Source organism: Balaenoptera ricei, chromosome 8 (genome assembly GCF_028023285.1).
Source record: "Balaenoptera ricei isolate mBalRic1 chromosome 8, mBalRic1.hap2, whole genome shotgun sequence".
Taxonomy (NCBI): Eukaryota; Metazoa; Chordata; class Mammalia; order Artiodactyla; family Balaenopteridae; genus Balaenoptera; species Balaenoptera ricei.
The window spans coordinates 58,397,132-58,685,489 of NC_082646.1; the positions used below are offsets into that span (position 1 = coordinate 58,397,132).

At 40.3% G+C, this 288,358-nt stretch overlaps 2 protein-coding genes and 1 long non-coding RNA gene across 5 annotated transcripts; all 3 read right to left on the minus strand.

Moving 5' to 3' along the window:
* Nucleotides 1–12,038: 12,038 nt before the first annotated feature.
* Nucleotides 12,039–209,940, minus strand: ACER3 (alkaline ceramidase 3). Of its 2 annotated transcripts, XM_059930750.1 has the most exons (11): nt 209,739–209,940; nt 131,381–131,491; nt 104,614–104,666; nt 88,083–88,135; nt 85,567–85,648; nt 70,380–70,415; nt 55,121–55,179; nt 22,262–22,363; nt 19,918–20,022; nt 14,682–14,727; nt 12,039–14,175 (listed from the first exon to the last, which is right to left on the minus strand). In XM_059930750.1, the coding sequence occupies exons 1-11, from the start codon at nt 209,839–209,841 to the stop codon at nt 14,122–14,124; spliced, it is 804 nt and encodes a 267-aa protein (XP_059786733.1). In that variant the 5' UTR covers nt 209,842–209,940; the 3' UTR covers nt 12,039–14,121. The 2 variants fall into 2 exon arrangements, with proteins under 2 accessions (XP_059786733.1, XP_059786735.1); XM_059930752.1 differs by lacking the exons at nt 104,614–104,666; nt 209,739–209,940 and having other exon boundaries at nt 131,381–131,467.
* A 10,583-nt stretch (nt 209,941–220,523) lies between these two features.
* LOC132369772 (uncharacterized) lies at nt 220,524–224,022 on the minus strand. The gene is made up of 3 exons (XR_009504474.1): nt 223,901–224,022; nt 223,347–223,415; nt 220,524–220,924 (listed from the first exon to the last, which is right to left on the minus strand). It is a non-coding gene; the product is annotated as an uncharacterized LOC132369772 (long non-coding RNA).
* Nucleotides 224,023–258,252: 34,230 nt separating this feature from the next.
* On the minus strand, nt 258,253–271,907 carry TSKU (tsukushi, small leucine rich proteoglycan). 2 transcript variants are annotated; one of them, XM_059929453.1, is made up of 2 exons: nt 271,822–271,907; nt 258,253–260,719 (listed from the first exon to the last, which is right to left on the minus strand). In XM_059929453.1, exon 2 carries the CDS (start codon nt 260,709–260,711, stop codon nt 259,650–259,652), a length of 1,062 nt encoding a protein of 353 aa, XP_059785436.1. In that variant the 5' UTR covers nt 260,712–260,719; nt 271,822–271,907; the 3' UTR covers nt 258,253–259,649. The 2 variants fall into 2 exon arrangements, with proteins under 2 accessions (XP_059785436.1, XP_059785435.1); XM_059929452.1 differs by lacking the exon at nt 271,822–271,907 and adding an exon at nt 266,993–267,132.
* Nucleotides 271,908–288,358: the final 16,451 nt, after the last annotated feature.

Consider the following 288,358-nt stretch of genomic DNA (forward strand, 5'->3'; position numbering starts at 1 on the left):
TCAGACTCAGCCCTGGTCCTCAGAGCTCACTGTACTTGGGAGAGCCTGCTAGTAAATGACTATAAAGTGATGTGATGTGTACAAAACACAGAGGGAACTCAGGGAAGGAACCTGACTGAGCCAGGGAAGACTTCACATTAGAACTGCATTGTATCAGTTATCTACTGCTGTGTAATAAACCATCCCAAAACTTAATGGATTAAAACAACCAGCATTTTTATTTCTCAAGATTCTGTGAGTTACCTGGGAGGTTCTTGTGTTGGACCCACCTGGACTCTCTCATGTGGCTCTATTCAGCTAATGTGTAAGCTGGGAGCTGGGCTCAACTGGGGTGGCTGGGCCTCACTCTCCTGTGCTCTTTCATCCAGGGCTGCTACAACACATGGCGTGTTGGTCTCAGGGTTCCAAGATGGTGACCGTGGAGGCTACAGGCCCTCTTGAGGCCTGGGCTTCAGAGCTTGTATCATGTCACTTCTACCACATTCTGTTGGTCAAAGCAAGTCACAAGACCAGCCCAGATAAAAGGGGTGAGGAGGAGTTCCAAAAATTTGTGGCCATATTTAACCTACCACATGGCTTTTGAGGTGGTAAGGAGTTTTCCCAGCAGGTAAGGAGTGGTGTAAAGAGGGAGAGGGCACTCTGGGCAGAGGTACAGAGGTGGGACTAAACAGGACATGTCTGGGAAACATTCCACGTTTAGTGTCGTTGGAAGGGTAAATATTGGGAGTTGAAGGTGCAAAGATAAACTAGAGGTTCCTGAGAAGGGCCTTGAATGCCGTACCTGGAGTTTTAACTTGATCCTTTGAAAGTTTTGACCAGTCCATATCTGTTTTCAAGAGTCCATTGTAGCAGCCCATATGTGGTACAGATGCCAAAGAGGGAAATAGTGGAGGAAGGGAACCCAGAGACGGGTACAGTGATCCATGAGAGGGAGGTGAGGCCAGGCCTGAACTGGGCAGGGGTCATCAGAAGGGCAGGTATGGTGTCCTCCGAGCTTGATAACTTACTGGATTCTGTAAGAATGTTCCACCTCTCAGGCTCCTTGTTCTCCTTGCTAATTTAGAGGGGCTGGGCAGGGGCAAGGGGGATGTCTGGATGAGAGAAGAGTGAGGATACGTATGAGGGGAGAGTGGCGGGACAGGCCTGACCATATTCCTCCCCAGACGGAGCAACTCCTGTCCCACCCATGGCTGAGTCCAAGGCCTGGCACAGAGCAGACATCCATCCAGGTTGGCCCAATGACTTAATGTTGTTAACTCACTTTCTCCAAGCTCCCTAAAAACTCATCTTTTCTCTTTAGCAGAAATGTCTTTCGGGAAGTTTGGGGGTGAATTGAAGTGGGGAGAAAGTTAAATGGCGGTAAGCTTATTGGAATAAAGTGTGACCAGACTTTAGGACAGGCAGTGATGACCTCTCTAGGAAGGTTCTGGAATGGCCAGGGAGGAACTTAGTGAGATGTATGTACTGGGTGTGGGTGGTAGGGTGGTTTCTGAGAGGTGTATTGTTCAGAGGTGGAACAAAAGAGGTGGATTAAAGCAATCCTAACTCCTTTTCAGCCCTCACCTTTACAACGGGTGATTGTTTTCACCTAGTGTAAAAGGTCCATTGCTTGTCCTGCCACACCTTCGTCAGAAAAACGGGGTGTGGGATAAGGCAGAGGAACCCGTCTCCACCTCCAAGACAAACAGGTTCTGTGGGCACAGGTCAGCCAGGTGACCAGGAAGGGGAGGAAAGTTGGTTGTTCCAGGTTGAACTGGCCAGTGGAAGAGGGGTTGACTCCTCAGGTCTGTCCAGCAGTTTTGAAGTACCCCTGGCAAGCCTGGGCAGGCACTCTTACAGGAATGCTCCTATTCAGAAAACCCAATATAGTTAGATTCATACTACACCATGGCGCTAACCCTTAAGACAATTCTACATTTTACATATATAGAATCCAACATTTAAGTGACTTGGACACAATCACACAGCTTTTCAGTGGAGGACCAGGATCCTAAGCTAGGGCTGTTAGACACCAACAAGAACATGAAGTGTGTAACAGCACTCCGCCGGGATTAATGCCAACGGGCTCCAACTCGGAGCCTGCTACCTCGATGCAGTGCTGGGTCAGGTTACTCCCCTCCACCCCTCAGGCCTCGTGAAGGACCACATAGCCAGCCCTGCCAACAGCCACAGCTGAACCCAGCCCAGCAGCTGGCATCCACAGACCCCGAGGAACTAGAACTCAGGCCTATACCCTAGGCTTCCTTTTCAAGTGACTGATGACTCTCTTTGGTTGCAGGTGCCCATGTCCTTCAACATTCCTCTAACTAATCCTTAAATAGTTTGCTTTCTAGGATTCAGTCTGAGACCCTCTTCCACAAATCATCCACTCACATAGCTTCAAATACCATGTATGCTTTTGATTCTCAAATTTATATTTTCAGTCCAGATCTCTCACCTGACCTCCAGATCTGCATTTTTCACTCTCCTTAAGCTCTCCACCAGGATATGTATCTCGCCCAGACTTCAAACTCAACAAATCCCAAACTTACTTGATAACTCACCCCATATCTGCTTCTTTCTGTATAACTCAGATATATTTGATTTTCTATCTCCAGTGCCTCTATCACCATTATCTCTTACTTGAACTACCACATTCTCCTTCTCCCTGGTATCCCTCCTCCTTTGACTCCATTCTCCACCCTTTCAAGAGCTTTCCAAATTCAAATTCTTAACATGGCTTTGAAAGCCCTGTGTGACTTAATTCCTGTTCATCTCTCCAGAAACCCATCACTTGTTCTTCTGTGATAACCAGCCTCTTTTTTCTTTCCTGATTCCTCTCATCCTTCAGTTCTTAATGTACTGTTCATCTTCAAGGAAGTCTTCCCTTCTCTGGTTCCCTTGTGCACACTCCCAGAGCTCCCTATACCCTTCCTCTGTGACACCCATCCCAAACGTGACTGGCACAATTATTTGTCAGACACTAGATTGTAAGTGCCATAGGGCAAGGTGTCTTATTCACTGTACTCCTAGCACCTATCACGACACAACTTTCCAAAGTTTGTTGACGGGAGGGCACAGTGCCATATGGTCCCCACATAGTAGGGCTCATGAAATGAATCCTCTGTCTCTTTTTGTGCTTTCTCCACATTTTCCTTTGAGAATCAAGCCTTATTTGGGGGCTAGGCCACCTTACCAAGTGAAGCAGGTCCTGACTTCTCTCTCATTCAGGTAGATCCACTCTGCATCCTAGTCAGGGGTTGAAGGAAAAAAAAAAAAAAAGAAGAGGGGAAAAAATATCTCAGACATGCCACAGCTGATCCCAGAGTAAGCTCAATAAAAATCCAGTAGACTAAATTGATTGTGCCTTTGTGTGGGGGGGGGGGCGGGGGTGTATGGCAGGGTGGCTTTAGAAAAGTACTTGGGACTTCCCTGGCGGTCCAGTGGTTAAGATTCTGCGCTCCAAATGCAGGGGGCCTGGGTTTGATCCCTGGTCAGGGAACTAGATCCCATGTGCGTGCCACAACTGAGAGTTCACATGCCGCAATGAAGGAGCACATGTGCCGCAACTAAGGAGCCCACGAGCCACAACTAAGGAGCCTGGCTGCCGCAACTAAGACCTGGCACAACCAAATAAATAAATAAATAATATATTAAAAAAGTCCATCTATCAAGATTCTTTAAAAAAAAAAAAAGGTGTGTACTCTTCAGAGGTGGAATTGAAGCAATCTTAACTCTTTTTCAGTCATCCCTTTTACAAAGCACGGTCCAAATTGTGTCCTCAGGCAAGGATCCTGGTTCACCTCTTGCCAGCGTCTATCTGTTGATCCAGGCAAGGCTGTCCCTCCCTGACACACAAAAGAGGGACTAGTTGAAGAATATCATATGGTCGGCAGTGAGAGAAACGATCAATTCATGCAGGCTTGGCTAGGGAAGCTAGTATTTGAAAAGTTGTTGTTTGGAAAACTAGGTGACTTGTAGGAAATTCTAATTTGCTTTACATCTTATAAGGCACTTTGGTCATTGCCAAAGATAAGACCCTAGACATATGTGGTTCATGCAGTAAGTTTTTTCTGTTTCCAATATGTCCCCCTTCATTGTGTGAAGCTGGAAGGTTCATGCATTTACTCCAGAGCTCATAAAGTTAAGAATGCTGTGTACTCATGGATCATTAATGTTTAATTGAAAAGTTATTAGCTTTTAACCTTGTAAATCACCCAGGCTTGGAGTAGAAATTTACTGCAGTATCACTTAAGACTAATGACAAAAAAAGTCATAATTACTAAACATCCTTCCCATGAACAGGATTGCTGCTGGCCTATACAGCCCGCTTCACTCAGAAATTGAAAAAAAATGTGTCGTGAGACGCAATCCTTCCAAGGCACATACCGTGAGGCTTCAGCCTGTACTAACCCCCTCCCCCAACTGGGTACCATTGTGCAGTGCACAAACTGTATAACTAAACATGTGGCCCTGCCTTTACATAAATGTATAGATACATTAAATATAAACCAGGGATAAAACATTACCAGAAGTCTTATTCAAAACAGTATCATTTAATACTTTCACCAATAGCGAGGTGATTAATGCTGAAATATAGCCTAGATTATAGCAGAATTGTGTATAAAATTACACAATTCTATCTTCTAGAAAAATAACGGTGGCATTGGCCAATCAAATAGAAAAAGTGAATAAGCAAGTCTGAGATCACCTGAAAATGGTTAGTTCCTTGTATAGATTCACGACCACCTATGTTTATTAAATAATTGCTAGTAGGACAAATATCTGCACCGAAACGAAACCAGGAAACCCTGTATTAGCTTGGAAAGTTTACCTAATGGTCACACTGATAAGTGACTCAGAAATATCCAAAGTATGGAAATGCTTGATAGTAAACAATGCCTTATAATACATTAAACAAAAATTATACCTATTTCTTAAAATGATTCATTTATTAATTGCTATTAAGTAATTCAGTTCTAAAAGAGCCAAAAGAAACAAGTACTCATTGTGGAAAGGATTTTGAACTTCTCCTTTTGGAAAGTAAAAAAAGTGTACATGACGATGATAGTTTATTAGTTCCTTGACATTACCACATGACACATTTTATATGGCATGAGAAAAAAATGGTCAAATGATCTCATCTTTCTGGAAGTCAACTCAAAAGCTGAATGCAAGTAGCATTTTTGGACTTTATAGTAGGGAATGGAATTTCCTTTAAAATGAAAACAAAATCATGTAATTTTCCCCAAAGATTTAGGCACTTTGCAGCAGGCTGTTGCCAATCTAGTAAAACTGATATGAAGAAATACTCTATAGTGTAAATATTTAAACACAAACCATATGATTACATTCAACAAAGAAGTTAGCGATGTCTCAAATGTATAAAATATTTCATTCTGACAAATACACACTGGAATCACCCTGTGGAGAAGTGCAGTGGGAAGGACTTTTGTCCTTCCATATTTGCGGAAGGTCTAGAGAATGGGGGGCAAACTCCCAGAACCAGATAGTGAACATTTGATGCCTTGCAGGCCACACACGTCTGTAACATATTCCTCTTCTTATTATTGTATGTTTCAACAATGCTTTTAAAGTGTAAAGATCATCCTTACTTTGCAGGCCACACAACTGCAGACTGGATTTCGTCTGTGGGCTGTAGTTCACCAACCCCTGGTCCAGAGCCATTTGATATCATAGAACTTTCATTGTTTTCTTTTAGGTGCAGATGATGTCAGGATGAATATTTGTAGGGAACCATATTTCCGTGCTTAAAGATTTCTCTAATAAATGTGCTCTGCTGCAACCTAAGAGTTACTTCTGCACACTCGATTTAAAAGTGATGATCTGCAGATCTGACATTTGCCAGAGAAGTTTCAGAAGCTTTATGACATTTTCATAAATATTTAAATTACCAATGACTAAATCTGGTCCACATCGCAACACTGTGCTCCTTAAAAGCCATGAAGCAGGTCTTGTAATAAGGGTTAAAAAGGAACTGTGAGCAAAGTGTGACCTGTGATTGGTGCTGTAATATTGACAGCTGCTGAGCTAAACAGAGTGGGACAATTTTAGGTCACTTGCAGGCCTGTAATCGAGTGGGTTTTAGGGTTTTCTAGTCGGAAATATTCTTGTGATCATTTTCTATGCTAGCTACCAATCAAAACAGGAAGCAATTTGCTGACTTAATGATAATGAAGGTCTTGTGAAACAATACCAGATATTTAAAGTGTGTAAAGATGGTGGTCACTACTGCTTATTCCAAATGTGCATCAACAACAGCAGAAATTCTGTAGGTAACAATATTGCTTAAATTCCTTAGTGATCTGTCTTCTCCTTAGCTGTTCTGATTGCCAACTTTGTTTTCCACCTTTCCCTCAAATATGTCAAGGTTTCATTACCCAAGGTGAAAGGTTATGGTCTAAAGCTAGAGTTTTATCTTCAGTGTGAATTTCAAGTGAAGAAGTGTCTTTATCTCGGTCTAGGTAATGTCCAAATAAGACAAAATACTGAAACATTAAATACTAAGCATAAATTTATCTACTTTTGACTTATTTTTACAGAGGGACTAAAGATGTTTCGGTTTCTTGATAAACATGTTCTTTTACCACATTAAAAAACTGTACTATGAAGAAACATATGCTGGGCTTCCCTGGTGGCGCAGGGGTTAAGAATCCGCCTGCCAATGCAGGGGACACAGGTTCGAGCCCTGGCCTGGGAAGATCCCACATGCCACGGAGGAACTAACTACTGAGCCTGCACTCTAGAGCCCGCAAGCCACAATTACTGAGCACGTGTGCCACAACTACTGAAGCCTGCATGCCTAGATCCTGTGCTCCGCAACAAGAGAAGCCACCACAATGAGAAGCCCGTGCATGGCAACAAAGAGCAGCCCCTGCTCACTGCAACTAGAGAGAGCCCACGTGCAGAAACAAAGACCCAACTCAGACAAAACTAAATAAATAAATTAAGAAAAAAAAGAAACATATGCTTCTATAAATTGAGGTGGTGTATTCATAAGTTTGTTAATCTACTACAGAATTCTGATGTGAGTTCACAATTGTCTACTTCCTCATTTTCACTGGAAATTAAGGTTACTAAGGGTTAAGAATTCTAATCAATATACATAAATAAAAATACCAGAAACAATAAAGAAGGGAAGCAATCTTGAAAGGTCTGAAAGAAATGAAGGATGTGTTTTTGTTAAGGAAAAAAGGAGAGTAATTTTGTCCTAATGTAGTTGCTTAGAGGTTGTCAAATGGTTTTCCAGAATGAGAAAGAGAAAGTAAAGACAAAAACCTGAATGGGTATAGAAAGTTGTAAAGCGTCTGCAGATGGTGGGGGGAAGAGGAGAGGTAAGAGAAGGGAATGGGGGCGGGGAGAATATCTTATTCATGTGGTCAAGCTGGCTAAGACTGAATGCATTTATTTATAATTTTTAAAAAATAAGCTCAATGAACTGCCTGATCTCCTTGCTTGGTGCCTGCAATAAATGCTGTACTTGCCTTCACCACACACACACAAAGAGCTCAATAGTGTACAAATGCAAAACTAGAGGTTGAAATTCCCTGTTAAAAGGACGGAGTTTCTTGGATTATTGGTCTGTATTTAATGAGACAAAGCAATTACTGTCACTTTGGTCACATAGGTAAGTATTTTTTCACAGTGACCCATAATATTATTTAATTAAGTGGTCAAACCTTTTAACAACTTCTCCAAATCAAATTCTAAATGAAGTCTTCTTGACCTCTGACTTTGAGATTTCCCAGAGGGCCCCTGGAAAACCTCAAAGGATTTGTTCTCTCACTTTGTAAAAAGAGAGGTGTTAAACTAATTAGGCTTATTTGATATGTTAAATTGCATGGCAAGCATTGTCAAATAAGTGATGCTTAACCTTCCCTAGATTATAGTTCCATGGGTATGTGTTATTAATATAAGTATTTCAGAAACTGTATGAAATTTCTAGAAGTTTGTTAATGTCATAGCTGTCCATGATATGTCCTGGTATAACGTCATAACTCCATTTATCTTGAAATGCTGAATGTCACAGAGTCAACCAAATTTCCTTGTCAACTGCATTTTAATGAACTCATCAGACCTTTAACCATAGCCATTTTAAGTTTTTTGTCATTCACAGATATTGTTTTATTCTGATGCCTTCCTGAACTCTTGTAATCAGCTACAGGCTTCATTTTCAAGATCTTCTCAGAGATCCACGGAAAAGACTGTAACAGGTACCCTGAGGTACAGGCTTATGTAACGATCACACTACTGGACTTAATAAGGATTTCCAGAACTAACGGAGAAGCTCATGGGTTCATGAAATTGCTAACCGAAATCAAGAAAGACCTGAATTTATCACATGGGACTGAGTAGAGTGATGAAGAATGATTATGATTCCTTCTATGACTTTTGCTTGGAATATTGCTGGTTCTTCATTTTTTTTTTTTAATATTTATTTATTTGGTTGCGCCGGGTCCTAGTTGCGGCAGGCGGGTTCCTTAGTTGCAGCAGGCAGGCTCCTTAGTTGAGGCTCCTTAGTCCTGGCTAGTTCCCTGGCCAGGGATGGAACCCGGGCCCCCCTGCATTGGGAGCGCGGAGTCTTAACCACTGCGCCACCAGGAAAGTCCCTTATTGCTGGTTCTTTAATGTTCTATTTTCTGGATTTAAGGAACGCCTTTTCTCTTAAGCTATCTAGCACTTACAGCAATTTAGTAGATCATATCTTTGTAAACAAAAATGAAGCATTTATCTTTTCTCCCTGTCTGAACCCTCCAAAATTTGGAAAAAACTCTTATTGAATACTTATTTCCATGGCAATATAGTTATTTGAATAAGTTCAATAAGAATTTGTTCTCCCTGTAACAGGACACAACTGGAAACACTGATTATATTACCAAGGCTTTGACTGGAATGTCATATTTGAGGATGATGTGCACAGATATGACCAGTTTTAAGGAATTAATAAGGCTGACTTTAAGGAGCCAGTGCTTATGAAGCCCTCCTGGAAAACTGCCTAGTACCTGGTTTACAGGGGTCCCAGCCTTACGGGTGAGTTAGGAAGGCCGCTTCCTGGCAGGACCAGAAAGCTTAAGATATTTTGGGGACCTGGAGGAGGGATTCATCCAAATCTGAAGGCATGCAAGAGAAGTCTGATGGCAAGTTCTCAGCTTGGATTCCTAGACTCGAGGAATTTAAAAGTCCAATCTGGGATTCCTAATAAAAGGTCAAAAGGCCTGTGTCATCAATTACTATTCTCATTGCACTTATATAAACAATCAGGCCAAGTTTGATGAGACTAGACTCGTTTTGCAAACAAAAACCGTCTTACCTTGATTATCTTTGACAAAACTAGGGTGATAATAAAGATAAATTTTATGTTTCAATGGAGAACTATAATATACCCATGAGGATTATCAGATTCTAGTCCTGTTCATTCTCCTTGAGCCATTTTCACCTCTTTGTAAGCTGGATCCTGCCATCTTGTGCATTTTGTCACTAATTAACATTTCCAATTTTCTACCACCCTTCTGACTTGGCATTACTAAGAACTAAAACTGCCCTTTTCCTGAAGCCCTGCAAGCTGAAGCTGGATGTAACTTTAAGGGATTTACCACCACAACAGTTTGGGCCACTCAGGAAGTTCACCAGAACATGGTCCTTTGAGCTCTGGGAAATAACCATGTGTGTGAGACTGCCACTACTATCCTGACTCCACTGTTTAAAGATGCCGTAAGACCAACATCTAGAAATCCTTTTGATTGACTGCCCTCTGTACTCAAAAACTGAGTTTATATAATCTGCTCCAACTATTAATTTTTGCTTTTCCTTTTGTTTCTCCATAAATCTATGCCTTCCTTCCCTTTGCAGATCTCTTATCTCCTAACTTCTAACCTGAATCTTCTCTCTACAGCCACCAACTTGGCTTCTGGTCTGTGAAACTTCTTGGAAAGTTTTAGACAGGGGAAATAAAAGGGTCCAGAATACACCACTATGGCATAAAAAACATTTTGAGCTGAATGCACTTGAGAATCAACAGACAGGAAGAGGCTTTTTTCCTGAATTCCCTTTATCTGACTAAAAGCAGAACCTCCCTAAAGGACTCAACTGTCAAATCCTCTCCTGGGAGTTTCTGTGCCACATCTAAAAAGACACTATCTTAACTCCTACCTATTCTCCTAAGGGCCCATTTATCTTTCCTAAAAGTCATTTGTTTTCCCCTAAGTGCCCTTTCTCGCTGTCCCCTTCTCTTATTAAGATGGTATATAAACTGCAAATTCTGCCTCAAGTCACATTTTTCTCTGAACTCCCATTTACATATGTAAATAAAAACCTGCCCTTTCTCTTGCTAATCTGTCCTTTGTCAGTTTATTTCACAGGCCTCAACAACTGAATCTAAGAGGGTAGAGGAGAGGCGTTCCCCCGAAACTGGAGAAGCCGTCAAGTACAGTGGCATGCTCCCATAAACCTCAGCAACACTGGCAGCTTTTCGCCAGCCAGCAACTCCAATTAGACATAAAATAAAAGTTTCCTTATTCTTAAAGGAAGTGCGGGAGTTTAAAAAACAGCACTGAAATTTTCCATTCAGATGGGTCTTGACGGTTCCTTTTTTTCACTTACTGCCCCCTGCACAACGGACACTTAGCCAAATTTCAGTCATTACTTCCAAATGTTTACAGCATGGTGAGTAAGCATAATTTTAGACATTGAAAAATAAGACAAAGTGATCAAACTAATTATATTATGGTATTGATATGATGCACAATGTAAGACAGAGGTAGATCTGCAAACTGCCACTTAGTTGCAAATTCCAATTAGAACTGGTTCTCTTTGAAACACCAGTTTTACATAAACACTTATCCAGTAGCACATCATAAACCACAGGGCTTGAATAATTTTTTCTGTCATGTAAATGCGGAACTGAGAGCTAAAACTGTTAAACTTAGCAACAGATGATTTTTTTCAAGAGCAAAGTAATATGCAACCCATAGGACTCATAAGAAATCCTTGAACTAAATTATTAGTCACCTCTAGGGACACTGGCTAAATTCTGAGGGTGTTGGCATTAAAACAGAACTTAATTTTTTTCAGGCATTTAAAGATTTTCATGCATCATGTACCTGAAGTTTTTGGTCTCTTGATTTTCTTTGACTCACACCTCTTCCTCTCCTTGGTATATGAAAAACCCTCTTGGTGTAAGGAAAGCCCAGTCCTGGAAATTTTGCACTGAGGTTAAACCATAATATTTGATCTAATTCTAAACCAAATACCACTATTTGGGGGTCTCATTTGTGTATTATTCAAAAACAAATGTTTCTCATGTTCATCATTAATTTATATAATATCACAAGGATGAAAGAGATCACTTCAGGAGTGTCAATGTTTCATGAAAGCACCAAGGTGCGAAGGGGTAGGCAGGTAGAGTGACCAATCAGATGAACACACCCACCCTTCACCTAGTTTTTCCATAAAAGAGTCAAACTGCTTTCAATTTTCTGGAGTGAAAATGGCAGCATAGGTAGTATAATAAAATGTGCAAGCTAACTGCTTCTTTCACATCCTCATAAAGAACTAATGTTTTCTAGAATACAATTTGCTATAGGGCTCAGAGACGAGGACCTTTCACATCAGTTGATATGCACACAAACCACTATCTGCTCAAAAGGAAACAGGTTTTTTTGTACACTCTAGTTAACAGTGACTCTCTCAAGAAAATAAAGTGGTGGGGGGGAGACGGTAATAACCCAACCCTGTAATAATACAACTCAGAGTCCTAGAAGGGAAAAAAATTAAGCCATGTTGAAATAAAGGCAATTTAGCAATATCCTAAGGTCACCAGTATTTCCACAATACTTGATATGGCACAGATACAAAGTCTTGAGTGTGCTAATACTTAGGTTGCTAAAAAGGCAGCCATGTGTGAGACAAAAACTAACTTGGAAAATTAAAGAGTCTGAATTTAGGCTCTGCTTTCTGCTCAACCCTTCTAAAACTTCTTTGCTGAGCGGTTTCATGCTGTTTGTTTTTACAACAGAAACAAAGGTCTTTGAAGACTTGGCCACAGTGTTACAAGTCTCTAAGGAGCTGGACAGCTTTATTCAATAAGAAACTACAGGTGGCAGTGGCTGAATTGCTCATTCAACAAACTGCTCTAAAGGGCCTCAGTGTCAGGGCGTGTTCTCTGTACCCTTAATCTGACCTTAATACTGCAGAACCTTAGTCTCAGCATTTAGCATTGTTAGGAAGGATGTACCTTTGTTTTTATACAGATTCTTTATACAGAAGTATTTCTTAGTGAAAAGTACAAAAACGACAATGGTGTGAAACAAATGAACTCATTAAAAATTGTTAGATGACTGACAGCCTAAGTAGTTGCACATGAATGTAGCCAGACGCCAGAATCTTGTGGCAAAATAAAGAACAGTCTTACAGGCTTGTGTTGGAACTGTTTAGTTTATATTTTCCTAAGGCACAACCAAAGTTCTTTTAGATTTATATTTTGGCAAGTGTTTTTCTTGCTGGAGGATCATAAAAGCACGTGGGAAGTATCTGCCTAATGGCATGTTGGCACGCTAAAGTAAGGAAAATAGTACTTGGACTAAAACTAAGGCCAGCAAGTGAAGAAAAACAACAAAATCTGTATTCGTTTTAAATTTGTACCAAGGCTTCTTACTGAATACTAGAAAAACAACAGAAGTGTCTTACACCTTTGCTTAAGAAAAAAGTGACTTTCCTTTGGAAGCTGTAGCTCAGAATTTAATCTGGGGTAATGACACCATGTAGTAAAAACAACCTGGATTTTATAATAATGTATAAGCAGGGAAAAGTTGTAAAAATGCTAAATGGTACAGAGCTACAAAGGGGGTCTACAAAGGGGTCAAATCAGGTTTTTATTCCAGGCAGGTGTTATGTTTGTGAAGAGTGATTCAATTTGTTATACATTCAAATCCAAATTAGAACTAGCTGCCTTACAATGAGATTTCACTGCCATGTCTTAGCACTTTAATTTTTGGTAGTTCTGTTACAAGTTCAAGTAAGTTAGAGCTCTTTTCAACCCTTATATCTCTTTCCTTCAGCAAAATGAAGGAGCAGGTATTCTAATAAGCTTTATGTACATAAGATCCTGATGATTTTAGCTCTAGTTAACCCAACACATTTCCCTGGGCATAACCATGGCCTCTCTGAAAACTGGAAAATATTGCATAATTTTAAAAGTCAGAGTACAACGACATTTACTGGTAACTTCAAATGAGTTATTCTAGGAGGATGAAATATGTTTGCCCACCAATCATGTTTGCCTAGCCATAAAAACAGTGACAACTTAAAGATCTGCAAAGATCAAAGGAAACGGAGCAACCACCTTTAACTGGGTGGAGGAGGAACATTCTACAGGTGTCCTGGTGGCCTTCATAAAGGTTACAAGATGACCCACCCACCCTGCCGGGCTGTGACCACAAACGACATCCCAGAGCCCACCGCAAATCTGGAATGTGACAAGTATAGAACCCAGTGGCAGGTCTGAGCTTGCTTATAACACTCGGACCAGCACAGAGGCAGACAATGAAGAACTACCAGAATCCCACAGATAGCTCTTTTCTTTTCTTTTCTTTTTTTTTTACCTTGGGAAACCATCCATGAGGTTACTATGACAAAAATATAAATCAAGGCTGAAATAGCTAAGTGCTGCCTCACAGCTGGTCATCTGGATATGGGGTTTTGCCAGTCCTTAGCTGGCTGTTTTCATTATTTAATCAAATATTAAGAAAAGTTTAATTCACATGCAAGCCTTGTCAAAAAAAGAGAAAAAGGTTAATTTCCTATGATCAGCACAAACTGTTAACCTGTTAAGAAAAGCCCAATATTTCCAGCATTCGAGTATATACATACAAATCGTGTCTGTTTCTTTTGAAACATCTTAGAGTGACGGTGAGGAGGAGGAAGACAAATGAGATAAAGACACAAGCTAAACATCCAACAAGCCCCATTCCTCATTCTCTGTATGGCTGGCAGCATTAGTCAGAAAGTCACTCCTTTGCTGCGATGGTCATGATATATTTGAACGTGTAGATCTCTAAAGATTTCCTTAATCATTTGACCAGGCCTATGGTACGTGCTATTTTGTTTTATTGGTGAAATAATTCATCAGTGCTTCCTGAGAGGCTCAAACAGGATCACCGGCCAGATTCCGAAGAGAAACTGTTTGGAAACAAGTTAGGACAAAATGAAAGAAGATAAAATTTTTCCATGTTATCCCTGAAAAAGAATGAAAAAGAACCCATGGGCTATGACTACAGTGGTTTGCTAGTGGTTGTCCTGGTATTAATAACCTGAGCAGAGCATATTCTTTCTAGGTCTACACCAGATCTCAGAAACTATTTTTATTTAATTTATTTAAATATATTAAGCATCTACTTTGTCAAGCATAGAGCTGGGCATTTAAATCATCTCAGATCTTTAAAATAACTCTGCAATGTAGCTATTAACAGCTCCATTTTACTATTGAAGAAATTAAGGCTTAAAGAAAAGAGACTTGCCCAAGGTAATAGAAAAGTAAGTGGAAGACAAGATTCAAGAGCATCTGGTCCCAAGGCCTGTACTCTCTCTGCTACCTCTCCACCCCACCCCCTTCTTCCACCTCCATCCCATCCTCCCATTACCTCCGTCCTCCACACACACACACACACCCTAGGAAGTGGACTTACCTTCACCTTTGGCCTGTATCTCAGGTAAAGTGTTCTTGTATATAAACTGAAAGAAAAGGGGAGGGGGAAAGCTTTTCAGACAAATTTTTTAAAAATTGAAGTATAGTTGATTTACAATACTGTGTTAGTTTCACGTGTACAGCAAAGTGATTCAGATATATATAGTTTTATATATATATATATATATATATATTCTTTTTCAGATTCTTTTCCATTATAGGTTATTATAAGATATTGAATATAGTTCCCTGTGCTATATAGTAGATCCTTGTTGTTTACCTATTTTATATATAGTAGTGTGTATCTGTTAATCCCAAACTCCTAATTTATCCCTCCCTCCCCACCCCCTTTCCCCTTTGGAAACCAAAGTTTGTTTTCTATATCTGTGAGTCTATTTCTGTTTTGTAAATAAGTTCAGACAAGTTTTTAAATTCATGCAAACTGGCTTACTGACAAATTTAACCACAGTGCCTCTGTATATACAAAGAAAAAGCAACACTGACAAATAAACTTTGTTCATTTAGCAACCGTTTTTTGAGGACCTACTCTATGCAGAACAGTTGGCAAGATCCTAAGGAAGACAGAAATGATCAACTCTCAGACTGTAACCTCAGGATGTTTGTAGTTTAGTAGGGAGCATTCTGCTCATGTTTGATGTGATTCATGTCATGATTGCCAGTTTCATCTCTGAAGATATATGGTAGTAAGAATTAAGATAGAGTATTCCTAGAATATTTTAGAAACGGTTATACCAGCTCTATCAGGATTACAATACAGGTATGAAATAACCAGGAAGGTATCACTTCTTCAGAGAATCCTTTAAAATGAGTCACCTCTAAACATGAGATCAGATTCTGGGCTTCCCTAGTGGCACAGTGGTTAAGAATCTGCCTGCCAATGCAGGGGACACGGGTTCAAGCCCTGGTCCGGGAAGAACCCACATGCCACGGAGCAACTAAGCCCGTGCGCTACAACTACTGAGCCTGCACTCTAGAGCCTGCAAGCCACAACTACTGAAGCCCGCGCACCTAGAGCCCGTGCTCTGCACCATGAGAAGCCACCGCAATGAGAAGCCTGTGCACTGTAACGAAGAGTAGCCCCTGCTCGCTGCAACTAGAGAAAGCCCGCGTGCAGCAACAAAGACCCAATGCAGCCAAAAATAAATAAATAAATTTATTAAAAAAAAAAAAAAGATGAGATCAGATTCTAATATATCAGTCCGTACAGCAAAAATAAAGTTAAATTTATCTCTGAAAAATTTATTAAACTGTCCATAACTTAACAGCATACACAGTTTATATATAGTACACGATTTAAGTGTATTTGAATAGTAATATACAGTATAAGAACATATGCAAAACATAATTTTATAGCATGAAAAATTTTCTCCTTTAAATAAGAGAATGAAAAAGAGCACATATTTTTTTTTAAATTAATTAATTATTTTATTTATTTTTGGCTGTGTTGGGTCTTCGTTTCTATGCGTGGGCTTTCTCTAGTTGCGGCAAGCAGGAGCCACTCTTCATCGCAGTGCACGGGCCCCTCACTATTGCAGCCTCTCTTGTTGCGGAGCACAGGCTCCAGACGCACAGGCTCAGTAGTTGTGGCTCACGGGCCCAGTTGCTCCGCGGCATGTGGGATCTTCCCAGACCAGGGCTCGAACCCGTGTCCCCTGCATTGGCAGGCAGATTCTCAACCACTGCGCCACCAGGGAAGCCCCGAGCACGTATTTTTGAATTTGAGTAATTTAGTGTGGCTATGATGCCATTCTAATGTACCCAAAACCGGAACTATAAAGAGAAGCATCATATATTATGAATACTTTACTGTCTTAGAATATAATCTTACTCTGACAATTTTTCAGATGTTAATCTCTAAAAGAAAGTTGCCATGTTTTCTCTTCTCTTTAGTGAAGAGTCCTGGACTGGGGCACAGAAGCCCTGGATTCCAACCCTTGTTGTCACCTCCACCGCTCCCAACTATTTGTTAAGTACCTACAACATGGGGGCAAGCACTGGACCCAGAGCTTTAAACACACTTCATTCTTAAACTACCCTACTAGGTAGGTATTATTATTCCTGTTTTGCATATGAGAAAGTCTCAAAAAAGGTCAAATATTTCATTCAAGGTGCTACAGCTAGTAAATGCTAGAAGCAGGATTGAATTCAGGTGCTGTCTAATCATTATCCAATATATTCTACTCCAACTAGCCAGTGACCTTGAGTGTCACTTCTCTCTGGGCCCCAGTTTCCTTCATCATCAAATTACGAAGTTATATTAGTTGATTTCTAAGGTCTTGATTGGTTTGGGGAGACAGAAAACCCTGGGCTCAAATCCAGGCAATTAACACTAAGATCATGCGTGAGGCACCTGACTTCTCTGAGCCCGTCTTTCCTCAAGTGTAAAACACGACCATCATGAGTATTAAAGGAATAATATATATCAAGCCCAGATGAGGCTATGAGCTGAAAATTCAAACTTTTTATTGTGGAAAATTTCAAACATAAACAAAAGTACCTGTCACATAAATTTGTTAAAAATACCTCCTTATCTTCCTTATATTTGCAGCATCTGTGGTGATGTTTCTTGTTGCATTTCTGATAGTGGTTATTTATGCTTTTCCCCCTTTCTCTTTTAGTCTCACCAGATGGGTCAGCTGTTAAGTTAATGTATCTCAGCTCCAAATCCACTCTTCTATATTCCATCCTGTTTGTGATGCAGGAGATGAGACTACAAACTACATTCCTGCCTTGCCAGATGCTCCCTAATAGGCTCTGCTAATTAGGGCATTTGAAAGAGACTGAAAAGCTGGAGGAGAAAGAAAGGACTTCTCATTTTTGTTTCATTTTTATCAGGGGCCACTGGCTTGTGGTTGTTGTGAACAGCATCCCAACAACACTCCATCACTATGGCAGCAACAGTTTCTTCCTGTAGCAGCAGTACCCTTTTTTTTTAATACATTTATTTATTTTATTTTTGGCTGCATTGGGTCTTTGCTGCTGCACGTGGGCTTTCTCTAGTTGCGGCAAGTGGGGGCTACTCTTCGTTGCGGCGCATGGGCTTCTCATTGCAGTGGCTTCTCATTGTGGAGCATGGGCTCTAGGCACATGGGCTTCAGCAGTTGTGGCATGCAGGCTCAGCAGTTGTGGCTCACGGGCTCTAGAGTGCAGGCTCAGTAGCTGTGGCGCACGGGCTTAGCTGCTCCATGGCATGTGGGATCGTCCCAGACCAGGGCTTGAACCCGTGTCCCCTGCATTGGCAGGTGGATTCTTAACCACTGTTTCACCAGGGAAGCCCAGCAGTACCCTTCTTAAGAGTCCTGGGTCTCAGCCCCATGGGGTCTTTCCTCTGAGCTCAGATACCAGCTCCAGCTGAACAGAGCCTCCTGTTCAGACATGAGTTTGGAGTCCCCAAATTCTTCAATACTCCTCCTGTCAAGAGATAGACTCTATGACTTTGACCAATGGAGTATGGTTAGAGTGATACAATTTGAGTTGAGACTAGGTTATAAAAGGCCCCATTGCTTCCATCTGGTTCTCTAGAGATGCTCCCTCTGAGGGAAGCCATCTGTCAGGTAAGAAGTATTCATTGCTGTATTATATTACACTGCAGTTATGTCCTTGGGACTTCGTGGGCAGTGTTAAAGTGCCAAGTTTTTAATTCTTGGGTTTGCTTTATAGTTATTTTTGTTTCTCCTTTTCTATCATTTGTCAGTTTCCCCAAGCATTTCCTCCCATAACCCTCCCTCTTAAATAGTTATTTCTAATATGCTATGGGCTGAGAATCCAAATAATCAATGCAGTAAGAAGTGGCAAAAAATAAAATAATTATACTTAGAGCCAGAGTTTAAAGAACTCTTCCATGATTAATAACCTTGAGCTCTTCACAGTATGAATTCAGTAATTCTTATTTAGTTGCCCAGAAGTTCTTTTTATATCATTCTCAAGTAGTTAAATTCAGGTTGCCTAAATAAGTTGATCTCTAGACAGGTGAGATGCAAATGTTTTAAAAGGTATTCTAAAAATTTCACTTGAGTAAATTTTCACATTGGTTCAAAGGAAAATTTTCTTTCCCTTTCTATAAATATTTCAGCTCTCTCAATTCTTGAGTGAATTTGAGATTAAACATAGACTGATCCCCTGGCAAAGAGATCAATATGTACACATTCATTCATTAAATCATTTAACAATATATACTGAGTGCTTACTATGTGACAGGCATTGATTTAAGCACTTGGGAGAGTAGAAGTGAATAAGATAAAGTCCTTGCTCTCAAGAAACTTACAGTCTAGTTGGGGGAGGTAAATAAGTAAACACATGACTGGTTATAAATGTCGTGAAGAAAAATAAGGCTTGGTAAGGGGAGAGAGTGATACAGATGTATTATTTGAGCAGGGTGATCAGAGAGAATTCTGATTCCATTTTTGCTATAAATGGCTGACCTCCAACGAATTCTTGAATTTATTTATTTTATTTATTTTTTGGCTGTGTTGGGTCTTCATTGCTGCGTGCGGGCTTTCTCTAGTTGAGGTGAGTGGGGGCCACTCCTCGCTGCGGTGCATGGGCTTCTCATTGTGGTGGCTTCTCCTGTTGCGGAGCATGGGCTCTAGGCACGTGGTCTTCAGTAGTTGTGGCACATGGGCTCAGTAGCTGTGGCGCACAGGCTTAGTTGCTCTGCGGCATGTGGGATCTTCCCGGACCAGGGCTTGAACCCATGACCCCTGCATTGGTAGGCAGATTCTTAACCACTGTGCCACCAGAGAAGCCCCAACAAGTTCTTTATTAGGGGAACAAGGAAAGAAAAGTGGCAACCAATTTATTTCAGGGAAGGAGACAAATTAAGTTGGGGACTTCAGATACTCATGCTTTCCCAGTCCCCACTCAGGGGATCTGGCTGCTTTTTTCCCCTTAAATTTGTTCTCTATACACAAAGATATGATGATCAACAAGAAATGGAAATGTTTATATCCTACTTGCACTAAAAAAGGAGATGAATGATCTACTTAAAATGTAGATCATGTGCCAGAGGTCGGTTACTAGAGCTGTCACCCTTTAAAGATGAGAAAACAGAGCTTCAGAGAGAGTAAGGGACTTGCTTAAGATCACCCGGTGGCAGAGGCAAAGCTGGAACATAAGTTTCTGATTCTGTCTGTGACATTTTATATTTACACCGTTCTATTTGAAGAGTAGAGAAAGAAACACTCCAATACTAGGCTAAAAAAGTCTCTATTTCCTACCTGAAAAGGATGTGAAGATAAGAACCAAGGCCAGTTAAAATATGCCACCATGCATGAAACTGTGTGGTAACAGCTATGATAGGTGGCACCTTCTTTCGAAAGTTCCTGTGTAGAGAGGGGGGGAAAATACGCATGTCAATTATTTTTTATATTTAACAACTATTGCTGACAGTCTTAGAGCATTTTGAAATTTTGAAATGTCATTCTCAAACATGGCAATTATTTAATTTCCTTATGTCTGCTGTAGTCTGCTGTACTGTTTTCCAAAGTGTATTTTGAGGAACAGTATTCCTAACAGAAGTTCCATGAAGAAATGACTCTTTGGTCAAAATAAATGTAGGAAATAGTACATAGTTTATTGCCCTCTTGGAGATTTGTAATGCATATTAACAAATTATAGGCTTTAAAAAGTCCTACCGTAACTAAACAGGTTATCTTCATTTTTTTGAGGTTAACCTACTAATACATGGAACCCTTCTTTCAGGTAATATCTTATTAGCACCTTATGGAACAAGTGTTTCCTGGAAAAACACTTTGGGAAACACTGGTCAACTTAGCTATTCACTCAAGAAACTAGACACGAGCTTTTTCTATGCCCTATGTACAACCATCATTTCAGAAGAGCACCAAACAGTCTATAAAGTCCTTTTGCATTTATAATATTATTTCACTTCATAGTGAGTCTTTGAGGTGGCTTTATAAGCTTTGCTTTGAAGATGAGGAAACTAAAATGCAGAGAGATTACTGAGTTGCCCAAGTCACTCAGCTAGTGGTACAGCTGAGTCTCAAATTATAGATCTTTTGATTAAGTGTGTATCATATTAATATTCTCATTTATTAGAGGGGGGAAATTCAGTGTGAAACACCAAATTATTTTCTAGATATCCCCACAAATTTTGCGGACATCTCTAAGAACCTACTTTATTTCTTAGTAGAAACAGAGGATCTCACCCAGAGGATGATGACTTACCTCTGCGTTGTAAAAGCCCCAGTGGGGGTTCTGATGGATATTATGGTACTGATTCAGAACCACTCACTTAGATCTTAGTTTTTTAAGCAAGATGTATTATTTGTTTGTGTGCATTTAAAGTCTACATTTCAAACATATGCAAAAGTAGGCAAAATAATAATGTACCCATTACCCAGCTTCAACAATTATAATTTATGGCCAATCTTGTATCATCTAAACTTCTCCCCTCCCATATTATTTTGAAGCAAATCTCAGATATTGTTATCATTTTACACATGCAAACATATGCAAAAGTAGGCAAAATAATAATGTACCCATTACCCAGCTTCAACAATTATAATTTATGGTCAATCTTGTATCATCTAAACTTCTCCCCTCCCATATTATTTTGAAGCAAATCCCCGATATTGTTATCATTTTACCTCTAAATATTTCAGTATATATCTCTAAAAGGTTAAAACTTCTTTAAAACGTAACTATAATACCATTTTCACACCTAAAAGATTAACAATAATCCCTTAACATCATTAGATATTTGACTACTGATCATAAGCTTTTTTTTTTTTTAAACACTTTGTTTGAATCAAGATCCAAAAAAAAGTAATTACATTGAGTTTGGTTGATAATATCTCTTAAGTCTCTTTTAATCTTACGTTCCTCCTCCCTTTTTTACCCCCTCTGCAATTTATTTGCTGAAGAGACTAGGTCATTCATTCTATAGATTTCCCACAGTTTGAATTTTGCTGATTGCCTTTCTGTGGTGCTATTCAATACATTCCTCTGTTGTCTATGATTATGCAAAACTGTTAAGTCAGAATTTTGAGTTGGAAGGATCCACTAGTTTAACCTACTTAACATGTTCATTTTATGGAAACTGAGGCCCAGACAGACAGTGTCTTAGGTGACAGACTAGAGTCCAGAGACCCAAGATTCAAATTCCAGTGAATATATAATTGCTGAAAAGGTAGTAAAAAGGAATACTTTCCTTTCTTAGAAAATAACATTAAGCATATTAAAGTACAAAATTATATACACGTATTTCACATGCTTATTACAAATCATTCCTATTTCTTATTTCTTCAGTAAAGCAGATTAGGCAGATTTCAAAGCCCTAGTCAATATTTGATTAACTGTATAGTACTGCAATGCACACACAAAAAATCCCTACAGATGTTATGGAATATTCTTAGGTCCAAATTTTTAGGTAATTTAAACAAGCATTCCCAGAATTTAGCTTTATTGTGCTATATGTATATTTTTAATTTCAATGATGGCAAAAGTTCACTTCAGTGCACTAATAATTCTATATGCCTATGAAATGGTCTGTTTAATAGATTCCAAAAATATTTTTCAGAGATTGAAAATATATCTTACCTCAGTGAATCACAAAAGATGTTATCTATGTTCCATAATAAAAATCCCAATAAAAATACACCCAAGGATGTATAACCCAGTCCTCTAAGCCATGGATAAACCCTGTGGGTAAAAAAAAAAGCAAAATGAAATTTTGTCAAGTCATGTCATGATGAGAGCTTGAAGTCATCACTGTCATGAGAGGAAAAGGTTTTCATAAGTATTAAAAGCAAACTTATCTATTAAATTCTCTAATACATTTGCCTATTACACTTAGCCATTAAAAGGTACTAAGAAAAAAATGTGCCACTAAGTGTATCAAGAGAGTAATCTGAAAGTACCCAGTAACTTTATCAGTCACTTGGAAGAGGCAGAGTGGTGGTGGAACAGAAAGAACATTAATTGAGTCATTTGCTGTGTCAGGCACTACAGTATATTAGATACACACAATATATATACATAAACACACACATATGAATACAACCTTCAAATAAACTCTGTGAGGCAGGTATTATTCTTTTTGCTTCACTGATGAGGGAACTGAAGCTTGGTGAGTTATCCAAAATAACAGGTATAGCTAACATATTTTTTACAGCTTTATCCATCACCTCCAAAAGCTTAGTTTATATATTTTTTAGAATGTTATATAAATGGAATAATACAGTATGTTCTCTTTGTTACATGGCTTCTTTCATTTGGCATAATTATTCTGAAATTCATCCATGTTGTTATGTGTATCAATACTCATTTCCTTTTACTGCTGAGTAGTATGCCACTATATGGATATACCACAATTTGTTTATCTGTCCAAATGTTGGTGGACATTTGTGTTGTTTTGTTTTTTGCTATGACAAATAAAGCAGCTATGAACATTCATAAATAAGTCTTTGTATGGACATATACTTTCATTTCTCTTGGGTAAAAAGCTAGGAGGAGAGCTGAATTGTCTGGCAGGTGAATGTTAAACTTAAGACAGCTAAACTGTTTTACTAAGTGATTGTATCATTTTACATTCCCACCAGCAGGGTAGGAGTGTTTTTTGTTCTACATCCTCACTAACACTTGCTATGACATCAGTCTTTTTCATTTTAGTTGCCTCAGTAGGTGTATAGAGGTATCACGTTGTGGTTTTAATTTTTATTTCCTTAATGATTGCTACTGAGCATCTTTTCATGTTTATTTGCCATCCCTGTATCTTCTTTGATATGGTGTTTGTTGAATCTTTACCCATTAAAAAAAGTGTTATTTGCCTTCTTATTATTGAGTTGTAAGAGTTCTTTATATATTCTAATTGTAAGTCCTTTGTTGGACATATATTTTGCAAACATTTTCTCCAAGTCTGTGACTTGCCTTTCATTTTCATTTTTTTTGGATTCTTAAAAAAAAATTTTTTTAAATTGAATTATAGCTGATTTACAATGTTCTGTTAGTTTCTGGTGTACAGCAAAGTGATTCAGTTATATATATATATTATATATATATATACTTTTTCATATTCTTTTCCATTATGGTTTTTTTGTGATGTGTTAATGTAGGTTTATTTTATTTTTATTTTTTGAATTTTTTTTTAATACAGCAGGTTCTTATTAGTTATCTGTTTTATACATATTAGTGTATATATGTCAATCCCAATCTCCCAATTCATCACACCACCACCATCACCACCCCCACTTTCCCCCCCTGGTGTCCATACATTTGTTCTCTACATCTGTGTCTCTATTTCTGTCTTGCAAACCAGTTCATCTGTACCATTTTTCTAGATTCCACATATATGCATTAATATACGATATTTGTTTTTCTCATTCTGACTTCACTCTGTATGACAGCCTCTAGGTTCATCCACGTCTCTACAAATGACCCAATTTCGTTTCTTTTTATGGCTGAGTAATATTCCATTGTATATATGTACCACATCTTCTTTATCCATTCATCTGTCGACAGGCATTTAGGTTGCTTCCATGACCTGGCTATTGTAAATAGTGCTGCAGTGAACATTGGGGTGCATGTGTCTTTTTGAATTATAGTTTTCTCTGGGTATATGCCCAGTAGTGGGATTGCTGGGTCATATGGTAATTCTATTTTTAGTTTTTTAAGGAACCTCCACACTGATCTTCATAGTGGTTGTATCAATTTACATTCCCACCAACAGTGCAAGAGGGTTCCCTTTTCTCCACACCCTCTCCAGCATTTGTTGTGTGTAGATTTTCTGATGATGCCCATTCTAACTGGTGTGAGGTGATACCTCATTGTAGTTTTGATTTGCATTTCTCTATTAGTGATGTTGAGCAGCTTTTCATGTGCCTCTTGGCCATCTGTATGTCTTCTTTGGAGAAATGTCTATTTAGGTCTTCTGCCCATTGTTTGATTGGGTTTTATTAATATTGAGCTGTGGGCTTCCCTGGTGGTGCAGTGGTCAAGAGTCCACCTGCAAATGCAGGGGACATGGGTTCGAGCCCTGGTCCGGGAAGATCCCACATGCCGCGGAGCAACTAAGCCCGTGTGCCACAACTACTGAGCCTGCGCTCTAGAACCTGAGCCACAACTACTGAGCCCACATGCCACAACTACTGAAGCCTGTGCACCTAGAGCCCGTGCTCTGCAACAAGAGAAGCCCGTGCACAGCAACGAAGACCCAATGCAGCCAAAAATAAAAATAAATAAATATGTAAATAAATTTATTAAAAAAATATATTGAGCTGCATGAGCTGTTTATATATTTTGGAGATTAATCCTTTGTCCATTGATTTGTTTGCAAATATTTTCTCCCGTTCTGAAGGTTGTATTTTCGTCTTGTTTATAGTTTCCTTTGCTGTGCAAAAGCTTTTAAATTTCATTAGGTCCCATTTGTTTTTGTTTTTATTTCCATTGTTCTAGGAGGTGGGTCAAAAAAGATCTTGCTGTGATTTATGTCAAAGAGTGTTCTTTCTATGTTTTCCTCTTAGAGTTTTACAGTGTCTGGTCTTACAGTTAGGTCTTTAATCCATTTTGAGTTTATTTTTGTGTATGGTGTTAGGGAGTGTTCTAATTTCATTCTTTTACATGTAGCTGTCCAGTTTTCCAAGCACCACTTATTGAAGAGACTGTCTTTTCTCCATTGTGTATTCTTGCCTCCTTTGTCATAGATTAGTTGACCATAGGTGCATGAGTTTATCTCTGGGCTTTCTATCCTGTTCCATTGATCTATATTTCTGTTTTTGTGCCAGTAAGATATTGTCTTAATTACTGTAGTTTTGTAGTATAGTCTGAAGTCAGGGAGTCTGATTCCTCCAGCTCCATTTTTTCCCCTCAAGACTGCTTTGGTTACTTGGGGTCTTTTGTGTCTCCATACAGATTTTAAGATTTTTTGTTCTAGTTCTGTAAAAATGCCATTGGTAATTTGATAGAGATTGCATTGATCCATTATGGTTTATTACAGGATATTGAATATAGTTCCCTGTGCTATACAGTAGGATCTTGTTGTTTATCCATTCTATATATAATTGTTTGCATCCACTAACCCCAAACTCCCAATCCTTTCCCCACCCCCACTCCCCGCCCTTGGTAACCACAGGTCTGTTCTCTACATCTGTGAGTCTGTTTCTGTTCTGTAGATAAGCCTCTTTGTTGCTCTTTTTCAAAATTGTTTTGGCTCTTCTAGGTCCTTTGCATTCCATGTAAATTTCATAAATTGTTTCTCAAGTTTTACCAAAAAGCCTGCAGAGATTTTGATTGTGATTGCATTGAACCTATAGATCAATTTGGAGAGAACTGACATCTTAATAACACTGAAGTTTTCTAACCCATGAAAATGATATATCTATTTATTTAGGGCTTCTTTAATTTTGCTCAGCAAAAAACTGTTCACCACAATTTCTAACATACAGAGCTTGCATATATTTGCTAAATTTAATCCTTAAACGTTTGATTTTTTTTTTTTAAGGAACCGGTTGGTAAGTTCTGTTTTTTTTTCAATAGTTGATCACTGTAGTTTTTAAATTTTTATCTATCTATCTATCTATCTATCTATCTATCTATCTATCTATCTATTTATGGCTGTGCTGGGTCCTCATTTCTGTGCGAAGGCCCTCTCCAGTTGCGGCAAGTGGGGGCCACTCTTCATCGTGGTGCGCGGGCCTCTCACTATTGCGGCCTCTCTTGTTGCAGAGCACAGGCTCCAGACGCGCAGGCTCAGCAATTGTGGCTCATGGGTCTAGTTGCTCCGTGGCATGTGGGATCTTCCCAGACCAGGGCTCAAACCCGTGTCTCCTGCATTGGTAGGCAGATTCTCAACCACTGTGCCACCAGGGAAGCCCTGATGTTTTTTGATCGTACTGTAAATTGTACTTTCAAAAATTTCACTTTCCAATTGTTTGGTGCTAGTACATAGAAATATGATTTTTGAATACTGACTTGAATCTCATGACCTTGCTGAATTCCACTTATTGCTTCTAGTAGTTTTTTGGTACCTGTTCTGTGGTATTTTCTGTACACGATCATGTCATTTGCAAACACTATGTTGGACAGGACTTCCACCAGTGTAGTGTTGAACAGAAGTGGTGACAATGGATATCCTTGTTTTTTCTTGATTTTAAAGGTAACTTTTAAAAACATTTCATGACTAAATGTGTTAGATGCTGTAGTTTACAGGTTGAGAAAGTTTCCTTCTATTGAGTTTGTAAAGGGTTTTATTTTGTTTATGTGGTTTATTTAGATCATAAATAGCAGCTGAATTTTTCAGAATGCTTTCTCTGAATCTATTGCTATCATCATGTAGTTTTTATATTTTGTTATTTTAACTATAAGTATTTGCATCTAAACAAATGAAAGGGGTGATTAACTTAAAAATCATCAGGAAAGCACAAACCTGGCTGTGCATGAAAAGGACATTATTGCCACTGTTTGATGAAGGTTCTCAGAGATGAGCTTAAGAGAGTCATAGTATGCCTTCAGCTTTTCTGAGTTTATCATTGCCCCATTTGAGGGAGGCAAGAATGAGTCCCAGGAAGCACAGAGTTCAGCATAGTGAAGGCATTTGGCAGATCTGCAGTGTGGGCCAGGTGCTGAGATGTGACAAGGATATGATCAGTGGGGGTGGGATACTCTCTATTTTCTCCTTCTAAGCTTACTTACCAGGGCCAATCTTCAGCTCTCAGAAGTAGTTCAAAGCAAAATTCTTCTGTGGGGTGAAATGAATGTCTTTGGTTATCCAGGTAGCAGGGCACGTGAGAGAGAGCAAGAACTTCATCAGCACATGGTCCATGCAAGCTAAGTACAGATAAGATTCTGGGGACAGACTACCTATATACTATCAGGTCAAGAGTAGTATAATACAGAATGCCCTCAACATATATGTCTCTGGAGTCACACTGCTTCATTCTGGACTGGCTGCCTGTCTAGTGTACTGCTATCATCTGAAAAATCCCTTCCCTTCGCCTTCACCTTGGGAATTGCCTTCACCTCTCTCTGTGTTGGATTTCCTATGTCTTGCATCCTATGTCTTCCTCCTTTTTGGTTTTCTCTCTCATTTTGGTCAAACACATCCTTCAACAGGTTCCTGAGCAATAGTTTATGGAATATAAGTTTTTTTGAGAACTTGAATGTATGAAAATGTATTTTGTCACCATATTTTATCGACAGTTTGGCTAGGTTATTATCCTATAATTCTGGCTTCCAGTTTTGCTTTGGTAAGTCCAAAACCATTCTGATCCCTGATCCTTTGTGTGTGTATCTGCCTTCTAACTCTATAAACTTGTAGAACTGTCCTTGTCTATAATTCTGAAACTGGCATGGGTCTATTTCCACCCACTATGCTTAGTACCCAGTGGGTTCTTTCAATCTAATAACTCATATATTTCAATTGTAGGATATTTTCTTGAATTATTTTGGTGATGATTTCCTCCCTTCCATTTTCTCTGCACAGTACCCCCTCCCCCTTTTTTATGTTGGTCCTTCTATTCCGGCTCAGTAATAATTCCATTGAGTCCCTTCTATTCTCCATTTCTTTCTCATAATTCTGATGGCCCCCAGGGTGTGGTCCATGAACTTAAGGAAACACTTGCTATTTGGCCACAGCAGTGGTGGTGAGTGGGCCCAAGGTCCTGAGGCCCCAAGCTGTCCTGTTTACTCTGGACCATACCATGGGTTTAGTGTCTCTCCTGTGGTAGATGCTTGCTGGTGAATACTGGGTGATGGACCAGAAGACAATAACAATGTATGTTCAGGAGAAAGAATTCCAGTGCCTTCTTTAACTATATCTTTCAAACCCTTCATTTCAGTTTTCATTTTATCATATTTTTAATATCCTCTTTGGGGGGATTCTCTGAATGTTCCTTTTTTATAGCATCTTACTCTTGATTCATAGATACAGTATATATCTAGGAATATTAATGAATTATAATATTTGCTGTCATTTTGTTGTTTTTGAAGTTTCTTCATGCAAAATTTGTTTACTCTAAGCTGATTTATTCCCTTATTATTTGTTTTGGCCTCTTTCATATTGAATGCATTCATCATATGTCTGGCACTGTCTCCTCAGTCTTAAAGAGTAGAAAACTAAAAAGGTGATCACAAGCTCTAAGCATATGATTGAGGGCTTCAGACTAGTAACCTTCACTGTAGGGTTATTTTTCTGGGCCAATTGTTAGGGAACCCCCAATATCATCAGGTCTTTTAGGTTGCTCATATTCCCTATAAGAAGATTCTTTCAATATTCTGCCTAGATGTCTTTGCATTCAGCATTCATAAAGCATGCATAAGGTCACCCAATTTACCTGATTTCAGTACAGTATTTGCATGCTCAATTGTGCCTAGCAAAATTCAATCTAGAGATACTGTTCACCCTTTCCAGAGGATAAACCTGCAGACTTCTGCAGTTGCTCCATGGCATGCAGCTGGGTGACAGAGCCTAAGCAATTAACAGTTTCTTAAAGCTTTTAACCAAACCTCTTTATTTTAGACGCCTCCTCCATCTCCTTTGCCAAACTGCCTGTTGCTGCTAATGCCTGATACTCGAGAATCAATTCTCTGATGTAAACTGGAGGTTCTTGACTTAGAATTTGGCTTTCTTGGGTTAGTTAAGGCAGTTATCAGTAACCCATTTACTTTCTAGCTTCTAAAATTTTATTGAGTCTTCTCCTTGTGGGTTTATGCTTTATAAATAAATTCCTTTGTTGTAGTCTTAGGGCTTCAGAAAGGAACAAAATTAGATACCTGTTGATCTTCAACATTGTACCTATTTTTTTTCATTAATTTCTGCCTTTTATCAGTATCATTCTTCATTTCTCATTGGGTTTATTCTATTCATCTGTTTTCTAATTACTCAAGGTGAATACTTAGTTCATTATTCTTCAGCCTATTTCTAATGTAAACATTTAATGTAAACATTTCCCTCTAAGAACCACTTTAGCTACATCTTACTTTGGTTTATAGTATTTTCATTATGATTCCATTCTAAGTATTTCAATATTTCTATTATGATTTCTTTTTTAACTCGTATTTACAAGTGTAGTTTTAAGTTTCCCAATATATGGGCTATTTTGACTAATCCTGTTTTGTTTTAACTAATAGTCAGAGAACATGCTATGCATGTTCTTTAAAATTTGTTGAACTTTGCTTCAAAGCTAGTATTGGCAGATTTAATAATTACTCCACGCATGGTTGAGAAGATCATGTATCCTTTAATTGTTGAGTATATTAAATCATTTTGTTATGTTACTCAAATTTTATCAATCTTATTCATATTTTTTGTGCTGAGTTACTGTGTTAAAATACCTCATCATGATAGAGTAGTTACCTATCTCTCCTTTGTAATTCTGTCAATTTTTGTTTAAAATTTTCCATACAAGTTTAGAGTTGTCTTTTTTGGGGGTGTGGTAAATTGAATCTTATAATAACAATGTAATGAACACACTTGTTATGAATAATGCCTTAAATTTCTTTGTTATTAAAATAGCTAGGCCAGCCTTCTTTTAGTCAATACTTGTATGGCATGTATCTTTTTGTATCTTTTTCTTTCAAAATTACTATGTATTTATGTTTTAACCATGTTTCTTATGAACAGTAGATACCTGGATTTTTCCCCATTTGAGTCTTTGTCTTTTAATTGCTTAGCTCTGTTCATTTATATTTACTGTGACTACTGATATATTTTGAATTATTTCTATCCCTTTATTTTTTTGCTTTGTATTTGTCCTCACTTTTCTCTGCTTCCCTTTTCCCCCTTCTCCTGATTTCTTTTGGATTCGGTTTTTATAATCCCATTTACTCCTTCATGTTTTTGTAATTGAAATTGTGAAATCAATGACTGTTTTTAGTGGTTACCAAAAAAGCACATGTAAAATCCAAAATTAATCACTGAATGTACCCTAACCCCAAATAAGAAAGACCTTAGGAACTATGGACTAAGATTATTCTCTTGTGTCTCACATGTTATTTTGTCATCATTTTAATTCCTTAAAAAAAAAATCTCTCAAATTAGATATTATTAAAGTCATAATATTTTGTTCAGATAGTCCCATAGGTTTTTCACTTTTTCTCCTTCACTGTTCTTTCTTGTATCTCAACTCTTCCTCCTAAAGAATATCTTTTAGAAGGTCTTTTAGTGAGGTGTACTAGTAAAATTTCATCATTTCTATTTGTCTCAAAATGTTTCTACCTTATCCTTGTTCTTGAAAGATATTTGGGTATACAATTCTAACTTGATGGTTAATTTCTCTCAGCACTTTGAAGATAATAGTCTACCGTGTTTTGGCTTCCACTGTTGCTGTTGATAAGCCTTCTGTAGACTATTTGTTATGCCTTTGTTGGTAATATGTTTTTTATCTCTGGATGTTTTTAAGATCTTAGTCTTTGGATTTCAGCAATTTTAGTGTGCTTTTTGAAAACAGGTATCAATCAGGATTCAACTGCAGATAATACCTTTATCTAAAGCAGAAAATAATTTAATAATTTCAATTCGGAAAGAAATGCTCAACAGATTTAGGCTCTCTGGGAATGACTTACGAACACTGCTACAGAATTATCTTGCCAAAGGAATATTTTTCTTTTTCACATTTATGAAGCTGGAGAACTGGAAAGCCTCTGGACCAACTGCTGCATCCAGCATCATACCATCATACTATCTTAGCTATAATTCACAGTCAGGAAGCTGCCATCACACCTGTTTGTTCCAGAGCTATGATGCACACCCTAGATCCATATAAGTAAATGGATGTCTACATATTCTACATACTACCACTTCTCCCTCCCACTTGCTTCTGAATTCAAGACTCATGTAAATACATGTGATTGGCAAAACACCTGAATGTATCTGAAAACTTACCTGTAAAGGTAAGATGGGAAATATAGGTTTTAGCTTTTCAGTATCTACATTACAGGAAGGCCCACTTGAAAGAGGCTGAAACAAAGTTGAATGAGCTAATCTATCAAATCTGCCATACCTGAGAAAGATTTTCTTTCATTTATCCTGTTTGGGAATTATTATTTTTGAAGCTGAGGAGTTATGTCTTTTACCAATTCTAGAAAATTCTCACCTATTATCTCTTTAAATATCTCTTCTTTCCCCATTTTTGCTATTCTCTCTCTTTGGAACTGCAATTAGACATGTTATTTCTCTGTGATGCTTTCTGGCTTATTTCTTTATACTTGTCTTTCCATTTAATTAATTCTCTCTTCAACTGTCTAATCTACTTTTAACTTATCCATTGAGTTTTCTATTTCAATGTTTTTTTTATTGAAGTTGATTTACAATGTTGTGGCAATCTCTGCTGTACAGCAAAGTGACTCAGTTATACACACACAGACATTCTTTTTTAATATTCTTTTCCATTATGGTTTATCACAGGATATTGAATATAGTTCCCTGTGCTATATATTAGCACCTTGTTGTTTATCCATTCTAAATGTGATAGTTTGCATCTACCAACCCCAAACTCCCAGTCCATCGTTCTCCCTCTCCCTCTCCCCCTCCCCCTTGGCAACCATAAGTCTGTTCTCTATGTCTATGAGCCTGTTTCTATTTTGTGGATAGATTCATTTCAATGATTATTTTTAATGTCTTTGATTCTTTTTCAAATCTGTAATTTCATTTTTAATAATCTCCTGTTCCTTGGTCATATTTTCATTTTCTCTATTTTTTCATTAAATATTTTAAAAATAGTTACTTTATATTTCAGCATCTGATTTGGGGGGGTTATTTCTGCTGTTCTATTTCTCCTGACTTTTGCTTATGGTAGCTTATTTCCTCCTCTGGTTTTAGAATTATTGATTGTGTGCATATGTTTGAGCTCCAATCTGTGGATATCCTGAGGGGCCTACATTAAGGTATATTTCTTTGAAGTTAATTTGCTTTTGCTTCTCTTAGATACATTGGGACTCTATAAAAGGTGGATCAGTTTGAGTTAATTTTACATCTTGAGGTTTCCCAGACAATGAAGGTTATGTACATTTGAATCTCAAACATGTGTGAAGGCATATTAGTGATTATAGATTCTCGGGGAAGTAATATTTCCTACCTAAAACTGAGGCTGAAAGACAAGTTGCCTTGTCATCTTCTGTTATTGAAGAGCAAATTTTTTTCTAGCCCAGGCTTCAACTGACAGTATCTCTTTGATGGTCCTGACTTTATGTGTACATGTGCGTGTGGTGGTGGAGAGGGAGTTCCAACTGCTCACCTTAAACATGCCCTAAGCTTTGTCTTCTATCTACCTTCAATCTCAAACCTAAAGTTCTGATTTCCTGGTATCTGTAAATGCCTTCAAGTTGATCATGATTTGTCATGATCATTTGTCAGTCTAGTCTGCAGCTCCACCTTTGGAGTTGATGCTTTGGAATTTTCTTTACATTCTTTTGAGCTCAGCTATGCATTTAAAAGAACATCTGTTGTATTTTATCCAGAATTTCTAGATGTTTTGTTACAGGAGAGATTTTCACATATTTTGTCAGACATAATAAAAGAAACAGAAGTTTCAGAGTTTCAATTTGATTTAAAAAATCTTTACTGATAAGCACTATTCTGAGTTCCAGGAGTTATCAAGACAACTAAGACTTCAAGAAACTTACAATCCAGTTGGGCAAAGAGATAAGTAAATAATGAACAGTACAAAATGATCACAAAATGGAGATATAAGAAAGAAGCTGTGGTAAAGCAGATGGAAGAAAGATGTTTTTATTTCATAGGATTTCCATTTTATATAGGTCCACCATTTATTTCTAAAAGTATTGGTACCCTATCTATCAGACTTGAATTTAAGGCAAGGACTGTGTTTTATATGCTTCTTTACATTTCCCTAAGGTGCCTAGACTAAAAACTGGAGACTTCTGCTTCAGGGAAGATGAAACGAACATAATTTCCCCTATTTTTCCCACTAAGTACAATTAAAAACCTTGAACATTATATATAAAAAACATAAGAAGACTCTGAAAGGTAGAGAGAAGGAGGCAGACTGGTTCAGGACTTTGGGACCCGAGTAATGCTACTGTGATAAATTCCATGTGTTTTCTTGTTGCCTCAGACACCCGAGAGTTGGAACTGAAGAAGCTAGTAAACCAGAAACACCACTAGGCGCAGACAAAAAACAGCCCAACAGAAGTCTGCTCTCTCTCCAAAGAACCAGGAAAAAGGCAGTCTAGTAAGATAGAAAACTTACACAATAACCACTCTACAGCCAAACACTACAGAAAAAACTGTGGCCTCACCCCCATCCATTCTCAAAGCCTGAGTGGGAAGCCTAGACTTCATTCCTCATCAGGCCCTAAGAAAGTGCCCCAACCTCCTGCACAGTAATGTCAAGCAGGGAGGGGCTGGATCTTTCCCCACCCAGCAGTAACAAACTCTCTACTTCCTGCAGTGTCAGTGGAGACCACATGGGGAGCCTGAACTTCCCTCTTCATGTGGTAATAACGAGGTGTTCTCCCTCCTCACTGCGGTGGTATGAGAGTAGAGCTACTGGGGAGTCAGAATTTCTACCACTGACCAGAGGTAACAAGGTCATACCGCTGAGCTGTCAGTGGAGGCCACATGGTGAGAAATAATTAGACACTCTTGCCCTTCCCAGGCAGGGTGGTATCAGAAAGGCCTAGTAGAGAGTGGAAATTCCTACCCCAGTTCAGCAGTAATGAGGAGCTCTTTCCCCCATTTGTGTGTCAAGAGATGGCAAGGAAGAACTTGGACTCCTACCAGTACCTGGCAATAATGAGGTGGCACTCAGGGACCTGTGGGACTATAAGGAAGATCTAGTATTCATGTTATTGGTGTCCCAGAAGGAGAGGAAAAAGAGGGCAGGAATGAAAAAGTACTTCATGAAATAATGGCTGAAAACTTTCAAATCTGGCATACACACACACATAACGAACACAAACAAACAACAACACTATAACCCACAGATTCAAGAAGCTAAACCTATGTCAAACAGGTTAAAACCAAAGAAATCCACATCAAGACACAACATAGGCAAATTTCTGAAAAATAAAGACAAGGGAAAAATGTTGAAAGCAGTGAGAGAAACAATACCTTACCCTATACCATAGGCAAAAAACAATCTGAATGACAGGATTTCTCATCAGAAAACTTGAAGCCCAGATGGATGTGGCACATTTTTCAAGTTTTAAAAGAAAAGAACTGTCAACATAGAGTTCTATATCCAGTGAAAATATTCTTCAGGAATGAAACAGAAATCAGGACATTCTCAGATGAAGGAAAACTAAGAGGATATGTTGCTAGATCTACCCTAAGAGAATGGCTAAGGAAGTTTTCAAAACAGAAAGGAAATGATGAAAGAAGGAATCTTGGAATGTTAGGCAGGAAGAAAGAGAAATGGAAAGAGTAAAAATTTGGTTAGATTATAATATATTTTACTTCTCCTCTTGAGTTTCCAAATTATGATTTATGATTGGGGCAAAAATCAAAATACTATCTGATGTGGTTATAAATGCATGCAGAGAAAATACTTAAGATAATTATATTTTAAATGGGGCAGGAAAAAGGCAGTGTTAGAGGTTGAAGTGTTTTCCCTCAAAAAAGATATGCTGAAGTCCCAATCCCCAGTATCTTAGAATGTGCCCTTATTTGGAAATAGGGTCATTGAAGATATAACTAGTTAAGATAAGGTCATGCTGTAGTGGAATGGGCTCCTAATCCAATATGGCTCATACCCTTGTAAGAAGACAGCCATGTGAAGACACAGAGACACAGGGAGAACACCACGTCATGACAAAGGCAGAGAATGGAATTATGCAGATAAGAGTCAAGGAATGCCAAAGATTGCCAGCAAACCACCAGAACCTAGAAAGAGGTGAGGATGAATCCCCCTACAGGTTTCAGAGGAAGCATGGCCCTACTGACACCTTGATTTTGGACTTCTAGCCTCCAGAACAATGAATTTCAGTTATTTTAAGCTATCCAGCTTGTGGTGTTTTGTTACAGTTGCCCTAGGAAACTAATATAGGTATGTAAAGGGAAGGTAAGATTTCTGCACTTCACTGGAACTGGTAAAATGTTAACACCATTAGACTGTGATGTTATGTATGAAACCGAGCAGGGCCCTGTGGGGTTCCCGGGCATGGAGGCCTGCTTTGTCTCCCGTTTCTTGTAGGCAAGACTCCAGCCTCCATGACCTTCCCTGAGTTCCAAAGGGCAGATTCGAACAGTTGCTAATCAAGGGAGGAACAGCCAAGAAACCACCTGAGGCAAGATTAAAGGGAGCAGAGAAGTTCATCAAGATTAGGAGACCACCTGAGACAAGACGAAGGGAGTGCAAGCGCTGCACACACCCTAATCTTGTCAGCAACCCCACCCTTGAACTATTGCTATAAAACCCCTCACCAAATTCTCCCAGGTTGGGACACATAGTTTTCGAGGGCAGGAGCCTGCTGTGTCCCCCTTTGCCTGGGAAAGCAATATAGCTGTTCTTTTCTACTTCACCCAAAACTCTGTCTCTGATATTTGACTCGGCACCAGTGTACACAGGGTGAGATTTTGGCATCATGTATATATAATGTAATACTAAGAACAATCACTAAAAAAACTATACAAGGAGAAAGACTCACAAACACTAGAGATATACTAAAATGGAAATCTAAAAAATGTTCAAGTAACTCACAGGGAGGCAGGAAAAAGAAAACATAGAACAAACAGAAAACAAAACATAAAATAGTAGAATGAATCCTTAATATAAAAATTATGTTAATATAAATGATCTAAATAAACCAATTAAAAGAGACTGGAAAAGTGGATTCAAAATCATGACCCAAGTATATGATATCCAAAAGGAAACTCAATTCAAATATACCAATACAGACAGGTTGAAAGCAAGAGTATAAAAAAGTGTATCATGCAAACATTAATCAAAAGAAATCTATGTTGATATGGCTATATTAATGAGAGATGAAGTGGAGTTCAGACCAAAGAAAATGACCAGAGACAGAGAACGACATTACATGATGACAAAAGGGACAATCCACCAAGAAGACATAGGAATTCTAAATGTCTATGCATCAAACAAGAGAACTGCAAAATAGGGTAGATGACAGAATGAAGCAAAAATTGATAGAATGAATGAGAAACAGATAAATCCACAAGTATATTTGGAGACTTCAACACCTCCCTCTCAACAACTGATGGAACAACTACCCACAAAATCAACAAGGATTAAAAAAAACACCACTGTGCAGCAAATGGCTAATTCACTGGGGTTGGGCTGTGCAAATACTGTACATCCCAAAGAAAGGATTGGCCTTTGACTGCTTCCTGGGAGATAACATCTAATTCCTTCGAATATCCTGTTCTATAAGAGTGTCTTTGTATACCTGACAACTAGGGCCAGACCATAAAGTTTACACTAATAATGTGACTAATAGTAAATGCCTTTTTTGTTTGTTTGTTTCTTTGCTTAGGGTGCTGGGCCATGCTGTATCAGTTTAACCTCTGGTTAAATGTAACCATGAGTATAACATTTTTTCTGAGCTTTGTGAGTCTTTCTAGCAAATCTTTGAACCTGAGTGCGGTCTTGGGGATCCCTGACACAACCATCAAACAACATGATCTAATAGATACTTATAGAAAATTTCCTCTAGCATCAGCTGAATACGTATTCTCTTCAAGCACACATATGGAACATATGCCAAGAAAGGCCATATCCTGGTCTCCCAAGAAAACTACAGGTCCAGATGGTTTCTGTGGAGAATTTTTACCTAACATTTAAAGAAGAATTAACACCAACTCTATGCAATTTCTTCCAGAAAACAGAAGGGGAAGGGAACATTTCCCAATTGATTTTATGAAGCTACTATTACCCTGAAATCAAAATCAGACAAAGACAGTACAAAAATAAAACTATAAAACAATATCTATCTTGAATATAGATATAAAAATCCTTAACAAAATATTAACAAGTATCATTCAGCAATATATAAAGATTTTTAAACCATGACTGAGTAGGGTTCATTCAGAATACACAGTTGGTTCAGTATTTGAAAATTAATCAGTGTAATACACTATACTAAAAGGAAAAAAATCATATGATCAAATCTAGTGATATGAAAAAAGCATCTGACAAAATTCAGCACAATTCATGATAAAGATTCTCAGAAAATTAGGCATAGAGAGTAACTTCTTCAACTTGATAAAAAGCATCTATAAAATCTATACAGATAACATCGTACTTAATGGTAAAAGACTGAATACTTTTCCCCTAAGACTGGGAACAATGCAAGGATAGCTGCTCTCACCACTGTTAGTCAACACAGTCCTAGAAGTTCTAGTCAGGGCAATAAGGCAAAAGAAGAAATTAAAAGCACATACATTATAAAGGATGATATAAACCACTGTCTCTACTTGCAGCAAATCTCAAGGAATCTACGAAAGTCTCCTGGAACTATTAAGTTCAGCAAGGTGGCAGAATACAAGGTAAACAAAAAGAAAATCAATCATATTTTTTTCTTTTTAAAATTTGAGCTAATATTTACTGAGTGCCTCCTATGCTCTGGGTATTCTTCATAGAGCTTAAAATGCTCTGCATGAATTACTACATTTAAGCCTCATAAGAACCCTACAAAGTAGGCACTATTTTTTTTTAACATTTTCAATATTTTTTATATTGATTATGCAATGAATTGATGATATCTTGACACACTGGTTATATATAATGGGATTAAAATAAATTTCACTGATTTCTTTTTATTTTTTTCTCTTCCATTATAGTTTATTATAAGATACTGAATATAGTTTCCTGTGCTATACAGTAGGACCTTCTTGTTATCTATTTATATATACTAGTTTGTATCTCCTAATCCCAAACTCCTAATTTATCCCTCTGGTATCCCTTTGGTAACAATAAGTTTGTATTCTATGTGAGTCTGTTTCTATTTTCAAAATAAGTTCAGAGACTTCCCTGGTGGCACAGTGGTTAAGAATCCCCCTGCCAATGCAGGGAACACAGGTTCAATCCTTGGTCTGGGAAGATCCCATATACCGCGGAGCAACTAAGCCCGTGTGCCACAACTACTGAGTCTGCGCTCTAGAGCCCGCAAGCCACAACTACTAAAGCCCAAGCGCCTAGAGCCCGTGCTCTGCAACAACAGAAGCCACCACAATGAGAAGCCCATGTAATGCAGTGAAGAGTAGCCCCTGCTCACTGCAACTAGAGAAGACCCAACGCAGCCAAAGATAAAATTAAATTAAAAAAAAAGAAGTTCATTTGTGTCATATTTTAGATTCCACATATAAGTGGTATCATATGATATTTGTCTTTCTCTGCTTGACTTACTTCACTCAGTATGATAATCTCTAGGTCTATCCATGTTGCTGCAAATGGCATTATTTCATTCTTTTTTATGGTTGTACAATATTCCCTTATATACACACATATACACACACAGACACACACATATCACATCTTCTTTATCCATTCATCAGTCGATTCTCTAGATATATGCCCAGGAGTGGGATTGCTGGATCCTATGGTAACTCAATTTTTAGTTTTTTAAGGAACTTCCATGCTGTTTTCCACAGTGGCTGCTCCAATTTACATTCCCACCAACAGTGTAAGAGGGTTTCCTTTTCTCCAAATCCTCTCCAGAATTTATTTGTAGACTTTTTAATGATGGCCATTCTGACTGGTGTGGGGTGATACCTCATTGTAGTTTTGTCTGCATTTCTCTAACAATTAGCTATGTTGAGCATCTTTTCATGTCTTACTGGCCATCCGGATGTCTTCTTTAGAGAAATACCTATTTAGGTTTTCTGGCCATTTTTTGATTGGGTTGTTTGTTTTTTTGTTATTAAGTTGTTTGCTTTTTTGTTATTGAGTTGTATAAGCTGTTTGTATATTTTGGAAATTTAGCCTTTGTTGGTCGCATCATTTGAAAATATTTTCTCCCAGTCTGTAGGTTGTCTTTTTGCTTTGTTTATGGTTTCCTTTGCTGTGCAAATGCTTATAAGTTTGATTAGGTCCCATTTATTTATCTTTGCTTTTATTTCTGTTGCCTTGGGAGACTGACCTAAGAAAACATTGGTATGATTTATGTCAGAGAATGTTTTGCCTATCTTGTTTTCTAGGAGTTTATGGTGTCATGTCTTATAATTAAGTCCTTAATCCATTTTGAATTTATTTTTGTATATGGTATGAGGGAGGGTTCTAATTTCATTGATTTATATGTGGCTGTCCAGCTTTCCCAGCGTCACTTGCTGAAGGGACTTTCTTTTCCCCATTGTGTATTCTTGCCTCATTTCTCAAAGATTAATTGATCATAGTTATGCGGTTTTATTTCTGGGCTCTCTATTCTGTTCTACTGATCCATGTCTGTTGTTGTGCCAACACCATGCTGTTTTGATTACTGTACATTTGCATCAATAGTATTGTCTGAAGTCTGGAAGGGTTACGTCTCCAGCTTTGTTCTTTTCCCTCAGGATTGCTTTAGCAATTCTGGGTCTTTTATGGTTCCACATAAATTTTAGGATTATGTGTTCTAGTTCTGGGAAAAATGTCATGGGTAGTTTGATAGGGATCACATTAAATCTGTAGATTGCTTTGGGTAGTGTGGCCATTTTAACAATATTAATTATTCCAATCCAAGAGCATGGGATATTGTTCCATTTCTTTCAATCATCTTCAGTTTCCTTTATCAACGTTTTATAGTTCTCAGCATATAAAGTCTTTGACCTCCTTGGTCAGGTTTATTTGTAAATATATATATATTTTTGATGTGATTTTAAAAGAGATTGTTATTTTACTTTCCCTTTCTGATAATACATTGTTAGTGTAAAGAAATGTATGTTAATCTTGTAGCCTGTTACCTTGCTTAATTTATCAATTCGAGTGGCTTTTGTGTGGAATCTTTAGGGTTTTCTACATATAGTATCATGTCATCTGCATATAATGACAATTTTACCTCTTCCCTTCCAATTTGGATACCTTTTATTTCTTTTTCTTGTCTGATTGCTGTGGCTAGGACTTCCAATACTATGTTGAATAGAAGTGGTGAGAGTGGGCAACCCTGTCTTGTTCCAAATTTTAGTGGGAAGGCTTTCAGCCTTTCACCATTGAGTATTATATTGGCTGTATATTTGTCATAAATAGCTTTTATTATGTTGAAATATGTTCCCTTTATACCCACTTTGGGGAGAGTTTTTATCATGAATGGATGTTGAATTTTTTTTTTTTAATATTTATTATTTATTTATTATGTTTATTTTTGGCTGTGTTGGGTCTTCGTTTCTGTGTGAGGGCTTTCTCCAGTTGCGGCGAGTGGGGGCCACTCTTCATCGCGGTGCGCGGGCCTGTCACTATCGCGGCCTCTCTTGTTGCGGAGCAGAGGCTCCAGACGCTCAGGCTCAGCAGTTGTGGCTCACAGGCCCAGTTGCTCCGCGGCATGTGGGATCTTCCCAGACCAGGGCTCGAACCCGTGTCCCCTGCATTGGCAGGCAGATTCTCAACCACTGCGCCACCAGGGAAGCCCCTGGATGTTGAATTTTATCAAATGCCTTTTCTGCATCTATTGAGGTCATTTTTGTCTTTTCTTTTGTTGATGTGGTGTATCACATTGATAGATTTGCCTATTTTGACCCATCCTTGTGACCCTGGGATGAATCCACCTTGATAATGGTGTCTGATCCTTTTATGTGTTGTTGGATTTGGTTTGTTAATATTTTGTTGAGGATTTTTGCATCTATGTTCATCAGTGCTACTGGCCTGTAATTTTCTTTTTTTGGTAGTGTCTTTGTCTGGTTTTGGTATTGGGGTGATGGTGGCTTCATAGAATGACTTTGGGAGTCTTCTTTCCTCTTCAATCTTTCAGAAGACTTTAAGAAGGATTAGTATAAGTTCATCTTTGTATGTTTGGTAGAGTTCCCTAGTGAAGCCATCTGATCCTGGACTTCTGTTTGCAGGGAGGTGTTTTTTTGTTTTTGTTTTTGTTTTTACAGATTCTATTTCACTTCTAGTAATAAGTCTGTTCAAATTATCTATTTCTTCTTGATTCAGTTTTAGTGGGCTGTATGTTTCTAGAAACTTATCCATTTCTTCTAGGTTGCCCAATTTGTTGGGATATAATTGTTCACAGTATTCTCTTATGATTTTTTTGTACTTCTGTGGAGGTATCAGATGTTATTTCTCCTCTTTCATTTCTTATTTTGTTTATTTGGGACCTCTTCTTGGTGAGCCTGGCCAGAGGTTTGTCAATTGTGTTTATCCTTTCAAAAAACCAGCTCTGGGTTTTACTGATTTTTCTCTATTGTTTTTTTTAATCTCTATTTTTTTTTTACTTCCTGTCTGATCTTTATTATTTCCTTCCTTCTGCTAACTTTAGGTTTTGTTTGTTCTTCTTTTTCTAAATCTTTTAGGTGGTAGGTTAGGTTGTTTGAGACTTTCCTTATTTTTTGAGGAAAGCCTACATTGCTATGAACCTCCCTCTTAGGATTGCTTTTGCTGCATCCCATAGATTTTCTATGGTTGTGTTTTCATTGTCATTTGTCTCAAGGTATTTTTTAATTTCTTCTTTGATTTCAAGTTGACCCACTGGTTTTTTAATAGCGTGTTGTTTAGTAATGATTTTTTTCTTGTTTCTCTTTCTATTGATTGCTAGTTGATTGCTAGTTTCATGCCATTGTAGTCAGAAAATATGCTTGAAATAATTTCTGTCCTCTTAAACTTGTTGAGGCTTGTTCTGTGTCCCAGTATGTGGTCTATCCTAGAGAATGTTCCATGTGCACTTGAAAAGAATTTGCCTTTTGGGTTTTTTGGATGTAATGTCATAGTATCAAAATTAAACTATCAATTAAGTCTAACTTTTCTAACATGTCATTTAGGATCTCTGTTGCCTTATTGATTTTCTGTCTGGAAGATCTGTCCACTGATGTCAGTGGGGTGTTAAAGTCTCCTACTATTATTGTATTCCCATCAATTTCTCCCTTTATGTCTGTTAGTATTTGTTTTATATATTTGGGTGCTTCTATATTAGATGCATATATGATGATGAGTGTAAAATCCTCTTCCTGTATTGATCCTTTTATCATTATATAGTGTCCTTCTTTATCTTTCTTTATAACCTTTGCTTTAAAGTCTGTTTTGTCTGATATGAGTATTGCAAGTCTCACTTTCTTGTCATTTCCATTTGCATGAAATATCTTTTTCCATTCCCTCACTTTTCAATCTATGTGTAGGCAGCATATTGTAGGCTCTTGTTTTGTTATCCAGTCTGCCACTCTATGTCTTTTGATTGGAGCATTTAGTCCATTAATATTTAAGGTAATTATTGATATATATGTATTTATTGCCATTTTAAACCTTGTTTCCCAGTGGATTTTGTATTTCTTCTTTGTTCCTTTCTTTTTCTGTTTTTCATTTTGTAGTTTGAAGTTTTTCTTTTGCACTATGCTTGAGTTCTCTACTTTTTGGTTTTTGTGAATCAATTATATGTTTTTGGTTTGTGGTTACCCTTTTTTTCAAGTATGTTAGCCCATTACTATAACTACTTGCTTTAGACTGGTAGTCATACAGGCTCAAACACACTCTAAAAAAAAACCCCACATTTTCTTACTCCCCTCCCTGACATTTTATGATTTTGATGTCCTCTCTAACATCTTCATGTTTATACTTTTGCTGTTCATCATAGTTACCATTGCTTGCACACAAAAAAGTTTTTTTAAATCTACGTACTGCCTAATTTAAGGGATTTATTTTCCAATTGTGATTTTTCTCTTTCCTATAGATTCTTGCTTCTTTTCTATTGATTTATGTATATATGTATTTAATTATGCTGCACTGCGCAGTTTGCAGGATCTTAGTTCTCTGACCAGGCATTGAACCTGGGCCCCGGCAGTAAAAGTGCCAAGTCCTAACCACTGGACTGCCAAGGAATTCCCTACTTCTTTTCTATTTAGAAAAGATCTTTCAATATTTCTTTTAGCTTAGGTTTAGTATTGCTATATTCTTTTAGTTTTTGCTTGTCTGAGAAATTCTTTTTCCTTCTATTCTAGATAATAATCTTGCTATGTAGAGGATCCCAGACTGCAGGCTTTTTATTTTCAGGACTTTGAATATATATTGCAACTCCCTTCTGGCCTGCAATGTTTCTGTAGGGAAATCAGCTGATAGCCTTATGGGGGTTCCCTTGTAACTAACTTTGTTTTTCTCTTGCTGCTTTTAGAATCTTCTCTTTATCTTTAGCTTTTGCCATTTTAGTTATAACATGTCTTGGTGTAGGTCTGTTCAGGTTCATCTTGTCTGGGCTTCCTGTATCTGGATATCTGTTTCCTTCTTTATGTTTAGGAAGTTTTCAGTCATAATTTCTTCAAATATACTTTCAATCCTCTTTTCTCTTTCTTCTCCTTCTGGGATTCCTACTATGCATAGATTGGCTCACTTTATGTTATCCAATAGGTCTCATATATTGCTTTGATTTTTTTCATTTGTCTTTCCATCTGCTGTTCTGATTGGGTGATTTCCATTATTCTATCTTTCAGATCACTTATTCTTTCTGCATTATTTAGTTTTCTATTTATTGCTTTCAGCTTGGTTTTCATCTCAGCAAATGAGTTTTCTAGTTTTAATTGGCTCTTCTTTATAGTTTCTAGTTCCATGTTATAATGATCTGTATTTCTGTCAATAGCCTTTCTTAATTCCTTCAGTATTTTTATTACCTCCTTTTTGAACTTGGGATCTAGTAGACTGGAGAGGTCTGTTTCATTGTTCTTTCAGGGAATTTCTCCCATTCTTTTAATGGGGACTATTTCCTCTGGTTCTTTTTACTTATATTTCTCTGACTCTATGAATTTAGGAGAAACATTATCTACTGTGGTCTTTAAGGGCTGTTTTTATGTGGGAGCATTCCTGTGGAGCCTGCATGAGTCTAATATTTTTGGTGTGAGGGCTGTTTTTAGTATGGATGCCTGCTGTCTCTTTCCTTAGTGTGTGCTGGCCACTATCCCGTTGATAGGTGGTGTGACTGGTGTTGTGGTGACCAGAGCCCGTACTGGATATTGAGTGGGGCCTCCTCTTTGCTCTGTGGCTGTCACAACCCTGTCAGGGGCAGGATCTGCTCCCCAGCTGTTGGAAAAGAAGCCCCCAGATCCAGTTCTTAAGTGCAGTGTGGGGTAGGTGGAACTGGAGCGCTTCCACTAAGTATTCCTCCGCAGGAGCTGTCCACCAGAAAGTGAGCTCTGTGGTGTCGTCTGTCACCAGTTGTGCGGGCTCACAAAGTACACTGCTGTTGGTACTGCCCTGGGCCCCGTCTCAGTCAAGGGAATGCAGGCAATCGGCCTGAATGTCCCTCAGCTGCTGTGATCACAAAGCTGCTGGCACAGATCTGCCGAAGTCAGACACAGGGACCTGCCATAGTCATGCACCTGGACCTGCCATGGGAGCTATGGAATCAGCACAGACCCTGGCCCGGCTCTGTGTGCACATTCCTGCAAAGCCAACAGGTGCTAAATCTGGACCCACCCGAGGCAAAGGAGCACCAGTAATCCACTGAGATGTCCAGAAGGCACTGAGCTAATAAAGGCACCAGTGTTGTAAATCCATCAGTCCCAAAGCTGCAAGCCCAGATTTCAGCCCTGCCTCTGAGTGTGGGCAACTGCCAGGACTTGCAAGCTCCCAGAGCTTGTAGAGGTGGAGTTGTGCCTGCTGTGAGCAATGAGGAAAATGAGGCTGCTGTGGCAGAGCCCCTTCTCTCCCTTTGCGTGTGCGTTAACAATGGGGCTTCTATGGCATACCTGGGCTCAGTCCTGCGCATACCCCAAGTTGTGGCCTGGGCCACACTCCAGTCTCTTTGGGCTGTCTCCGCAGAGCCAACCCCAGTCCTCTCCCCAGGTTTGTCCTCTGAAGCCCGAATTTCAGCACCCAGCCCCTGCACACACCAGCAGATGCATGTCTCAGGCTGGGGAGTGCAGCAGGGTGGCCATGACTGTGCTGGTCTCTCTCCACCCTACCTGCCGCAAGCCAGTTGCTGCACTCTCCTCTGAACCTCTGACGCTCCCTTTCTGTCCTGGCTGATCTTCCAGCCAGAGATGGGGGTTCCCAGGGTGAGAGAAACTCTCCTGTTTCACAGCACTCTCCCAGGGTATAGGTCGAATCCCAATTCCTTTTTTTTCTCTTTCATCCTGCCCAGTTACATGGTGATGTTTCTTGCAGCTCTGGTTGTATGAAATGTTTTGCCAGTGTTCAGTAGTTATTCTGTGAGAACTCTTCCACATGTAGGTGTATTTTTTATGTATCTGTGGGAGGAGGTGAGCTCCATGTCCTTCTATTCTGCCATCCTGATCTCTCTGGTACTGTTATTAATATGCTGTGTTCCTATATAATAGCAATAAATGTGTGGACACCAAAATTTAAAAATACAATACCATTTACAACTGCTTAAAAAAAAATCAAAGCTTTAGTTCACTTCCTTCTCAGTACCAAGTCAGTGATTTTCCTAGCAGAAGTCTCCAGAGATTGGTTCAAGATGGCGGAGTAGAAGGACATGCTCTCACTCCCTCTTGAGAGAACACCAAAATCACAACTAACTGCTGAACAATCATCAACAGGAAGACACTGGAACTCACCAAAAAAGATACCCCACATCCAAAGACAAAGGAGAAGCCACAATGAGACAGTAGGAGGGGCGCAATCACAATAAAATCAAATCCCATAACTACTGGGTGGGTGACTCACAAACTGGAGAACGCTTATACCACAGAAGTCCACCCACTGGAGTGAAGGTTCTGGGCCCCACGTCAGGCTTCCGAACCTGGGGGTCCAGCAATGGGAGGAGGAATTCCTAGAGAATCAGACTTTGAAGGCTAGCGAGATTTGATTGCAGGACTTTGACAGGACTGGGGGAAACAGAGACTCCACTCTTGGAGGGCACACACAAAGTAGTGTGTGCATCGGGACCCAGGGGAAGGAGCAGTGACCCAATAGAGACTGAACCAGACTTACCTGCTAGTGTTGGAGGGTCTCCTGGAGAGGCGGGGGGTGGCTCTGTCTCACCATGAGGACAAGGACACTGGCAGCAGAAGTTCTGGGAAGTACTCCTTGGCATGAGCCCTCCCAGAGTCCGGATTTAGCCCCACCAAAGAGCCTGGGTAGGTTCCAGTGTTGGGTCGCCTCAGGCCAAACGACCAACAGGGAGGGAACCCAGCCCCACCCATCAGCAGACGAGCGGATTAAAGTTTTACTGAGCTCTGCCCACCAGAGCAACAGCCAGCTCTACCCACCACCAGTCCCTCCCATCACAAAACTTGCACAAGCCTCTTAGATAGGCTCATCCACCAGAGGGCAGACAGCAGAGGCAAGAAGAATTACAATCCTGCAGACTGTGGAACAAAAACCACATTCACAGAAAGTTACACAAGATGGAAAGGCAGAAGGCTATGTACCAGATGAAGGAACAAGATAAAACCCCAGAAAACAACTAAATGAGGTGGAGATAGGCAACCTTCCAGAAAAAGAATTCAGAATGATGATAGTGAAGATGATCCAGGACCTCGGAAAAAGGATGGAGGTAAAGATCGAGAAGATGCAAGAAATGTTTAACAAAGACCTAGAAGAATTAAAGAGCAAACAAACAGAGATGAACAATACAATAACTGAAATGAAAACTACACTAGAAGGAATTGATAGCAGAATAACTGAGGCAGAAGAACAGATAAGTGACATGGAAGACAGAATGGTGGAATTCACTGCTGCAGAACAGAATAAAGAAAAAAGAATGGAAAGAAATGAAGACAGAGGCCTAAGAGACATCTGGGACAACAGTAAACGCAACAACATTTGCATTATAGGGGTTGGAGAAGGCGAAGAGAGAGAGAAAGGACCCGAGAAAATATATGAAGAGATTATAGTTGAAAACTTCCCTAACATGGGAAAGGAAATAGCCACCCAAGTCCGGGAAGCGCAGAGAGTCCCATACAGGATAAACCCAAGGAGAAACACACCGAGACACACAGTAATCAAATTGGCAAAAATGAAACACAAAGAAAAATTATTGAAAGCAGCAAGGGAAAAATGACAAATAACATACAAGGGAACTCCCATAAGGTTAACAGCTGGTTTCTCAGCAGAAACTTTACAAGCCAGAAGGGAGTGGCATGATATACTTAACGTGATGAAAGGGAAGAACCTACAACCAAGATTACTCTACCCGGCAAGGATCTCATTCAGATTCGATGGAGAAATCAAAAGCTTTACAGACAAGCAAAAGCTAAGAGAATTCAGCACCATAAAACCAGCTCTACGACAAATGCTAAAGGAACTTCTCTAAGTGGGAAACACAAGACAAGAAAAGGACCTATAAAAACAAACCCAAAACAATTAAGAAAATGGTCATAGGAACATACATATCAATAATTACCTTAAACGTGAATGGATTAAATGCTCCAACCAAAAGACAAAGGCTTGCTGAATGGATACAAAAATGACCCATATATATGCTGTCTACAAGAGACCCACTTCAGACCTAGGGACACACAGAGACTGAAAGTGAGGGGATGGAAAAAGATATTCCATGCAAATGGAAATCAAAAGAAAGCTGGAGTAGCAATACTCATATCAGATAAAATAGACTTTAAAATAAAGAATGTTACAAGAGACAAGGAAGGACACTACATAATGATCAAGGGATCAATCCAAGAAGAAGATATAACAATTATAAATATATATGCACCCAACATAGAAGCACCTCAATACATAAGGCAACTGCTAACAGCTATAAAAGAGGAAATCGACAGTAACACAATAATAGTGGGGGACTTTAACACCTCACTTAGACCAATGGACAGATCATCCAAACAGAAAATTAATAAGGAAACACAAGCTTTAAATGACACAACACACGAATGGACAGATCATCCAAACAGAAAGTTAATAAGGAAACACAAGCATTAAATGACACAACAGACCAGATAGATTTAATTGATATTTATGAGACATTCCAACCGAAATCAGCAAATTACATTTTCTTCTCAAGTGCGCACAGAACATTCTCCAGGATACATAACATCTTGGGTCACAAATCAAACCTCAGTAAATTTAAGAAAATTGAAATCATATCCAACGTATTTTCTGATCACAACGCTATGAGATTAGAAATCAATTACAGGGAAAAAAACGTAAAAAACCCAAACACATGGAGGCTAAACAATACGTTACTAAATAACCAAGAGATCACTGAAGAAATCAAAGAGGAAATCAAAAAAAACCTAGAGACAAATGACAATGAAAACACGACGATCCAAAACCTATGGGATGTGGCAAAAGCAGTTCTAAGAGGGAAGTTTATAACTATACAAGCCTACCTCAAGAAACAAGAAAAATCTCAAATAAACAATCTAACCTTACACCTAAAGAAACTAGAGAAAGAAGAACAAACAAACCCCAAAGTTAGCAGAAGGAAAGAAATCATAAACATCAGAGTAGAAATAAATGAAATAGTAAAAAAGAAAACAATAACAAAGGTCAATAAAACGAAAAGCTGGTCCTTTGAGAAGATAAACAAAATTGATAAACCATTAGCCAGACTCATCAAGAAAAAGAGGGAGAGGACTCAAATCAATAAAATTAAAAATGAAAAAGGAGAAGTTACAACAGACACCACAGAAGTACAAAGCATCCTAAGAGACTACTACAAGGAACTCTATGCCAATAAAATGGACAATCTGGAAGAAATGGACAAACTCTTAGAAAGGTATAAGCTTCCAAGACTGAAACAGGAAGAAATAGAAAATATGAACAGACCAATCACAAGTAATGAAATTGAAACTGTGATTAAAAATCTTCCAACAAACAAAAGTCCAGGACCAGATGGCTTCACAGGTGAATTCTATCAAACATTTAGAGAAGAGGTAACAACCATCCTTCTCAAACTCTTCCAAACAATTGCAGAGGAAGGAACACTCCCAAACTCATTCTATGAGGCCACCATCACCCTGATACCAAAACCAGACAAAGATACTACAAAAAAAGAAAATTACAGACCAATTTCACTGATGAATATAGATGCAAAAATACTCAACAAAATACTAGGAAACAGAATCCAACAACACATTAAAAAGATCATACACCACGATCAAGTGGGATTTATCCCAGGGATGCAAGGATTCTTCAATATACGCAAATCAATCAATGTGATACACCATATTAACAAACTGAAGAAGAAAAACCATATCATCATCTCAATAGATGCAGAAAAAGCTTTTGACAAAATTCAACACCCATTTATGATAAAAACTCTCCAGAAACTGGGCATAGTGGGAACCTACCTCAACATAATAAAGGCCATATACGACAAACCCACAGCAAACTTCATTCTCAATGGTGAAAAACTAAATGCATTTCCTCTAAGATCAGGAACAAGACAAGGTTGCCCATTCTCGCCACTATTATTCAACATTGTTTTGGAAGTCCTAACCACGGCAATCAGAGAAGAAAAAGAAATAAAAGGAATACAAACTGGAAAAGAAGAAGTAAAACTGTCACTGTTTGCAGATGACATGATACTATATATAGAGAATCCTAAAGATGCCACCAGAAAACTACTAGAGCTAATCAATGAATCTGGTAAAGTTGCAGGATACAACATTAATGCACAGAAATCTCTTGCATTCCTATACACTAATGAAGAATCTGAAGGAGAAAGTAAGGAAACACTCCCATTTACCATTGCAACAAAAAGAATAAAATACCTAGGAATAAACCTACCTAGGGAGACAAAAACCTGTATGCAGAAAACTATAAGACACTGATGAAAGAAATTAAAGATGATACCAACAGATGGAGAGATATACCATGTTCTTGGATTGGAAGAATCAATATTGTGAAAATGACTACACTACCCAAAGCAATCTACAGATTCAATGCAATCCCTATCAAATTACCAATGGCATTTTTTACAGAACTAGAACAAAAAATCTTAAAATTTGTATGGAGACACAAAAGACCCCAAATAGCCAAAGCACTCTTGAGGGAAAAAAGCGGAGCTGGAGGAATCAGACTCCCTGACTTCAGACTATACTACAAAGCTACAGTAATCAAGACAATATGGTACTGACAGAAAAACAGAAATACAGATCAATGGAACAAGACAGAAAGCCCAGAGATAAACCCACGCACCTATGTTCAACTAATCTATGACAAAGGAGGCAAGGATATACAATGGAGAAAAGATAGTCTCTTCAATAAGTGGTGCTGGGAAAACTGGACAGCTACATGTAAAAGAATGAAATTAGAACACTCCCTAACACCATACACAAAAATAAACTCAAAATGGATTCAAGACCTAAATGTAAGACCAGACACTATAAAACTCTTAGAGGAAAACATAGGAAGAACACTCTTTGACATAAATCACAGCAAGACCTTTTTTGATCCACCTCCTAGAGTAATGGAAATAAAAGCAAAAATAAACAAATGGGACCTAATGCAACTTAAAAGCTTTTGCACAGCAAAGGAAACCATAAACAAGACGAAAAGACAATCCTCAAAACGTGAGAAAATATTTGCAAACGTATCAACGGACAAAGGATTAATCTCCAAAATATATAAACAGCTCATGCAGCTCAAAATTAAAAAAACAAATAACCCAATCCAAAAATGGGCAGAAGACCTAAATAGACATTTCTCCAAAGAGGACATACAGATGGCCAAGAAGCACCTGAAAAGCTGCTCAACATCACTAATTATTAGAGAAATGCAAATCAAAACTACAATGAGGTATCACCTCACACCAGATAGAATGGGCATCATCAGTAAATCTACACACAACAAATGCTGGAGAGGGTGTGGAGAAAAGGGAACCCTCTTGCACTGTTGGTGGGGATGTAAATTGATACAGCCACTATGGAGAACAGTATGGAGGTTCTTTAAAAAACTGAAAATAGAATTACCATATGACCCAGCAATCCCACTACTGGGCATATACCCAGAGAAAACCATAATTTAAAAAGAGACATGCACCCCAATGTTCACTGCAGCACTATTTACAATAGCCAGGTCATGGAAGCAACCTAAATGCCCATCGACAGATGAATGGATAAAGAAGATGTGGTACATATATACAATGGAATATTACTCAGTCATAAAAAGGAACAAAATTGGGTCATTTGTAGAGACATGGATGGATCTAGAGACTGTTATACAGAGTGAAGTAAGTCAGAAAGAGAAAAACAAATATCATATATTAATGCATATATGTGGAATCTAGAAAAATGGTACAGATGAACCGGTTTGCAGGGCAGAAATTGAAACACAGATGTAGAGAACAAACGTATGGACACCAAGGGGGGAAAGCGGCGGGGGGTGGGGGTGGTGGTGGGATGAATTGGGAGATTGGGATTGACATGTATACACTGATGTGTATAAAATGGATGACTAATAAGAACCTGCTGTATAAAAAAATGAAATAAAATTCAAAAATTAAAAAAAACCCCAAAACTCCAAAATGCTAATGGAAGAAATCAAAGATGATCTAAATAAATGGAGAGACACACAAGACACACAGTGTTCATAGACTGGAAGACTGAACATAGTAAAGATGTCAATTTTTCACAAATTGATATGCAGGTTTAATGCAATTCCTATCAAAATGCCAATAAGATTTTAAATATAGACATTATTTTTCTAAAATTTATACGTAAAGGCAAAGGAACCCAAATAGAAAAAACAGTTTTGAAAAAGAAGTGAGAAGAATCAATCTATATGATTTGAAGAGTTATTTTATAGGTAGCGTAATGAATTATCAGAGAGTAGGACCGGTAGAAGAATAGACACCTAAATCAATGCAACAGAATAAAAAAACTCAAAAATACATCCACACAAATATACCCAAGTAATTTCTGAGAAAGGTGCAAAAGCAATTCAGTGAAGAAACAGCCTTTTCAACCAGTGGTCCTGGAGTAGTTGGACCTCTGTAGGTTAAAAAATGGACCTCAACCTACTCCGTACCCCTTACATAAAAATTAACTCAAAATAAATCATAAACTTAAATGTAAAACTATACAAAACTTTTGGTAAAAAACGGGAAAACCTAGGGTTAGGCATTGAGTCCTTAGCCTGCATGCCCAAGCATGATACGTAAAAGGAAAATTGATAAACTGATTTCATCAAAATTAAAAACTTTTGCTCTGTGAAAGGCCCTGTGAACAGCATGAAAGACAAGGTACAGACTGTGAGAAAATATTTGTGAGCCACATATTTGATGAAGGATCAGTATCCAGAATATGTAAAGAATGCTCAAAACTCAAATTAAAAAAAGAGAAACAATCCCATTAGAAAATGGGCAAAGACATGAACAGACGTTTCACCAAAGAGGATATATAGATGGTAAATAAGCACATGAAAATATGTTCAACATCATTAGCCACTAGGGAAAGAAGAATTAAAACCACAATGAGATATCAGTACATATCTGTAAGAATGACTAAAATAAAAAATAGTGACAACACCAAATGTTGGCAAGGATGCAGAGAAACTGGGTCACACATACACTGCTGGTGGGAATGTAAAATGGTAGAGCCACTCTGGAAAACAGTTTGGAAGTTGGGTTTCCCTGGTGGTGCAGTGGTTGAGAATCCTCCTGCCAATGCAGGGGACACGGGTTCGAGCCCTGGTCTGGGAAGATCCCACATGCCGCGGAGCAACTAAGCCCGTGCGCCACAACTACTGAGCCTGTGCTCTAGAGCTCGCAAGCCACAACTACTGAAGCCTGTGCGCCCTAGAGCCCATGCTCCACAAGAGATGCCACCGCAATGAGAAGCCCACATACCGCAATGAAGAGTAGCCCCCGCTCACCACAACTAGAGAAAGCCCACATGCAGCAACGAAGACCCAACGCAGCCAAAAATAAATTAATTAAAAAAAAAACAGTCTGAAAGTTTTAAAAAGAATGAAACATATGATTATCATACAACCTAGCAATTCCACTCTGGGCATTTATTCCAGAGAAATGAAAATTTATATTCACATAAAAACCTGTAAACAAATATTCATAGCAGCTTTATTTGTAATAGTAAAAAACTAGAAATAAAAAACTGGAAATCCAGATGTTATTCAACAGGTGAATGATTAAACTGTGGTACATCCATATCATGGAATACTATTCACAATAGAAAGGGTGAACTATTGATACACTCAACAACTTGTATTAATCTCCAGTGAATTATGCTGAGTGCAAAAGGCCAATCCCAATGGTTATATATACTGTGTGATTCCATTTATATAACACTCTGAAAATGAAAAATTGGAGAAATGAAGGGCAGATTAGTAGTTGCTAGGGGTTAAGCATAGGGGGTAAGGGAACGGGGTAGGAGGGAATTGGGTGTGGCTACAGAAAGACCACACAGGGATCCTTGTGGTGATAGAATTGTTCTGTATCTTGACTCTGTCAGTGTCAAATCACGGTTATGATATTGTACTACAGTTTTGGAAGACATTATCACTAGAGGAAACTAGTAAAGGGTACAGACAATCTCTATTATTTCTTACAAATGCATGTGCTTCTACAATTATCTCAAAACAAAAAGTTTAATTAAAAAAGAAAAAAACAGGGCTTCCCTGGTGGGGCAGTGGTTGAGAGTCTGCCTGCCAATGCAGGGGATACGGGTTCGAGCCCTGGTCTGGGAAGATCCCACATGCCGCGGAGCAACTGGGCCCGTGGGCCACAATTACTGAGCCTGCGCGTCTGGAGCCTGTGCTCCGCAACAAGAGAGGCCGCGATAATGAGAGGCCCGCGCACCGCGATGAAGAGTGGCCCCCACTTCCCGCAACTAGAGAAAGCCCTCACACAGAAACAAGGACCCAACACAGCCATAAATAAATTAAATTAAAAAAAAAAAAACTAAAATAAAAGGACATAAACTTTAAAAAAAAAAAAAAAGAAAGAAAAAAACAGGAACAAACCCATAAATCATACTATTTACTTACTGAGCATCTGTTATATGGCCAGGCCCTATGTCAGGTACTCACATGAAATACTTATTTTATTTTTCATGAACTCTATAAATATTATGCCTATTTCCTAAATGATCTTTCTGGAATACTGTTTCTCTGTGACACTAATAGTCTTCCTTGAGAGGTGTTCTGCAAAAAGGGTTCCTTAGTTAAGTAGTTTGAGAAACACAAAAACAATTATTTTCTTTTCTACTGTAGGATTTTTCAAGGCCTTTAATAAACTCATGTACATTATAAATATTCAAAAGGAGGCCGTCACACATAGCTTTCCTCAAATTTCTTCAATTTCACAACTACTGGTTTCACGTGATGCCTATTAACAACTTACTTAAAGAATTAGTATTTCTTGCAATATACCATAATAAATGTTGGGTTATAAGTTTTCTATCAATAGCCTTTCTGGAGTTGGGTTTTATGTGTTATTTCAGTTTAGGCTACAGATTTACCACCTAAGTATACTCTTTTGATGATCCAAACTACTTACCATGTAACAATATAAATAGATCGAACTACTAATGTGAAGACCAACATTCCATACATGACCTGAAGAAGAAAGGGAAAATGAAGTTAGTAAAATCATGATTCTTTAGCAAAGGAAGTATATTTTGCCTACAAAAATAGCCCTCCCAGTTAAATGTAAACATTTATTATCTTTCATTACATTTTAAAGAACAGATGTATAATTATATAATGAAGAGTTATACTAACCTTTGAGGAAACAGCCTGCTTGTGAATAATCAATATCAGAAGTCTCATGTCAATTTTAATTCTGAATGGTTACGTGAAATTTTAAATATCTGCTGAAACCTGAACAAATGCTGTATTTTTGCCTCATATTCCCTAGAGATCCTTTCCTTCTTGTTAGCTTCACTTTCAGCAAATGATTCTACTTCCCATCTTATAAATCTGAACTCTTTTAAACTCTCCTCCTAAGTGTTTCTGCATTCATATGCACCCTCTCCCTGCATTCTTTCTCCCATTCCTAGTTTCTAAAGAAAGAGGTGCCCATTTCTTCTTGACTGAGGTTAATCGACTCCCCTGTGTTCTTTATTCTATATGCTCCCACATCTTCCCAGACTTGGCTACAACAACTAACCTCTTTCTCTTCTATATTGACCACTGGATAGGTACTACTACCTGGAAACCTGAACCTAGTGGGAAAATTTAACTTTTAAAAGTGTGAAATATTAAATACAAGAAAACTGCATAGAATATAAATGTATAACTTAAATATTTATAAAGCCAATAGCTGGGAAAGTACCATTTAGGTCAAGACACATGTTATCTCTTCCCAGTCCAACCCTCTCCCCTACTCCTTAGAGGAAACCACTCTCCTGACTTTTATAATAAACACATTTTCTTGCTTTTATTTACGTGTTTACTAACTTAAACTGGCATCCTAAATATGAACTCCTAAATAAGTTTTTAAAATTTTAATTTTAATTTACAATAGAATAATGTTACATACATTTGTTTTTGTTTTATCTTTTAGGATTCAATTATGTTGTATACGTAGCCATAGTTCATTCATTTTTGATATCACATAAATAACTACCACAATTTATTTACCAATTCTTGGGTTGATGGACATTTTGAGGTTATTTCCAGTTTTCACTGCTATGAACATTTTTACGCATATATTCTAGTACACACATACAAAAGTGTCTCCAGGGTATGTACCTAGGAATGTAACTGCTGGGTCAGAGGGTATATTATTATCAAAATTACTAAAAATGTCAAACTGTTTTCCAAAGTGGTTATACCAACCTTTACTCCAACCAACGTGTATTCTGTTTCTTTTATGTCACATACTCAAAACATGATATAGTCAGACTTCTAAAGTTTTGTCAGTCTATGTGGTTTTTAATATGTATTTCTCCGATTACAGGTTGAACACTGTATGTTATGTTCACTGGCCATTTGATATCTGCTATTGTTCAAACCTATTTTTTTATTTGGTTGTCTGTCATTTTCTTACTTACTTGTTCCTGTTTTAACTTTAAAAAACTTTTAAAATTAAAATATAACACACAAAGTGCTCAAAACATAAACACTGTTTGAGGATTATCACAAAACAAATATCTTTGCAATTTTTGACTTCATAGGTCAAAAAACTGAACTTTGGCAGAATACCAAAAATCAACCTCATACCCCTCTCTCAAGTTCTATACACTTCTCTTCCCTGAGGTTTACCACTATGCTGACTTCTCACATTAGAGTTCAGTTTTGCCTGTTTTGAACCTCAATATACATGGAACTCCGTTTTATATACTTGTGTCAAGCTTCTTTTACTCAGTATTGTGTTTGTGAGCCTCATTCAACTTGTTATATGAGCTGTGGTATATCAGTGTTCATTGCTATCTAATATTCCATTATTTGAATATGTATATTTTATATATCCATTCTACTGCTGATGGACATTGGGGTCTAAGTTTTAGCTATTTATAATAATCCTGCTATACACATATATAACATAGGAAGAACACTCTTTGATATAAATCACAGCAAGATCCTTTTTGACCCACCTCCTAGAGTAATGGAAATAAAAACAAAAATAAACAAATGGGACCTAATGAAACTTAAAAACTTTTGCATGGCAAAGGAAACCATAAACAAGATGAAAAGACAACCCTCAGAATGGGAGAAAATATTTGCAAACGAAGCAACTGACAAAGGATTAATCCCCCAAATATACAAGCAGCTCATGAAGCTTAATATCAAAAAAACAAACAACCTAATCCCTAATCCAAAAATGAGCAGAAGATCTAAACAGACGTTTCTCCAAAGAAGATACACAGATTGAAAGAATGCTTAACATCACTAATCATTAGAGAAATGCAAATAAAAACCACAATGAGGTGTCACCTCACACGGGTCAGAATGGCCATCATCAAGAAATCTACAAACAATAAATGCTGGAGAGGGTGTGGAGAAAAGGGAACCCTCTTGCACCATTGATGGGAATGTAAATTGATACAGCCACTATGGAGAACAGTATGGAGGGTCCTTAAAAAACGAAAAACAGAACTACCATATGACCCAGCAATCCCACTACTGGGCAATATACCCTGAGAAAACCATAATTCAAAAAGAGTCATGTACCACAATATTCATTGCAGCACTATTTACAATAGCCAGGACATGGAAGCAACCTAAGTGTCCATCGACAGATGAATGGATAGAGAAGACGTGACACATATATACAATGAAATATTACTCAGCCATAAAAAGAAACGAAATTGAGTTATTTGTAGTGAGGTGGATGGACCTAGAGTCTGTCATACAGTGAAGTAAGTCAGAAAGAGGAAAACAAATACCGTATGCTAACACATATATATGGAATCTAAAAATACCAATGGTTCTGATGAACCTAGGGGCAGGACAGGAATAAAGATGCAGATGTAGAGAACGGACTTGAGGACATGGGGAGGGGGAAGGGTAAGCTGGGACAAAGTGAGAGAGTAGCACTGACATATATACACTACCAAATGTAAAATAGATAGCTAGTGGGAAGCAGCTGCATCACACGGGGAGATCAGCTCGGTGCTTTGTGACCACCTAGAGAGGTGGGATAGGGAGGGCGGGAGGGAGACGCAAGAGGGAGGGGCTATGGGGATATATGTATACATATAGCTAATTCATTTTGTTATACAGCAGAAACTAACACAACATTGTAAAGCAATTATACTCCAATAAAGATGTTAAAAAATATGTGTGTGTGTGTGTGTGTGTGTGTGTGTGTGTGTATATATATATATATAATTTTTGGTGTACATGTTCAGGGATTTCTACTGGGCGTATGCCCAGGAGCCAAGCTGCTGGATCATAGCATATGCACAAATTCAAGTTTAGTAGTTTTTACAAACGCTTTTCCAAGGTGGTTATACCGATTAACACTCCCACGTGCAGTGTATGAGTGTTGCTTAATATCCTTGCTAGTCAGCCCTTGGTACTATAAAGTCTTTTTTATTTTAGCCATTCTGTTGAGTATGTAGTGGTATTTCATTGTGTTCTCAATTTTCATTTCCATGATGACTAATATAGATTGAATACCACTTCATATGTTTATTGGCCATTTGGATATAATCTTTTGTGAAATGTCTCATCCATTTTTCTACTGGGTCTCCTACTTTTTTTTATTGGTTTGTAGGAGGTCTTTACATATACTAGTCTTTGCTTGATTATACGTGTTGTGAATATCTTATTCCACTCTATAGTGTTATGTGTTCACTCTCGTTATTTTGTCTTTTTATGACCCTAAATTCTTAATTTTAAGATTAAATTAGTGTTGTCTGTGTCTTGTAATAATGGTATAGCTATTTAATTTAGGTATTCTTTAATGTCTGTAAATGTGTTTTATAATTTCTTCCATATATAGGTCTTAGACATTTATGCTAGATTTACTCCTAGGTACTTTATAAATATTTTTAGATGGTTATCATAAGTAGTAATTTTTAAATGTCATTTTCTACCTGTTTGATGCTATTATATATAAATACAACCATTTTTTTGCAAACTGCTTTTATATAATGTGACTTTACCTTTTAAAATCTCTTCTAATAATTTATTTGTAGAGTCTTTAGGTTTTCCCTATATACATTTGTATATCACTTGTGAATATTTACAGTTTTGTCTCACCTTTTTAATTCAATAATTTTCACTTCTTTTTCTTGCTTAACTGAGTGGGCCTGGTCCTCCAGTAAAATATGAATAGAATTGGTGATAACAAGTACTGCTATCTCATGCTCAGTCTCAAAGAGAAAGCTTTCAATGGTTCATCACTAAGTGTTACACTGAGTGTAGGATTAAAAAAATATTTTTTTTAATAATCTTTATCAGATTAAGAAGCCCTTTTTTATTTCTAGTTTGCTAAGAGTTTTTAAAAATCATGAATTAATATATTTTATCAAATACTTTTCTGTATCTCTTGAGATAATCATATAATTTTTGTCCTTTAATCTTTTAATATAATTTTCTAATACTGATTAATAGTCTAACCAACTTGATACTCCTGGGATATATCTAATTTAGTCATGATACTTTATCCTATTTTTGTTTATATTGGCTGATTTGGTTTGGAAATATTTTGCCTAGGACTTCTGCCTGTTATTTTAACTCTTTCAAACTCTCCTTACTGGTATTAAAGTTTTGCTTGCCTCATACATGAGTTGGAGAGTATCTCTTCTTTTTGTTCTATTCACTATGAGAATCTGCGTAAGACTAGAATTATTTCTTCTTTTAATGTGTGGTAAACATTCTAGCAAAGTCATATTTGCACACAAATTTCTGACTACTGATTGAACTACTTTTCATTGTTTATAGGACAATTCAGGTTTTGTATTCTCTAAGTTTCTACAGGTTATACTTTTTTAGGAATTTGTCCATTTAAAAAAATAAAAATGAAAAATGTAAATTTATTGACATAAAGTTGTTCATATATTCAATTAACTTTTTAATGTCACCAGGACTTGATGTGATATCACTTTTTCATTTCTTCTTTTTTTTAATATTTATTTATTTTTTGGCTGCGTCAGGTCTTAGTTGCGGCACATGGGATCTTTCGTTGCGACGTACGAGCTCGTTAGCTGTGGTGTGCGAGATCTCACAGTGCACGGGCTCATTAGTTGAGGTGCACAGGCTCTGTAGTTGTGGTGTGTGGGCTGCAGAGCACATGGGCTGATTAGTCGTGGCACGTGGGCTCTCTAGTTGTGATGCACGGCCTCAGTAGTTGTGGTGCGCAGGCTTAGTTGCCCCGTGGCATGTGGGATCTTAGTTCCCCGACCAGGGATCGAACTGGCATCCCCCGCACTGCAAGACGGATTCTTAACCACTGACCACCAGGGAAGTCCCTTCATATCTGATATTGTTTGTGCTTGCCTTTTCCCCTCTTGATCAAATTCACCAAGGGTATGTTAATTTTACTTGTCTCTTTAAAGAAGCAACTTTTGGCTTTGCTGATTCTCCCCATAGCATATTTGTTTTCTGTTGTATTCCTTTTTGCTTTTATCTTTCACTTCTTGAAATATACATTATATCTTTCCTTTTTTAGCCTTTTTATTCTGGTACACACATTTTAAGGCTAGATATTTCCCTCCAAATACGAATTTTGCTGAATCCAAGTTTTTTTTTTTAATGTAGCCATTCTTTTATATACATATATATATATATTTATTTTGGCTGCTCTGGGTCTTGGCTGCTGCACATGGGATCTTCGTTGAGGCGTGTGGCATCTTTAGTTGTGGCATGCGGACTTCTTGGTTGCGGCACGTGGACTCTTAGTTGCGGCATGCATGCGGGTTCTAGTTCCCCGACCAGGGATTGAACCTGGACCCCCTGCATTGGAAGCACGGAGTCTTACCCACTGGACCACCAGAAGGTCCCCCAAGTTTTAACATGTATTTATTTTCATTGATTCAATTCAAAATATTTTCCAATTTCTATGATTGGAAATTTCTATATTTCTTTGATCTATATTATTTAAAATTATATTACTTAAATTCTAACATAATTGCATTACAGTCAGAAATTATATTCTGATTACAATCCTTTGAAATTTGTTAAGACTTACTGTATGAGCAAGTATATGGTCAATTTTTGTAAATGTGGAAAAACAAAGTGCTTCTGCAGTTGTTGGGTGCAGTATTTTACATTTGCTCTGTAGGTTAAGTTTTTTAATCAAGTAGTTTAAATCTTCTATATCTTCTTGAGTTACTGAGAGTTGTGTATTAAAATCCCCAAAGATTATAGATTTTTCTATTTTTTCTTCTAGTTCAGTCATTTTTTTTCATTATATATGTTGAGGTATTATATATATTAAAGGTACATACAAGTTTTAAATTAATACAATTTTCTGAATTGAATACTTTTAATACTACAAAGTAATCCTTCTCTACCAATAGAAATACTTTCCCCTTAAAGTCTATTTTGTCTGATATTAAAATAACTATACCATATTTCTTTTGCTTAGTGTTTGCATGGTATATATTTTTCCATACTTTCACTTTCAACCTTTCTATACACTGATGTTTTAGGTGGACTCTCTTATAAGGCCCTGCTATGACTCCAGCCTTCTACTTGTGGTCTCTCTATTAAATGGAATCCAACAAATATGTATTGAGCATTGTACTAGACCCTGGGGACATCATGGTCTGAGTAAAGGGTTAACTAATATCCAGCCTGGGATGATGTAGGCCTGGCTGCGTATGACCACAAGTCTTCCAGCCTTGAATACAACAGTTAAGATAAATGGGGAATGTTGTGTCTGCTTTTGTTGTTGTGAAGGACTGTACCTAGGTTGCAGGCTTGGGGCCTGCATTAGAACAGTATAAAAGATGCCTATTATAAAGAATGGTAGGGGAAAAAAAAAAGAAAAAAGGGGCTGTAGCTTCTGCATGTTACAGTGACTTCCACTACACTTAGCTCTCATCCCTGGCAGATGTACACAACTTACGTGGATGAAAGGGCAAAAGAAGCTGTGTATAAGGATAGCGCTGAATCTCCTGATGAGATGAAAACGTTACACTTGCTGTATCCTCGACCTAGTATTCTACAATAAAGCTAAGTAAACACAGTATTAGATGAAAGCCTATTAGAGACTGATTGCCCACCTCAATCAATAATTGCAGCCATGCTGCTATAATCGTGAACAAGAAAGGCACGACCCCTGCCCTCACTGCAATTACAATCTAGTAAAGAGAGGTATAAGTAACCAGGCAGTTAAAATGTAGTATTTTAACTCTATGACAGGGATTGAACAGAGTATTTTCTAAGCACATAGGAAGGCCACCTAATCCAAACTTATGCAGATCAGAAAGACTTCCATGGACTAGGGATGTAATGTACAACATGAGAAATATAATTAACACTGCTATACGTTATATATGAAAGTTGTTAAGAGAGTAAATCCTAAGAGTTCTTGTCACAAGGAAAAAAAAATTTTTTTTATTTCTTTAATGTTGTATCTATATGAGATGATGGATGCTTACTAAATTTACTGTGATAATCATTTCATGTTGTATGTAAGTCAAATCATTATGTACACCTTAAACTTATACAGTGCTGTATGTCAATTATGTCTCAACAAAACTGGAAGAAAAAAAGGACTTTTTGAAGGATTTAATGTTTAATTTTATAACTGAAGTATTAGTAGGACAAGCATTATTAATAATAACAAACATTATTAAGAGAAGGTGGAAGACAGTAATGGTCATAGCTTACATTCTGGGGACTAGAAAAAAGTAATGCTGTCTAGAATATATTGTTGGAGAGAAGAGTGGGAAAAATGAAGTCAGAAATGTAAGCAGAGGTCAAGCCTGGCTTTTCAAGTCATGTTAAGGAGTTGGACTTTATCTTAAGAACAATGCAAAGTCAATGAAAGTTTCAGCAGTAGCTCAAAATGATCACTCATGTATTAGAAAGATGTCCCTGTCATGTTAGGAGGAGAATGAATTAGGAGGAGGTAAGACTGATGGAAAACAGACCACTGACAAAGTATTGCAGTGACCTAGGTGAGACATGGGGCCTGAACTAGGGTAGTGTTACTGGGAAAGGAGAAAAATGGATAGATTAGGGAAATATTTAGGGCTTAGACTGATAATTAATTTGATATGGGAGTTAGTATAAGTTGGGAAAAATCAATGATGGCCTGGTTTATGACTTAGGCAGTTGGGTGCATAGTGAAATTGTTTATTGTGTTAAAGAATAATCTGAAAAGAAAGACAGGGGATAAAAATGTTGACTTCATTTCTGGATATGTTTCGAGTTTGAGGTGCCAGTTAGATATCCAAGTGGAGATCTCTAGCAGGAGTTGGGTATCTGGGTCTAAACCTTAGAAGAAAAAACTGAGCTGAATTAACAGATTTATGACTCATCAGCATAGAGAAGTCAAAAGAAATGGATTGTTCAGGGAGTATGTTAAACATAACAAATGCTGGATAAGAACGTATGCACTGGAAGTGCAACGGGGGTTTTTCAAATGAATTTTCTTCTCTTCACAAGCACCTCTACCCTATACATTCTGATTCTCCCCTAGGAATCTGAAGCAGACCCTGCTAGTGGCCTACTCAGTATCTATTCTTGCCTCTGTCTTTATAGAAGACTGATTTTATTAGGCTGGCAATATGTCCAGCTATAAAATCTTGATTTCCCAGGCTTTCCTGGTCTGAGTAAAGGGTTAACTAATATCCAGCCTGGGATGATGTTAGAGGTGTCCACATAATCTTTTTTCTATGCATATTTTAAGATAAGTCATTTTTAAAATAAAAAGATAACAGAATACATACTTTTCCACTCCCTGCAATTTTTGTCTAAAAATATTTTTACAAGGAATTTTCATATCTTTCCATATTTAATAATTTTTTCGATCTTCGAACTCCAAAGACTATAAAAATATTATTAGTGTTTTCTCCCTGCTGAAGCATCATAGAAATATGCTGTGTGTAAACTGAGACCTGGTATTTATCCTTAAGGAGCCTACAGCCTAGGAAAAAAGCATGTTGTGTTTTTGTTTATCAGTAAAATGAAAAGTATCTTGAGCAAAGTAGAAAAACAATTTTTTGTTCTGTGACTTGGCATTAAGATGCCTGTGTGGAAAGATTTGAAGATAGATGAAACAGAGAGGTAAAAGAGGGCAAATTAAGTGGGATGGGGCTGTAGTGTGGGACCTTGGAAACTGTAGATATACAATAATTATTTTGATAATGAGGGAGACTGACTTAAAATATTTCTTCAGAGCTAACATTCTCCACTAAGGAATAGACTCATTCCTTATGGTCTATTCCGTGGATTAAGTCAAAACATAGAGAGGAGTTCCAAATAACTGACCAGTTTATTTTCTACCAAGTATTGGTCTGGCCAAAATGTTCGTTCGGGTTTGTTCGTACGATTTTACGGACAAACCTAAACAAACTTTTTGGTCAACCCAATACTTATTGAACACCGACTGAATGACAGCCATTGGATGAGGCATTCATTCATCATTCAAAGATGAAAAGACACCCTATTCCTGACCTCAAAGAGCTCAGTCTAATAAAGGAGAGACACATGTAATCACATATCTAGTACTTGGATCTGGTTTCTAAATTCCATTCTCCACTCAAAGAAACCAAGCCTCCATGGAGATCAGGCCTGGAGCAGGGAGAGAACAAGATGAGCCAAGAACATCTTCTTGTGCCAAAAAGTAAGAGATATTCAAAGAATGATGGGAACAGGTCAAAAGGACACAGACACCGGCCTGAAAGTGCTCCACTTGCCAAATCTGAGACAATTTTTACACCAAAATAAACCATGATAGTAACAAATCATAACTCATTGAATAAAATAGGAATACAAGAGAGAGTCCATAGAAATAAAAATAAATAAATTCAAAGCTTAATAATTAAGAGTATTTTTGTAAGTCTCAGAGTACTTTACTACAAAGTTCTTATTAATTATGAAGGGACAGAGAATAACTTTACAATGGAGAAGTCTAATAGACACTATCATAAGTCATCATGCTCCAACAGGTTGACAGTATACTTTCAAGTGGTTCAGGTGGAAAAGTTCTTTTTATCGTTCTTGCAGTCTTTCTGTAAGTTTCATATTGTTTAAAAATAAAAGATATTTAAAAGATAAAGAAAGAATTCCATACTAACCCGCTAGAATAATTATTAGCTTCACATTGAATGCCCAGAGGGAGCTCAAGTCTTTCACTCTAGGAGAAAGGCACTCAGCTCACCTGTGGTCACGAACAGTTTATTAGGGTGGGAGATCAGGTAGGGATTTGTGGATAAAGCCCCAGTGAGTGGGAACCTATGGTGGTAATAGGTAATGGGATTTAGGCATTTGGAGTTTGTAATGGACTCATTCAATTGCCCAAACATAGTAAAGAGAACCTCTACCAGAAAAAGCCAAGGGCTGCAGTTGGATTCTAGATTTTTCTACCACCCGATTACTGCCTCAGTATATGACCTTGTATAAGTCACTTCATTTATCTTAGCCTTGGACTCCCATTTGTAAAATGAAGGGACTGAACTAGGTGACTGTGGTTTCATATTTCTATAATCATAGTCAAAATAGGGATGTAAGAGGCATTTTATTTTGGGAGTTAATATATACATTATTCTCATATGATAAGGATAAAAGGTTGGTGCTTCCTACATACTTAGATGATAGTTTAAATAGTAATAAGCTAAATGTAGATATTACTTTTTAATTATAAAACAATTTCATAAGTCTCATAAGGCAATGTGGTCTATTGGTAAAAACATAGTTTTTGTAGGTATATTCAGAACCGGTTTAAAATTTTAATTCTGCCCAAACTATACAGCCTTCTAATCCATCCTACATACAACTGCCAGAATTATCTGAAACAGATATTATAATCTTATGCCTCTGTCAATGGCAAAATCATAAGTTTCAAACTCTAGCATGACAGCCAGTGATTCACAATTTGGTTCCAGCCTTCTTTCTCTTCTCATGTTCTGCAGGGTCTCGTATTTAGCACAGGATTTCCCAAACAGTCCCCCAGAATACCACCGTGCTGAGAGATATTAAGAGATATTCAATAAAAAAGGGTTCCATGGTCAAATAAATCCTGCTCAAATGTCATTTCCTATGTGAAGCCTGCCTGAAATCCTTCTATAAAAATTACTTAATCTCTTTTGATTCCCAAAGTACTTCACTTATATTTGACTTTGGGCAGTTTTTGAATTGATAACTGAATTGAGGTTTACTTAAAGTAAACCACAGCTATACCTAAGTTTTACATATTCAGTCTTCACATTTTTCCAAGTTCATTATTGCACAAAAATATAAATAGTATTTTTCATTCTTTTGAAAAACATCTGACAATAAATTAGATTCCAAAGTAATCTGCTATAAGGACATATAATATCATAAAAGCAATATGGGCTCTGAGGGAAAAAAAAAAAGATCTGGTTTCAATTTCCAGTTCTGCCACTAACTAGTTGAGAAACACTGGGCAGATTACTTAACCCTTCTGACTCTCAGTTATCTTACCTATAAAATGAAGATAATTCCTAAACAGGTTTGTTGATATTTTAGTAAGATAATGAGTGAGTCAATCTATATAAACTATATGAAAGAATATACAATATTTAGCACATAGTAGACACTAAAAAAATCATCTTCTTTTCCAAGTGTGCTTATACAGTAGTTTCCTTCTACCCTAATTTGTAATAAAATGGCACAAATGAAACATAATAGAATTTTAAAAAATCTACTTAAGTTCCTGTTTTTCAAATTGTTTACATAGTGTTCTTTCTTGCAAACCTTGAAGGTCAAATTAGAAGGGGTAGTAATAAAATACTGGTATGTCACATCTAGAAACAATCTCTCGGAGACATCTACTTTGGCAAGAAGATTTTAAGCAACAGTACACTTTGAGACATTAGATGAGATCTCATCTGAGATATTCAACTACTGATTTGTCAATTAGCTACTTTAAGAGGGTTCAGTAACTTCTTAAATGTTCTTTTAGTCTATTCTCATGTATGCTTTTCTTTTGTTTTCTTGCTTAAGATATGTTGGTGTTTCTATTGAACATGACAGCTATGTGATCTGAGTATTATCCTTTGCAAGGCCATCAAAATGAATAAATGGCATTTGGCTCTCTTTTGGAGATGTTTGGATCACCTTGGATTTAATACAGTAAAGTAGAACTGTTATCAGTATATTCTCCCTCAGGGAAGCTAATCTGGTTAGCAAGACAATCATCCTTGTTGTGACAGATATTTTTAATTGTACTATCACTACTTATCTCTCTAGCTCAACTCAAATATCTCCTTTTAGAAGCTTTCCATGATCATCATAGGCAGAAATTTATGCACATCTTACTAAGTACTTTTAGTATCACACAGTATTAGTATGTTTATTGCCTTGTGCTTTGCATTACCTTATATTAATTATTTTTATATAATCCTTGTGAAATAGTACCTTTCCTTGTTTTGAACATTTTACAGATGAAGATACTGAAGAATAGGTACAGCAAGAAATTTTTCGGTGGATAACAAAATGGCAAGAAATCGAGATTCTGAACTTCAAGAAATCAAAGTGGTAAGAAATCAAGATTCCAGTCTTAATCAGAGCTCCTTTAGATTAGACCACATTGCTTTTCCTTCCTTTTCCATTATTTTTAAGATCTTGAAAAATATTATAAATCCTGTCACAAATTCCAAAACAATTTTCTACTTACAAATTCTAAAACAATTTTTCTAAGTTTCTACACATAAAAATATCAAGTTACCTGAAAGAACTGAGAGTAATACTCCAAACTTTGACAATTAGAAGATTCTCAGAAAAAGAAGTTCTCTTTTCTTAAGAATGATACCCAGAAAATAATTAGGGATAGATTTTTTTTTTAAGCCTTAAGTATAAATATCAATAGAAAGTATCAATTCTAATTACTTAACAGACCAGCATAGGATACTCTAGATTAGACATTTGAGGCAAAGTTCTCTTTAAATAAAACTTTACAAAGCAGCGAGGAATACTATTGTATCAAACTAGTAGGCTATTTTCCTTAACTTGTTCTTCAGTACTAGAGTAAGTAATAATTTAGCTACATGCACTAGGTGTATTTTGTAATCCTATTTTGAGTCATCTAAACGGACAGACTGTGCCCTTGCCTACATTAGTACTTCTTTTACATGTTTATTACAAAACGTATATACTACAAATACGTTTTTACAAGTCAATCTTCCTGACCAGATAGTGAGTTCTTTGAGACCAGCAGCAATGTCTTATGTGCTTTAGTATATTAATATTAGTTAACATTTACTGAGTGTTTTACTATGTGCTAAGGTTTAAATGCATTATTTCATTTAATACTCAGACAACTTTAGGAGATTATTATACCAACTTTAGAGATGTGGTCTATGAGCTCTATAAGAGCAAGAGACCTCATTATTTCACTGACTAGTATATCACCTGTGCCTAGTACAGCACCGGGCATACTGAAGGCACTTAAAAAGTGTTTGCTGAATAACGAGGAAACCAAAGCTCAAAGAAGTTAAGTAACTTATAGAGAGTATTACTGTGAATAAGCGGAGAGACTAGTTTGAATCCAGGTCTGCCTCACTTTAGATCTTAAAAGTCTGTGATCTACTGCCTCTTTACTTCCAAATTCCAGCTCAAAATTTGGTAATGAGAAAGTACACAGTAAACACATGATGAATGAATGAATGAATGTCTTACCTTCAGATTGCTTATCCACTTCACCCTAGTATTCCTTTACTTCTTCACTTCCCTATCCTGATTTTTAATCTCTAAGCCTAGGATATAAGCCATAGCTATAAGTTTTCATCCTGCCTACCTTCCTATCAGCATACACAGATATCTTCCCTATATCTTCCCTATACACAGAGCAGAAAATATTTATTACTGGAAAAACACATGGAAATTGCAGCATGAAAAGTTATATGAATAGTTTGTTCCTTTTATTACATAAACACAGTGTCAAATAAGTCAAAAACACAAAACAGAAAACTGAATGGTAATAAACTTAGAAAACTTAACTCCAAATTTCCAAATTTTGTTCTTTTGTGGTTATGATTTTTCTTTCTTATAAAGGCAAATAAGAAGCTTATAAAAACTGAAGTATTCTTCACATAAACTTCATTTTCTACACTGTGTCAACAAGTATTTCTAATAAAGGGGTAAATATATAATGACATCACTTCAAGCTATAATAAACAGGAAAGTGAGAATGCCCCACCCCCCATAATATCTACGTTAGTACATCTACTTTCAGCTGGCCTGTGGAAAAAAGCAAGGCACAATAACGTGGATTTGGAATTTATTTCTTCAAGAAACAGATTTCAGGTGGTTTGTCTAGTTTAAGTTTAAAAGATTATAGGAACATTTACTTTTTTATATAAGCACAAAATATTCTAAAAGTACAAGGCCTCTAATCCTCCTGAAATGTGTGCTTGTTTGCGTGCTTAGTTATTTATCCTTTATCTATCTACCTATCTATCATATCTATCTATCTATCTATCTACCCTGCTTTATTAAAAGAATGATGACAGGGGTCAAACAAATCTAGTTACAGCCCTGGCTCTGTCCCTTAATAACTGTGTAACTCTGGCACAAATTACCTAATATCTCTGAGCTCATTTCCCTTAAAATGTAGACAGTAATTCATAATTTGTAGGACTGCTGGGGAGATTAGAGTCTATGTAGTAATAAGCATAGTGACCAGGCACATCATAGCACTCAATAAATAAGAGCTCTCTTTATTTAGGGTCTGATACTTCATTTTACTCTGGTTTCATTCTAGGATGCACTTAAGTTATTATTTCTTATACCAAAGTTTCCTATGTTTGTTTCCCTCAGTATAAATAACCTCCCACCTCAAAAAACTACTTAAGATATGTTAGACTGAACATTCCTTGAGTATTTTCCCCTTATCTTTTCTAGAAAATAATGTCATAAAAAAGACTGTTTACATGTGCATGTGTATAATGCTTCCTGTTTTTGTTTTCTGCTTATAAGAGCAATGCTGCACCTGCGTGACTATCTACCAATAGCCCGTGGGGCCTGGGCATTGACTGTTCTTGGTATATTCCTATTTTGCTTACATCTGCTTCTGTAGGAACTTGTCTGCAATCTCTGTTTTAAACACTGTTCTTTCCTAAAACATCTACCATTTCACTTACAGAAGTTGTATATGCATATAATTTACTAGAAAAGGAAAACACAAGGCAGGTTAAATAATAAAATGTGTAATAATTTTTAAAAATTACCTGATGGAATATAGGCTCCTTTACCTTAAGGTAAACCTGAAAAATATTAAAAGAAATACATGTAAATGAAGTGCATTACAAAGGGGAAAGAAAACCTATTCCTGCTACTCTGCAAATCTCAAACGTCTCCTGCTTCCTTAGTCTTGCTTCTTAGATCTGACTCCAGCCAGGTAAAACCAACCAGATTAGGTGGCATGCCACAAAAGGGCTGTTACCTACAGGTGGGGGTGCCCCAGTGCTGGTTTCATCATGGTAAACTAAATGTTTCAAAGCTGTTGTGGATTACTCTGGCCTCTTGGCCTCTGCATCAGCATCAAGGAGAGGCAGAGATGCGTGGATAACTCATGAGGGCTGAAGAAGTTATGCTGACAATTCCTGCAGCAGATTTATTCTACAGCAGCAAGAACGCTGGACTTAGAGACAGGAGCTAAATTTCAAACTGCCACTTAATTGCTACATGCCTGAGCAAGTCACTTAACCAAAAGACTCACTTTTCCTTATCTGGATAATGGGAATAATAGTGGTGAGCAATAATAAGCCAAAATATGTGCAAGTGTCTAGCGCATAATATGTGCTAATAGGTGAAAACATTTAAAACAAATTTCTTGTCCTTTTTTCTGCTTCTGAAAACCTCTAACTCATTCACCTAGATACACAAAAGTTACACAAACCTTAGTTTTAGGCTCCAGTGTCATGTGGGTGATTAAGTTCAATGCCTACTTATTGCATGCATTTATTGCCCTATAAGAGTACACCTTTACAGACTTCCCTGGTGGCGCAGTGGTTGGGAGTCCGCCTGCCAATGCAGGGGACATGGGTTCGAGCTGGGGTCCGGGAGGATCTCACATGCCGCGGAGCAGCTGGGCCAGAGTGCCACAGCTGCTGAGCCTGCTCTAGAGCCCATGAGCCACAGCTGCTGGGACCCCTGTGCCTGGAGCCTGTGCTCCGCAGCGGGAGGGGCGCCGCAGTGAGGGGTCCGCGCACAGCAGCGAAGACCCAATGCTGCCAAAAATATATTAATTAATTAAAAAAAAGAAAAACAGTACACCTTTAAAATGACATGGTAGAGAGGAGTCAAAATTTAAATCATAACCCTGAAAATGACTCCCATCACTTGCAAGACAAAGTCCAAATTTCAAAGTCTTCCATAATCTTGCTCCAGCCTTTCTGCTTGGTCTTATTCCTCTCCTCTTGTCTCTTTCTCATCCTAGGCTCCAACAAATATGCTAGTTTCATGCTTCTGTATCTTTAAACATGCTGTGCTTTACTTTGTTCAGAAATCGCCCCCTGCTGGTAAACACTCATCTTTCCAGATTTAGCTCAAACTATACCTCTTTCTTGAAATCTTTTCTGACTCCTTCTCTGCTTAGCAAAATGCATCACTCATTCTCCTTTTCACCTGACTGTCCATATATAAACTTTACGGCATTTATTAGTTTGTTTCTCTCCCCTACAAGGCAATCATCTTTTTGACAGAAAGGATGGTTCTTATATATCTCTACAGCCTCATTTAATGTAGTGCTGATCTCATAAATTTTATGTAATTTTATAATTTGTCTATAGAACTTCTTATTCCTGGAGGAAGTTCCCTCACCACAGAAAGAGCAGATTATTTCCTTGAAGCACCCATAGAGTTTTAATAGTAAGATGTGTAGGGGCTTCCCTAGTGGTGCAGTGGTTAAGAACCCACCTGCCAATGCAGGGGACACGGGTTCGAGCCCTGGTCTGAGAAGATCCCACATGCCATGGAGCAACTAAGCCCGTGTGCCACAACTACTGAGCCTGTGCTCTAGAGCCTGCGAGCCACAACTACTGAAGCCCTCGTGCCTAGAGCCCGTGCTCTGCAACAAGAGAAGCCACGACAACGAGAAGCCTGCGCACCGCAACGAAGAGTAGCCCCAACTAACCACAAATAGAGAAAGCCCGTGCATAGCAACGAAGACCCAATACAGCCAAAAATTTTTTTAAAAAATGAAAAAAAAAAAGTAAGATGTGTAGGAAACATTTCAGTAAGGCAGAATGCTTTTAATCTCTGAAATTTATTTTAAAATACAAATTTTCCTTTACATAATTTCAGAATCTCATTGTTACTGATAAAAGAAATGCAGAAGGGCATGCCTCTTAAAAGCATTTTTTTTTTATAAATTCTTTTTTTTTTGCATGGTTTTATTATTCGTTATTGGTTTTTTAAAAAAAAATTAATTTATTTATTTATTTATTTATTTATGGCTGTGTTGGGTCTTCGTTTCTGTGCGAGGGCTTTCTCTAGTTGCGGCAAGCGGGGGCCACTCTTCATTGCGGTGCGTGGGCCTCCCACTATCGTGGCCTCTCTTGTTGCGGAGCACAGGCTCCAGACGCGGAGGCTCAGTAGTTGTGGCTCACGGGCCTAGTTGCTCTCCGGCACGTGGGATCTTCCCAGACCAGGGCTTGAACCCGTGTCCCCTGCATTGGCAGGCAGATTCTTAACCACTGCACCACCAGGGAGGCCCTTAAAAGCATTTTTTAAGGCAAAAGAATTATGGAGTCCTTACTATGTGCCGGGTATTAATTCTTACAACTAATGTGAAATGTATGCTATTATTATTTTAATTTTACAGATGAGGAAAACTAAAGCAGAGAGTTACCTCTCTCTTTAGTAACTTACCCAAAGTCCCACAGTTATTAAGTAACAGTGTTGGTCAAAACTCAGATATGACTGACTCCCAAGCCTAAGTTTTCAACCACATCAGCTCTTAAGTTACAAAGGTAAGTTGTCTTGACTCTACCACCAATTCTCCATATAAATTTGGTTGGCCAGGCAAGTCACTATAACTCTCTGGACATTAGTCTCTTCTTCTATATAGTAACAAGACTTCCTTTCACCTCTGAAATTCTAGGACACTTTCCTGATTCACAAGTATGTAGTTTATGCAAAGGACTACGCAGGGCAATGTAGAAACATAAGGAAATACAATATCTTTGCTCTTTCAATCTCTTTTTCACCTTCTCAGCTCACTGAAATCTAGCTTCTGCCTTCATCAATCTGCTGCGGACAGTACCCTCATTAAGGTTACTTGGTCTTTTTTATGGGTCAAACCTCAATTTCATTTTATTCAGCCTCTCAGAGGCAAGTGGTACCCTTTCTAGGAACCTCTTTGTACTCTGTGACATCAAGCTCTCCTGGTTTTCCTACACCTCTGATTACCTCCTTTGTTGGCTCTACCTCTTTCACTTGACCCTCAAGTGGTCAATGTTACAATGTACAGCACGGTGACTATAGTTAATAATACTGGACTGAATACTGGAAATTTACTGAAAAAGTAGATTTCAGGTGCTTTCATCACACACACAGAAAACAGTAACTATGTGATATGTTAATTAGCTTGACTGTAGTAATATTTTCACTATGTATATGTATATCAAATCATCATGTGGTACACCTTAAATGTATATATTTAAATTTTTATTTAAAATGTTGATTCTTATTGAATTCCTTAGACATTACAAAATGAGATATTCTCATCTTATCTCTTTTTAAATTTTATTTTTTTATAAGTAGGTCCTTGTTGGTTACCCACCTTAAATACAGCAGTGTGTACATGTCAATCCCAAACTCCCAATCTATCCCTCCCCCTTAAAAAGAATTTGCATATTGATAGGTTTTAAATGTCACACAGACAAATCAATTGTAACTTTTAGGGTATAATATCATAAATGTATATTCTCTTGTTTTTACTGAGAAAAAAAAAAGCCCAGTGTTCCAAAGGGTTGTTTTGTTATGTTTTTTAACATCTTTATTGGAGTATAATTGCTTTACTACGTTGTGTTATTTTCTGCTGTATAACAAAGTGAATCAGCTGTATGTATACATATATCCCCATAGCCCCTCCCTCTTGCATCTCCCTCCCACCCTACCTATCCCACCCCTCTAGATGGTCACAAATCACTGAGCTGATCTCCCAGTGTTATGCAGCTGCTTCCCATTAGTTATCTATTTTACATCTGGTAGTGTATATATGTCAATGCTACTCTCTCACTTCGTCCCAGCTTACCCTTCCCCCTCCCCATGTCCTCAAGTCCATTCTCTACGACTGCGTCTTTATTTCTGTCCTGCCCCTAGCTTCATCAGAACAATTTTTTTTTTTTTAGATTCCATACATATGTATTAGCATACGGTATTTGTTTTTGTCTTTCTGACTCACTTTGCTCTGTATGACAGACTCTAGGTCCATCCACCTCACTACAAAATAACTCAATTTCGTTTCTTTTTATAGCTGAGTAATATTTCATTGTATATATGTGCCACATCTTCTCTATCCATTCATCTGTCGATGGACACTTAGGTTGCTTTCATGTCCTGGCTACTGTAAATAGTGCTGCAGCGAACACTGTGGTACATGACTCTTTTTGAATTATGGTTTTCTCAGGGTATATGCCCAGTAGTGAGTGGGATTGCTGGGGCATATGATAGTTCTATTTTTAGTTTTTTAAGGAACCTCCATACTGTTCTCCATAGTGGCTGTATCAATTTACATTCCCATCAACAGTGCAAGAGGGTTCCCTTTTCTCCACACCCTCTCCAGCATTTATTGTTTGTAGATTTCTTGATGATGGCCATTCTGACCCATCTGAGGTGATACCTAATTGTGGTTTTGATTTGCATTTCTCTAATGATTAGTGACGTTGAGCATCCTTTCAATCTGTTTATCTTCTTCGGAGAAATGTCTATTTAGATCTTCTGCCCATTTTTGGATTGGGTGGTTTGTTTTTTTGATATTGAGCTGCATGAGCTGCCTGTATACTTTGGAGATTAATCCTTTGACAGTTGCTTCGTTTGCAAATATTTTCTTCCATTCTGAGGGTTGTCTTTTTGCCTTGTTTATGGTTTCCTTTGCCGTGCAAAAGCTTATAAGTTTCATTAGGTCCCATTTGTTTATTTTTGTTTTTATTTCCATTTCTCTAGGAGGTGGGTCAAAAAGGATCTTGCTGTGATTTATGTCAAAGAGTGTTCTGCCTAGGTTTTCCTCTAAGAGTTTTATAGTGTCTGGCCTTACATTTAGATCTTTAATCCATTTTGAGTTTATTTTTGTGTATGGTGTTAGGGAGTGTTCTAATTTCATTCTTCTACATGTAGCTGTCCAGTTTTCCCAGCACCACTTATTGAAGAGGCTTTTTTTCCCTCCATTGTATATTCTTGCCTCCTTTATCAAAGATAAGGTGACCATATGTGCGTGGGCTTATCTCTGGGCTTTCTATCCTGTTCCACTGATCTATATTTCTGGTTTTGTGCCAGTACCATACTGTCTTGATTACTGTAACTTTGTAGTATAGTCTGAAGCCAGGGAGCCTGATTCCTCCAGCTCCCTTTTTCTTTCTTATGACTGCTTTGGCTATTTGGGGTCTTTTGTGTTTCCATACAAATTGTGAAAATTTTTGTTCTAGTTCTGTGAAAAATGCCATTGGTAGTTTGATAGGAATTGCATTGAATCTGTAGATTGTTTTGGGTAGTACAGTCATTTTCACAATGTTGATTCTTCCAATCCAAGAACATGGTATACCTCTCCATCAGTTTGTATGATCTTTAATTTCTTTCATCAGTGTCTTATAGTTTTCTGCATACAGGTCTTTGGTCTCCTTAGGTAGGTTTATTCCTAGGTATTTTATTCTTTTTCTTGCAGTGGTAAATGGGAGTGTTTCCTTAATTTCTCTTTCAGATTTTTCATCATTAGTGAATATGAATGCAAGAGATTCCTGAGCATTAATTTTGTATCCTGCTACTTTAGCAAATTCATTGATAAGCTCTAGTAGTTTTCTGGTAGCATCTTTAGGATTCTCTATGTATAGTATCATGTCATCTGCAAACAGTGACAGCTTTACTTCTTCTTTTCCGATTTGGATTCCTTTTATTTCTTTTTCTTCTCTGATTGCTGTGGCTAACACTTTCAAAAGTATGTTGAATAACAGTCGTGAGAGTGGGCAACCTTGTCTTGTTCCTGATCTTAGAGGAAATGGTTTCAGTTTTCACCACTGAGAATGATGTTGGCTGTGGGTCTGTCATATATGGCCTTTATTATGCGGAGGTAAGTTCCCTCTATGCCTACTTTCTGGAGAGTTTTTATCATAAATTGGTGTTGAATTTTGTTGAAAGCTTTTTCTGCATCTATTCAGATGTTCATATGGTTTTTATTCTTCAATTTGTTAATATGGTGTATCAAATTGATTGATTTGCATATATTTAAGAATCCTTGCATTCCTGGGATAAACCCCACTTGATCATGGTGTATGATCCTTTTAATGTGCTGTTGGATTCTGTTTGCTAGTATTTTGTTGAGGATTTTTGCATCTATGTTCATCAGTGATATTGGCCTGTAGTTTTCTTTCCTTGTGACATCTTTGTCTGGTTTTGGTATCAGGGTGATGGTGGCCTCGTAGACTGAGTTTTGGAGTATTTCTCCCTCTGCTATATTTTGGAAGAGTTTGAGAAGGATAGGTGTCAGCTCTTCTCTAAATGTTTGATAGAACTCGTCTGTGAAGCCATCTGGTCCTGGGCTTTTGTTTGCTGGAAGATTTTTTTTTTTAACATCTTTATTGAAGTATAATTGCCTTACAATGGTGTGTTAGCTTCTGCTTTATAACAAAGTTAATCAGTTATACATATACAATATGTTCCCATATCTCTTCCCTCTTGCATCTCCCTCCCTCCCACCCTCCCCATCCCACCCCTCTAGGTGGTCACAAAGCACCGAGCTGATCTCCCTGTGCTATGCGGCTGCTTCCCACTAGCTATCTATTTTACATTTGGTAGTGTATATATGTCCATGACACTCTCTCACCCTGTCACATCTCACCCCACCCCCTCCCCATATCCTCAAGTCCATTCTCTAGTAGGTCTGTGTCTTTATTCCCGTCTTGCCACTAGGTTCTTCATGGCTTTTTTTTTTCCTTAGATTCCGTATATATGTGTTAGCATACTGTATTTGTTTTTCTCTTTCTGACTTACTTCACTCTGTATGACAGATTCTAACTCCATCCACCTCATTACAAATACCTCCATTTCATTTCTTTTTATGGCTGAGTAATATTCCATTGTATATATGTGCCACATCTTCTTTATCCATTCATCTGTCGATGGACATTTAGGTTGCTTCCATGTCCTGGCTATTGTAAATAGAGCTGCAATGAACATTTTGGTACATGACTCTTTTTGACCTATGGTTTTCTCAGGGTATATGCCCAGTAGTGGGATTGCTGGATCGTATGGTAGTTCTATTTGTAGTTTTTTAAGGAACCTCCATACTGTTCTCCATAGTGGCTGTATCAATTTACATTCCCACCAACAGTGCAAGAGAGTTCCCTTTCCTCCACACCCTCTCCAGCATTTATTGTTTCTAGATTTTTTGATGATGGCCATTCTGACCGGTGTGAGATGATATCTCATTGTAGTTTTGATTTGCATTTCTCTAATGATTAATGATGTTGAGCATTCTTTCATGTGTCTGTAGGCCATCTGTATATCTTCTTTGGAGAAATGTCTATTTAGGTCTTCTGCCCATTTTTGGATTGGGTTGTTCATTTTTTTGTTATTGAGCTGCATGAGCTGCTTGTAAATTTTGGAGATTAATCCTTTGTCAGTTGCTTCATTTGCAAATATTTTCTCCCATTCTGATGGTTGTCTTTTGGTCTTGTTTATGGTTTCCTTTGCTGTGCAAAAGCTTTTAAGTTTCATTAGGTCCCATTTGTTTATTTGTGTTCTTATTTCCATTTCTCTGGGAGCTGGGTCAGAAAGAATCTTGCTGTGATGTATGTCATAGAGTGTTCTGCCTATGTTTTCCTCTAAGAGTTTGATAGTGTCTGGTCTTACACTTAGGTCTTTAATCCATTTTGAGTTTATTTTTGTGCATGGTGTCAGGGAGTGTTCTAATTTCATACTTTTACATGTATCTGTCCAATTTTCCCAGCACCACTTATTGAAGAGGCTGTCTTTTCTCCACTGTATATGCTTGCCTCCTTTATCAAAGATAAGGTGACCATATGTGTGTGGGTTTATCTCTGGGCTTTCTATCCTGTTCCATTGATCTATATTTCTGTTTTTGTGCCAGTACCAAACTGTCTTGATTACTGAAGCTTTGTAATATAGTCTGAAGTCAGGGAGCCTGATTCCCCCAGCTCCATTTTTCGTTCTCAAGATTGCTTTGGCTATTCGGGGTCTTTTGTGTTTCCATACAAATTGTGAAATTTTTTGTTCTAGTTCTGTGAAAAATGCCAGTGGTAGTTTGATAGGGATTGCATTGAATCTGTAGATTGCTTTAGGTAGTAGAGTCATTTTCACAATGTTGATTCTTCCAATCCAGGAACATGGTATATCTTTCCATCTATTTGTATCATCTTTAATTTCTTTCATCAGTGTCCTATAATTTTCTGCATACAGGTCTTTTGTCTCCTTAGGTAGGTTTATTCCTAGATATTTTATTCTTTTTGTTGCAATGGTAAACGGGAGTGTTTTCTTAATTTCACTTTCAGATTTTTCGTCATTAGTGTATAGAAATGCAAGAGATTTCTGTGCATTAATTTTGTATCCTGCTACTTTACCAAATTCATTGATTAGCTCTAGTAGTTTTCTGGTAGCTTCTTTAGGATTCTCTATGTATAGTATCATGTCATCTGCAAATAGTGACAGCTTTACTTCTTCTTTTCCGATTTGGATTCCTTTTATTTCTTTTTCTTCTCTGATTGCTGTGGCTAACACTTCCAAAACTATGTTGAATAATAGTGGTGAGAGTGGGCAACCTTGTCTTGTTCCTGATCTTAGTGGAAATGGTTTCAGCTTTTCACCATTGAGGACAATGTTGGCTGTGGGTTTGTCATATATGGCCTTTATTATTTGAGGAAAGTTCCCTCTATGCCTACTTTCTGCAGGGCTTTTATCATAAATGGGTGTTGAATTTTGTCGAAAGCTTTCTCTGCATCTATTGAGATGATCATATGGTTTTTCTCCTTCAATTTGTTAATATGGTGTATCACATTGATTGATTTGCGTATATTGAAGAATCCTTGCATTCCTGGGATAAACCCCACTTGATCATGGTGTATGATCCTTTTAATGTGCTGTTGAATTCTGTTTGCGAGTATTTTGTTGAGGATTTTTGCATCTATGTTCATCAGTGATATTGGCCTGTAGTTTTCTTTCTTTGTGACATCTTTGGTTTTGGTATCAGGGTGATGGTGGCCTCGTAGAATGAGTTTGGGAGTGTTCCTCCCTCTGCAATATTTTGGAAGAGTTTGAGAAGGATAGGTGTTAGCTCTTCTCTAAATGTTTGATAGAATTCACCTGTGAAGCCATCTGGTCCTGGGCTTTTGTTTGTTGGAAGATTTTTAATCACAGTTTCAATTTCATTGCTTGCGATTGGTCTGTTTATATTTTCTATTTTGCCCTGGTTCAATCTCAGAAGGTTGTGCTTTTCTAAGAATTTGTCCATTTCTTCCAGGTTGTCCATTTTATTGGCATATAGTTGCTTGTAGTAATCTCTCATGATCCTTTGTACTTCTGCAGTGTCAGTTGTTACTTCTCCTTTTTCTTCTAATTCTGTTGATTTGAGTCTTCTCCCTTTTTCTCTTGATGAGTCTGACTAATGGTTTATCAATTTTGTTTAGCTTCTCAAAGAACCAGCTTTTATAGTTTTATTGCTATTTATTTGCTATTGTGTTCTTCATTTCTTTTTCATTTATTTCTGATCTCATCTTTATAATTTCTTTCCTTCTGCTAACTTTGGAGTTTTTTTGTTCTTGTTCCTCTAATTGCTTTAGGTGTAAGGGTAGGTTGTTTATTTGAGACTTCTCTTGTTTCTTGAGGTAGAATTGTATTGCTATAAACCTCCCTCTCAGAACTGCTTTTGCTGCATCCCATAGGTTTTGGGTCATTGCGTTTTCATTGTCATTTGTTTCTAGGTATTTTTTGTTTTCCTCTTTGATTTCTTCAGTGATCTCTTGGTTATTTAGTAGTGTATTGTTTAGCCTCCATGTGTTTGTATTTTTTACAGTTTTTTTCCTGTAATTGATATCTAGTCTCACAGCATTGTGGTCGGAAAAGATACGTGATATGATTTCAATTTTCTTAAATTTACCAAGGCTTGATTTGTGACCCAAGATATGATCTATCCTGGAGAATGTTCCGTGAGCACTTGAGAAGAAAGTGTATTCTGTTGTTTTTGGATGGAATGTCCTATAAGTATCAATGAAGTCCATCTTGTTTAATGTATCATTTTTAAAGCTTGTGTTTCCTTATTAATCTTCTGTCTGGATGATCTGTCCATTGGTGAAAGTGGGATGTTAAAGTCCCCTACTATGTGTTACTGTCAATTTCCCCTTTTATGGCTGTTAGCACTTTCCTTATGTATTGAGGTGCTCCTATGTTGGGTGCATAAATATTTACAATTGTTATATCTTCTTGGATCGATCCCTCGATCATTATGCAGTGTCCTTTTGTCTCTTGTAATAGTCTTTGTTTTAAAGTCTATTTTGTCTGATATGAGAATTGCTACTCCAGCTTTCTTTTGATTTCCATTTGCATGGAATATCTTTTTCCATCCCCTCACTTTCAGTCTGTATGTGACCCTAGGTCTGAAGAGGGTCTCTTGTAGACAGCATATATATGGGTCTTGTTTTTGTATCCATTCAGCCATTCTATGTCTTTTGGTGGGAGCATTTAATCCATTTACATTTAAGGTAGTTATTGATATGTATGTTCCTATTACCATTTTCTTAATTGTTTTGGGTTTGCTATTGTAGGTCTTTTCCTTCTCTTGTGTTTCCTGCCTAGAGAAGTTCCTTTAGCATTTGTTCTAACGCTGGTTTGGTGGTGCTGAATTCTCTTAACTTTTGCTTGTCTGTAAAGGTTTTAATTTCTGTGTTGAATCTGAATGAGATCCTTGCTGGGTAAAGTAATCTTGGTTGTAGGTTTTTCCCTTCCATCACTTTAAATATATCATGCCACTCCCTTCTGGCTTGCAGATTTTCTGCTGAAAGATCAGCTGTTAACCTTATGGGGATTCCCTTGTATGTTATTTGTTGCTTTTCCCTTGCTGCTTTTAATATTTCTTCTTTGTATTTAATTTTTGATATCTTGATTAATATGTGTCTTGGCGTGTTTCTCCTTGGATTTATCCTGTATAGGACTCTCTGTGCTTCCTGGACTTGACTATTTCCTTCCCCATATTAGGGAAGTTTCCAACTATCATCTCTTCAAATATTTTCTCAGTCCCTTTCTTCTTCTCTTCTTCTTCTGGGACCCCTATAATTCGAATGTTGGAGCATTTAATGTTGTCCCAGAGGTCTCTGTGACTCTCAATTCTTTTCATTCTTTTTCCTTTATTCTGCTCTGTGGTAGTTATTTCCATTATTTTATCTTCCAGATCACTTATACATTCTTTTGCCTCAGTTAGTCTGCTACTGATTCCTTCTAGAGAATTTTTAATTTCATTTATTGTGTTGTTCATCAGTTTGTTTGCTCTTTAGTTCTTCTAGGTCATTGTTAAACATATCTTGTATTTTCTCCATTCCATTTCCAAGATTTTGGATCATCTTTACTATCATTACTCTGAATTCTTTTTCAGGTAGACTGCCTATTTCCTCTTCATTTTTTTGGTTTGGTGGGTTTTCACCTTGCTCCTTTCTCTGCTGCGTATTTCTCTGTCTTCTCATTTTGCTTAACATACTGTGTTTGGGGTCTCCTTTTCACAGGCTGCAGGTTCGTAGTTTCTGTTGTTTTTGATGTCTGCCCCCAGTGGGTGAGGTTGGTTCAGTGGCTTGTGTAGGCTTCGTGGTGGAGGGGACTGGTGCCTGTGTTCTGGTGGGTGGGGCTGGATCTTGTCTTTCTGGTGGGCAGAGATGCGTCCGGTGGTGTGTTTTGGGGTGTCTGTGAACTTAGTATGATTTTAGGCAGCCTCTCTAATGGGTGGGCTGTGTGCCTGTCTTGCTAGTTGTTTGGCATGGGGCGTCCAGCACTGGAGCTTGCTGGCCGTTGGATGGAGCTGGGTCTTAGCGTTGAGACAGAGATCTCTGGGAGAGTTCTCGCCAATTGATACTACGTGTGGCTCGAGGTCTCTGGTGGTCCAATGTCCTGAACTCGGCTCTCTCACCTCAGAGGCTCAGGCCTGACACCAGGCCGGAGCACCAAGACCCTGTCAGCAACACAGCTCAGAATAAAAGGGAGAAAAAAAGAAAGAAAAAATAATAATAAAAAAATTTAAAAAAATAGATTATTAAAATAAAAAAATAAAAAATAATAATAAAAAAAGAAGAGAGCAACGAAACCAATAAACAAATCCACCAATGATAACAAGTGCTAAAAACTATACTAAGATAAACATAAAAATCAGAAACAAGTCAGTTGCAGACAGCAAACCCCAAGTCTACAGTTGCTCCCAAAGTCCATCGCTTCAATTTTGGGACAATTCGTTGTCTATTTAGGTATTCCACAGATGCAGGGTACATCAAGTTGATTGTGGGGATTTAATCCGCTGCTCCTGAGGCTGCATGGAGAAATTTCCCTTTCTCTTCTTTGTTTGCACAGCTCCTGGGGTTCAGCTTTGGTTTTGGCCCCGCCTCTGCACATAGGTCACCCTCAGGCATCTGTTCCTACCCAGACATGAGAGGATGAAAGCAGCAGCTGATTAGGGTGCTCCTGCTCACTCATGCCACGGGGAGGGAGGGGTATGGTAGTTATCATTGGAATGCGGGGTGAGCCTGCGGCAGCAGAGGCCAGCATGACATTGCAACAGCCTGAGGTGCGCTGTGTGTCGGGACCCTGGCAGTGGCTCCTGGGCCGGGGGGGGTTGGGGGGGGGCCACGTGTGGATAGTGACCTGTGCGTTTCATGCCCGTCTCTGGTGTCCAAGCTAATAGCCGTGGCTCGCACTGTCTCTGGACCGCATTTAGCCAGCGCTCTGCCTTCTGTGTGCAGACAGGGAAGGAATCCCCTCCCCTGGTGCAGCACGAAACAATGGTTTCTTGCCTCTTAGGCATGTCCAGACTTTTCTCCGGACTCTCTCCTAGCTAGCTGTGGTGCACTAGCCCCCTTCAGGCTGTGTTCACGCAGCCAACCCCAGTCCACTCCCTGGGATCTGACCTCTGAAACCCAAGCATCAGCTCCCAGCCCCAACGCGCCCCGGCGGGTGAGCAGACAAGCCTCTCAGGCCGGTGAGTGCTGGTTGGCACCAATTCTCTGTGCGGGAATCTCTCCACTTTGCCCTCTGCACCCCTGTTGCTGTGCTCTCCTTCATGGCTCCGAAGCTTCCCCCATGCCAACCCATGTCTCTGCCGGTGAAGGGGCTTCCTAGTGAGTGGAAACTTTTCCTCCTTCACAGCTTCCTCCCAGAGGTGCAGGTCCTGTCCCTATTCTTTTGTCTCTGTTTTTTCTTTTGCCCTACCCAGGTATGTGGGAATTTTCTTGGCTTTTGGGAAGTCTGAGGTCTTCTGCCAGCATTCAGTAGGTGTTCTGTAGGAGTTGTTCTACATGTCGATGTATTTTTGATGTATTTGTGGGGAGGAATGTGATCTCCACATCTTACTCCTCCGCCATCTTGAAGGTCCCCCCCAAGGGTTGTATCTTTGGTTATCATAATGGTCTATGCTATCTCTGTGCCAGTTCATCTATTCCCACATTTCTAGTACTACCTATAACCTGACAACTAACAAATCCACATCTTTAGCCCAACCTACTTGTTAAGCCTCAGATATCATTAATGTCAGGCACCTCAATCTCAGCACATTCCAAAGTGAACTTATCTACCCCTACCCCGTGACACAAACATACTCATTATCTTTCCTGCAAAATCTGCTCATGTTCCAAGTTGCCTGTCTTGGTTAAGGACTTACTACGTACTCTGAGGACCAGGCCATAAACTGAGGAATCATTGTAGACAATTCCTTCTTTTTACTCCATTTCTACCCCTTTCTACTTAGTGGGTTACAAGTACCATGGATTATTTATGAAAGTTATTTTACTTCAGTCTGAGTCTCATATCTTGCCTAAGCAAATGCAAAAATCCCTAGGTCTAGGCTCATACTCCTCTAATCCATCATCCATAATTAAATCTTTCTAAAACATGTATCTATTGATGTTTTTCCTCTACTTTAAACCAATAATGGCTCCACGCTACCTTGAGGATAAAAATCCAAATTTAAACATGGTATATAAGAGTCTTCATAATCTGATATTTGTCTGATTCACTACACCTGTTCACTCACCACTTAACTTTGATCCAATCATATTAAATCTCTCCCAATTCCACTGGCAGTGATGATTCAATGAGAAAATAAATGTAAAGTACTCAGTAGAGTATCTGGCACATACTAAGCACTTAAAAACGATAGTTCACTATGTGTTCCAAGATTCTAGGCCTGTGGACAACATAATGGTCTATTTAGAAGTGCTCCATAACACTCTTACCCAGGGGCCTGGTGAACTCCTAATCAATTAAAACCCAGCTCAAGTACACCTCTCTGCAGCTTTCTTTGACCCACTCAAGCAATTCATTAATCCTCATTTATCTCATCATCATATAACTGGTTTTTACCTGTATGACTGCAATTATCATCTTTCGATCCAATTCTTTGTTTACATGTTTAAGTTCCCCACTAGAATGCGGTCCTCAAGCACAGTGACTACTTCTTAGTCATCTTTGTATTTTCTACTGCCTGATATGGTAGATTTGTGATAAAAGTTTGTTGAAATTAATATCTCTTAATACAAAATATAATTCACTTGAGGAAAAAAGCGCTAGGGTAGGATCAGAAGTGATTGGCTATCTCAACCTATTTGGAAAAGGTTAACCATTAAAAGAGTCACACTAGGCCCTACGGAGCAGAGCAGAGCCAATTTCTTTTTTTAACAAATAGGAGGTAATATGTGAATCCATGAGGAAAAGTTAATTGTTTTCCATTGCTACTAAATATTTGCCTTTTGACTTTTTCCCCTTCTGTAAAAACAAAAACCAAAAAAACAAAAAAACAGATTTTTTAAAAAGTTGTTTCAACTTTTTGTTGAGAAATAACACCTAAATAGGAAACAAAGGGGCAATATCTATAAGTAAGTTTTGTGTAGAAATATTTCAGTTTAAACAGCATGAAGCAAATACTAGAAGCAAAATGTACCAAACTCCATAAATGGCTAGTTTACATGCTTAATCTGTTAGAAATAAAATATGACTTACTGTGGTTACTATTAAACTGAACAGAACTAAAGTAAAAAGCAGATGGTAGTTTACAGAGTTCTTTGTCTTGAAACATTCAAACCTTAAAAAGAAAAAAGAGAGAGAGAAAGAAACTTGTTTTAGAATACATAACTAGGAAAACAAATAGAACACTGTTTTACCACTCGTATACATGCCCCTGGGTCTAGTGATGCCCATCATTTCCTCTCAACCACACACTCATCTTAGAGAACCCACATTGCCTACAGCCTCCAAGAGGCTACGGGGACCAGGAGTAGATGCCTGACTTAAACTGGGCCAGTGAGAGGCTCTCTTCTGAAAATTTGGAGTATGGGAGCCAGAGACTGAATCAAGTGTAGAGAATCAAAGTATAAAGCCATGTGGACTCAAGGTCTGATGCTTATATTTGGGCAACTAACTTAAAGTAGATGAGTGAGCACAGAAGTGATCTGCAGGAAGAGAAAAAGAAAGCAGATACAAAGACTTGAAGCCATGTGGAGAGGAAGGAATAGAGAAAAGAGGGAGGGAGAGAGAAGTTGCCCTTCCAGTTCTGGTGAGCTGGACTTCCTGCTACTGGGTGCCATATAATTCCCTCGTGTCCTTACAGTAAATAAATCTCTCCTAAATCAACTGGCTTGAGTAGGTTTCCACATCTTGGAACTAATGATCCCTGACTAACGCACACTGTCATAGAAAATATCACTCTATTACCATTGTCTCTTTGCTTATCCGTCTCCCCAACCAGACTGTGAATTTCTTGTGTGCAGGGATAAAATCTTTTTTTCATATACCTAGTCACTAGGAAAGTCTGACACAGGAAACATTCAGTGAATAAGTAAATATGAACATATATTTGGCTATCATCTAAGTATCCAACCTTTGATCCTATGTTTTGTATAAGCAGCAGGAGAGTTCTCTCAGTTTACTAATTAATAGGAATTGGACCCTACTCCTATTTCCCTATCTGTAAAGAAAGGTGGCTGGAAAGTAACGGCGATCATATGTTGAAAAGAATCAGATAACCATCACATAAAGGATTCAGAGAAGTCTTACTAGCACTAAGACCTCTTTTACCTTTAAATTCTGTGACTTGATGACTTTTTGTGTGTGTGCATGTTGTGCTTGATGGTTTTACCATGGTTTATTGCTTCATTTAATGAGATACATAACCAGACTACTTGAGAGGGATGTTTTTGGAACAAAACATTAACTGAGGTAAGAAAGCAGTCATCTTCTGCTTTCTGCTCTCCCTTTCTTGTAGTACTTGTCTGGGTACTTTTTAAGTATCTGCTCTCAGCTTTGTCTCATGCAGGTACAGGTACATCAGGACATTAGCATATCAATACTCACTGTTACTTTATTTTTCTTTTAATAAATATAGTTTTGACAGAAAAGATAGATCAGTAAACAATGTCAAGGAGAGCAAAGACCTTAGTCTCAGTCTTGAGGATAGCTTTCAGAAAATGGTGCATGGGATTTCCTTGTTTGATCTTGTTTTCTAACTGCCTAAATCTGCTTGTCACAGATGCAGACTGTGATGGGCTGATGACTTATTAAGAAGAGTCATCTGAAAATATTTTTCTAGATCAGGGGTAGCAAACTACAGTGTAGGAAGCAATTTCTCAACCTAAGCCTGTTTTTGTAAATAAAATTTACTGGAAGACAGTCACACCCATTGGTTTACATATTATCTATGGCTGCTTTCACACTACAACAGCAGAGTTGAAGACTTGCAACAGAGACCACAGGCCCAGAGAGTCTAAAATAATTACTGTCTGGCCCTTTACAGAAGAAGTTTCTGATGAGCTCTTTTTAATAATATATTTTTTTCAAACTATTTTTATTTTTACATATCTTTAGAAGATATTCTTGAGCTAGCAATGATGATCCTGTTAAAAAGAATCAGATAACCATCACATAAGAGGTTCAGAGAAGTCTCAAGAATTAACACTAGAAAACAGAAGGTATATTTTAAAAGTTAAGTTTATTAAACCTGTAGTTCAGTTTCCAACTCTGACACTTAACTAACTGCATGACCTTAAGCAAGTCACCTAAGCATAAGCTCTGCTTATATTCTTAGATAAAATGGGGACAATACCTATTTATCTTGCACAACTGTGAGAATTTAGAAATGACTTCGTGTGCTGCCCAGCACAAATACAGGTACAAAGTAGAGAAATGTTATTATGGCATAATATATAAAATCTTTACCTAAATTTTTATATATTCATAACTCAAGGAAAGGCAAATTGTGTAAGTTAGTTAATCTTACTTAATTTAAGTAAGATTCTATCTAAATTGGCTATAAGGTTTTGAGATCAAACAAGTTCATAAACAATATTATTATAACTTCCCAGAAATTATACTCTACATTGAAATCACAAAAGTTACAATCTTCTACACTGTTACAATCTCCCAGTAATATCACTGGATTAGTTATATTACATAATTCCCTATGAAGCAAACATGAATTTAAAAATATATCAAGCATATGAATTTTAAACATAAATACTTACATGCAGTATACAAATATACAACAGCTGTAAATCATTGGGAGTTCATCCAATAGCTGTAAGAAACAAAGGTAACAGGACTTGAATATTGTAGAGCTGCAATTATTATGCAAATGCAAAATAAAACATCAGAATGATTAAGATGGTCACCTCTTATTATCTGATATCTTTTACTAATTCTCATATATTTATCATCATCTAATTTATTCTCAGTGTGTATATTTAGTTTATTGTTTTTGAACAAAGAAGCTTATCCACCCATCTGTCCTAATCTACACACCTAAGTAGGATGCCTGACTCACTGGTCAGCTTGGATCATTCAGTATCATAAACCATGATAACATGCCTCCAGGAAAGAATGATGTCCACCATCTACAGGTGATAGGTCCTATCAGTATTCTTTTGCATTTTCCCCCCATCCTATAGCACCTAAGATAAATAAAATGTTCAGTCATATACATAAAAAGAGATAGTAATGGTTGGGGAAGTCACTTAATCTAAGTGATGTCTAAGTATGTCTCTGAAAAATAATAATATTATTAGCAATAATAACAACTATAGTTATTACATATTAAACTACAAGCTGGACACTAAGTGTCCAGCTAAGTGTTGTGATAGGTTATTTCTAATACTTAAACCAATCCTATAGAATTTATTCACTAGATATGCATTTGATGAATTGTTTAATAATATATCTACTATGTGCCAGGCAACGTTAGGGGCTAAGGATACGATAAATACAAGACATAATCACTGCCCTCAGGGAATTCACAGTCTAGTGAGGTAGAGGGAATGAAAAACATGTGATTAAATACACAGTACAGATTCCAAAAATGGGGGCACAAAGAAGCCAGAAAAGGTGGTGGCAGGAAATGAAATGATGGCAGAGAAAGGCATTCTAGGAAGAAGGAAGAGAATTTATGCAAAGTGATATATTCTAGTAAATTACTGGAATAATGAAAATGACAGCGTTTGTGCAAGGTCTTATGATTACACGTTTCACATTTATTATTTCATTTAAATTTTCACAATTCTAAGGTAGGAACTATTATCTACATTCCAAGATGAGAACACTGAGGCTTAGAAGGTTTAAGTAACTTTTTTTTTCCACATCTTTATTGGAGTATAATTGCCTTACAACGGTGTGTTAATTTCTGCTGTACAACAAAGTGAATCAGCTATATGTACACATATATCCCCATATTCCCCCCCTCTTGAGCCTCACATGCTAATATGTAACAGAGCCAGATTTTGAACGGACTCTATATTATGTTGCCTCCAAAACCATTCACTTGAATCACCTATAAATGTTCAAAAAAACTGGTATAATATTGTGACTTACTGCAGGTAAATCTACCACAGTTTTATGATATACAGAAGATTCCTTTATTTCAAGTTTTGAACCAGGATCTACTGACTTTACATTAAACATCTTTAGATGGGTCTTTTGTGTTTCTATATAAATTTTTAAATTTTTTGTTCCAGTTCTGTGAAAAATGCCACTGGTAATTTGATAGGGATTGCACTGAAGCTATAGATTACCTTGGGTAGTATGGTCATTTCTAACAGTATTGTTTCTTCCATTCCAAGAACATGGTATATCTTTCCATCTGTTTGTGTCATCGTTAGTTTCTTTCATCAGCATCTTATAGTTTTTGGAGTACAGGTCTTTTGCCTCCTTAGGTAGGTTTATTCCTAGGTATTTTATTCTTTTTGATGAGATGGTAAATGGGATTGTCTCCTTAATTTCTCTTTTTGATACTTCACTCTTAGTGTATAGAAATGCAACAGATTTCTGTATATTTATTTTGTATCCTTCAACTTTACCAAATTCATTGATGAGCTCTAACAGTTTTCTGATGTTGCTTTAGGATTTTCTATGTATAGTATATCATGTCATCTGCAAACAGTCAACATGTGATTTTTGAGGGGACACAATTCAGTCCACAGAAGTGTGGCAGTGTGTTTCAAAATATAAATTTTATTATTATTCAAGTATGGTGAAGCCAACAGATCAGGAGATGATTGCCACTGAAAAGGAATTCCCTGGCGGTCCAGTGGTTAGGACTCCATGCTTCCACTGCTGGGGGCCCAGGTTCGATCCCTGGTCAGGGAACTAAGATCCCGTAAGCCATGCGGCATGGCCAAAACAAATAAACAAGGAAATAAACAAAATAGGAGGTAAAAATTAAGGGGGAACTTTCCCCCTTAAAAAAAGAAAAAGTGTGTTATTCACAGTTCCCAAGAGGAGGGGGTACGCCATGCCATGCAGGACAGCATAGGAAAGCACCAGGGTCAGTGAGGAGGCAGAAGGAGCAAGAGGAAAAGTGTGGGCAAGACCCTTTATTGCGGTTTCCTTAAGAAAGGCAAGGCAAGGGAGGGTAAGCAGGTTTAGAACTGGCTAATTTGAATAACTTCAGGCGGCCCTGGGGTACAGGAGCTATCTTTAGTTATCTGGTACCTGGCTCTGGGGTGATTAGAGCAGAGGAATACTGCCTCCTGGAGTGTAAGATGTGGTTTAGAGAATGGGCTCTGGATTGGTTAGTTTGCATATGAAAGGCACAGACCAGGTTGAGCTGTTTGCTATACCTAAGAACTGGCTATCCCTGGGAGGGGCAGTCGCTCACTAATTAGCGAGGACCCAGATGCTAGAACATCAAGAATACATAAGATAATATAGTTGTTATGAACTGAATGCTTGTGTCAGACACAAATTCATATGTTGAAGGTCTAACCCGAAATCTGATGGTATTTGTAGGTGGGTCCTTTGGGAGGTAATTAGGGTTAGACGAGGTCATGAGGGTAGGGCCCTCACGATGGGATTAATGCCCTTCTAAGAAGAGACACCAGAGAACTTGTGAGAAGGTAGCTGCCTGCAAGCCAGGAAGAGCTCTCACCAGACCTGACCATGCTGGTACCCTGATCTCGGACTTCCAGCCACCAAACTATGAAAAAAATAAATGTCTATTGTTTAAGCCACCTACTCTATGGTATTTTGTTATGGCAGCCCGAGATGACCAATACAGTAGTAAACATTTGGTGCCAGATCAGGTACGTGTGGAGAGTGCTCTGAAGGGAAAAAACATGGATGTGGGGTGACTAGCTAGGAGGTTACAGAAGTCAGACTAAGCAAAGTTGCTACTTGGATTAAGGTAACAGAATTCGGAATAGACCTCGGTGAACAGACTTGAGAAATATTCAGGAAGTAAAATAAACAGAGATTTGTGATTGATTTGACATAAAAGTGAGGAAGAACAAACTCTCAAGGATGGCTCCCAAGCTTCTTGCCTATACACTTCAGTTGATGGTAAGCATAGTTTACTGAGATTGTGAAAACAGAGACAATTACAAGAACGATTTTCAACGTGTTCGGTTTGAGGTACCTGTGAGACAGCCAAGTGGAAATGTCAATCAGACAACTAGAAATACAGATTTGTAGCTGAGAAGAAAGGTCTGGACTCCAGATGTTGGCTGCTTTTCTGTTTATTTGTTTAAAGAAACTAAATTGAATTAAGCATATGTTAAAATGGCATGGATTTTAAAAGCTGGTTAATATAAATACAAAAGTCTTATTTCAAACCGTAACTAGCAAAATTATGACTGGTAAAAGAACACAGAGTTCTACAGTGGGGTGGGGTATGTGTTTGAAGATGAGTCTGGAGAGGTAGGCAGAGGCCAGATCACAAAGCCTGTGGTTTAAATTCATGCGCTTGAGCTCTGGGAAGTATTAAAGAGGTTTAAAAAGTGACATGCCATCTGAAGAGCAGGGACTGTATTTATGCATCTCATCCCTAACACTCTGTACAAAGCCTAGCAAACATTGCTAAAAGAATGAAAACAGGATGAGTATTTCTATTCCAGTGTGACAAAAAGATAGGGGAGGCAGGAACACCAATTAGGAACCAGTTACAGGAATCTGGGTTGAAGATGATGGATTAAGGCAGTGGCAGTGGAGACAGCTAGAGGTAGACGTATTTAAGAGTTATTACAGAAGTTGAATCAAGAGGTTTTAGAGTTTATAGAGGTGAAATCAGAGATGAATCATAGGTTTTTGGTTTGGGCTTTGGGTGTAAGGTGGTTTCATTTACTGACATAGGGAGCAAAGGAGAAAGACGGGTAGTATTTATAACCAGAACATCTGCTGTTAACATTATAAAGTCTGACTTAGCTTACATTACCTAACATTTAAGCTATTTTTGTCTTTGTATTATAAATAAAGTTATAAGTGAACAAAATAGTTTTTTGGTTTTATTTTCTAGGATAAATATATTTATTTTTACTTACGAGAAATACATGAATACATTCTTTTTTTTTACTAGCATTTTTTCCTAACATCAAACATATTACATGCTCAGTATAGAATACATGGAAAAAGCAGAAAAACAGAAAGAAAAAACTAAGAAATTACCTTCAATTTTACCCTCCCTGTGATTATCAATAACTGTATATATCAGTTAGTGAAAGCAAAAAAGAATGAGTTGAATGAGTGAATAGATGAAAAGAAAATCTGGGAGAAGTCTCCTAAAAACTTAAAGTTCCTACCACCATCAACGCAAGATAAAATCCTAAAACAGGTAAAGGCAACAAAAGAATACAAAACAAAATGTGGGTCCTAATCTTGTCCCTAACTTCTAGTCAGATCACTTTCCCTCTCTTGGGCTATTCTTCCATTTATAAAATTTATAGATTTAGACTAAATTTCAAAAATCTCTTTTAATATTAAAGTTCTATGATTCTAAATTGTTCTTTGGTACCTTTTACCCCTTATGTGAAGGCCGTCTGCTCACTCCTGTTATCTCTACCCCTTCTCTAATGTTGTCCTCAATCTCACTCCCAAATGTATTGCTCTTGGCTGGTTGCCACAAGAATGTGACACATTAATCAAGAGAAAGGAGTTAGTAATAGCTTAAAATGTTACCCTCCACAGAGGCACACATAATTTAACACTACTTACAGGAATGAATCACTAACAATGAATCAATAATGGTGGTTTCAAACATTCTGACTGAAGAAAAAGGAAGGAAACTAACATTTATTAAACACTTATTTAATAGATCCTATTAAATAAGGATGTCCTTTCACATATGCCAATCAACTGATCCTCATAATACTCCTACAGGCATATCAGACCCATTAGACAGATGAGAAAACTAAAGCTCAGCAAGATTAAGTGGCATGTCTATGCTCAAATAGTAAAGTGATAGAATAAGAACTGGAACCCATGCAGCAGCCACCCAGGAACAATAAATCTGATGAAAATACCATTCAAGCTCCAAATCATTCTGAAGACAGAACTGTCAATATCTGCTTGTGCTCAGTTTAGGCAGGAATAAAAAACAGGCCTCCAATTTCTCTATAGCTACAACAAGCCAAGTTCAGGCTGGTGAAATGGTTCACTGACCACCAGAGGCAGGTAAGTGGCAACATTGCCATTTCTTACGCTTCAGTGATTGTGCGTAACAAATGATGGCCTAACATTGTTGAGTCAAATTTATCCTGAAAGGAGACAAGACAGGGAACCTGCAAGGGATATCCATGATCATGTTATGTTTAGATTAAAGAAATGGAGAAGCTATTTAAAGAAATCCTTCAATACTGATGATTCTCCCCTCCTCCTCAATCACTGGGAAAATGGGTCACATGTCATTTCTGCCATGTTAGGCAAGCACATAAAACCACCATCGTGTAGGCCAAAAGGGGAATGAAATAAGGCATGTGTAAAATTTATCCATGAAGTTGATAAAGCAGTATGATAATAATGATAAAGCATAGTGTCAAAGATCTCAGGATCAAAGGCCATCTTGTCCATCCAAATGCTATGCTATCTTGGTGACAATCTTGCCAAGTATTAAGTTTACATGCAAATCAAAGTGTGTCCCACCTCTGCTCAAAATACAGGTTAAAATAATGGTTCACAGGGGATAAAGTCCATGAGGCTTTGATGCGCCTGTGGTTAGTTCCCCAAACCACATCTCCTGCCACTTAGTTCATTGCCTGCCTGCTCAATAATGTAACAAATGTTAGCTATTATTACTGGTAGAACTGTCACCATCATCACCACATCCTCCCACTCCAAGGCTACAACCATAATGTACTACCTGCAGGGCTCTGAGAAGCCAAACATACTCTCACAACTCTGCGGGTTCTAGTTGGCCTGGCAAATTCCTATTCATCTTTGACAATGCAATTCAAACATGTGTCTGAGTCTTCTGTGTGAAACCCCTTTTCTGACCTCCCCGCCCTAATAATCACTTTCTCTTTCCAATCACTGTATTCACTAGCATATTATCTTCATTCCTAGACCATAGATTCCTTGAAAGAAGGATTATATAATCTTTACCTATGCATAGCTATTACCCAGATACCAAAAACCATTTTATTGAACTAATGAAAGTGTTTGTCTAGCCTATGCTTGGGTACCTCCAGGGACAGAGGACTCCAGATCTTCTAAGGCAGGCCTTACTATCTACAGGCTCAGAAAATTATTCCCTATGTTGAGCAAGATGTCTCTTAGTCTTTAACCCCACTAGGACCACAAAGAATAAACCTGGTCCTCTTTGACGTGTCAACCCTTAAATACCGATTTGTAAAACATTTATGTTGTGTTATATGCCAGATCCATGGGAAAAGTAGAGGATACGCCAAGGTCAAGCAGAGAGAGTCCCTGCTCCTTGGGAACTCACATTCTGATAGAGTAGTCAGACACATAAATATACATAAAATAACACTGATAAGGGCAAGTAATAGTGATACATGGAGCATGATATGGAAGAACACATGAGGGGTACATATGCCACCCTGGGGCTATGGAAGGCTTCCTAGAAGAGCTGCCACTCTGCCTGAGAGTTTAAAGGACGAACTAGAATGGAGAGAAAGCCTGGTGTGTACAGCTGAGTGGGGGTAACTGAACATGTCTTCTCTTCTTCAAGCTAAACATTCCCAGTTCCTTCCCCTAGTTGGGTATCATGACTAGATTTTTAATTCTTTCACCATTCTGGGGTCTCTCATTTGAATACATAGCCAGGTCAGGCCTTAGACCTGAATGCAATATTCCTGTCATGATCTGATCAGTGCACAGCAGGGGAGTTTATTCCTCCCGCCCCACCTCACTCAGATGCCTAGTCTTGCCTGACAGCTTGTCTCAGCACATTGATCCAGCTGTTTCCTCATGTATGGAAGAGACACACACTAACTTCCAGGGTAAACATTTTAGGACTAATGGACAGCAAGAATGATCCTTGAGATTTTAAAATTTAAGTCTTAGAAAACATGTGTTAAGGGAATGTCAGAGAATACTGCATGCACAGAATTAGACTAGAAGCTTTGTAAATTTTTCTGGCAATTTGTCACTGTATAAAAAACCACCCCAAAACTCAGCAGCTTAAAATAGCAGTATTTACTTTACTCATTAATGTGTGTTTAAAGCAGGGTTGGGAAGGGAAGGTCCATCTCTACTTCACTCACTGTGAGCTGGGATAGCTCAAAGGCTGGGAACTGGAATCATCTAAAGATTCACCCACTCAAATTTCTGGCAGTTGATGCTGGCTGAAGTCTGGGGATTTCAGTGAGGTGTAGCAAGAACACCTACACATGGCTCTTCCAAGTGGCTTCTTTACAATATGGTGCTGGGTTCTGAGGGTAAATGCCCCAGGAAGACTAGGCAGAAGCTGTACTGCTTTTTATGACTCGGTCTTGGATGTCATATAGCTTCAGGTCTACTATAGTCACAATCCTGCCCAGATTCAAGGGCAACAAACAAGAGAGTCCACCTCTTGAGGAGAGTCAGTGTCACCTTGTAAGAAAAGCAGGTGGGATGGGATATAGGGGTGTGAACATCTTTGGAAAATAAAATAATCTTGCCACATAAATAAAACTCAAAACTGAGTTAAATGTCCCCAATAATAGGAGGCAGTCTGCTTTAGGATGAAGGGTATTCTGATTAGCTTATTAGTATTACTATTCCTCCACAGAAACTCTGGAGTCTTTTAAAGTCTCCTTTCTTTACAACAAACATAAACATGTATTTTCCTTATCATAAAAGTACTTCATATTGATTGTAGAAAACTTGCTAAATATAGAAATGCAGAGAGAAAGAAATATAATTGCCTGTAACCCCACAAACCAGGGGTAACTACAATTTAATATTTCAATAGAACTCTTTAGTCATTCACTCGTGTGATTAATTAAATGCCCTTCCTTCCTCCCTTTCTTCCTCCCTTCCATGTATGTTTTTATTGTGCATATGTCAGCACTATTTTATATGCTAAGATAGAGCAGTATTTAAGAGAGGTAAGATACCTGCTCTCAAGTTTACATTCTAGTAGGGGAAAGTTCAAATAAGATAATTTCGAATAGCAATAAGTGCTATGAAAGACATAAAGTAAAAGCAATTCACGGAAGGGATTGCTTTACATAAAATGGTCAGAGAAAGCATGTCTGAATAGATGTCATTTGTATTGAAGAGTCAGAAGGGACCAGACATGCAAAAATTTGCGATAAAAGTATTGCAGGCAGAGGAAATAGCAATTACAAAGGCCATGAGGTCTTGTCTGAAGAACAACAAGGCCAGTGTGGCTAGAGTGTAGTGAACAATGCAAAGGAATTGTAAAAACTGAAGCTGCAGAACTAGAGCTGGATTGGATCATGTAGGCCATGGTAAAGAATCTGGATTTCACTTTAATGCAAATGGATGCCTTGGAGAGTGGTTTTTTTCTTTTTTAATTTTATTTATTTTTGGCTGCATTGGGTCTTCGTTGCTACGGGAGGGCTTTCTCTAGTTATGGCGAGCAGGGGCTACTCTCTGTTGTGGTGTGTGGGCTTCTCCTTGCAGTGGCTTCTCTTGTTGTGGAGCATGGGCTCTAGGTGTGTGGGCTTCAGTAGCTTCAGCACGCAGGCTCAGTAGTTGTGGCTCGCAGGCTCTAGAGCACAGGGTCAGTAGTTGTGGCGCACCGGCTTAGTTGCTCCGCGGCATGTGGGATCTTCCTGGACCAGGGAGGGCTCGAACCTGTGTCTCCTGCATTGGCAGGTGGATTCTTTTCCACTGCACCACCAGGGAAGTCCCCCTTGGAGAATTTTAAGCAGGGGAATGACATGACCTGATTTAAAGTTTCAAAGATCACCTTGGCTGATTGCAGAGGCAATGGCTGACTACTGCAGTAGTCAAGAAATGGGACGGTGATGCCTTACACTAAGGTAGGAGTAGTAAAAACAGGGAGAGTAGGCAGATCCAGGTATATTTTAAAAGTAAAACCAGAAGAACAGATTAAATGTGAGGGATGAGGGAAAGAAAGAAATCAGGGATGAGTCTAGGTTTTTGGCTTCAGCAAATGGGTGGGTGATGGCATCACAGAGGAACACCAGGAAGGAACAGGTATGGGAAAAGAAATAAAGAATTATATATTGTCCATATTAAAGGTTGAGATTTCTATGATATGTCAAACATACAATTGGATATACAAATCTAGAGCTAAAAGGTTAGGTTAGAACTGAAGATAGATGTTTTGAATCATCAGTATATAGATCACATTCAAAGCCATGAGATTATATAAGATCACCTAGGAGAGAATACAGAGAAGGTAGCCCAGGACAAAAGAGTAGCCAGTGAGGTAAGGAAGAAAGCTAGGGGAATTTCCTTTTCCATAAACAAGGAAAACTGGGAAGCCAAGACAAATGTTTCATGAAGAAAAAAGCAAACAACGTGTGGAATGCTACTGAGAGGTCAAATAAGAAGAATATAAAAATGTGTCTATTGGATCTGGCAAGATGAAGGTCACTGTTGACCTTGACAAGCAGTTTCTGTGAAGTGAAGGGAAGAGATGCCTAACTGGGATGGGAGGGAAAGAGAGGGAGGTGAGTGGAGAGAGGGAGGAAATAATCAAATGGTTCTGATGTGATAAGGAACTGAACAATGACTCAAGAGCTAGGGCTGAACACAAGGTCAATGGAGGAATAATTTTTAAAAGATAGGAACTGTTTGAGCATGTTTGATGCAGATGGCAGTGACTGAATGTAGTGACTTCCTAAAGACTGTGGTGGAGCAAGAGACTGAGGTGGGGTATGTAACTGTAGGAGTGAAGTCTTTGAGTAGGAGGGAGGGGATAAATTTAGAGCCCCAGGAAGGGGATACTGGCTTTCAAAGGATTTGATACATTTCTTCCATAATAATAGGAGGAAGAAGGTGGTGATAGAAAGATGAGGGAGTTCTTGACTGATTCTGTCTATATTCTCGTGAAATATGGAAGACGATATCAGCAAGGAGGATGGGGTATGAGGCAAAAGAGATGTAAAAAGAAATCTAAAGAAAGGAACAGGTGTGAAATAATGGTTCTGGGAAGTGAAATTATCCGGGAAATGTAATGGCACTGCCTTGTGGCACTGAGTGCTTATTTGCGATTTCTGTTCAATAATTTAAAAGTGAGATCATTTAACAAAGGGATGTAATTTCTATGAGCAATACTTCGCTACTCAGTTCAGGCACAGAATAGGCAGATAATTGAGCTGGATGTGGGCTGAATATTACTCAAAAAGCAAGGGGCAATGGCTTTAAGGATATCTGCATGGGTGGGTAAGAGTTATAATTAATTTGGGGCCATAGGTTGCAAACTTTGTAATAAGGGGAAAGAAGTGAGGCAAAATTTACTTCCTTCCAGTCTTTTCACTATTATTTATAAAATTGATATCATATTACATAAAGTTTTATGTCTCTATAACATTTTCCCATGTAAATAGTCTTCAAAATATTATTTTAATTTAGATATATCATAGTATATTTAACAATCTCCCTACTTTTTTTTTTTTCTTTTTTTGGCCATGCTGCGCAGCTTGTGGGATCTTAGTTCCCTGACCAGGGATTGAAGCTGGGCCTCGGCACTGAAAGTGCTGAGTCTTAACCGATCCCAATGGACCGCCAGGGAATTCCCAACAATCTTCCTATTATTAAAACATTTAGATCATTTAAAAGTCTTTATCACGTGTAATGCTGTGATAAACAGCCTTGTGAAGATCTTTTCTCTGTCTCTGATTACTTTCTTAGGAAGTATTCCTACGAGTGCAATTACTGGGTCAAAGGATATGTATATTGCTTTTCTGTTTAAAAGAAAATATTAAAACAATTCCAACCTACAGAAAAGTTTGAAGTACAATACAAATAATTTTCTTCTCCCTGAACCATCTGAGTAAGCTGCTGACATGAGGTTCCATTACTCCAAAGTACTTTAGTGCATGTTTCCTTCAAGGATATTCACTCAGATTACATGCCTTGACCAAATGGGATTTATCACAGGAATGCAAGTTTGGTTCAACGTATGAAAATAAATCAACATACTAGACCTTACTAATATAATAAAGAAGAAAACCCACATGGTCATCTTGAGATGCAGAAAAAACATTTAAAAATTCCAACACATTTTCTTGATAAAAACACTCAACAAACTAGGAATAGAAGGGAACTTCCTCAGCCTAATAAAGGACATCTACACAAAGCTCCAGCTGACATTATAATTAATGGTGAAAAACTGAAAGCTTTCTTCCTAAGGTCAGGAACAAAACAAGGATGTCTGCTCTCTCCACTTCTATTCAACAGTGTCCAGAATACAAATGAATGTATATGCAAAACAGAAACAGACTCACAAATATAGAAAACAACCTTGTGGTTACCGAAGAGGAGAGGAAGAGGGCTGGGACAAATCAGGGTATGGAATTAACAAACTACTATATATAAAATAGATAAGCAACAAGGATATATTGCATAGCACAGGGAATTATAGCCATTATCTTGTAATAACTTATAATGGAGTATAATCTGCAAAAATACTGAATCATTATGCTGTATACCTGAAACTAAAATAATAATGTAAATCAACTATATTTCAATTAAAAAAAAACACTGTGCTAGAAGTTCTAGTCAGGGCAGTTAGGCAAGAAAAATAAGCATAAGGCATCTAATTGCTAAGAAAGAGGTAAAACTATCTCTATTTGCATATGACATGATCTTGTATGCACAAGGAAGAGGTAAAACTATCTCTATTTGCATGTGACATGATCTTGTACACACAAAAAACCCTAACAAATCTATGTACACATACACATAAAACTGTAAGAGGTAAAAAACAAGTTCAGCAAGGATACAAGAGCAATATGCAAAAATCATTGGTACTTCTATACAACAGGCATGAGAAATCAGAAAGTGAAATTAAGAAAACAATTTCATTTATAATAGCATCAAAAAGAATACTTATAAATAATGTAAAAGAAGTCAAAACTATAAGACATCACTGAAAGGAATTAAAAAGACTTAAATAAGTGGGAAGACATCCTGTGTTCATAGATTGGAGGACTTAATATTAAGATGGAAATACTCTCCAAAGTATGGATTCAATGCAATCCCTTTCAAAATCCCAGCTAACTTTTTGCAGAAATTGATAAGCTGATCCTATAATTCATATGGAAATTCAAGGGACCCAGAATAGATTAAACAGTTTTTAAAACAAAGAATAAATCTGGAGGAGTCACAGCTCCCAATTTCAAAACTTACTACAAATCTATAGTAATCAAGGTACATATAGGTCAATGGAATAGAACTGAGAGTTGAACTGAGCATCAAGAAATAAACTCATATATTTATAATTGATTGATTTTCGACAGGGGTGCCAAGACAATTCAATGAGGAAAGAACAGTTTTTTCAACAAATGACTTGGGACAACTGGATATCCACATGCAAAAGAATAAAGCTAGACCTGTACCTCACACCACATACAAAAATTAATTAAAAATGGACCAAAGACCTAAATGTAAGAGCTAAAACTATAAAGCTAATTTCTAACTATGTTAGAAGAAAACATAGGTATAAATCTTCATAACCGTGGATTAGGCAATGGTTCCTTACATACAACATCAAAAGCAAAAGCAACCAAAGAAAAAACAGATAAAATGAACTTCAGCAAAATTGAAAACGTTTTTTTGCTTCAAAGAATGCTATCAAGAAAGTGAAAAAACAGCCCACAGAATGAAAGAAAATATTAGAAAACCATATATTTGATAAGGGTCTAGTATTCAGAATATGTATAGAACTCTTACCATGTAATGACAAAAAGGCAAATAACCCAATTTTAAAATAGGCAAAAGGATATGAATAGACATTTCTCCTAAGAAGGTAAACAAATGGTCAATATACACATGAAAAGATGCTCAAGATCACTTATTATTGGGGAAATGCAGAAAAAAAACCACAGTGAGATACCACATCACACTCACTAGGATGGCTATAATCAAAGGGACGGACAATAACAAGTATTGGCAAGGATATGGAGAATTGCCAGCAGGAATGTAAAACGGTGTAGTCACTTAGAAAAACAGTCTAGCAGCTCCTCAAAAGGTTAAACATAGAGTTACCCTTTGACTTAGAAATTCCACTCCTAAGTATATACCTAAGAGAACTGAAAACATACATCTACACAAAAACTTGTATATGAATGTTGATAGAAGCATTATATATAAAGGCCAAAAACTCATAAACAATCCAAATATCCACTAATTAATAAATGGATAAACAAAATGTGCTGTATCCAAACAATGGAATATTTCAGCCTAATTGAACCAAAAGGCCACATATCGTATGATCCACTGCCATGAAATGTCCAGAATAGGCAATCCATGGAGAAAGAGTAGATTAGTGGCTGTCAGGGTAGAGGGATTAACGGGGAGTGACTGCTAATGGGAATGGGATTTCTCTTTGGAGTGATGAAAATATTCTGGAATTAGAGAGTGGTGATGGTTCCATAATTCTGTGCGTATACTTAAAACAACTCGTATACTTTAAAAGGGTATATTTTATGATATGTGAATTATACCTTTAAAAAAAGATATTCACCTACCTATCCACAATACTACCAACAAAATCAGGAAATTAACATTGATTTATTACTATCATGTAATCCTCAGACCCCATTCAAGTTTTTCTAAGTGTCCCAATAATATCATAAGTATAAGCATACACACATACACACACACACACACACACACACACACAGGATCCAGCCCAGAATTACACAGTGTATTTACTTCTCATATCTTTTTAGTCTCCTTCAATCTTGAACAGTTCCTCAATCTTTTAATTTTATGACCATGGATACTTTTGAAGACTACATGCCAGTTGTTTTGTAGAATGTCACTCAATTTGATTTTGCCTGATGGTTCCATATGACTAGACTCAGATTATGCATCTTTGGCAAGAATATCAGAGAGGTGATGCTGTTTTTGCCACTGCATCCTCCGGTGGCATACAATTTTGATTTGTCCCATTATGAAGATACTCATTCTGATTGCTTGATTAAGGTGTTGTCTGCTAGTCTCCTCCACTGTAAAGTTACCCTTTTTCCTTTTATAATTATTTTGTAATAATGTACTTTGAAACAATGTGAATTCAACATCAAACTTTTAATGTATTCATTTATTCATAATCACTTACTCTTTCATTTATTATATCATGTATTATTTTAGTATGGACTCATGATTTCCCATTTTATTCAGTGGGTTGTGTCTTCAATGGATTTAATAACTGTTATGATCTGTTACTATCCTTGCTTATTTTGATGCTCAAATTGTCTCAAATTTGAGAGAAGCCCTTCAAGTTGGCTTCAGTATCCTTTTGACATCTTCCCATCATTCTTTTATCATTTCCATTCCTTCTGGCACAAAAAGATGTTTCAGGATCATACTGTCCTTTTTTTCTGCCCCAACCCTCAGAATCCAGCCAGATTCCTTTTAATGGCGAATGATCTGGATGATAGGTATGCTCTTTGGTACTGGGGTTCCCGGCTCCTAAGTCCTCTCATGGACAGAGTCAGAGAATAGAATGGATGTGTGTGTGTGTGTATGTGTGCGTAAAGAAATCTGCATGCGTGTGTGTGTGTATGTGGTATGTGTATATCATTTATAAACTGTGAATGATTTTGGTCAAATCAACTAGCCTCTTTCAGCTCTAGTACTAGAATTTATAAAACATGAGTAATAACTACCTAAGATAGAACATATGGAAGCATTTGATGATTGCTAGAGCTGGACAAATTCTAGTTATTTTTTAGTATGATAAAATGCAAAGCCTTATTTTCAGGGATATTATTTAGCTGTTGCTCACTGGTATCACCATTCTGATTGCTGGTATTCTTGCCATACAGTTAAAAATTTTTGAATATCATTCCTGTCATTTCTTCAAACACATTTTAAGTTCTAGCTTTATCACTGTTGTCAGATACACCACCATTGTAATGACTCCCTGCTTCTGTTTACGTCATAGTGCAAGTGCAGTATGTCATTTCACCTTTCGCTACCTAAAAAGTTTCAACTAAATTCTTTCAGATTCTGTTTAAATGTCTTTAACGATTATAGATTCTTCTAAGCTCCACTGTGTTGCCATAGCGTATTTGTACTTCTTTAAAAATAATTTCCATATTATATCACTGTTTATAAGTCTTTTTTCCCAGCCAGAGAGTGTGAGAAATGTGTTCTATGCTCGATTAAGTCAGACCAGTGTCTTATTCATTTGTGTATTCTCCATGTCAAGCATGGCATGCACAGGAAACATGACACCTTACTATAAATATGTGTTGAATATTGAATCAATTCTAAGAATTAATTCTTACATTTTAATATAGCTGTAATTAATAATTCATAGACTACTGTATAAACAGATCCTTCCAGAATAGCACTATCCAATACAGTAGGCACTAGCCTTATGTGGCTATTGAGCACTTGAAATAAACCTAATCTTAACTGAGATACACTGCAAGTATGAAACATACATCCAGTTTCAGGCTGTGAAACATTTCATTAATAAATTTTTATACTGATTACATGTTGAAGTAACACTTTGGATATACTGGGTTAAATAAAATACATTATTAAAATTAATTTCACCTATTTCTTCTTAATGTGGCTTTTTAAGATGTGGCTACTGGAGATTTTTAATTATATACGTAGTTCACATTATATTTCTACTGGACAGTGCTATTCTAGAAGTTTCTGGGCTAGTGATGGGGAACAAAGAGGTTAAAAGATTGAGGACTAGCTATATGGCCCCCTTAGAGCAAGGACAGTAAATAAAAATCCTTGCATAGCTCTAAAACCTTGCTATTGGGGACCAGACCATTCAAGTGGATGCCACAAGAGAGACATAAGGGAATGTAGGCAGCCAAGAATAAGAATACATTACTTTGGTGGACTGATTTTATCTTCTTAAGATGTCTCCATGAGACTCTACTTTCTAATCCTGCTCTAAAATCGTACCTGCCTGCACAGAGGTGGTCAAAAACCCATTCTGCTCTCACTTGTTTTCTCTATGGACAACTTATTTGCTTGCCTCTTCACTTACTCAACCTGGATCCTTTGGCCTGAAGTAAAAAACTCCAGGGATTACAAATTCCATCTTTTTTTCTTCTTGCCTCAATATCATCCTCTAGTAATGTGCTCTTTACTCAAATTTGAAGTGTCTCTGGATTAAGAGAAATAAGCATTTAAGTCAATTTCGTCATTACTGACCTGCATTTCATATTTCAGAGTCATGTGGAAGCACCAGGATCCCATTCCTACCACTGAAATTAAAACAAACAAATAAAAAAAAAACAATTAGCATGAAATTCTTTGGGGGTGGCCAGAGTGACTTGAGAAGACAGTAAGACATTTCAAAGCACTGAGTTTTAGGACAAATTTATGAAATCTTGTGGCAGGATATAGGAGACCCTGCTTAAGCTCTATCTATAACTGATGAAATTTTGGTACAGAAAAAAACAAGTACAAGTTCTCGTAAATTCCCTCCACTAAGTGATTTATTAGATTAATCAATATTCTCCATTTTTTGCATAAAATGTATTACAGATGCTCAGGGTAAGCTTTAATGATCATAGCTGGTTAGCTACTCTTCAGTACTTCCTTTGGATTAGCTAGTTCTAATCCAAATAGCTGAGGTGGATGCTTAATAAGAGCCAGTCACCTCTGTTTGTTCCTAAACTTGTTAATGCCACTGTATTTAGTTATCAGAAGTATGACTGCAAAAAGAGAGCTACTGTTTCTACGAAAACTGTTTAAAATGTTTAAAACAGACTCAATAAAATTGAGTTGCTAATAAAAATTGCTGTTGTATTAGCTGTGGATAAGATATCCGCTATAGATTGGGAAAAACAGTAAAAATCTAAAGTTCTCAAAGTTCTTTCCAAGTGTCTCCATTTTAAATAAACTGTTTTCATTTTAGGGTTTAAAATTTTTTGTTTGTTTTGCAATGCAAGAAAGACTAAGTAGAACTATAATTAGGGTCCCATATTCAAAGGCCATGCCCTACATCAAATCATTGTCAAAGATTATACAACTATATGTTAATTAAAATAAAACTTGAAGGTGGGTATACATTTTTTTCAATATAATTATAGCTTTGACTCTTTAAAAATTAACGGACTAAATATCACTCCTTATCACATCTGATAACACAGCTTTTACTATGATTAAGTTTAGTTCAACAAGCCTTTATTGAATACCTCCTATTTGCCAAATTCAACTGCAGATGCTGAGGTACAAAGATAAGATCCAGTCATTGGCCTTAATGAAGTTTATAAGCTAATGGAGGAGACAGGCAGATAAATAGAAGATGCCAGTATGTGGAGATATGATTAAAAAAAAAAAAGATACGCATAGAGTACCATAGGAGCACAGAAGAGGGGACTTATGAAAGAAGTCAGAGAAAGCAAAAATGACGTCAGAGGAGTTAGCCTCAAGGATGTAAGAGTCAGCCCAACAATCATGGTAAATGTGGATGTTACCAAATCATTTGTATGAAGCCACTTGAGAAAAATTTCAAACTCTTTGTTACTCTTGCTTTTTAAAAAAATCATTATAGACATTACCACATTATTTACTGCTCAAAATGAGATGAGAGAAGTAAAGAGTTACTGCACTCATCTTACTAAAGAAATGAGGAAGTGGATGGTTGCTGTCTTTTTTCCAAAGGAGAAATTAGAAGGTGCAAAGGAGAATAAATTAATGGAAGGACGGGAAAAAAACAAACCCTGTGAGTTATTTAAAGTCACATAATATACTATAAAGTAAAAAAATTAAAATGAGGTGGATGACTATTCATCCTGAAAGGTAGACTGGCCACTAAATCATGTCTCACTCAAGAACTGCTTTTATCCAAACCTTTCCAAATGTCCTCTTGTTACTGTTTATTATATCGCATTAAAAGTCTGATTTTTAAAAAATCTCTACAGTTTATTTCCTTTCAACACTCCATTTAGAATGCAAAGAAATGTAATAGAAGAACATCACCTTTCTCCATGCAGTATTTTATATTTTGCCATTTTAAAGAAAACTACCAATTTTTGCTAAAATTTATTAGCTTTACTGATGTAATTCACATACTATAGGGTTAAAGTACACAATTCAATTGTTTCTAATATTTTCACAGAGTTGTGCAACCGTTATCATTATTAGAACATTTTCATCACCCCAAAGAGAAACCCCAGGCCTATTAGCAGTCACCCCTATTTCTCCTCAAACCTCCTCCCTCCTCAGCCCTAAACAAGCATTAATCTATTTTCTGTCCCTAAAGATTTGTCTGCTCTGGACTTTTCATATAAGTGGAATCATACAATATGCAGTCTTTTCTGTCTGGTTTCTTTCATTTAGCATATTTTCAAGGTTCATTCATATTACAGCATGTATCAATAATACCTTCCTTTTATGGATGAATAACATTTCATTGTATGAACATGCTACATTTTATTTATCTATTCACCATTTGATGGACATTGCTAAGGACTGCACATTTGTGTCCCCTCCAGATTCACATGTTGAAGCCCTAACCCCCAATGTGACAGCAGTTGGGCATGGTGCCTTTGAGAAATAAATAGGTTTAGATGAGGTCAAGAGAGTAGGGCCCCCATGATGAGATTAGGGTCCTTATAAGAAGAAGAGACAGGACTTCACTCTCTCTCCCCAACTACATGCAACAAGGATAGGCCACATGAGGACACAGGGAGAAGGTGGCCCTCTGCAAGCCAAGAAGAGGGCTCTCACCAGGAATGGAATTAGTCAGCACCTTAATCTTGGACTTCCTAATCTCCAGAACTCTGAGAAATAAAGCCTATTGTTCAAGTCTATGGTGTTTTGTTATGGCAGTTTGAGCTAAGAGATATTTAGGCTTTTTCTACATTTTGGCTATTATTAACAATGCTGCTGTGAGAATTCATGTATAAGTTTTTGTGCAGACATATGTTTTCATTTCTCTTGGGTATATATTGAGGATGGAATTTCTGGGTCATATGGAAACTCTATGTTTAGCATTCTGAAGAACCGTGAAAGTGTTTTTCAAAGTGGCTGCACTATTTTATACTCCCATTAGCAATATATGAATTTCTCCACATCCTCCCTATACTAGTTGTTGGTTGTCTTTGTGATTATAGCCATCCTAATGGATTGAAGTGGTATTGTGGTTTTGATTGGCATTGCCCGAGTGATTACCCCATTCCCTTTTTTTTTCTTATTAAATGTTCCATATTTCAGATTTGTCTCACAATCTGTGTGTGTGTGTGTGTGTGTGTTTAATGGACTTTATTTTTTAGAGCAGTTTTAGATTCATAGCAAAATTGAGCAGACGGTACAAAGATTTTCCATATAACCGCCACTCCCACACACACATAGTCTCCCCCACTATCAACATGCCCCACTACAGTGGTACATTTCTTATTACAATTGATGAACTCATATTGACACATCATTATCATTCAAAGTCCACATTTCATATTACAGTTCACTCTTGAGTATAGATAAATTTATAATGACATGTATCCACCATTATAATATCATACAGAATAGTTTCATTGTCCTGAAAATCCTATGTGCCCTGTCATTTCAACTCTCCCTCTCCCCTAACCCCTAGTAACCACTGATCTTTATAGTTTTGTCTTTTCCAGAATGTCATACAGTTGGAATCATACAGTATGTAGCCTTTTCAGACTGGCTTCTTTCACTTAATAATATACATTTATGGTTCCTCCATGTCTTTCCATGGCTTTATAGCACACTTCTTTCTAGTGCTGAATAATATTCCATTGTCTGGAGGTACCACAGTTTATTTATCCATTCACCTGCTGAAGGGCATATTAGTTGCTTCCAAGTTATGGCATTATGAATAAACCTGCTATCCGTATGCAGGTTTCTGTGTAGGCAACAGTTTTCATCTCTATCAGGAAAATGTCAGGGAACGTGATTGTTGGATTGTATGGTGAGAGTATGTTTTAAAAGAAACCGCCAAACTGTTTCAAAGTGGCTGTGCCATTCTTCATTCCCCCAGCAATGAATGAGAGTTCCTGTTGCTCCACAACCTCATTCTCTTTTCAACAAATATTTACTGGGCTCTTGACAATGTCCCAAGCATTTCCACTGGGATAAAGGAGTGAACAAGAGAGATATGTTTCCTGTCTTAAGAACTTTTAGCAAGCCACTAAAAATCTGAGAGGGGCCATTTCAAAGCTATGCAAAGGGGTTACTACCTTGTCTAGGGAGTCAGAAGAGGGCTATCAGGGGAAGTAACGCATAAGCTAGGACTTGAAAAATAAACTGAGTTAACCAGGTGAAAAGAATTTTTTTTAATGAGATCATCCTACATAGAAGGATCATCTAACATAGAGGCAAGGTAGTGCATTCAAAGAAGTAAAGGAGCTTGGCTTAGACCATGAACACTTGCATCCAGTGAGAAGACTGGCATGATTTGTAGGCAGTAGACTGAGAAGAGCCTTTAAAGTCATGTTACGATTTGGACTTTATCCTAAACACAAAGTAAGTTGTTGAAAAACTACATACACATACACAAACACATAAATACATACACACACATAGAGAGAGATTAACAGGACTGATTTTACATTTAAAAAATATCACTCTGGCTACAAGGCAGGAAAATGTCTACAGGAGTAGTCTCCTAACTTTGATAGCAAAAAAGTTTTTTAGGAACTCCATATATGTATATTTATTTATAAATTGTATACATACTGCTGTGTTAAGATACTACATATATTTTTTAATACATAAAAATAGAAATTTTAAAAAATGATATAAATATATACAAACAGAAGTTACAAAGTTTTCTTCCTGCACCCCAACAGATCATTTTTCTCACCACCTGGGGAATGAGCATCCTACTTGGTGACTGCTAGTTTTAATGATGAAAACTAAACTCCTTGCAGGGCACACATGGAGCTTCATAATCTGGCTCCACTCATTTCTTTTTACTGAACTTGTAATTCAGTTACACCTGACTGCTTACCTGTCTCTTATCTCACACTATCATATTCTAGTCTGTTCTGCTTTTGTTCAGAGCCTACCCTGTCCTTTCAGCCTGGAATACTTATCCCCTTCATTATCCAATCCTGCCTCTACCTATGTCTCTGCTTATTGGAATCTTATGTAACTTCTAGATCCAATTTATTTTTGATCTTCATTCCTTCCAGCTTTTTTCTTTTCAAACAATTTCAAACTTCAGAAATGTTGAAAGAATAGTATAATGAACTCCTGTATATGTTCTATTCAGATTCACCAATTTAATATTTTGATAGATATATAAACTATTATTTTTCTGAACCATTTGAGTAAGTTGGATACGTCATGTCCCTTTACCCCTTAATACTTCAGTGTGTATCCCAGATTCATTTTAAATGTCACCTCCTAAGTTAAATCTTCCTCTGCTTCCTCCCCACATAAGTCAACCATACAAGGCATCTAAGAAATAATGTTTGGCTAGCCTGTAGCTACAGTTTTTGAAAAACACTATTTTGCCTCGAGATCTCTGTAAATGCTAGGCCCTCGTCCCAGAAACTCCTGATTCAGTGGGTGCCCTGGTACCTGTATTTTAAAGGCCTGCCAATGATTCTGTTGAACTCAAAAGCCAAAGATCACTGTTAAATTCTAAGATTCATAAGGCATGGTCCAAGTCTCTACAGTTCACTAAAGAATCTCCAGAACCTAGCACAGAACCAGGCATATAGAGAACACTTATTAAGTATTTGGTGACTGGCTGATATTTTTTTTTCTTCCTTCTCGATGAGCCAGCATTTCACTTTAAAGTAAGAGTATGTGTATGTGTAGTAGAGGGAAGTGAGGAATGAACTGAGAAAATGTAAAAGAAGAAATAAATGAGTTCCAAAGAGGAAAAAGTGTTATTTGGGCGGAATGTGGACAACAAGAACAGAAAGGCTTGCCTGGAAAGGTGACACTGGAGCTAGAGAGATTCACAGGCAGAGACGGTGAGGGAGAACTTATAAACACAGAACATACACACAGTGTGAGTCTAAATATTTAGCTAAAATAACACTCTGGTTCTGTTCTCATTGTTATCAGTTAGTGTTCCATGTTGCCACCACCTCAGGACCAGTGTGCTCCTTCCCTCCTTCCCTGTGGCAGCGTGCCTCTTCCGTGCAAAGGCCAATCGGGCTCTTGTGCTCTAGGATATCACCTGGTCTCTAAGATCTTCACGTTATTTATCACCTTTCTCTCCTGTACCAGCCATCTCCACCTCTCTAATGGACTGTTCACACAGTCTCTAATATCTCCTGTCCCATTTACCTGCACCTCTTCACTTTCCTGAGTTTTCAAAAGAACTGCCTCCACTTCCTCACCTCTCTTCCGCATCCCCTCCTCAATTCTATTCACACCACGGAAACAGCCCTTCTCTCTCTTCATCCTCCTCAGTCTCTTAATAGCATTTAATAAGTGAAACACATCCTCTCTAGTTTTCTGTAACACCGTATTCTCCTGGTTTTCCTATCTTGGTGTTGCTTCCTCATAGGTTCCTTTGTTGGCTCCTTCTACCCTTAACGTGTAAATCAGGGGCTGTAAATTCAAATGCCCAGAGAGGCATTTGACTAAAACAGGCTAAGTAAAAGAAAAATAAGGAACAGTGTAGAGACTGTGGTCAACTGGACAGACCATACTAAAGAGCATAGCTTAGGCTGATTGTTACTGCATGGAAATACAGGCTCAGTGACGTTGCACCTTCTGATTATTCAAGAGAAGGCAAAGATCCGAATTTTAATGGGAACTCTCAATTTTCAAATGTGAGAAACCAGTTTAAAGCATTTTTAAATTTTAAATATGGCAATTAAAACATGTCTGGATGCCAGATTCTGCCTTGGTTGATGAACTTGTGGTATTTATGTTCATCTTTGGGCCCTCTTCTCTCTCTATATTCATCCTCTTGGTGATCTCATCAGTTCCCATGGTTTTAAATACCAATTATAACAATGATGCCTACACCTCACCTCTGAATTCCAATGTCACATATTTAAATGCCTACTTGATTCTTCATTGAATGTCTTACAGGCATTTCAAACATAATCAAAACAGAATGCCAGCTTTTCTCTCTACACAGCTGCTCAAACTAGAAACCTGAAAATAAACTTTGAAAATCTTTCCTTTTTTTCAACCCCCACTTTTAATGCATTAATGAGTCCTATAGGCACTAACTCCAAAATACATCCTGAGTCATCCACTTTTCTCCAGTCTCCACTGGTGCTATCCTAGTCTAAGCCACTATCATCTCTCACTTGGACCACTGCAGTAGCCTCTGTTGACTGGTTTTCCAGCTTGCACTCTTACTGTCCACAAATCCATTCTCCACCGAGCAGCCAGGGAGATATTTTAAAAACACATATAGGATCATGTCACTCTCCTGCTAAAACCCTCCATTGGCTTTTAGAATAACATCCATACTCTTTACTCTGGCCTAAGTTAAGACCTTATGTGATCTGGTCCCTGCCTAAATCTCTCCAACCTCATATTCTGCTACTTTCCCCCTTAACTACTAAAGAATATTAGGGGAAAATCAAAAAGTAAACAGATAATACAATATGGTGTAGTAAGTGCTGTGATAAAGGTATGCATCTTATTCAGTGGGTCATCTAATTCTATCAAGAGGCTGAGGAAGGTTTAACGGAAGGCTTTCTAGAGGAAATGACACTTAACTGAGTCCTGAATGACAGACATGCCAAGTTTACCACACAAAAGAGGTTAAAGGAAGAGATATAAAAATATATATGGTACTAAAAACAGCAAATAGTTTTATATAGCTAAAGTGTAAGCTACATGTGTGAGAGTTGTGGAAAATGAGGCTAGTAAGGCAGAGGGTCCAGATTAGGACCAACCTGCCAAGGAATATATCAACAGATTTTCAAATGGGTTACCTCATTCAAAGAGAAAATGGTTGAATCAAAAGAGGCATCCCTGCCTGGAGAATACTGGTAACATTTAGCACAGTAAGCCAGTTTTCACCAGTGACACACTACAATTTATCAACAGGTACATATTTTCTAAAATATTATCCAAATTGGCACAAATAAGAAATTCAAGAATAGGAAAGTTGAGTTATTTAGGCCAAAGAAACAAATGCTAAATGTGTGAAAGCAAAACAACACTCACTGATCCCTGAATTATACAAATTAGAAATTCTAGAGATACTTAAAGGGATCTAAGCATTTTCCTTTACTTCTTTTGCAATGTAATTGATTCAATCACATGGAGAATAAAACAATTAATATAAGGGTGACTCAGCCAACATTTCATCACAATGTCTCCCTTAAAAAGTCTGAGACATCAAAGTGAAAATAAAATTCACATTTTTAGGAATTATCCAGAGCATTCCAAAAAACAAGTAACAGGGACAAACAAATTTGCCTACATGGTTGTGGCTATACGTAGTGAAAACTGAGGCAGTCAAAATTGTAATGGAACCGGAATAAAGAGGTCAAATGCACCATTTGAATCTTCTAACTAGATGTTCATATTCACAGCATTTTACCACAATTTTAAGAGTCTCTCAAGCATATAAATAGAATTTCACCAAGTTGGAACCTCTTGATTCAAATATTTTGGCATGCTACCAAACTTTTTCAAGGTTACAACAGAATACAGATGTGTTCTGATACACATTTATTTTGATCCACTTGACTGACCACACTGGGGAAAGAGTGTACAAGGGCTTTGGAATCAGACCTAAACTAGCATCTCAAATCTGTTACTTACTACTTATCATCTTTGGCAAGTTGCTTAAATCTTAAATGAGACTTGTATCAGAATTCTAATTTCAAGAACTGCAAGATAATAAATTTATCCTTTTTTTGGTACTTTGTTACAGTAGCAGTAGATAACCAATACAATTACTAACAGATGGCTAGTTTATTAGTTACTGGTATCTGAAGTGCCTCTTAAAACTCTTGCCTAAGAACTTTGGCTCATCTGAAGATTCTGAAGTAAAGTAAAAACTCAAGCTACAGACTAGGAGGAAATATTCACAATACATATAATATCTAACAAAAGGCTCACATACAGAAAATGTGATACAAAAATCAGATAGAAAAAGACAGCCCAATTTTTAAATGGGCAGATGATTTGTAGAGGCACATCACAAAAGATGATACCCAAAGGGTCAATAACAAGTGCTCAGCATCATTATTCATTGGGAAATACAAATTTAAAACTCAGTGAGATATCACCACAGAGCAACCCAGAATGACTAAAATTAAAAAGATAGACAAGTATAGGACTTTCCTGGTGGCACAGTGGTTAAGAATCTGCCTGCCAATGCAGGGGACATGGGTTTGAGCCCCGGTCTGGGAAGATCCCACATGCCACGGAGCAACTAAGCCCATGTGCCACAACTACTGAGCCTGTGCTCTAGAGCCTGTGAGCCACAACTACTGAGCCTGCATGCCACAACTACTGAAGCCCGTGTGCCTAGAACCAGTGCTATGCAGCAGGAACCTACCACAATGAGAGGCCTGTGCACCACAATGAAGATTAGCCCCCGCCTGCCACAACTAGGAAAAGCCCGCGTGCAGCAACGAAGACCCAATGCAGCCAAATAAATAAATAAATACATTAAAAAAAAAAAAAGATTGGAAAAAAAAAAGATAGACAAGTATAGATGACAATGTGGAATAACTGGAACTCTCAGATATTATTGGTGGGAGTGTAAATGGTCCAAACATTTTAGAAAATTGTTTGGCAGTTTCTAATAAATTTAAACACAGACTACCCTATGATCTAGCAATTCTAATTCTAGACATATAGCCCTAAAGAAATGAGCGCAACTGTCCATCAAAAGACATATACAAGAATATCCATAGAATCTTTATTCATAAAAGTCTCAACTGAAAACCCAAATGCCCATTAACAGAAAAATGGGCAAATGAATTATATTCACACAATGGAATATTATATATCAATAAAAAAGAATGAACTACTGATAGAAACAACATAGATGAACGTCAAAAACATTACATCGAGTGAAAGAAGCCAGATGCCAGAGTACACACTATATGGTTCCATCTATATAAAGTTCAAGAACATGCAAATTAATATATGGGCATGGAAGTCAGAATATCAGTTATCATTTTGGGGATGTGTTGACTGAGAAGGGGCACAAGGGAACTTTCTGGGATGACTGAAAATTTCTGTATCTTGATCTGGGTGGTGATTACACAGGCAAAATCTCATTGAGCTGTATGTATACTTAAGATTTGTACATTTTACTGTCTATGGAATACACCTCAATTTAAAAAAAGAAAGAATTTAGAGGGGGAAACTTTCACATGCAATGCTCCAAATATACTTTGCCTGTCAAAATTATCCCACCTTAAGTGATTTGCTTTAGTACTTTTCATACTGTTTCTGAAACAACTCTATCCAAGCCTTCAGGCAGGTTAAGTTAGTAACAAGCAAATGTTCCACAGGTAGAGGAAAAGTAAGAACAGAAAATAACAATGATAATAATGGATGAGACAGAATATGGTAATTGAAGGGAGAACCAAAATAATTCTGTTTAAGAATATCTATAGTCAAATGAGGGGAATGTTTGGACTGTCAAGGGAGGTTAGGGTATGTTAAAGAGAATGGAGCTAGAGCAATAATAATAACAGACATAATAATAAGAGAAATGAGATGACACTATGATATTTTATACTTATTTTCTTAGAAAATAATTATCATTCAATTATTGTCTTATTCTGGCTCCAGCCTAAAACACTGAAACATAAACCACAACTGAGGCCACAGGAAGCAGATGAAGAGCCCTTACAGCTCATGCTTTCTGGCTTAGGCTATTTTCTACCTGGCTTTCTACCTTTCTACTTTTACTTTCTACCAGGCTATTTTCCTGGCCATTTCACTTCCTCACTTCCTGTTCACTGACTACACAGGCTACTTAGCTATCTGGTTCCTGCTTCTCTGGCTGAACCTATCCCTGGGTTTTGGCTTCTAGGTTGGGCATGTTTATTCAAAGTGTAGTCATATAAAACCACAATTGCATATGCACAAAGATTAGGAACTATTAACTAATAAAAGAAAATACTGTTTCTGTTGGGTGATGGGATTATGGGTATTTTGCATTGTCTTCCAAATTTGTCTTCAATGTTACTATATTACTTTTTCCACTAACTAGAAAAAAAGACCATTGATGTTTCTGGCAATGTCTGGAAAACTGGGACTAAATAAAGGGGAATAAATAAGTTAGTAAACAAGTTATGAAATGATTTCTGAAGTTCCTTTCCACAGCATATTGATTTTATCTCTGTTTCACTGCTAAGTGTAATTGCTATAATCTAAAAGATTATTAGTCTAGTACGCAGTCCACTCACTTTCCCCTTGACAAATGGTATAATATTTTTTTTAAAGTTTAATTTTTATTTATTTATTTATTTATTTATTTATGGCTGTGTTGGGTCTTCGTTTGGTATAATATTCTTAAGATCACTTCAGATGACTTTGATTGAGTATGGCAGTAACTACTATAAGTATGATCACACTAATCTTAAGCTACTCCATGCAAAGAATTTCCAGTGGTCCTTTCCATGGGGAAATGACTTTGTGATATTTCTATTTCAGCACCGAAGTCTATCTTCAACAGACTTTTTCTGCTCTACTTTATTAATGTTTTGACTATTTTACCACTCATTTTTTCTTGTTGCCAATTACCTACTCATTTAGATAACTGCATAACAAATACATTTGTACAACTACAAATAGATTTTGTTGTTTATATGCAATTCATCTCTCCTCAATGTAGTATAAGCTCTCTGGGGACAGACTTTGTCTTTTTATGCTGGCACATAGTATGTACTCAAAATTATTTGTAAAGGAAAGTGAACCTATTTCTATTTTAAAGGAATAAGATAAACAACAATTTGTGACTTTGGGAGTAAAGAGAAAAATTAAATTTCATGAAAAAACAAATCTCATGGAAAAGGCTTCTTTTGGTTTGTTCTATTTTAGACAATGCACAGTTGTAAATAACTGTCTTATGGCATAATGATTAAAAGCATATATATTTGGGTTCAAGGTATGGCTCTACCATTTACTCATTGTGTGATCTTGGTCAAGTTACTGCTCTTCTCAAATATTACCTTTATAAAATGAAGTTGAAGAGTTCCTCATAGACTGTAGAGAATTTTAAATGACATAATAATATAATTTAATGTACTTCCCTCAGAGCCTGGTATATAATAAATGCTCTATGAATGACAATTACTATTATCTCTCTAAACTCCACCAACATTAGCAGCAAATGACCTCATAAAAAGTAATGACTAAGCCAATACCACATGAAGCTTGGAAAATGTTAAGAGTCCTAACGTCAAATACTAATAGCAACTAGGCAGGCAGAATTTAGCGTCAAATAACTTGTCTTTACTTTTCAATTTATTCTCCTAGTTTTATTATGGGACAAGGAGTATTAAATTCACTTGAATTCTTTATCGTCCTTCTCTATATTTAAGCAGAAATAATTTTGCTGATTTTAAAAATGTTTACTTAAAACAAGTATTAGGTTCTTAATCCCCCCCCCTTTTTTTTTTTATCTTAGCTGCCCCAGGTCTTAGTAGCGGCACGTGGGATCTTCATTGCGGCATGCAGGATCTTTAATTGTGGCATGCAGACTTCTTAGTTGAGGCATGCAGACTCTTAGTTGGGCATGCGAACCCTCAGTCACGGGGTGCGTGCGGGATCTAGTTCCCCGACCAGGGATCGAACCTTGGCCCCCTGCATTGGGAGCGTGGAGTCTTACTCACTGAACCACCAGGGAAGCTACCCCCCACCTTTTAATAGCAAGTTTTACTAAGAGACCTATTAGAAAAATAATCAGAGAAGACATCTTTGATTCTTCTATTGATGTGTTATGAGCATCTCTTCCTTTCATAAAATGTGCATATTTGGGATAAAAATAAACAAAGAGGAAGAGAAAAATATTAGACAAAGGGACTGGGTGGTTCCAAAACAGCTGTAACTGGGCAGGTGGACTAAACTGAAATCAGGCTTATTGGAAGAACTGGCAATTGCTCATGGACATGGAATGGGAAAAAATATTTTAAAAGTAATGTTTGTAACTCTTAACTTCCCTAATTCTTCCTCACTGTACTTGGTACCTTTTCTTTATAACACTTACCACACTGTTAGTGCATACTTAATTATAAAATTATTTGATTAATTTCTGTTTCCCCTGCTAAACTCTAAGCTCCAATGAACAATGGTTTGAGAGCTAGACCTAGCACATAACTGATTCTCAGTAAAAATTTGTTGAATGAATTAAAAAATGACTAAATTCTTAGTAAATCTAGGCTCGAAGCCGGAACACAACGACCCTCATAAATTACTAACAATCTGTTCCTAATATACTTCTACACAATGCCAAATTTTCAATTCTTTCTGCAAAATCTCCCTCAACTCCAAAAAGTTCATATCAACTAAGTAGTTATAAATTTTTGGTCATAAAATTAAAATACTGAAAAATCTTATATGGTATTCAGTAAATGTCCTTGATTTGTTAACCGAATCTGTTTCCAGATAAAGTTTGTTCTCTGTGTGTGTGTGTGCATATGTGAATCTCTCTCATACACACACACACAAATTTTTTTTTTGGTGGGGAGACTTATCTCAGTGAAAAATTCAAACAAGTACATGAAAAAGAAGTCCTAGCAAAAATGCCTGTTGTTTAAAATAAAGTATACATTCATTCATCAAACAGCCTCATGTATTTGGTTTGCACCAGGTATTGCTGAATGCCAGAAATCCAGAAGAGTAATAACTCAGCTGCTTTCAGGAAGCAAAGCTTAGTCTTGTAGAAGGGACAGACTTAAAAACCATCCTTATTCAAACTTTGCTGATTTGCCCAATATTGCCTTTTAGACCTTCTCCTTGTGCCCCAATTCAGGATCCAATGAAGATACTGCATGTAGTTGTCCGTCTCTTTTAATCTGGAACAGTTCCTCAGCCTTCGTTTTCATGACTTTAACATTTGTAAAAAAAAAAAAACAGGTTGGTTGTTTTATAAAATAACCCTCACAAACTGGGTTTTTCTGATTGTTTTCTCATCATTTGGTTCAGGTTATGCACTTCTGGTAATAATATTGTATAAATGATGTTGTTTCCTTTTCAGTGCATCACACCAAGAAGAATCAGTTGTTAGTTTATACTGTTATTAATGATGTTAGGATTGATTACTTGAATTAGGTGGTATCTGTCACATTTCTGTGCTGTTACCATTTTTCCATCTGTAACTAATGAGTAATTCATCAGGAGATACTTTCAGGCTGTGTAATCATCATGTTCCCAAACACTTTCACCCAATATTTTTAGCATTCACTGATGACTCCTGAATCAATTATACGATGATGGTTGCAAAATGATGATTTGAAAAAACCCTATCATTCTGTTTACATTTATTAGTTGGCAATTCTACTCTTTAAAAAAAAAGCTTTCCGCTTCTCACACCATTTGTTTGTTAGTATCAGTATGAGCTTGTGCATTTTTTTTATACCATGTGTTACATAACCCATTACAGTCATTTTCCATTTGGAAGCTCAAATTTTCACTTTGGCCAAACTGTCTTCTGTGTCATTTTGACATTATTCCCTCATTTTTTGAGCCCTTTCTTACTTTCTGGAGTGACAAGATGTTCCAGACTCATCTTGCGCTTTCCCTGCCTTATCCCAGAAATGAGGCATTTCTCCAAGAAGCCTTAGCTCCTTTTAGTGAGGAAAGATTTTTAGAAACCAAGGTGTGGGCACTAGATGTGTTCATTGCTACTTAAGACTCATTGCTTCCAGACCCTTTCAGAGAATAGAACATGTGAAATCTTTTTTTATTTTTAATCATGCTGATACCTCAGATTTCAATGTTCTTTCAGGGTTCTTCCTTGCCTTCCTCCATCCAAATTTGTATCTCCTTCTTCTACATGAGAACCCTAGCCCCCAACAATATAAATATATTTCCACATTTGCTTAATCCTAAAATGCAAAGATAACTTCAGAATTGCTATATTCATACCATTACTGACAATAAAAAGTAAATAAATAAATACATAGTAAATAAAGTTAGTAAAGTAAGGTTCAATATCTCACTGAATTCTCTTTCTGTTTTCAAATTGGGTATATGAGAAAACCATTTCAAAGTTAACTGGATTAATGGATTAACTTTCCTCTTATGTGGTTATGTTCTCTGTTTGATAAAGAGTACAATACACTTTAAAAATTAAGACTTTCTTTTAGAACAGTCTTAGGTTCACAGCAAAATTAGGCAGACGGTACATATATTTCCCATATAATGCCGGTCCTCCTCACCACCCCCAACCCTCTGGCTTCCCCCATTATCACCCCCCCCACCAGAGTGGTACATTTGTTACCATAGATGACTCTACACTGACACATTATTAGCACCCCAAATCCATAGTTTACATTATAGTTCACTCTTGGTTTTGTATATTCTATGGGTTTGGAAAAATGTATCCACCATTACAGTATCATACACAATAGTTTCATGATCCTAAAAATCTTGTCCTCTGCCTATCATCTCTCTCCCCCCCAACACCTAGCAACCACTGATCTTTTAACTGTCTCCACAGTACTGTCTTTTCCAGAATGTCATATAGTTGGAATCATACAGTATGTAGCCTTTTCAGACTGGTTTCTCCCACTTAGTAATATGCATTTAAGGTTCCTCCATGTCTTTTCAGTTTGATAACATACTTCTTTTTGGCATTGAATAATATTCCATTGTCTAGAGGTACCACAGTTTCCTAATCCATCCACCTACTGAAGGACATCTTGGTTGCTTCCAAGTTTGGGCTTTACGAATAAAGCTGCTTTTGTGTAGGCATAAGTTTTCAACTCCTTCGGGTGAATACCAAGGAGAGTGATTGCTGCATAGTATGGTGAGAACACATTTAGTTTTGTAAGAAACTGCCAAACTGTCTTCCAAAGTGGCTGTACCATTTTACATTCCCACCAGCAATGAGTAAGAGTTCCTGTTGCTCCACATCCTGGCCAGCATTTGGTGTTGTCAGTGTTCTGAATTTTGGCCATTCTAATAGATGTACAGTAGGATCTTATTGTGGTATTAATTTGCATTTCCCTGATGACATATGATGTGGAACAACTTTTCATATTATTTGCCATCTGTGTATCTTCTTTGATGAGGTGTCTTTAAGGTCTTTGGTCCATTTTTTCAATCAGATTGTTTGTTTCCTTATTATTGAGTTTTACATTTATATTTTATGTACAAAAAAGTTCTGTGTGGGGCTTCCCTGGTGGCGCAGTGGTTGAGAATCTGCCTGCTAATGCAGGGGACACGGGTTCGAGCCCTGGTCTGGGAGGATCCCACATGCCGCGGAGCAACTAGGCCCGTGAGCCATAACTACTGAGCCTGCGCGTCTGGAACCTGTGCCCCGCAACGGGAGGGGCCGCGATAGTGAGAGGCCCGCGCACCGCGATGAAGACTGGCCCCCGCTTGCCACAACTAGAGAAAGCCCTCGCACAGAAACGAAGACCCAACACAGCCAAAAATAAATAAATAAAAATTAATTAATTAATTAAAAAAAAAAAAAAAAAAAAAAAGTTCTGTGTGTATTTTGGATTAACAGTCCTTTATCAGATGTGTCTTTTGCAATTTGTTTTTCTTTGTATTCAATTTTAGGGTCTCTCTTCCTAATTTCCCCAACTCCTGTTCTGGTTGATCTAATTATATTCTTTGAATATGTGAAATCATAATAAGGTTGCAAAAATAAAAATACAAAAGGGTTTACTCAGAGAAGTGTCACTCCCTCCTCTAGCCTTTCCACCCACCCCCCTGTAGAAACTAATTTCATTATTTTTCTGGTTCATGCTTTCTATGTCTCTTTTTGAAAAACTAAGTAGATGTATGTATATTTGATTTCCCCTCTTTCTCCAAGAAAAAAATTTATATACCGTGTGTGTGTGTGTGTGTGTGCGTGCGCGCGCACGCGTACTTTTACATGCTGCATCTTTTTTTTTTTTTAATTATTTATTTATTTATGGCTGTGTTTGGTCTTCGTTTCTGTGCGAGGGCTTTCTCTAGTTGTGGCAGGCGGGGGCCACTCTTCATCGCGGTGCGCGGGCCTCTCACTATCGCGGCCTCTCTTGTTGCGAAGCACAGGCTCCAGACGCGCAGGCTCAGCAATTGTGGGTCACGGGCCTAATCGCTCCGCGGCATGTGGGATCTTCCCAGACCAGGGCTCGAACCCGTGTCCCCTGCATTGGCAGGCAGATTCTCAACCACTGCGCCACCAGGGAAGCCCCATGCTGCATCTTTTACTTAACAATAAGTCCTGGAAATCACTCCATATCAGTTCTGAGACATTCCTCATCCTTTCTGTATCTTCATAATACTCACTGTGTAGATTCACCAGTTTATTCAACCAATTTCCAACATATGGGCTTTTAGGTTGTTTACATTATTTTGTAATTAAAAATAATTCTGTGATAAATAATCTTGTGCACATTTAATTTTGAATTACAGGAGATATATCTTCACAGAAAACTTTTTAAAATGTGGTTGTTGGACTTCCCTGGTGGCGCAGTGGTTAAGAATCCGCCTGCCAATGCAGGAGACATGGGTTCGAGCCCTGGTCCAGGAAGATCCCACGTGCTGTAGAGCAACTAAGCCCGTGCGCCACAACTACTGAGCCTGTGCTCTAGAGCCCGCGAGCCACAACTACTGAGCCCACGTGCCACAACTACTGAAGCTCACGTGCCTAGAGCCCGTGCTCCCAACGAGAAGCCACCACAATAAGTCCATGCACCACAACGAAGAGTAGTCTCCGCTCACTGCAACCAGAGAAAAGCCCGCATGCAGCAATGAAGACCCAATGCAGCCAAAAATAAAATAAGTTAAAAAAATAAATAAATAAATAAATAAACGTGGTTGCTGAGTCAAAGGGTAAATGCATATACAGTTTTGTTAGATATTGACAAATTCACCTACAAAAATTTTGCATTCTCACCAGCAATGTGTGAAGAGTACCTATTTCTCCCACAGCCTTGCCAAGAGTGTGTTGTCAAGTGTTTCACTTTTTGTCAATCTGATAAAAGAAAAATAATGTATCAGTGTAGCTGGATATCTTTTCTTATATATGTTGGCTATTCTGTAGTATCTTTTTTGGAGAATATTTTGTCTTTACTTCTATTGGATGTTTTGTCCTTTTTATCCTCAATATTTAAAAGTCATTTTTGTATCAGGGATATTAAACCTCTATCCTTAGTGTATGTCACAAATATTTTCACAATTTGGTCTTCTGCTTTGGACTTTGCATATGGTATTTTTTGCCATGCCAAAGGTATGGTTGGCTAATTTATTTAATTAGCCAACATTTTATTACATCTGGATTTTGAATGATAGTTATAAATACTTTCCCACACACTGAATATAGAATAATTCACATGTTTTCTTCTAGTACTTACAAGATTTTAAATCTATCTATCTATTTTTGGCTGCGTTGGGTCTTCGTTGCTGCATGCTGTCTTTCTCTAGTTGCGGTGAGTGGGGGCTACTCTTCATTGCAGCACGCGGGCTTCTCATTGCAGTGGCTTCTTTTGTTGCGGAGCACAGGTTCTAGGCGCATAGGCTTCAGTAGTTGTGGCATGCGGGCTCAGTAGTTCTGGCGCACGGGATTAGTTGCTCCACGGCATGTGGGATCTTCCTGGACTAGTGCTCCAACCCGTGTCCCCTGCATTGGCAGGCGATTCTTAACCACTATGCCACTAGGGAAGTCCCACAAGATTTTAGTTTTTACATTTAGGTCTCTAATCAATTTAGAACATATTCACATGTATAATGTAAGGTATACATCTATTTTATCTTTTTCCAAATATCATTTATTAAAATATTCATCTTTGCTCCAATGCTCAGAGATGCCATCTTTACCATACACTAAACTCTAATATGGATTTGGGTCTATTTATGCTTTTTCTTTTAAATTCCACTGTATTATCTATCAAAATATCTGTACTCTACTATTTTACTGAGGCAGGTTTTGCAGTATGTTTTTTTTTTTTTTTTTATAGATTTTTTTTTTTTTTAAAGGAATTCCTTTATTTTTATTATTTATTTATTTTTAGCTGTGTTGGGTCTTCGTTTCTGTGCAAGGGCCTTCTCCAGTTGCAGCAAGCGGGGAGCCGCTCTTCATCGCGGTGCGCGGGCCTCTCTCTATCGCGGCCTCTGTTGTTCCGGAGCACAGGCTCCAGACGCGCAGAGCTCAGTAGTTGTGGCTCACGGATCCAGTTGCTCCGCGGCATGTGGGATCTTCCCAGAGCAGGGCTTGAACCCGCGTCCCCTGCATTGGCAAGCTGACGCTCAACCACTGCGCCACCAGGGAAGCCCTGCAGTATGTTTTAATATATAGGAGGATTAGTACATCCTTCTGGCTCTTCTTTTTTAAAGATTGCTTAGATATCTTTGCATGTTTATATTTTAATATGAACTTTAGTATCAACTTGTTTAATTAAAAAATACTTACTGGGTTTTTTAAATTATTTATTTATTTATTTATGGCTGCGTTGGGTCTTCGTTGCAGTGTGCGGGCTTCTCATTGCAGTGGCTTCTCTTGTTGCGGAGCGTGGTCTCTAGGCTCACGGGCTTCAGTAGTTGTGGCTCGCAGGCTCTAGACTGCAGGCTCAGTAGTGGTGGCGCACAGGCTTAGTTGCTCCATGGCATGTGGGATCTTCCCGGACCGGGGCTCGAACCCATGTCCCCTGCATTGGCAGGCTGACTCGTAACCACTGCGCCACCAGGGAAGCCCCCTACTTATTGGTATTTTTATTAGTATTATTTATTAGATATAACTGACATTTTTCAGTTTTCTTAAGTTATTCAAGAACAACTTTTCATTTGTTCAGGTTTACTTTCATGTGTTTCAGAAGTGTTTTAAGTTTTCTTAATATAGGTTTTACACACATCTTGTTAAACTTATTTTTTGATATTTATCCTTTTGGATGTTATTTTAAATGGGATTTTCTTCTCTATTATATATCTAATGGGAGATTGTTTGTATATATGAAGGCTATTGCTTTTTGTGATCATTTTAAACCTAATACCGAACTAAATAGTTTTATTGTTTGAATAATAATTGTTTGTTTGATAACTGATTTTCTAGGCTAGAGTTTTCAGGAATACCATGATAGCTGTAAATAGAGATAGTTTTCCTTCTTTTCCAGTCCTTAATCATTTTCTCTGGTATAAATGCATTGATTAATACTTCCAGTACTTTGTTAAATAGCAGTGGAGACAGACACACTTGCCTTGTTTTGACCTTCATAGGAATGCTTCTAGGGCTTCCACACTGAGTAAAATGCTAGCTTTAGGACTGATGTGTGTATATCATCATGTTAAGACAGGATTGGTGAATTTCTGTTTTCTTTAGTTTTTCTTTTTAAATCAGAAATGGTTGCTGAATTTTGACAAAGGCTTTCACAGCATCTATGGAGATAATCATGTGGTTTTTCTTCTTAAATCAATTAATATAGTAAATTGCATGAATGGATCTCCTAAATTTGAATTGTCTTCCATTCTGGGAACAAACTCCATTTGTCTTGGTGTTTTATTTCCCTAATGTCGGACTAGATTCTGTTTACTATTTACTACTTTTTAAAAGAAGAAAACAGAGAGTTAGATAAACTTACATATCTTGTTTAATAATACAATTCCCAAAAAATCTTTTAAAGCCAAAAGATGTTTTGTCCTTTAAGTTTGGCACAAATTCATTTGATAGCAAAACCTGACCTAATTGGACATGAGGCTATTTATAGTGATTATTTAGCCTAGTTACTGTGAATATTCACACGTTAAGCAGCAATATGGATATGTTCACCTACAGGGTGCTGTCCCAGGTTTTGGTGGGCTTAATATACTATAGCAAACAGTCTATTAACTTTCTAGAATTCAAAAACAATATGAGTTCAGAAATACTTCTGGTCCCAAGGATTTGGATAAGGACTTGTTAATGTATATTAGTGATGTAATTGGAAAACATTATAAGAAAGAAATTGAGCTCAAGGGTTTTCTCTGAACTTCAGAGAATGAACTTTATAAGGATGACTTTCCATGAAGAGACACTGATACAAAGAGACCTGTCTAAAAATTATCCCCCAACTTTCTTCAGTTGGAAGAAGGTTACAGGAAAAAATAATTTAGAAAATATGTTCCTCCATGTATTCACAAGAATATTAGAAGAGGGCAGATTACTGTATGTGGAATAGTTTCTCAAATCATCGTATCTGTATAAAGATCAAAAAATAACTTTAGGTCTTTAACATGCAAAGGAAATCACTTAATAAGACATGGATCCTTGTTAAGAGAGAACAGAAAATCCTCAAACTCAGAGTGACAAATAGGATTCATCTAATCTTGAACAATCAGGAGTGGCTGCCTGGATTCTACCTGTCAAGGACAACAGGAAAAGTAGTTGTATTCTACTAGAGAAGAGTTATAGCACCTATACATGTTAACACTGACATATATATTTTTTTGTTTATTTGTTTGTTTGTTTTTCTGCTCTATTTTCTTTCTTCCTTCAACACCACCTCTGAGATGTAAGGACTAAATATCCCTCCTTCTTTCACACAGTGTGCACATTCCTCCATTTCCTGTGTCCACTGGTTTTTATTTTTTAAACAAGTACTGAGATATACCACTAAATTCATTCATTGTAAGTGTACAGTTTTAGGAGTTTTAGTAAATTTAAAGAGTTGTGCTACCATCATCACAATCCAGTTCTGTGATAACTCCATCACCCCCCAAAGTTCCCTTATGCCTATTAGCAGTCAACATCCACTCTAAACCCCAAGTAACTAATTATTTGTTTTTAACTCGATAATTTTGCCTTTTCTAGAAATTTCATATGAATAGGATCATATAATCTGTGGTCCTTTGCGTGTTTTGGTTCCTTTCACTTGGCATAATGTTTTTAGGGTTCATCCGTGTTGTTACATGTATCAGTAGTACTTAGAAAAAGTATCATTCCTTTTTGTTTGCTAATAATTTACTTAGTATATCTGCACTGATATTCATTCACGATATTAGTCCTTAATTTTCTTTTTTATGGCATTTTTATTAGGTTTATATAACAATGTTGTTTGCCTCATAAAAAGAATTTGGAAGTTTTCTTTCATTTTCTATGCTTGAAAAAATTTATGTAGCATTGGGACTATCTAGTCTTTGAAGGTTTATTGGAACTCTCTGTGAAACTATCTGGACCCAGTACTTTTGTGCAGGAATTCCTTAATAAGTTACTCTATTTCCTATACAGAAATTGGTTTGTTCAAAGCTTTCTATCTTTGGGGTCAATTTTGACAAACTGTATTTTCCTAGGAAATTATCCAATTCTAAATTTATTTATTTACATAGAGGTTTAAAATTTTTTTTCTTGTTTCAGTGGATATTTCCTCTTTGTCATTTCTTATTTTAATGTTTATGTTTGCTTCCTTTTTTCTAAAGTTAGCTAGTTGTCTACTTTTTCTTAAAAAAAAATAGATTTTGATTCATTAATTAGAACGTTTTTCTGTTCTCTATCTTGTTACTTTCTGCTTTTATCTTTATAATTTCCTCCCTTAAACTTTCATTTGGTTTATTTTGCAGTCTTTTTCTTGCCTTGTGAGTTGGGATTTTAATTAATTTTTCACCTTTAGTTTTTATCTTTTATTATTTAATTGTTTAAGCCTATGGATTATCCTCTGATGGCTGCTTTATATAAATCCCCATAGATTTTGATATGCAGACTTTTTGTTACAACTGTATTTTAGGACTCCTATAATTTCCATTTCTATTTTCCCTTTCAACCAAGAGTTAACAGAGGATTTAAAATTTCAAAGAGGAAGAGCTTTTTTATGGTTTGAATTTGTTGTTAATTTCTAGCATGGATGCACTGTGACCAGAGGATGTTGTTTTAATATTTCTACTTAACAGAACTTACTGTTTTGTTTTTATGAATGTTCTATGTGTACTTCAAAAAGAGGGTATATTCTCTATTACAAGGGTGTAAAGTTCAGTATAAAGCCGTAAGATCTATTTTATTGGTTATGCTCTTTAGGTCTTCCAGATATTACTGATATATTTTGTTCACTTCATGTGTCTTGTACTGAGTGTGGCATATTAAAATCTTCTATTATTCTTATGTTTCTATCTATTTCTCTTTGTTATCTCTTGTAGTTTCTGCCATATAATAGTGGTGGTTGTGTTATTTGGTACAGAGTTATTAAAAACTTGTATTTTCACTTTGAATCATGGCTTCAACATTAAAAACATCCTTCTTTGTCACACAATGCTTTTTGAAGGGAATTCTACTTTATATGATATCAGGATCACTACCCCTGCTTTCTTATTATTACTGTTTCTAACTTTTCTGAATCACTTTTAGTTTTAGATGTGTCTTTTGTATATAGCATAAAGTTCAATCCTAATTGCTGATCAAATTCAAAAATCTTTTTCTTTTGATATTAAGTTAAGCTGATTCATTTTGATTCATATGACTGATGTTTAATCTCAACTCTGTCATATTGTTTCATTATAATAGTTACATATATTACTTTATATTTAATGTATTTCTCTAAGTGAAATGTCTTTTTTGCACTTAATTCTTTTGGTATTTAGAAAAGAGGCTTTTTTGGCCTAGGGGTTACTTTTGTACTTATGCCTTTTATAGTACCCTGAGTTCCCCCCTTTTTTTTCTTAACCTTTTACTATCTAGTTTGTTACTTTTAGATCATATTCTTCAATACTCAACTTACTACATAGGCAATAGTCAATGAACTTATTCTACTTTGCCCTTTCCTTCTCCCATTTAAAAAACTACATTCTCTCTACTTTACCAGACCATATAATGTCCATATACTATTCTTCAGTCCTTATCACATTTGTTTTAGTCTTAGATCTATAGTTAAATGTGTTAAATGTTCATCAGCAGACATTTTGCCCAAGTTCGCCCAGTCTTCTCTTAGTTGGATGAACATCATTCTCTAGTACAATGCAGTCAGTAGAACTTTCTGTGATGAAGGCAATGTTCTATATCTGCACTGCCCAATACGGTAGCCATAAGCCACATATGGGTACTGAGCACTTGAAACGTGGCTAGTGTGACAGAGGAACTGAAATTTGCATTTTATTTAATTTTCATTTATTTAAATTTAAATTACTACATGTGGCTAGCAGCTACTAAATCAGACAGAGCAGTACTCATGGATTCATCAGGAAGGAGTCATGTGTACAGTTTTCAATGAGTACTTGTATGTTTAAAACTGTCTTTCTATAACCTGGATAACTGAAAAACAAGTTGGTTGGAATATAAAATCTTTGGTTTGCACTAAAAATGCAGTTCCACTGATGCCTTTCTTTTTATGTTGCTGATGAGGTCTAGTGCCAGCCTAATTTTCTTGCCCTTATAAGTAGTCTGGTCTTTTTCCCTTGAGCTGTGAGGATTTTTTTCATTTTTAAAATCCAGTAATTTTACTAGTCTCTTTCAGAGTTGACCATTCCAAGTCAGTTTTATGAGACAAAAATGGACTTTTCAATATCTAGATTTGGGTCTTCTTCCATTTCCAAAAAGTCTTCTTTCAAATTAATTTGAAAATTATAATTTTAAATATAAGATCTGTTTCATTGTTTTATTTTTCTTCTTCAGGGACTCCAATTACAGTTGTATTGAATCTTCTTTGTCTGTCTTCCATTTCAATCACTGTCTCTCTGACCCTTTTTATTTCTTTATCTCATTTTCTTTCTCTTGCTTGTTTCTCTGTCTTTCTTAAATAGCCCTTATTAAATACTCAACACATTGTAATTCAGGCTTAATTTCTTTCCTAAGTTTAATCAATTCTAATTTTATTTCTTTTGGGGGGTGAGGAAGCTATTTCTGTTATTACTTTTTATTTTTTTAATTAATTTTTATTGGTGTTATTAGTTTTTATATATTTATTCATTTATTGGTTTGAGGCTAATTCAGTTAGGAGTATTGTGCTGCAGTTTCTTTCTGCTTTATAATTAGTTGTGGGGAAAGAACATCCATGAGCCAAAAGGTATTGATTCTCATTTTCTGTTTTTTTATTACAGTAGCTTTGCATGGATGTAGACTGATTTTGCGGGGGGTCCAAATTGTGGAAAGAGTAAAGGTTTGGGGTTGGTTAAAAGATTTCAAGTTCAAGCCTGCCCCCTTCTGAATAATAAAGGTTAGTGTCCTTTTTCATATACATTTATTTGTTTTGGTGGCGGGGCGGGGTGCAGGGAGAAGGGTCTAATGTATTTTATAGTTGTTTTGTTTCGGTAGGATCTTAATTCCTCACTCTAACTTCCTTCTTTCTCTACACTTACACATCTCCAATGGCTATCTTCCTCTTTCTAGTTATTTCTTTCCCAGAAGTAATACGTTTCCCAAACTGCCACTTTAGGTCTTGTACACTTTCAAGTTCTTTACTATGTGCTTTAAAGTACTGTGTACTTTATCAAGTACTATGATTTACTCGGTCTCATAATGTTTTCAGAAATTTTGCATTTATCATGAAGCTTTCTCTTTCTATTGGTGTTTTCTCAGATTAAGCCCTCAACTCTTCTCTCCTCTTTTCCATATAGTTTTTCAAACCTCCCCAAGTCTAAAACATTAAAGACAGTTCTGCTAGAATGTGGTGTTTATTTCTTGTTTAAAAATGATTTGACGTTCATGGTATTATTTTTCTCTTAGTACGGCTGAAAGTGTGGGCTAAGTGTGGTTTTATTTACTTTCCTTCTTAATCTGTATGGTTTTCTAGAAGGATGAGTGGACAAATTCTAACTCAGGAGGGCAGTATTATCCTAGGGCAACCTTGAAGTCCCTCAAATCTTTTTATTCTTATTGTTATTACTGATTGTGATTTGTTGGTATTTTATAAACATTCTTAAAACATCCCAGGAATTAAAGCAAAGGGCTAAGTTTGTGGACAAGTCTTCCTTCTGAAGATGAATGAAGTAACTTTCTCAAAACACCACACATATGAGAAATAGATTCAGAAATTAAACTCTCTCATATGCAATGACTAATATAATTATATAAAATCTGATATGATATACTACAGCTTACAGTTTTGTGGTAATTAGAGGTCCTTTCTGCCCATGTGTAAATAATATCTACCTTGAACTAAAACAAAAGAAATTGTGTTTAATTTAGAAAGTTACATAAAAGAAGCAAACTAGAATCTACTTTCTTTGCTATTTTTGTCTTTATGATGATAATGCAAGGACATGAAAGAGTGATTTTCCCATCTTAGGCTCTGGTAAAGTTCACTCATCCCTCCATGTAACATATATTGAGGACCACTAACTTGCCAGGCAATAGGGATACAAAGATAACTAAGACACAGTCCCTGTCTCACAGACAAGTAGAGGAACAGCAGTAAGTTGCAGAAGATCAGATACAGTAGAATATCCTTTACAAAAAGTTTTAAAATATGTGAATGATATTTTTCATATTTTAAGGATATATACATATATAGTATAAACACAAAAACGTGAGAAAATGATAAATTCAGTATAGAGGTTAACTCTATCAGGGTGAGCTGGGAGGAAGATGGGAATAAAATCAAGCAGGAGTAGAAAGGGAGCTTCAACTTTATCTATAGCAGTTTATTTCTTTAAAAAAGAAAAAGTAAAAACTGAAACAAATATTGCAAAGTGTTAAGATCTGACAAAGAAGGATGGCGAGATACATGGATATATTTGTTATATTATCCCTGTTCTTTTCTGGATGCTTGAAATATCTTGTTATTTTTTTTAATTTATTCAAAATACAGTTCAAATACTGGCAAGATTTGTGGAGTTTTAATTCAGAAGTTTCAGAATATGCTCAAGTTGTATAATAAACAACACAAAATTGAGAAACAATTTTAGGAAAGAATGAGAAAAACAGTCTGTTTGAATATGGTACATCATCTCTTTTCACATCATTTTTTAGATGAAGTGTTATACATACCTGTGAGTGCTAAATAGGAAGCAATGTACCGCTTTTCTAGTCCACCTCTAATGCTCTGAATTGCACCAAAAATTGGAGGTATAATCATAATCAGGTTACTCACTGTATTCCCTATAGAAAAAAAAAACACACAAGAAGATAATGAGATTAATCAATACTACTTTAAATAAAGATATACACAGTTAGCCCTTAGCAAAAATTAAGTAGGTGACTTCTTAGAAAGATGATGGAAAGATATTTACAAGGTGCTAAAGGAAAATAGTTCTCTACTCAACAAAAATTTCTTACAAAAATCAAAGTAAAATACAGATACCTTCAGACAAATGAAACTAAGAATTTTCAACCAGAACATCCACTAAAGGAACTTCTAAACTCTCAAGGTAAAAAGCAAAAGTATCTCAGAAAGAACCTCAAAGATAAGCAAAAAGTGAGTTGGGAAAAGCAGCTTACACCAATGCTACTGAAAGGGTGGTCCATGGATAACAGTATGACAAGATAAAATACAGAACTGAGTTAATTTGTCTCTTGAAATGAATGACAACAAATCAGAGCTTGCATTTTTCATCTCTTCTTAAACTTTAATTTTTGTGGCAATGTTTTTAGTTCCTAGTTTCTGTTTCTAGTGAACACAAAAGGCAACGGATCTTGATGTGATTTTTGATCCTCTCTTTACAAAAACAAAGCTGAAATATGAATAGCAAAGAAACAATAGAAATCGTAATAGCAGAAACAAATAGTAAAATGGGGAAAAAGATGGCTAAACTATTTTGTATATTGATTCTGGGTAGTATTTTATACATTTATTCTGGGAATATAGTGGCACAATACATTCAAAATTCCAAATTTGTGATTTTCAACATAGGAGCTGATATCAGGACAAATATCAATTAATGGACATATACAAAACACTCTACTCTACAACAACAGTACATACATTCTTCTCAAGTGCACATGAACATTTTCCAGGATAGAGCATATGTTAGGCCATAAATTAAGTCTCAATAGACTTAAAAAGGCAGATATAAAGTATCATATAAAATACCTCCTCCAATCACAAAAGAATGACGTTAGAAAAAAATAACAGAAGGAAAACTGGAAAATTCACAAACCTGTGGAAATTAAACAAAATATTATTAAACAACCAATGTATCAAAGAAGAAATCACCAACCAAACTAGAAAATACATAAGAGATGAATTAAAATTAATACACACATACCAAAATTAATGGGATGTAGTAAAAGCAGTGCTGAGTGGGAAATTTACAGCTATAAGTGCTTACATTTAAGATTTTCCAGCTGAAATGAAAGAATGTTACTTAGTAACATGAAAATATATGAAAATGTATAACACACTGGTAAAGCTAAGCATAATCAAATTCAGAATACTGTAATACTGTAATATGATGGTGTATTAATCACTTAAGTCTAGTACAATGAAGAAAGGAAAAAAGTATTAAAAATAACTACAGCTACAATAATTTGTTAATAAATACAAAATAAAAAGCAGGTAGATTGTGATATCAAAATCCTAAAAGGGTGTAGTAAAAGGATAGGGTTTTAGTATGCAAGGTTGCTATCAGTGTGAAAAAGACAGTTATATCTATAAGTTGTTTTATGTAAGCCTCATGGTAACCACAAAGCAAAAACCTACATTAGACACAACAAAAGATTGTTGTTGGAGGGAATCAAAAAGGAGGGAATTGAAGTATACCACTACAGAAAATCGTTAATTCACAAAGGAAAGCAGCAAGAAAGGAATACAGGAACTACAAAACAGCCAGAAAACAATTAATAAAATGAAACTAGTAAGCCCTTATCTATCAGTAATTGCTCTAAATGTAAAGGGGTTAAATTCTCCAAATAAAAGGCATACAGGGACTTCCCTGGTGGCACAGTGGTTAAGAGTCCGCCTGCCAATGCAGGGGACAGGGGTTCGAGCCCTGGTCGAGGAAGATCCCACATGCCATGGAGCAACTAAGCCTGTGTGCCACAACTACTGAGCCCATGTGCCTAGAGCCCGTGCTCCGCAACGGGAGAGGACACTGCAATGAGAGGCCCACCCACCGCAGTGAAGAGTGGCCCCTGCTTGCTGCAACTGGAGAAAGCCCGTGCACAGCAGCGAAGACTCAACACAGCCAAAAATAAAACAAATAAATAAATTTAAAAAAAAAAAGGCATACAATGACTGGAAGGATAAAAAAACAAGACCCAACTACATGCTGGCTACAAGAGATTTACTTCAGCTTTAAAGACATACATGGGCTCAAAGTGAAATGATTAAAAAAGATATTCTATGGAAGTAAAAACCAAAAGAGAGCAAAGGTAGCTATAGTTATATCAGACAAAATAGACTTTAAGCCAAAAACTGTAACAAGACAAAAAGATCATTATGTAATAATAAAGGGTTAATTCATCAAAAGGATATATCAGTTGTAAATATATATGTACCTAAATCAGAGCATCTAAATATATTTAGCAAATATCAACAGATCTGAAGGAAGAAGTAGACCACAATACAACAATAGTAGGGGAATTCAATACCCCACTTTCAACAATGGATAGAATCATCCAGACAGAAAATCAACACAGAAAAGTTGGATTTCAACTACACTTGAAACCAAATGTATCTAACAGACATATACAAAACATTCCATCCAAGAGGCAGCAGAGTACACATTTTCCTCAAACACACACAGAACATTCTCCAGGACAGATGATAATAATAGGTCACAAAACAAGTGTTAGAAAATTTAAGAAAACTGAAATCATATGAAGTATCTTTTCTAACTACAATGGCATAAAACTAAAAATCAACAATAGGAGGAAAACTAGAAATTCACAAGTATGTCGAAGTTAAACAACACACTCCTGAACAACAAATGGGGCAAAGAAGAAATCAAAAGGTAAATAAAAAATATCTTGAAACAAATGAAAATGGAAACACAACATACCAAAATTTATGGGATGCAGCTAAAGTAGTTCTAAGAGGAAAGTTTATAGTAATAAATGTCTATATTAAGAAAAAAGATTGCAAATAAACAACCTGACGTTATACCTAAAAGAACCAGAAAAAGAACAAACTAAGCCCAAAGTCAAGAGAAGGAAAGAAATAAAGATCAGAGTGGAAATAAAGAAACTAAGAGCTGGTTTTTTGAAACAGTAAACAAAATTGCCAAACTTTTAGCTAGACTAACTCAAAAAAAGAAGACTCAGATAAATAAAATCAGAAAAGAAAGAAGATATTAAAACTAATACCACAGAAACACTCACTGGGGAAAGGTTAGTCTCTTCAATAAATAGTGTTGGGAAAACTAGATAACCACACACAGAAGAATGAGACTGAACCTCTATCTTACAAAATGAACTCAAACTGGATTAAAGATTTAAGCACACATGAAAAACATGCTCAACGACACTAATCACCAGGGAAATGCAAATCAAAACCACAGTGAGATATCATCTCACACTTGATTGCTAATTATTAGAGAAATGCAAATCAAAACTACAGCGAGGTACCATCTCACACTGGTCAGAATGGCCATCATTGAAAAGTCTACAAATAACAAATGCTGGAGAGGGTGTGGAGAAAAGGGAACCCTCCTACACTGTTGGTGGGAATGTAAACTGGTGCAGCCACTATGGAAAACAGTATGGAGGTGCCTCAAAAAACTAGAGTTGCCATATGATCCAGCAATCCTACTGCTGGGCATATATCCGGACAAAGCTATAATTCAAAAAGATACATGCACCCTTATATTCATAGCAGCACTATTCACAATAGCCAAGACATGGAAATAGCCTAAATGTCCATTGACAGATGAATGGATAAAGAAGATATGGTACACATATACAATGGAATACTATTCAGCCAGAAAAAAGAACGAAATAATGCCATTTGCAGAAAAATTAATGGACCTAGAGATTACCATACTAAGAGAAGTCAGAAAGAGAACGACAAATACCATATGATATCTATCACTTATATGTGGAATCTAAAATATGACAAAAATGAACTTATCTACCAAAACAGAAACAGATTCACAGACATAGAAAACAGACTTGTGGTTGCCAAGGGGTAGGTGTGGTGGGGGAGGTAGGGATTGGGAGTTTGGGATTAGCAGATTTAAATTATTACATAGAGAATGAATAAACAACAAGGTCCCCCTATATAGCACAGGGAACTATATTCAATATCCTGTGATAAACCATAATGGAAAAGAACATGAAAAGAAATATATATATATATATATATATATATATATATATATATATATATGTATAACTCAGTCACTTTGCTGTAAGCAGAAATTAACATAATACTGTAAATCAACTATACTTCAATAAAATAATTTTTTTAAAAAAGACAGATAAGTTTTGGCAAGAATGTGGAGAAAAGGGTTGTAAAACGTGTGTTGGTGGGATGTAAAACGGTATAGCCACTACATAAAACAGTATGGAGGTTCCTCAAAAAAATAAAAATAGAACTACCGTATGATTCAGCAATCCCACTTCTTGGTATATATCCAAAGGAAATGAAACAGGACCTCAAAGAGACACCTGCACTCCCATGTTCATTGCAGCATTATTCACAATGGCCAAGATATGGAAACAACCTAAGTGTCCATCAACAGATGAATAGATAAAGAAGGTGTGGTATATATATACAACAGAATATTATTTCAGCCATGAGAAAGAAGGAAATCTTGCTGTTTGCAACAACTTGGATGAAACTTGAGGAAATTATGCTAAGTGAAATATGCCAGAGAAAGACAAATACTATATGATATCACATATATGTGGAATCTAAAAAAACCAAACCCAGAGAAACAGAGAATAGAGTGGCAGTTACCAGGGGCTGAGGGTGGGGGAAATGGGGGAGATGTTTTCAAAGGATACAAACTTCCAGTTACATGACTAACAAGTTTGGGGGTCTAATGAATAGCATGGTGACTACAGCTAATAATACTGTATTATATACTTAAAAGTTGCTGAGAGAGAAGATCTTAAATGTTCTTAACACAAAAAAGAAATGGAAATTATGTGACGGGATGGAGGTGTTAGCTAATGCTATGGAAGTAATCATTTTACGAATATGTGTATCAAATCAACAGCTTGTACATCTTAAATTTATATAACGCTATATTTCAATTATACCTCAGTAAAGCTAGAACAAAATCCGAAAGGATCAAACTATTTTCAAGTAACTTAACTGAATCCTAGAACAAAATTCAAGCCTATTTATGGTAATACAAAAAATATCCAGGACCCAACAAGGTAAGAAGCACAATGTCTTACATCCAATTAAAGATTAGCAGGCAGGGAATTCCCTGGCGGTCCAGTGGTTAGGACTCCGTGCTTCCACTGCAGGGGGCATGGGTTCCATCCCTGGTCAGGGAACTAAGATCCCACTAGCTGCATGGCACAGCCGCCCCCCCCAAAAAGATTACCAAGCATACAAAAAGGAAGAAAACCAACCCAAAAAAATACTCAATTGAAACCAACCCAGAACTGATACTGATGTTAGAATTGGCAGACAAGTATTAAAACAGTTCATATAAGTCTAGAAAATACAAACTAACCTATACTATAGTGTCAGAAAGCAGATCAGTGGTTGTGGGTAGGGCTGGGGTGGAAGAGACAGCAGGATGGAGAAGGACTTATAAAGGGACATGAGAAAACTCGGAGGTGATGAATCTGTGCACTGTCTTGATTGTGGTGATGGTTTCACATGTGTACACATACGACAAAACTTAATTTGTACACCTTAAATAGGCACTTTCTATTGCATGTCATCTATACCCCAATATAGCTGCTTTTTAAAAAAAAAAGTTTTGCCTCTGGGGATTAGAATTGGAGGGTAGAGAGGAAAGAGTTAGGGAAGGGCACTGCTTTCTGGTTTCGTTACAAGTCTTTTAGCACAGGCTGGATTTTTATCTATTTTTAATGCATTACTTTAATAAAGTAAAAGTTAAAGAAACTTTTAGAAAGGGCATAAAATAGTTGGGGATAATTTCACAGATGTGATAAGATTTGAGCTAGACCCTGAAAGGAGAGAAAGGAACAATAAAATCTACTGAGCCTATTATTAAGGACCAAGTACTGGAATTCACATTTTACATATGCTAACATTTGCTTTTCATAACAATATTGTGAAATATTATCGCCCAATTAAATAAACAAAGCTAGGCTACAGGATTATATAATTTTCCCAAATTCTCGCAATAAGCAAATGGTGGAGCCAAGATTTTATTCCAGGTCTATATGTCCTTACAGCCAATGTTCCTCTCCCTAAATGCACTAGCACAGTGTTTGCACAAAGAAGATCCTTATTAACATTTAAAAAATTATATCAAAGAGTATTCTATTCAAAATGTTTTAAGTAAATTCCAAATTATACAAATAACAAAGTAATTTGCCTAGGTGAAGTGTGAAAATATAAGGTGGGGAGCCAGGCAGATTGAAAGATATATATCCAAACAGCAGTTATCAATAACTTTAAGTAAACCTGTGGAAGATGTTGAATATTATGCCATTTAGGAGAGCCCTAGGATTCAAACTAATGAAAATCTTTATTGATGACTGAGATAAAGGAAATGAAACACGCCCAAAGGTCCAGATAATATTAAATTTAGCTGAGATGTCAACACTCTGGAAGCCAGAAATACATTTCTGAAGGTAGAGGATATGGGACGGTCCCACAAACTACATTAAACTCAATTAAGGATAACACAAAGTTTTATGTATTAGAATGAGGAATTGCAGACCACAAATACAGGCTACTGTGACAGACAGAATAAGGACAACTCTGAGAGAAAGATGCAAAACAGAAAGATGACAGTAGACTATTCTTGGGGGAAAAATCTCAATATACTACCTTAAAGCAATACTTAGAGGTAAAAATGGAAAGAGCTGGATAGTGACCATCCTACTTCTCTTTGCTTTAATTCAGCTTCTTTTTAGAACGCGTACGTATTTGTGGAACCCTACTTTAAACAAAATAGAGATCCTAAGTACTGAGAGAGATACTAAAACAAAGAAATCATTTACTTAATAAATAAAACGTGTCATATGAGCAATGGCATAACTGTCTTCAAATATCAACTTCAAAGTTTAAAGGTGAAACTAAACTAAAGGTGAATGAGTCTTGCTATGGCTATGAAACATCAAAATTAAATTCAATGAAGTTACAGAGAAGCATATTTCCGCTCAATACAAGGCAAAATATTCTAAAATTAGAGCTGTCCAAAAAAAAAAAAAAGTAACAAGACCATGAACTTTTGGGGCAGGGACCATGTCTTACTCATATCTGTATGCTTTTGACTGGCGCAACACCAAGGACAGAGTACGCACTCAGGAAAGTCTGGTAGAATGAATAAATTCATATATGCATGCTTACTGAAACCTGAGTATAGCAGTTTCTCCTTTTATCCCCTGGTATTATTCACAAAATTACGTGTTTCTTACTTTTTTGATTTAACAATGGTTATAGTAGATGGTAGCTTGTTTATTTTAGCATAACTTCACTCTTTTTTAAAAAGTGACAAACGTTTATTGTAAAAAATTTAAACAATTCAGAAAAGTGTAAAAAAAATTAAATCATCAAATATCCTAACACCCAGCGATTATCATCATTAATATTTGTTAAGGGACTTCCCTGATGGCGCAGTGGTTAAGAATCCGCCTGCCAATGCAAGGAACATGGGTTCGATCCCTGGTCCGGGAAGAGCCCACATGCCGCAGAGCAACTGAGCCCATGTGCCATGACTACTGAGCCTGCGCACCGCAACTACTGAAGCCTGTGCGCCTACAGGCCGTGCTCCGCAACAAGAGAAGCCACCGCAATGAGAAGCCCATGCATTGCAACAAAGTGTAGTCCCCGCTCGCCTCAACTAGAGAAAGCCCGTGCACAGCAACGAAGACCCAACGCACCCCCCCCAAAAAATAAAACTTTGCTAAGTTTTACATATACAGAGAGAGATTAATGCATGGGAATTAAGAAAGAAAAGACAGGAGGAGAGAAGATGGCGGAAGAGTAAGACGCGGAGATCACCTTCTTTCCCACAGATACAGTAGAAATACATCTACACGTGGAACTGCTCCTACAGAACACCCACTGAACACGGGCAGAAAACGTCAGACCTCCCAAAAGGCAAGAAACTCCCCCCGTACTTGGGTAGGGCAAAAGAAAAAAGAAATAACAGAGACAAAAGAATAGGGACGGCACCTGCACCAGTGGGAGGGAGCTGTGAAGGAGGAAAGATTTCCATGCACTAGGAAGCCCCTTCGCGGGCAGAGGCTGCGGGTGGCAGAGGGGGGAAGCTTCGGAGCCACAGAGGAGAGCGCAGCCACAGGGGTGCGGAGGGCAAAGCGGAGAGATTCCCGCACTTCCCGCACGGAGGCTCGGCGCTGACCAGCACTCACCAGCCCGAGAGGCTTGTCTGCTCAGCCGCCGGGGCGGGCGGGGCTGGGAGCTGAGGCTCGGGCTTCGGTCGGATCGCAGGGAGAGGACTGGGGTTGGCGGCGTGAACACAGCCTGAAGGGGTTAGTGCACCACAGCTAGCCGGGAGGGAGTCCGGGAAAAAGTCTGCAGCTGCCGAAGAGGCAAGAGAGTTTTTCTTCCCTGTTTCCTGGTGCTCGAGGAGAGGGGATTCAGAGCGCCGCCTAAACAAACTTCAGAGACAGGCGCGAGCCGCGGCTAACAGCGCGGATCCCACAGCAACAGGGGCGCAGAGGGAAAAACGGAGAGACTCCCGCACAGAGGCTCGGCGCCGAGCAGCGCTCACCAGCCCGAGAGGCTTGTCTGCTCCCCCGCCGGGGCGGGCGGGGGCTGGGAGCGGAGGCTCGGGCTTCCGTCGGATCGCAGGGAGAGGACTGGGGTTGGCGGCGTGAACACAGCCTGAAGGGGTTAGCGCACCACAGCTGGCTGGGAGGGAGACCGGGAAAAAGTCTGCAGCTGCCGAAGAGGCAAGAGACTTTTTCTTGCCTCTTTGTTTCGCGGCGCGCAAGGAGAGGGGATTCAGAGCGCCGCCTAAACGAACTCCAGAGACTGGCGCGAGCCGCGGCTAACAGCGCGGACCCCAGAGACGGGCGTGAGACGCTGGGGCTGCTGCTGCCGCCTCCAAAAAGCCTGTGTGCGAGCACAGGTCACTCTCCACACCGCCCCTCCCGGGAGCCCGTGCAGCCCGCCATTGCCAGCGTCCCGTGATCCAGGGACAACTTCCCCGGGAGAACGCACTGCGCACCTTAGGCTGGTGCAACGTCACGCCGGCCTCTGCCGCCGCAGGCTCGCCCTGCCTCCTCTGTACCCCTCCCTCCCCGCGGCCTGGGTGAGCCAGAGCCCCCGAAGCAGCTGCTCCTTTAACCCCGTCCTGTCTGGGCGGGGAACAGACGCCCTCAGGCGACCTACACGCAGAGGCGGGTCCAAATCCAAAGCTGATCCCCAGGAGCTGTGCAAACAGAGACGAGGAGGGGAAATCTCTCCCAGCAGCCTCAGAAGCAGCGGATTAAAACTCCACAAACAACTTGATGTGCCTGCATCTGTTGAATACCTGAATAGACAACGAATCATCCCAAATTCAGGAGGTGGACTTTGGGAGCAGGATATATTAATTTTTCCCCTTTTCCTTTTTTTTGTGAGTGTATATGTATATGCTTCTGGGGGAGATTTTGTCTGTATAGCTTTGCTTTATAATAGCTTTATTTTACTTCACTATATTATAGCCTCTTTCTTTCTTTCTTTCTTTCTTTCTATTTTTTCTCCCTTTTACTCTGAGCCGTGTGGACGAAAGGCTCTTGGTGCTTCAGCCAGGCATCAGGGCCGTACCTCGGAGGTGGGAGAGCCAACTTCAGGACACTGGTCCACAAGAGACCTCCCAGCTCCATGTAATACCAAACGGCAAAAATCTCTCAGAGATCTCCATCTCAACATCAAGACCCAGCATCACTCAATGACCAGCAAGCTACAGTGCTGAACACCCTATGCCAAACGACTAGCAAGACAGGAACACAGCCCCATCCATTAGCAGAGAGGCTGCCTAAAATCATAATAAGGCCACAGACACCCCAAAATACACCACCAGACGTGGACATGCCCACCAGAAAGGCAAGATCCAGCCTCATCCACCAGAGCTCAGGCACTAGTTCCCTCCACCAGGAAGCCTACACAACCCACTGAACCAACCTTAGCCACTGGGGACAGATACCAAAAACAACGGGAACTACGAACCTGCAACCTGTGATAAGGAGACCCCAAACACAGTAAGATAAGCAAAATGAGACGACAGAAAAACACACAGCAGATGAAGGAGCAAGGTCAAAATACACTAGACTTAACAAATGAAGAGGAAATAGGTAGTCTACCTGACAAAGAATTCAGAATAATGATAGTAAGGATGATCCAAAATCTTGGAAATAGAATAGACAAAATGCAAGAAACATTTAACAAGGACGTAGAAGAACTAAAGAGGAACCAAGCAATGATGAAAAACACAATAAATGAAATTAAAAATACTCTAGATGGGATCAATAGCAGAATAACTGAGGCAGAAGAAAGGATAAGTGATCTGGAAGATAAAATGGTGGAAATAACTACTGCAGAGCAGGATAAAGAAAAAAGAATGAAAAGAACTGAGGACAGTCTCAGAGACCTCTGGGACAACATTAAACGCACCAACATTCGAATTATAGGGGTCCCAGAAGAAGAAGAGAAAAAGAAAGGGACTGAGAAAATATTTGAAGAGATTATAGTTGAAAACTTCCCTAATATGGGAAAGGAAATAGTTAATCAAGTCCTGGAAGCACAGAGAGTCCCATACAGGATAAACCCAAGGAGAAACATGCCAAGACACATATTAATCAAACTGTCAAAAATTAAATATAAGGAAAACATATTAAAGGCAGCAAGGGAAAAAAAACAAATAACACACAAGGGAATCCCCATAAGGTTAACATCTGATCTTTCAGCAGAAACTCTGCAAGCCAGAAGGGAGTGGCAGGATATACTTAAAGTGATGAAGGAGAAGAACCTACAACCAAGATTACTCTACCCAGCAAGGATCTCATTCATATGTGATGGAGAAATTAAAACCTTTACAGACAAGCAAAAGCTGAGAGAGTTCAGCACCACCAAACCAGCTTTACAACAAATGCTAAAGGAACTTCTCTAGGCAAGAAACACAAGAGAAGGAAAACACCTACAATAACAAACCCAAAACATTTAAGAAAATGGGAATAGGAACATACATATCGATAATTACCTTGAATGTAAATGGATTAAATGCTCCCACCAAAAGACACAGGCTGGCTGAATGGATACAAAAACAAGACCCATATATATGCTGTCTACAAGAGACCCACTTCAGACCTAGAGACACATACAGACTGAAAGTGAGGGGATGGAAAAAGATATTCCATGCAAATGGAAATCAAAAGAAAGCTGGAGTAGCAATTCTCATATCAGACAAAATAGACTTTAAAATAAAGACTATTACAAGAGACAAAGAAGGACACTATATAATGATCAAGGGATCGATCCAAGAGGAAGGTATAACAATTGTAAATATTTATGCACCCAACATAGGAGCACCTCAATACATAAGGCAAATACTCACAGCCATAAAAGGGGAAATCGACAGCAACACAATCATAGTAGGGGACTTTAACACCCCACTTTCACCAATGGACAGATCATCCAAAATGAAAATAAATAAGGAAACACAAGCTTTAAATGATACATTAAACAAGATGGATTTAATTGATATTTATAGGACATTCCACCCAAAAACAACAGAATACACATTTTTCTCAAGTGCTCATGGAACATTCTCCAGGATAGATCATATCTTGGGTCACAAATCAAGCCTTGGTAAATTTAAGAAAATTGAAATCGTATCAAGTATCTTTTCCGACCACAACGCTATGAGACTAGATATCAATTACAGGAAAAGATCTGTAAAAAATACAAACACATGGAGGCTACACAATACACTACTTAATAACGAAGTGATCACTGAAGAAATCAAAGGGGAAATCAAAAAATACCTAGAAACAAATGACAATGGAGATACGACGACCCAAAACCTATGGGACGCAGCAAAAGCAGTGCTAAGAGGCAAGTTTATAGCAATACAAGCCTACCTCAAGAAACAGGAAACATCTCGAATAAACAACCTAACCTTGCACCTAAAGCAATTAGAGAAAGAAGAACAAAAAAACCCCAAAGCTAGCAGAAGGAAAGAAATCATAAAGATCAGATCAGAAATAAATGAAAAAGAAATGAAGGCAACGATAGCAAAAATCAATGAAACTAAAAGCTGGTTCTTTGAGAAGATAAACAAAATTGATAAACCATTAGCCAGACTCATCAAGAGAAAAAGGGAGAAGACTCAAATCAATAGAATTAGAAATGAAAAAGGAGAAGTAACCACTGACACTGCAGAAATACAAATGATCATGAGAGATTACTACAAGCAACTCTACGCCAATAAAATGGACAACCTGGAAGAAATGGACAGATTCTTAGAAATGCACAAACTGCCGAGATTGAACCAGGAAGAAATAGAAAATATGAACAGACCAATCACAAGCACTGAAATTGAAACTGTGATTAAAAACCTTCCAACAAACAAAAGCCCAGGACCAGATGGCTTCACAGGTGAATTCTATCAAACATTTAGAGAAGAGCTAACACCTATCCTTCTCAAACTCTTCCAAAATATTGCAGAGGGAGGAACACTCCCAAACTCATTCTACGAGGCCACCATCACCCTGATACCAAAACCAGACAAAGATGTCACAAAGAAAGAAAACTACAGGCCAATATCACTGATGAACATAGATGCAAAAATCCTCAACAAAATACTAGCAAACAGAATCCAACAGCACATTAAAAGGATCATACACCATGATCAAGTGGGGTTTATCCCAGGAATGCAAGGATTCTTCAATATACGCAAATCAATCAATGTGATACACCATATTAACAAATTGAAGGAGAAAAACCATATGATCATCTCAATAGATGCAGAGAAAGCTTTCGACAAAATTCAACACCCATTTATGATAAAAGCCCTGCAGAAAGTAGGCATAGAGGGAACTTTCCTCAACATAATAAAGGCCATATATGACAAACCCACAGCCAACATTGTCCTCAATGGTGAAAAACTGAAACCATTTCCACTAAGATCAGGAACAAGACAAGGTTGCCCACTCTCACCACTATTATTCAACATAGTTTTGGAAGTTCTAGCCACAGCAATCAGAGAAGACAAAGAAATAAAAGGAATCCAAATCGGAAAAGAAGAAGTAAAGCTGTCACTATTTGCAGATGACATGATACTATACATAGAGAATCCTAAAGATGCTACCAGAAAACTCCTAGAGCTAATCAATGAATTTGGTAAAGTAGCAGGATACAAAATTAATGCACAGAAATCTCTTGCATTTCTATACACTAATGACGAAAAATCTGGAAGTGAAATTAAGAAAACACTCCCGTTTACCATTGCAACAAAAAGAATAAAATATCTAGGAATAAACCTACCTAAGGAGACAAAAGACCTGTATGCAGAAAATTATAAGACACTGATGAAAGAAATTAAAGATGATACAAATAGATGGAGAGATATACCATGTTCCTGGATTGGAAGAATCAACATTATGAAAATGACTCTACTACCCAAAGCAATCTACAGATTCAATGCAATCCCTATCAAACTACCACTGGCATTTTTCACAGAACTAGAACAAAAAATTTCACAATTTGTATGGAAACACAAAAGACCCCGAATAGCCAAAGCAATCTTGAGAACGAAAAATGGAGCTGGGGGAATCAGGCTCCCTGACTTCAGACTATATTACAAAGCTTCAGTAATCAAGACAGTTTGGTACTGGCACAAAAACAGAAATATAGATCAATGGAACAGGATAGAAAGCCCAGAGATAAACCCACACACATATGGTCACCTTATCTTTGATAAAGGAGGCAAGCATATACAGTGGAGAAAAGACAGCCTCTTCAATAAGTGGTGCTGGGAAAATTGGACAGGTACATGTAAAAGTATGAAATTAGAACACTCCCTGACACCATGCACAAAAATAAACTCAAAATGGATTAAAGACCTAAGTGTAAGGGCAGACACTATCAAACTCTTAGAGGAAAACATAGGCAGAACACTCTATGACATACATCACAGCAAGATTCTTTTTGACCCAGCTCCCAGAGAAATGGAAATAAGAACACAAATAAACAAATGGGACCTAATGAAACTTAAAAGCTTTTGCACAGCAAAGGAAACCATAAACAAGACCAAAAGACAACCATCAGAATGGGAGAAAATATTTGCAAATGAAGCAACTGACAAAGGATTAATCTCCAAGATTTACAAGCAGCTCATGCAGCTCAATAACAAAAAAACCAACAACCCAATCCAAAAATGGGCAGAAGACCTAAATAGACATTTCTCCAAAGAAGATATACAGATGGCCTACAGACACATGAAAGAATGCTCAACATCATTAATCATTAGAGAAATGCAAATCAAAACTACAATGAGATATCATCTCACACCGGTCAGAATGGCCATCATCAAAAAATCTAGAAACAATAAATGCTGGAGAGGGTGTGGAGGAAAGGGAACACTCTTGCACTGTTGGTGGGAATGTAAATTGATACAGCCACTATGGAGAACAGTATGGAGGTTCCTTAAAAAACTACAAATAGAACTACCATACGACCCAGCAATCCCACTACTGGGCATATACCCTGAGAAAACCATAGGTCAAAAAGTGTCATGTACCACAATGTTCATTGCAGCTCTATTTACAATAGCCAGGACATGGAAGCAACCTAAATGTCCATCGACAGATGAATGGATAAAGAAGATGTGGCACATATATACAATAGAATATTACTCAGCAATAAAAAGAAATGAAATGGAGGTATTTGTAATGAGGTGGATGGAGTTAGAGTCTGTCATACAGAGTGAAGTAAGTCAGAAAGAGAAAAACAAATACAGTATGCTAACACATATATACGGAATCTAAGGAAAAAAAAAAAAAAAAGGCCATGAAGAACCTAGTGGCAAGACGGGAATAAAGACACAGACCTACTAGAGAATGGACTTGAGGATATGGGGAGGGGGTGGGGTGAGATGTGACAGGGTAAGAGAGTGTCATGGACATATATACACTACCAAATGTAAAATAGATAGCTAGTGGGAAGCAGCCGCATAGCACAGGAAGATCAGCTCAGTGCTTTGTGACCACCTAGAGGGGTGGAATGGGGAGTGTGGGAGGGAGGGAGATGCAAGAGGGAAGAGAAATGGGAACATATTGTATATGTATAACTGATTCACTTTGTTATAAAGCAGAAGCTAACACACCATTGTAAGGCAATTATACTTCAATAAAGATGTTTAAAAAAAAAAAAAAAGAAAGAAAGAAAAGACAGAGTTTTAAAGGCTATTAGACATGTTCTTCTTTTATAAAAATGTTTTAACAAAAGAAAGTAAAACTGAGTATGAAACAACTGAAAGATTAGAGTCCTGATTTTTACATGGTTAATTTTTATAGCATATGCAGCCTTGCCATGAAACAAAGAAATTCACACTCCTAAACTTCCTCCCACCTCCCTTCCAGTATGTACTGATTTTTATTAGTCATATCTACATTTTCAAGGACTATATATTTCACATTGTCAAGGATTTACATTTAGTTCTGCAAACCACATTTTTCATCCTTGTTTTTTAAAAATAACAGATTTATCAAGATATAATTCACATATCGTAAAAATAACCCTTTTCATGTGTACAATTCAATGGTTTATAATGTACTCACGGATTTGTGCAACCATCATCACTATCTAATTTTCGAACATTTTCATCAGCCCAAAATGAAACCCCAGACCCATTAGCAGTCACTCCCCCATCTCTTCTCCCCAAAGTCCTTGGTAACCACTAATCTAATTTCTGTCTCTGGATTTGGCTATCCTGGACACTTCATATAAATGAAATCATACAATATGTAGGCTTCTGTGTTTGTCTTTTCTCACTTAGCATAACATCTTCAAGGTTCATCCATGTTGTAGCACGCATGTGTCCAGAACTTCATTCTTTTTTATTGACAAAAAGTTCACTGTATGGATATAACACATTTTGTTTATACATTCATCAGTTGGACATCTGGGTTGTTTCCAATTCTGTGGCTATTATAAATAATGCTGCTATGAACATTCATATACAAGTTTTTGTGTGGTCATGTTTTCAATTCTCTTTAGTATATACCTAGGAGTGGGATTCCTGGGTCATATCATGATTCTATGTTCATCTTTGTTTTTAGTCTCAGGTATCTATTTAAATGGATATAGTGCCAAACTCCAGTCTTTTTCCCCATAGCTTTTCTTTCCATTTTGCCTTTGTTTTTTTTTAAACCAAGTTTTACTTGTTTAGATTTCATCATTCATCTTCATATAGTTTTTTCAAGGATTTATATGTGCTGTATTCCCTGACTTCCTGAGTGCGTGAGAATATTGTCTTTTACCTTTATACTCAAAAGATAACTTAGCTATAAAATTTTGGGGTCTCTCTTTCTTTCAAAAGTTTGTCAGTACTGTGCTGTTGTCTTCCAGATTGAATATTACTATGAAGAAGTTAGAAGCTAGTCTGAACTTTTCCCTTGTAGATGACTTGCTTTTTTGCCTGCACTCCCAATGAATTCTTTCTTTATACTTGAATCTGTGTATTTGAGTAGCCACTGGGCATCCAGATAAGATAGAGATGCTATACCCACTCTATCTCTATATAAAGGTAAGTAAATATAGTATTGAAGACATTTTTTACTCAAGTCAGACTGACAACTTGAACCTGTAACTGCCGCTGTGATGCTACACATATAATTTACAATAACCTCAACACATGTCACATACCTAGATACAAATCTAACAAAAGATGTGCAAGACATAATACTAATATCAATAAGACTCCCAACAGGTTTTTTGGGTACAAATTGATAAACTGACTCTAAACTTTATATGAAAATTTAAAAGGCCAAGAAGAGCCAAGACAATCTTGAGCAACAACAAAACTGGAATATTTATACTACTAGATATCAAGACCTATTAGGAAGGACAGATAAACAAAGCAGTAGAACAGATAAGATTCCAAGAACAAACTAACATTTACAGTCACCTGATTTATGACAAACATGACCCTGCAGTGCAGTATGAAAAGGACACTCTTTTCAATAAAGGGCACTGGATCAACTGGATATTTACACAGGAAAAAAAGGAATCTGGACCCCAACCTCACACTTCTTATACAAAAATAAATTCCAGATGTACTGCAGATCTAAATGTGAAAGGTAAAACAGTATAATCTTTAGAAGAAAACATGGGAGAACATCTTCACCACCTTGGAGTGGCAAAGAATTTTTCAATAGGACACAAAAAGGATGAACCACAAAAGCAAAAAGACTAAAAATGTCAAGAAGCTAAGACAATAAAATCAAGAAGAATAAAAGGTTGTTTTTATTTTTATTTATTTATTTATTTATTTATTGGCTGCGTTGGGTCTTCGTGGCTGCGCGTGGGCTTTCTCTAGTTGCGGTGAGCGGGGGCTACTCTTCATTGCGGTGCGCAGGCTTCTCACTGTGGTGGCTTCTCTTGTTGCGGAGCACAGGCTCTAGGCACGCAGGCTTCAGTAGTTGTGGCATGTGGGCTCAGTAGTTGTGGCTTGGGGGCTCTAGAGTGCAGGCTCAGTAGTTGTGGCGCACGGGCTTAGTTGCTCCGCGGCATGTGGGATCTTCCCGGGCAAGGGCTTGAACCCGTGTCCCCTGCATTGGCAGGCGGATTCTTAACCACTATGCCACCAGGGAAGCCCAAAAGGTTGTTTTTTAAAAAGCTGATTTAAAGAAAAATAGATGCAAAATTGCTTTGTAAATAAGGAGATATATGCATACTAGCTAATTTAACTTTGCTGAACAAAAAGAATGCACAAAAAATTATCATGGACTGAAAATTTTTAGTTAAAAAATGCTATCAGCCTGGGTCCAATCAGGAGCGATAAGCCACAGAGTAATTTGAACAGGAAAAGTTTACTATAAGGAATCATTAACTATAAGAGGGAACTGGAGTAATGAGAGATTGGCTAGTAGTAAGTAAAGAGAACTCTACAGAATATAGGAAGAGCAGATGTAAGGAACAGCCACTACTCCTAAGATGGAGACAACACTAAAAGAAGAGGTCTCAGCCAAGGCTGAGATGCAGACCCTGTGGGAGAGGGCATGACCACAGCTCAACAAATAGCAGAGAAGTTGCTGTGATGCCACCCCTGCTGACCTCAGTGAAAATCCACCCTTAGGAACTTGTCTTTAATCTGCCCTCTGGGATGCGGGGGAAGGCTGATCACCTGGAGTGGGGAGCTACTGGCCACTGGGTGCTGCTGACTGCAGTAATGCATGAGCTGGCACTGGAGAAACTGAGCAAACTTCAGGATCTGGGCATTGTATGAGACAGAGGCTGGATGAACCACTGGCACGGCAAGAGCCAGGCACTTAAGAAGCCACCAAGCCAGCACACAACCACCACGAAGGAAAACTCTTCCTCTTGCAACGTCTCTCCAGCGCCCTCTACTGACAAAGCTTAACATCCGGCTAGTTGGCAAAGGAAACAAATTTAAAGGGCCCAGGTCCATTTTCACAGAGCATGAGATAAATGATGAATTTGGAGCAGAGAGGGAATAAATTGATAACTATTACTGATAACAACTATAAAACTTGTTTTTACCAAAACATATGTTTATCATTGCTGGGCCAAACTATGCTTGATGAGGGTTCCCCAAGCACCAAAATAAGAGAGTCTTAAGATGGTAAAGTGATGGATTTTTTCTCTTCTTTTTTTCATATTTTCTACAATGTGGTTATATTGTTCTTGTAATTTAAAATTAAAATATTAATAATATAAGGGAATGATAGAAAATAAAGGCTAAATTTCTTCTATAAGAGTTTAATTGAGTTTGGGGTGCTTCCAGAAGATTCAATTAAAACAGGGTTTTTTCCAGAAATGAAAACTAGAGATTCATTCATATACCACACAGTAGTGTACTAAAACATTAAAGTAAGAAAAATCTTTTTTTTCTACAGGGAATCCTGTTTTGATATGAACTTATGGGATTTAAAAAAAAAATCTGAAAACCATATTTTTATACTCCCAAACACAGTATCTCTGAATTTTCCCCTCAGTACAAATTATGGGTGAAGCTGACGACATTTCAATAATTTCAATATTTCTTAACAGGTAAAGCCATCTTTTAGCAAGTGAAAAGAAAACTCAAATATCAAAAGTATAAGAAAGAAGGTCAGGGGAAAAAGGTTATGTGCAAAAGAGTAAGTTTGAAACAACTCTGAATGAAGATGCAGTAGGAAGATGTTTGCCTCAGCCTGACAGTAGGTGGAGCTAGTGTGCTCAGCAGTCTTAAAAGTGCTCCCAAGTTTGGCAAAATACATAGAGCCCTGGGGCAACCAGGTAGACAATTTAGAGCTCAGTTGTATTTACAATTGTGTAACCACCATCCAAAAAAAACAGTAGCATTAAAACCTGGTGAAGCTGAAAAAGTGATCTATATTGCTTCATTGCCACTGTGAGGATCCCTCCTGCACAGTCAGCAAATGAGCTAGATGAAAGCAATAACTGGTTTGGGCCTGAAAGCAACCCAGTACTTTCCCCAAAGCAAGTTCATTTTGTCAAATATTTTACTGTTTATGCAAGTGCTCAAATAATGTTAAAGATTCCCAGAACTTCAGAGTCTTTGGAGCTAGAAAAAGACAGGGAGATCATCTAATTTAATCTCCTCAATTATAGAAGGCAAGCAACATTGTGTTCATACCTACTACCAATTTTTAGCTGTGTGAAGAGGGCAATTTATTTATGCTTAAGTCTTAGTTTCCTGACCTATAAAAAGGGGGAAAAATACTTTTTAAATAATTAAAATGATGAAAATAAATATGACCAAATAACACATGTAAAGATTATTTCTGATATGAGAAAGATCCACTGAACATTATATAGGAACTTCCACAATCTTGCTATGTTAAGAATTAAGTGCTGCCTGGGAATTGCCTTGGTGCTTGGATCAGCTCAACAGCTGTCACAAGGGAGAAAGTTTGCCTTCCAATCCAGACCAATAACAAGGAAAGCTGAGTACTCTTATTCACTAAGTTTAAAAAAAAAAAATTATATACATGCATGTTATAGTACTAGGAGCTCCTTAGCAGCTTTTAATTAAGATAGATATCAGAATAAAAACAGGAAACTATTGTAGGTATGTCTTACTTTAAAAAGCGATAAACACAAATTCAATTCAATTTGACAAACATTCATTAAGAATTTTCTGTGGGCAAGGCACTGAATCAGGAGATAGGAAGAAAGGTTAGCAACCCTAGTTGCTGTCCTGAGAAAGTATATATACAATGTAGTAGGAAAGACAGACAGGTAAACAACAAGTAAGGGAGAAAAGCAGGACCAAAGAGCACAAACAGCATACGGAGGAAGGGAACCCAAGAAAGGCTTCATTAAGCAGGTGGCACTTGAGCTATGCCTTGAAAGAGGGAAAGATAAGAAGTCTTTATCACTATCAATACAAGAAGCACCCTACTTCCTCTGCAGCACAGAAAGTAGCTTCAAAAACATTATTTAATTTATGAAAACTGGTTTTTCACATTATTTTTAAAAAACATCTAAGTTACACTTTCACTTGCATGTACTTGCACTTACATTGCATGTAAGTTGTAACAAAAATATTTTAAGACCACATATTATAAAAATGGAAATGATCATATTACATTCAAGAGGAAGTACATTTTAGATTTGGGAAGAAAGGTCAAATACATAGCAGTAAAGAGATAAGAGAAGAACTTGGGAGCTCCATATCAATTATGGCTCAGGTAAACTCTAGCCTAACCAGATGGAGGTTATAGGGGAGGGGAAAGACTCATAGCAAAAAGAGCATTACCTGTATATAATACTACTTTGAAGAAAGTTCAAAGATGAGAGCTGAACAGTGAGAATAAACAGTTAACAGATAAACATGGTGGAGAAGAAAAGAGTCAGAACAAGGGAAATAAGACAGTCAAACTCTCTGGAGAAATACTTGATGAAATCAAGATTTTTTATAATTTCTACTTTCTCTCCATTTTTATTAAAATGTTCTTTTCAGGGCCCAACTAAATAAAGTTAGTTTTGCCTAATCACCCTACTGAAAATGATCACTCTCTTCTTATAGCACTTATTCTAACCTCTCATCTGGCACTTAGCACAGATTGCCTTCCTCAGACAGCTCTCTTTTCACTAAATCAGAATATAGATATTTCTGTCTTATCTCTTTAAGTTAAACTTCTTAAGAGCAGTTGCCTTACATTCAACCAGTCATTCAGTAGCAAATACTGAGCATCTACTCTGAAAGGCATTGTATGTAAGGGAATACAAAGGAAAACCAGAAGACTCTGCCCTCATGCAAATTAAACTAGTATCAAATTTACAAAATAGTAAAGATATTTAAAACCTAAGTGACTTTATTTTAGATGCAGTTCAATTATGATATAATGGAGTCATTCTTTACTCTCAAATTAATTTTATTTAACAGATTCATCCTTCACTCCAAACTAATTTCACTATAATTTTTCATTCACCCTTCATTTACTTAGAGTTGAAATATATCACTTAAAAATCATGAATGTACAAATCCTGTAAAGTACATTAAAAATTTTAGACTAAATTAACTCTAAAATGCAAGCTATTTATTACTATTAAAATCTCACTGAAGACACTGTCCACATTTTTATGATTTATTTTCATTAAGTTTTCTCCAGTGGCATAAAAAATTTCCCAAACTGCCTTAAAACATGCAAAAAATGTTTTAAAAATAGCTCATTCTTATATATATTAGGCACAAGGGGGAAAAATTGGACTGTTACACTACCTCCAAGTTACTCTGATCAAGATTCAGGGATCCCTCCTCCAAAGAGTGATCAGGGTGCTATAACCTTTTTTTTTAACAGTGTATCATTGCCCTGAGGGAACATACCTCAACATGATAAAGGCCATATATGATAAGCTCACAGCTAACATCTTACTCAAGGGTGAAAATCTGAAAGCATTTCCTCTAAGATCAGGAAAAAGACAAGGATACCCACTCTTGTCACTTTTATTCAACATAGTATTGAAAGTCCTAACCACAGCAATCAAGACAAGAAAAAGAAATAAAAGGAATCAAAGTTGGAAAGGAAGAAGTAAAACTATTACTGTTTGCAACTGACATAATATCAATACTATACATAAAATCCTAGAGACACCACCAAAAAACTGCTAGAACTCATCAATGAATTTGGTAAAGTTGTAACATACAAAACTAATATATAGAAATTTGTTGCATTTCTATACACTAACAATGAACTATCAGAAAGAGATATTAAGAAAACAATCTCATTTACAATCACATCAAAAAGAATAAAATACCTGCAAATAAATCTAACTAAGGAAGAAAAGACCTGTACTTGGAAAACCATAAAACACCGATGAAAGAAATTAAAGACAACACAGATGGAAAGATATACTGTGCTCATGGATTAGAAGAATTAATATTGTTAAAATGACCATTCTATTCAAGGCAATCTACAAATTCAATGCAATCCCTATCAAAATACCAATGGCATTTGTCACAAAGCTAGAACACATAATTCTAAAATTTGTATGAAAACACAAAAGACCCTGAATAGCCAAAACAATCTTGAGAAAGAAGAATAAAGCTGGAGCTATCATGTGCCCTGATTTCAAACTATATTACAAAGCTACAGTAATCAAAACAGCATGGTACTGGCACAAAAACAGATACATAGCTCAATGGAACAGAACAGAGAGCCCAGAAATGAACCCACACATATATGGGCAATTAATCTATGACCAAGGAGGCAAGAATATACAATGGGGAAGAGATAGTCTCTTCAATAAATGGTGCTGGGAAAATCAGACAGCTACACGCAAAATAATCAAACTGGATTACTTTTTCATACCATATAAAAAAAAAATCAAAATGGATTAAAGACTTAAATGTAAGACCTGAAACCATAAAACTTCTAGAAGAAAAGATAGGCAGTATGCTCTTTGACATCAGTCTTAGCAATATTTTTTGGATATGTCTCCCCAGGCAAGGGAAACAAAAGCAAAAATAAACAAATGGGACTACATCAAACTAAAAAGCTTTTGCACAGCGAGGGAAACCATCAACAAAAAGAAAAGGCCACCTACCAAATGGGAGAAGATATTTACACATGGTATGACTTATAAGGGGTTAATATCCAAAATATATAAACAGCTCATACAACTCAACATTAAAAAAAAATTTTTTTTTAAATGGGCAGAAGACCTGAATAGACATTTTTCCAAGAAAGACATACAGATGCCAACAGGCACATAAAAAGATGCTTAACGTCATTAATCATCAGAGAAGTGCAAATTAAAACCAGAGTGAGGTACTCCCCTGGTGGCGTAGTGGTTAAGAATCTGCTTGCCAATGCAGGGGACACAAGTTTGAGCCCTGGTCTGGGAAGATCCCACATGCTGCGGAGCAACTAAGCCCATGCAACACAACTACTGAGCCTGTGTGCCACAACTACTGAAGCCCGCATGCCTAGAGCCCATGCTCCACAACAAAGAGAAGCCACCACAATGAGAAACCCATGCACCGCAACGAAGAATAGCCCCCGCTCGCTACAACTAGAGAAAGCCCACATGCAGCAACGAAGACCCAATGCAGCCAAAAATAAATAAATTAATTAATTAATTTAAAAAAAAACCCACAGTAAGATATCACCCAACACACCTGTCAGAATGGCTATCATCAAAAAAAAAAAAAAAGTGTTTCCCTGGTGGCGCAGTGGTTGAGAATCCGCCTACCTATGCAGGGGACATGGGTTCGATCCCTGGTCTGGGAAGATTCCCACACGCTGCCAAGCAACTAAGCCCGTGTGCCACAACTACTGAGCCTGTGCTCTAGAGCCCGTGAGCCACAACTACTGAGCCCGCATGTCACAACTACTGAAGCCCATGCGCCTAGAGCCCATGCTTTGCAACAAGAGAAGCACTGTAATGAGTAGCCCCTGCTCACTGCAACTAGAGAAAGCCCGTGTGCAGCAATGAAGACCCAACACAGCCAAAAATAAATAAGTAAATAAATTTATTTAAAAAAAAAAACCCACAAATAACAAATGTTGGTGAGGATGTGGAGAAAAGGGAACCCCCCCATACACTGTTGGTGGAAATGTAAATTGGTGCAGCCACTGTGGAAAACAGTATAGTGGTTCCTCAAAAAAACTAAAAATAGAACCACCATATGACCGAGCAATTCCACTCCTGGGTATGTATCTGAAAAAAAGGAAACATTAATTTGAAAAGATACACACACCCCAATGTTCATGGCAGCATTATTTACAATTGCAAAAATATGGAAGCAACCTAAGTGTCTATCAACAAATGAATGGATAAAGAAGATGTGGGAGTTCCCTGGTGGCTAGTGGTTAGGATTCCAGGCTTTCACTTCTGTGGCCTGGGTTCAATTCCTGGTCGAGGAACTGAGATCCCACAAGCTGAGCAGCTCAGCCCAAATAAATAAGATGTGAGATACGTGCACACGCGCACACACACACACACACACACACACACACTAAAATACTACTCAGCAATAAAAAATGAATGAAATTTTGACATTTGCAACAACATGGATGGACTTGGAGCGTATTATGCTAAGTGAAATAAGTCAGAGAAAGACAAATACTATACAATTTCACTTATATGTGAAATCTAAAAAACAAAACAAATGAACAAACATAACTAAACAGAAACAGACTCATAGATAAGAGAACAAAAAGGTGGTTGCCAGAGGGGAGAGGGATTGGTGAGGGAGATCAAGAGGTACAAATTTCCAGTTACAAAATAAATGAGTCACAGGTATGAAATGTACAGTGTGGTGAATACAGCTAATAATTATGTAATACCTTTGTATGGTGACAGATGGTAACTAGACTTACTGTGATCATTTTGAAATGTCTAGAAATAATCAAATCACTATGTTGTGTACCAGGAACTAACACAGTGTTGTAGGTCAATTATACTTCAAAAACAAATTCGTAGAAAAAGAGATCAGATTTTGGTTACCCAGAGGTGGGGGGTAAGGGGAGGTGGAACTGGATGAAGGTAGTAAAAAGGTACAAACTTCCAGTTGTACAATAACTGTACTATAATAGTACTAGCGATGTAACATACAACATGATAAATATAATTAGCACTGCTGTATATTACATATGAAAGGTGTTAAGAGAATAAATCCTAAGAGTTCTCATCACAAGGAAAAAAATTTTTCTATTTCTTTAATTTTGTATCTCTATGTGATGATGGATATTCACTAAACTTATTGTGGTAATCATTTCATGAGGTATGGAAGTCAAATCATTATGCTGTATACCTTAAACTTATACAGCGTTGTATGTCAATTATATCTTAATAAAACTGGAAGATAAAAATAAAGAAAAAAATTACCTGAACGATGAACAATTTTTAAAAATGTGTCACTGTCTTCTTTAATCTATAAATAAAGACCTATCATTTTAACAAATGATCACATAGTATTACATTTTATGGATATATTATAATTTATATAATCAATCCCTTATTGGTAGACAGTTATGTTATTTCCAGGTTTTTACTTCGGAACAAAAATGCTGTAAACATCTGTACTAGTTTCCTACGGCTACCATAACAAATTACCACAAACTGGGTGACTTAAAACAACAAAAATTTATTCTTCGGGGGGCCAGAAGTCAGAAATCAAGGTGTCAGTAGGGCTGGTTCCTTCTGAAGGCTCTGAGGGAAAATCTGTCCCATACTTTTCTCTTAGCTTGCAGCTGCTGCTGGCAATTCTTGGCGTTACTTGGCTTGTAGACACATCACTCCAATCTCAGCCTCATCTTCACAGCTTTCTTCTCTCTCTGTCTCTGGGTGTTTTCTTCTTATAAAACTATCAGTCATTGGACTTAGAGCCCACCCTAAATCCAGTATGACTTCATCTCAAGATCTTTAAGTAATTATATCTACAAGGACCCTATTTCCAAATAAGGTCACATTCCAAGGCTCCGGGTAGACATAAACATCGGGGGGATAACTTTCAAGCCACTACAACCTTGAACTATTTGTTTATGCATTTTATTAAGTTCACAGGATGAAATTTCTAGGAGTAGAATCTTCCCTTGGAGACAGTGTCCAGCTTTCTTTTAGTGTTGGCTCCCTAGCCCCTTCTGGAGTAGGTAATGGGAGGTTACAAGATCTTCCCAATTCCCTCATCCCCCCAGACAAATCTCACACTAATTCCAGATTTTTTGACTGAAAAATTAAAATTAGGACTCAAATAAAAGCAACACTCTTTTGGATACTTGTACTGAAAGGTAGTATAAAGCTAAAGTCAAAACATCCATATTTAGGCAAAGTGTATAATGAAGCAGAGAAAGTTGTTCTGAGGAAAAGGGCAGATGGGCAGAGAGTAGCAGACATAACACGTCATATAGTAGCAGACACTGTAGAGAGTAATCTTAATAACTATAAAGAACTTTACAGCTCTAAAAATAGTTTTTATGAATATAATGGCACTATATGTCCATTGGAAAAAAACCTGGAAAACATAGAAATATAAAATCAAAATCATGCATAAGCCTTCCATCATACTGTTAATATTTTTATGTATTTCCACCTAATTAAAATAAATTTAGAATTGTACAATAATTTAGAATCATACTATAACTTCAATAGTACTGAATGCCAATTTTCATACTTAACATTATCCCGTGAGTATTCATCCATGTAACTTAATAATCTTGAAAATAATAATTTGGATGGCAGTATAATGTTCCACCATATGATAATCACTTTATTAATCATTTTACTTGTGGGTACAGTACACAACACAACCAAACTGCTCTCCAGAATGGTTGGAACAAGCATTCTCCTATTAGCAGTGTGTAAGGCTGAGTGGCTCACAGTATAACCCTAAAATTGAACAATATAATGTCTTATTTAAGAGGTGAAAAATTATATATCATTATATTTCTTTGGGTTACTGAATTACTTTTATGTTTATTCATTTTTCTTTTTATTAATAGTATATTATATTTTATGAAATGTTTATTCAGGTTATTTAACCACCTTAAGGCTTAATCTTCTCATATGTAGATTAGGCTCAATACCTATCGTTATGATGATAAAATACTGCAAAAGTAAACTGAGTAGGTATACAATAAATGTTAGTTCCCTTCCTAAGATTTTATTCTATAATAAGATAAACAGTTTTATTCTAATAAGGTAAAAGAGTTTAGAAAAATATACAACTATAAGTCATTTGTTAGAAATAAAACAGTAATAGATTCACTGGAATTACATGTAATCTTAAAAAAAAGGAATAAGAAATGGTTATCTGTGAAAATTATAGTTTGTATACCATGATAAGCAACAATAGTTTTATAAAACTGGACATTGTGGGCTTATTTCCTCAGATTCAAAAATAATCTTGTGGACTTCCCTGGCGGTCCAGTGGTTAAGCCTCCGCGTTTCCAATGCAGGGGGCACAGGTTTGATCCCTGGTCAGGGAACTAGGATCCTGCATGCTACACAGGGAAAAAAATTTAAAAATTAAAAATTAAAAAAAAAATCTTGTAAATCTGAACAGTTAAAAATCAAGATGAAAACAAATAAATGCACTCAAGAAAGTCACCAGATGAGTATGTTATCCTTGTTGCCAACAATATGAAAGAGGTAACCACAGAAACAGAGACATAATCACACCAGCAGCAAGTCCACTAATAACAAATTAGCTAAATAGCACAGGTTTCACAACAGATTCATTTGAAATAGTGTCCGGTGAGTTGTAATTTACACAAAGACTTTCAAGTGCAGAAGAAATAACTGGATAATAACACAAAAGTTGCTAGACAGGGAGTATTGGTATCTCTCATAAGAACTGGTTCCTGGCCCAATGTATTTTAAAGAATGTTTGTTTCCTGAATTTGTACCTCAGAGTATCATCACTGGGGGTGGGGGGGTAGTTTCTTTAAAGTGTATAGAGAAGCTATGAACACTGGGATGCATGTATCCTTTTGAATTATGGTTTTCTCCAGATATATGGCCAGGAGTGGGATTGTTGGATCATATGGTAGCTTTATTTTTAGTTTATTAAGGAATCTCCATACTGTTCTCCATAGTGGCTGTACCAGTTTACATTCCCACCAACAGTGTAGGAGGGTTCCCTTTTTACCACACCCTCTCCAGCATTTATTATTTGTAGATTTTTTGATGATGGCCATTCTAACCAGTGTGAGGGAATATCTCATTGTAGTTTTGATTTGCATTTCTCTAATAATTAGTGATGTTGAACATCTTTTCATGTGCCTCTTGGCCATCAGTATGTCTTCTTTGGAGAAACGTCTATTTAGCTCTTCTGCCCAGTTTTGATTGGGTTGTTTGTTTTTTTGATATTGACCTGCATGAGCTGTTTGTATATTTTGGAGATTAATCCCTTGTCGGTCGCTTCATTTGCAAATATTTTCTCCCATTCTGTGGGTTTTCTTTTTGTTTTGTTGATGGCTTCCTTTGCCGAACAAAAGCTTTTAAGTTTTATTAGGTCCCATTTATTTATTTTTGTTTTTATTTTCATTACTCTTGGAGGTGGATCAAAAAAGATCTTGCTGTGATTTATGTCAGAGAGTGTTCTGCCTATGTTTTCCTCCAAGAGTTTTATAGTATCCGGTCTTACATTTAGGTCTTTAATCCATTTTAAGTTTATTATGGTGTTAGGGAATGTTCTTTTTTTTTTTTTTAGATATTCATTTTTAGATGTTTTTAGATGTTTTACACTTAAAAAAAATTTTTTTTAATATTCTTTTTTTTTTTTTTTTAAGAGCAGTTTTAGGTTTTATAACAAAATTGAGAGGGAGGTACAGAGTTTTCCCATGTGCTCCCTGCCCCCACATATGTAAGGCCTCCCCCATTATCCACATTGCTCACTAGAATGGTACATTTCTTACCAAAAATAAATCTACATTGACATATCATAACACAGAGTAATTTTAGGGCAGTAAAAGTACTTTGTATGATATTATAATGCTGGATATATGTCATTATACATTTTTCCAAGCCCAGAGAATGTACAACGCCAAGAGTGAAACCCAAGATTAACTATGGACTTTGGGTGATTATGATGTGTCAATGTAGAAAATGTTCTAATTTCATTATTTTACATGTAGCTGTCTAGTTTTCCAAGCACCACTTATTGAAGAGACTGTCTTTTCTCCATTGTATATTCCTGCCCCACCAATAGTTTTTATTAATAAAAATTATAATTGAGAGATCCATTAGATAAAGGATGCTCTAGATCATTCCTTTAAATTGCTGTATAGTATGATATCACAGGAATATACCAAATTTTATGTATCTATCCTCATACCAATGGACATTCTAGGTTGTTTCCTATGTTTTTCTATTAAACAGTATTTCGGTGAAATCCTTATTTATGTACATTTACACAAGTGTCTTGCTTTATGCTTTATATACATATGGAAGAATCTTTCTGGTTGGGGAAGAAGGAAAGGAAAAGAGGAAAGGGATGGAAAGGGGTCCTAGCTATCACAGGAGGCAGAAGGTCAATGGACAAAGGATGAGAATGCTCACTGGAGTAGAGTTCCCTTACATCCATCTTCACTGTCACTGCCATATTTCAGGCCCTTACCTTGACTTGTATGATAAAAAGTAAAGTAAGTGAAAACTTAAAGAACAATGCATGCTAAGAGTATTATTTTACAAGCAGGGAGTCAACAAACAGATATTGTTTCACTTTTGATAGAGAAATGTAGGCTCAATTTTTTTTAATTTAAAGGTAAACTTTTCTTTTTATTCTCTAGGAGCTTATCTTCTAAATTACTTTTTAAAGGCATGTAAGTGTTCATTATATTCATTAAGTGAGAAAATCACATCAAAAATATTACATAATGCATAATCATATTTTTATTTAAAAAAATATGTGTATATACATACAGAAATAGAAGAGTCTGGAAAATTTACAGCAAATAATTAACTGGTCTTAAGAAATTTTCCATGAGGTCACAGGTATGGGATGAGGGTGGGATGGTGAAGCAGTAGGAGCTGGTACCATGGAATCTAAGCCACCTGCTTGAGCAGTTTAATTGTGCGTCATGGACCTGCTTGGGTCAGGTCCCATATTTACCAATTTCATTTTATAACATAATGCTGGGCAGAGTGATTACTGGTGCTTTTCATTTTCTTTTTCTGCTTCTTTATATTTTCTTTAATTTTTCCTTCACAGTATTTTGAAGAGTTAAAGTATTTGTTTGTTTGAATACTTCCCCAAGTCTACTATGAGCTCCACAAAGACTTTACCACTGTTTCCCTCAGGCTTAGCATTGTGCCTGGCATATTGAAAGTAATCAATTAATATTTGCTGACTAATTAAAAATGTTCTACAATAGGAAAATAATTACTTTCTAATAAGAAAAACAACAGGGCTTCCCTGGTGGCGCAGTGGTTGAGAATCTGCCTGCCAATGCAGGGGACATGGGTTCGAGACCTGATCTGGGAAGATCCCACATGCCACGTAGCAACTAGGCCCATGAGCCACAACTACTGAGCCTGCGCGTCTGGAGCCTGTGCTCCACAACAAGAGAGGCCATGAAAGTGAGAGGCCCGTGCACCGCGATGAACAGTGTCCCCCACTCGCCACAACTAGAGAAAGCCCTCGCACAGAAACGAAGACCCAACACAGCCAAAAATGAATATACAAATAAATAAATTAATTAAAATACATTTAAAAAAAAGAAAAACAAGAAAAGTAGTTTACACAAAGAAAATCCATATGAACATAATATCAATTTTTATTATTTAAAAAAAAATTTTTTAACATCTTTATTGGAGTATAATTGCTTTACACTGTTGTGTTAGTTTCTGCTATAAAACATATAATGAAGTAAATCAGCTATATGTATACATACATCCCCATATCCCCTCCCTCTGCATCTCCCTCCCACCCTCTCTATCCCACCCCTCTAGGTGGTCACAAAGCACTGATCTGATCTCCCTATGCTATGTGGCTGCTTCTCACTAGCCAACTATTTTACATTTGGTAGTATATATAAGTCCATGCCACTCTCTCACATCGTCCCAACTTACCCTTCCCCCTCCCCATGTCCTCAAGTCCATTCTCTACGTCTGCGTCTTTATTCCTGTCCTGCCCCTAGGTTCTTCAGAACCATTTTTTTTTTAGAGTCCATATATATGTGTTAGCATATGGTATTTGTTTTTCTCTTTCTGACGTACTTCACTCTGTATGACAGACTCTAGGTCCATCCACCTCACTGCAAATAACTCAATTTCTTTTCTTTTTATGGCTGAGTAATATTCTATTGTATATATGTCCCACATCTTCTTTATCCATTCATCTGTCGATGGACACAATATCAATTTTTAAAATGTAACATACCAGAAAATTGTAGAGCCTGAACCAAGATGGTGGAGTAGAAGGACATGCTCTCACTCCCTCTTGCGAGAACACCAGAATCACAACTAACTGCTGAACAATCATCAACCGGAAGACACTGGAACTCACCAAAAAAGATACCCCACATCCAAAGATAAAGGAGAAGCCACAATGAGACAGTAGGAGGGGCACAATCACAATAAAATCAAATCCCATAACTGCTGGGTGGGTGACTCACAAACTGGAGAACACATACCACAGAAGTCCACCCACTGGAGTGAAGGTTCTGAGCCCCACGTCAGGCTTCTGAACCTGGGGGTCCGGCAACAGGAGGAGGAATTCCTACAGAATCAGACTTTGAAGGCTAGAGGGATTTGCTTGCAGTGCTCTGGCAGGACTCTGACAGGACTGGGGGAAACAGAGACTCCACTGTTGGAGGGCACACACAAAGCAGTGTGCGCATCGGGACCCAGGAGAAGGAGCAGTGACCCAATAGAGACTGAACCAGACTTACCTGCTAGTGTTGGAAGGTCTCCTGCAGAGGCGGGCGGTGGCTGTGGCTCACCGAGGGGACAAGGACACTGGCAGCAGAACTTCTGGGAAGTACTCCTTGGCGTGAGCCCTCCCAGAGTCCGACATAAGCCCCACCAAAGAGCCTGCTGGCTCCAGTGTTGGGTCACCTCAGGCCAAACAGCCAACAGGGAGGGAACCCAGCCCCAGCCATCAGCAGTCAAGCAGATTAAAGTTTTACTAAGCTCTGCCCACCACAGCAACACCCAGCTCTACCCACCAACAGTCCCTCCCATCAGGAAACTTGCACAAGCCTCTTAGATAGCCTCATCCACCAGAGGGCAGACAGCAGAAGCAAGAACTACAATCCTGCAGCCTGTGGGACAAAAATCACATTCACAGAAAGATAGACAAGATGAAAAGGCAGAGGGCTATGTACCAGATGAAGGAACAAGATAAAATCCCAGAAAAACAAATAATGAAGTGGAGATAGGCAACCTTCCAGAAAAAGAATTCAGAATAATAATAGTGAAGATGATCCAGGACCTTGGGAAAAGAATGGAGGCAAAGATCAAGAAAATGCAAGAAATGTTTAACAAAGACCTAGAAGAATTAAAGAACAAACAAACACAGATGAACAATACAATAACTGAAATGAAAACTACACTAGAAGGAATCAATAGCAGAATAACTGAGGCAGAAGAACAGATAAGTGACCTGGAAGACAGAATGGTGGAATTCACTGCTGCAGAACAGAATAAAGAAAAAAGAATGAAAAGAAATGAAGACAGCCAAAAAGACCTATGGGACAACATTAAACACAACAACATTCGCATTATAGGGGTCCCAGAAGGAGAAGAGAGAGAGAAACGACCAGAGAAAACATTTGAAGAGCTTATAGTCGAAAACTGTCCTAACATGGGAAATAGCCACCCAATTCCAGGAAGCGCAGAGAGTCCATACAGGATAAACCCAAGGAGAAACATGCCGAGACACGTAATAATCAAACTGGCAAAAATTAAAGACAAAAAAAAATTATTGAAAGCAGCAAGGGAAGAATGACAAATAACATACAAGGGAACTCCCATAAGGTTAACAGCTGATTTCTCAGCAGAAACTCTACAAGCCAGAAGGGAGTGGCATGATATACTTAAAGTGATGAAAGGGAAGAACCTACAACCAAGATTACTCTACCTGGCAAGGATCTCATTCAGATTCGATGGAGAAATCAAAAGCTTTACAGACAAGCAAAAGCTAAGAGAATTCAGCACCACCAAACCAGCTCTACAACAAATGCTAAAGGAACTTCGCTAAGTAGGAAACACAAGAGAAGAAAAGGACCTACAAACACAAACCCAAAACAATTAAGAAAATGGTCATAGGAACATACATATCGATAATTACCTCAAACGTGAATGGATTAAATGCTCCAATCAATAGACACAGACTTGTTGAATGGATACAAAAACAAGACCCGTATATATGCTGTCTACAAGAGACCCACTTCAGACCTAGGGACACATACAGACTGAAAGTGAGGGGATGGAAAAAGATATTCCATGCAAATGGAATTCAAAAGAAAGCTGGAGTAGCTATACTCATATCACATAAAATAGACTTTAAAATAAAGAATGTTACAAGAGACAAGGAAGGACACTACATAATGATCAAGAGATCAATCCAAGAAGAAGATATAACAATTATAAATATATATGCACCCAACATAGAAGAACCTCAATACATAAGGCAACTGCTAACAGCTATAAAAGAGGAAATCGACAGTAACACAATAATGGGGGGGCCTTTAACACCTCACTTACACCAATGGACAGATCATCCAAAATGAAAATAAAAAAAGGAAACAGAAGCTTTAAATGATACAATGAACCAGATAGATTTAATTGATATTTACAGGACATTCCATCCAAAAACAGCAGATTACACTTTCTTCTCATGTGCACACAGAACATTCTCCAGGATGGAGACTCATCAGGAAAAAGAGGGAGAGGACTCAAATCAATAAAATTAGAAATGAAAAAGGAGAAGTTACAACAGACACCGCAGAAATACAAAGCATCCTAAGAGACTACTACAAGCAACTCTATGCCAATAAAATGGACAACCTGGAAGAAATGGACAAATTCTTAGAAAAACACAACCTTCCAAGACTGACCAGGAAGAAATAGAAAATATGAACAGACCAATCACAAGTAATGAAATTGAAACTGTGATCAAAACTCTTCCAACAAACAAAAGTCCAGGACCAGATGGCTTCACAGGTGAATTCTATCAAACATTTAGAGAAGAGCTAACACCCATCCTTCTCAAACTCTTCCAAAAAATTGCAGAGGAAGGAACACTCCCAAACTCATTCTATGAGGCCACCATCACCCTGATACCAAAACCAGACAAAGAGACTACAAAAAAAGAAAATTACAGACCAATTTCACTGATGAATATAAACGCAAAAATCCTCAACAAAATACTAGCAAACAGAATCCAACAACACATTAAAAGGATCATACACCATGATCAAGTGGGATTTATCCCAGGGATGCAAGGATTCTTCAATATATGCAAATCAATCAATGTGATACACCATATTAACAAATTGAAGAAGAAAAACCATATGATCATCTCAATAGATGCAGAAAAAGCTTTTGACAAAATTCAACACCCATTTATGATAAAAACTCTCCAGAAAGTGGGCATAGAGGAAAACTACCTCAACGTAATAAAGGCCATATACGACAAACCCACAGCAAACATCATTCTCAATGGTGAAAAACTGAAAGCATTTCTTCTAAGATCAGGAACGAGACAAGGATGTCCACTCTCACCACTATTATTCAACATAGTTTTGGAAGTCCTAGACACGGCAATCAGAGAAGAAAAAGAAATAAAAGGAATACAAATTGGAAAAGAAGAAGTAAAACTGTCACTGTTTGCAGATGACATGATACTATACAGAGAGAATCCTAAAAATGCCACCAGAAAACTACTAGAGCTAATCAATGCATTTGGTAAAGAAGCAGGATACAAAATTAATGCACAGAAATCTCTTGCATTCCTATACACTAATGATGAAAAATCTGAAAGAGAAATTAAGGAAACACTCTCATTTACCATTGCAACAAAAAGAATACAATACCTAGGAATAAACCCTACCTAGGGAGACAAAAGACCTGTATGCAGAAAACTATAAGACACTGTTGAAAGAAATTAAAGATGATACCAACAGATGGAGAGATATACCATGTTCTTGGATTGGAAGAATCAATATTGTGAAAATGACTACACTACCCAAAGCTATCTACAGATTCAATGCAATCCCTATCAAATTACCAATGGCATTTTTTACAGAACTAGAACAAAATATCTTAAAATTTGTATGGAGACACAAAAGACCCCAAATAGCCAAAGCAGTCTTGAGGGAAAAAAGTGGAGCTGGAGGAATCAGACTCCCTGACTTCAGACTATATTACAAAGCTACAGTAATCAAGACAATATGGTACTGGCACAAAAACAGAAATATAGATCAATGGAACAAGATAGAAAGCCCAGAGATAAACCCACACACCTATGGTCAGCTAATCTATGACAAAGGAGGCAAGGATATACAATGGAGAAAAGACAGTCTCTTCAATAAGTGGTGCTGGGAAAACTGGACAGCTACATGTAAAAGAATGAAATTAGAGAACACTCCCGAACATCATACACAAAAATAAACTCAAAATGGATTCGAGACCTAAATGTAAGACAGGACACTATAAAACTCTTAGAAGAAAACACAGGAAGAATACTCTTTGACATTAATCACAGCAAGATATTTTTTGATCCACCTCCTAGAATAATGGAAATAAAAACAAAAATAAACAAATGGGACCTAATGAAACTTCAAAGCTTTTGCACGGCAAAGGAAACCATAAACAAGACGAAAAGCAACCCTCAGAATGGGAGAAAATATTTGCAAACAAATCAACGGACAAAGGATTAATCCCCAAAATATATAAACAGCTCATGCAGCTCAATATTAAAAAAACAAACAACCCAGTCCAAAAATGGGCAGAAGACCTAAACAGACATTTCTCCAAAGAAGACATACAGATGGCCAAGAAGCACATGAAAAGCTGCTCAACATCACTAATTATTAGAGAAATGCAAATCAAAACTACAATGAGGTATCACCTCACACCAGTCAGAATGGGCATCATCAGAAAATCTACACACAACAAATGCTGGAGAGGGTGTGAAGAAAAGGGAACCCTCTTGCACTGTTGGTGGGAATGTAAATTGATACAGCCACTATGGAGAACAGTATGGAGGTTCCTTAAAAAACTAAAAATAGAATTACCATATGATCCAGCAATCCCACTACTGGGCATATACCCAGAGAAAACCATAATTCAAAAAGACACATGCACCCCAATGTTCACTGCAGCACTATTTACAATAGCCAGGTCATGGAAGCAACCTAAATGCCCATCGACAGGCGAATGGATAAAGAAGATGTGGTACATATATACAATGGAATATTACTCAGCCATAAAAACAAAATTGGGTCATTTGTTGAGACATGGATGGATCTAGAGACTGTCATAAAGAGTGAAGTACGTCAGAAAGAGAAAAAGAAATATCATATATTAACGCATATATGTGGAACCTAGAAAAATGGTACAGATGAACCGGTTTGCAGGGCAGAAATTGAGACACAGATGTAGAGAACAAACGTATGGATACCAAGGGAGGGAAGCGGCAGGGGGGTGAGGGTGGTGGAGTGATGAATTGGGTGATTGGGATTGACATGTATACACTGATGTGTATAAAATTGATGACTGATTAAAAAAAAAAGTAACATACCATAATGGAGGTTGATAAAAAAATGTTATCAATTAATTAAACCTTGGTTTGGTATAATTGATGAAAATTTCACTGAAGAGATATTTGTGTGTGCCTTAAAGGGTGAATAGGAATTAGACAAGTGCAGAGAACAGTATTCAGGGAAGAGATAAAACATGGATATGCGAAAGCAAGAAAGAACACGGTGTGCCTATGAAACCACAAGAAATAACCTATATTATGTCTAGCAGGCAAGTTGTGTAAGGAGATAAAGCTACTAAGATAAACTAGAACTAATATAAAAATGGGTAACATGTTTGTGATCTCCCTATCACACTGAAAAATTTGAACTCTATCCCAGAGGGAGCAAATGGAGAGCAAATGATGCAGAAGAATGACAGAAAGACAAGTAACTTTAAGATAAGCCTGACAGACTGGTTATGGTAGCAAGGGGACAAAGAGGACATTACAGCAATAGTCCAAATAAGTGATGATGAGGGCTTGAACTAAGACAGCTGTAAAATGGGGAAAACGGAAGAGCAGGCATAAATTTGACTAAGAGAGTTCTCTATGATGAAAGAATGCATTCCCAATTGGTTTTCCAGTTGATTACACAAAAGGCAAATAAAAACATGCAAGTATGTAATTACTACTCTACTGAAAAACTAATAAAATGTCACAAGTGTGAAGAAAGTTACCTGCTTTCTTTCCATAGAAGGAGGAAATAACTTTTAACATGAAGGGCCATCATCATTAATATACCCTATTCAGATTTTTTATTATAATTAAACAAGGTGCTTAGCATAGTGGCTGGCACACAGTAAGTGCCAGTAAATATGAGCTGCTGTATTAATATTGTTGTTTTTAATATTATCAAAAAGGCCACAAAAGGAACTCATTTTCCCCTGGACATCTGCATATTTAACAAATAGTGATTCCTCCTTGAAATACTGGCCTGAGTTCTCAGAATTTAAATCTTTCCTACTGCCTAGGGCATAAGGAATTACATCAGATCTAATCACTGAAAGAGTCCTTGAATAGAACAGGAAGTACATAAAACTAGCAGTGGTAGGGAGGCGAACAATGAGCATTTTAAATATGTCTATGCATAGAGTAGGGCCCATTATCTGAAACGACTAATTAATTATATTTTCTTACTTCCTGTTTACTTCATGTAAACGCTTCTACAAAGTACTAGACTTCAAAAAGCGAAATGTTAAATACTATGTGTAAGTGTATAAATCTTTTCTTAGTAGGTTAGAGCAACAGTTCTCAAACGTGGTCTGTGGATTCTTCAAGGGGTCCTTGAGGTCAAAACTATTTTCATAATACTGAGAGTTATTTACTTTATTCACTGTATTCACATTTGCATTGATGGCACGAAGGTAATTCTGGGTACAAATGCTGGCATCTTTGCGCAAATCAGGACAGTAGCAACCAAACTATACTACAATCATTGTATTCTTCCCTACCACTGAACATTCACAGTTTTTTTAAAAGGCAGTTTCATGTGATGTCTGTGTTAATTAACTTGATTATGGTAATCATTTCACAATATATATGAGTATCAAATCATCATGTTGAACTTTAAATATATACAATTTTATTTGTCAATTATACCTCAATAAATCTGGGAAAAAAGTGTTAAAATAAAAAAGCAGTTTCAATCAGCAATGCCTTTGATGAAGGTTTTCATTTGATGAAGGTTTTCATTTTGATGAAGACTTTAAATAATGCCTTTTATTTTGATAAAATAAAAATTACTAATTGTATTAAATCTCAACTCTTGAGCAGACAATTTTTTAATATTCTCTGCAATGAAATGGGAATTTGCATAAAGAACTAAAGATTTTAAAGCATGATGGTCATCTCAAGAAAATCTGTGTGACTGTTTTGAGTTGTGATCTCAATTAGCTACTTTTTCCATAGAACACCATTTTAAAAGAACTGACAGGTAAACTATGATTATTCATTTTGGGGTATTTGGAAGACGTTTTCCTAAAAATGAGTAACGTGAGCCTGTCACTTCAAGAAAAACAACTAACAGTATTTTTGCCAATGATAAAATTCAAGCTTTCAGGCAAAAATTAGAATTTTGAAAACTTTGCATCTGCCATTGTGAGTCTGATAGCTTCCCAATACTTAAAAGACCTTCCAATGCAATCTGAGATGATATATTAACAAATCTGATCTTCTGATATTATATAAAGAAATATGTCAACATCTGGAAGATCGGCATCAACAGTGAACCAATATTTTCCATAAGACCAATGATGCATGATGCTACAAAATCATGCCTGGGTAAAAGTCCATTCAAAGTGCAAGATAGACCAATGAATTTTAATGTAACACAGTTAAGAAAAGTTCAGTGATACAGCCTCAGATTCCACATTCCAATTAACCCCAGGACGGCCACTTGTCAAGTTTTGATATACTATCAAAGAAGAATATCCACAATTACCTGTAAAGGCTATTATTAAAATAATTCTCCCTCTTCCAGCTACATATGTCTGTTTAAAGCCTGATTTTCTTTATACACTTCAATCAAAACATTATTACAAGAGACTAAATGCAAAAGCAGAAGTGAGAATCCAGATTACTTTGTTGTTTTTTTTTAAAATTTATTTTTGGCTGCACTGGGTCTTCGTTGCTGTGTGCGGACTTTCTCTAGTTGCCGCAAGTGGGGCCTGCTCTTCGTTGTGGTGCGCGGGCTTCTCGTTGCGGTGGCTTCTCTTGTTGTAGAGCATGGGCTCTAGGTGTGCGGGCTTCAGTAGTTGTGGCATGTGGGCTCTAGAGCGCAGGCTCAGTAGTGGTGGCACACGGGCTTAGTTGCTCTGCCGCATGTGGGATCTTCCCGGACCAGGGTTCGAACCCATGTCCCCTGCATTGGCAGGCGTATTCGTAACCACTGCACCACCAGGGAAGCCCTAGATGACTTCTATTAAGCCATACTTTAAAAAGACCCCCCCCAAAACATAAAGCAATGCCACTTCTATCAGTAAATTTTGTTTGTTTTGGCTGTTTTTCATAAAAATATGTTATTTATGTTAACATGTAATATATTTATTATTTTTAAATAAATTAAAACATAAATATTTAAAATTTTTTCTCAGCTTTAATTTCTAATATGGTAAATATCAATAGATAAAACCCACATATAAATAAAAACTCTTTGGGATTCTTAATTTTTAAAAGTGGAAAGAGGTTCTGAAAGCAATAAGTTTGAGAACAGGAGAGAACAGCACTAGCCCAAGCCAATCTTCTATTCAGAAACAGCTAGAATTGGGAGTTGAGGTCGGGGAGGTCTCCTTTAGCCAAGTTCCCATAATGCACTTCTGTCTCAAAGATTTCCACTTAGTGGGACAGTAGTGAGAAGCCCTGAAGGAAGGATTCCACTAGTCTTCTTTATTCCCCTTAACCATTGTATGGAAGGATAAAAAGGAAGAATAAAATGTCATGAAAACCCCAGATGCAGCTCCAGAACTTGGGCTTTGGTAAGACAGTAAGGATACAATGGATGGTAGATGTGTAAAACATGTTTCAAGGATTCAAACATTTAAAAGCAAGAATCCATCTGTACAGAGGGACAGATACGAAGTGAATTTCCTAATTTTGCAGTTTGGCCTAAGGGCAAGCCACAGTCATAACGGTGCAGCTAACCTCCAGAGAGAAAGCCTACAGTCACTTTGGCCTGAGGAACCAGGAAGTGGAGCCCAGGGCAACCACTGCCACCTGAGAGTGAGGGGAGAAACACAGATGGGGGAGCCCTAAATTCTGCGTATGAACTCTACCCAAGTCTCTGGTAGACCCCTGAACTATGCATGCACAGAGCCAACTCAAAGCAGCTTGCAACTATGGTTGGAGAAGAGAGCTGATATGTTTATTTCTAAATATGGCAAATGTTGATAGACACAACCTATATAAACAAAAGCTCTTTGAGGTCCTCAATTAAGTTTTCAGAGTATAAGGGGTTCCAAAACCAAATTGTTTAAGAACTGCCGGTCTGGGACTTCCCTGGTGGTCCGGTGGGTAAGACTCCACGCTCCCAAGGCAGGGGGCCTGGGTTCAATCCCTGGTCAGGGAACTAGATCTCACATGCATGCCGCAACTAAGAGTTCGCGTGCCACAACTAAGAGCCGGCATGCCGCAACTAAAGATCCTGCATGCCACAACTAAACATGCTGCAACGAAGATCCTGCATGCCACAACTAAGACCTGGTGCGGAAGGAGGAAGGAAGGAAGAAAGAAAGAAAGAAAGAAGAAAGAAAGAACTGCTGGTCTATAGGATAAACTATTACTTATAAGATAAAATTAAACTTATTAAGATGTCATATAAAAGCTTTAATAATCTGTCCCTAAATCACTTTTCCATTACCACCATGCATTCTATGCACAATCACATTAGATTCTCTCTGTTCCCCAGAAAAGCTTGCACTTTCATCATGTATGGATTTGAACATACTGTTCCCTACCTTAGGTGACCTATAATTAAATATATCAAATATTAATTGAATGTCAGCCACTTGTGCTAGACATTGGCAAAATTCTGTTCATCATTTGAACTCATCTAAATTGTTATTTCCTCTGTGAAGCCTTAAATAAGTCTTCACCAGACACCCTAACAGAGTTAGCTGCTTATTCCTCTAAATGCCAATACCGCTTTGTTGATTTTCTATTTTTTCTTCACTAATCTCTGATCTCTCTAGTTGTCTTACTCCTCTTGGTATGCCAAAGTCATAGCATATACCTTGTGCACAGTAGGTACTCCAATATAATTGTGTAGGATAGTCAATTTATAGCTGGACTAGGAAAGCCCTATCCTTATCTCTGGAGACACCTGGATGCCTGGCTTTTGGACAAGATAAGGTCAGCTGGATTTATGATGTGCTGTTTAGAGTCCAAAACTGCCCTGGTGGCCTCTGAATCAGTGTTTACTGATGGCTTTCACCTGACAGAACTCATTAGCGAGCCTACCTTGACTACATGACCAGAGCAACATAAAAATACCCCACTGGGATCTTCTGCCTTGAGCGCTCCTGAACGCAAGACTTATTACACAGATCTTGGTGGTTCAATCCAGAGATGAAAGGGACCTGGGTGCAAATTAGGATCCTGAGTTTTCCTTTGACATTCCCCACATCCTCAATGCTTGTCTGCCCTCTCTCTTGCTGCACCATATCCTTTGCCTTTAAATAAAAGCCTTAGGTGAATATGCTCTATGGAGATTTGTGAGTCCTTCAACTATCCAAACTTGTGAAATCTTGCAATAATACTTTCTGCACACTTTACACACTTTCATGAATGTAAAAATAAGCCCCATGACCCAGCTCATATCTGTGTCAATCTTAACAAAACAAAAATTTCTACATTTTATAAATACTTTCACATCCACTAACGCTAAATTCCCAAAGTAATCCTGTAGAGGGTTAGTCTCACCATTTACTAGAAAAACTCAGGCTCAAAACATTAAATGACTTGTCCACAGTAGCTCAACCAGTTAGGGGCAGAACTGGACTCAAGCCTAGGTCTAGGCCTCTCAGCTGTACCAGGCTGCCCCCAGTGTTTGCAGCAATCATAGTTGACCCTTGAACAACATGGGTTTGAACTGTGCAGGTCCACTTACTGATTTTTTTCAATAAATAGGTACTACAGTAGTACACGATCCACGGTTAGTTGAATCTGTGGATGTGGAACCCTGTACACAGGTATAAAGTTATACAGGGATTTTCAAGTATGCAGGGGTCGGCAGCCTAACCCCTACGTTGCTCAAGGGTCAACTAACTGTACATGCCTATGCTGTAATTTGAGGATTTAAGGTAATATCTCTGTATCCTGATAAAGTTTATTGAAACAAGTCACAAAGATATCTGCATTCATCTATTAAAGAGGTTAATAGTAATATACAATGTTGATATCAAGAAGCTGAACATATTAATCCCTTTACTCCACAATTATATGAGCACCTATTATAGGGCTTAGGCACTGTGTTAGGTAGAGTTTACAGTTTTAGTGAAAACGTGAGACTTTTTTTTTTTTTTTTTTAAGTGTGTGTTTTTTGTTTTATTTATTTATTTATTATTTTTGGCTGTGTTGGGTCTTCGTTTCTGTGCGAGGGCTTTCTCTAGTTGCGGCGAGCGGGGGCCACTCTTCATCGCGGTGCGCGGGCCTCTCACTGTCGTGGCCTCTCTTGTTGCGGAGCACAGGCTCCAGACGCGCAGGCTCAGTAGTTGTGGCTCACGGGCCCAGTTGCTCCGCGGCATGTGGATCTTCCCAGACCAGGGCTCGAACCCGTGCCCCCTGCATTGGCAGGCAGATTCTCAACCACTGCACCACCAGGGAAGCCCACGTGAGACATTTTAAAGAAGAAAAATGAATACCTTTTCAGTTCATGGATGAAAAGAAAGTTCGAATTTAAGTGCATAATCTGATATTATAAATTCTTAAGTCATTAAACAACATTTATATAGTACTTTAGAGTGTATAAGGTCATTACTTTGCCTAATTTCATCCTCAAAACAAACCTATGAGACATTTTAAATCCAATTTGACAGCTAAGGAAAGTGAAAATAAAAATTAAGTAATTTGTCCTAATATATACAAAATCACATAGCTTGTATTAGGCAAAGTCAGGATTCAAGTACAAGGGTACTATTAATTTATTTTCTTTCTACTTTATACTTCTCTTATTCTTATGTTGATTTAGATTTAAATGTGCTATTTCACTTTTTGTTTTAAAAATCCATAAAATGAAAATCATTAAGTAAAACATTTGCTTATCATGATAATTATTAATAATTCAGAATTTAAAGTAAAATAATTTAAATGTCCTAGTGATGGTTTTCTGCTTTCTCTCTTTTTTTTTTAATTTAAGTATAGTTGATCTACTTCTCTTTCTAGCTGATGACTATAAATATGTTTCTTAAACACTTATTGAATGACACATCTTCAACCTCTGGGTAATTTTAAACAGTTTTTTGGTAAATGAAATAAAAATCATTCATTTCTTTTAGTCAGCCTGCAGATCAATATAATGAAAACAAATAACTAAATTTAGATATGTATTTTCTAAACATAAAAAGCTTTCTGAGTTGCAGAATTTTTGGAAAATGTATAATTAGTTGTTAATGTTTAACAGTATCTCATTCTTAAACAGTGTAAGCAACTAAATATATTTTTTCCAAAAGAATACATTAAGTAAAAAATAAGTTTATGAAGTTAATTCATTTAACTTAAATTCTTAAACAGTGTTAATGCTAAATTCCTAAGCAGTAAGGAAAAAATTAAAGACTGTAAAACACAAGTTTAAAAATTTTTTTAATTTCCAAATCTCTCAAATGAACTGTTCTAGTTCTATCTGAATCCTTTGGGCCAAGTTCCACCGGAACAAGTCTTTTTTCCAGGGTATTCATTGCCCAAGTGTCAGCTTTTAAAGGTCTGAAAAAACCTGCTTTAAAGAAAGCCAGAGAAAATGAGATAGGCCAGCCAAGACAAGTGTGCCATGTAGCAAACAGTGGTTTCTCTGTGATCCAAATAAAACAGCAGTGCTGTTATACCCATACACATATATAACTGGAATATTTCTATGGTCGTTCCCATTAACCTTTAATCTAAATACTAATTTATTTATTTTTTTAAACTTAGTTTTGAATTTATATTAAACAAGAAAGAGAATGAAACAGTGAAAAAATTCACACAAATTAGATAATAAAAGAAAAAGAATAAAACAGAGTACTAAAATCTATTGAACTTGTATGCCTGGAATCATGCTGGTGACTTTATTTACATAATCTCTCTTAATACAAACTATCACCTTGTGAGCTGGTGTTAACATTCTTATTTTACATATCAGGAAATTGAGACACAGTATGAATAAGAAACTTGCCCAGTGTCATATCGCTCCTAAATGGAAATACCTACATTCAATCTCATACCATTTCTCTTTAACAAGCTGTGGTCCTCCTACCACATCATGCAAAAACAAAAAGCAAAAGAGAAGAAAAAAGACAAAAGAGACAAAATCATGAGCATTGGTCTACTCTAATAATTCTTTTTTTTTTTTTTAACTTTAATAGCCTTACTCTTTTTTTTTCGGCTGTGTTGAGTCTTCATTGCTGTGCGCGGGCTTTCTCTAGTTGTGGAGCGTGGGGGCTACTCTTCGTTGCCGTGCGCGGACTCCTCATTGTGGTGGCTTCTCGTTGCGGAGCATGGGCTCTAGGTGTGCAGGCTTCAGTAGTTGCAGCGCATGGGCTCAGTAGTTGCAGCACGCAGGCCCTAGAGCATGCTGGGCGTCAGTAGTTGCGGCGTGTGGGCTCCAGGGCATGAGGGCTTCAGTAGTTGTGGCGCACAGGCTCAGTAGTTGTGGCTCTCGGGCTCTAGAGCACAGGCTCAGTAGTTGTGGCACACAGGCTTAGTTGCTCCGCAGCATGTGGGATCTTCCCAGACCAGGGCTCAAACCCGTGTTCCCTGCATTTGCAGGCGGATTCTTAACCACTGCGCCACCAGGGAAGTCCCTCTAATAATTCTTAAGAGGGAAGCAAACCATAAAATTCTGGCAACTATACTAGATTCATCTGAACCTCTACAGAATTTATTCGTTTGTAATCCATAAGAGTAAAGAAACAATACTGTCTTAAAAACAATTCCTTCACTGGTGTAATGAATCATTTATCTTTTGTGCTATTTATCTTTTCACATTTTTAAGTTTATATACTAGCTAGCACATAACCTATTGGGAAAAAAAAAATCCATCACACAGCACTGCAAAGTAATACACATAGAGTAGGTATTTAGTAAATATTTGTTGAATACTTTGTATATTCACAATGCCTTGAAATCAGTTAAGTACCTAAATAGCTAATGATATTAGCCTTCAGGGACACTGGTTTTAAAGTTCTGGTTTTGGAGTTCAGTTTGAAAAAGGGTTCTATTTTAATCGATCATGACCAAGACACACTACTGTTTATCTGAGTTGATTCATCATTTCTCTAGTATTCTCCATTTTATCAAAATGGCTTCAGAATGACAACCAGGCAAAATAAATCTTTTTTCTTCTGCAGATTACAATGGGCAGAATATGCCAAACAATTCCTCACTGGTTTAATAAACATTTACTGAGAACTTAATCCATATTAGACACTATGCTAAGTGCTGTGGATACAAGGTTAGAGTTAAAAAGTTTTTAACTTGAGGCATTATCAATAAAGTGGAGAATATAGACACATATATAAATAATTACAACACTGCGTGAAGTGTACACACATCATTCATTCAGTAAATATTATTGAAAGCCTCATGTAACAAACACTGTAACAAGCCCAGGATACAGCAATGAACAAAACTCTAGGGTCCCTGCCCTCATAGACTTTATAATTTAACATGGCCTCAAAGACTTCCCAAGTCTCCAGAAAAATGAACTCATGGTCAAATATCACAAAAACACATGAGGGAACATGCACCCATAAAGAATGAATCAGTAAAAGAATGACTATGCAAAGATGAAAGATACTGAAATTAATGGATACAGAATATTAAGTATGTTTAGTATGTTTAAAGAAATAAAAGCAACAAAAAGAACCAAAGAAGAAAAAAATCATCAAAAATCATCATGCAAATTTGAAAAATAAACAACAGAACCTTTAGAAATGAAAAAATATAATAATTAAAAATACTAAAGACAAAAAGTGAATTTAGGAGGAAAAAAAATAAGGCTGAATTAACCAAATAAGAGAGATGAGAGGGAGAAAGCAGGACATCCCAGACAGAAAAGACAGTGTATGCAAACACATGAAACCATGAAGCTGCATTCTGTGTTTGAGGAAATAAAAGCTGAATTATATTGCTGAAGTATAATGTGCAAGTGTTTAAAAAGGAAAGCGATTGGGCTTCCCTGGGGGCGCAGTGGTTGAGAATCTGCCTGCCAATGCAGGGGACACGGGTTCGAGCCCTGGTCTGGGAAGATCTCACATGCCGCGGAGCAGCTAAGCCCGTGCACCACAACTACTGAGCCTGCGCTCTAGAGCTCGTGAGCCACAATTACTGAGCCTGCGCGTCTGGAGCCTGTGCTCCACAACAAGAGGGGCCGCGATAATGAGAGGCCCGCGCACCGCGATGAAGAGTGGCCCCCACTTGCCGCAACTAGAGAAAGCCCTCACACAGAAACGAAGACCCAACACAGCCATAAATAAATAAAATAAAAATTAAAAAAAAAAAAAAAAAGCGAGGGTACCTGAGCACACAGGCCTGCTTTGTTGGATTCTTCTCCTTTCAAATTTCATCGTCGTTCTTCATCAATCCTAGTCTCCCTCCATGATCAATATTCTCCTTAGAAGATGGTTGTTTCATGAAAACTTTCCCAAAAACATCTTCATTTTTAATCACATAATTGTAACATGTTAATATATCTCCCAAGTGTTACACTGTCACTGTCATTGGTACTATACTGACTTGTTCTGAACTGAGTGTAGAAAGATTTACTCTTCTGGCTAAAACCTTCCAAAGGCTTTTGATCACAAATAAAATAAAAACCAAACACCTTACCATGGACTACAAAGCCAACACAATCGACCTCTGCCTTCCTCTTCTAACTATTCTTCTTGCCCACCCATTCCAACACTAGCCTTCCTAATGCTCCTAAAAACAAACCAAGTCCATTCCAGTCTCAGGGCCATAAGCAGAACTACCTGGAACATCATTACCCCAGATTACCTCTGGGTAATTCCTTCTCATTCTTTAGGTATTATGCCAAATACTACCAACTCAGAGAAGCCTTCCTTAATTACCCTATCTAAAGAAGTCCTCTAACCATTCTCTATCATATTACCTTGTTTTATTTCTTCATAGCATTTATCACAATTAGAAGCCTTTATATAGTCAGTTATGTATTTGTCATCTTCCCTCATTAGAATGCAATCTCTTGACAACAGCAATCTTAATTATTTTCTTCACTGCTGTATCACAAACTCCTAGAACAGTACTTGTAATAGCCATGTGTTCCAGTTTTTGTCACTTCTGCTTTGACATGTGGGGTCTTGCTGACCTTGGTGGGACTGTTCTTCCCAGGGCTAGCTAGTTCGCATACTACTTGCCTGTAAGCACACCTTTTATATGCAAACCAAACAATCACAGCCCGTAACCCCAGCTACCTCCTTTATCAGACTCTAGGTCACTATTCCCCTGCCCTAATCACTTCTGGGCCATGTATCAGACAACTAAAGACAGTCCCTAAGCCCCAGAGCCCACTGAAATTATTCAAACTAACCAATCCCAGGCCTGCTTACCCTACCTTGCCCACTCCTTCCCACAGAAGCCACAATAAAGGCTCTCACCCACATCTCCCCTCCCTAGACTGACCCTGGCGCTTCCCCATGTGGTACTGCACAGTGTGCTATGCCTCCTGCTTCTAAGGAACTGTGAGTAATAAAAAATTCTTCCTTTATGGCAATCATTTCCATGTTTGTGTGTCTTATCACACCTAATTAAACAAATCCCAGGTACCTTTAAAATAAGTGCCTAGCATAAAGTACATGCTCAACAAATATTGTTGAATGTATCACCTGGAGAATAAATTCCTTTCGTTTCCTTTCAGTTCCTAGCATGACTGAGTTTACTCATATCATTCTTCAATACACTTTATTAATTAAATCATTTGTAAAACATGTATTCTTTGCCCAATAAGAGATAGTTATCATGCTAAGTACTAAAGATACAGGGGTGAATAAAAAATAGATATGTTCTGTTCATAAGAGTTTCAAATAAGATATGAGAATGCAGAAAAGTCGAAAATAAAAGAATGAAAAGATAATCTATAACTACTACAGAAAAAAAAACTGGTATAGCTATCATAACATCAGACAAAAAAGAACCTTAAAATAAAAAGTATTACAAAAATAGGGATCCAATTCACCAAGAAGATATCATAACCCTAATCACATACATATCTAATTTAATTGCATAGCTTCAAAACACTTAAAGCAAAAACTAACAGAATAATATAGGGAAAGTAATCATATCCATCAACATACCCATCCCAGTGTTTGAAATATGAAGGAACTTTCCCCATTCTCCTCTCCACACCACCCCCAGCCCCAAATCAGCAGGGTTCCAGAAGATTTTAACACCACAAGTGGCTTGAACTAATAAACATTAGCACTAATAGACATAAGGACACTACAATAATCTAAGGGCCTTTCACATCTAGCCATGATAGAGTAACTGGGACTGGACTTTCCCTTGCTGTCAACAACTAGAAAAGAGGGCAAAAGATATGAAAAACCTCCTTTCAGACATTGAACAACAAGGTAGTACAGAAATGTGACCCCTGAGAAAAGGGAAGCAAATGAGGTAAGTGATATGATTACCCCAGTTTTCTAGAGGACACACTTTCCAGATCTTGGTGTAAGGAAAGGGAATCCAAACATAGCACAGCCATCTCACTAAATTGAGGAGACAGAGATTAGACTTCAGAAAGACTGAGCCATTAAGATTTATAGGACAGAATACCAAAGGAGGTAGCTTTGCAGAGAAAGAGGTCCAAAACTTTAAAGGGATCCTCTTGAGTCTGTTGTTGAATACTAAGCTGCACATGCACAGAGTAAGACTCAATTAGGCAGAGAAAAGAACTACTGGGGAGAAAAGCTACTAGAGAGCTGTAAAATGAACAACTACCATAGCACACAGACAGAATACAGATCACACTGAACACCTAGAGCATTCAATAGGGATCCCAGAAAGGTCACATTTCAGTAAGGAAGCAAAACTAGCAAGAGAGTAAAGACAACAACTCTAAACCCACCCAAACACATGTTTTAAAACAAGCCATGAGAGATAAGCTGACCAGAAATTTAATCACTGGCCAAAAAAGAAGTCAAACACCCTTTAAAAGAGGACAACAAAATTCAGTCACTCAACAACATCACAATTCCAACATCCAAACAAAAGCTGCTATATAAGGTTAAAAAGCAAGAAAATCAGTCAAAAGAAATAACCCAGAAATGACAGTGATGGTGAAACTGGCAAAGATTTTAAATCAGCTATTATAACTATGTTCAAGAACATAAAGAAAAACATGAAAATAATGAAGAGAGAAATGGAATAAATTTAAAAAGACAAAATACATTTCTGCTTCCAGTAATGACAGAGTAAGATCCCATTGTCTGATTCTCCCTCAAAAAAAAAGGTAAAATCTGGAATAATACAAAAAGAGATTTTATGTGAAAGCACTGGAGAGTAAAAGAGAAGCAGACAGACTCCAATGGAGAGTACATACTTGAAGAAGGGGAGTTATACAAAGTGGGTTCCCATTTTCACAGCTTTCAGCCTTGGGCAAAGTACAACACACAAGGAGCAGTGGAATGTAATACTACGGGCTTTCTAGCCTGGGGAACCAAGAAACTGAAGTCAGAAGAAACATGACCACTAAAGAGAATGGAGAAATCCTTAAAGGGAACAAGACAGAGAAGGTACCCCCAAATTCTGTCTGCTTATGTCTCTACCATTAGAGACCCATGCATGTATATATGACAGATTGAAAGGAGTTCAGCTAAAGGCAAAAAAGGTGCTGGCCAAAAACATAGTTTACAGTTCAAGTCAAGTCAGTCAAGATAACTGTCAACTGAAACCAAAGAAACAACACTCACCAGGAAAAAACAAACAAAAAGACAAAAAAGAACAGAATCTCCACAATTTAATATTCTTTTTTTTATATATATTATTATTATTTTTTAATTTACTTTTGGCTGCGTTGGGTCTTTGTTGCTGTGCGCGGGCTTTCTCTAGCTGCGGTGAGCGGGGGCTACTCTTCGTTGTGGTGCACAGGCGTCTCATTGCGGTGGCTTCTCTTGTTGCAAAGCACGGGCTCTAGGCGCCAGGGCTTCAGGAGTTGTGGCTCGTGGGCTCTGGAGCACACACACGCTCAGTAGTTGTGGCGCATGGGCTTCGTTGCTCCACAGCATGTGGGATCTTCCTGGACCAGGGCTCGAACCCGTGTCCCCTGCACTGACAGGCGGATTCTTAACCACTGCGCCACCAGGGAAGCCCTAACATTCTTACTATCTAAAATAAAATCTAAAATTACTCAATATATGAAGAATCAGGAAAATGAAACACATTCTCAAGAGAGTCAACTGAGACTGACCCTGAGATCACCCAGGTAGACAAGGGCTTTAAAGCGGCTATTATAACTATCCTTAATGAATTAAAACAAAATATGCTAACAATAATGAAAAGATAGGGAATTTGTGGAGAAAAATAGAAGTGATAAAAAAGCACTAGATGCAAGTTCTAAAACTGAAAAAATACAGTATCTGAAATAAATTATTCACTGAATAGACTTAACAGACAAATGGAAATGACAGGGAAAAAAAAGGTAAGTGAACCTGAAGACAGATTAATCAAAATTATCCAACCTGCACATGCACAGAGATAAAAATATATTTTTTTTGTAAAATGAACTGACCTTAAAAGGCCTGTTACATAACGAACAGTCCAACATACTTGTAACTGGAAACAAATGATAGAAGAGAGAGACTGAGGCAGAAAAGGATATTTAAAGAATGAACAAAGTTTCCCAAAATATGCTTAATGGCAGAAATTTATAGATATGACTCTCAACTTGCTGAAGGGAAATGATACCAGAGGGAAATCCAGATCCTCAGACAGGAAAGAAGAGCATTAAAATGGTAAACCCCCAGTTAAATGCAAAAGTTAATTATTTTGTTTTCCTTAAATTTATTTATAACTTATTTACTTTTAACATATAGCTGTTGTGAACATAACATATGTAGATGTAATATAACAACTATAACATAAAGAACATGGTAAGTAGGATATGGACCTATACAGCTGTCTTATTCTGCACGCTTCTACATTTTTCATGAAGTGAGCTGTGAAAAGTTAAGGATAGATACTGTAATCCCTCAAGAAACCACTAAATAAATAATACAGTTGAAAAGCCAATAGGAATGTTAAAATGGAATTCTCAAAAATAGTCAAAAAATTTTTTAAAGTAAGAAAGAACAGAGAAAATAAAAATAAAAATAATAATAAAATGGCAGACCCACACCTGGCCATATTAACCATAGTAAACCTGATAGTCTGTTGCCCTGTTGATAATATTTACATTGTTATCTGTTCAGAGTTTTGTTTTTAAAAAGATAAAAACTTGCAATATTTCTTTGTTAGAAGAGCTCTGGGAATTTCCTTCTCCTTTCATACTTAAAAGTAAAATAAAACTGTAACTCTAATGGATTTCTTACTTAAACAAAAAGTTTGAGGGTTGCTGTTCATTTAATTCAACAATTAGTGCCTAGACCAACCCATATGAGATCAGCAACTGAAGAATAATGGCTCAAGGTGGGGCTCAGATAACAGCTGGCAGAGAAAGGTAAAAATGACCTTCACTGGGGTCCCACGGAGGAGCCTGCCTGTTTCTACAGTTTGTTTCTACACTGTTTCTGTTTGTTCAGAACTTCAAACTGTTTATACTGAAAGAATCTTCAGAGTTATCAGAAGGTGTCCAAGGCAATTGCATAACAGAATTACATGGTTTTCCTCTTGCAGTTATCTTGAGGTTCTATTGATTATTAAGATGCACAGTACGTGTATTGAGTTAAAAGAGTGACTATCTGGGTTGTGCCCTGAAAGTCTAGGGTTCTGGTTTTGAGAGTCTGATCAGGGTAGAATCTTAATCTGATCTAAGAAAAGAGTTATTTTCCTTTGCAAGAATTACAACTAACCCAATCCTAGCGAGTGGAGGTGTCCCCAGACTGCAAGCAAACTAGCAGACATTCTACGAGGTAACTGGTATATAATCTTGAAAACTGTCAAGGTCATAATGGTCAAAAAAGATTTAGGAACTATTCCAGATAGAATGAGACTAAATACACATGAAATCTAAATGTAACATGTGATTCTGGACTGGATACTCTTGCTATTAAGGGCATTATTGGGACAACTAAAAAATGTTAAATGGGATTATAGGATTAGATGGTAGTAATATATCAATGCTCATTTTCTGATTTTAATGGTTGTATTGTGGTTATGTAGAACAATATCCTTGTTTGAAGGAAATATACAATAAAATATGAAGGGTAACAGAGGATTACATTGGCAATTTACTTTCAAATGGCTTAGAAAAAGTTACTTGTCCTGTACCTGAAACTATTCTTTACATTGGAGATTGCTTTCGAAGTATTTTTTTCACTAAAGCAGACACAGCTATAGATAAAAATGTTTATATATATATTTACTCTACATGCAAAGAATCAGGAAAATGTGACTTACTACAAGGGGAAAAAAATCAGACCTAGAAATGAAGAAAAGAGCAGAACTAGCAGATGAGGATTTAAAACACCTATTACAAATATGTTTGAGGATTTAAAGAAAAACATGAATACAACAAAGAGAAATATATAAACTATTTTTTAAAAATCAAATGAAACTTCTGAAGCTGAAAAATGCAGTATCTGAAATTTAAAAATTCATTGTATGTGCTTTAAAAAAAGGAGCTGTGAACTTGAACCTAAGGAAATAGAAACTACACAAATTGAAGCACAGAGAAACAAGGCAAGAAAAAAAAAAGAATGAAATGACAGGTAAGATAATATCTATTTAACACATGTATAACTGGAGTACTGGAAAAAAGAGGAAACAGAAAACAAAGTAGGAAAATATTAAAGCTATACTGACTTAAAATATTCCAAATTTTATTTTTTAAAAAATCAAGCCACAGACCTAAAAAGATCAAGAAACTTCAAGCAAGATTACCACGCAAATACCACCAACACCACCACCATACCATCACTAAGGAACATAATAATAAACTGCTGAAACCAAAGATAAAGAGAAAATTCTAAAAGCAGATAGAGAAAAATGGCAAGGGGAATAAAGATAGTAATAAATGACTTCTTAAACAAACAAATAAACAAAATGCAAACTAGAAGACAATGTAACAAATTGTTAGGTGCTAAAAGAAAATAACCATCCAACAAGAATTCTATACCCAGCAAAAATGTTTCAAATAAGGAGGTGAAAAAAGACATTTTCAGACAAATATAAGCTGACAAAATTTATCGCCAACAGAAGTGTACTATAAGAAAAGTTAAAGTACACAATTTAAGGTTATTACATTATACATTAAATGGTATAATATTATTTGAGAGTAAACTATAATAAATTTAAAATATATACTGTAAAGTCCTAGAAAACTCTAATGAAACAAAAGAGAGATGTAACAGAGAAGCTAGTAGACAGGATGAAATAAAACACTAAACACACACACACACACACACACACACACACACACACACACCCCTAAATTAATTTAAAAGAAGCCAGGAAAAGTGTGAGGGGGAAAAAGCCAAAAAAAAGAGATGAAAAAAATATAAAATTAACAGCAAGATAGTAACTTAATCACACTGAAAATTACATTAAATGTAAATGGACTATATGCACTAATTAAGAAAGAGAGGCGGTCAGGGAGTTCGCTGGTGGCCTAGTGGTTAGGATCTGGGGCTTTCACTGCCATGGTCCAGGTTCAATCCCTGATTGGGAAACTGAGATCCTGCAAGCCACGCAGCATGGCCAAAAAACAAAAAAAACTTAAAGAAATCAAAGATTTGGAACCAAAATGGCAGAGTAGAAGGACGTGCTCTCACTCCCTCTTGTGAGAACACCAGAATCACAATTAGCTGCTGGACAATCATCGACAAGAAGACACTGGAACTCACCAAAAAAGACACCCCACATCCAAAGACAAAGGAGAAGCCACAATGAGATGGCAGGAGGGGTGCAATCACAGTAAAATCAAATCCCATAACTGCTGGGTGGGTGACTCACAGACTGGAGAACACTTATAACACAGAAGTCCACACACTGGAGTGAAGGTTCTGAGCCCCACGTCAGGTTCCCAAGCTGGGGGTCCGGCAATGGGAGGAGGAATTCCTAGAGAATCAGACTTTGAAGCCTCGTGGGAATTGATTGCAGGACTTCGACAGGACTGGGGGAAACAGAGACTCCACTCTTGGAGGGCACACACAAAGTAGTGTGCACATCGGGACCCAGGGGAAGGAGCAGTGACCCCACAGAGACTGAATCAGACCTACCTGCTAGCGTTGGAGGGTCTCCTGAAGAGGCGGGCGGTGGCTGTGGCTCACTGAGGGGACAAGGACGCTGGCAGCAGAAGTTCTGGGAAGTATTCTTTGGCATGAGCCCTCCCAGAGTCCACCATTAGCCCCACCAAAGAGCCTGCTGGCTCCAGTGTTGGGTCGCCTCAGGCCAAACAACCAACAGGGAGGGAACCCAGCCCCATCCATCAGCAGTGAAGCAGATTAAAGTTTTACTGAGCTCTGCCCACCACAGCAACAGTCAGCTCTACCCACCACCAGTCCCTTCCATCAGGAAACTTGCACAAGCCTCTTAGATAGCCTCAACCACCAAGGGCAGACAGCAGAAGCAAGAACTACAATCCTGCAGCCTGTGGGACAAAAATCACATTCACAGAAAGATAGACAAGATGAAAAGGCAGAGGGCTACGTACCAGATGAAGGAACAAGATAAAACCCCAGAAAAACAACTAAATGAAGTGGAGATAGGCAACCTTCCAGAAAAACAATTCAGAATAATGATAGCGAAGATCATCCAGGACCTCAGAATAAGAATGGAGGCAAAGATCGAGAAAATGCAAGAAATGTTTAACAAAGACCTAGAAGAATTAAAGAACAAACAAACACAGATGAACAATACAATAACTGAAATGAAAACTACACTAGAAGGAATCAGTAGCAGAATAACTGAGGCAGAAGAACGGATAAGTGACCTGGAAGACAGAATGGTGGAATTCACTGCTGCAGAACAGAATAAAGAAAAAAGATGAAAAGAAATGAAGACAGCCAAAGAGACCTCTGGGACAACATTAAACGCAACAACATTCGCATTATAGGGGTCCCAGAAGGAGAAGAGAGAGAGAAACGACCTGAGAAAACATTTGAAGAGCTTATAGTCGAAAACTGTCCTAACATGGGAAATAGCCACCCAATTCCAGGAAGCGCAGAGAGTCCATACAGGATAAACCCAAGGAGAAACATGCCAAGACACGTAATAATCAAACTGGCAAAAATTAAAGACAAAAAAAAATTATTGAAAGCAGCAAGGGAAGAATGACAAATAACATACAAGGGAACTCCCATAAGGTTAACAGCTGATTTCTCAGCAGAAACTCTACAAGCCAGAAGGGAGTGGCATGATATACTTAAAGTGATGAAAGGGAAGAACTTAAAACCAAGATTACTCTACCTGGCAAGGATCTCATTCAGATTCGATGGGGAAATCAAAATCTTTACAGACAGGCAAAAGCTAAGAGAATTCAACACCACCAAACCAGCTCTCCAACAAATGCTAAAGGAACTTCTCTAAGTGGGAAACACAAGAGAAGAAAAGGACCTACAAAAACCAACCCAAAACAATTAAGAAAATGGTCATAGGAACATACATATCAATCATTACCTTAAACGTGAATGGATTAAATGCTCCAACCAAAAGACACAGGCTTGCTGAATGGATACAAAAACAAGACCCATAAATATATGTTGTCTACAAGAGACCCACTTCAGACCTAGGGACACAAAGAGACTGAAAGTGAGGGGATGGAAAAAGACATTCCATGCAAATGGAAATCAAAAGAAAGCTGGAGTAGCTATACTCATATCAGATAAAATAGACTTTAAAATAAAGAATGTTACAAGAGACAAGGAAGGACACTACATAATGATCAAGGGATCAATCCCAGAAGAAGATATAACAATTATAAATATATATGCACCCAACATAGGAGCACCTCAGTACATAAGGCAACTGCTAACAGCTATAAAAGAGGAAATCGACAGTAACACAATAATAGTGGGAGACTTTAACACCTCACTTACACCAATGGACAGATGATCCAAAATGAAAATAAATAAGGAAACAGAAGCTTTAAATGACACAATGAACCAGATAAATTTAATTGATATTTATAGGACATTCCATCCAAAAACAGCAGATTACACTTTCTTCTCAAGTGTGCACGGAACATTCTCCAGGACAGATCACATCTTGGGTCACAAATCAAGCCTCAGTAAATTTAAGAACATTGAAATCATACCAAGCATCTTTTCTGACCACAACGCTATGAGATTAGAAATGAATTACAGGGAAAAAAATGTAAAAAACACAAACACATGGAGGCTAAACAATACGTTACTAAATAACCAAGAGATCACTGAAGAAATCAAAGAGGAAATCAAAAAATACCTAGAGACAAATGACAATAAAAACACGATGATCCAAAACCTATGCGACGCAGCAAAAGCATTTCTAAGAGGGAAGTTTACAGCTATACAAGCCTACCTCAAGAAACAAGAAAAATCTCAAATAAACAATCTAACCTTACATCTAAAGGAACTAGAGAAAGAAGAACAAACAAAACCCAAAGTTAGCAGAAGGAAAGAAATCATAAACTTCAGAGTAGAAATAAATGAAATAGAAAAAAAGAAAACAATAACAAAGATCAATAAAGCGAAAAGCTGGTTCTTTGAGAAGATAAACAAAATTGATAAACCATTAGCCTGACTCATCAAGAAAAGGAGAGAGAGGACTCAAATCAATAAAATTAGAAATGAAAAAGGAGAAGTTACAACAGACACCACAGAAATACAAAGCATCCTAAGAGACTACTACAAGCAACAGTATGCCAATAAAATGGAAAACATGGAAGAAATGGGCAAATTCTTAGAAAGGTATAAGCTTCCAAGACTAAACCAGGAAGAAATAGAAAATATGAACAGACCAATCGCAAGTAATGAAATTGAAACTGTGATTCAAAATCTTCCAACAAACAAAAGTCCAGGACCAGATGGCTTCACAGGTGAATTCTATCAAACATTTAGAGAAGACCTAACACCCATCCTTCTCAAACTCTTCCAAAAAATTGCAGAGGAAGGAACACTCCCAAACTCATTCTATGAGGCCACCATCACCCTGATGCCAAAACCAGACAAAGATACTACAAAAAAAGAAAACTACAGACCAGTATCACTGATGAATACAGATGCAAAAATCCTCAACAAAATACTAGCAAACAGAATCCAACAACACATTAAAAGGATCATACACCATGATCAAGTGGGATTTATCCCAGGGATGCAAGGTTTCTTCAATATATGCAAATCAATCATTGTGATACACCATACTAACAAATTGAAGAATAAAAACCATATGATCATCTCAATAGATGCAGAAAAAGCTTTTGACAAAATTCAACACCCATTTATGATAAAAACTCTCCAGAAAGTGGGCATAGAGGGAACCTACCTCAACATAATAAAGGCCATATACGACAAACCCACAGCAAACATCATTCTCAATGGTGAAAAACTGAAAGTATTTCTTCTAAGATCAGGAACAAGACAAGGATGTGCACTCTCACCACTATTATTCAACATAGTTTTGGAAGTTCTAGCCACAGCAATCAGAGAAGAAAAAGAAATAAAAGGAATACAAATTGGAAAAGAAGAAGTAAAACTGTCACTGTTTGCAGATGACATGATACTTACTATACATAGAGAATCCTAAAGATGCCACCAGAAAACTACTAGAGCTAATCAATGCATTTGGTAAAGTTGCAGGATACAAAATTAATGCACAGAAATCTCTTGCATTCCTATACACTAATGATGAAAAATCTGAAAGAGAAATTAAGGAAACACTCCCATTTACCATTGCAACAAAAAGAATAAAATACCTAGGAATAAACCTACCTAGGGAGACAAAAGACCTGTATGCAGAAAACTATAAGACACTGATGAAAGAAATTAAAGATGATACCAACAGATGGAGAGATATACCATGTTCTTGGATTGGAAGAATCAATATTATGAAAATGACTACACTACCCAAAGCAATCTACAGATTCAATGCAATCCCTATCAAATTACCAATGGCATTTTTTACAGAACTAGAACAAAATATCTTAAAATTTGTATGGAGACACAAAAGACCCCAAATAGCCAAAGCAGTCTTGAGGGGAAAAAACGGAGCTGGAGGAATCAGACTCCCTGACTTCAGACTATACTACAAAGCTACAGTCATCAAGACAATATGGTACTGACACAAAAACAGAAATATAGATCAATGGAACAAGATAGAAAGCCCAGAGATAAACCCACACACCTATGGTCAGCTAATCTATGACAAAGGAGGCAAGGATATACAATGGAGAAAAGACAGTCTCTTCAATAAGTGGTGCTGGGAAAACTGGACAGCTACATGTAAAAGAATGAAATTAGAACACTCCCTAACACCATACAAAAAAATAAACTCAAAATGGATTCGAGACCTAAATGTAAGACCGGACACTATAAAACTCTTAGAGGAAAACATAGGAAGAACACTCTTTGACATAAGTCACAGCAAGATATTTTTTGATCCACCTCCTAGAATAATGGAAATAAAAACAAAAATAAACAAATGGGACCTAATGAAACTTCAAAGGTTTTGCATGGCAAAGGAAACCATAAACAAGATGAAAAGACAACCCTCAGAATGGGAGAAAATATTTACAAACAAAGCAACGGACAAAGGATTAATCCCCAAAATATATAAACAGCTCATGCAGCTTAATATTAAAAAAACAAACAACCCAATCCAAAAATGGGCAGAAGAACTAAATAGATTTTTCTCCAAAGAAGACATACAGATGGCCAAGAAACACATGAAAAGCTGCTCAACATCACTAATTATTAGAGAAATACAAATCAAAACTACAATTAGGTATCACCTCACACCAGTTAGAATGGGCATCATCTGAAAATCTACAAACGACAAATGCTGGAGAGGGTGTGGAGAAAAGGGAACCCTCTTGCACTGTTGGTGGGGATGTAAATTGATACAGCCACTACGGAGAACCGTATGGAGGTTCCTTAAAAAACTAAAAATAGAATTACCATATGATCCAGCAATCCCACTACTGGGCATATACCCAGAGAAAACCATAATTCAAAAAGACACATGCACCCCAATGTTCACTGCAGCACTATTTACAATAGCCAGGTCATGGAAGCAACCTAAATGCCCATCGACAGGCGAATGGATAAAGAAGATGTGGTACATATATACAATGGAATATTACTCAGCCATAAAAAGGAACGAAATTGGGTCATTTGTAGAGACGTAGATGGATCTAGAGACTGTCATAAAGAGTGAAGTAAGTCAGAAAGAGGAAAACAAATATCGTATATTAACGCATATATGTGGAACCTAGAAAAATAGTACAGATGAACCAGTTTGCAGGGCAGAAGTTGAAACACAGATGTAGAGAACAAATGTATGGACACCAAGGGGGGAAAGCGGCGGGGGGTGGGGGTGGGGGTGTGATGAATTGGGCGATTGGGATTGACATGTATACACTGATGTGTATAAAATTGATGACTAATAAGGACCTGCTGTGTAAAAAAATAAATAAAATAAAATTCAAAAATAAAAAAAAAAAAAAGAAATCAGAGACTGTCAGACTAGACCAGAAAGAAAAAAAGAAAAGAAAGGGAGAGAGAGAGAGAGCCAACTATAAGCAACTACAAGAAAAGCACTTTAAATGTAAAGATACAGAAAGGTTAAAATTAACAGGATAAAAAAGAAGTACCATGCCAATGCAAATTATAAGAAAGATGAATGGCTACATTAATATCAGGCCAAATAGACTTTAGAACATAGGATATTGCCAGAGAAAAAGGAGGACATTTCATGATGATAAAGGGTGAATACCTCAAGATTACATGACAATCCTGAAGTGTATATGCCTAAGAACGTAGCGTCAAAACATATAAGAATAGAAAGGAGATATAGAAAAATATACTACTAAAGTTGTAGTATAGTATTGGTGATTCCAATACTCTTCTTAATAATTAACAGAAACAGACAGAAATATCAGTAAATATACAGAAGACTTGAATAACACTAGCAACCAATTTGACCTGACATTTATAGAATACTACATGCATAAACAGCAGAATATATATCCTTTTCAAATCCGTGTGGAACATTCACCAAGTAAAACATGTGAAGAGCCATAAAACAAGCCAATAAGTTTAAAAGAATTTAAATTAAAAATATGTTTGAGGAACTTCCCTGGTGGTCCAGCGGTAAGAATCCACCTTCCAATGCAGGGGATGCGGGTTCAATCCCTGGTCGGGAACTAAGATCTCACATGCCGCAGGGCAATTAAGCCTGCGCACCACAGCTACCGAGCCCGCACGCTGCAACTAGAGAAGTCCATGCACTGCAACAAAGAGCCCACATGACACAACCAGAGAGAGAAGCCCGCGCATCACAACTAAGACCCAACACAGCCAAAAATAAAATAAATAAATAAATAAATCTTTTTTAAAAAATAAAAATATGTTTTCTGAACATAATGAAATTAAACTAGAAATGACTAACAAAAAGATACCTTGCAAATTCCAAATATTTGGTAATTAGACAACACACTTCTATATAACCTATAGTTTATTTCTACTTCCCCTGTGATTTCTTCTTTAACCTATGGGTTATGTAAAAGAAATCACAGGAAGAATGGAAATAAAGCATATTAAAATGTGTTGACACACAGCTATAGAGTGCTAAGAGTGAAATTTATAACTATAAATGATTCTAATTTTTTAAAATAAGGTCTAAAATTAGTGTTCTAAGCTTCTATCTCATGAAACTAAAAAAATAATAAATTGAATAAAAGATAAGTGAAAGAAAAAAAAGAATAAGAAAAAAGTAGAGAAAATTAACATAGCAAGAAGTACGTCTGACATGATTAATAACATTTAATAAACCACTAAGATGATTAATCAACAAAAAAATAGAGAATACACAAATTACCAATATGAGGAATGAAAGAGCAGAGATCACCTTAGAGTCTACAGACATTAAAAGACCAATAAGAGAACATCAGAAAATTCAGCAATTTACATAAAATAAATTTCTTGAAAAATACAACCTATAAAAAACTGACAAAAGAAACATAATGGAAAACAAAATTATAGACCAGTCTCTCTCATGAACAAAGATACAAAATCCTTAACAAAAATACAGTTGACCCTTGAGCAACACTGGGGTTAGGGAAGCCAACCCTCCAAGCAGTTGAAAATCTGAGCATAACTTTACAGTCCGCACTCTGCACCCACGGGCTCAATATCAGTGGGTTCAACCAACCATGGATCATGTAGTACTGTAGCACATATTCACTGAAAAAAAATCCCTGTATAAGTGGACTTGCACAGTTCAAACCCATGTTGTTCAAGGGGCAACTGTACTGGCAAATCAAACCCAGATATAGATTTATAGATATAGCTATGGATATGGACATGGACATAGACAGAGACAGAGATGGAGAGATAGAGATGTTAATACATCATGTCCAAATGGGCCAGGAAAGCAAAGTTAGTCCAACATTAAAAAATCAATCAGGGCTTCCTTGGTGGCGCAGTGGTTGAGAGTCTGCCTGCCAATGCAGGGGACACGGGTTCGCACCCTGGTCTGGGAAGATCTCACATGCCGCGGAGCAACTAGGCCCGTGAGCCACAACTACTGAGCCTGCGCGTCTGGAGCCTGTGCTCCGCAACAAGAGAGGCCGCGATAGTGAGAGGCCTGCGCATCGCAATGAAGAGTGGCCCCCGCTTGCCACAACTAGAGAGAGCCCTCGCACAGAAACAAAGACCCAACGCAGCCATAAATAAATAAAAATAAATAAATTTAAAAAATAATCTGTAAAAAAAAAAAAATCAATCAATTGAATTCATCATATTAACAGAAAGGACAAAATCACTTCAATAGATATAAAATAGTATTTGACAAAATTCAATACCCACTAATGATAAAACTCAAGCAAGTCAGGAAAAGAAAAGAATTTCCTCAACCAAGAAGTCCTACAAAAAATCTACAGCTGGGGGCTTCCCTGGTGGTGCAGTGGTTGAGAGTCTGCGAGCCAATGCAGGGGACATGGGTTCGAGCCCTGGTCTGGGAAGATCCCACATGCCGCGGAGCAACTAAGCCCGTGAGCCACAACTACTGAGCCTGCGCGTCTGGAGCGTGTGCTCCGCAACAAGAGAGGCCATGATAGTGAGAGGCCCGCGCACCTCGATGAAGAGTGGCCCCCGCTCGCCACAACTAGAGAAAGCCCTCACACAGAAACGAAGACCCAACACAGACAAAAATAAATAAAAATAAATAAATTTTTTAAAAAAGAAAAAAAATTATTAAAAAATAAAATAAAATAAAATAAAGGACTTCTTAAAGAGAATCTTAAAATTTCAAAAAAAAAATCTACAACTTACCTAATAATAAAAAAACCCCACCATATCTAATAATAAAATATTTAATGCTTTCCTCCTTAAATTAAAAAATAAAAATAAAAAAGGCAAAGCTGTTTGCTCATATCACTTCTACTCAACAATGTACTGGAAGGTCCTAACCAGTATAGTAAGGGAAGAAAAATAATGCATAAAGAGTATTGAAAAGGATGAAGTGAAACTTTCTATTCATAGATTACATGTTTACTTAGTGACAAAAAAATTTATAAGTTTAGCAAGGTAGAAGATATAAGGATGGTAGACAAAAGTCAATTTAAATATCTATGCTAGCAATAGAGAAACAATGAGAAAATGAAATTTTAAAAATATAATGTATAAGAACATCAAAAAATATAAAATACTTAGAAATAAATTTAACAAGATGTTTAAGACCTCTACAATGAAAACTACTGAGAGAAATTAAAGGAGACCTACATAAATGGAGAAATACAACATGGTGGATTGTAAGACTCATATTTTTAAGATGTCTGTTTTCCCCAAGATGATTTATAGATATGATACAATCCCAGTAGGCTTTTAAAATAAAAATTGATGTATTATCTATTTTATAAAACAGATTACCTCAAAACTTAGCAGCTTAAAACATCAGACATTTATTATCTCACATAATTTCTGAGAGTCAAAAATATGGAAGCAGTTCAGACTCAGGATCTCTCATGGGGATGCAGTCAAAATGTTGGCCAGCTCCAAAGTCATCTGAAGGCCTAAATGGAGCTGGAAGGTCAACTTTCAAGATGGCTAATTCACCTGTCTGTTGGCTGGAGGCCTCAGTTCCTCATCACATAGACCTTTAATGACATGAGGGCTGTCTTCCCCAGAGTGAGTGATCCAAGAAAGAGGCCAAGAGGGAAGCAGTCATGCCTTTTATAACCTAGTATCCAAAGTTTCATCACATTACTTCTAATTTATTTTATTAGAAGCAAGGTACTAAATTTGGACCACACTCAAGGGGAAGGTAATTAAGCTCTACAGAGAAGTAGCAAAGTGCACATCTCTTAAAACCATGATAATAGACAAACTGATTCAAAAATTTATATGAAAATGCATAAGACCTAAATATCCAAAACAATATTTTAAAAGAACCAAGTTGGAAGATTTATAGTAGTTGATTTCAAGGTCTACTATAAAGCTATATATATATCAAGACTCTGTGGTAATGGCATAAGGATATGCAAATACATCAACAGAGCAGAGAGCCCAGAAATAGACCTACATGTACAGCTCATGATTTTTGACAAAGGAGCAAAAGCAATCCAATGGGGGGGAAATGTTTTTTCAGCAAATAATGCTGTAACAACTGGACATGCATATGAGAAAAAAAATAAACTTCAATCCCTACCTCACACCATATATACAATGAATTTGAGATGGATATAGACCTAAATATCAAGCTATAACTATAAAACTTCTATAAGAGAATATGGGAAAATACCTTTATAATCTGAGGGTAGACAAAGGTTTTTAAACGGGATAAGGAAAGCAATAACTATAAAAAAAAAAAAGATAAATTAGACTCCATAAAAATTTTAAACTTCTCCTCATTAAAAGATACTTTTTAGAAAATGAATAGACGAAACATAGGGAGAAAACAGTCACAAATCATCCATCTGATAAAAGGACTTACGTCCAGAATATATAAGGAACCCTTGCAACTCAATAATAAAAAGACAACCCGGGCTACCCTGGTGGCACAGTGGTTGAGAATCCGCCTGCCAACGCAGGGGACATGGGTTCAAGCCCTGGTCCGGGAAGATCCCACATGTCGCGGACAACTTAGCCCATGTGCCACAACTACTGAGCCTGCGCTCTAGAGCCCGTGAGCCACAACTACTGAGCCCGTGTGCCACAACTACTGAAGCTCATGCACTTAGACCCTGTGCTCCACAACAAGAGAAGCCACCGCAATGAGAAGCCCGCACACTGCAACGAAGAGTGGCCCCCGCTCGCCGCAACTAGAGAAAGTCCGCGCGCAGCAATGAAGACTCAACGCAGCCAAAAATAAAATTAATTAATTAATTAATTTTAAAAATAAAAAGACAACCCAACTTTTTTTTAATGGGCAAAAGATCTGAAAAGACAATATACAAAAGAAGATATATGAATGTCCAAGGAGCACATGAAAATGTGCTCAGCATCTTTAGTTATCAGTAAATGCTAATTAAAATCACAATGAGATGCCATTATACCCACTCCAGAATGGATAAAATTAAAAAGTATGGCAATGCTAAATGTCCTTGAGTGTGTGGAGCACCCAAAACTTCCTTGATGAGAATGAAAAGTTACATCACTTTGGAAAAAAGTCTTGCAGTCCCTTAAAAAACTAAACATAAACTAACTCTATGACCTGGTAATTCCACTTCTATGAATTTACCCAAGAAAGATGAAAAATATATGTTCACAAAAAGACTTGTATAAGAATGTTCATAGCAGCTTTATTCATAATAGCCAAAAACTGGAAACAGTCCTAGTATCAATAGGTAAATGGATAAACTAACTATAGTACATTCATACAATGAAACACTACTCAGCAATAAAAAGGAACAAACTACTGATTCAACAGCAGGACAAATCTTGTTTCTCATAGACACGAATCTTAAATGGACTAATAAAGATTTGTTTTTAATTTTAACTTCTAATATAGTAAATACTAATAGACTTAACTCACAAAGTTTTCCAGGGTTCTCAATAATTTTAAATGTGTAAAGGGGTCATAAGACCAAAAAGTCTGAGAACCGCTGATCTAATAAAAGTTGAATATAGGCATGCCCTACAATCTAATAATTATACTCCTAAATATATAGACACTCTTACACTTGTGTGTACCAGAAGATGTACAAGAATGTTCATAACATTATTTGTAATATCAAACACCTGGAAACAACAAAACATCAAACGACTGAAGAATGGATAAATCAATATATTCATACAGTGAAATTCTAAACAGTAAGAAAAAAAATGAACTATCAACGTAGATAATTCTCAGGAACATGGATGATACTAAGGACCACAATTTGAGTGAAAAAAACGAGTTGTAGAAGAATGTATATATAGTAAAATTCTACTCACATAAAATGTAAAACAAGCAAACCTAAACTGTATTTTCTAGGAATGCATAAGTGGGAAAAGACTAGGAAACGAAACACTAAATTAAGGATAGTGGTTATCTCTGAAGAAAAAGAAAGAAGATGGGATGAGGGAAGGGCACATAGGGAGCTAAATGTTTACCCAATGATGGCTGTTCTTAACCAAAGAATAGTCTTCCTTTATCAAGGTCATAATTCTCTTCAATTGCCAAGCTTTAAATTGGACATTCCTAGAATAGTGAGAACAAGGAATATCCATTTGATTGGCAAGCCTAACTGAATCAACTCCAGTGATCAACAGATCAACAGAATATCAGACAACAAAGCCAGACTGCCCTCACATCTACTTTAAAAAAGCATGTGTGTACATGGGGACAACTTATGGAATGGGAGAAAATATCTGCAAACGATGCAACTGGCAAGGACTTAATTTCCAAAATATATAAACAGCTCATACAACTCAATATCAACAAAACAAACAACCCAATCAAAAAATGGGCATTAGATCTAAATAGGTATTTCTCCAAAGAAGATATACAGATGGCCAATAGGCACATGAATAGATACTCAACATCACTAATTATTAGAGAAATGCAAATCAAAACTACAATGAGGTATCATCACCTCACACCAATCAGAATGGCCATCATCAAAAAGTCTACAAATAATAAATGCTGGAGAGGGTGTGGAGGAACAGGAACCCTCCTACACTGTTGGTGGGAATGTACAATAAATTGGTGCAGCCACTGCAGAGAACAGTATGGAGGTTCCTTAAAAACCTAAAAATAGGGTTACCATATAATCCAGAGTCCCACTCCTGGGCATATATCCAGAAAAGACAAAAACTACCACAATGTTCATAGCAGCACTATTTACAACAGCCAAGACATGGAAGTAACCTAAATGTCTAGGTATTTACCTATGAGAAATGAAAATATATATCCACAAGAAGACCTGTACAAGAATGTATATCACAGCTTTATGGTTACCAAAACCTGAAAACAGCCAGGTGTCCACCAACAGGAAAATAGATAAACTATGTTGTATTCATACAATGGAATACTAATTGGCAATAAAAAGGAACTACCAACAAATGCAACAACATGAATATCAAAAATACTATGCGAGTGAAAGAAGCCTGACACCAAATAGTAAATATTATATAATTCTACTCACATGCAGTCCTAGAATGAACAAATCTAATGTATGGTGAAGAAAAAAATCAGAACAGATAGTTGCCCTGGAGAGAAGGGGGAAGGTGAAGGTGAGAATTACAGGGAAGGGGCATGAGGAACTTTCACGTTTGACGGAAAAGTTCTCTATCTTGATAGGGGTTTTGGTTATGCATATAAATGCACTTCTTAAAATTCAGCAAATACACATGATTTGTGCATTTACACTGAATACAAATTATACATCCAAAGAAAAAACAGAGAATTGAACTTTAGTTAATGATATGTATGTTGAAGTATTTAGAGGGAAAGTATACAGATGTTTGCAATTTACTTTAAAATGTATCAAAAAATAAAATGAATTGATAGAGAGAGGAATGGATAAATAGATATATGATAAAATAAGTACTGTATACTAAAATGTTATTGGTAGGATTTAGGCAATAGGTGAATGGATAATCACAGCAAAATTCTTCTAACTTTGCTGTACATGTGAAAATATTCATTAAAAAAAGGGGCTTTTCATGCCATATTTACTATTTGGCCTTTATCCTTCAGTCAATAGAAAGTCTTCAAATGGAAACAGAAGAAGCACCTAATTCTGTAAGGAGTAATCAGTCAAGGTTTAAAGAGGTATCCACTGACTGGGAATGCAGCTACAAATGACAAGGGAACAGCAGATGCAAAAGCAATCGGGTTAAGGTTGTGCGGCACACTAAATACTCCAACTGACCTTTCCACTGAAAACATCTAAAAATTCTGGTATATTCACAAAATATTCAAATAAATGAAACAAAGAAGGAAGAAAGGGAAGAGGGGTGAAGGGAGGGGAGGTCCACCAAGGTGAGGGGTCAGATAGGAGACCTCCCCAAATAAAGGCTTAACTTCCCTACCCCAATCCCTAAACTCAGTGTTTGCTCTTACGGCCTTTCAACTGTTTAAATGAGGCCCACTCACATTAGTAATCTTCACTTAAAGTCAACTGACTGTAGGTGTTAACCACATTTACAAGATTCCTTCAGAGCAATACCTAGATCAGTATTTGATTAAGTAACTGGATACTATAGCCAAGCCAAGTTCACACATAAAACTAACCATCACAGATAAGAAGGCCACAACTATAACAAAGCAGGATTTATTTTTTAAACTTATTTTGAGTAGATTCCAATTCGACTTTTATTGAGCACCTAGTATTTGCCAGGCACTTCCCTGTGCGTTTTCACATGTATAATGCCATTTAATTCTCACAACCCTACCAAATATTCATTGTTCTCATTTTATAGAAAATAAACTGGTACAAAGAATGATTAAGTGATTTGCCCAAAGTCACAATGTTCAATGGAGCAACATTCAGAGAGGATTCTGATTCTGACTTCAAGTCATTATGTCAGTTACTTTTCCCACAGGAAAGCATGCAGGGTTTCATGTCACCATAAACTGCTTTTGCTGTCTCTTTTGGGCTCAATCATTTTTCTGGGTCCTAAAATGTTTCTTCATGCCCTTACTTTTTTTTTTTTTTTTTTGGCTGCGTTGGGTCTTCGTTGCTGCGCGCGGGCTTTCTCCAGTTGTGGCGAGCCGGGGCTACTCTTCACTGTGGCGCGCGGGCTTCTCATTGCATTGGCCTCTCTTGTTGCCGAGCACGGGCTCTAGGTGCGCGGGCTTCAGTAGTTGTGGCTCCCGGGCTCCAGAACGCAGGCTCAGTAGTTGTGGCGCACGGGTCTAGTTGCTCCGCGGCACGTGGGATCCTCCCAGACCAGGGCTTGAACCCGTGTCGCCTGCATTGGCAAGCAGACTCCCAACCACTGCGCCACCAGGGAAGCCGCCCTTACTTATTTATTTTAAAACACTCTTTGTTGCACTACCGAAAACTCTCCAGGTGAGTGTTTTTTTCTGCCCACTATGAAACAGTTGGCAAAGGAACAAGGGTAGAACCCCAAAATCAAAGAAACAACTTAAAATTTCAACCTGAACTAATAGTGTACTGGACAAAACTTTAAATGTTTACTATTTTCTGTATTCCAGTTAGCAAAGTTGCACAAATTACAATTTGAGGTATTTGTTCTCCTTATTTACCAATACATCAATTACTGTTCCATTAAAATAAGTAAATAGGGACTTCTCTGGCAGTCCAGTGGTTAAGACTCTGTGCTTCCACTTCAGGGGGCACAGGTTTGATCCCTGGTTAGGGAACTAAGATCCCATATGCTGCACAGTGCAGCCAAAAAAAAAAAGGAAATAAATCATTTCTTCCAACAGGTGCTACCAAATGACAATTTTTCCTAGTTAAAATCTTGGATGACCTAGGTAAATGCTAAATCAAGATTAGACTTCAAACTGTACTTAGCCTTCAAGTACAGTAGTTTCTCCTAATCTGCGGTTTCACCTTCCAAGCTTTCAAATACCCATAGTCAACTGCAGTCTGAAAATATTAAATGGAAAATTCCAGAAATAAACAATTCATAAGGTTTTAACTGTGCACCATTCTGAGTAGCATAATGAATCTTGCACCGTCCTGCTCTGTCCCGCCTAGGATCCTCAACCATCAACATCACCTGCTCCTGACATCCAACCATCCACATCATTATGGTTCAATGATCCAGGATCACCCAAAGCAAATGAATCTCCTTCTCTGAATAATCAGAAGTTAATAGTAGCCTAACACTAGGTCACAATACCTTCTCATCATGTAGGCATTTTATCATCTCAGATTATCACAAAAATAAGGGTAAGTACAGTACAATAAGATATTTTGAGAGAGACCACATTCACATAACTTTTATTACAGTATATTGTTATAACTGTTCTATTTTATTATTAGCTGTTATTAATCTCTTATTGCACTTAATTTATAAATTAAATTTTACCATAGGTATGTATGTATAGGAAAAAACACAGTACATACGGTTGACCCTTGAACAAAACAGGCTAGAACTGCGCAGATCCACTTACAACTAATTACTAACTATAGACCAAAGTCTAAAAGATAGTTTGGTTTGAGCTTCGCTTAGGTATTGGGAACAAATGAAAAGAAAACTGTTTCTAAAATGAAAATGTAATATGTTCAATTTTAAATTCAATTTAGCTCATTACCCAGAACAATCATTTTCAAACTTCGGTTCACATGCAGTATTTTTGGCCTGTTACTGCTGGGGGCAGGGTGGGGGGGGTGGGGTGGTGATCAACACCTAACTTGATTTTCAAGTTAGAAACCTAGGTTCCAGTACCAGCCCTGTGATCCTGAACAAGTCACTTATCCTTTTGAACCTGGTTCCTTACATACAGACAGTGATAACGCTTACACCCCATAGGAAAAAAAGAATTAACAGTGTTTTTTGAACAATAAAGTCTTGCTTCTCCAAGTATAATCTCCAGACCAACAGCACTGGAGTCATCTGATAGCTTATAAGAAATGCAGAATCTAAGGCCACATTCCAGGCCTACTGTACTGGAATATGAATGTTAACAAGACCTCCAGGTAATTCACATGCACATTAAAATCTGAGCAGAACTACTATAAAGTACTCTACAGATGTTAGGTATCTTCACCATAAAAAAAAAAAAAGTTAATTAGGAGCTCTTTTTGTTCTGAGGAAGTCCTATGACCTGGTAAATCATTAACAATATGACATCAACAATATTTGACATCATCCTCCTCAGCTCTACCATTTCCCATACTGAGAAACTACTGAACGTGGATTCTGGTCTAGGTTTCACAACTAATTGGCAATATAATCTTGAGCAAATCATGTGAACTCTCAAGGTCCTTCTCCTTACATGTAAAATGAGAAGGTTAGACCACTAGTTACCAACCTGAGGTCTCTGGACCCACTGGGGTCTGAAAAAGTAGTAATGGAGGGAGGCAAGATAGTATGATAGTTAAGGGCATAGTTTTAGAATCAAATGGCCCTTGGGTCACTTAGGCTCTGCAACTTAATAACGTTGACCTAGGGCAAGTTACTTAACCTTCCTAAACTTTAAAAGAGTTGTTATAAGGATCATAATAAGGGTTCGTATAAGATAATATACACATAGAGCTTTGCACATTGTGTCCCATAATGTTAGCTTTTATTATTTCTATTGGCTATTTTCAGTATCTCAAAAATCATATTTATCTGAAATAAGGCTGCAATGAAATTATTATGCTATTTTTCTTTGGACTAGAATTATACCAATATATTAAGGTAATACATTACCTTATCTCATGTATCTCATATGGATCAATACAGTGTAGTAACAGTGACTAGATCTCCTCTAATTGACAGTCACATGTGCCTTTGATTATTTGAAATGGGGATAAAGTGCATTAATAATTATAATTTATGTAGAAATAATAATAAGTTACAATTTATATAAAAATAATAATAAATTCATGGGGCCCATGACAGAAAATAATAAAATGCTTCTTTCTAATGAAAAAGTTAAAATAGACACTACATCACCATATGATCCAGAAATTCCACTTCTGGGTTGAAGAGATATTTGTACACCCATGTCACAGCCTCACTATTCACTACAGCCAAGAGGTGGAAGCAACCCATGTGTCCATCAATGGATGAATGGATAAGGAAAATGTAGTGTATACATACAATGAAATATTATTCAGCCTTTGGAAAGAAGGACATTCTAACACATGCTACAAAATGCTACATAAGGACATTATGCTAAGTGAAATACGCCAGTCACCAAAAAAAAACCCCAAAAAACAAAAAAAACCCACTGTTGATTCCACTTATATAAATTCATAGAGACAAAAAGCAGAAGATTGGTTGCCAGGGTCTGCGGGGGAGGAGGGAATACGGAGTTGTTAAATGGAGTTTCAGTTTTACAAGATGAAAAGAGTTCTGGAGATTGGTTGCACAACAGTGTCAGTGTACTTAACACTACAGAACTGTACACTGAAAAATGGTTAAGATGGTAAATTTTATGTTATGTGTGTTTTTCCACAATGATTAATAAATAAATAAATACACAAACAAACAACCAGCTAGCTGGTATGGCAGTTCTTCCAGCACTAACACTGTAAAGCCTTTATGCTTTAAGTTTTTAATAAGCAACCCTTCCTTGCATTCCAAAGTACCATATACATATGTCCATCACAGCACCCGGAACAATTTACTGGCAGTCTCTGACTGTATAAATTAAATCTAAACCCTTTGGTACACTAAATTTGACCCTTCATTTGGCCTTCATTCTTCAGTGGTCTTACGGTGTTTCTGAGCTATGAGTCAGAGGCAGTGATGCTTGCTCATCAATAACCCTCAGGAAAAAGACTGTCTTCCTTAAGGTGACAGGATGTCACTCCACCAGCCCACAGAATCCCATGGCCAAAAGAAGCCTGAAGCACGCTCACTTCCTTGAGGCTACTATTCAGAGAAGATAGTGGGAAGGGGCCTGAAAAAAACGAAAGGAAAAGGGTGCAAGGAGGTACAAGCAGCTAGATGCCTTGAGTGGCAAATGTGTACGGCAGGGGCAGCTGATTAAAGCCTCTCTAGTCTTGTGCTGCACTGGCAATGAAGGACAGACTCCTTTATGCCATCTAAGCAAATCCTATCATAAAATCGTAAAGACTGAGGGTTGCCCTGCTTCCCTTCTGCCCAATTCCTATGAATAGATGCGGAGAGGGGCAGCAAACCTGTGAGAAGAGACAACACCTACCTAGCTTGAATCATCCTAGCCCAAGGGCAAAAGGGAGATAGCTAGATGGTCCTATCAGAAGTTACCATCCATTCTCCCCATCCATGAAAGTCTTACTAGCCAGGTTACCCCCTCAGACTGAAGTAGCTCCTATGAAACCCATAATTAGGATTTAAAAATATTTTTTAGCTTTCTGATAAATAAACCCTCCTTTATAATATATCAAATTTTAAACATTCTTCAAATACATTTTTAGGAATGCATTTCCCTTGAAAGTAGGAAATGCCTATTTGAACTTATCTGTTCATACCTCTACTGGCTTATTAGCTACCTTGAACAGAGAGACAGCTTTGTATAGTTTTGTATTTTAAGTCAATGACAAAATAAGTTTTCAATAAATATTTGCTGAATAAATTAAACATTCTGAAAAAAAAAGGGTAATTCCCCCTTGAGGCCATCAGTAAAACACAGAATTCCCTTCTGCTTCCCTTTAGGAAATATTTCTTCCATAAAAACGACAGCACCTGAAATTCCACTTCCTGTGACAGTGTTTCTTGGTAGAAAGAGTTGTCAGACCTATATTTGAATACCATTTCTGCCACTTAATAGCTGTATGACACTGAGCAAGTTACTTAACTTCTCTAAGACTCAGTTCCCTCACCTATAAAATGGGGATAACACCACCTACTTACTAGGAATGTTACTAGGATTAGAAATACACAAGCAGTCTTCACTTTGCAGAGTTCTAATATGCACAAGTTTCAGTTACCACAGTTTCGTTAAACAATACCAATTCCCCAACAACACAATTCAAATTTCAGTTCCCACAGTATATTAACTGTGAATAACTGAATACAGTACAAACTTCACTACTAGATCTTCAATCCACAAATGACTATGTAAATAATAGAAGCACATCACGATCGGTAACTAACCAAGTCACTTCTTTTAAAGTTTGTTGGTGGATTTGACAAAATAAATTGCAAAGGAACAACGATTAGGCCGTTGGTGGACTCCTCATCAGTAACAGTAAAAGCCAGGATACAATGGAATAATATCTTCAAAGTGCTGACAGAAAAATATCTCTCTGCCTAAATTTCTAACTATAGATAAAAGACCAGGGCAAAGTCTGTTGGTGTTTAGTCACTGCACATCTGTTATTCAGTTCATGTACAGACGGCAAAGCATGTAGCTGAGTTGCCTCCTTGTCTCCTGGTGATGAATGTACGTGACATGTTACAAAAATGGATAATTGAAAGGTGGAACAGGCCAACAATGATGAAAGTGCAGCAAAGAAACAAAAAGTAATAGTGTTAAGGGGGTGGGGGAGGGATGGATTGGAAGTTTGGGATTAGTAGATGCAAACTATTATATAGAGAATGGATAAACAACAAGGTCCTACTGTACAGCACAGGGAACTATATTCAATATCCTGTGACAAACCATGATGGAAAAGAATATGAAAAAGAATGCATATATGTATAACCAAATCACTTTGCTTTACAGTAGAAATTAATACAACATTGTAAGTCAACTATACTTCAATAAAATAAAATTTTTTAAAAAAGTAATAGTGTTGGAAATAAAATCCCAATCAAACATAAACGGAGTTATAGAAGAAATAACTGACCATGACAATGTTGACCTTGTTGCCACTCGAGAGACCAGATATGCAGCCAGAGGAACTTAGTGAAGGCAAACTTATTGACACAAATGAAGAAAGGGGTTGTGAGAAAAGGATGAAGATGGAACAGAAGTGACACCAGCAAAAACTCTGCATTACAGGAACTCTCAGAAATATTTCACAATATTGAAAGTGCAAAGAATGAAATGTTGGAACCTGATCCAAAGTTAGAAAGGAGCATGACAATCCACCAAGGCATAGAAAAAAATACTCATTCCATATCATAAGTTACATGACAAGAAGGCAAGTACTACTCAAATTACTCTAGATAAGTTCTTCTACAAAGAAATAACACATTTTAATTCTCAATGTTTTCAATTACAGTGTACTAAATATTAGTTTTAACATTTTTTTCATTTCTCCATATATTTATGACTAACAATAAGAGGGTTTACAATGTTTGACAAAAATGTGTAAAGGTCACAGAATACTCATAACTTTTCTCATTGATTATGAAGATTACTTTGCCAGGTTTTAACTTGCATGGTCATTTGTACTGTCCCATACTACCAGGCAAAGTACCTGTAACTTCTAGCACATCAAGGCACTTAGTATTTCACAACTGAAGAGAAACTGGCTACCTTTTCCCCTGATTCTGACAATCCACCCAAACAAAAAAGGAATATGAGCTCATCTTGGATGACGTTAAGAAGACAGCGTTTCAGGTTTTTCAGTGACTAAGAACTGTTGCCATCTTTACATGCAATTCCCCAAACTTGTCCTTAGATTACCCAAAACACACACACCCCAATGCTGAAAGATAGGCTTCCTGAATAGTTATTCAATTTGTCATCTGTGATAGTGTACTACTTCATGCTTGTCCTCATCCCCTGCATGCAGGGGCAAAACAATGAATGTGTGATAGAAGTAATATGGTATAGTAGCTTTAGAGTCAGACCTCAACTTGAATACTACCTCTACCCCACTTTTTGCAACCTTAGATAAATTACTTGTTAGAGTTTCAATTTCCTAATCTGTGAAATAAGGATAATAATGCCTTCTTTTTGGAATTATGGTAAATATCGAAAAAGATAAGATATATGAAGTGCTTAGCAAAGTGTGGTACATAGTAAGCACTTAGATATAGCTATTATCACCATTATTATTATCCTGAATATTTCTATCATTATTGTAAATATTATAATGTTGATAAAGTTGCATTTGTTTTAAACACATTATTAATCAGCCTATTTTTCAAAGATCAAGTCTCTTACTCAAAGATATGATAGACACACACCACTTGCTGGGTGAGAAGGTTGACCTCAACCTCCTCCAGATCATTTTCTCCCAAGGTACAAGTGCAAAGGGCTGCCAACACTCACTCATCCTGTTCTTGCAACTCCTGATTCCTATGTCAAAACCCTCCCTGCCGGCTGCTCAGAGTTTCCTCTTCTGAGGTCATTAAGAACTAAAGCCATTTCCCATTTCTCAGAGCTATCTGTCAGAACAGTAGTATCTTGCTGTCTCATAACTCACATGACTTAACTGTCAGTTTTCTCTTTTGATTCTAATCCTTCATTCTAAACTAAGAGTCATTATTACCTATATTGACCCATAAAGCTGCAAAGGACCTAAAGGCCAACTAAAGCCAACCCCTTTTCTCTACCAAACAATTAATTCCCCCTAAAATATCCATGTGAGTTAGTTGAGCAAGGTCTGTTTGAACACTTTCAGTGACAGAAAGCCCTCTACCTCTCAAATCAACACAATCAATGATTATAACTTTAAAATTTTCCTTACGTTGAAGCAAAACCTCTCTCCTTACAGGCAGTTTCCACCCATAGGCTCTAATTCTACATTCTAGAGAAATACAGAAAGCTTAACTGTTCTATATCACAGCCCATTCAACATTTTAAGAACCCTGAGTTTCACTTTTCCACATTACAAATTTCTAGTTCAGAAAGCACAATTTTAAGTCCCTTCTCTCGTGGACCTCCTCTGGACCATGTATGGGCTTGCCAACGTGATCTAACAGCAAATTGGTAAAGCACTTCCTTTGCCAACATCTGAGCTGAGTAATTATACTACAAATGACCCCTTTGCCCATATTCATCCATTATTATATAAAAATTATTAATTTAAGCTAGTAGTTCAGGAAAAGTAACTCTCAGCCTAAATCACAGTTTAAAGGGAATAGTACTAAAAGTCTTAAAAACTACCAAAAGAGTTCTTTTTTTTTTTTTTTTTTAATCCTAGCCAATTACTGGGAATGCAATAAAGTAGGATCAGCTGGCATGAAAGTCTTGCCTCTTTCCTACAAAGCCAAACACATGTCTGGGACAAAGACCCAACAATGGGAAGGTTAGCTAAAAAAGAGTTTTGCTTCACGTCCTGAGAAAGTTGAGCCAATTAGAAGAAGGCAGTAATAGTGAGCCAAAAAATATTCTCTGTACCTTGCCAGAAGCAGGTACCTGAAGAAGGAGCAAATGCTGTGCTCTCAAAACTTGACCACAGTAAACTACAGAAAAACAAGCGGCAGATTTTTCCTGTTCCTAGCCTGGAAGGAACAATCATCTGGGGAAATACACACACACACACACACACACACACACACACACACACACACACAGCACCCCAAGGGGCCAGTCAGGGGCAGCAGCTAGAGGAGGATTCTTCCCCAAGTCCTCAGAAGGTGTAATCAGTGGAAGTAGCGTCCTCAGAAGAACCTTAACCTTCGTCAGGTAGTCGGAGAGGAGGCAGAGTGGAGTAGGGACTTGATCCCTTGTGCTCTTAGGAACCTGGCACGAGCCGGAAGGTACAGACTAGATGCTGCCTTCTACTCCTGGTGCAAGGAGAGAGCTGAATGATCGTACTCAGAAAGGAGGTGATCGCTGGTACCCGAAGATATCCTGGGTGAGAGTGGGCTGGAGGGTAAGGGTGGGGGTAGGTATCTGAGACCGGGAAAACCGTTCACTGGAGGTGACCGAAGGAGGACTCACAGGAACAGAGAACGAGGAAGGGAAAGACCGCGTTTTCACGTATTTGGGGGAAGATTGAGCTAGGACCTGTTCCCTTCTCCCGTGTCCTTGCGACGAAGGTGGTGGCAGCAACAGTAGGAGCAGGTGTCCCGGGCCCTCATTCAAATAAGCAGAGTCCCCCACTGTCCCAAGCTCTACTCGGGCTGCCCCCACTTGCCCCTCAGGCAGCGGAATCCCCATTCCCAACCCTGCCCCTCAGGCTTCCCCTAAGGTCCAGCAGGGGCTCTCCACATATCTTCCGCCCCCCCAACCTCGAGGCCCCCCTCAACCCGTCCAGACCGGCCCTCCTCACCCGCCACACTGGATTCCCCTAGCTGCTGCCTTCCTCCGCAGCATTCCCGTTCCTGTCCCCTGGCCCGCTCTCCCCACGCCACCTCCCCCGGCCAGGCCCCGTGCCTCCCCCGGCGGCCAGGTCCGCCCTCTCCCTTCCTCACGCGGCGTCTCCCCTTCAGACCGGCGCCCTCCCTCCCTCGCTCCCGCCTCAGGCCGGCACCCGCACTCACAGAACTCGGCGATGTACCAGGTCACCGCGTAGTTCTCCTCGCACCAGTCCAGCGTGGAGGTCGTGGGGCCCCAGTAGCCCTCGCGGTCTCTGGCGGGAGCCATAGCGTGCGCCGCCGCCGCCGCCGCCGCCCAGGCGCTCCGCTCGTTGCGCTTGGTTCCGCGGGTTCCCAGGCCGGCTCTGGCCCTGCTGGCGCGCTAGCCTCGCACTCCACCCTCTCTCCCTCCCCGAGGGGCGGGGCCCGGAGCCGTCAGAGACCCGCCCGGCCGGAGACCCCGCCCACCGCGGCCAGCGCAGGGCCCAGCCGGAGGGCGCCGGGACTGCCCTGCCCCCTCCTTCCCAGGGAAGGGGTGTGAGCTGGGCCACCGGCCCCGCCTCGACACGCCCTTGACTGTGGGTTGGGCGTTCCTGACATCCCCGAGGCTGTTTTCTATCTGGATGCTTGAGCTTCTGGTGAGGGGGGGAGGGGGAGGGGGAGGAGAGGGGAGGGGGGGAGGGGAGGGGGGGAGGGGGAGGGGGAGGGGAGGGGGAGAGGGGGAGGGGAGGGGGAGGGGGTTGATTTTACTGCGGCGGGGGTGGGATGAAGGCTTCAATCAAGCCCTGGCTTGATTAAACTAGTGCAGAGACGCACCTCAGTGTCTTTCTTCGGCCGCAGGCCTGAAAAGGAGCTCAGGAACCGAATACTCCCAGCCCCGCCGGGGACTCCCAGGAAATAATAATTTTCTGATAAAGGTGTGTCACCTGGCAACAAAGGGAAAGGGCAACAAACCCCGGACCGAGCAAAAAGAAGGGGGAGGGGGGGACTTCGGGATCCTAAAAAACAGTGCAGCCAGAGCACTAAAGCAGAGTTTACTTGCTTCCGTTTGGGCTTACAAGCCCAGAAGTTTCTACCTTCTAGCAATCTATAATTGTGTCCTACTCTTCAGGCAACCAACAGCCTCCCCTACTACCAGCCTCAAGACCCTAATACTCCTCAGAGCTGCTGCAAGGATCTTTTTAAAACGCAAATGCAACCGCCCCCTGCCCCTTGTGTTCAGCTACACCAAACTCTTCCCTAGCTCAGAATGTGCAGGGTCCACTCCCATCTTCCTGCCTTTGCTCCTGCAGTTCAGCTGGGACTGCCTGCCTTCCTCTCTTCTCCATTTAGCTAATTTCCACTGGTCCTTTAGAATCCAGCTTCCTGAAACCCTCCCTGACTCTCATCCCCAAGAGCTCCCTTGACCTTTGTTCACATCCTCCAGTGATAGATACATCCTGATCTGAAAGTTTGATTTCCATTCTTTATGGTCCCAACACCCAGGACTCTGCCTGACCAAGCAGCTCGAAATGAAGAGTATAGTTAAGGATGACACAACTGCTATTTCCTAAAGAAATAAGTCAATTAAGGTGTAATCGAAGGTAAAAGAAAAAACAAGGAGAGATGAGGCACCCACAGCCTCTCTACAAAGTGACCCTACCGGATGATAGATGCAGAACCTTTACTTGCAGGGTGCAAAACCTAGGAATAGAGGCTGTGTTTTAATAGAAATAGTGGGATATCGAAATTTTTCTTTTGAACAGCAGACATTGAGCTTCTGCTATGTACCCTGCCTTTGGCTGAGTGCTAGGAACACATGGAGGTAAACAGTAAAGATTCAAGATGGCAGTCTCTGGAGAGATCAATAAAATTGAGGTGTGGGAAAACTTCTATTTCTAGTCATTTTTTATCTTGTCCTTAAAATTTCTGTCTCGTGTGTTCTTAATATGTATATTAATCATAAGTATATATACTTTATAAATGAATAAATATACATGTATTTGTATACTCATAATGAATATGCAGAAATACATACTAAAAGTGATTTGCTGATGACATTGCAATAAAAACTGTAGAGACCACAACCGTAGACTGTGATAATACTTGCTAGGAGTAAAGCAAAAATTAGGGCTTTGCGGGAGCCCTTATGTGGAAAGAACCCCTAACTCAGCCAAATGACTCAAAGCAGGGGATGAGGCCTTGGCTTTATCAATACCTTGCCACATCAACAGTTACAGGGGGGTGGGACCTACCATGACCAGGACAAAATTTAGAAGAGAAAAATTAATTTTTCTCACCAAGACAAAAGGTGCACTGCAGTAGTATCGCTCAGAAAACACAAATGTATTTCATAGGTCCTTCAGCAATGTCTGTCCTCCTTTCTCTCTTTTCTAAAAAACTCCCCCCAGCCCCTAGTATAAATGCAATGCATGGAAATGTAAGGAACCCAGAACAGCCAAAACTATCTCGAAAAAGAACAAAATTGGAGGGCTTCCCCAGTGGCGCAGTGGTTGAGAATCTGCCTGCCAATGCAGGGCACACGGGTTCGTGCCCTGGTCTGGGGGGATCCCACATGCCGTGGAGCGGCTGGGCCCGTGAGCCACGGTTACTGAGCCTGCGCGTCTGGAGCCTGTGCTCCTCAACAGGAGAGGCCGCGATAGTGAGAGGCCCGCGCACCGCGATGAAGAGTGGCCCCCGCTTGCCACAACTGGAGAAAGCCCTCGCACAGAAACGAAGACCCAACACAGCCATAAAATAAAAATAAATAAATAAATAAAAAGAACAAAATTGGAGGACTTACACTTCCCGATTTCAACACTTAATACAAACCTACACTAATCAAGACAGTGTAGTACTGGCATAAGGATAAACATGTAGATCAATGGAATAGAATTGAGATTTGAGAAATAAAAACTGTAAATTTATGGTCAGTTGATTCTCAACAAGGATGCCAAGGGAATGAATAGTCTTTTCAACAACTGGTGCTGTGACAACTGGATATCAATATGCAAAAGAATGAAATTAGATTCCTTCCTGCCATAATAAACAAAATTTAACTCAAAATGGATCATAGACTTGCATGTAAGAGCTAAAACTATAAACTCTTAGAAGTTTATATAAAAGTAAAATTTTATTATGTAACCTAGGGTTAGACAATAGTTTCTTTTATAAAATACCAAAAACACAGGTGACAAAAGAAAAAATAGATAAACTGGACTTCAACAAAATTTAAAACTTTTGATACAAATGATACCAAAAATAGGAGAAAACATTTGCAAATCAGATATCTGATAAGAGACATATTCTGAATATATAAAGAACTCCTACAACTCAAAAAAAGAAAAATAACCCTAAAAAATGGGGAAAGCAACTGAATAGACATTTCCCCAAGCAAGATATACAAGTGGCCTATAATCACATGAAAAGATGTTCATATTTGCCATACTAGAAATGCAAATCAAAACCACAATCAGGGGGCTTCCCTGGTGGCGCAGTGGTTGAGAATCTGCCTGCCAATGCAGGGGACACGGGTTCGAGCCCTGGTCTGGGAAGATCCCACATGCCACGGAGCTGCTAGGCCCGTGAGCCACAACTACTGAGCTTGTGCGTCTGGAGCCTGTGCTCGCCGCAACTAGAGAAAGCCCTCGCACAGAAATGAAGACCCAACACAGCCAAAAATAAAATAAAAATAAATAAATTAAAAAAAAAAAAAAAAACCACAATCAGAGATGTGGATGAACCTAGAGACTGTCATACATAGTGAAGTAAGTCAGAAAGAGAAAAACAAATATTGTATATTAACACATATATGTGAAATCTAGAAAAATGGTACAGATGAACTGGTTTGAAAGGCAGAAATAGAGACACAGATGTAGAGAACAAACGTATGGACACCAAGGGGGGAAGTGGGGGTGGGGGTGGGGGTGGGGGTGGGGGTGATGAATTGAGTGATTGGGATTGACATGTATACACTGATGTGTATAAAATGGATAACAAGAACCTGCTGTACAAAAAATAATTAAAATTCAAAAAAAATAACCCACAATCAGATGCTACTTCACACACAATAAGATGGCTATAATCAAAAAGACAAACAATATGGGATTTCCCTCGTGGTCCAGTGGCTAAGGCTCTGCACTCCCAATGCAGGGGCCCCTGGTTTGATCCCTGGTCAGGGAACTAGATCCCACATGCTGCAACTAAGAGTTCACATGCCACAACTGAAGTTCCCACATGCCGCAACTAAAGATTCCCCACACCGCAATGAAGATCCTGCACGTGGCAGCAAAGATCCTGCGTGCTGCAACTAAGACCAGGTGCAGCCAAATAAATAAATAAATAAATAGACAAGCATTAACAATTGTTAACAAAGATATGGAGAAATTAGAACACTCATACATTGCTGGTATGTAAAATGATGCAGCCACTTTGAAAAACAGTTCCTTAAAATGCTAAGTGGAGTTACCATATGACCTAACAATTCTACTTTTAGGTATATATATATATAAATATATATAATTCTACTTCAAAAACTTGAAAACATATGTCCACAAAAAATTGTACAAGGATGTTCATAGCAGCATTACTCTCAATAGCCAAAGAGTGGAAACAAAGCAAATTCCATCAACTGATAAATGAATTAATAAAATGTGGAATATCCATACAATGGAATATTATTTGGCAATAAAAAGAAATGAAATACTGATACATGTTACAACGTGGATGAGCCTAGAAAACTATGCTGCATCAAAGAAGTCAAACACTAAAGGGTACATATTGTATGATTCTGTTTATATAAAACATCCAGAGCAGGCAAGTCTATAGAATAGAAAATAAATCAGTTGTTGGCTGAGAGAGGGAATAGGAATGCAGAGTGACCGCTAGTGGGTACCCACTGGTTTCTTCGGGGATGATGAAAGTGTTCTAAAATTAGTTTGTGGTAATGGTTGCACAACTCTAAATATGCAACAACAAAAGTGAATTGTATACTTTTTTTTAAATTAATTAATTTATTTTTATTTTTGGCTGTTTTGTTGCTGTGCGCGGGCTTTCTCTAGTTGCGGTGAGCAAGGGCTACTCTTCATCGCGGTGCGGGGGCTTCTCGTTGTGGTTGCTTCTCTTGTTGCGGAGCACGGGCCCTAGGCTCATGGGCTTCAATAGTTGCAGCACACGGGCTCAGTAGTTGTGGCTCACGGGCTCTAGCGCACAGGCTCAGTAGTTGTGGCTCACGGGCTTAGTTGCTCCATGGCATGTGAGATCTTCCAGGACCAGGGCTTGAACCCGTGTCCCCTGCATTGGCAGGTGGATTCTTAACCACTGCGCCACCAGGGAAGTCCAAATTGTGTACTTTAAATTGTACACTAAATGTTCTAAATAGTGGAACTGTGTGGCATGTGAGTTATGTCTTAATAAAGCTTTCTTTAAAATACATTCTCATGTTGGAAAAATTAGAAAATATCCAAAAAAGTGTAAAAAATAAAGGAAATCACCTATAATCTCACCAACTAGCAATAACCATTGTCAACCTTTAAGTATATTTTCTTCGAGCGTTTTACCTATGGATTCCTTTTCACATGATAGAGCTAATAATGCCTTTATACAGCATATTTTTTCATAAGCATTTCTCATGCCATTAAAAAATCCTTGTAAATATATTAATAGTCATATTCAATTTTATAGATAAACCACAGTTTACTTAATTATTAAATATCCATGTTACTATTCCCTTACTACTAGGTATTTAGGTTATTTCCAAAGCCTATATTTATTTTTCAACTAACAAATGAGAACCCAAATTTGAAAGCTTTGAACCAGATTCCTACTGGAAACCCTTTCTACTAGTTCCCAAAACAACTAAAGAAATCCCAGCTGTAATCCATCTTTTCCACACAAGATACATTGCGCCATAACTTCATAACTGCAAAGGAAAATTTGAATCCACCAAGACTGAGTGTGTAGGCTCACCACAGATTAAGTGACCTTATGATCTACAAGTTAGCTCTTGGCCTCTCTAACAGCAAGGCACAGTCATGGCAGCCTATCAACACTTCCTAGCCCCCATTCATAGGGGATATTAGAGCATCACCCAAATGCAATAGACTGCAACCTGGGGACACAGCCCCAAGCCTCTCTGGGAAGAGTCTCCTGACAGCCAGCCTGGGTTGGGGCCTCTCTCTGTTCCTGCAGCCCTTGGGTTTCCTTCCACCATAGCCCTTCTCACCCCTCACAGTAGTCTGTTTAGGAGCTGGTCTCCAGCCCCTGTCGCATTCTACCTCCGTATCTCCAGTCCCTCACTTAGGCCTGACACAGAATTGGTGCTCAGGGAATAGTCATAGAACAATAATAATAATAAAGTAACATTTATTAAATTTATTAATTTATTACTTAACCATGGGCCAGGCCCTGTTCTGAGTCCTTTATAAACATTAACTTAGTTAAATCTTACAACAACCCTATGAGGTATTTAGATACTGTTCTTTTCCCCATTTCATAGTTAGGGACATTAAAGTACAAGGAGGTTGAGTAACTCGCCTGAATATACATGACTAGTTGGCAGCAGAGCCAGGATTTGAATTTAGGCATTCTAGCTTCACAGCATGGGTGCTTAACAGCTATGTTAAGAAAAATTGCTAATGAATTTGTAAAATATTGAGAATGAAGCCTAACTCTGAGACTTTTATAGGGATATGGAGGGCACGCATGAAGGTAAGTTCCACAAGTACAGGCACTGTGTAACACCACTGTATCCCCAACACACAGTTTGATACAGATTAAGTCCTCAATGAATATGTGGTGAATGAATGACATAAAAAGACAAGGATGGAAAAGGTAAAAGAGAAGAAGAATTTTTAAAGTGTTAGTACATTTGTTATTTACTTTCTCTGTTTAATATAACAAGCAATACACATTCATTATGAAAAAATTAACAATATAGATGAGGAAAAGTTTTATGATGAAATATATGATATATAAAATAATATATCACTTATATATAAAGTATCAAGAATAATAATGAAGTGAATCTTGATATAGTCACCACCCAGCTTAAGGGATAGAACTCGATTCCTTAAGCCCTTGTGTGTCCTTCAATCTCATCACTTTCCTCCCTCCAGAAGCAACCACCTTCCTGAATTTTGTTTTTATCATTCCTTTACTTTTCTATATACTTTTATCACATGAATGTATCCCTGAGCATGAATTTTGTATTTTTTGAATTTTATAAAAGTGGACTCATATAATAAGTATTCTTCTGAGATTTGCTTTTTTAAGCTCCACATTATTCTTTTAAGAGTCATCCATGTTATGCCATAAATCTGTAGTTTCTTCATTTTTAGTCTTTTATAATAAGTCTTCTGGGGAATTCCCTGGCAGTCCAGTGGTTAAGACACTGTGCTTTTACTGCTGTGGGCCCGGGTTCAATCCCTGGTCAGGGAACTAAGATCCCGCAAGCAGCGTGGCAAAAAAAGAAAAAAATTTAAGTTAAAAATAAAAAAAGTCTCCCCTTGTATGATAGCCACAGTGGATTTATCCATTTTCCTGAGATGGATATAAGTTGTTTCCCATTTTTGCTATTACAACCAATTCTACCCTGAACCTTCCTTTTTTGCAAATCTGATACACATGTGCAAAAGTTTCTTTAACATGTTACCTGTGAATGGAAGTGTCTCTGCATCTTCAAATTTATTAGATAACACCAAATAGTTTTCTAAAGTGGTTGTACCAATTTACATTTCTACAATAAAATTATGTTTCATAATATAAAATGTATTTATACAAATAAAAATATAATCCACAATAAAAAATGTATGTATAAAGAATCACTTGAAATTTCATCACTTGGTAGTAACCACTGATAATACTGATATTTTGGTATATAACTGGCTAAACATTTTTCTGTGTGTGTGTATGTATTTGTTTTGTTAAAATAGAATAAAATAATACAGATAATTTTGGAGCTTCCTGTTGTCACTTACAGTACATGATAAGCATTAAAGAATAAATGTTTTATGCACCTGCCGATGCTTATGTTTCCAGAAACATCATTAGTGTGATCATCACTCCCAATCCCAAACTTTGAGACTTAACTGCCACTTCTATGGCTGGACCCCAAGCCCCACTATTCAGGCAGAGTTAGTGCTTCTTTACCCTTGCTTTCTAGCTCCCTGTGCATTTCCCACACTTGGCTTCATTGCCTGTTGACTAGTTTGTACCCACAAGGCAGCTATGAGTTCCTGGAGAGAAAGGATCTCCTATATTCAATTTATGTTCCCAGTGCCCAGAACTGGGTCTAGCATGTGAGCAAATCTGCAGATATTTTTCAGATTAAGTGACAAATCCACTTTTATGAAGTAATCTGAATAGCAGTTAAGGGTATTGGCTTTGGAAAGTGGCAAACATGACCTTGTATCCCAAACTCACCTCTTAATAAGCTGTACTTTAGGGGCTTCCCTGGTGGCGCAGTGGTTAAGAATCCGCCTGCCAATGCAGGGGACAAGGGTTCAAGCCCTGGTCCGGGAAGTTCCCACATGCCGCGGAGCAATGAAGCCCGTGCGCCACAACTACTGAGCCTGCGCTCTAGAGCCCAAAAGCCACAACACTGAGTCCTCGTGCCCCAACTACTGAAGCCCGCGCGCCTAGAGCCCGTGCTCCGCAACAAGAGAAGCCACCGCAATGAGAAGCCCACGCACCGCAACGAAGAGTAGCCCCCGCTCACCGCAACTGGAGAAAGCACGCACGCAGCAAGGAAGACCCAATGCAGCCAAAAATAAATAAATAAAATAAATAAATTAATTTTTAAAAAAAAAGCTGTAATTTAACCTCGCTAAGGTTTCCCCATCTATAAAATGGGGAAGCAGTAGTACCCACTTCATGTTTAGATTAAATTAAAAAAATAATTGCTAAATACAGTACCTGGAAATGGAATGACATCAATACATCTCAGGGTATTGTGGTATTATTACTCTGAAGGGAGGAGAAAGCCTCCTTGGTGAAGCGCAGGGAATCATACTGTCCACCAGGCACAGGGAAGATACTGGGGAACATTTGGGCCTGATTTTCCCATAAGACCTGTTTCTAAACTAAGATGAAACTTGGATTACAGAGAACAAAAAGCCAATTTCACACTCCTTGAGGTAGCTAAACTTCCTTGGCCCCTAGTCTCCCTGTATTTCCTCTCACAGTCTGTCCCCCACTCCCATACTCTAGCCACAGCCACCTGCTGCCAGTGTCTCTGGCACTATCCTAGACAATAGAAGAGGACAAAATAGACACATTTCAAGCATAGAAATGAGGTGTAACAAACAATTATAATAGTTAACACTTATGTAATGTTTACTCTGTTCCTGACACTGTTCTGAGGACTTTTCAACATTACCTTCTAAAATCTTTCTAACAACCCCATGAATGAGGGCTACCTTTAGCTCTCGTTTACCAGTAATGAAACTGACTGATGGTGAGGTTTCACCCAAGAGCACCCAGCTAATAGTGGCTGAGCAGAGGCTGGAATCTGGGCACTCTGGTGCCAGCGGCCATGTTCTTAACTACTGTGCCAGCCTGGTCCTGCAGGAGCTCAGAAGAGGGGCTGTGCAGGACCGAGAGGACTGTGGACAACACTGGATTTGAATTCTCTCAGCTCCTGGTAGAAAATGAGGCTTGAGAGTTCTGCAGGGACGATTCCCTTAGGGACCTAGAGGGTTTTAAGGAAGAGATCGACCTGGGTAAATGTGCAGAGGGGAGGACGGATTGATTGAACTGGGAAAGACTGAAGACATGGAGGCTCCTAAAGAGACTTGCAGTGATTTGGTTAGTATCAGGAGTGACAGAGAGGAGAGGACAAATTTACAGATGTTTAGGGGATAGAATCAACAGGAGTTGGAGAGAGACTGGGGATGGGTGGTGGGGGGAGGGACTGAGGGAGAAGTAGGAAGTGGATTGCTCCTGGGTTTCCAGCTATTCCTGGCTGCTGGAAGACCAGCAAATGAATCTGGCTGCAGTGAGTATGTGTGGGTAGGCAGTCAGTGCAGGAGATGGAGAAAGCATTATTGGGCAAGAAAACAGCCTGCAAGGGCTTGAAAGGGCAAGAGGAATGTGGGCAGAATGAGACATTCAGGGTGGCTGCCCATGCGTGCAGAGATGGGGGAGTGGTGGAGGCAATTATCAGGGATCGAGGATGGAAAGATTGGGGCTTAATATGCTGTAATAAGGCATTTGGGCTTTATCCTAGAGACCACAAAAGTGTTCAAGAGAGGGAATAACATGTTTCCATGTGTTAGGGAGAATAGATTTTTGGCCTGGGGATTTTTTTGTTGGGGGCAAGGTGGGGAGAAGAGAGGAATCAGGAAAATTAGCCTGATTGGCTTCTTAATCAATTAGGACGCTGTGACAAATAATCTTGACAAAAGATAGGACAGGCCAGTTAAATTGCAACACAGGTCCTGGGCCAGCAGCCCTCGCACCAACCTTCCCAGAAGGAACTCCGGGGGTACTTGCTCCAGGAAAAACAGAGGACAGCTGAGGTTTACCAAGTCAGCTCCTGAGCCCCAAACATGCCACACCCTGGGAAGTAAGTCACCACACTTATGACCAGAGTCATCAGCCCTTGCTTAAGCACCTGGAAAGTTGTTACAAAATAAATTTCAGGTGGGTTGAGTATGAATTGAATAGCCCTAAATTGATTGTTTTGTTTTGAATGAAGTTATGGAAACATCAACAACAAAAAAGTAACCTAAAGACACTTGCCCTGTGAACAGGAATTCCTCCTTTCAACATTGCCCACAAACTGAGCCCTCTCTGTCCTTTAACCCGTAAGAATCTCTTACTTTTGTGCATTTTGGGTGCCTGGTTTTCTTGTATCGACCCAAACACTGTCAGTTACCATCTAGATGCTGACCTAAATCGCTATCTCTAACCCAGATCGGTCTCCAGAGCTTTCGCCCTTGAATCAATTAAGATCATGTTTTGTGCAGGTGACAGAAAACCAGTCCCCGTGGCTTAACTAAATTAGGGTTTATTTTTCTCAGATGGTAAACAGCCCAGGGCCATACAACAGCTCCATAATGTCCAAATCCTTCTGTCTCCCTCCTCTACCTTCCTTAGCATAAGCCTTCATCCTCAAGGTTACAAAATGGTTGTATCTTGTCCAAGCATAGCAACCCTGTTGAGGCAGTAAGAGGGAAGGACAGGGTGAAGCGCAAATGCCGCCTGGGCCTGTACATTGTTATCAGGAAAACAATAGCTTTTCCAGAACCTCCACTCGAGGATGTCCACTTAGAGCTTATTGGTCGGAACTGGATCTCATGACCAACCACAGAGAGTCTGGGAAGACTGGCAAGAGAGTCTAGGAGCGTGAATGTTTTAACTGGTCACTTCACTGTCCCAAACAACGCTGGCTTCTGTTAGGAGAGAAGAAGGGGGAGAGGATATTGAGTGAGTAACTAGCAAGATTTCCACCTATCTTCTGGAGGGCTCTACTTGGGTATTTCATAAGGATCTCAAATTCAGTATGTCCTAAAGTGATCTTGTCATTTTCCCTCCACACTGGTTTCTCTTCCAGTGTGTTTTTTAACTACGATGAAATTCACAACCATTGACCCAGTTTCCTAAAGAAAGTCTTAACTCCTCCCTATCCGCATCCAGCCATATCCAATCAGTTATCACCCGTATGGATTCTCGTATCTGTCTACTTCCCACCTTCTCTCCCTGCCATTGTCTCAGTCTTAGTCAGTAGTGCCTGTTCCCTTCCTGATTGCCCTGAGGAAATTCTTGCCCTATTCCAGTCCTGCAGCCTATTCTTTACATTGTGTCTACCACAGGGTTCTTTCTTTTTTTTTCTTTTTTTAATATTTATTTACTTATTCATTTGGCTGCACTGGGTCTTACTTGCGGCACTCGGGATCTTCGTTGCTGCGTGCGGGATCTTCATTGCTGTGTGAGGGATCTTCCTTTCAGTGTTCGGGATCTTTTAGTTGCAGCATGCGGGCTTTTAGTTGCAGCATGCTGGATCTAGTTCCTTGACCAGGGATCGAACCCAGGCCCCCTGCATTGGGAGCGCAGAGTCTTAACCACTGGACCACCAGGGCAGTCCCCACAGGGTTCTTTCTTAAATTCAAAACTATCGATGCCCTCTCCCAAAAAAATAAATTTCCCACTACCTGTAGGGTAGTCCAAACTCCCTGACATGACCAGCAAGGCTCTGTGACCTTTGTGACATTTCTGCCCACTTCTGCAGCCTCATTGCTTCATTCTGCACTCCAGTCACACTAAAATACTTTAAAATTCTCTTCTCTAAAAGAGCCACTTCTCTCATTTTTCCTTCAGCTTGAATCTACCCTTTCTGCCCCCTTGGCTTTTTCTTATCTGACAGGTCTCAGCTCAGACCAGACTTCCTCCAGAAACTCTTCCAGGACCTGCCTTTGTAACTCTTATCATTCTGTATTGTAGCCATCTGTTTACTTGTCTTCCTCACCAGCAAGATCAGTGACTCTCAAACTTATGTGAATGTCAGAATCTCTGCTCATAATGTTCCTCCAGAAACAGAATCAGAATCTCTGGGGAGGGGGGAGTTGGGAATCTGCATGTTGAACAGGCAGCCAGGGTCATTGACAGGCAGATGGTCCAGGAACCAGGTCTTGAGAAACACTGAACCAGACTCCAGGCAACCTCAAGGAAAGTGTTTTGGTCCCTAGTGCATCCCTAATGCCTAGCACAGAGCCAGGCACAAAGTGGGTCATCTAACTCCAACCTTTTCTCCTTCCTCCTCTCTACACTGCCTCATCGACATAATAATAATGATCACTATTTATAGGGTAGCACAAACCGCTGTCAGGCAAATAAATGAATTATTCTCCTTCAGTGATTCTCCGTTGTCTGCAGTTTCAAAGTCCAAACTCTCTGACAAACCTGAGATTTGAATCCAGCAGTACCTCTTACTATCTCTGTGACTTTGAGCAATTTGCTTGAACTACATACACCTTGGCTCCCTCACCTGAAAAACTACGCTAATACTTATACCAACCTCATATGGTTGCTATTACAAGTAATTGAGACAATGAGCTTCAAGCACATAGGACAACGCCTGACATAGCAAGAACTCAATACAAATTTACCATTTATTATTATTATTGTTATTATTACTACTACTATTACTCCTCCTACTACTACTATTTTTGGAGTACCTATCAAATTCTAGCCAGGCATTTGAGTATGCATTTTTAAATGCATTATTTTCTTTAATCCTCCTACTCATCATAGCAAGGTAAGTATCATTATCCCCATTTTACAGATAAGAAAACCCAGGCTTAGAGAGGCAAAATAATTCATACTAGGTATAATTGAGAGCAAATAGAAGAGATGCAATTTGAACTTGGTTAAAAAAGAAACTTTTTAAAGCTTTATTAAAGTAAATCAAGTTTGGCAACCACATAGAACAATATGAACTTTTATACATTGCTGGTAGGAATGTAAAATGATTTATGATCACTTTGGGGAGCACTATCTGGCCAAGAGGAAGCTGTGCGTACACCATGATTCAGCAAATACACTCCTAGGAATATATTCTAAAAAATTATCACACCTGTGTATTTGGAGGCATGTCCAAGAATGTTCATTTTGTGATTATTTATTGAACAGAGGGATGTTTAAATGAACTGGAGTATAATCACAAAATGAAATATTATACAGCAGTTATATTGAATGAATCTCAAAAATGTTGAGGGGGGATGAAAGGAAATTCAGGAATAGTTACAGGAGAATACCGTTTATATAAAGATTAAAACATGCAAAACATGCCATCCATTTTTGTGGATAAATACGTACCTACTAGAGGCATAAAAACACACATTGGGTTGATAAATTGATAAGCCCCAAATTCAAGATGGCAATGACCTACAGGGAGAGAAGGAAATGGAATTAGGGAGGGTTACACAGAGACATTCAGCTATATATTTAATGCTTCATTGCCTAAAGAACAAAGCAGCTGAAGCAAATATAGGAAAATACTAAGATGTGACTAAGCTGGGTAATGAGTACATAGAGACTGGTTATATTATTCTATTTTTGTGTATGTCTTATTTCCTAATTTTAAAAAGGTTTCATTAAGAACACAGAGAATAGACACTTTGGGGTCCAGAAACGTCCTAAATCTCCCCTTGGGCCACTCCACCACCATCCCTGATGGTGGCCGCCTCCCCAAGCCTCCTGGCTGCCTGGGGGCCTCAGCGTCAAAGTGACTGAGCTGCGCCATGGGCGCCCCCAGGTCTGAAGTCTAGCAAGCTCTGGGCACTCGCGTGACCTAGTCTGCAACTCTCCCCGGCGGGGACGCCTGCCCGCCGGTGCCACCGCGTTTAGAGCCAGAGGAGAACCAAAGTTACCCTCCAGGAGCCGGTCCCAGCCATGAACCTCCGCAGCTCGATCACTACTCCACTCAGCTCTAGCCACGCCAGAGAGCTTGAAGTGGGGAGACCAGCGGACACCAGCCCTGACCCGGCCCGGACCCACCCTCGGGCCCGCCTCCCGGCCCGGGCCCCGCCCCTGGCCTCTCGGTTCCCTGCGCCAGCAGCACAGGGCCCAGCATGCCCTGCGGTGAGCCCGCTGTCCCTGCCTCCCGCTGTGACAGGATGCTGCAAATTCCCGTTCAAAATTCATCTCAGCATTCTCACGTATAAAAGGGCTTGGAAGCCACCTGAACTTCATCAGTACCATCAGATCTATATTCATAGACATGAAAAGTAATGTCATAAGATAGCAATATGAGAAAAAAGGCAGGTTACAAAAAACGGCATGTGTAAATATAATCCCATTTTTTTAGCGTGTGCCTAGAGAAAAAGGCAGATATGAGTATCTGTGTGAAGTGGGGTTAGGAATGATTTTTATTACTAGCTGTATTTTCTAAATGTTCTACTATGTTTTAATTGGTTTAAAAAAACTGGTGTAGGGGAGGAAAAATAATTTTCCTTCTACCCTTCTAGGTTCTTGGCTGAGACGTCCCACCCCCATAATAAAAAGGCAGATTAATAGAAGAAAAACAAATTTCTGCAAATATATGAGACTCAAAGGCAACCGGGCAATTGAGGTTTATCTACCATCCTGAACTAAGGAAAGGGATAGGAGTCTGGGTCTTCAAAGAGGGGGAAGCAATTCACAGAAAGGTGAGAAGAGCAGATGTTTGCCCTGCCATGCGGATATGTCTCTTAGATGAAATACTTGTCTCTGGTAACAGCTCTCTTCTTGGTACAGGCCCCCTTTCTAAATTGTTTTAGGCAGTTAAGGGAGAGGTAAAAAGCTTTTCCTAAGTGCTGGGTCTTGATTGCCTTCAGCTCAAAATAACCCACATGTCAAAGTGGCACGTTTGGGGGTGGCATATCCTACCCGCCTCCCTCCCCCCCTCCCGTCATTAGGTTAAAAGAAAAATAACTACACAGTTCAAAAATTCACCAAGTACAAAGAAGTACTCAAAAAGTAAGTCTTCCTCTCACCCCAGCTCCTTAACCCTCCTCCCCAGAGCAGGGCTTTATATTCTGAACCAATTTTTATAATCAGAAACAAAGGGCTATTTGCAACGAATGAGGTGTTTGTTTCTGGGTTTCTATCTCCCATTAAGAGACTGGGGAGATTCCTATGGCAGGGAAAGAACTCTGAGCTTTGGAATCAGACAGGGTTTTGAACCATAGTTCTGCAACTAGTGCAGTCTTGAGCAGGTTACCAAGCCTTTCTAATCCTCGGTTTTCTCATCTTTGAAATGGAGTAACCACCCATCCCAATATTTTATTAAGAATAGATGAGATCATGTGTATAACGCACTTAGTGCTATTGCACACATATAAATGCCCAGTAACTGCCAGCCTCAGTCATTATAGTAATTATTTCTGATGTGTGGTACATGAGCTGGCACTCAGTTAAGTCTCCAGAAATGGACTGATAGACCATTTGTGTGGCAGGGAATAATTTCTGAGATGAAAAGCAGCTACAAAAAAATCCCCTGAAGGTGATGTGGGCTTCAAGGAACCACAAACTCCTTTGCAGCTTGATAGCTGTTGGGCAGGGTGAAGGGTTCATTATGGGAGAAGGAATGCTAAGACTATACTCTGTAGCTAAACCACACTGCATAAAGCTGTGGGCAAACCCAAACATATATGCTCTCAAAAGTCTCAAAAGGCAACCAACCAACCAACCAGAGGAACATAAAAGAGCAGGACCCAAGAGTGAGGAAGTTATGCATTTATCCATTGTGCTGAACTCAGTGTCCCCATCTTCTGTGGGTGAGTGGTCCCCAGCATGCACATAAAAGGCTCAGAACTTGGAGTACTGGATTATTGTCATAGAGTTTGGGGGAAGGGCCAGGTAAGGGACTAAGATTTACTGAGCCCTGACTACATGTAAGGCAAGTTATACACATTTTTTTCATTGAATCCTTGTAGTTTTGTGAGGTAGGTGCTACTGCCCCATTTGCAGATGAAGCACTCAGGATTAGGGAGGTTGGTGACTTGATTAAGGTCACACAGTTACTAAGTGACGAAGCTCAAACTCAAAGTCAAACTCAAAGGCCAACTTACCCCAAGCTGGCATCCTTTCCCACCACACCACGCTACCACGTCAATTTCCATTGCCTTGACAAAGGCTTCATGGCGAAGATGGCTAAATATAGTGGAAAGGCAAGGGCTCTCAAATTAGAAAAACTGGCTTCAATTCTGGAGACTTTCTGTGTGGATCAGGGTGAGTCACTTGATATTTGTGGACTTTGGTTTTCTTATCTGCAAAATGGAGATCATGACGCCGGTAGCACTGAATGGTTGGACAGACCAAATGCATCTGACAGTGCTGCTTAAACTCCAAAGAGCTGTGTGAATGTTAGTGCTTCTTGTTAGGGGCTAGAACTTTAGGATATCTCAGAGGAGACTGTTGCCAGCAAGGTAGTGTAGATGCAGATGCAGGGTAGGCCCTTTGCTTGAGCCTGGAGAGATGAGATGGAGAGAATGATTCGGCTTGCTCAGAGCAGGAAGGCTTTGCACAGCATTTGGTACTTTAAAGCAGATCAGTAAACATTAACTGAAATTAATCCAGGCATGGCACAGGAAGTGGTTTGGGTGAAAATCAATCCTTTCATTCAATATTTGTTACTCACTCTGTGCAAGGCCCAGGGGAGATAAAGGAGAATAAGACAGGTCCTTAATAACATGAGCTATAAGGTGTAAACACCACTAGAGAAGTCCTCTGGAACTGCTGTGGAAATAGACATGAAAGACCCTTGCTCAAAGAGCTCCATCTGGGAGAGGGATACACTGCATCCTAGGCAGAGTAATCAGGATTCTCAGAGTAGGGCAGAGGTGTGTGTGGTCAGAAGGGGAGGGAAGATGCCTGCCTGGGGGCAAGAGGCTGAGAGATAGGGAAGGTGGGAAGAGTAGGTGGGAGATAGGGTCCTTGCATCTTGGTTTTAACTCAGGGGGTGGTCAGCATCAATTTGAAACCTGGACAGTAGTGGGGTTTAGGGATAGAAAGGGAGGTGACAAGGAGAAATGAGGTTTGGAGGGAGGGACTGGTGGGATGCTGTGAGGAATGGGATAGGGGGGTGGGGGGAGGGGGCAGGGATTAGAAGTTGTCCAGAGAGCAACTCTTTGCTTAGGGAATGGGTCAGAGGGTGGGTTTCTCCTCTGAGAGACCACTTCATGAGGCGGGGAGATTCAATATATAAAAGCCTCGCACTTCTTATTAGACTGCTATCTTTAGTCATTGACGTTTTCTGAACCTCAGTTACTTTATCTATAAATGAGGCTAATTATACGTACCTCATATGATTGTTGTAAAGAATGAGCTAGATCAATTCCTTAGCATATGTGCCCTAGGAGACATATCCAAGAATGTTCCTACTAGTACTATGTGTAATGGAAAAACACTGGAACCATCTTAAGTTTTCCTCAACCCAATGGATACATATATTATAATGTATTCATAAAACAGAATACTATACAGCCAAGAAAATGAATGAATTAGGACTCTATGCATTAACAAGTACGAATCTCAGGAACATAATGTTGAATGAAAAAAACGTCACAGAAAAACAGGTGTGCTCTAATTCCTTTTATATAAAGTTAAAAAACATGCAAAACTAAAAAAACGATACTCTTTAAAAATACAATTATGTTGTTATAAAGAAAAGCAAGAGAGAAAGGCAGAATATTTGGGAGAGTGATTATCTCTGGGATGAGAAGGAAGGCGATGGGATGAGGGAGGGGCACTCAGGGGGTTTCCAAGGTAATGGTAATGTTCATTTTTTTAATATAAAAATTGTTTTTGGTAGTATTCATTTTTAAAAACTGGTTTTGGGTGCAGGAGTTTTGTTGTATCATTTTTAAATACTTTATGCATATTTTATAAGTTTTCTTTTTTGCCTACTTAATATTAATACAAAAAAAAATCTATCCCACCTAATACCAACTGCTATAAACTTGCATAAGAGTTTTCAAAAGAAACAAGCAAACTTAGGGAATTAACTTTGAATGATTTGGCTTTTGATGAATTCGTTTCTGGCTTATAAGCCATTTGGCAAAGTGATGGTTTGGGGAATTATTCATTTGGGCAGCTGACTTTTTGTGACTTGCTTGTTGGAAAACTGACCTGGAGTCTGGTGTTGGGTAGATCAGGACTATTAGAAGGAAGCAAGGCCTGGGCCAGCCTGGGGGAGGGGCCTTAACTTGCCTAGAGGAGGAGGGGAGGTTTGTCAGAGACCTGGGCTGAGTGCTGCTAATGAGTAACTGCTAACCAGTTCTGTCAACTCTCCCCCTTAACAGCTCTCAGATATGCTCCCTTCTCTCCACCCCCACCCCAGCACCACCCTGGACCACTAGTGTGGGCCTCCTGATGGGTCTCTTGGCATCTACTCTGACCCCCTTCACTGCTCCATACCAGAGCCAGAGGGAAGTTTCTCATATACAGATCTGATCTCTTTTCCCTGCTTGACACCATTCAATGGCTTCCCTTGACTCACAGGATAATAATCACAATTATTACCCTTACAGGTTATTGGGACAATTAAAGGAGTTAACACGTAAAACGTCTAGAAGAGTGCCTGGCACATAATGAGTGCCACACAAATGTTAGCTGTTATTATAGTTACAAGGCTGTGCCCCTCCCCCACCTCCACCTTGCAGGGTCTCTTCAGGTTCACCTTGGTATCTTGTCCCTGATCTCCAGGTACTCCCCACTGGTCTTCTCAGTTCCTGGAATGCACCAGACTCCTTCTTCCTTCAGGAACCTGCTATTTGGGACTTAGTCACGTGTTGACTTACCTGTTCCGGGAAGTGTCTTGGATCACACAGCCTGCTTCCCCAGACAAGCCGCTTCTCCAGGTCAGGAAGCATCTAATTTCTCTCTCTGTCCTCGGTGCCAAGCACAAAGCAAGTATCGGCAAGCTTTGTTAAAGAGAAGAATGACACATTGAGGGTCTGAATGGTTGAAGCCAATGCCAGACTGACTTATTTCTTGCCACCCTGATGATAGCAAAGCCGCATTTCGCACTGTGCCGAGCTGTCAGCAGCCTGTGGGACCTGTTCATTGGCCTAGCATTTTGGGGGTTGCAGGGAATTTCCTGAGGACTTTGCCACTGAGAACCACTCACCCAAAGCCTGAGCAGGAGCCCCAGGACAGCCGAAGCTGAAGCATCTTTTGCTATTAACCAGGAGGATCCTGGACTCTGAAATAAGATTCGAGAGGCCCTGGCGGCCTTGGGTCGAACCTTCGACGTTGTCCCGCCCTATTCCCCACTTGACTTCCTCCCCTCCACTCCCCTGCACTCAGTGTGGCTCATTTACAGGTCTTCCACGTTTGCTGGCACCTTGCGAGCACTAGGGGACAAGGGGCACTCAGTGATGACAGCCAGCAGCAGCCCGGACCTCAGGGCTCCGGGCGAGGAAACGAGGCAGGTACAAGCACAGTTCATGTCAACACAGTGACGACTGCAACCTCAGGAATCTGGCCAGTGCAGCAGCTGCCTAGAGAGGATGTCTGGTGCACAGTGAATGCCCAGTATTGTGGGGTGGATGTATGGTTTGTATGGGGGCTGTTCATGCGGTCAGCCATCTCCTCCTTCACAGAGGAAGCTTTTGTCAGAACTGGGTTTTGAGGCATGGGCAGCTGTTTATCAGATGTTGGGGGACGGTGAGTGGAGGTGGGTGTCATTTGAAGAAGAGGGAACAGCGTATGTCAAGACACAGAGGCCTGAAACAACACAGGGTTGCCATGGTATTACAGTAGCTCTGGAGGAATGCAAGGAAGTATGTGAGGCGGGGGGCAAGGGAACCTGGGGGAGCAGAAGACTAGGCTGAAGAGGAAGGCAGCAGAGGCTTTATCCTGTGGCACTTGGAGCTAATGAAAGGTTTGCAGCGGCGGAAAGGCATGATGAGATTTCTGTTTGAGAAAGGTCACTCTGATAGTCTGTGCAGGCTTAAAAGGAAAGAAGGGAGACTGCTAGGAGCCTGTTCTAACAGTCCAAGTGAACGACGGTGTGGTCTTCCCTAGGGCCATCAGCAGGACTGAGGAGCAAAGACCAATTAAAGACACCTCTGCGCACTAGAACAGCAAGGCTAGGTGGCTCATCTATTAAGTATGCATCACGCTCCTGCTGTGTTCAGGAAAACGTGTGTGTGTGAGAGAGAGGAAAGGTGCAGAGATGAAGGAGACACATCCCTACCCTTACAGAGGGGAGGCCAACCACGTTCGTCCATCACGTTCACTGAGGGCCCACTTAGCCCAGGCACAGAGGTAAACACAATACGACATCTGCGGCGGCAAGTGGGCGAGGAGCTGCACCACGAAGCACTGTGGGAACTTAGGTGCAGGAGGGACACTTCTAGCTTGTGCAACTGGGTGAGGCCAGGTGAAGAGGTGGCATTAGAGTGGGACCTTGGGATATGGGGGTTTGGTGCCTTGAGAGGCCGCTCCAGACAGGGGGCACAATGTGAGCAAGGCACAGTGGTGCCAAGGAACTATGATTCAGTCTGGTGCCTGTGTGTGTGTGTATGTGTGTGTGTGTGTGTGTGTGTGTAAGGTTAGAGGGGGAGAGAGAGAAGACATGATGGCAGGGGCAGCCAGGGGTGGTCTGTGGTGAGCCTTAAACACCAGCCTAAGGAGCTGGGGGTGGGGGGCAGCTCTGGTGGGCCACGAAGGGCTTCTGTGCAAGGCAAGGGACATGGTTTGTGCTTTAAAAAGACAAATCTGGCACCATGTTCAGTAAGCTGGAGGGACAAGCCCTTCTCTGAATGGGGAGATCAGTAGGTGGTTGTTGCCATAGCCACCATGAGAGATGATGATTCTCTGGACCAGATTTCTGGCAGAAAAAACGAAACTGAAGGGACAGATGTGTGAAGCAGGAGAAGGGAGCCCACTTCGGAGTCCACAAGTATTAATTCTCTATTCACTGTTTACTGTCTGTTCACAGGGCCAGACTCTGTGCTAGGCATGAGCGGGTGGGCAGATTCAGGCACCATTAACAAGGATCCTGTGCTTGGCAAGCTCACAGGCCAGTGGGGAGAAGAGCAAAAGGAAACATTTGTTGCCTTTGGAATTAGGTGCTAGTTACTGTGCCAGAAACTTGATATACTTAATCTCAAAGCTACAGCTGGAGTAAGATTATCTCCATTTTTCAGATGTGGAAACAGACTCTGAAGCATGAAGTGACTTGCCCAAGGTTGCCCCAGCAAATTAGGGGAACCTTCCAAAGACAGCACTTTGTCTCCTATACCAGGAGTCTCCACTGAAGCCATCCAGACTTTTCTGGCATTCGTTTCCCTCACTGCATATGGAGATATCAACAATGATATCAATGACTAATAGTTGAGAGGTACCAAGAATGGTTTATTACATATACCAACTAATGTAATACTTGTAACAACACTGTGAGTTGGATACTATTATTATCCCCACTAGATAGACAAGGAAACTGAGACTCAAAGGGGTTAATGACTTATCCAAAGTCAAAGCATTGGTAACTGGAAGAGAAAGGATTTGAACCCAGGAGGTCCAGTTCAAAGCCCATGCTCTTAACCAATGTGCTATCCATAAATAATAACCAGATAGATTCCCCTACGTAGACAGAAATTAAATCACCTAGTGTGCTTGTTTGCAGATTTTATATTTACATGTTTATTTATTCATTCAGCATTTACCGAGTGCCTTTTATGTGCCAGATCCTCTATCCAGCACACCAAGGATCCAAGGATATTTAAGACAAGGGCCTGCTCTCCGGGTTGGTGGGGAGACAAATGAACAGGTACAGTGAGGTACAGGGAGGACGTCAGAGGGGTTGAGCAGAGGTGAGGCATTATGTAAATTAAGGTTTACCATGTTCATTCAGCCTGCTGTGTGGACAATAAACCTTAGGAGGGTGAGGGTGACAGTCAGAAGACCAGTGAAGGTTAGTGTAATAGATCAGGGGAAAGACACACTGGTGGCCCGGGCCAGGGCAGTGGCTGGGCAGTTGCATTACAGGGAGTCGGCGGTTTGGCTGAGCGCTCTGCTTGAATGGGGTCTCCCACTAACTCCTGGCTCTCCCACTCACTGACCCTGTTAGTCTCTGGACAGGTCTCTTCGGCTGGACCAATGTGAGGTGAGATGCTTGGGTCAGAATGACTCTACTGTTCCTCTCATCTCTAAGGCTGAATGTCATTACCTTGCTTACCTTTCGCCAGTGACTTTCTCTAGCTGTCTAAACTCCGTGCCGTGGCCCTGTATGATCCCATCTCCCTCCTACGTCATTTTCTGCCACTTTCCCTATTGTTACTCTACTCCAGACACACCAGCTTTCTTTCTGTTCCTCAGAGACTCTCACTTGGCCCTACCTCAGTGCTTTTTCACCTACTATTCCCTCAGCCCAGGAAGCACTTTCCCTAGATCATCACTTGGCTAGGTCTTTCTCAACCTGATCTCAGCTCAAATTTCATCTCCTCAGGCCATTTCTAACTACCTTAACTTAGATGGAACCCAAATTTACCATATCACTTCTCCTAGATTACATTTCTCCTAGAATTTAGAATAAACCGAAATCATCTTATTTAGTTGTTTTCATCTTTATCATCTGCTTCCCAATACAAAGTCAGTTCCATGAGAAGAGAGACCTTGTCTGTCTTTGTGCATTATGATATATCCAGTGCTTAGAACAGTGCATGGTCAGTACATAGTAAACGCTCGATAAGTATTTGTTGAATGATTGAGTGAATGAATGAATGAACAAATGAGCCATCTTTCAGCTTTTTGTAACATATAATCTAAAACAGGACATTATCCACTTCCTGAATCAGAAAAAAAAATTTTTTTTAATTTAAATAGTTAAAAGCCTGGATTTAAGGAAGGAAATGAACATGCATTCTCCTGAATTAATTTTTTTTTTTTAAATCATGAAGTCATAGACTGTTCAAATTGGGTGGGAACCATCTTGGTCTTTAGAGTCAGGCAGACCTGGGTTCAAATGCCAGCTCTGTTGCTTGCTAGCACACGTGGTCACTTAACCTCTTGAGCCTCAGTTTCCCCACTATAAAATGGGGGTAATAATGGCTACCTTAGAGGGGGCATTAAATTAGGCATTAGATATAAAGTGCTGGGGACGCAGCTGGTGCTCAGTAAATGTTAATTCCTCCTACATCCACCCAGGGACTTTGTGGGCACGAGCCTGTCTCACTCTCCAGGTTGTGACCTCCCAAGGGCAGCCTTGTCTTCAGTTTTTCCTCTGTGGGACTGTGCAGGTCCTGAAGACCTGTATATGTTGAACAAATAATGGAACCTACTCCAAGACCCTCATTCCACAGAGAAGGAAACTACAGCCCAGGGAGGCAAAGTGACTCTCACACACAATGTGTGTGAATGGCAGAGTGTGGCTTAGAGCTTAGCTTAACTTAGAGCCCCGGGCTTTTTTATCACCCGCCCCCCATTCTCTGCTGCCCTGGTTTTATTCATTGTTCACACGCAGCGTTCTGGGTCCTGTCCCTGGTTTTGTATGCATCCACATAGCTCTCCGAGGCTCAGGGGGATATTTCGGCTGCGAGGAAGCCTGTGCCAGAGCTAGTAAACAAAACTGAAATACTTTGCAAGCTTTATAAGAAGTGTTCCAACAGGCTTACAACTGGCTTACAATGGTAAACTCTGAAATAAATTCTCAAAGACTAGAAGTACAGGCAAAGAGTCACACTATTGTATTCACCAGCCCTCAAGTGTGCTCCTAGATCATTCTGTTCAGTTCATAATGTTTCCTGATGCCACCCCAGTGGCTGGCCTTATGCTGAGCCCTGGACCCTGGAAGACCAGTGACATCACATTAGGGGGTGGGAACAGATATGGACATGGGCAATGACCACACGATGTAATCTGAGCAGAGACAGAGAAAGACAGGAAGCTGGGGGAACCAGAGAAGGAGCACCTAGACCAACTTGGCTGCAAGGGGGGCGGGGGTGGGCTTCCTGGAGGAGGTTATATCTGAGTTTCACTTTTTTCTGTGTGAGGAATATTCTCTTGCCCTGGTAACATGACTTTCATCAAACCTGGAAAATGTGTAGGTGAGGGGAAATGAACTACCCCCCAAAAGCACTTTAGTTTTGCTTCTTGGAGGTTTAGGTAATTCTGATTTGCTGATCAGATCCTGATGTGGGCATTTTTGCCACAATGCCATATATATGATCCTGAAAACAAAACAAAACAAAACAAAGTAAAACAAAATCCTTTTGCAAAATCACATGGTGTAAACACAAAAGGGTTTAACAAACAAATTTGGAGCAGATCGTTTAAAACCTACAGGTCTTTGTAAGCAGAGCTCTAACAAAAACAGCACCGATCCCAATAAAAGAGCAACGGGGCTAAATCACCAGCAGCATTTGCACCCAGACTCATGGTCACTCTGTCCTAGCAGCCTTAAACCTGAGGTTTTTATTTTCTCCCAGATGTAGGATCTTTATGGCATTTGCCTCTAACAGAGGCTAGGTCCACCAAAGTGAAAAATCTAAGGTTTAGACTTCTTCAAAAACAACAAAAAAAATTTTTTTCTTAAATACCAGAGGAAGTATCTGCACTCTCCACTTCCCCAGAGAACCTAACATTGGAAGGGATTGTGGTTCATGAAGCCACTAAACCAGTGACGACTTGTACCAGAGAAAAGCACTTCCGCAGGATTTTCCGTGTTTTTTAAGGTCTTCATAAAAATGCTACAGCTTCCTCTTTAGTGGTGAGAAGGTGTGCTCCTAATTGCTTCAAAACATGTACAGGCTGGAATATACTGCATAGGAATCAATATGACTTCCACATAATATGCACACTGTACCCCCTTTACAATCATGTGTGTGCTATTCCTATGAAAGGAATACACATTTCAGCAGAACAGACTCTTTTGAATCTTCCCTGAGGAAGGAAATTTAAAGTGGTTTCTTGGGACTTCCCTGGTGGCGCAGCGGTTAAGAATCCGCCTGCCAATGCAGGAGACACGGGTTCGAGCCCTGGTCCGGGAAGATCCCACATGCCGCGGAGCAACTAAGCCCGTGTGCCACAACTACTGAGCCTGCGCTCTAGAGCCCATGAGCCACAACTACTGAGCCCGTGTGCCACAACTACTGAAGCCTGCGCGCCTAGAGCCGGTGCTCCAAAACAAGAGAAGCCGCTGCAATGAGACGCCCACGCACTGCAACGAAGAGTAGCCCCCGCTCACCACAACTAGAGAAAGCCCGCGCGCAGCAACGAAGACCCGACACAGCCAAAAATAAATAAATAAATTTATTTAAAAAATAAATAAATAAAGTGGTTTCTTCTTCAGGAAGTTTTCAGAGACCCTCTGGCCTCTCCATTCTTCCAGCTAATCATCAGAGCCCACTCATCCTTTACAACGCACGCGACCCTTTATAATGTACACTCTTGCATAGTCTTTTTTTTTTTTAATATTTATTTATTTGGTTGCGCCGGGTCTTAGTTGCAGCAGGCGGGCTCCTTAGTTGTGGCTGGTGGGCTCCTTAGTTGCGGCATGCGAATTCTGAGCTGCGGCATGCATGTGGGATCTAGTTCCCTGACCAGGGATTGAACCCGGGCCCCCTGCATTGGGAGCGTGGAGTCTTAACCAATGTGCCACCAGGGAAGTCCCTCTTGCATAGTCTTTTCTTCAAACTTCACAACAGTTTCGTGGATTAAGACATGTAGGTGACAGATACCACCTTAGTGGGGAGGGTGATGAAATTATCCACTGCTGAGGGCCCCCAGGCTACAAGCCTTGTGCCAGACACCTGCCATATGCCACCTAATTTCAACCTCACGACAGCCCAGTGAGGCCAAGGAGGGTTTACTTCCAAGACACTTTGATGTTGTCTTCACTTTTCAGGGGAAGAACCTGGAGCTTGGGGATATTAAGGTCATCTAGCTGAGGTGTGATAGGGCAGGATGGGAACCAGACCTTGTGTGAAGATAACCCCTGTGGTCTTTCCCCCACGCCTCAGGGAGCCAAACTAGCAACTGGCAGCAAAATGGATGAGGTTATCTCTGCTGCAGAACAGCCCTTGAAAGCCTGAATGCCTCCCAGGCTGAGAGCAGGAAGCTCACATCTCAGCAGGACTGTGAGAATAACGATTTCTATTTAGTGAACATTTATCATAAGACAGGCACTGTGCCAAATGCCTTGCAATATTATCTCCCTAAACTTCTCCCAAGCCCTGTGAACTGAGGGTTTTTAAACCTGATTTGCAAGTGAGGAACTTGAAGCCAAGAGTTCTGTAACTTGCCCCAAAGGCTTGTTAAGCAAAGGGCTGGGATCTGAATCCACATCCCACTGACTCCATGTGCATCTAAGGGCTGCTGGAATCAATGAAGCCTGACAGGGCTGAGACAGCTTCCTGTTTGTCTGGGAGTGTCCTTGGAGGCACCAATGACCAAGGGCAAGACAACCTACCCATGACAAGCTAAGAGACTAAAACAACCACTGTGAAGATACACGAAAGCTGAGACTTTGACAGAAAAAGAAGAAATGAAGATTCCACTGGAGAGTGGACAATATTGTCCATCTCTGCCCCGCCTGTGTCCAATCCCGACCCCCATGTGGGAAGGGTAAAGGGGAACTTCTTCCTTTCTTAAACCAACTGAGGGGGCTTCCAGGGAACCATCCGGAGAATGTGTTTTGTGTGCCTTAACATTTAACAGGTGTAGAACTAGTCCCTGACCCACACCTGAAAATGTCTATGGGTGAGAGGCTTGGCTAGAGCACCCACTCGTGGCCACGTCGTGAGATGGCGTGCTTTGGGAAGGGCCCAGATTCTGGCTGGGCAAGGATACCTGGGTCTTTCCTAGGGCCAGGTGTGTCTCCATGGAGAGGAGCAGGATTAAGAGGACCTTCTAGAAGGGCAGGTGACCCCTAGAAAGGTTGAATGGGAGCTGAACTGTCAGTCAGAAAGGCAAAGCTATGTCAAGGTGCCATAGGTGGGAGATCCCCAGGGATGGGGAAGGGCTGTGAGGGGCCCATGGACCCTCCCACAAGACAAATGCCAATGATCGGACAGCTATCTTGAAGAGGGCCCCAATGCCAAGTTCTGTCTGCACCTGTCAATTTTGACTTTGGCTGCTCGGATCTCACCTCCCGTCCACTTCCACCTAAGGGGGGTTTAGAGTGTGTGTGTGTTCGGGGGGTGGGGGGTGGGTGGGAGGGAACAGCAGCTAGAGAATGGGAGTGGAGGTGCCCAGCCCACCAAGGGCACCCACTTAGAGACCACTGGACTCAGCCACTCCCTTCTGAGGCCAAAGGGATAATCATTCAAGATACTTAATTTTCTTGTAGCGATGAAATATTCTACATGTGGAATAAATCACCTTTTTCTTTTTTAGTATCCCTTTAAGCATTGCCACTCCTTTGTCCTGCAATAGGAGTAGGAGGTGCCTGTTGCTGTTTTTAAAAAATTCATTATTTTTGTGCCTGTTGCTTTAAATTAACATCTGGCTACACTGTGGCTGCTCAGTTCCATCCCTTACTTTTTGCGAGCAGAGGTGTTCCTGAAGGAAAAGGCCTGCTCTAGACAGGAATTCCACGTGCCACAGATGGGAGGCGGCGTGGACACGGTGGAACCCTGCACTGAACTTCAACTTTGTACCAGGAAATTTCTCCTGCTCTTGGGGAGATGGTTGAGGAGCACTGTGTGTATGAAAACATGAAGGAAAATGCCTGTCTCCTCAGGCAGGCTCACAGGTCACCGTATCTCTGTGAGGTTGCCAGGGAGACTGTGTCCAGCTAATCAAGCCCCAGAGAGACCCCAAAACGAACATCACTAACTTTGGGAGGAGTGGGAGGCATATTACTCTTACAAGAAAATAGATATTAGTTTTTCCTTTTCACATGTGTATTCATTTATTAACAGACATTTTACTATGAGCCAGGCACTGTGCTCCATTCTGTGTATAACTTGCAGATTTAATAAGAGCCTTTTGGGAGAACAAGAAATATCACTTCACTAAATGTACATGCAAATTTTCAGACACATCCCGATTTCAAAAAACAATACCAGGAGAATAATGCATGTCTGGGAGGTGAGGCGCTAGAGCAGATCTTGGATGGGACGGCTCTGTGCCATCCTGGCTCTCACCAGGCCTCTCTCAGAGCTGGAGCCTGCACCTGGTTACCCTACCTTGGCCTGGATCCAGCTCCAAAGCTGCCAGGAACCCTGGGAATCAAATGCTCAGGACCCTGCCAAGGCCCTACTACGCCATCTGGGCAAGCCCTGGATGACAGAACAGGGTGGGGTCCACATTTCCAGATGGCTCCTATGAACAGCTCAGTTTCTGAAAGCAGTCCATCAGATCTCACCCACTGACGTATCAGGCTGGGATAGCGGGTGCCTACAGGATTTGCTGGGACTAAGAGATTCAAGATGGATGACAGTGCAATATTCCTTAAAAACATTTCTTATTATTACATAAGCAACTTCTTGTTGAAAGTTGAAAAATACAGAGAAAGCAAAAGAAAAATAGCTATTAAGATCATCACCCAGAGATAAGAACTTTTATCATTTTGGTGTGTAGTGTGGAAAACTGATCCACCTTCCCCCTGCCTGCCTGCTGCCCTCAACACACACACACACACACACACATACCACATGCACATATATCACACTCGCAAACACACACTCTCACATACTTCCACAACACTCACATGCATGCACATCACACGCACAAACCTCACATACGTACCCACCTCACATACATCAAGAAGAGAACTAAAGCATTTAATAAAATCCTTATTAGAATGGTCAATCTGAGTCCCTCCTTCATCTGAAGGAGAGAACCAAGGGGCAGAAGTTTCCAAGCCTCAACGGACCTAAAAACTACCCGGAAACATGTTAAAAGCACAGATATGTGTTCTCACCCCCCCAGGAACTTGATTCAGCAGGTCTGGGGTCAGGGTGGACTGAGTAGATGGATCCAGGGGGTGACTGTGGTGGGGACTGGATTTCTGTGGGACTGGAATGGAGGCAGGTGAGAGGCTTGTGAGAAGGAGGCTTTTGGAGGAAGAGAGGTGTGAATCTCAGAGCAAGTGAGGGGAGGTTAGAAACTGGGGTGTGCCCTGTGGGAACCTCTCTTTTATGAAAAATCCTAAGGGTTTCCCTTCCATATGCTGGGAAATGTCAAGAGAGGGAGAACCTTGACCTTCCCCTTGGACACTGTAGCACCTTTTAGGATTGTCCCAATCCTTCTGTGCAGAAAGGTTTATCCCCTGCCCAGTTGGATGTGTAATTAGGGGGACTGAAGGGGCAGAGAAGAGGGGGGAAAGGGGCCCTGTTCCTTCCCATCTCCTCCAGGGCTTCTGTGGAGAAAGGTGTTCACATCCCACTGAGGGGGCTACAGCCCAGGTCCCGAGGCAGAGACCTGTAGCCCAGTGGATAGTGGCCCAAACAGTCAGGAGTGCTCCTGGGTGGACAGTTTAAGAGAGGCAAGAAGACTGAAGTTCCTCTGACCCCTGCCTGTTAGAAAGAGTTTCACTTTTGAAAGGAGAAAGAAAAACACCACGAGTACCAGGTCACCTGTAGCCTACTTGGTGTCTTTGTGCGAATTAGAAAAATGCACACTTCCTCAAGACCCTTAACTTGCATCTGTCACAAACTGTCATGATATTATGAGAAAGCAAGCACTTGACTACCATCCACTGGAAAACTGTTATAACAAACATACAACTCTCAGTGGGGAAGAGCACGACCTTAGGAAGGGCACCCTGACATGCTGCATGACTGCGTGGGACATACTTGCTTACAGGTGTCTGTGAATTTTACAGATGAAGAAGTTGAGCTGAGAGAGGATGAATAAATAACTTGACCAGGGTCACGCTGCCGGTTAGAGGTAGATTCAAACCCAGCCAGTCTGACTCCAGAGCCCAGGCTGTGCACCATCAGGCCACTGTTTCTTTCTCTCTCTCTTTTATTTTTTGGCTGTGCCACATGGCTTGTGGGACCTTAGTTCTCTGATCAGGGATTGAACCCAGGTCCCCACAGCAGTGAAAGCGCCAAGTCCTAACCACTGGACCCCCAGGGAATACCTAGGCCACTGTTTCTATTGGAAATGTTTGTTACTCCCTCATCTTCCTGAAAAAACCTTAACTATTATCCTTAAAAATGTCAAATTTTAGATTTCAAATATCACCTCTGCTTACGCTGCTTTCTTTGACCTCACCATGTTCAATTGGCCATTCCCTCCTCTGAACCCCACTCCTGGACTGTATCCAGCCCTCTACTGAAGCCTTATCTTAATGAGTGAATTTGGCAAGTTTACCATCTGTCTCTACTCTCAGACTGTGAACACATTCTTCAAGGGCTGCTGGGGAGACTGAGGAGCATCGGCTCTGAGCCCCCAGAGCCTGGCACTGAGCCAGGCACAGAGGAGCAGCTCGGTAATGATGGATGAAAAGAACTGAATGTGAGGGGATTGGACACAAGGCCCTCCAAGGACCACCCCAGCTCTGACCTTCATGAGTGCTTGACTCAGTGTTTGATTGTATTTTAAAAATTTTATTTATATATTTATTGGCTGTGTCGGGTCTTCATTGCTGCGGGCTTTCTCTAGTTGGCAGCGAGAGGGGGCTGCTCTTCGTTGCGGTGCAAGGGCTTCTCATTGCGGTGGCTTCTCTTGTTGCGGAGCATAGGCTCTAGGCACATGGGCTCAGTAGTTGTGGCATGTGGGCTCAGTAGTTGTGGCTCACAGGCTCTAGAGCGCAGGCTCAGTAGTTGTAGCGCACGGGCTTAGTTGCTCCATGGCATGTGGGATCTTCCCGGACCAGGGCTCGAACCCGTGTCCCCTGCATTGGCAGGCGGATTCTTAACCACTGCGCCACCAGGGAAGTCCCCAGTGTTTGATTCTAAACCTCTGCCAACGCTGGGGTGCAGAAATCACAGCCGTGTACAACAGAGGGAGGCAGGATAAAGAGTAAATGCCAGGAAATGGCAACCACATCTGCTCGGAAGATGTCAGAGTGATTAGATGGAAATTGGTCTAGAAATTGTGGAACTTCTTGGGAGGCTCACAAGACCCCGTGAAATACCACTGAATGCCTGAGGGCTCCCCAGGCAGAGTGGCGGGAGAGAAACTGTCAAGGTCATGGCCAACTTTGAGATCCCCCAGATGCTACTCCATGAATAGGTTTTCAGGAAAGGAAGAAAAAAACAATGGGCTGTCATTCTAATCAGAGGACATGAATAATGCTCTCACTAGAAAAAGGTCAGGGGCTTTCTGTCAATTTCAGTCAAGTGTCCAAGGACATCCTGTGTGTTCAGAACTTTTGGGGGGGAATAGTGAGAGATTAGTGAGCTCAGGGGGGTGACAAGACACAGCTAGTGAGACCCCTGGTTCCATCCCCTTCTCTGCACTTAGTGGAATGTAACTGAACCCCCCACGGACTGGGTCCCGCCATGAGAGAAGAGGCGACCTTCTTGCTCAAGAACTCAGGGGAATCTCGAGGGGTCAGTGGTGTCTCTCACCCTTTAGATTTTACTAGGACTGAGCTCTACTAATCTGGGGCAGCTAATATAGAGTGACTCGTATTTGATGATTTGATTTCTTTATAATTCTGTCTAATTCACTCATCATTTGAAAAAAAGAATTTCCAATGTATCCAAAAAGATTCACAAAGTTGATCTCGCCCCTTCATTAATTCATTCAGTATGTTTTTCTTGCACATCTGTCATGTGCTCCTGGGCCAGCTCGACAGCATCTTACCTTTGTCCTTCTCCTCTCCCACTTGGAAGGAGTCCCCAGCACCCTCCTAAGCCAGAGATCCTGATGCAATTCATTAGTGGCCTCTGTTCCACCTGGACCAGGGTCTAAGAATCAAGAGGGATTGTGCCACTCAGGACCCAGAGAAGCAGCTGCTCAGCCGCTGCCCAGGCACAAGGGGCTGCTTCCTCACTGGTCAGAACACCCAGGGTGGGGGGCACACACATGGGGGCAGAAGTACCTTCAGACCCTTTGGCGTTGCTCTAAGGGACTGTCAGTCCAGAATCCATATCTTCACAGCGGAGGCCATAGCAGAGCAGTAATATTTGTTTTTGTTCCCAACGAAGGAATGAGGAAAATACATAAAGATAGTAAAACATCCCCTGTGATTCATCATCAAGAGATAAGCACTTTTAACATTTTTATGTTTACTATTTCAGTTTTTTAAAAAAAATTTGTATATAGACACATCCATCTATTTTTACAAAAAATAGGATTATTCTGCAATACTTTTTATGACTCCCTTCCAAAGCATAAATTATTGCGACTATTTCCCCATGTCTCATATTTCATAACATTGCCTAGTATGGATGTAACAGTTTATTTAACTTACTCTCTATTGACATCTAAGTTACTTACAATGTTTTTCCTACTGTGTGCAGGGTGAATTTTTAAAAGACATGGTAGGTATTTCTTGTTAACTCACTGTGTAGCCCTCTCCCCTGGTCTTTCCTTCTGTGTTTCCACCACCAGCTTGTCAGCCAAGACAGAACTCTGGAGTCAGTCCTGCCCGCTCTCTGCCTCGCACCTCCCCATCCAGTCAGTCACCAGTCACCCAGTGGTCCCTTCTTCTCCAGGTCCTCAGCCCTAGCTCAGACCTTGTCCATTCTCTCTGGACCATCACAAAGGTCTGGCCTCCCAGAGACCCCCCTCAATTCCTCCTCCTCCCCACTCTGAATCATCTTGGACCAGGATGATATTCAGTTTGCTCATCTACTGTCCTTGGGGGCAGGGAACAAAGCCAAAACTCCTAGTCTTGGCAGAGCGGGGAGAACCGTGTTTAATGGGGATGGCTGTACCCATGTTTTGAGGAGGCCAACTTCTGGGTATAGGGGAGAAATTGGTGATGGAGTGTCAGAACGAGAATGTTCTTCTGAATCTCCGGGGTGCCTGTTGGGAGGCCTCGGGGGGTCAGTCAGGGCACTGGCTGGGCTGGCTCTGCTACCAGGAGCTCAGCCTTTGGCCACTGGCCGGCGCCCTTCCCAGGCCTTTCCCCTGTGCATATGCTCTTTCACAAGTCCTCACTCTGGCAGGGGCTCAGGCCCTCCCAGGAGAAGCTCAGAATGGGAAGCTAAAACCCCATTCTGGGAAGATGAAGGCCCTCAGGGCAGCAGAGGCTGTGTCTGTTTAAGGCTGCCTGCAGTGGCATGCAAATTCCACTTGGGAGTTTGGTAATCCTGTAACTTGGGCTCCAGACCCTTCTTTAGTCCTGAGACGTTACACTTCCTCTTGGGCGCAGAGGGAAAATGACCTTATGTTTTCCTTCTCATCAGGGTCAACTCGCAATCTCAGACTTTAGAAAGACATGAAAGGCCTTTTATTCCAGCCTCTCTGTTCTCTATTTAATGTTATCTCCCCAGAGTATTCCAAACAAAGCCAGCTCCTTCCCATGCCCTTCCTTTCCAGGAAGGCTTTTCAGCATTTTCAGGCTTTCAGATCTTTAGAAAGCTCTTCTTGAACCGTGAGGGGGAGGCCCTTTCTCACATCCTTGCCTTTGCTTTGTAAGTTGGCTCTGCCCTTCCCCATCTTGTCCACCAGGGCAAACTCTCATTCCTTCTTCAAATCCTGGCCTAAGGTCACTTCCTCCTTCTTTGTATCTCACAGACTGAGTTGATCTCCCACAGGGTCCTGAGCTTCTCTTTTTTCATTTGCAACTGTTAGTTTACTCATCCACATTCTGACCCTCTCCTCTACCCGCTCCTGTCACCATGGACACTTCTGAGGGTGGTACCCAGGCTGATTCATTTCTCTGTCCCTAGTGCCTGGTCAAGGACTTGGCCAAGAGAGAACACCTGAATGAATGGATGAGAAGAGAAGAAAGGAGGGTCTCAGACCACTTTAAACAGCAAGAACTCCTGGACCACCTTTGTTATCCCAGGTCCCTGATTTTCTTAAGCCCTCCCTTATCCCCGATCCTACTGGATCCTCACAGCAGCCCTGAAGTGATTTAGGGTGGGGACTTGCACCCTGGTTGGCAAATGAGGAAGCTGAGGTCTCAAGAGGAGAAGTGACTTGCTCAAGGTCACTTCAGAACCCCTTGTAGGAGACCAGTAACTGTTTCCTTCCTCCCTCACCTTCTCTTCCTTGGCTCCTCCCACCTTACTCATTTCCCTCAGGGCTACAAGAGCAGAGCTGGGATTCCCGGTGAGATGTGAGGGATTTTAGAGGCCTGGAAGCAGTTCTGGGCAGTGAAGTCTGTGGGGGGAGTGCATGCAGACTCCCCTGTGTGTTTGTGGGGGAAGGGCGATACTGGCTCCCAGAGGACCCCAGAACAAATTTGGCACAGAGATATCTCCTATGTCTCCTTTCCACTCCCTAGTCCTGAAAGGGGGATCCCAGATGGTCCCCCAGTGTCCAGATAGCTCCACCCATGTCAGCAGAGTCGACAGAGTGCTGTGCCAAGGCAGACACTCATTAATCATATATTGAAATTGCTGTGTGACCTTAGGTAAGTCACTCAACTTCTCTGGGCATCAGGGTCTGGATCTAGAAAATTTAGAAGCTTGGAGTCCTATCCTTAGGAACTAGGGACAGGGACAGATTGTTGTCTCCCAAATTCTACCGGACTGCCAAAAGGAAAGGGGGTCATAGTTGTTTGTGTAGCCCAATGGGCAGGATTAAGATGGATGAAGCAAGGTGGAGGAATGCAGTGTAGATTTGGGGTCAGTGGAAACGCTGGGCCATTTACTGAGCACTAGAGCAGCTCTAGAATGGAAGAAGCTCCCCGTGACTGTAGGTATGCAAGTAAGGACCAGGTGGCCATTTGGGGGCATAACGTAGAGGATGGTAGCATTGGACTGAATGACATGTCAGGTCTAACTCAGAGAGCTATGATTTCAGTTACCTTGGAAGTCCCCTTGGTGCCCAGCATGGTCTTTTGCCCATGTTAGCAGGGTAGTGATGGTGAAAGCTCAGGGTCAGAGCTGGCAGACCTGAGCACTAGTCTTCACTCAGATTTGTAAATGTGGAGAGACTTTGGATAAGCGACTCCTCCTCCCTGGGCTACAATTGCCTGATATTAAAAATTGTAATAATGATCTCTGTCTTCCTGATCTTTCTAAATAATACTTGTAAGCTAGGAAATGCCATACAAATATCAAAGATTAGCATATAAAACAACTTTTTGGGGCTTCCCTGGTGGCGCAGTGGTTGAGAATCTGCCTGCCAATGCAGGGGACACGGGTTCGAGCCCTGGTCTGGGAAGATCCCACATGCCGCGGAGCAACTAGGCCCGTGAAGCACAATTACTGAGCTTGCGCGTCTGGAGCCTGTGCTCCGCAACAAGAGAGGCCGCGATAATGAGGGGCCTGCACACCTCGATGAAGAGTGGCCCCCACTTGCCGCAACTAGAGAAAGCCCTCACACAGAAACGAAGACCCAACACAGCCATAAATAAATAAATAAATAAAGATACATGAAATTGCTAAAAAAAAACCAACAACAACTTTTTGTGTGTGTGTTTCCAAAAGTAATACATATTTATCATAGCAAATATGAATAAGACCAAAGAAGAAAATTTAGAATCAGCCATTATTCCACCACCCAGAGATAGCCAGTGTTAACATTTGGGCATATCTTCCTTTAGTCACTTTTCTATGCATGTATACATTCATATAATTTTTAAACCAAATATTGTATCAAATAATATATACTATTTTGTACTCTGCTTTTATTTCTACTTAAGATATCTATATTTAAGTGAACATTTGCTCACATCCTTAAATATTTTTCTGCGGGTTTAACCTTTAAGAAAATGTTTTATTGAAGTATTGATATAATATAGGTACAGAAAAGCTCATGGATTGTAAATGTACGGCTCATTGAATTTTCACAAACCAAACTCATCTGTGTAACCAGCACCCGGATCAACAGAACAGAATTACCCGTCCCCCAGAGGGTTCTCTCAGGCTCCCTCCCAGCCACCACCTCCCACCCCTGGGGTTGCAGCTTCATACAAAATTTTTATTTTGAAATAATTATAGATTCACAGGAAGTTGCAAAAGAGACGTACAGGGAGATCCAGTGTATCTTTCACCCAGTCTCCTCCAATGGCCACATTTTTGTGTAACTATAACACAGTATCAAAACCAAGAGATGGACATTGGTATCATCTACTGAGTACTCAGATTTCACCAGTTTTACACAGTATGTGTGTGTGTGTAGTTCTATGCAACACTATCACTGGTACAGATTCATGTGACCACCATTACAATAAAAATACCTAATTGTTCCATTTCCACAAGGCTCCTTCCTGCTCCTCCTTTATAACCACATCCACTCCCCCACTCCTAACCCCTGGCAACTGCTCATCTGTACTCCATAATTTTGTTTCTCCAAGAATATTATATAAATAGAAGCATACAGCATATAACCTTTGGGATTGGCTTTATTTTTTTAATTAATTAATTACTTAATTTATTTGGCTGCCTTGGGTCTTAGTTGCAGTGAGTGGGCTCTTTGTTGTGGCATGCGGGCTCAGTTGCTCTGTGGCACGTGGGATCTTAGTTCCCCGACCAGGGATAGAACCCGCGTCCCCTGCATTGGAGGGTGGATTCTTAACCGCTGGACCACCAGGGAAGTCCGAGATTGCCTTTTATAACACAGCATAATTCCCTTGAAATCCACCCAAGCTGTTGCATATATCAATAATTCATTCCTTTTTATTGCTATGTAGTATTCCATGGTGTGGGTATACCGTTGTTTGTTTAACCAGTCACCTATTGATGAACATTTATTTCCAATTCTTGACTATTGTGAATCACCTTTATGAATATTTGTGTACAGGTTTTCTGTGAAACACAAGTTTTCATTTCTCTGGGATAAATGCTGAAGGGTGTGATTGCTGGGGCATATGGTAAGTACATTGTTTAGTTTTATAACAAACTGTCTAACTATTTTCCAGAATGGCTGTTCCCTTTTGCATTCCCACCAGCAATGCACAAGTGATCCAGTTTCTCTACATACTTGTCAGTATTTGGTATCATCACTATTTTTCATTTTAGCTGTTCTGAGATGTGTGTGGTGGCATCTCGTGGTTTTAATCTGCATTTTACTGATGGCCAATGAAGCTGAACATCTTTTCACATTTATTTGCCATCTGTATATCTTCTTCACGTGCACTTCTTCTGCTTTTGTTTCTTTTTTTGCCCATTTTCTACTTGGGGTGTCTGTTCTTGTTCTGTTGAGATTTGAAAGTTCTTTATATATTCTTGATACAAGCCTTTTGTCAGATATGTGGTGTCCAACTATTTTCTCCCAATCTACATCTTGTCTTTTCATCCTCTTTAGGGGGTCTTTCATGGAGCAAAAATTAAAATTCTGATGAGGTCTAAATTATCAATTTTTTATTTTATGGATTGTGTTTTTGATATCAAGTCAAAAATCTTTTTGGCTAGCCCTTGGTCTTGAAGATTTTCTCTTGTTTTTTTCCCTGAAACTTATATAAGTTTATGTTTTACATTTAGGTCTGTGATCCAATTAGGATACAATTAGATCCTAATTTGAGTTAATTTGTATAAAGTGTGAAATTTGGATTAATGGTTGGTTTTTTTGGTTTGTTTTTGGTTTTGCCTATGCACAGCTTAATTTTTAATGAGTGGCCAATATTCTATCCTTAGACATATCATAAGTTACTTAAACAGCCACCCTATTGATGAATCTTTAGGTTGTTTTCAATATTTTTGCTGTTATCAGTAGATGATGAATATCCTTGTAGTTAAATTTTATACTTTTCCATGATTGTTTTCTAAGAAGAGTGTTTTAGAAGTGGAATTACTGTGGCAATTTTTAGGGCACTGGGTAAGTACTGCCAAATTGCTCTTCAGGCAATTCTCAAGGCACACCTGCGAACCCACACAGGTGAGAAACCTTACCACTGTGACTGGGACGGCTGAGGGTGGAAATCTGCCCGCTCAGATGAACTGACCAGGCACTACGGTAAACATACCGGACACCGCCCCTTCCAGTGCCAGAAGTGCGACGGGGCATTTTTGAGGTCCGACCATCTCGCCTTACACATGAAGAGGCACTTTTAAATCCCAAAACAGTGGATATGACCCACACTGCCAGACGAGAATTCAGTATTTTTTACCTTTCACACTGTCTTCCCGGTGAGGGGAGGAACCCAGCTGGAAAGCACTACAATCATGGTCAAGTTTCCAACAAGTCAACTTGTGAATGGATAATCAGGAGACATGAGGAAACCAAATGACAAAGAACAGATGGGGTCTGTGACTGGATCTTCTATCATTCCAATTCTAAATCCAACTTGAATATATATTCCTGACAAAGCGCCAAGGGGGTGGCTGGAAGTTTTGGGTATCAGGATATAAATTAGACCCGTGAGTTGGGGAGAGGGAAGACCAAAATCCCTTGAATTGTTTCAATGCAATATAAGTATAAAGATCACCTTGTATTCTCTTTGTCTTCTAAAAGCCATTACTATGATCTTAGAAGAACAGGAAGAAATTCAGGTACAAAAAATGTGTTTTAATAGCCTAAACGATGGTGCTTGGTGAGTCTTGGTTCTAAAGGTACCAAATGAGGCCAAAGTTCTCAAACTGCTGCATACTTTGACAACGAAAATCTATTTTTGTCTTCCGATCTACATTTATGACCTAACTCAGGTAAATACACCTGGTTTACTTTAACCTTTTTATGCAGACAGTCTGTTATGCACTGTGGTTTCAGATGTGCCATAATTTGTACAATGGTTTATTCCCAAGTATGCCTTAAGCAGAACAACTGTTTTTTCTATATAGTTCCTTGCCTTAATAAATATGTAATGTAAATTTAAGCAAACTTCTATTTTGTATATTTGTAAACTACAAAGTAAAAAAATGAACATTTTGTGGAGTTTGTATTTTGCATACTCAAGGTGAGAATTAAGTTTTAAATAAACCTATAATATTTTATCTGAAAAAAAAAAACTGCTTCATCATCAAGGAGATTCATAGAAAGGCTATGGAAGCAGTTACAACAGTTCCACACCAAGATGATAGCTATGTGAAGATTCCAGCCCATACTGACCTAAAACAAGGAGCTTTCCTGTCCCTGGGGCCCCTAGATCAGGCATCCAGAGATTTTTACTCCCTGACAGGCAGGGTCGATGCCCCTACTCAGCCTTGAAGCAGTTACAGAAGACAGACCATCGCCCTTCTGTTTCCCGTAAGAATATGGGAGTAAAATCTCTGAAGGGGAAATGAAACAGGAGGGAAGGGGGCAGGGTACAACCTTTGAAAGAATGCCATAGCCCTAGGACATGACATAAACTGATTAGAACCAAATGGGTCCAAGATGGAGGACAAGTCAACTTCCACTAGACCTTGAGCCTCAGTATATGCTCACTGTAACACATCAGCAAGCTAAATGACACACCCACAGGCACCATGACAGTTCCAAGGCCAGGATCATAAGGATCAAAAAGTGGGTGGTAGCCCAATTTCTGGAAATCCCCGCCCCTTCACAAAATAGCTGGAATACCCCTCCCACTCATTAGCCTATGCAATTACCCACCCCTATAAAAACTGACAACCCCATACCCTGGTACCTTTCTCACCTTCTGAGATGGCCCACACTCTGTCTGTGGAGTGTGTTTCTCTCTAAATAAATCCACTTCTTACCTATCACTTTGTCTCTCACTGAATTCTTTTTTTTTTTTTTAATTTATTTATTTACTGATGCTTACATTGGGTCTTCGTTGCTGCGGGCGGGTTTTTCTCTAGGCTCCACAGCATGTGGGATCTTCCCGGACCAGGGATCAGAACCCATGACCCCTGCATCATCAGGTGGATTCCTAACCACTGCACCACCAGGGAAGCCCCTCTCACTGAATTCTTTCTGTGATGAGACATCAAGAACCTGAGTTTCATTGAGTCCTAAAACCAGGTGTATGATCTCAGTTGGAAGACCACGGGTTTTGGCCGGGTTTGAGTCCTGGCTGCGTGGGTTCGAGTCCCAATCTGAGGCACACGGTTTCAGGACCACTGGCCTGCAGGACCCAGAGTTCCTTCTAAAGTCCCCACCAAGCCGATCTTGGCTTCTGTAAGGAAAGAGCCAAGGAGGCTGGCACTCTGGGATTCTCTGTTTCTGATTCTGTAAGGTTAGTATTCTACTTTTACATTCTATGCACTTAGCTTATTTCTGGGCTCCAGAATCAGACAGACTTATTTTAAAATCTATATACTCTGTCATTTACCTGCTGTGTGACCTTGGGCAAATTATTTAACCTCTTTGAGCCTCACTGTTCTCAACTGTCAAACATCTTTTTGTATAGTGAGAATGAAATAAGTCAATATGTAAGCATTGACCATTTGTTGAATTGGAAAAAAACCCCACCTGAATACGTTAGTTTTAAAATTCTGTAAAGCACAAAGATTGGAAGTTATTTCATCAGAGGGGACGATGTGAAGGCAATGGAGTCCTTGGTGACTGTCGAAAACCACTGCTGGTTCTGGCTCCTGCTTCTCTGAGTTTGCTCTGGGCTCTGTCCTTACGCGACGTCCCCACCCCCACCCCCAGGCCGGGGCTAGAGCGTCAACTCCAGGAATCGAGGGGGAAGAGCGGCGCAGAGAAAGGAAAGGGGAGTGTCTCAGGCAGCGCCCTCTGGTGGCCGGCCTGAGACCTGCACTCAGCCTGGAGCTTGGCCTGCAGCTCCGTTCTTGCGGCGCGGGGCGGCGCCCCTGGTTCGCCCATCCTTCAGGTGGGAACTCACGTTCCAGCCCCGCCTATGTAGCCACTTGCCACCCTGTATAGCAGTCGAAGACTGAGGAGCTGCGGGGGCCAGAGCTGGGTTTGCTCCACCTCTGGGTGCACTGTGGCCAGGACTGTGGTGTTTTTCTAACAAACGCTGGCTTAAAATTGTGTGGGAGCGGACCCTGAGCTCTGAGGCCTGGGGCTTACCCCATGGGCTGCCCTAATCTTTTGAGTCACTCTCTCAGCATCCTGTTGCCTTTGTCCCAGAGTTTTATTATTCCTGTCATCTCTCACCCCCATCTCCTAGAGAATGGGCTTCCCACCAGATGATTTAGCTCCCTGCCAGGACTAAGCAAGCTGTATGGGCAGGTCTATCAAGTAATTATATTCATTCTCCTTTTTTTTTTTGAACCAGAATCACTCTGCGGAGGAGTGGGAAGAGGACAGAGTCTGGAATAGGGCTTTTGAGTGCAAGTCCCAGGTTCTGCCACCCACTCTCCAGGCATCATTTTCCCCATCTGTGAAATGGGTTAGTGATCGGCCCTGCCCTGCTTTCCTCATGAGAAGGTTGTGATGAGTACATGAGGTATGGGTGTGAGATGTAAGATCTGTGTAAACTTTAAAGTGTTGCCCAGCCCTGATGATGCAGTAGAATCATCTGGATTTGTTTTCAAAATCTGAAAACTACCATCACATGCGCGCAACACACACACACAGAGACACACACACACACAATAGTGGAAGTTAGAAACTTATGTAATATTGAAGTAAAATTCTGGTACATTTGATAAAAACAAGATTTCTGGGCCTTTCTGGTACTTGGTGAAGGTTTGTGCTTCATGCCACACAGCAAGCAATGTGGAGCTGGCCGCGAGCTAGGCTTCTGCAGTCTCTTCCATAGGGGTTCCCAGACCCTCAGTTAGAAGGAGCCTCCCGATCTCCGAATCATCTTTCAGCTGGGGAAGCATGCTCTGAGAGGTGGGACTTGCCCTTCTATAGCCAGTGGGGCTGCTGTTGGGGTGGGTGAGGTGGGGCACAGACTTAGACACAGGGTGCAAGTCAGAGCAGAGGTGGGACCCTGCCAAGGAGCTGGAGAGGAAGAGTTGGACCCTCACAGGGGACTCTGGCCCCTTCAGGCCTGTTAGTGCACACACCTGCCTCCTGAGGGGTAGGGGAGGAGGCAGGGGAGGGAGGGTCCTGTTGCGCAACTGGAAGTCTCAAGAGCTGGTTTCTTGCTGAGTTTGTTGTGCAGCCTTAGGAAAGTCCCTTAACCTCTCTGGGTCTCCATTTAACCGTCAATAAAATGGATGTATTTTATTTTTTGGATGTGTATTGATAACCAACTTTGTGCCAGGCAACAGCCTGGGTGCTAGGGACCCTTTGAAAAGCAAATGTAGGCACAGTTCTTGCCCTCAGTGTAAAGTGGAAGCTGGAAAAATAAACAGAAAATAAACGTGATGAGTGTCACTCTGGAGAGAAGATGAGGTATTGGGTGAGCACAGAGGAGGTGCATCTAACCTTGCCTGGGGTAGGATGGGGAAGGTGGTCAGGGGAGGCTTCCCAGAGGAGGTGGCAGGAACACTGAGGCAGGAAGGATAAGTGGGAGGTAATCAGGCTGGTGGGTGTGAGGACAGGCGAGCATTCACTGACTCCTCGCCTACTCCTTCGAGCGTCACCTTCCTTTAGAACATATTAGCAAAGGGAAGTTCCGTGTAGTCACTCCCAAGGGGTCTGCTCCAAACCTAAGACACACTCCCTCCCAACACCCATCCTGTTCCCCACCCCCATGTGTCTGCACAGATGTCGGATGGGGCCAGCCAGGGAAATTACAGTGTTTGTGTCTGTGTGTGGGGAGATTATTTTTAAAGCTTGAGCTAAGTATGACTTTGTCCACAGTCTGCGGGAAGTACTAAAAAGCTACACCTTCCCCAGGGTCCCCTGTGTTCCAGACTGGCTTCCCTCTTCCCTGCTCTCCTCTGACTGCTCTCACCTGCCCCCACCCAGTGCCTGGCCTCCCACCAGCCTCAGTTCGCTGCTTGTAAGTCCCTGGGTCTGGAGGAAAGGCTCTGAGGGAAGGAGAAGGCCCCCAGCAGGACAGTGGGTCTAAGTCTTTACTCTCCAGGTTCCCAGGTGGGGCTGTGGAGAGACAAGGGGAGTCTCGGCGTGAGAGGTGTGTCTGTCTGGGGACCTGCAAGTCATTTGTCTGGGCTGAGAGGAGAGTGAGAGGCTGAGGGGAGACAGGCCAAGCCTGCTGTGTGGCCGTGAGACGAAAACATAACAAGAGATGAGCTCATGTGCAGGGTGGCACCTCATAAACTTTAAAATACTGGGCACATGTGTTTCCTTTCAACTGTGCTTCTCTGCCTGGTCCCTTCAGACTGACCATCCTCAAGGAGGCTCTGGCTGTCTGGCTTTGTCATTTGGCATCTTTGCATCTTCAGCTGCTCATGTCCCATGACTAGGTTAGCAGTTCTTTCACCAGGAAAGCCAGAGGGGGTGGAGGAGGGGCGACAGGGCTGGGGAAACCCAGCCTGTGACTTGATTGTTTTGGTTATCTACTGCTGTGTAAGAAACCACTCCAACGTATAATGGCTCAGCACAGCAATCATTTTATTTGCTCACTATTCTGCAGTCAGGACTGGGATCAGCTGGTTGGTTCTTCTGCTGCTTTTGTTGCAGTCACTTATGTGTGTAAAGGGTTGGATGGGGTTTGCTATCTGCTGGGATACTGGATGGCTTAGCTTTTCTCTCTGTATATGGCCTTAGGGCTTCTCCACATGGTCTCACCAGACTCTGAACATGGCAGCTCTGGATTCCCAAGATTGCAAAAGGGAAAGCTGCCAGAATTTAAGACTTAGGTCTGGAACTGACCCAGAGCCACTTCTGTTGCATTCAATTGATTAAAGCAAATCACAGGCCCAGCCCAGATTCAAGAGGATGGTTCTACACAGGGTGATAATACCAGATGTGGTTCATTGGGGGTCACCAATATAACAGGATATCACATTGGTTGGTAGAGAAGGCAGCATATGTAAAACACCTTATCCTTCAACTACCTTCTTTATGTCTCACAATCTTGCCTCTAGAATCATAATGTTAAGCAACTGTCCTATCAACATATCACCTTAAAATCACTTTTTTAAAGTCTTTTTTACATTTTAATTTTTATTTATTTATTTATTTATTTATTTTTGGCTGCGTTGGGTCTTCGTTGCTGCACGCGGGCTCTCTCTAGTTGCGGCGAGCGGGGGCTACTCTTCATTGCGGTGCACGAGCTTCTCATTGTGGTGGCTTCTCTTGTCGTGGAGCATGGGCTCTAGGCACACGGGCTTCAGTAGTTCTGGCACGCAGGCTCAGTAGTTGTGGCGCACGGGTTTAGTTGCTCCGTGGCATGTGGGATCTTCCTGGACCAGGGATCAAACCTGTGTCCCCTGCATTGGCAGGCGGATTCTTAAGCACTGCGCCACCAGAGAAGTCCCCAAATCAGCTTTTAGAGTACATCACATTTGGGCCCCTGCCTATCTAGCAAGGACATCAGACAACAATCACAGCTAAAGCCAAAGAGTAATGGTAGAATTTCAGACAGAGAGTGAGGCTGTCTGGGAGAGTGAGAAGAGTAGCAAGTTTTCCCTGCATCTCAAATTACAGCAGGCCAGCCATTCCATCTTTGACTGCCAGGGCTGGGGAGGATGGTCATGGGATGTTTCCTCAGCACTGAGTGTTGGGAGGAAGCTGTGTGGTGAGGCCATTTCGAAATGTTCTGGTGCAGAGGGTAGAAGCTCATTTCAGTCAAATTCCTAAGCATAACAGATTCTATGAGATCACCTGCTGAGAGCCGATGGCCACCAAAGAAACCCTGTCTGAGAATGTTTTGAGTCACAGCATGCTTATAAGCTTGACAAAAGAAAGAATTTTCAAAAAAAAAAAAAAAAAAAAAGTAAGGTTGACCCTTGAACAACACGTGTTTGAACTGCATGGGTCCACTTATATGCAGGTTTCTTTCACTAAATGCGTACTACATGATCCATAGTTGGTTGAAACCACAGATGCGGAACCATGGATACAGAAGGCTGGCTGTAAAGTTATACTAGGATCTTCGACTGCTTGGCGGGTTGGCTTCCCTAACTCCTGAGTTGTTCAAGAGTCAACTGTATTTCAGATTATTTATTATATGGCACTTATTATATGCCAGGCACAATTCTAAATGTTCTATGTACATTGACTTTCCCACAACAACCCTTTGAGGTGGCTACTATATCCATTATACAGATGTGGAAACTGAGGCTCAGAGAGAAGCTGAGGGACTTCCTTGGTGGTCCACTGGTAAGGAATCCGCCTTCCAATGCAGGGAACGTGGGTTTGATCCCTGGTGGGGGAACTAAGATCCCACATGCCGTGGGGAAACTAAGCCCGTGTGCCACAACTACTGAGCCTGCGTGCCACAACTAGAGAGAAGCCCATGCACCACAATGAAGAGCCTGCACGCCACAATGAAGATCCCACATGCTGTGAGGAAGACCTGATGCAGCCAAAAAAAAAGAAAAAAAAAGAGAGAGAGAGAGGCTGAGTGGCTTAGCTGGAAGTAGCAGAGCTGCCCTTGAGCCAGGCAGCCTCCCTTTGGAGCCTGTGCCTTACCCACTGGCTCTTCTGCCCGAAGGAGCCCTTGCATCAGTGTCTTAATGTTATTAGAGAACCTAGCTTTTTTCAGCCCAGTGTAGGGCTTTTTGTCCTTTGCCAGAGCAGGAGGGCCGATGTCTCGAATTATCACTCAACTTTGGAAAAGTTGCTTCCTCTAAGAATCAACTAATTAGAACATTTTTCTTGTCTTGACACCTCTGTTCTCAAAGCAATTTCTCTTTTTCTGTCTTTCTTTATCATTCCTGTATTTAATAATTATATATACATGTTACATGTACATATGTGTATATGTCAAGAAACATAAATGTATGCCTGTGTTCCTAATTTGGAATATTTTGACTAATGGGTATGCCAAATAAAATAATAAATAGCTTTTGGAATTAAACAGTAAACACAGGAAGACTTTCCCACCCAGTTCAACAAACACAATAATCCCCATAAATACAACCACTGGGAGTTAAATAAATAAAAGAGAAAAATAAACACAGGGCATGTAACTTAACTAGACGGCTATTTGCTGTTGCCAGATGTTAAGTCTGGACCAACATTAGGTAGTGACACGAAGAGCAATGATCATTGCAAGGAACTACCTGCAAGCACTGGCATTGGTGTGTGTTGGGCAGTAGTGGACGTTGCCACCACTGGACATTTTCCCTTTGTGGATATCAGCCATTGGTGAGGGCTGTCATTGATGGACATTAGGTACTGATAAATATTAGGTATCAGTGGACATTTGCTCCTTGGTCGAATTAGCCCACACAGAACATTGAGCACCAGTGGGTGAGCCCTGTTAGCCTACGATGACCTCTAGTGTCTTGGTGGACATTAGGTACGAGTAGAGGTAGGCCTCTGTCCCCCACATGCCTGGCAGTCTTGTCCAGAGAAACATCCTATGAGCTGGTTTGGAGGCAGTTGCTAGGTGTTAGTATCTCCATTGCCATCTGCCCTCTCTCTCCAAGAGGGCAACCCTTTGGCCCCTTGGCCATGACAATTTGGGGAAATCAGGGGGTGGTATGATAACACCCATGGAGGGAAATTACTGGATTTGAAAGAGTCTAATCGGCTCCCTGAGCTACAGAGGGTTTGGGTTTCATACAAATCCCTACAGATGCTCTTTCGCCATATTGACCAACACAGGGCGTTTGCCTCTTCCTTCTCTGTAATGATACGATTAAAGCACAGCAGGGCTGGCTTCATGGGCAGTGGCCAAAGTCACACAACCGGCTCGTGATGGACCAGGATTTTAACTCTTTTCTGGGAACTCCAAAACGGAATCTTTGCACTAACCTCTGTAATTCTGTAAGATTCCAATGACCTCATTCTCGGTCCCGGGATTCCAGGAAGGCGGAGGGTGGCCGGATGAAGGCGGTCGGCGAGGGGAAAGAGGGGCTGGCTCCGCAAACTGCGCAGATCCACTTTGGCCTCCAGAGGCCCTGGGCTCCGCGACCTCTCGGATCTGGGGTGTCTGGCCATGCGTGAGCACGAGGTGGCGCTGCGGGCTGAGAGCCTCCGGAGGGGCCGCGGGCCGGCTGCCCCGCGGGGCTTCTGCTTTCCCTACAGCACGCAGGGGCTGTGGGTGTGCGCGAGGTGATGCCCCCACCAGGAAGGAGAAGCCCGCACGGTGTGGCGGCGTCTGCCCACCCTCCCGCTGGAGCTTCACCCCCGCCCCGTTTTGCAGATGTGGAAGCTGCAGCTCTGGGCGGAGGTGAACAGCGGGAGTCCTGCCCTCCCTTCCCCTGCTTTCAGCGCCACTTAAGTTTAAGACCCCAATGTTCCATGGCCCTCCCCAAGGACGCCTTCTTCAAGTGGGGCTTTAAAGCCCCACTGGGTGAAAGTCCCAGGGATCTCTCCCTCACCCCTGTATTTGAGGCCTCTCTTGTCCCAAGGCATGTGGGAGGATGGAGTACCAATCTGAGGACTGTGAAGGCTGGGGTCTCACTCTGACCCTCCCCTGTCCCCCATACTTCAGATCCTTCCCATATTGGCGGGGGCCAGCCTCTGGCTCAGGGAGCCCAAGCCCTGGGGGGGCCTAAGCCACATGATGGGCAAGCACCCCAACCATACCCATGGCCTGAATGTCCTGGAATCTGTGCCATTGCTCACCCATGACCCCTCTCAAGTGCCAGCCACCTCTGTCCAGGTCCACTTGTCCTTCTCAACTCCATGGCCACTTGTCCTTCTCAACTCCATGGATGAGCCTCCTCCAGGAAGCCTTCCTAATCCCACCACAGGGCTCTCACAGGTCCCTGTACTGCTCTTATAGTTAGGTGTCCTCCATGTGTCCTTCCCCCTCTCACCCCAGGAACATGAGTCTTAGGGCACAGAGTAGACAACAGGAAAAACTTGGTGGTAGTGATGGTGATGGATATTCCTGCAGTTCTTGGCTAGTTAGAAGGAAGAACTTGCTGACAGCAGAGCCATTCAGATGAGCTGGAAGTGGGTTCCCTGTCACTGGAAGTGTGCAAACAGGAGTTAGGATACCACAGCAGTCAGATGCCAAGAAGGAACACAGTACTGTCGGAGCTCAGGGGAGGGAGGTGGACGGGGACCTCAGGGAAAGCTTCCAAGGAGGTGAGGTGGGAACTGGGTCTGTTAGGCTGGGAAGGAGTAGAGAGGCAGGGATGGGGGCAAGGTCCAGGTCCCAGAGTAACAGTCTGAGCAAAGGCAGAGGCACGCAGGGCCTGACAAGTTCATGGAGTTGGGGCGTCAGGGAGAGGGGAAATAAGGAAGGCAGGCAGTGTTAGCTGCAGTGAAAGGTGCCACCCACCCCCGAGGAACTCCCTCCCTCACGTCACCTCACTCCCCTAATCCTGGGAGGTTATTGGGCTTTTCAGAGAGAACAAGCTTGTCTCAATTCATCCTTGTGGCCCCAGGGCCCAGTCTAGGGAATGTCAGTGGATGCTGGTCAAATGATGGGAAGAGGGCCTCTTTATAGTGTTTATTAAACCAAGGACCAGGTGTTGGGTAGGGCCGGTGGGGGAGGACAGAGCTCTCATTGTCCTGTGGGCATCCCTGTGGGACCAGCCCCCTGACGCCCACATGGCCACGTATGGCTGGCTTTCACCCAATGCCTCCTCCCCCAACCCATCCCCAGGACACAATATTACAAAAGCGAACAAATGCAATGTCTTTCTTCTTTTACAAATGGCCTGTTTCCATCCCCTGCCAGCAGGGACCTGGACGGGGGGTGGCCGAAAGTGACAGTCCATTAAAAAGGCAACAACTTTTATTAACCCCATACTAAGGAGAGAGCCCAGGGCTGGGAAGCTGAGATGGCACCCTGGTGGCAGAGCATAAACATGGGTGGGGTCTCCCTTACCTCCTTCACTGCATTCTCAGTAGGATGAGCTGGGCTGTCGGGCATAGGGCCAGTGGGGTCTGAGGGAGCTCAGGAGCTCAGGGCCTGGAGGGGCTCCAGGACTGCATCTAGAGGCAGTACCTCAGGGGTCAATGGGCGCATTTCCATTCTTGATGCTGGGGGACCCCACCCCAGAGTGGGAAACCGGCAGGGCTGGGACTGGTATCCCTGAGGCTTCTAGAGGCTCCGAGGTGAACTGACTTAGCTTGTGCCACAGCCGGCTACCGGGCCCAGAGGCCTCTCCTCCTGGGGACGACAGGGAAAGGGCACAAATGGCAGGATGTGAGTCTTGGAAGCAAGGGGGAGCCCAGAAAGGGGAGAGGGAGGGAATGATTTAGAGAAGAGAGGAAAGTGCAAAGGGGCCCTGCTGGGAGGCTGGACATTGGGTCCATCCACGCTTCTGCCACTGTAGGACCTCAGAATAGCATTTTTCCTTCCCTAGGCCTGAGTTTCCCCATCTGGCACATGAGGAGGTGGACTAGGTGTTTTTCTCCAGTCCTTTCTATAAAGTTCTATCCAGAGTTCTAGGGGAAGAAAAAAGGATGAAGTAGGCCTCACAAGCCCAGAGCAAAGAGAGGGCTGTGTCGTAAAAGAAACCCATGCCTGAGTGGCTGGACCTTTGCCCCGCAGCACTACCTCCCGCCCGCCCTCCTCCTGTCATGGGTCAGGTTGGTCCAGGCCTCAGGGAAGGCACTTTGGGGACAAGTAGGGAAGGACAGCAGGGAACTGCTGTCTGGTTTGGCATCGAAGACCCTCGGCTTATGGTCTGGGGAGCAACATAGACAAACGGGCAAAACCTTGCTCCTGGGTGTGGGTCCCAGGTCCAAAGCCTCTCTTTCAATGATGCTGCCACACAGGCCTGCAGCGTCCCTGCTGGCATTGGCACGTTAAAATATAAATTACCCAGGACCCGAGGGAGCCCAGGGCGAAGTCTGTTACATGGCCCCAGGCCACACCATTCGTCACAAGGCATCAGAGCCCCGGGCAGCTAACTCGTGGGTGTCTATGCAGTGCAGGGCCACCTTGGGGGTGGAGCCAGGCTGCCTGGGGTAGGTGCCCTCCCGCACCAGGCGCCGGCACTGCACGCCCCGGCCCACGCTGACGCTCTGCAGCGCTGGGAGATGGAGGAGCAGCTTCTCGGGCAGGGGCACCAGGCCGGTGCCTGACAGGTCCAGCTCCTGCAGGGAGCCCAGGCCCGAGAACACCTCGGGTCCTGCCCACTTGAGCTTGGGGTTGCTTGACAAATCCAGGACCTGCAGGCCCTGCAGCTCGCGGAAGCCATAGGGCGCCAGCTGGGGGAGTCGCTGCAGGCTGCCCAGCGACAGGTGTGTAAGGCCTGCCAGCCCCTCGAAGGCCCCTGGGCCGATGGCCGCCAGTGGGTTCCCGTCCAAGCTCAGGTAGCGCAGGGGCAAGTCCCGGAGGTCGGGCACGGTGTGGAGCCGGTTCCAGGCCAGGTTCAGGCTCTGAATGGTGGGCGCCGGCAGGCTGGCCCGCGCGGGGTGGGGCACGAGGCGGTGGAGGAGGTTGTGCGAGAGGTCCACGTGCAGCGCCCTGGCCGGGCTGTGGGTGGCGAAGGCGGACACGGAGACCTCGCGGAGCCGGTTGTGGCTCAGGTTCACGTCGCTCAGGGGTGAGCTGGTGAAGCTCTCGGCGGGCAGGGCGGCCAGGCCGTTGTGGCTGAGGTCAAGCGACTCCAGGTAGCGAAGGCGGGAGAAGGCCGTGGGCGAGAGGCTGGTGAGCAGGTTGTGGCTGAGGTCCAGGCCGGCCAGCGTGGTGTAGCCCGGGCCTGCCAGCACGGACTCGTTCACCGTCTCCAGCCGGTTGGAGGACAGGTCCAGGTGGGCTGTGTCCAGGGGGATGGGCACGGGCACGATGTGAGGGCCCAGGCCGCTGCAATCCACCCGCGTCAGGCTGAAGCTGTCGAAGAGGCCAAAGGTCTCCACCTCACACTGGCATCCAGGGAAGCAGGGCCGGGTGGTCTGGGCCTCACCGGCGGCCAGCAACAGCAGCAGGGGCCACAGCATGGTGTGGGCTAGAAAGAGAGCTAAAGGTGAGGGCTGGCGGCAGGCACCCCATACCAGATGGTTCTAACCCACCTCGTGAGACACCAGCCGATGTGTGTAGGCACAGCTGCAAATTGCCACCAGCCCCTCAGTGCCCCCAGATGCTTTCCCTGAATACCCCTCCTTATATAGTTCCTAGTCCCTATTCCTCTCTGGCCTTAGTCTCCCCATCTGTATGGTAAAGGGGGTTAGGCCAGATGGCTGGGTTTTAAACTGGAAGCAGGAGAACCCTTCCTTAAACAAGATTAGCAGGTGAAAGTGGGCCTGTTCTGGTTGAAGTGAAGGTGAGGGCCTGGAGCCTTCCTTGGATGTTAAGGAACGCAGTTGGAAATGCACTGGACAGGATGGGTCTTTGGCTGACCTCTCCAGCTCTGAGGGTCTAGGGTTCATGGGCTCATCTTGACCCAGGCCCTACTGCGGAGGGGTCACAGCTTAGGGGCTAGGGTACTCCATTTACCTCTGCTGAGCATATGCTACATGCTGGGTGCTATGTGCTGGGTGCTGTGCTAGCTGCCTCCCTGCACGGTCCCACTTAACCCTCACAACCACAAAAACTGCAAGGCAGCAATGCTTGTGGGAACTGAAACTTAGAGAGGTTCAGAAAGTCATGCATGGCCAGAAGTAAGTGGGAGTGGAACCCAATGTCATACAGAGGAAGCATGGCTCACTGTCGTGGTTTGGCAGTGGCTGAGCCATGCCTGAGACCCGCCCTCCAGCTTCCCAGACAGAGGCCTCTTCCTGCAAGGGGGGTCTGCAGTGACTGTCCCCACCTCACTCCTTTTGTGGGTAACAGTGGCTGGGTCCACAGTCCTAAGCCCTCTCACCTGGCCTGGCCTCCAGAGGCAGGATCCTTCATTCCAGTTGGGGACCCTGTGCCAAGCCCCTTCCCCCTTGCCCTGCCCTGCCCTGCCCCCCAGCTGTTAGAGCTGTTACACCTCTTTGGCCCTTCCTTTAACCTAGGGCAGGCAGCTGGGCTGGTTCCCCCATTATACAAATAAAGAAATAGAGGCTTAGAGAGGAAAAGGGTTTTACCCCAAACCAGTAAAAAGCAGGGCAGGATTAGAACCCAGGCCCGCTCAGTCCCAATTCCTCTATTTTCATCTGCTGCCTCCAGCAGGACTGGCAGGAGAGATGGGGTCCAAGAGGGGCTCTTCCCACCGACACAGGCTACGATGCAAGCCACTGCCTCTCCCCTGGCTTCAGTTTCTCTCCCTGGACAATTGTACCAGCAGCTGCCATTGATGCCGGGCACTACATGTACACTGTCACCTTCAGTCCTCATACCCATGCACGTCTGTAGCTCCTCGGACAGTGGCACTCGCAGGAGGATGAGAGAGAGGGCTGAGCAGTGAAAGCCTCTAACTGGACAGTCTGTGGCTACACTCTTGCCTCTGCAAGCAGCCACTCAGCCCGGGAGACAGAAGGCGCTAAGCTTCACTCTAGCAGGTTCTTCAGCTCTGCACCCTTGCCCCCTGCCCCATCTTCCACCTATTCCTCCCCCTGGTCTTCAGGGAGGGGTGGACCAGGGACCTGCCCACCTTGTGGACTGGGGGTGGGTGTGGAGGGCACAGCAGGATAGCATTACTAGCCCTACATGAAACTTTAAAGGGGCAGCCACTTGATCTGCACTTGGGCTCGGAGCACAGGCAGGGAGAAGGGGGGCTATTCTCCCCTGCCCCCCTATGTGGGCCCCTCCTCTCCCGCCCCTTTCTGCTGTAGAGTCCAATTTGAGGATTAAACCCGGCCCAGGTGCATCCTGGGCTTGGTCCCAATTGAGGCAGGACAGAGCGTTCCAGTGTCTGGAACTGAAAGGAACATATTAAGTTACCTCACACCCCCTTTGTTCCCCTGGTGAGCTTCTCACCGCAGGGGTTCATTACCACCTAGGGCCTCCTCTTCCCTGCTAAGCTGATCGGCTCATACCCACCCTTCCTGGGGTTTAAACAAACACCAGAGACGCACAAAAAGGCCCTAAGATTACCCTTTGGTTCCCAAAGGTGATTATACAATGTGCCTCTTAAGTGCCAAACGGCCCCTCATGAGCTCCTGCTTATGTAACACAGCCCAACGCTTCCCCTCCCCTTCTAGAGAGGGGGCCTCTCAGGCCTCGGCTTCGTCCTCTGTACCACAAGGCAGTATTTCCTGCCCTCCTCACATACGTTGACGCAACTCTCACTGTAGTGCAATGCAAACTGTGAAGAGCTGTGCACACATGCTGAGTGGTCACCACTGAGCCACTGAGGCAATGGTGGTGACAGCTGATACAGAGGGAGCAGGAGTGTAGATTGAGACCCGCCTGGGTAACTGCGCTTGTGATGCTCCCAGGGTACCGTGGACAAGGTCCCTGCTCAGCCCTGCACAGTGGACACCTCTCCCTGGGCCCCTGTTCTGTGCTAGGCCTGGACGTTAAGTGGAAAGTGCTGACAATGACAGAGCCTGCCCTCACTAAGTGCTGGACACACGTTCCCTTATGCCATCCCGTCACTCCAGGAGGTAAGCAGTCTTATGTCCATGTTACAGTGGAGGAAACCGAGGGTGGCAAGAGGAAGGTGGCAGAGCCAGGAGGTGAACTCAGGCCTTTGTAACCTCATAACTGGCTTGGTTCAAGTGGAACGTGTACTTCTGTGTGTTGCTGGGGAAAGAAGAGCTAAGCATCCAGAGTCCTAGGGCCACGCTCCAGCTGCCATCGGCTGCTGGGACAGGTAGGTACCAAGCTTTCTAATACTCAGTGGCTCTGGGGCTTTCCTGAGGTCACAGCGGAGCTCAGGGGCCTCTCAGGGCCGTCCAACGCTGTTGGGAGAAGAGAAGGAAGAAATCTCTGAGATGCCTCACAACTTTGGACCCAGAAGGGGGCAGAGGCAGAGGTGTGGGCTAGTGGTCTTTGAGGGTCAGTGCCCCTGTTCTGCTTAGAGGCAATGTCCCCTTTGGGGTAACATGAGGAGGGGTGCCTTCCTGTGAGTGTCTCACGAGACGCTGGGGCCTGACACTGCTGCTTGGAGCAAAAGATCCAGGAGCCAAGGGGAGGGCAGAACTTTCCCAGGAGGAAACTGAGGGAAGATAAGGAAAACCCCTGCCGGGGGCACAGCCCCTGATAATTTCCAAAAGACCTTTGCTCATTTGAGCTGTGAGGGCTGCAAAGCAGTGCATGCAATCCCTCACTTTAGTGATGAGGAAGCTGCGGCCCAGAGGGCATGCAGTGACTTGTCCCTGGGTCCTCTGTGAGGTGATGGCCGCCGGTGCTCAGGCTCTGACTCCTGACTCCAGGACCAGGCTTTCCAGCCCACTCAAGATGCCTGTGGAATCTCCTAGGGATCTTATGGAGTCAATAAAAATAATGCTCAGAAGAGTCTGCAACCTCATGGAGGAGGGGGCTGATGCCATAATGCTAGAGATCATAAGGATAAATTGCATGCTAAGAAAAGTATAACTATGCATTAAAAAAAAAAAACACTGTAAATCGTAATTTTAGAAAGTCTAGAAGGAAATGTCAACCCAGTAGTGGTCTTTCTTTAGATGGTAGAACTTTTGAGTGGTTTAACCATGTCTTAATCTCCTTTTCTCATCTTATTTCCTCTCTTACAGTAAAAAGTATCTATAAAACACACTGAGTAATGAAGCTTCCTAATAGGACTGCCTCATGGCCATCTCTGCTTTCTCTGATCTTGGCTAGCCACAATCTGAGCCTCAGTCTCCTCATCTGTAAAATAGAGATGTTAAGGGCCATCTCACAGGCCTGTCACGAGGATGAAACATAACGGTGGGAGTAAGGCACCCAAGCAGGGTTCCCAGCACAGGCGAAGGGTGCAGTGGAGACCCCCTGCCTCCCTCCACAGATGGGAGCGGGTGGGGTGGGGATAAGTGGGTGGGCCTGACCCCATCTCTCTTGCTCCTTCCTCCAGCAAATATGTATCAAACATGACAAAGCTCTTACCACTGCCCTGCTGGAAAGCAGTTTTTCCCTAGGAAGCCACACTATGACTATGCTGTTTCTCAACAGGGCTGCTGGGTCTGGGAAGGGATGAGTCATGTGAGTTCCTCTTCACAAAAACCACTAGCCTCAGCTCCACGGAGACGAAAGGCCTTCTTAGAGAGTGAGAAGGCCTTGGACACCAACTTGCAGTGTGAACAGGGCAAGTCACTTTACCTGGACCAGTTCCTTCAGCTGTGAACCTGGGATGCTAATGATGGTCCTATCAGGCTCAGAGAGGATGGCTGTGAAGATTAGACTGAGAAGACCAATGCCCCAGTAGAGAACTGAGGCCCCAAGGGGTAGAAGCCACATAATGGAAACACTGTACCTTTTCATTCTACCTATAATACCACCTATAATACCATAGCCACTGCAGACAGAATTAATCAACCACAGCACTAAACCGCTAAGTGCAAGGCAGTGTGCTAGGCCATGTGAGGTGTATGTTGGGGTCAGGGTGGGAGGTCCCAGGGCCCCTGTCCTCATGGGGCTTACAAATCTGCAACGGGGACAGGAGAACAACTCATAACAAGATCACTAGCACCTGCCTTAGACCCAGGAGATCAGGACTCTAGTTCCGGATCTGCTACTAACTGTGTGACCTTCACAGTTTTCTTTCTTTCCTGGAGCCTCAGTTTTCTTTTCTGTGTAGTACTGACTCTGCCTCCCTCCCTCCCTCTGGGACCCTGTGATCTACCCTCGGGAGAAAGGGAAAGGCAAACAGGTATTCACCATGGAAGGCCAGGGAGGATCTCTGGCCCAGGACACATCACTTACTTTCCAAACCCTGACCTGCAGATGAAAGGCATCTACTGATCAGCCAGGTTATAGAACACAAGAGCAGCAGGACGAAGGCTTAGTAACTGTACCCACCCTTGGTTAGGGGGATATAGCATAAGGTCCTCTGGGCAAGGGCCATGAGTTATTCCTTGCTGGGCCCACTGTGACTCTAAGGAAAGTTTACAGATGGCCCGTGAGGTCAAAAGAGTCAGCGGTGTGGCCCTAACAGGCCCCAGGCAGGTCTCCCCACGGCCACACTCCAGACCCTGCTGGGAGAACCTCTAAAACAGCTTTGGCTACATCATCCCCCTTCTCAAAAACCACCTGACTTCTACTTTACCTACAGAAATCAAGTTCTCTCCGGCAGAGAGGTATCTGCAAGTTGTCCCCACCTTCCTCCCTCCTTCGGCTGAACTCCCCTCTTGATTTGAACCTATGGTGGTGGCCTTTGGACAACTCTCAGCCTCTGCTCGTACTTTTCCAAACTCAGAGAATTCCAGGGCTGGAGAGCTGGAAGGCCCCTCGGAGATCACGAGTAACTGAGGCCCAGAGATGGGCAGTGATTGCAAGTAAACGGCAGAGCAGGACCCAGGACCTGGGTTCTGATGCCTCACACTATTGCCAGGACTGCCGCATCCCCAGGCCTGCCCCGGCCCTGCCAGTGGAACAAAGCCCGTTCTGTCCACTCAGGCTCCTGGGCCACGCCCCCCTCCTTTCCTCGCTCCCCGGGCCTCTCACACCACACTATCAACACACCTCCTTCAGACACACACTAGGTAAATTCTCTGCCGTTATTTACCCGCCCGTTTCCTGACTTGAAGTGTGAGCAGCTTGGGGCAGTGACCCTGCCTTCTTCACCTGTTCATCCCTTCCCCCACCTGGGGCCATGGCCAGGCCGGGCAGGCCCGGCAAACACGCTGGATGAATGAAGAGCCCAGAATTTAGAGTCAACCACGGGACTCAGACCCGGATGTGAATTCAGCTCTGTACCTACTAGCCTTGGGCGCGTCTCAACCTTGCTGAGGCTCAGTGTCCTCAACAGGGGCGACAACACAGGGTTGGTGAAAGCATTATGGGACAGCGTGTGAAATAGTCAGCTCAACTGCCACGCCTTGAGTGCTGAACGCATAGTAGACAATGATGGTGATGGTTTATTAAGCTTCCTGAAGGCAATGACCGTGTTATTCCTTGTTCTGTTCCTCCCTACCCAGCTACCCAAAGAGGTGCCAGCACCCGGCGGGTCTGTGACTACCTGTGCTAACATCCTCTGGTCGCCGTGCTGGTGCCTGCTGACAAGGCCCCAACCTCCCTCCTCCTCTGAGGAGGGCTCCCTGGGGTTAGGGATTCCAGCTCGGGTCCTCCTGGCTCCAGCTGCCTGCCCGTGGTGCTGTATCCCAGCATCTCTGGCCCCTAGATTTGCCAGCTCCTCACCACAACTTCAAGGGGGAGTCCCTGGCCAAGGGGCGAGGTGGGCAGGGGGCCGAGCTCCCACCTGAGACGGGCTCTGTCTCCACCGGCTGCTCCATGCTGAGATGCCTCCAACCCTACTTATGTTCATCGTGAGCTCCCTCAAGCTGACGCCAACGAAATCCCCAGGTGGAAATTCCATTAACGTCCCGGCCCCCAGTGGCTTAGTCAGTTCTGGAAACGCAAGGCAAAAAGAACGTCAGGGCCAAACTCCCGGAGCCTTGCGGGCCGGCTCCCCCAACAGAAGCACTAATGCCGCACATCTGTACAAACACGTCAGCTCGCCACGCACTTCTACAGCAGCATCTCGTTTCTGCTTCACCACAGCCCTTGACCATGAGGATTACTGTCCCTGTTTTGCAGACAAGGAGACTGACATTCAGCTGAGGAGGAGAGGAACCAGGTCTCAGACCTACATGTCTGAGCTCCAGATCCAATGCTCCTTATATGGCTGTGCCCCAACTTACAAATGGGCATGTGTGGATCGTGCTGGACTATAATTACACTTACCTGTCTGTCCTCCTGTGGGCAGGAATGGGGTTAGGTTCACTTTTATGTCCTTGGGCCTGAGTGCCGGGTCTGGCACAGAGCAGGTACTATATGAAGATATACCAGGCATTTAGAATACTACCACCTCGCCAAAGGATACCTCTCAACCTTCCCAATGCCTCCGCAACTCTTATCTGTTCAGTCACCCTGCAAGATCGCAGGTTACATGGCATTGTATCTATTTTACAGCTGCGTAGAGACCCAGAGAGGTTCGGTGATCTGCCCAGAGTCACACAGCCAGTGGGGTCGGAGGCTGGACTCAGAATCCAGCTGTTCTGACAGCCAGTGCCTAGCCTCCTCCATGACATCATCCCTGGAGGATAATCTACAGGGAAATAGACAAGGCTCCCAATACTATTTTCTCCATTCTGAAGCTTCGCAAGTTCCCTTTGGTCTGAGGCGTGTGTGGACACACGGGCAGGCAGTGTCGGGCAGAGGAAACGGGTTTTACGGTCAGGCGCACCAGGTTCCAGCCCCACCATACCTCACCTGCCAGGAGGCTCTCTCCCCTCTGAGTCTGAGTCTTCATCTGTAACATGGTGAGAAACCTAGTACTGCTCCCAGCAGGCCACTGGGATGATTACACAAGGTAAAGTGAAGACTCAGCCCTGGGCCTGGCACACACTGGTGCTCACTGCATGTGGGTTCCTGCCCCCAGTGGGTGATTTCCGGGGCCAGGAAAGAAAAAGGAGCCGTGACACCAGCAGATCTGAAAGCAAGACAGGGGCAGAGGACAGAGAAGACTCCAAAATGGATTCTTCCTTGGATTCTCTCCCAGTGCACCATCCAGGATCCCGCTTGGGCTACAAGCACTGACCAGGCTCTACCAGGGAGTTGGTAAGGGAGTTTGGAAAGGTGGCAGAGGCCAAAGCAGGCTGAAGCAGTTGTGTCACCTGTGACAGAATGAGGACAGAATGAGACTCAGCAGCTACCCCTGGGTGGGTGGCTGGCTCACTGTCTTCCCCTCCCTCACCCCCCGACCTTGCGCAGGTCAGGTTCAGGAGACCTCCTGGCCTGGATTGCTCCAACAGCCTTGTTCCTGGCCCTCTGCTTCCAACTGCCGGCCTTGCTGGGCACCAGAGTACAATCCCGACAGAAGACCAGGACCCCATCACTGCTCCTGGTTTAAAACCTATCCTGCAAAGACAGCTTGCCAGTCTAGAGGCCTGTCTTACTCATCGGGCCCCACATCTCTGCACAGGCTGTTCCCTCGGATGAAGATGACAGAGACACCCTTCTTTTCTTTGTTTTCCATGCAAACTCTCACTCATTCGATTCAAAAGTCACCTCCATGTATAAGTATCATGTCATCTTCAAACAGTGACGGTTTTACTTCTTTTCCGATTTGGATTCCTTTTATTTCTTTTTCTTCTCTGATTGCTGTGGCTAAAACATCCAAAACTATGTTGAATAATAGTGGTGAGAGTGGGCAACCACAAAGCTGATTCACTTTGTTATACAGCAGAAACTAACACAACACTGTAAAGCAACTATACTCCAATAAAGATGTTAAAAAAAAAAAAAAGTCACCTCCTCTGTGAGGTCTTCCCAGTCTAACCTGCCCATCATCCAGTAAAAGGTCACCCTCTCCCTGGGCTCCAGTGGCCCCTGGGTGGCCCCGTCAAGATACAACACACTTTGTGCTGTGTGGCCGTCTCCAAATCTGACCGTCCATCTCCTCTCCTGTGTGGGGCCTGGCAATGTGAACGGGATAAACCAGATGAGTGAAACGTCCTAGGCAAAAAGCTTCCCTATGCTTAGGAGAGGTTACCAGTGGTCCAAGCTTGCAGGATACTTAGGGCTTTCCCGGGGGCTGATATCAAATTTAGAACCATAGTAGATGCTGGCTCTGCCTTCTATTGTCAGTGCAATCCAACAAATGTCTGCATGATGTAATACAGACTACAAACCTCTTCTCATTTTATTAGCACATGTAATTCATTATCCTATTTAACATTCACAACAGATCAGTGAGACCAGAATTACTAACCTCATTTGAAGGATGAGGAGACTGAGAATCAGAGAGGTAGAGTTACTTGCCTAAGGCCACAGAGCTAGGAAGCAATGAAGTAAGTGAAAATCTCCTTCTGACTCTAAGAGGCTGGAGCACTTAGCCTCCAGATTGGTCTCCCAGGCTCCAGCACCACCCACAAGCCAGAGGAAGGTTTCCTAGAATTACCAACCCCACCCTGTCATGCCAGCTTAAAGAACCCTCCAGCGGCTCTCCACTGCCTAAATCCCAGCTCCTAAGTCTGGCATTCAAGGCCCTCATATTTGGCCCCTGCCTTCCTTCCCAGCCTCAAGTTGAATTCCAACCCTCCCTCTCCAACCTTGCATCTGACAGTCCACAATGCTGACCACCCCTGCCCTGTTTCAGAACACACAGAGCCGGGCAGGGCAGTTCCCTCTGTGGGAGATACTTTCTGCCTCCCTCCCGGGTGTATTCACCTGGCTTCCCCAGCCTGCTGCTTTCCAGCCTTCCCCTCCTGGGCTGCAGGGGCTCCAGCCCACCTTACTTCATCCCTACCTAACTTCAAAGCCACCTCCCCTCTCCCTCTTCAAAAGAGCAAATTAGTGCCTGGGAACTGGTCAAGTCAGAATGGAGGTGTTAAATATCAAAGTGTTTCCAGGTTCTAGGATCTCAACCAGTCAGCCAGAACAGGAAGGGAGGAGAGAGGCTGTCAGCACCTCCCTTTCCAGAAGGGAAACTGAGGCCCAAAGAGGGAAAGGAAAGTGCCCACAGTGAGGCGAGTGGCTTGTGCCCATCCTTCACGTCTGCAGCATCAAGCAAAATTCTAGGTTAAAGACTGGGGCAGGTGCGGGGTAGGGGCAGGGGAGGGAAGGTGTTAGGGTTATCTTTGCCGCCCAGGATCAAAAGGAGGCTCCCGGCAGCCTGAGCCCTCCTTCTCAGGTCAGACCTGAACTCTGCAAGTCTGGACTTATCCGAAGGGTAGAGCAGGCAGGGAGGATCAGAAGCTCCTGAGTCACCTCCTCACCCAGGCCAAGTGTGGGCGGGCACTGCACCTCAGGCCGTCTCTGCCTGCGTTGGTTATCGCCGCTGCACGCTCTGCCCCGCGAGGGAGTTCTCAGCCCCTTCCATTACAAGGTGACTGCGGCTCAGAGAGGCTGAGCAACTTGCCCAGTGCCATACTGTGGGCCAGTGGACATCCCATTCGAAACTATAGTGTGTGCAAGGTTCCTCCTCCCAGCAGCCCAGTTGGAGGTCCCGGGAGCCGGCGCCGCGGGCAGCCGTCGTCGCCTTCTCACCTACGGGATTGGAGGGCTCGACACCCCCCCGCCCCCGCCCCCCGCCCGGGGCAGGATACAAACGGAGAGCGGATCTCAAAGCGGAGCCGGGGGCAGTGGCTGGCCTCTCCGCCAAGCAGACACATCTCTCTCGGTCACATACACTCTCTCCGAGGAGCGTGGGGCGGGCAACACCAGCTGCCCGCTCCTCTCCTCTCTTCAGCCCCCGATCGGGGGCCAGTACCGGCTGCTTACCTCTCTCCTCCCAGCCGGTTCGGCTGGCGTGTGCGGCACGCTCTGCCCAGCCTCGGCTCGGGTCAGTCCTCAGGCGCTGCCGATTGCCCCACCCACCAGTCCTATCCCATCCCCTCGCGGCTCTAAGGACCCCTGGAGGTGAATGAGGGGAGGGCTGCCAGCGCCCCCCGCCCGGGCTGCAGGGGGAGGAGGACGGGCGCTGTTGCCGAGGAACCGGGAGAAAAGTTTGAAGCCAAGTCTGGGCCCGGGTGGACAGCAAGGGAGCGAGGAGTTGGGGCGGTGTCTGGCTCTCGGCGCGCACATACTCCACGGACACCCAACCCAGACACGTCGACAGGCACAGACCACGTACGCGGACACAACGATGCGCCCACCAGCACTCACAACCAAACGCGGGCCCACGAAACGTGGACACAGGCGCAAAACAGTCTCCTCAAATCACGGACATACAAAGGCACAGGCAGATGCATGTCCCCGGACCAAATTCACAAAGACCCACAAACGCGAGATGCACGTGTCCGCACAAAGACCCCAGAGGCGCCGGCCCACGCCCACGGCCCCCGGTCACAGCCTTTGTCTCCTGGAAGCCCCCTTCTAGGTCCGGGTTCCCCACTCTGGCCGAGTCCCGGGCGTCAGGCCGCCGCTGCCGACGCCCTGGGTCCAGGAAAAGTTGAGGGGCCCCGGCCCCGCCCCTGGGTCCAGCACCGTCCGCTCGCGGGATGGAACTGCGAGGTGGGGGTTGGGGGGCTCCTGTCCTTCGCCCGCTGCGCGGACTCCCCTCTCCGCCCGGGGACCCGCACCCACCTGGAAGCCTGCGCCGCAGCCGCCTCGGCACGCTCACCCAGGCGGCCCGATCGCGGGCCCTCTGGCCGGCGCTTTTCTCAGCGCGGCGCGGCCCGCCCCCCGGCCCCCCGGCCCCCCGGCCCCCGCCCGCCGCTGGGCGCTCCCCCGCCCGCCCCGCGCCCAGTGGTGGCTCTGGCCAGCCGCCGGGCGATTTAGGGAGTGTCGCCAAAGTGCCGGCCTTTCCCGGCGCGTTCCCCGCTCCGCCCCCTGCCCGCCGGCAGAGCCCTTGCCCAGCCCGGGTTCCACCATAGGGAGCGTCTCAAAAGTGCGCACGCAGCTCCCGCCCACTCCAGTCGGCCTTGCTCCCAGCTTCTTGCATCCCGGGTCCCTGCCCCCTTCCGCGGAGCGCCTGAGCCATCTCAGCAGATGGCCGCAGGGTCGGGAACATCTGGAGGTCGCTGGAGTGTGTGTGTGTGTATGTGTGTGTGTTGTGTGTGTGTGTGTTTGTGTTGAGAGAGAGAGAGAGAGAGAGAGGCGCAGAGAGAGAAAGAGATTGGGTGGTGAGGGTTCCCTCTTCTCGAGTTCATCCCCCCGTTTTTTAAAACGGGTGACAGAGGTCCAGAGACGTTAGTGAGAGGGAGTCCAGGAATCTGAAGCAGGGAAAGACTGGCTGAAAGACGAACCGACAGAGAGGAGAGAGCCAGGCTTGGGCAGAAAAGGTGGCAAGAGAGGAGACAGAAAGCAACAGACTTTATTGTGTGTGTGCGTGGAGGGAACCATCGACTTCTGGTTGGATTTCTAAGAAGGGAAACTGGGAGTGTGACTAGGCAGCAGTTTTTAAGTCGATTCCTCCCCCTGCAGCCCATCCTCTCTCACCCCTCTTTATGGCAAAAAGTGCAGGAAAGCATCCAAAAAACCTTTTTTACGTGGGGGTTGGGGGGAGAAATTGCCTGGTGAATGCATTCCCTAGAAGGGGCTTGGGGGGTGGTGAGTTTGAGTCTCCCTGTCCACACACCGAGAGACAGTGTCAGGGTGAGGGAGGGGACAGTTCTCAGGCACCCCAGAGGTATGTGGCCTGGGGGTTGAGGGAGGTTTTGGCCTTGAACCCTGGACCTCCCAAGAGCTTTCGTGCTGTGCAGAGATTGGGCAGTGTTCCCCTTGCAGTGGCCCAGACTTGCACACCCAGTCTTTTTGCTCCTTCTTTCCTTATTACTTTTTTTTAAATTAAAAAAAGTTGCTTGGCCTTGTGCGTAGGTGTCTGCTTGTCTGCGTGAGGAAGGAGAGGCAAGTAGGGAGGAGGGGAGGGAGGATTAGAGGCCACCACCCTAGGCCTCAGGGCAGCAAAAACAAATCTGCCTCCCAGAGAACAAAGTGCTCTTGCAGGTCCTCGCTGGCACTAGTCTGTGTGGTTGTGTGATCGTGGTGACTCTGCTCACCTGGGCCGAAACCTGGGAGCCCTGCCAGTTAGGGAGGTGCAGGAAGAAGGCTGGGAGCCCCGTCTTATCAGTTTAGGACAGGGAAAGCTCCCCTCTCTCCTTTCTGCCTACCATTGTCCTCCCCTAATTAGAATCCCAGCTTCTCGAACTGGGAGGCCACCAGCTCAGATGTCTCATCAAACCATCTTTGAAATTGCACCATAGGCCCCTTTGCACCCTGTCACCTCCTCACAGTCATGCTTAATAAAGGGGCTGTTGAGATTCAACTCTGCATCCCCTAGTGGTTCTCTGTGCATCCTGGGGCCCTCAGGAGGGGTTAGAGCCCTTCCTGCTCTTACCTACCAGCCCAGAGGGGGAGAAAGATCCGAAAATCAGTGCTTGGTGAGGGCCCCAAGCTTGGACAAGGTTCAGGTTCCAGTCCTGCCACTTACCAGCTCTGGGTAATCTTAGGGAGGTTACTTAACCTCTCTGAGTTTCTGCAACTGCAAAAGAGCTGTTGTGAGGGAGGAGTAAACAGCAACTTAGTAAAGCATTAGTCTGGCTCACAGGAAGCACCATTGTGGGTTGTTATTGCCATTATTATTATACCAAGCTCTCTCCGGTCAGGGATGGGGTAGAGTCTGGAAAGCTGAGCAGGCTTGGGAGGGGAGGAGACAGAGGAATGGTCACCTGACCCTCTGCTGGGCTAGTCCACCTGCCAGCTATCTCCTGCCCTACCGCGGCGGAGGGGGCTGTCTTTCAAAGGAACCCCTGCCCCCCTCCTTTGCCCTGGCCTGGAGAATGTGGTCCTCACCTCCCTCGTTGTGGAGTTGTGGAGTGACGCTCAGGCTCAGCATCTGAGCAATGGAGATAAATACTCAACTCCCAGGGAACTCAGGGATGCTTACTCCCACTGCCTTTTGTCTGTAGGCGCTAGCCAGCAGGGCTGGAGGCCCCAGGCCCCTCCAAAGGGCCTGTCGTGTAACAGAAGCGTGACAAACAACCCTTCAACACCTTGGCTGGTGGCTGGCAATAGTTTCAGAGTACTTCCACATTCATCATTTCCCTTGATCTTCCCTAAGTGGGAGGTGGCCTCCAGGGACTTTGGATTGGGAATCTCCATCAGCCCTCTTCCCCTCCCCCACAAGGGTCCCTTGGCCTCCAGTCTCCCTCTCCTGTCTGCTGTCCAAACTGCAGCAAAAATGACCTTTCTAAACTGCAAAGCTGCAAAATGTATCATGACACCTGCTTAAAACCTTTCAATGGCAAAAGCCAAATCCTTAGCTTGGCATTCAAGGCCCATGTGATATGCTCCCCTCACCCCTACCTCTTCTGCCTCATTTCTGGACACTCCCCTCTTATACATCCCAAGCTCTAGTCCTCTAGTCACATGAAACCAGAAGGAGGGAGGTGAGGGAGGGAAGGGCCTCTGCATTCTTGAAATCTCTGTCCAAATTCCCCTCCCCCAGGAAGCCCAATGCCTGGTGAAGTTGATCCCTCCTTCTATTATGTTGCCACACCTTTTGTACATGTGCACTATCACTTTCCATTCTCTTCACCCTTCTTGTGGTCATCTTGGCTGTTATCTCATGCCAGGGACTGTGTTGGATACCTTTAAGGTCATCACATCATTTAATCCCTATAACAACCACCCTAGATTGATAGTGGTGAGGCCCAGAGAGGGCAAGAGATATATCTGGGGTTACACAGCATGTCCTCTGCAGAGCTGCCACAATAGTTTGGACTCTAGTGCTCTTTCTGCTACCTTACAATCAACACAAGAAGCAGAATGTGGTGTAGTAGAGAGGCCTTGGAGCCTAAGAGTCCCAGGTGCAAATCATTGCTCTCGTCCCTGGCTACCTATGGACTTTGGGCTAGTCAGTCCCTCCCCCTGAGCCTCAGTTTCCTTACCTGTAAAATGAGAATAAATAAGAAACGCTACCTCACAGGAATATAGAGAGGATCAAATGAATTAATACACATATAAATATGTTGTAAGTTATAGGGTGTTGTGTACTTTTACTTGATCAGCCATACTTCAATTGGGGGTGTTGGTTGAGGATCTCTTTTCTCTCAGAACTCTCCAGATTGGAGGTCAAAGTCACCATTAGTCCCTTTGGCTACCTTGCTCTTTTCCCACATTTTGAGAAAGCTAAAAGGTCCTTCTTTTCTCTCTCTTATCATAGCTGTCAAGCCTTGACCAGAAAACCCTCCAAATCCAAGTATTTCCATGAAGCTGCAGGATCTCTAACTATTCTTCTTGCTGCATTTTCTTCTTTCCAGTTGTCAGAAGCTGGCAGATTGAAAGTTAATAGAGCATCAGGACCATGTGAGGAAATAATGGAAAAAAAGACCGGAAGAAAAATAATGCCAGATCAACCTCCTTCTGATTCTATAGATCTGGGTTGGCCTGTGATATGTTGTATTTTTTAAAAGCACCTATGGTGGTTCCGATGTCAGTACAGGGATTGGTGGACATGGCAGAACGCCTTAGGGTTTGCAAAGTCTTTCCACACGTATTCCCATTTTTAAATCTCTAAGCAAACTTTTTAGGTAGTTTCTTATGACCTCCATTTTACAAATGTGGAAACCGAGACTCAGAAGTGACTCATCCAGGGTCACACAGATAGAATGTAAAACTTGCTCTTTGAGACAACTCCAGCCATTCCTCTGCAGGGCCAGATTCCGTGCATAGGCCTTGCTGGTGTCTCAGCAGTCACTGTACAATGAACATTCCTCCCCTCCTGCCAAATCAAATGCTTCCCTAAATATTTCTCTCCCACTCTCCCACCTCCATGCTTTTTCCCCTGCCTGGAATGACTTTCTCAGCCCAATATACCAGCTGCAGTCCTTGCTGTCTTCCAAGTCCTGATGCCTCCTCCACAAAGACTTTTCCAGTTCCCACAGTTCCCCAAGCCTGGAAGCACTTGGTTTGTGCTTCGGTGCAGCCCCCTCTCCAGCCCTGCCTCCTGCTGAGACTCGATGCCCCAACATCTTCAGCTATTGGGGTTCCCTGCATTCTGGCAGTTCCTAGCTGCCTCCACATTTTTGCTCTTGCTGTGCACCCCCAAGTGCCCCTTGCCCTACCCCATCTCTTACTTGTCATTCAAAATTCAGTTCAGGTTATCGCTTCCTCCAGGAAGCCTCCCCTGATCTTCCCAATCCTTAACTCTACCATTGGAGGCCCTTCCTCTGTGCTTCCATGGTACAGTGAGGATATCTCTGTCATGAACAAGATTGTTCATTCATTCTGGCAAGGCACAGATTTTGGAGCCATACTGCTCAGGTATGAATCCCAGCTTCAGAGTAGGCAAGTTCTTAAACTTGCCTAGTTCTCTGCCTTACTTTTCTTTTTTAAAATTATTATTTTATTTATTTTTGGCTGTGTTGGGTCTTCGTTGCTGCGCATGGGCTTTCTCTAGTTGCGGCGAGTCGGGGCTACTCTTCGTTGCGGTGCGCGGGCTTCTCATTGCGGTGGCTTTCCTTGTGGAGCACGGGCTCTAGGCGCGCGGGCTTCAGTAGTTGTGGCGCACGGGCTTAGTTGCTCCGTGGCATGTGGGATCTTCCCGGACTAGGGCTCAAACCCGTGTCCCCTGCACTGGCAGGCAGATGCCCAACCACTGCTCCACCAGGGAAGTCGCTGCCTTACTTTTCTTATCTATAAAATAGTCCCTAGCTCAAAGGTTGTTGCAAAGATTAAGTGAATTAATTCGTGCAGAATGTGTAGAGTAGTGCCTGAATATAATGGGCATTGGATGACTGCTGGTCGCTACTATTATGATTTATTAATTCATTCTACAGCATAGGAAAAACATTTGTAAAACTGGACAAGGAAACTGAGGCAGGAGCCTGATTGTATGGCCTAGGAGAACACAGTGTGAGGTGTGCGAAGCTCGGCAGGCACAAAGGTTTTTTTTCTCCCACTGCAGAGAAAAAAATGGAAGGTGGCTTTGACCTTGAGTGGGGAGAGGGGACACAGTAGAGAAGGAGGCTCCCTCAGCTGGAGCCATGGGTCTCTGCTTGACCCTCTGGGAAAGGAGACTTTTGCAAAGAGGCGGAAAGCTGTTGGTCAAATCTGCCAAGGCCTCAGCCTCCAAATTTCTCAGTTTGGTGGTTATGGTAGCAGGTCAGGAACAAATTGTTTCCTGAGCTGCTGCCAGAGCTTGTCTCCTGCCAAGAGGCCAGGTCCACACCTCAGGCTTTGCCCTTCCCTACCTTGGCTTCCAGGCTTCCTCTGACTCCAGAACCTCTGCCCTCATCCCTGCATCCAGGTGCTAAGTCGGCCTGGGGGTTCAGACCGAATGTGATGCATCTGGCATCATGGAGCCAGCATGGCAGCTGAAGGGCCTTTGGGGATCAGACATCAGGCATCTTACCTTATCATGTCCCTCACTGTACAGTTGGGAGACTGTGGTCCAATGAGGGGGAGTGACTTGTCCCCGGTCACAGAGCTAATGAACAGGAAAGCTTCTAGACTCGCAGTCAAGAGCTCTTTTAACCTCTCTGTGTTACCACTACAACTACATGTTTCCCCTTCTCCCAGGCCATTCTTCCATCCATCTGTCCTACTGTCTTTTTTTTTTTTTGGCTGCGTTGGGTCTTCCTTGCTGCACGCGGGCTTTCTCTAGTTGCAGCAAGAGGGGGCTACTCTTTGTTGCTGTGTGTGGGCTTCTTATTGTGGTGGCTTCTCTTGTTGCGGAGCACGGGCTCTAGGCACGCAGGCTTCAGTAGTTGCAGTGCATGGGCTCATTAGTTGTGGCTCGCGGGCTCTAGAGCACAGGCTCAGCAGTTGTGACATATGGGCTTAGTTGCTCCATGGTATGTGGGATCTTCCCGGACCAGGGCTTGAACTCGTGTCCCCTGCATTGGCTGGCAGATTCTTAACCGCTGTGCCACCAGGGAAGTCCCCTACTGTCTTTACTCTCCATCCATTCATCCATCCAACATCCATTCAACAAATGTTTGCCTATCAAACCTCTGACACACGTCTGGTGCTGGTGTTCGAGAGCTCATAGTTGGGGTGGGTCCTAAAGACATGTCTTAGGTCCTAAAGAGTTTTGGATGCTCTGATAGAAATCTGTGCAGAGCATTCAGAACAGAGAGGGGTCAGGTTCTAGCTGGAGCAATGAGGAAAAGTGTCATCAGGGAGGTGATGCCTGAAAAAGCCCTGCTGGACATAGAGGGATCGGAAATATGGGATCAGGGAGGAAGCTAAGGGCATTCCACCCAGAAGGAGCAAAGCCCAGAGGGAAGAGTACAGAGCAATAAGTGGCTCAGTACGGCTGGGTTACAGGACATGAGGGGACCCAGCCAGGGACAGTTCCTAGAGAAGGAGAGCAAGTTGCAGGGCATGGGGCCCTATGGGCTGGCTGAGGTGACAGTCCGTGGTGCCAAATGCATGGGAACCTCAGGTGATCTCTTACGTGGTCAGGTGCTCATCTGAGAGAGCCCCAGTGAAGGTGCCCAGAGAGGAGGGAAGGCTCCGCAGGGCCTGTCAGTCTCCTTCCAGAGACCTTACACCCCTCCCCCTCCCCCAGTACTCATTCCCTCCTTCCCTGTTCCCTCCTCTTTCTTATCTCTCTCTCATTTTAGGCTGTCAGTCCGTATCAATTACCTGGACCCTCCCCCTTTTCCCCTTTGTTCTGTCTTCCTGACAAGAAACAAATTGTATCCTACCACCACACTCTGCAGGCAAAGAGCCCCTGACTGGAGGTCAGGGCATGGGATTCCAGGCCTGGCTTTGTCGCCAACTGACCTGGGTGAGAACAGCTTATTAATAACAACATATTTGCGGGGCTGTTTCCCCGCTGATAAAGTCCTCGGGACTATTGTCTCCTTGACCCCTGGCTACAGCGCCCTCTGTAGGGGAAGAGGGCTCTTCTACACCCCAGTGCAGAAGCCTTCCTAGCTAGTCTAGTCCTTGAGGGCCAATGAACTCGCGGACTTTGTTATCAGGCTTGGGTTGCATGATTATCTTATTGCGTGCAAAGGGCTGTGTGCTCAATTTATTACCATCTGTCCCAGGGCAAACAGAACTGCAGAACGCTACCCCCACAGAAGTTGACTCTCAGAAAACATTAGAATCTTTCTGTGCACACAGAACATTCTCCAGGACAGATCACATCTTGGGTCACAAATCAAGCCTCAGTAAATTTAAGAAAATTGGAATCATATCAAGCATCTTTTCTGACCAAAACACTATGAGATTAGAAACCAATTACAGGGAAAAAAACATAAGAACTACAAACACATGGAGACTAAACAATATGTTACTAAGTAACCAAGAGATCACTGATGAAATCAAAGAGGAAATAAAAAAATACCTAGAGACAAATTACAACGAAAACATGATGATCCAAAACCTATGGGATGCAGCAAAAGCAGTTCTAAGAGGGAAGTTTATAGCTATACAAGCTTACCTCAAGAAACAAGAAAAATCTTGTTTTTATAAATATACAATCTAACCTTACACCTGAAGGAACTAGAAAAAGAAGAACAAACAAAACCCAAAGTTAGTAGAAGGAAAGAAATCATAAAAATCAGAGCAGAAATAAATGAAATAGAAACAAAGACAACAATAACAAAGATCAATAAAACTAAAAGCTGGTTCTTTGAGAAGATAAACAAAATTGATAAAACTTTAGCCAGACTCATCAAGAAAAAGAGGGAGAGGACTCAAATGAATAAGATTAGAAACGAAAAAGGAAAAGTTACAATGGACACCGCAGAAATACAAAGCATCATAAGAGACTACTACAAGCAACTCTGTGCCAATAAAATGGACAAATTCTTAGAAAGCTATAACCTTCCAAGACTGAATCAGGAAGAAGCAGAAAATATGAACAGACCAATCACAAGTAATGAAATTGAAACTGTTATTCAAAATCTTCCAACAAACAAAAGTCCAGGACCAGATGGCTTCACAGGTGAATTCTATCAAACATTTAGAGAAGAACTAACACCCATCGTCTCAAACTCTTCCAAAAAATTGCAGAGGAAGGAACACTCCCAAACTCATTCTATGAGGCCACCATCACCCTGATACCAAAACCAGACAAAGAGACTACAAAAAAAGAAAATTACAGACCAATATCACTGATGAATATAGATGCAAAAATCCTCAACAAAATACTAACAAACAGAATCCAACAACACATTAAAAGGATCATACACCATGATCAAGTGGGATTTATCCCAGGGATGCAAGGATTCTTCAATATATGCAAATCAATCAATGTGATACACCATACTAACAAATTGAAGAATAAAAACCATATGATCATCTCAATAGATGCAGAAAAAGCTTTTGACAAAATCCAACACCTACTTATGATAAAAAATCTCCAGAAAGTGGGCATAAAGGGAACCTACCTCAACATAATAAAGGCCATATATCACAAACCCACCTCAAACGTCATTCTCAATGGTGAAAAACTGAAAGCATTTCCTCTAAGATCAGGAACAAGACAAAGATGTCCACTCTCGCCACTATTATTCAACATAGTTTTGGAAGTCCTAGCCATGGCAATCAGAGAAGGAAAAGAAATAAAAGGAATACAAATTGGAAAAGAAGAAGTAAAACTGTCACTGTTTGCAGATGACATGATACTATACAGAGAGAATCCTAAAGATGCCACCAGAAAACTACTAGAGCTAATCAATGCATTTGGTAAAGTTGCAGGATACAAAATTAATGCACAGAAATCTCTTGCATTCCTATACACTAATGATGAAAAATCTGAAAGAGAAATTAAGGAAACACTCCCATTTACCATTGCAACAAAAAGAATAAAATACCTAGGAATAAACCTACCTAGGGAGACAAAAGACCTGTATGCAGAAAACTATAAGACACTGATGAAAGAAATTAAAGATGATACAAACAGATGGAGAGATATACCATATTCTTGGATTGGAAGAATCAATATTGCGAAAGTGACTATACTACCCAAAGCAATCTATAGGTTCAGTGCAATCCCTATCAAATTACCAATGGCATTTTTTACAGAACTAGAACAAAAAATTTTTAAAATTTGTATGGAGACACAAAAGACCCCGAATAGCCAAAGCAGACTTGAGGGAAAAAAACAGAGCTGGAGGAATCAGACTCCCTGACTTCAGACTATACTACAAAGCTACAGTCATCAAGACAATATGGTACTGGCACAAAAACAGAAATATAGATCAATGGAACAGGATAGAAAGCCCAGAGATAAACCCACGCACCTATGTTCAACTAATCTATGACAAAGGAGGCAAGGATATACAATGGAGAAAAGACAGTCTCTTCAATAAGTGGTGCCGGGAAAACTGGACAACTACATGTAAAAGAATGAAATTAGAACACTCCCTAACACCATACACAAAAATAAACTCAAAATGGATTAGAGACCTAAATGTAAGACCAGACAGTATAAAACTCTTAGAGGAAAATACAGGAAGAACACTCTTTGACAGAAATCACAGCAAGATCTTTTTTGATCCACCTCCTAGAGTAATGGAAATAAAAACAAAAATAAACAAATGGAACCTAATGAAACTTAAAAGCTTTTGCAAAGCAAAGGAAACTACAAACAAGATGAAAAGACAACCCTCAGAACGGGAGAAAATATTTGCAAATGAATCAACGGACAAAGGTTTAATCTCCAAAATATATAAACAGTTTATGCAGCTCAATATTAAAAAAAACAAACAACCCAATCCAAAAATGGGCAGAAGACCTAAATAGGCATTTCTCCAAAGAAGACATACAGATGGCCAAGAAGCACATGAAAAGCTGCTCAACATCATTAATTATTAGAGAAATACAAATCAAAACTACAATGAGGTATCACCTTATACCAGTTAGAATGGGCATCATCAGAAAATCTACAAACCACAAATGCTGGAGAGGGTGTGGAGAAAAGGGAACCCTCTTACACTGTTGGAGGGAATGTAAATTGATACAGCCACTATGAGGAACAGTATGGAGGTTCCTTAAAAAACTAAAAATAGAATTACCATATGATCCAGCAATCCCACTACTGAGCATATACCCAGAGGAAACCATAATTCAAAAAGACACATGCACCCGAATGTTCATTGCAGCACTATTTACAATAGCCAGGTCATGGAAGCAACGTAAATGCCCATCGACAGACGACTGGATAAAGAAGATGTGGTACATATATACAATGGAATATTACTCAGCCATAAAAAGAACGAAATTGGGTCATTTGTAGAGACGTGGATGAATCTAGAGAGTGTCATACAGAGTGAAGTAAGTCAGAAACAGAAAAACAAATATCATATATTAATGCATATATGTGGAACCTAGAAAAATCGTATAGGTGAACCGGTTTGCAGGGCAGAAATTGAGACACAGATGTAGCGAACAAACGTATGGACACCAAGGGGGGAAAGTGGGGTTGGGGTGGTGGTGGTGGTGTGATGAATTGGGAGATTGGGATTGACATATATACAGTAATATGTATAAAATAGATAACTAATAAGAACCTGCTGTATAAAAAAATAAATAAAGTAAAATTCAAATATTCAAGAAAACCCCAACAAAACATTAGACTCTTTCTGATCCATAAGGAAACAAATTCTATCAAGAGATTTCCAGATTTCTTTTCTCTCTTTCTTTCTTTCTCTTTCTTTCTTTCTTTCTTTCTTTCTTCCTTTTTTTCTTTCTTTCTTTTTCTTCCTCTCTTTCTTTCTTTCTTTCTCCCTTCCTTCGTTCCTTCCCTCCCTCCCTCTTTCTTTCTTTTCTTTTCCTTTCCTTCCTTCTCTCTCCTTTCTTTCTCCCTTTCTCCATCCCTCCCTCCCACCCTCCCTTCCTTCCTTCCTCTCTATATATTTAAAACCAAAGTTTGACAGAACAGTACTTACCCTTACCAGGGTGGTACACTATGATATTTTCTTTTCCCTCCTATTCTGTTCCATTAGGAATAATGATGGTAGTCACAACCCTGTAAACTGATTTCACATCCCACTAACGGGTTACAATGGGAAATTGGAAAACCTCTGTTTTCGTATCGCCCATGTTCAAACAAAACAAGCCAAAAGAACAAAAGAATACCTCCTGCAGCCTAGCTGTTCCATAGTCACTGCTCTTTCTCCCCACAACTCTTGCTCTGATACATTCACTTAGAAATATTTACTGAGTTCCTTCCTTTGCATCAGTTAAGCTTCTTAAATGATAGTCTGGATCGATTGTTTTCACTTTCCCACCTCCCATTCATCCCTTCTAGAAAACCATAAACTGTCTTTTGCTACTGCTAAGCTGCTGACAATGGCTCACCAACCCTCACCGAATGACATTTGTCACAGCTGACTCTTTCTCCTTGGCTTCCCTCTTGGTCCCCTTTGCTGACTCTTCCTTGGTCCCCAGTCCATATGCGACTGTTTCCCAGGCTCTGCTCTACAGCCCCTACTCCTCTCACTCTGCACTCGGTTCCTGGGGCTGCTCACCCCACCCCTGCCCCATGCCTTCAGTTGCTCCCCGATGCTGAGGAATGTGCACCTGTACCTCTTGCCGGCACCTCTCACATCAGCCTTTGTCAGACCTCTCTGGCCACCTGCCTGCTTATCGGCTCCACTTGGGGGTCCCACAGGCCTTGCACTCCATTTGCCTGAACCAAAGATTTAGCTTTCACTCTAACCTGCCCCTCCTGAGTCCTCATCTTAGGGAAAGGTGCCACCACCCACCCAGCTGTATAAACCAGGAAGCTGGGACTCGTCCAAGACTCCTCCTCTCTCTTCCTCATCCCCACCGTCGGTGCATCCCCAAGCTTCTCAAATCTATCCTCTTCTCTCTGTTTGCATCACTTGATCCTGGTCCAGGTGATGGCAATTCTTGCCTTGACCATGGAAATACCTTGAGGTCTCCCCGCCTGCATATCATCACCTCCAGACCAAGCTCTTTGGAGCAGTAAGAGGGTTTCTTTTAAAATGCAATACTGATCTTGTCTCTACCTGGTTTAAAATCTTCCCATGACTATTTGCTTCTAAGATGAAGTTGTAATCGTTTAGCATGACATAAAGAACCCTGTGTAATCTGACCCCATGCTACCTCTCCTGTGTCCCGTGTCTCCACTTTGCAGACACAGCAACCCCCTCCGCTTCCTTGGACACGGTGCTCCCACACCTGTCCCAGACTTCGCACCTGCTGTTCTCTTGAACTAGAACTCTGACTAACGTCCACCTCTGCCTCCAGGTGCCTCTTAGCTGGCAGCTCTTTGGGATGCCTTCTCTGACCTGCTACACGTGGGTCTGCAGTATCCTCTGCCTCTTCCATCATGGTCCTCACCTCGCAGTGTCATAATGGGCTCATGCTTGTCCTCTCTGACTCTGGACTGTAGGCCCTGTGAGTCTAGGGACTCTGCTGTGCTGGTTGTTGTGTCCTGGCATCCAGCTCAGGACCTAGCACATCATAGGCACTCGATGAGTATTTGTAGAAGGATGCGCTTTTAGACTCAACGAATGTTGGAAGCATAACAGAACCACCGTGGTGTTAGGGACAGTAACGGATGTTTGGAACAGACTGTTACAATCAGAGTCATAGGATGTTGGAATCATGAAAATATAGTGATTTGATTTACAGGATGTAGATTCGTGGGACAAGAGAATATTCAGTTCCACCACTTCCCAGCTGTGACCTCAAGCAAGCTGATGAAGCCCTTTCTCTGACTTTTGGTTTGATTTTTTTATAAAGTGTTGATAAGAGGCCCTGCCTGACCAGTCTGCGGGTTGTAAGCAATGAGACCGTGAACGTGACTGTGAACATGCACGTCTTGCTCCCTCTGACCTGAGTAATTCTCTTTGCAACCAAACAGCTGTCCTGGGGTTCTCATGGGGAGACCTGGCTGGGTTATTTTACTTAAATTATCTGGGCTTTGGGGCTTATTTTCCTGGGGGCCCAGAGGACAGAGCCTCTGCCCTGGCCTGGCATGCATCAGTACTCAGGGTTAGGCCCTGGGGGAGAGAACAAACACCCTTCAGGAGCAACTCTCTATAATCAGGGTGCGCTGACCTGCCTTCGAAGCCTGGATTTTACAGATGGGGAAACTGAGGCTCAAAGAGGGTAGGGTCTTGTCCAGGGTCACACAGCATGTTGGGGCAGAGCCACAGCTAGAATCTGCTCCTTTGGGCTCTGAGTCATCAGGGAGTCTCCTTCTTAAATTCCCAATCTCCCTAGTTCTAGATGATCAGGAGGCATTTGTTTTGGTCTAGAACAACAGGAACCATGCTTGGGGTTTCTGAAGATGGCGATGTTCAGGGTTCATTCTTCAGATGGTGCCAGATCATTATATTCTGGGTCCATCAGCTGAGCAGAGAGTTCAGGTTAATTATTCCTTACATGACCAAAGCAAGGTCATGTGCACAAAGCGTTCTTGTACCCCTGTGTGAGATGAAGAGAAGGAAAGAGGCAGTTAGGTCAGGCTCTGGGCTGAGTGCACACATCCATTACAGCCTCTTGTCTCTGTTGTTTAGATGAGGAAACTGGGGCTCAGAGAGGTAAAACAACTTGCCCAAAGTCACTCAGCTCACAGACGGGGGATCCAGGACTCCAACCCTACTCTCTGATTCTGAGGCCCGTGCTCTTTCGGCTGTCTCCCTTAGGTAATCGCTGCCTTGTGCCCTGGGAGGTGGACCGAGCAAGGATGCTGCCGGGAAAACGACCGACCCCAAAATACGGTGGGAACAGCCAGAAGAAGGGGATGGAATTTTGTCTCTGCGCTTCCTTTGATCTCCTTAAAGACTCCATTTCCTTTTCTGTAAAATAAAAGAAATTATTACCTTGCAAGGCAGTGGAGGGGATTCAATGGATTCACTTATGTAAAGTGGTTCACATGATTCTGGACATGTAGTAATTGTTCAGTGTTTATTATGATCAATAATAATAATAATCATCTCCTAAATAAACATTTTAGAAGGAGATGGTCAGTAAAGCCTTGTTGAATAATTGGGGCGCTCAGTTCACACACCTGTCCTGAGAGCAGAGGATAATGGAGTAGAGGGCAAGGAAGAGGAGTAATATTTATGGAGCTCCCGCTGTGTGCCAGGCACCATGCTAAAGGTCACGATTGCCAGCATCGCCCCTGTGAATGCTCACAACAAAGTAGGTGCTATTGTTAGTCCGATTTTAGACTTGGAGAAACTGAGGCTCAGAAAGAGGGAGCGGTTGGATGGCTTGCGAGTGGCTAGAGGGAGATTTAAACCACGGGCTGAGGACCTGAGAGACATGGAGCGCTCGCCATGCCCCTCCAGGCTCACAGCTGCCAGAACATCCCTCAGAGCCGGTGATGCAGCTCTAGCTCACCTGCTAAGAGGTGCCCTGTGCACGCCCCGTGCTGGGCCACAGTGGACCTTCTGAGGGGGCTCTGGTCCCAAGGACCAGCACATTAGGGCTTTGTCCCATAGCCTCTGCCTGTCTTAGCTTCTCAGTATTCTTGAGGGATCATGAGGCGGGCTCCGCCTGCCCATCCAGCCTCCTTTCTCACAACTCGTCTGCCCACCTGCATACACAAATGATGGTCACCCGCACCGGGCGACAGGCCCCCAGACACTTCAGTGCGGAAAGCCTCCAAACCTCTGCTCTGTTTCCGCTAGTCTTAGTAACCTCTCCCTTTAACCCCAAAGACTGAAATCCTGAGTGTCTCTAGTCAAAGGTCTAGGAGCTGTGAGGTCAAGATCTGTCCTCAAAACCAGAGCCTGAGCAGGGGAAGTAAGATGGTCTGAGTGTGGGGAGGCAGGAAGCAGAGAAGAGGTGGAGGAGGCGGGTAGGGAGAGGAGAGGGTGAAAGAACAGGGCAGGACCCAGTGTGCTTTTATGCCGCAGACCGGCTGCAGAAAGCTAGAAGTTCCTGGCGGTGAGGGGTAAGGAACTGAAAAGCACCAGTATGGGGTCAGAAGGGCCAAGACAACTGATGGTTGCAAGGCAAGTTTATTCAAAGAGCATGAATGTATATATAGGTTTAGTATGGAACGAATATTAGACAATAAATCAGTAAACCTTGTATTTCCACATAATTCTGTCGCCACTATCTATGCGCCACTATCTATGCGTCAGCATGCTTTATGGGCCATTCTCTGGAGATACAGACTTCCCCCTCAGGGCAGCACGTCCTTCTTCTGGGGAACAACCAGGGGCTCTTAGATCCAGAGCAGGCACCTGGAACGAAACTGGCCGCAAGCCATTTTCCTTTTTTACGCTCAATACCGCAGCGTCAGGAGTGCATACCAAGAAAGAGACAAGCAGTTCTCCGGAAAGCAGAAAGCTGAATAAGCTTACAGCTTGGGGGCCACCACACTTTTATATAACGGTGCATGCCCAGGGCAAAAGCATGACTGAACTCAGGTGCCTTCCCAGGCAGGTGAAGAAAGTTCATCAGCCATGGGCTCTGTGCTTCCAGAGCAAATATCCGGGGAATGACTGCGCAAGAGAGGGATGCTTCAGCCCTTGATGAGCGGCCAGGGTCAGTGACTTGTCCATGGCAGAGCTGGGGGCCTCCCTCCCACCCCAGCCAGCTCCAAGTCCTACTGTTTGGAGCTGCAGGGCAGGCCTCACACCAAAAAGAAAAAAGGATACTTGTCTATCAGTGTGCTTTCATTTTAATTTCTGGTGGTAGTCACAGGAATTAAACATTTGTAGACTGTTTCCCAGGGTTCATGCCATGGTTACCTTTGATGATCCTGGGGACCCTGGGAGGTGTGGCTCAAGCCCTCATTTTACAGACTGGGGCTTACAGAGGCTGTCCAGGACCTCGCAGTGAGAAAGAGGCAGAGCTGGGACTTAAAGTTAGTTTTTGTGCTGTTGGCACCTGTAACGGTGGCTCCAGTAAATAAAACTTAAAGTTAACAACTTACTAAAACTTACAATGGGCAAGATACAGTTCTTAACTCATTTAATCCTCGCAACTCTATGAGGAAGGCATTACTGTTATCATCCCTAGTTTACAGAAAGGGAAACTGAGGCATAGAAAAGTTAAATAACTTGTTTGGTTCATGGACTTAGTAAGTGGTGGAGCCAAGACTTGAATTCAGGTCCTCTGGTTTCAGAGTCCGTGCTCTTAACCTCTTCATTGACACAGGGGTTCAGGGTGGAGGGAGTTCCAATTATGCCACGAGGCCTCTGCCCTCTCATTCATGGATAGGGGC

Bases quoted from the DNA above. Each gene is read 5' to 3' on its own strand.
- ACER3 (XM_059930750.1), bottom strand. From the start codon at position 209,841: ATGGCTCCCGCCAGAGACCGCGAGGGCTACTGGGGCCCCACGACCTCC. The intron at 85,649-88,082 runs GTAAGTATTTAT...TTTCTTTTTAAG, and splicing joins TGTATATTTGTATACTGCAT to GTTTGAATGTTTCAAGACAA. The intron at 14,176-14,681 runs GTAAGTCCACTT...GTTTCCAAACAG, and splicing joins GATACAGGCCAAAGGTGAAG to TTTCTCTTCGGAATCTGGCC.
- TSKU (XM_059929452.1), bottom strand. From the start codon at position 267,026: ATGGAGCAGCCGGTGGAGACAGAGCCCGTCTCAG. The intron at 260,720-266,992 runs GTGGGAGCTCGG...CTCTCTTTCTAG, and splicing joins GGAGACAGAGCCCGTCTCAG to CCCACACCATGCTGTGGCCC.